Here is a 238,590-nt window from a genome sequence, read left to right as displayed (position 1 = left end):
TTGCGTACATTGCAATATTCGCTGTGAAAGCATGCATTCATAGACCTTGTCCAACCCGGAAGAAGCAATTGGATGATAAGAAAAGGGAGCTTGGTTTTAGGTTTTTCAGGTGACTTCAAAATGATCTTAAGAAGAGCATCTTTCCAAGGCGAGGGAAAATTCCTTCAAGCAGGCATTTGTGGAAAACAAGAAGAAGATGCTCAGGAAACGGTTTGAAGAAGCGCTTATTAACTTCTCCTTCAATGAGGTCCATATCAGGACACCTGTTATTACTAATTTTGTTAACCGCTGAATCAGGATCTTCCATTGAAAATAGTTCCTCTTGAATATCGCTTGAATATGCCAAAGACTCAGCAATATGTCTCCCGGAGAACACCTACAAGGAATTATAGATATCCTCGACCAACAGTAACACCAGACATAACAACCACCCTGCGTACTTAGTAGCAGTACCCATCACGGGGTAAAATCCCCCCAATCGGAGAGAAATAAAATAGCAACGACAATAATAATAATAATTACAACAGTTGCACCGTTAGCTGATGCTACACTTAAATGGGCTTATGCAGCTAGTAATGCTATATACGATGCGTGACAATAAAGTTTCCGGATCTGTGCAATGAAAAAATACACAGTGAAGGAGTTCAAAAATGGTTTTATTTTTATTCCATGTAATCACCATCATTGAATGCACTTAAACTCAAATTGCGGGTACTATATAATTCTTAAGAAGATTGAGTTTGTTAAAGAGTTAAGTGGATGCTGAAAATGGCATGTGGCACTACTAGAAAAATTTTGTGTGCAACTGTATTGCAATGCTGCGCTTCCAGCAGAATGAAGCATTAGTCAGTGGCAATAAAGCTGGACGCAGATGCAAGAACTGGTTCCACAAATTATGTTTTACAGAACTTCTAAATGAAAACAGGACTTTTACGATGCTATTTGCACTGATTATGATAATGAACAAGAGGATATATTTGTTTATTAGTAATTTACAAAATTAAATATTATTATACTCGTACCACGTTACAGGAATTGTTTCACACTGGAACAGATAATGCTGAAGAAGTGCCAACTCAACTTCGTTCAAGCAAAAATTAAAAATCAAACAACCAAATAAAATAAATTAAAATTAAAAGTACTAAAAGGCCTAAACTCATCAGACTAGCACGCAGACAAGGTCTCCAGAAAGCACAACTGTTGCCGGAAACTTCCTACTGCATCAACCCCAACGGCGAATATAGACACTCACCATTCAAATTTCATTTGTTTTATTGGTTGGTTGATTTTTAATTTTTATTTATTTATTTTAATTTTTTTTTTTTTCGAAAGAGGTTGTAGTTGCACGCTTTAGCATTACTCGTTGCAGTTTGGAACAGTTCCTTTAACGTAGTATAACATTGTTTAATTTTCTGAATCATTTGATCATTTATAATGATAGATCATTTAATCTATTATTATCATTTAGAATTTGATATTTGATAATGAAATTGATGATAATGCCATCAAATTCAGTTGTTAGATTTTTTCGAATGAAATAATTTGGTCCTCAGTAAATTACAAACAGATAATGTGCTGCCGTAGCCGAGTGGTCAAACGAAAGGGTACATAAGTACACGTACTTCGAATTCTGGAATTCAACTCAGTGACTAGTAAATACGGTGCTTTTTTTTGTATTCTCTCTATCTTGTGACGCTCTCTGAATCGTGTGGACGTCACGGAGCACAAGCAGAAAATTTATTTAAGCAGGGCACATCCAGACAGAACATGTAGGGCAAGAGTTCAGAACTGTTTACACGTTCTTGTTAAGACCAGCAGAAAACTTTTCTGAAGGGAACCAAGTTTATTTTGAATAGTTGAAAATTTAGATCTGCAAAACTAAGCTGCAACGGTGCATGTTGCTATAGTTAATACAACTGAATTATAAATATATAATTCTGTAATAACCTGAAGAGTTTATAATTTAAACCTCATTCTTGTCTGGTTATCGTGATACTATGGAAGAGAAGAACTTCAGTTTTTGTGATAACGTTATTACGTACTGAGGTCAGCCTGCTGTCGACCATCAATTCTAAGTATTTATGATGTCCGCGTAAGGGATAGAGAAGTTGCAATTTAAATTTAAGATTGACAACCCCGATTAACATACCAACGGTGTGGTACTACCAAATAGCGGAAAAAGACCTGTGGTAATTATACAGTTAGATATGAAGTTTCTGAGCAGTTCCAGCATGCCAGGATCTGTCAGAAATATACTCATAAAAAATATACTCTGTCAGAAACAGTTCACGTGGATCTGTCAGAAATATACTCATAAAAAATATACTCTGTCAGAAACAGTTCACGTGGATCTGTCAGAAATATACTCATAAAAAATATACTCTGTCAGAAACAGTTCACGTGGATCTGTCAGAAATATACAGAATTTTTTTCCCAGCAGGGATAAAGAGGTGATTATCCCATTGGGAAGGCAATGGGTTACATCTTAATGAGCTACAACTTGGGTATTGTATGCGGATCTGGCGCCTCGTTTTAGAAAGGCTGTAAACGTTTTAGAAAGGCTTGAAACGAAATTAGTGAGGGGAAGAAAGAGGTGCTCTTATCAATTGTACTGATTTTCCATATGGTTCAAATTGCAGCATACAGAAGGCACCTTACAGGAGATCTGACTGAAGTGTGTAAGGTTTTGAACGGATTGACTAAAGTTAAATGTTGATGGCATCCCTCCTCTTGATAATTATACTAATAACTACACATTTGAGAAGACCGGTACTTGTTACATAAAGCAACTTCCTTTATCATGCTAGGGAAGAAACCTATGAAAGCTCAATAAAAATTTCAATAAATACTAAAACGTATTAGAATAAAAAAAAAAAAAAAAAAGACTAATAACCTCAGATTTCGAGTTCTTAGTAAATAAAATGCAATGTGGAGATACACTGAATTGGTTTTGCCTTAGCAATGTGGAGATACACTGAATTGGTTTTGCCTTAGCAATGTGGAGATACACTGAATTGGTTTTGCCTTAGCAACACCTACCTAATACCTCGTGAGGTTACCTTTTGCCCGTAATGCAGCTCGTACACGTCTTGGCAAGGACTCCATCAGGTGTTGCATATTATGCTGTGGTAGGATTACTCATGTAATGCACAATGTGTCCAGTAATTCCCTGCACATTACTGGATAGTCGTAACAATGAAGGTTCTTTTCCAGTAAGTTCTTTCCTCAAATCACTGATCTCAATTAGGTTGAGCATCAGTGATTTGGGAGGCCATTTCGTTGGGAGGAAGGGTTGCTAACTAGTATCAGAAGAACTCATGATACCAGTTATACCAGGTATCAACCTACTGGACTTTGTTACATGGCCTGCTGTCATGTTGATAGACGTCGCAGTTTTCTGGTCAAAATGAAAGGTGTAATTGGTGGGCGACGATAAAAAGGTAGGTGTTCCAATCGAGCTGTTGATTAACGGTGATCAAACATCCACGCAAAAACATTCTCAAAACCATAATACAACCACCTCCAGCCTGCTAAAAGTCAACAGTGCATGCTAGAGCTACAGCTTCGTGTTCCTTTTTTTCAAATATGGATCTGCCCATCAGCATGATAGAGTGGGAAACGGGATTCGTTAAACTGGGTGAGAGATTTCTGCATTTCTTGTGTCTCGCAGTAAGTATTGGTACCCGTGAAGGCTGTTGACTGCTACCCTCAGAGCAAATGGAGGAATCAATTATGACCTAACTGTAGAATTATCCATCAATTGACTAATAACGTACCTTAACAGATTAGGAGAAACTGATACGCTGGAAATTGCATATTTGCATATTTGCCAGAGTAGAAGATAACAATCTGCGAAGACTGTGTTGGCCTGAGCTAATATTAAAGTCTCCACACACAAGTAATATTGCTTTGTGGGGGGGGGGGCATTGATTAATGATCCAGTTGGAGACCTTTTGCAAAGTGTTCTTTACTGTGGGAGGGGTTATTTTATTTATTTATTTTTTTTGTTATTTGGTTTTTAGGAGCATTAGCAACTAAGGCCATATTGCTCCGGGGATATGCAGTGGTCATTCCCTGACCTTTCTGCTTCCTCCATATTTGGTGGTTACGGGCTCGAACCCCGGTCTAATCAAGAAGCGTGTGCACTCACTGCTGCTCCTGCCCACCTGGCTAGGAAAGGCGCCACTGTGGGAGGGGGGGGGGGTGTAGACTGTGCACACGTCAAGTCTGTGGCCTTGAATGCTGAGTGAGACTCTTGCAGCTTCAAACAGTTCTGTTTTTAGAGTGGCTGAGCTAATCAGTGAAAATTTTTGTGTGTTGAAGAGAATGCCTACACCACCACAAGTCGTCAGTTCCCTGGAGGCAAAAATGCTCGAGAAGCAAGCGGGTTCGGAGAATGCGAGGTCTTCTTCATTGGGGGACAGCCATGTCTCTGTGATACAAATGATGTCATACAACCTTGACAAGAGAAGAATTTCCATTGTATGAAGTTTATTTCTCAGGCTTCTAGCGTTTTGATAGAAAATTGTGCACATTAAAAAAGTTTCAATATATGCCCTTGTTGGAGCTCTGATGGCCTTAATCAATCGTCTATGATTCGTTCTGGAGGTGGTTCTCACCTCAATCTTCATATGTCTTCCCTCAGGCGTTAGTGACGGGTGATCATGTAGGTGGAAAGCTTCTGTGAGAGTGTTTGAACCTTTAAGAAGGTCCTGTTCAGTATAACCGGACTGTTCCTCCCCAAACGTAGACTTAATGGCGGGTCTGAATCAGGTTTTCCTTTCATTATTTGTGCTTTCAATCCGTTGGGGATACCACCTCCTGGTAGAGGTACGCTTTGTAGTGCAGAAGTGTTTCACTAGTGCTCCTGCAGGACAAGATGATGCAAGGCCGAGTAGTTTGTAGTTAGATTCTGCTGTAGTGATTTTGAATGATGCATAGTATTGTTGTTTGGTCGTGAGCCTGGTAACTTATGCGTCTTATACCTAAGTCTATTCAAATAAGACCACATCTGTTCAACAATAGTCCGTGGAAAAAAACCTGGAGACAAAAATCGATTTTTCAGGTGAAGAGATTTTTAGCGGAATCGCATGTATTTTCGTTGAGTTAGCAGTCCCGACTGTGGGTTTCATGTTGTAGTTTGGCTTTTCTGGCGCAGTTACTTGATTTTTTGTGCATTTCTGCTTCCCTTTGTTGATAGACGTCGCAGTTTTCTGGTCAGACACCCAAACCAGTTTTCTGGTCAGACATCCACCAGGACACCCAAAATTTCTTAGGAAATTTTGGGTGTCCTGGTTTGGTTGTTTCTTCGATGTGGCGACGAGAAGGATAATTTCGGGATCATTTGCTGTGGGGCAAAAATTTCGGGGTGCGATTTGGTAGATAGAGGCTCAGGTACCTCAGATGGTAGACTTTGCACGCTGAGAATTGGTTGCTCCTCTTCCTCCGGTGCGTGCGGCCTGATTCGTAAGCTGGGGGGACATTCTTCCAAGGTGTCCGGACAGTTGAATGATTAGCTTTAAGGACATCTGCAAATGTAGCACATCGGCTTACTTCTGACTCTTGTACGGAATAGTTTTGTACCCGAGACGGGAGAGAATGGGTGGTGCTGTCCTTTTGTGATTGATGCGAGGAGGAATAAGAGGAGGTTTGGAGTTCAGACACTGGTTCTCCAGGAGGGAGAAATCGTTCATTGCGTTGAAAACTCTTATTCACTCCTAATGTTTGTTCTTTGAATGGCTCGGTACTGATACTGAGTGGGAGGATGATATTCATCAGTTGTCTTTTCCTGTGATCGAGAATGATTTTTTGCTTGGGAGGAACACTGTTCGTTCTTGCCTTCTGAAGAGGGCTGTTGGAGACCAGTGGATTGGGCCTGATAAGGGATGTCGGTCGAGGCTTCAGCGGAATCGCTTCTTCTGGTATTTGTAGGGGAAGGAACGTGGCTAGATTTCGTTTTACACTCAGGACAAATTAACACGATATTGGTCTTTTCATAATTTTTATAAATCTTAATAAGGTCCTGCGCGTTGAGAAGGTTGGAAAGCTTAGAATCCTCGGACTTATTCAATTCGATTTAATTGCAGATGTCTAGAAGAATAAGCTTGATGTCGTTGTTACATTGGTGCAGAAATGTGATGTTATCATGCAGTTCTGCGAGGTCCGCTTTCATCATATTGAAGCCAAATTCCATTTTCGAAATGACGTCGGATGAGGTCATCTGGAGGTTCCTTAGCTCGTTTTCAATGAAGTTAACTCTTGATATCACAATTTCGGAACTGCTGACAAATGCATCCATGACCGTGGAATTACTTTCCGTTGTCATTTTATGCTGATGTTCGAGTTTTGTGACTACATTCTCTGTCAGACGCATGTGAGCATCTATTAACTGATCTAGTCCAGATACCAATTCCGTAACCGTAACTTGAATTGGGTTCACAAGGATTCTCAGCTCATCACAGCCAATGGGATCGGTCTGTTCCGCATGTTTTCTGTAAAATGTGGGATGCGATGTGTCAACTTTATCGCTGTCATTATTGATCGTTTTGCAGACATTATATTTCCATGCAAGTTTAATTTTATTTGCAAGATTTTTGACATCGGAATATGGGATACAAGGTCCGCAGAGACATACCTGCTTACAGGAAGAATATAAAAGTAGAAAATATGCTTACTTGAGACCTCCGGTATAGACAAAATTTTCGCCCATGCTGAATAAACTGAAATGTAATGTCAAAGCGGGCTTAACAAGGTCGGTGAAAGATTAAAATACCTTCCACGATTTTATGTTAAACTGAGTAAACTGTAAGAAGGTCACTTCGAAAGTGTGCCCTGGGGCGACTAGCATTAAGCAAGGAGCAGGAGACACTCAACGGGGAGTTGCGCTGACCTTGTCCACAACTGAAGCTGGCGAGAGTGACTTTACTGTATTTGTCAGAGGTGGAAACAACGATAATAATTATAAAAATTACCTTGAATCTGACGACCTGATGCAGCGTGTCCAGATCTAGAGATCCTCTGTGAGGTTAGACCCTGATAGACGAAAAATCACCATTGAATAGCTTTACAAAACCATTTAAAACTGATAAATTTCAGGAGCACCTTCGAGCACATGTTCACCACGGTACGCGCACGCGCACTATCATTATGCAGAGTACCCATAGTTAGTTCTTGTTTGGTAAATACTCTTTTGTTTTAAGTAGACCGGGCACTTACATATGGAGTGGTTATGATCCATGATCTGAGCCTTGCAGTTTGCACAGGCAGGCTTGGCTGATTTGTTGGGGCATGTATTGTACTCATGTCCTTTCTCTTGCGCAATGCCCACAGGTTAATGTTTCCTGGGTGCACGTGTGTGTGGTATGTCCATACCGGCAGCATTTAAAACATTTGGGGACTGCCACAGGCTCTTTAAACCGGTGGCTTCCCCATTCTACAGGGTGTATCAAAAATATTGGTACAAACGTTTAGGGGAGGTAGGTAACATCTAAAGGAATGTGAATTGCATAGGAACCCATAACCGGAAACGTCACTGTAAGTCTGGTTTACTTATTCAAGCAGTAGTCGCCGAACGAAGAGCATGCTTCGATATACGAACTGTGAGCTGGCAGACATGCACCTAATGTATGGATTAGCAGAGGACAATGCACGAGCCGCTCAACGAATTTATGGAGAACTCTTCCCAGACAAACATGTACGGGACCACCGTTTGTTTGCGCGCGTGCATCAAAATTTGTGCGATTATGGGTCATTTAGAGGAAACAGGAGTAGTGCGGGCAGACCATGTTCGATACGAACTCCTGTCATGGAAGAAAGTGTGTTGAATGCCGTCCAGAATAATCCTACTACCAGCACACGTGCCATTGCCTCTGCCTTAGGAGTGTCTCGTTGCAGTGTACAGCGTGCCTTGCACGACGATTCCTTACACCCCTTTCATCTCCAAAGGGTTCAGTTACTGCTCCCCCAAGATCATCCTGCAAGTGTGTGGCTTTTGCGCAGTGGTTTCTACAAGAAAGTGTTCAAGACTTGAATTTTCCAGCCTATATTTTATCCACGGATGAGGCTTATTTCACTCGGGAAGGCTTATTCAATCAGCACAATCCTCATGTGTGGGCTCACGACAACCCACACGGTGTGCGCCCCCATGTGGCACAACATCACTTCGCAATAAATGTGTGAGCAGGTATGGTCGGTGACTGCTTAGTTGGCCCATACCTGTTACCATCCCGCATGAACTCCACTAAATATCGGATCTTTCTTGAACAAGTTCTACCAGATTTACTTGACGATGTTCCAGCAAATGTGAGATGCAACATTTGGTTTCAACATGACGGGGCGCCTGCCCATTATTGAAGATGTGTTCGTGACGTTCTGGGCGTCGATGGATTGGCCGTGGTGGATCCGTTGCCTGGCCCCCACGCTCACCTGATTTTTCGAGCCTTGATTTCACGAAATCCATTTCCTGAGACGGAAATGGATTTCGTGGCGAGACTCGTCTGCTCTGCTGCTACTGTCAAAGAAACTCCAGGTGTGTTCGACCGTGTCCGCCAATCCATGCTGCATCGGTGTCACGCATGCATCACATCTCATGGTGGAACCTGCGAGCATCTATTGTAATATCATGAAATGCACCATCTCGTACTCCATTGTTAATATTATGTCAAATAAATGTTTGCCACTAATTACTGTCTTTTGTCATTTGTGCTTCTTGTGCCTCTGCTACTACTTTCCCGTGACGTTTCCGGTTATGGGTTCCTATGCGATTCACATTCCTTCAGATGTTACCTACCTCCCCTAAACGTTTGTACCAATATTTTTGAGACACCCTGTATATAAACTCTGTTTTGCGTGGAGATCTTTTGCCAAGCAGGGGGAGAAAGCTCTACTACTCAGTTGGTAGCTCCCCCATTTCTTGATTTTGTCGTGTATTTTGGCATGATCATGCTCTCTTTTTCCGCGTTTGGGAAGTCAGTCTGGGGATTTCTATGGTATATTTCTTCTTTTAATATCTCCGGAGTAATATCTTTGTCAACGTCAAAAATGATAATCGCTGTTGCTGCTCTTGGGTTTCTCCCCAACTAGCACAAGTGCCTGTAACCGTGGATTCTCTAGGATTTTAGCAGCTTCTTACTGCATTTCAGTCTCTATAATGACCCTGACTGTCCTGGTTTTTCAAATGGATTTAATCTTGGTGGTCCTTAAATGTTTCCTTCAACTTCGTGACTACAGTTGTTTTAACTCGCTCGCTGGTTTTCGGAGCGTCTTCGGATGCAGGTTTCGCAATCACTATGTTGGGTTGTTGGATTAGTGGTCTTTTCTTTGGTGCAGTTTGTTTTGCAGAGGCTGGCAGCTTGTCAATCAGCTTCCTCAGCGTGTCGGCATAAGATGGGCACGCTGCGGCATTTGTTCTACTCTATCTAGGAGGATGGCCTCCGATTTTGCATTTACCTTTTCCTGCTCAACGTGGCAGTTGCGCAATGTTTCCATTTTGGTCCAAATATTAACTCTTTCGCCATTCAGACCTGTGGTAATTCTATTATTTGATTTTGCCATCAGGGTTTCTAGTTGAACTCTAAGAGCCAAGATTTGCTCCGGTAGGGTCCCCTCTGGAAGAGCTGGATTAATACAGGGCTAGCCTCTTTCTGTTTATTTCCCTCGCCCTGGATATCATTGGTTGTCGGAGCAGTCATCTGAGTACTTTTAGGCTAACTAGTGCTCCTAGTTTGTCTGTCCGATCTGGGAAAAGTTGGCTTCTGGTTTCTTTTCTTAGAGGCGGATGGCCTCGTGTCATCAGTGTCTTCTGTTACCTCATTCTGGTTTGGTTTCTTCTTGGGTGTGAAAGGGGCAGGCATGGGCTGCCGGTCTTGGTTAACAGCAATGACCTCAAATTCTACATCATTCATACTGGATACGGATAATCAGGTCTGTCCGGATTATCGAGATGTTAGATATTCCCCTAGATAAAGCAAGTCAAAAGCTGAGGAATGACATCCGTCACAAGTCCGTAGCACTATTAGGCATCAATTTGAAAAGTTTGGGGTGTTTTGGGCTGTTGGTCACGTGTGCTCCTGAGGAGCCCAATTGAATAAGTTCAGCTAGTGCAGCGAGACAAAACTCATACAGTGTAGTAGTGCGTCAGGAGTGACAAGACGACAGTTCGGATGTGGGTGTGGCTAACTGCGAAATTGCTAGAGGGTTACATGACTTTACTCAAAGCAGGAACAATGCCAAGGTCACAAATCAGTCTTATGACAAAGAAAGCACTTCAGGTCAAATGCAAATCAACATTATTGTTTGGAACTACACTAAACAAAGGCTCAGAGAGGAACGTTACACACTATCAAAACTTAAATGTAAATAAATAGTACTTATCTTTATGAAGATTTCATAAAAATCCATCCTGGCTGTAGCTAATCATCTAAGGAACATAGTGGCACATTCATTTTACAAACATGCCATTTAAAAAACACTTAAAAATTACTATAAAGCCGGAGCTAAATTACAGACGTCTAATCAGTCATCAGAGTGCCCGAAACATGGATGACGGGACCCAGCAGAACATCGCATTACAAAGCGATTTTCTGCAGGGAAAGCAGAACATCGTAAACGCATTACACCGCCGCCACTGGCTGGTTTTCGTCCCACGGTGCATCCAGGCGCAATCATTTCCCCATATAAACGACGCACACGTACCCGGCCGTCCTCATGGTTCAATAGGAAACGTAATTCATCGGACCAGACGACCTTCTTCCAATCACTAAAGGTCCAGTTTCGATATTCGCGTGCCCATTGTAGGCGCTGTCGCCGGTGAACCGTGATTAGCATGGGCACTCAGAGCGGCCTCCAGCAACGCATCCCCATTTTCAGTAGGATTCGATGTACTCTGCGTTGTAACACATTACTCCCGTCACTAGCATTCCAATTACCGGAAAACTGCGCCGCAGTCGCCCATCTGTTCACAGGTACCATCCAGGAGAGTTTCGCTAACCTCGAGCATTTGTGAGCTGTGGTCCTTCAACACCTCGCCGGCGGTTCGTGGGTTGTCCCTCCTCAGAGTACTTTCGGTAAGTACTAACCACGGCTGACCGTGGGCATCCCACCACCCGTGCCGTTTCGTATATTCTCTGACCCAGTCGTCTGGCCATTATTTGGCCAGACGGCTGGGTCATCTTTGGCCTTTGTCAACTCGCTTAAGTCCGCTGCCTTTCCTATCTGAAGAACAAGAGTACCACTGATTAACGGAGCTCATTATCAGGTGATTTTAACACCGTGTCCCGACCAACGCACCCGCCATAGTTCACCTGCAGTTGTTTCGATTTGCATAACGACTCACTGGTAATAATGTTTTGGCTCATCGGTGTAATCGCATAACATCATCAGCAGGCCTGTCATGGGTTCGCCGGTATAACTGTCGAGCGCTGCGAACTGATTTCCGAAGAGTAGTAAGGTCCTGGGACCACCTGGAGAAGACTTTAGGGTGGATGGTCTTCTTCTTCTTCTGATTTTTAGGAAGTCTTAAGAGACTGTGAATAAACTCGGATAGATTATCTGTTGAAGTTAAGCTGAAGCTGTCCGGAGGGTTTAGCGAATAGTCATTAGTGACGGACGCATCAAAACAGTCCCAGTCAACAGTTTTTGTGCGGAACCGGACGAAGTCTGGTGTTCTATGCGAGTTGCAGTTGGTAGGTGCGTCTACAGAGATATGGAACACAATGGCTCTGTGGTCACTGAGTGTATAATCTAGGATTGTAACGCAGTCGCTGATGCGTAGTCTGCGCGTGTAGCACAGTGGTATCGTCACCGTCCTCCCCACACCGGGTGGAAAAGGCCTGGGTTCGAATCCCGTCGATGACGCGAGGAACTTTAATGGGCTTTTTTCACTCCGTGGCTGAGTTAGTCGGTCTCAGGCGTAGATAGCAAGGTTTTTCTCCCCAGTAACTGGGGGTTTTTCGTCCAGCAAAACAGGCAAATCGACCATAGAACATATGCAATTTACAGACACAAATACGGGTTAATGTATTTAATTATGGGAAACCCTAAAATAATAATAATAATAATAATAGTCGCTGATGCGTAAATTTAAGTGACTGGTGGTGAGTGTAACGTCAATATTCGACTCACCGGTTGAGCTGCAATTGGTGGAGAGTTGGCCTGGTCAGTTATGGTCTGCAAGATTATGACTTCAAATGAAGTCCTCAAGAAGAAGACCTCAGGCATCAGAAACAACGCTAAACCAGAAATGGGACTTTGCTTTGACGTCCGAGGTAATGAGGACATTCTTAGAGCCGAGGCACTTAAGTGCAAACTCCAAGATGTTTAATGAGTCAATGATGTCAGCAGAAGGGAGACAGTAGATTGACAGAAGATAGAACGAAAGAGAGGAGAAGGAGATTTGCACACAAGTCGCCAGTTTGTTGCAGACTCCAGGTGGTCCCAGGACCATGGACAATAACAATATCTAAAATTCTGTTTAAAATAATGATGTATGTTTTAGGGTCTTGAGGCACAGGTTGCACCACTCGAACACAAATGTCCATAAACTTGGAGATATGCCCAAATTGATCCTTTTTTGCTTTGCTCTGCAGTCAGCCGAATCTCATCCGCAACCTATGTCCATTGATTTGAAGAACTTTAAGTTTAAGGTTTTGTGGAGTGCAGGAGGAGGAATGAGAAAGACAGCCATCAGAAGACGTTTCATTTCGATTCACCTGAAATGCAGAGTTGTTTGGGTTACTCTCCATTAGCAGTTCTGAGCCGTATCATTTCCAGAGCACGTTGGTATTCAGGGCAGGTTGTATCTCTCACTGAGTGCTGACATGCCCTCTTGTGCCTCTTACAGTTAATGCAGACAGGCTGCTCTCTGGGCACTCTGCAGTGACGTGCCCACTATGGGCACAGTGACCACAGGTTTGAGAGCTGAGGCAAAGAAAACATTTCATTACCATTGTAAATGCTCGAAATTTGTGGGAGCCACAGCCATGGAACACCCGATCGCGAGATAGCACTTCTTTATAGGTTTTTGGTACAAAACTGACAACCATGTGATTAGTCGTGGATGAGTTGGACTTGTTGAACTGGAACACAGTGCGTCCCTTTACTTCTTCCTACGAGAATCCTAAATCAATGAGGTTCATAAAATAAAGGTCATCTAAAAAGTCCTCATTTGCGTAGTCTTTCGGAACGCCATAGAATATATTTGCAGGATCTGAGCTTTTTGGAACCGATGCGACAACGCCAGCATCAGAAAGGGACGCAGAAGAGGAGATAGTATTGAGATCTTGCTTGGACCCAGTTTCTAAGATGACTCCGCGATTTCTTATCACTCTGAGAAATTTAACTCCTTCACCTCATGGCTAGTTTTCAGTTCCCTGGTGTCATTAGCTCTCAGGAGAAGGACATTCTGTGATGGTTGGGTTGTGCCGCCAAGTTGATGACTGTTTGTGGTCGTAGCCGTGAAAGGTTTGTTGGTATCAGAAGAAGGTGGAGAGATGCCCTTCCTCAGAGCATCTGCAAACGATTGAGTGGGATCTGGGATATATGAAGATGCAAGTGGGTTTGTAGTGAAAGTGTCTAAGACTTTTTCGAGGATAATCGCTCTGGATCGTAGCTCATCGTTCACACCGCTTAGCTTCTCGTTGTCAGTTAACGGTTTCGTGGCAATTATCTCCAGTTTTGACCACAAGTCATGAATGTAGTTCCTTGCTATTTCTGTGAATCGATTTGCATCGCAATTAATAAAAGATATTAGTTCTTTATGTAGCTTAGAGATGATCTGTTGACGGGGCTAAGCATCCCCAAGCTCTTATTTTCTACATTCCCAGAATCGGAAGAAGTCCCCAGCCTGGAGGAAGAACTGAGGCTACAAGCAAATGCGCCGTCCGAAACAGATGCAACAACAGGAGTAGCTGGAGAAGCAGGGGGTAGTTGGAAGCAACAGGGTTGTTACCAGAGAAGTCGGCAACAGGACTTTCAGAAAGGCTTTCTTTCCGCTGACCCTAAAGACTTTAGCTTAATTTGTTCATCTGCAGAAGCAGCAATCTCATACCGGGACAAAAGGAGCTTAAGCTTCTTCTTGCTCTTATTCCTTTTCTTCTTATGTGAAGGATGGGGAGTCTTACGTGGTGTCTTAGGCGGAAGAGGGGGGGAATAATCTGATTCTTCCTCTCCAGATGCAGAGGAGCTGTCATAAGACTTCATTATTAGCACAATCAATAAAATCAACTGAATCAATAATTCTATAAGTCTAGTCCTGGGCTGAATCCTGTTTAAACAATTGCACAGTTTTTCTTTTTTTTTCTCTCTAACATCGAGAGAAGGAGTATTTGGGGAAGAGAAGAGGCAGGGAGAAACAGTCTTGAAGCAACTAGTCAGGTCAGCAGCATGAAGGGCAGGCCAGTTTCATTAGACACACTGGTGCTAAAAATAGACCAGAATTGTAAAATTAATACGTTTGAAGTGGTCAACTGCCGGCAAACTCACAACGTAGTGGAACTGCTTGACTTTGTATTACAGCCCGGAGGCAGTGGGGAGTTAGTGAGCAATGAAGGCCAGCACATGCGAAATTAAATTCGGGCCTTGAAACAAGCAAAGACGGCAGATATGAACGCAGTACAGGTAAGAAACAGAGCATGAAAAAATCATAATTACCTAAAGATTTAGGGACACAATCTTGCACTAGACGTTCACAGTATAATCAGCCAGGTCACTATACAAAAAAGGTGGTGTAACTCGCAAAATAAACACATGGAAAAACTGTAAACTTGAGGAGCACAAGATAAGACAACCTTCACTTCTACGCGCACGCGCATTCACCGAAAGATTAAGAGTAAAGTGTATTGATGTCTAACGGCACCAGGGTTTTCCCACATCTCCGCGTTGCTTTCATTGTAGGTGTACCAGTTCACTGGGAAGCCCAGAGATTTAAAAGTGTATGGATTTTGTATAAGTGTAATGTTGTGTATCGTTGGTCATCTGACCATTTTACCGCTGGACCTCTACTGTGGCCCAACGTTGCCCACACATCGTTCCCCGTAGAGGCAGACCAGGTACACAGTAGTATGAAGCTTTACTCTGGCAGGCCCTGCCACCTAGTTTCCTAAGGTTTCAGCGGTCAGGGGCCTATGAAAAAAAAAAAAAAAAAAGATAATGCAACACGCGGCAATTTTGGGGGTAAGACGCTAAAGAAATTATTAGAGGCCAAATTGTGGTAATATGGGGCATACGCTTTAATGTTTAGTCAGAGTGGGGAGGAGACTGAAGGCTGGGGGGAAAAGTCAGAAATATGGGGTCAATAGGAAAGACGACCCCAGAGAAGGTCAGTAGGGCATGCCCATGCCCAACCAGGAGGAAAAGAGGGGTGGGCGAGGGGGAGAGGAAACAGCAGAGCCGTCCCTTCTCTCTCCTGCCCAGGAAGAGGAGTAAAAGCCCTGTGCAAGTGAGTACAGGTGTAGGATCGCCTTATGGCGTCGGCAGCAAAGCTGTGCGTAGTCACAATAGTTGAAGTGTCCAAGCCGTGAAAGTTCGTCATTCCTGGGACAGTCATGTCCCATCCAGTTGTTAGCCTATCCATTTTTGTGCAGGCGATGCACGAGCGGGTATCCTCACACGCGTCATTCATATTTCCGCGTCTCTATCAGGTAGGTCGTTGCTGACAGTCCGCGAGGTCCCTCCTTATTGATGATTCTTATATGCAGCAGTTGTGTTTTGCGCTAGAGGGGAAAAGCAGCTCTTGCACGAGTTTCTCCATGTTATTGTGGTTCCCTGTGAACAGCAATTCGTGTTCTGCGCTGGGTAAACAACTCCTGCGCGAATTTGGTTATCGCCTTGTACTCTTCGCATGAATCTAGTAGGTGCGACTCGAGATGTCTTGGGAAGTACGTGGTTGCTGTCATAAGTCTGCAGCTAGGTCTTCATAGTTGGTATATTCATACATTATATGTGTCCAGGTTTCTGGCTCCCCACAGGAGCAACCTGGGTCCTCTAGGATTCTGAAAGATGCTAATTTCGCGTTGAACGCTCTGTGGTCTGTCAGCAAATAGGTTGTGAAGTGGCCTGGATAAAACCAGAGTGGGGGCTTGGGGTACACCCTGTCTATGGTGAGCAGAAATTTCATTGTAATTTCACCTTTGGTTGCGCCAGTCCATCGGTCCTGCCATACCTGCTGTAAATGATTTTGTAGTCTGATTTTTTTCTTCTTTCTGATTCGCAGCTGTGTTTACTGTAAAGCCAAGGAAGGTGCAGGGTTGTCCTTTTGGAATGCTGTGAGTGATGCCGCAGCGAATAGCCTCTAAGTCCAAGGGTGGGCCCCTGCTAATCATCACCCGTGCCTGCTGTACCACCAGCAGCACGGGTGATGGAGAGGCGTAGGTTGTTACTGGTTGGAAGGTTGTTTTATAATACAATGTCAGGGTGCGTTTGTTGATCCCCCAGTCACGTCTTGTGATTCTGGCCACTAGTGCAGAGTACTTCTTAATCTTTGTCTGATGTATGTCAGGTGGTGTAAGATCGAGAGTATAATCCAGTGAGAGTTAGATGAAATGCTCGACAAAATTAACAGAACAATGTGTTTTTTATGAATATTATATTGTAAATATTGTCGCCGAAGGCAATTATTTGAATCGCCAAAGGCGAATATCAGATTCAAGAGTTAATCAATTAACATCAAGTGGCCCAATGTGATTAAATCCCTTCTGTCTACTGGTAATATAAGCAGAGAAGTCTTTGTTGCTTTTCTTTGCAGTCTTTGCCAGACACATCTCACAATTTACCTTTTCTTGCCTAACTTCCTCTGTTACTTGATTACAAAACCAATTTATATCTACCACAGTCTTATGTATCACCTGATAATTTAAATGCATCCCACACATATATCTTCTCTGCCACAAGTCTCAGCAGTTCATCTGAGATCCATTTAGATCTAAGCCTTGAACAGGATTTCTTATTTAGATTAGTGGCTTCTATGGTTACTTCCCTGAATGTTTCCCGCTTAAAATTTGCTGTTGGTAACATCATAAGTTGGTCCCGTTGCATAGAATTTCAAAACTGTCTGAGATCTCTGTAGTCACCCTTACGAAATCAAAAGCCCTTTATCCTGACACTAGTTATGCCTTGAAATAATTTCCACATTAGTACACTGTGATCACTGCTATCTAGTGGGTATTTACCTGCAGATTCTTAATGCATGAAGAATCACGGCTGATAACCAGATCAAGAGTATTGCTTCCTCTTGTTGCCTCACTAATCTGCTGCTGTAGGAAACACTGATTCAAGAAATCCAAAAAATCTCGCTAGTGAGCGAGTGACCAATCCAATCACAAATTCCAGTCAACATCTGGAAAGTTCAAATATCCCTGTATGAGATATTCTGATTTACGGGCCCACTCTATTTCCCTGTATAGCTGTTCGGTATACTCATCATAGTCATTAGGTCTATAACACATTGCTGCTCTCAATTTTGCTTTTCCAGTGCTTATATGACACCAAACTGCAAAGGACATTCCAGTTTTTCATCCAGCAAAACAGCAACCCAAAAATACCCAACAGACCCAAAAAATGCAGGCACAATTTATTCACTGACGGCTCATAATCTTTAGCATTACTTTTATTTTGGGGCAATTTTTATTTGCCTTAAAAGTTTGTCCAGTTCTTTCTTGAATTTATTGAACCAATCAATTTTCACAACGACAGATTAAAGTTTGTTCCAGCTATTAACCATTCGCTGGCTAAAGACAAATTGCGCACATTTATTCTTTAAAAATGATTTTCATCAATTTGAATTTATGCTCCCTAAGTGTATAATCTGAGCAAGAGGAAGAATCCCATCATCATAGAGTTTGCTCAAGTCATTCATAGCCGTTACATCTCAATCAAGGAGGTGATTATTCCATTGTATAAGGCGATGGTCAGGCCACACCTAGAGTACTGTATACAGGTCTGGAGGCCTCATTTCAAGAAGGATGTAGAGCTGCTGGAACGAGTACAGAGAAGGGCAACAAGATTAGTGAATGGAACAAAGGGGTGCTCTTATACAGTGTCTGGAGACTAGGCACCAGCGAGGTGATCTGATAGAGGTGTATAAAGCCTTGAATGGTTTAAGCATGCTCAATGCTGATGGGATTCTTCCTATAGCTCAGAAAAATCACTTGAGAGGGCATAAATTCAAATTGAGGAAAGACAGATGTAGGATAGACGTGCGGAAATTTGCCTTTAGCCAGCGGGTGGTTGGTTGGTGGAACAGACTTCCATCCCTTGTGGTGGAGGTTGATAGCCTAAATAAGTTTAAGGCTCAGCTGGACAGGTATTTTGAACGAACAGAGGGGTGAAGTGGAAGTGGGTTTTTTTTTTTTTTTTGGCTGATGCTGCATAAGCTTGATTTCTTGAATCAAATGCCTCTACTAATGCTAATGCTAATGCTAATCATATTACCAAGCAGGTGCCTAGTTTTCAGCCCCTCACCAATGTTGTTGCCATTTTCTGTACTCGTTCCAGTAGCTCTACATCCTTTTCACATTAGCATTTGTATAGGTATATGATGTAAGGAAAAAACCAATTCTCATTTCACCCATCCATTCCTCCAAAAGTTTGTCCAGTCCTTTCTTGAATTTATTTGAGCTATCAAATTACACAATGACAGATTAAAGGCAAATTTAGCTACAATAGATGTGGCTAAATTTGCCTTGATTACATACTAGCTTATATCTACCCTAGTCTTCTGTGGCGCCTGTTTATTTATATGCACCCATGCATTTAACCTCGAACAGTATTTCTTAGTTGAAATACTTAGAAATACTGTTTAAATTTCCCTACTTAAAAAAAAAAAGGGAAACGAGAAGAATAATGAAATTATAGAGAATATAGTGACCAAAGATTTGATAAAAATTTCGCCTAAAATTTTTATTCTCGAATAGTTAGGTTTGATGGGTTAGGTTTGGTCAAAGTGCAAATGAAGACATTCAATCCAAATAAAATCAAATCAAATGAGATCGCATAATTATCACAGCAGAGCTAAGAGGGCCATACACGTTCTTTCATTTTAGCTTGACGGGATTAGTTCCCAGTCAATTTCACATACCTTTTGGAATGACACTACTTTGTGTACTGTTCTGTGGACACTATGCTACCACGAAAATTTATATTAGGAAAACATTTTTCGAATTACTTTACCAACAGAGGGCGTTACGTGGAACGTTTCCGTTTGTATAGCATGGATGATATACGCTTCAGGTGTTGTGGTTTGACCAACGTTAATTTATCCTAATTGCTCTTGTGTTCTGTGATTGATGTTAATATTAGAAAAAATAATCGTTTAACCTGAACTGTAAAGATAAAATAAAAATGGCTTCAATGACTGAAGAGAGACGCCGGGAGATGGAGGAGGAGATGAATAGGTACGTTGGTATATGTTTTGCATCAATGAAACTATATATCGTGAAAGGACGTATAGTTATAGACTATACAATCCTCAAGTTATCCTGGAACTGCGATTGCTAAATTTAAGAATTAACAGTTTTATGAGACTGCTGCGTTTAAATAAAACTAATGTAGGAAGTTAATGTGTTGCTTTTAACTAAAGCACGAAGCATAAAGTGAAAATAGTATACAAATGCTTATTGTAATGAATGTTCTGTGTTTGTTGTTGACCTTTACTAGTCAATGGTGTGCTCATTGATTTACATGTATTTATTTACGGAAGTGTTGTGAGCTGGGATTAAAGCGAAAGTTTATAAACTTTTGTAACAAATATGTTTGTCACACGAGTGTGACAAATATCATAAACAAATATGTTTATGAAATTTGTGACACGAGAATTGGCCATCACCCTATCTTTGATGAGACTATGCAAAAGTTATGGAATGGAATAATCTTCAGAATGCTGCATCCACTGGTTGAAGGATGAGATTATGTCTATGCTGTGATAGAGTGTATTTGGATATGATGGAAAGGTTTTTTTGCAGATGCTGTGAAGTCAAGTTTAATTATTCAGGGAAACAGTGAACTGGGAGAATACATGCAGGGCCTGCCGTTAGAGGGCACAGTGCAACTATCCCCCCATTTGGGACAAATTATTATTATTATTAGTTTATTAATCCTGTAGGGTTCACCCCTGTGTATAGTCAGAAGAGGTTATATTGCAGGTTATATGAGCCGCACCTGCTGAAATACATAAGTCTTATTTACAAAATCTTATCTACAATGACAGCTTATATTCTTAGTATCTTGAACTTTACTAATGAGTTACATTTAATTTAAGTGGAAACAAGTTTTGGGTTGAGTTCTAGCAGGATCAACCTGCTCACTTACAGTGGCGGACAAAAAAACTGCATCTCTTGTGAATTTTGCAAATAATGTGTTTTGTGCTGCATTGTGGGTTGCAGAAATATTCAAAATGCATTTGTTAGATGCAAAATATATCTCTGTGAATGAAATCCAATAAAACGACTCCATCTGATGTACCTAATTGCCATAAATATCTTCTCAAAGGGTAAAATGGAAAAAACGTAATTAATGGAAATATGAGAAACCATGCAAATGGCAATCATGACAACCAAACATACATGTTATTGCATTTATGTTGTACAAACTGAAATGACAAGTTAATGTAATAGTATTATGTACTGTAAATTAACAAAATAAGTCCTCAATATTTTGTTGTTCCTCCTCGAGCTGCAATTACAGCCTTGCAACAATCTGGCATACAGTTAATCAACTTCTGGATATACGGTTGCCCAATTTCGTGGTACCACACCCTTACAATGCTCTCCTACAGCCAAATCTTACTTGTTGGCTTCTTCTGAGCAATTTTAGATGCATTACATACCAGCAATTTTCAATAGGGTTCAAATCTGGACTGTTCCAGGCCAGTCCAACACTGTAATGCCAGCATTTCTGAGGTATGACTGCACCTTAAGGGAGAAAAATGAGGGAAAACATTTGTGTAACTATGTTTTAAGCCTTGTGAGACAAGAAGACAAACTCATCATTAAATCTAACTAGTATAAAACTTACCAATTTTGCTGTGTGGCAGGGTGCTGAGTCCTGTTGAAAAATGCAGTTTTGGACATCTCTGTGATGATGCCTAATAACAGGTTTCAGGCACTCTGCCAAAATAGCAGTGTAGGTTTCTGCATTCACCATTCTGTTAATAAATTTAATCTCTGCCCTACTCCTTTGCTTGTTATGCATCCCCAGACCATCTGACTGGCGGGCAACTTTATAGTCAGTGTTATGCAGTCAGGATTGTATGCCTCTGATTTTTGTCGTCTGACATATCGCTTCCCACCTGAGCCATGCAGGTTGAATTTCAATTCGTCAGAAAAGATGACGATGTCCCATTGATCTTTTGTCCATGAGACATGCGTTTTAGCCCAAGCAAGTCATTTCTTCCTCATTTGTTGGGTCAACAAAACTTTTTCTTGGGCTGATAGGCATGCAGACCACATTCCGAAAGCTGTCTTTGGATAATTCGTGCACTTGTTTCAACACCAGAGGCCATCTCAAAGTCCAGTTTAAGATCAGGAGCACTGGCATGGTGATTACGCAGGCATAACTGTTTCAAATCTTGGGAAGGCGTAGTCACTCTCTTACGGCCTGATCCAGGTCTTCTCTTTACATCACCAGTTTCAGACTTAAATTTCAGCACCTGGGATACTGTTGACTGGTGGCAGCCTATTTTATCAGCCATAGCATGCGTAGAAAGCCCTTCCTGGGGACCTGGATTTGTCACATTATAGCCTTAGTTGCTGATGCGCAAATAAAACCCAAACCAAACCCTTCCTGGGACAAAGCAACAGCTACACTTTTTTTTTTGCTGTCAATTGAGCATATGGAGCCATACTTACACCTCCGCAAAACAGGATACTAATGAGCATGTATACCCTTACAACTCCGTATTTATAGAAACGGCTGATGCAATACCTCACAATTACTGTCTGATGCAGTAGAAGCGTTATCTTGCGCAGTACCTTTACTTCGTGACAAACAAAATGACTGTAATCTAACAATAGCAATACATTTCACTACAAATGTTACTTTATTTTAAGGTGATGCAGTTTTTTTTGTCTACCACTCATACAAGACTCAATATTATACAATAGTCTCTGTTGATATGAACACTGCTAGACTTAAGTGAGACCTGCTTTCTCTAATTCCTAGAGTTTAGTTTTGCCAAAAGCTCGAAGTATCCTACAGACACCCAAAACCTGTTGTATTGCATGCATAGAAGCACTAAACAGTGAACATCAATTTGGGGGTATCCATTCACAGTTTGACGACAAGACAAGAAGAGTCCCCAAAAACTTGTCTTTGGTATGCAGCCTCTTCCCAAAGCCTTTCAGCATCAATCCTCAGTGTATTAAATATGTTGAGTGTATTAAATATGCTGGGAAACATTCTGCTGAAGACAGTCAAGCCTGTTGAGTGAGGAGTGGATATGTTGGCTTGGACCAGTAGGGAATCTCTCATTGGGCTGTGGGCATGAAATTATGTTGTCGATCTTTGATGCCTCTAGCTACCGGGTGAGGAGTTGAGCAAGTGTCAGCCAAATTCCATCTTCCTGGAAATACATCCATTTTTAAAGATACCTGAATCAGAAGTGCTCTTAGGGTAGTGGCCCCCCCTTGTGTAATAGAAAAATAGCTGCCCCTCACAATAAATGTTATTAATAAAATATTATTTACAGTTTATTTACAGTTATTACTCAATCACAATGTGCATCATTGTGGATATTGTGTAAAGTTTGCATTTGATAACTGTCAAAATAATTAAGTTTAGATTAATTCAAATTCAAATGTTAACAAAACTTAGATATCTGATTAGTAGATTTAATTTTATAAATTTTTATGTAGCAGTTGAAATGGGGGATAAACAATTTAATGTAATCATATTGAATTATTGTGTGCCTACATAATAATAATTAAATCAAAAATAAATTAGGTTTCAAAAGGATGAGTACACAATAAATTATGATATATAATAGAATCTGGATAAGAAATTCCCTCATAAGAAGTTTTCCCCTGTACTAGGTTTGGTTTCTTAATTCCCAGTTTCACCAGTTTCTTGTGGTGATCGTGACTTGTTTTATCAGGGTTCGACATGTTTTCCTTTGAATATTCGTGTTAATCAACATGCGGCCTCAGTTCATGCTTCTTGTTCAGCAGCATCAGAATTAACCTTTCATGCTGTTAATGAAAAACATTTTTTATTTAACGAGGCCAAAATACTTAGTGTCCAACGTAATTATACTCGACTGTTAATTGCAGAAACTGTAGAAATTAAATTTCACGAAAATTCTGTTAATGTTCGTCGGCCGTATCTCATTTCCGATTCGTGGGCTTTTATGAGCATGCACAAAGACAAATAATCCCTATTTAAGTTTCATACTCACCCCTATTCGGTAATTTTCATTCCTGTGATCACAATATACGGTCGAAAAGCGTTGTCAGCTTCAGGAAGCAAAATCGTTATGCAATTTTTTTCGTTAAATTCTTTTAATTAATTTTCTTATTTTTAATTGCATTAAATTCATTTTTAATTGTGTTAAATTTATTTCTAATGATTTTTAAACAATTTTTACTCTAATGTAAGTTTTTCAATTTTTCGGTTTTAATTTCTGGAGAGTATCATATGGAAGTGTTCTACGTTCTGTATTGAGGTAAACTTCTCTTAATATTTTACATCTCTCAGTGGTAATGTATTATTTTCCCATGCAAGAAGTTTCCCAGGTAAAAAGTTTTGCATAAAAAGTTCATGATTAAAAAATACACAGTGTATTATTATAATGACGTTTTCCCACTTAGTAAGTTTTTTGAATATAGAAATTGAAATTATTTATTTTTATTATTTTTTATTTTAAAAAAAATATTAAACAATATAAACATTTGTTAATCAAACAAGTTAGTCCCAAGCATCATAGATTTGGTTTCTTAAGGCCCAGTTTCACCTCTGTTTGTTGCAATGTATTATTTTCCTGCACAAGTTTCCCTGGATAAAAAGTTTTCCTGCATAAAAAGTTTGTGATAAAGAATACACAGTGTATTATTATAATTCCTTTTTTTTAAAATACAGAAATTATTTATTTTTATTATTAAAAAATATTAAACGATATAAGTATTTGGTAATCAAACAAGTTAGTACAATGCATCATTTTAGGGTAAAGATTTAGTTTAGGGTGCACCGTTCAAAATGGCGGACAGGAGAAGAGGGGGAAAGCAGTGATTAACATGTTGTGACTCCACCTACTCACTGCATTCCCCCTTCTTCTCGACTGCATGTGGCGGATGTCACGTGACATCAGAGCTGAAAATGAAGAAAAAAAAGGCGATTTTTTTTTTTTTTTTTTTTTAAATCAATCAAGAAACAAAAATGCACATTATTCGGGGATGGCAAACTGTAATGTGACATCCCAATACGTTGGAGCTAAAATGAAGAAAAAGAAACAGCAAAACAGGAAATTTTTTTTTTTAAAACAAGAAATATCAATTTTACAAACTGCGATTCTTCTCGCCCGTACATTACTAGACAATTGTACGTGCATTAACAATTAAATTGCTGTCTGTTAATGTACCAATTGACTACAAAAATTTTTGGTGGGGGCTGCTGCCCCCTAAACCCTTGCTTTTGGGATCGAATATAATGAATTCCACATGCATTAACAATGAAATGGCTGTTTGTTAATTCACAGAATGTCTGCAAAAATGCTTATTTTTATAAATTTTTTGGTAGGGGCTGCCGCCTCCTAAAACCCCGCTTTTGGGATCAAATATAACAAATTCTACCTGCATTAACAATGAAATTGCTCTTTGTTAATGCACAAAAATGCTTATTTTTTTAAAAGTCAGTAATAACTGAAGCAATAACAGGGAAAACAATGAAATTGTCAAAAAACTACTAGAAAACAAAGAAAACTCACCTCATCAGTCGTAGCTTAGCATGATAATAACCGAACACTTTAATACACAAAATGAAGGAGATTACGCAATCCTAATTAGCCAATCAGTGAACTTAAGAGTAGAAACATCACTTTCGTACAAAATAAATAAATAAAAATAACACCTTTTGCAATTTGGCCCTGGAAAGATTGTGCAGGACTCAAAGGGTAGAATTTTTTTCAGCCTGGTCTGTACTTGTTAACAGGAGAGACTGCTTCTATAGGGATGGGATACACTTAAATAGAAAGGGTGCAAGAATGTTTGCTGATGCTATCGAGGCAGTGTTAGGAGGGTCGGAAAACTGCTAGATTGGGGGGATAGAAGGACTAATAGATTAACAGTAGCAACTGGCAGAGGAGAAAGTGATTCTAGCACTGCTTCTATTGGAATGAGCAGCAGCCTGGAAAATAAGATGCAGGATATTTCAGAGACTGCTGGGAATCATTGGGGTACAAGTAAACACATGGGTTGTGTGTTAGGGTGTCTAAGAGGAAGAGCAGGTACATGTATACTTGCGTGTACACCAATGCTAGGAGTCTAGTAAATAAATTTGATGAATTTGAGGTATTGCTCAAAACAGCAAAGGCAGATGTTGGGATTTCAGAGACGTGGTGTCACACAGATATAAGGAATGCAGAACTGGAATTTGGGGAGTACAATGTCTACAGAAAGGATAGACAGGAGAGGAAGGGAGGAGGGGTTATGCTATTAGTTAAGAAACACATAAAATCCAAGGAAGTGAAGCCAGTCGACATCGCTGGACAGTGCAGTGTCGAGTCAGTTTGGTGTCACATAAGCATTGGGAGATCAAAATTGAGAGTAGGAGTGTGCTATAGGCCTAATGACTCTGATGAGTATAATAAGAGACTGTACAGAGAAATAGAGTGGGCCAGTAAATCAGAGAGTCTTATTATGGGGGATTTAATTTTCCAGATATTGACTGGAATTTGGGGGCTGGTCACTCACACACTAGCAAGGCTTTTGTGCATTTATTGGATGATTGTTTTCTACATCAGCATGTTCGGGAGGCAACTAGAGGGAGTAATACTCTTGATTTGATTATTATCAGTAGCGATTCTTCATGCATTTAGAATCTGCAGATAAATGAACCACTAGGTGGCAGTGATCACAGTGTTCTGAAGTGGGATTTACTCAAAGAGGTAACTACCATTAGGGGTAAAGGGAAGGGGTATTGCTTTTGTAAAGGCGACTACGGTGGACTGAAACAGTATTTAAATTCTATGCAGTGGGATCAACTGATGATGTTACCAACAGCAAATTCAAAATGGGAAGCATTCAAAGAACTTATCTTGGAAGCTACTAGGCTTTATATACCAACTAAGAAATATTGTTCAAGGTTTAGGCCTAAATGGATGTCAGATGAACTAATGAGGCATATGGCAGAGAAGAAAAATGCATGGGATACATACAAATTAACACGTGACACAGAAGCCTATGATAGATACAAGTTGATCTGTAACCAAGTTACAAAGGAGGTTAGGCAGGCGAAGGCAGATTACGAGAAATCCTTGGCAAAGGATGCGAAGAAAAACAGCAAAGAGTTCTTTACTTATGTAAACTCTAGAAGGAAGGGGATGAATAAGATTGGTCCACTTGATATCGATGCATAAACTGTTGATGATCCTGCTCAGGTAGCTAACAAACTAAATGAATATTTTGCATCGTCATTCACACATGAGGCGAGGGGAATGTAGCTTACTGCCAGAGATGTATTCAACTCTGGCAGTAAGCTAGAGAATCTTGTAATAACTGAGAGTAAAGTGGAGGAGAAATTGTTGAAGATAAACACAAGAAAGGCACCTGGGGTGGATGGAATCTATCCAGTTATATTAAAGGAGGCAGCAATGGAAGTAAGCAAACCCTTAGCCATAATTATGAGAGCTTCCTTGGACTCAGGGGAGGTACCCATGGACTGGAGATGTGCAAATGTGACCCCAATTCACAAAGGAGGATCAAAGGCTGACACAAGTAATTATAGACCTGTGAGTTTAACTTCTGTTCCCGGAAAATTAATGGAGGCACTGGTTAAAGAAGCACTGCAGGATCATCTAGACAAGACTTCAGTTATAGCTCAGACACAGCATGGTTTTGTTAAGGGGAAGTCTTGCCTGACCAATTTGATTGGATACTATGATGCAGTCACAAAAGAACTGGATGCAGGGAATAACTTTGATATTATATACTTGGATCTTAGAAAGGCTTTTGATACTGTTGCACATGGAAGACTGCTGCACAAATTGGAGCAGTGTGGCATTGGAGGCAAATTGCTGCTATGGATAAAGGGGTGGATGAGGGGGAGAAGACAGAGAGTGGGAATTTCCAGTTGAATTAGCATTAGTAGAGGCATTTGATGCAAGAAAGCAAGCTTATGCAGCATCAGCCAAAAAAACCCACTTCCACTTCACCCCTCTGTTCGTTCAAAATATCTGTCCAGCTGAGCCTGAAACTTATTTAGGCTATCAACCTCCACCACAAGGGATGGAAGTCTGTTCCACCAACCAACCACCCGCTGGCTAAAGGCAAATTTCCGCACGTCTATCCTACATCTGTCTTTCCTCAATTTGAATTTTGCCCTCTCAGGTGATTTTTCTGAGCTAGAGGAAGAATCCCATCAGCATTGAGCATGCTTAAACCATTCAAGGCTTTATACACCTCTATCAGATCACCTCGCTGGTGCCTAGTCTCCAGACACTGTAATTTGCAAAACTTAAGCCTTTCTTCGTAAGAGCACCCCTTTGTTCCATTCACTAATCTTGTTGCCCTTCTGTGTACTCGTTCCAGCAGCTCTACATCCTTCTTGAAATGAGGTCTCCAGACCTGTATACAGTACTCTAGGTGTGGCCTGACCATCGCCTTATACAATGGAATAATCACCTCCTTATCCCTGCTGGAAAAATTCCTGTATATCATTGACAATACTCCATGAGCTACTCTTGCAGCCCGTCTGCACTGCTCAGAGAACTTCATATCTGCCTGCACAACCACCCCCAAGTCCCTTTCATTCTCTACCACAATGGAATCAATGGACACTATTAGTGGAGTCCCTCAGGGTTCAGTATTGGGTCCTTTATTGTTTTCTGTATTTATAAATGATATTGATGATGGTATATCAAGCTTAATGTCCAAGTTTGCAGACGATACGAAGGTTGGCCGGGTTGTCAAGGACACTACTGACACTATGCTGCTGCAACAGGATCTGGAAAGGTTGAGCAGATGGGCCGAGAGGTGGCAAATGAAGTTTAACATTGACAAATGTAAAGTACTACATATGGGAAATAGCAACCCCAGAGCAACGTATCAACTGTGTGGTACTACACTGACAGTGGTAGAGAATGAAAGGGACCTGGGGGTGGTTGTGCAGGCAGATATGAAGTTCTCTGTGCAGTGCAGACGGGCTGCAAGAGTAGCTCATGGTGTATTGTCAATGATATATAGGAATTTTTCTAGCAGGGATAAGGAGGTGATTATTCCGTTGTATAAGGCAATGGTCAGGCCACACCTAGAGTACTGTATACAGGCCTGGAGACCTCATTTCAAGAAGGATGTAGAGCTGCTGGAACGAGTACAGAGAAGGGCAACAAGATTAGTGAATGGAACAAAGGGTTGCTCTTACGAAGAAAGGCTTAAGTTTTGCGAATTACAGTGTCTGGAGACTAGGCAGCAGCGAGGTGATCTGATAAAGGTGTACAAAGCCTTGAATGGTTTGAGCATGCGCAATGCTGATGGGATTCTTCCTCTTGCTCAGAATAATCACCTGAGACGGCATAAATTCAAATTGAGGAAAGACAGATGTAGGATAGATGTGCGGAAATTTGCCTTTAGCCAGCGGGTGGTTAGCATTAGCATTAGTAGAGGCATTTGATTCAAGAAAGCAAGCTTATGCAGCATCAGCCAAAAAAAAAAAAAAAACCCACTTCCACTTCACCCCTCTGTTCGTTCAAAATACCTGTCCAGCTGAGCCTTCAACTTATTTAGGCTATCAACCTCCACCACAAGGGATGGAAGTCTGTTCCACCAACCAACCACCCGCTGGCTAAAGGCAAATTTCCGCTCGTCTATCCTACATCTGTCTTTCCTCAATTTGAATTTATGCACTCTCAGGTGATTTTTCTGAGCTAGAGGAAGAATCCCATCAGCATTGAGCATGCTTAAACCATTCAAGGCTTTATACACCTCTATCAGATCACCTCGCTGGTGCCTAGTCTCCAGACACTGTAATTTGCAAAACTTAAGCCTTTCTTCGTAAGAGCACCCCTTTGTTCCATTCACTAATCTTGTTTCCCTTCTCTGTACTCATTCCAGCAGCTCTACATCCTTCTTGAAATGAGGCCTCCAGACCTGTATACAGTACCCTAGGTGTGGCCTGACCATTGCCTTATACAATGGAATAATCACCTCCTTATCCCTGCTGGAAAAATTCCTGTATATCATTGACAATACTCCATGAGCTACTCTTGCAGCCTGTCTGCACTGCACAGAGAACTTCATATCTGCCTGCACAACCACCCCCAAGTCCCTTTCATTCTCTACCACTGTCAGTGTAGTACCACAGAGTTGATACGTTGCTCTGGGGTTGCTGTTTTCCATGTGTAGTACTTTACATTTGTCAATGTTAAACTTCATTTGCCACCTCTCAGCCCATCTGCTCAACCTTTCCAGATCCTGTTGCAGCAGCATAGTGTCAGTAGTGTCCTTGACAACCCTGCCAACCTTTGTATCATCTGCAAACCTGGACATTAAGCTTGATATACCATCATCAATATCATTTATAAATACAGAAAACAATAATGGACCCAACACTGAGCCCTGAGGGACTCCTCTAATAACATTAGTCCACGATGAGCAGTGTCCATTGATTACCACTCTCTGTCTTCTCCCCCTCAACCACCCCTTTATCCATAGCAGCAATTTGCCTCCAATGTCACACTGCTCCAATTTGGGGTTGGTAGGTGGAACAGACTTCCATCCCTTGTCGTGGAAGTTGATAGCCTAAATAAGTTTAAGGCTTGGCTGGACAGGTATTTCGAACGAACAGAGGGGTGAAGTGGAAGTGGTTATTTTTTATTTATTTATTTTAATTTAATTTTTTTGGCTGATGCTGCATAAGCTTGCTTTCTTGCATCAAATGCCTCTACTAATGCTAATGCTAATTTTTATTTCTAATATACAAATTCCTTTAATTAATATTGAATGAATTCAGTTAATAAATTCATAATAGCCTAAATTCATTCAATTGAATGAATTAATTAATGCAGCTGCAATCTTTTTGGTCGGTCCAACTTTCCTGCTAATATTTGGCATTCAGCCAGCCCGGTGCTTGCGGATCCTTTTTGGCCAGTAAGTCTCCTAGCAGTTGGCTGGCATCGGTACACTGATTTTTCTGGTAATATTCAGGATTCAGTAGTGACGGTTTTTGGCGAATCTGATTGCACTCTCCACTGTCACATAACAGATTCACCTGCTGGCTAAAGGATTAGTTCGGCAAGGAGAACAGGGGAAAAAATTGAAGTAGGCGTGGTCTCCACCCGTCAATCGCTGCCATGTCGGCGAGTCTAGATAGGGTGCACCCTAAACTAAATCTTAGCCCATTTTAGTTCGTAGTAAACCACTGAAGTAGGTGAAATGGCATTGTTTTTGACATATGTGCATCTCATATTGTGAATGCCTTCCGAACGAGTTGCACTACCTCAAATAAGCAATGCTTTGCCAATAGAGAAGACAAATTTTGCTTATTCTCAGTGGATACCACAACCTAGGGGTTTTGGGGGTGATGCTATCTGCTAAGAATCCATTGGCGAAGTGTTGCCTATTCGAGAAGCCAATGTCAATGCATTGCTTATTCGAGGTAGTTTGATATCAGGGAAACTCGTTGTGAAGGCATTCACAATATGAGATATAACAAAAATGATTCCATTTAACCTACTTCGGTGGTTTACTATGAATTAAACTGATGTTTGGCACTAACTTGTTCAATTAGTGAATTTTCCATAGTCTGAGGCTTTCAGCACTAAAACATTTTTAGTAGAAACATTTTGATATAATGGAAGTGGCGTATTTCAATTGTTTTCATTGATATCCATAATTGGATACATAGATAGCGTTAAATTCTGATGGCTCTGAACAGTTCTGAATTAGTTAGTAGATTATTGCTCTGTCTTACTGTAATTGTGACCTTTTAAGGTATATTGAAACTCCAAAGGAGCTCATTCTTCCAACTTGGTAATGAGTTTAATGAACAGAATGTTAAGCAATTATAAATCCCCAGTTTAAAAATGTTTCCCATAGGCAGAGTAAAATTTTTATAAATTCTGAAATAGTACTTAAAAATCATCTTTAACTTATGTATATGTTTCTTTTCAATTTTATTTGTGTAGTTAACATTTCATACCCTTAGATCATTTTCCCTTCTAAGAAGTTTTCCTGCTTAAGAAGTTCTAAACCTTCAGTCCCTTGAAAAACTTCTTATCCGGGATCTACTGTATATGAAAGAATAAATAATATAAATAATATTTTTGAATAAATAATTTGTTTGTTTCAATTACAAGATTTAGTATTACACAGAGATGTACCCAAAATAGTCAAATACAATGTAAAACACAAAAGTAAAATTAAATATTGAAATATAACAAAATATCTTATAAATATAGAGCATAGAAATGTCTAATAATGCAGAATCAGTCCATTCTGCATTATTAGGTTCACATAAAATGTACTTTTTTATTTTTTATTAATTTTTGTGTATCCAGTTGACTGAACAACTCATGCTCAATTGAAATGATTACCAAATTGATAAATGATTACTTAGATGTTTGTTACTTATTGATCTTAAATCATTTTTTATTAGTTCTAATTTATAAAATGTTCTTTCCTTGGTGGCAAAGCTAACTGGTAAAGTCAAACATTATACAAAGAGCAATACACATGTTTGAAAATGTTGATGTCAAATTGTTTTCACAATATATTTTAAAACATCTTGGTCACTATGTTTATGGTGTCACTATGTCACTTGGTCACTATGTTCGGTGTTTATGAATGATATTGATGATGGGATATCAAGTTTAATGTCCAAGTTTGCAGATGATACAAAGGTTGGCAGGGTCGTTAAGGACACTACTGACGCTATGCTGCTGCAACAGGATCTGGAAAGGTTGAACAGATGGGCTGAGAGGTGGCAAATGAAGTTTAACATTGACAAATGTAAAGTACTACATATGGGAAACAGTAACCCCAGAGCAACGTATCAACTCTGCGGTACTGCACTGACAGTGGTGGAGAATGAAAAGGACCTGGGGGTAATTGTGCAGGGAGATATGAAGTTCTCTGAGCAGTGCAGACGAGCTGCAAGAGTAGCTCATGGTGTCTTGTCAATGATATACAGGAATTTTTCTAGCAGGGATAAGGAGGTGATTATTCCCTTGTATAAGGCAATGGTTAGGCCACATCTTGAGTACTGTATACAGGTCTGGAGGCCTCATTTCAAGAAGGATGTAGAGCTGCTGGAACGGGTACAGAGAAGGGCAACAAGATTAGTAAATGGAACAAAGGGTTGCTCTTACGAAGAAAGGCTTAAGTTTTGCAAATTACAGAGTCTGGAGACTAGGCACCGGCGAGGTGATCTGATAGAGGTGTATAAGGCCTTGAATGGTTTGAGCATGCTCAATGCAAATGGGATTCTTCATCTTTCTCAGAATAATCACCTCAGAGGGCATAAATTCAAATTGAGGAAGGACGGATGTCGGATAGATGTGCGGAAATTTGCCTTTGGCCAGCGGGGTGGTTGGTTGGTGGAACCGACTTCCATCACTTGTTGTTGAAGTTGATAGCCTAAACAAATTTAAAGCTCAACTGGACAGGTATTTCGAACGAACGGAGGGGTGAAATGGGAGTGGGTTTTTTTTTTTTTTTTTTTTTTTTTTGGCTGATGCTGAATAAGCTTGCTTTCTTGCATCGTATGCCTCTACTAATGCTAATGCTAATGCTAATGCTATCCCATTTTTCATAAGTCACAGAATTTTAATTTCATAGATTAATTCTGAATTGTCAGTAATTCTTCAAACTAATCATCAGTTAAAATTTAATATGTAAATCTTTGTCATTGTGTATTAATTCTTCCTGTGGTATGTTTATTAAGTGGCTGATTGAATTAAACATTTTAGAAGTATCAGTTTTCTTTTAGCACATGAAACCTTTCTTTAAGATAATGTCATATTCAAAATTACAAAATGAGAAATTCCATTTAAAATTAGTATGAGGATCAGTCGTGGATTTATCTTCATGTTGTACTGAAATGTTTTTTCCTTTATCTGATTTTACATTCTGTATTAAAAAGCTGGTCACCATTCACAACTTCAGATTATTTTGCTTTAGAAATAAATTGTTGTAATGCAGCATCACTTCTTATTTTGTAAAAATATCTTTTCAAATTTTCAAGTGATTCTAAAGCAGTATTAATACTAAGTTTAGAATCTTGAAGCATTTTGCTGACAATTTTAATTCTTAACAAGATGTTGTACTGAATTAATGCCGAACTAAGAAATTTGAGTGCTTTTATTTTACCTACGGTTGGCTTTTGCCTGGACACATGTGGCAGCATCTTTGGATTTATTTTCACTTATTTCAAGCAATGCATCATAAATTTCACCAATCTGATACTTTAGAGCAGTGGTTTTCAACCGGGATGCTACGGCACTGTAGGTTGTGCCAACAATGTTCCAGGGTGTCACGTGATTTGGGTTTAAGTGACTTTAACTTATTATTATTATTTTTTTTATTTATATATTTATTTCATTATCACAATAATTTATAATGAAATAATGATTATAATTATAATAATGAAATAATTTATTTCATTATTATGATTATTATAATAACTATCATAACATATTTTTTTAATATTAGATATACAATATTATATATATTAGCATTAGCATACGATGCAAGAAAGCAAGCTTATGCAGCATCAGCAAAAAAAAACCCTTTATTCGTTCCAAATGCCTGTCCAGCTCAGCCTTAAATTTATTTTAGGTTATCAACTTCCACAACAAAAGATGGAAGTCTTCCACCAATCAACCACCCGCTGGCTAAAGGCAAACTTCCGCACATCCATTCCACAACTGTCTTTCCTCAATTTGAATCTATATCCTCTCAGGTTCTTAATCTGAGCAAGAGGAAGAATCCCATCAGCATTCAACTTGCTCAACCCATTCAAGGCCTTATACACCTCAATCAGATCACCTCGGAGATACCTACTCTCCAGGTGCTGCAGTTTGCAGAATTTAAGCCTTTCTTGGTAAAGGCACCCCTTCGTTCCCCTCACAAATCTTGTTGCCCTCCTTTATACTCATTCTAGCAATTCTACATCCTTCCTAAAATGAGGCCTCCACACCTGTACACTATACTCTAGGTGTGGCCTGACCATTGCTTTGTACAACGGGATAATCATCTCCCTGTCCCTCCTAGCAAAATTCCTATATATCATTGACAAGACTCCATGACCTGCCCTGGCAGCCCCTCTCCACTGCTCAAGAAACTTCATATTTGATTGCACAGGTCTTTTTTACTTTCCACTTCCCTGAGTATAGTAATACACAGTTGGTATGTTTCTCTTGGGTTATTGCTACTCATATACAGTACTTTGCATTTGTCAATGTTAAACTTCAGTTGCCACTTCTCAGACCATTTGCCCAAATTATTTAGTTGCAGTAGCATATTGTCTTTACTGTCGTTAAGAACCCTGCCAACTTTTGTGTCATCTGCAAACTTTGACATTAATCCTGATATACCTTCATCAATATTATTGATGAATACACAAAACAACAATGGGCTCAGCACCGAACCGTGGGAACTCCACTAATAACATTTTTCACGAAGAGCAGTGTCCATTGATTACCACTCTCTGTCATCTCCCACTCAACCATCCCTTTATCCATTGTAGCAACTTTCTCTTAATGCCATATCTCTCCAATTTGTACAGCAGTCTTCTATGTGTAACAGTATCAAAAGCTTTCCTGAAATCCAAGTATATGATATCAAAATTATTTTTGACATTCAGTCCCTTTGTAACCACATCATAGTATCCAATCAAATTGGTCAGCCAAGACCTCCCTTTAACAAACCCATGCTGTCTTAAATATTACTGCAGTCTTGTCTAGATGATCCTGCAATGCTTCTTTAACCAGTGATTCCATTATTTCCCCAGAACACAAGTTAAACTAATAGGTCTATATTTCTTGTGTCACTTTTTGAACCCCCTTTGTGAATTGGTGATACATTTGCACATCTCCAGTCCATGTCAATCTCCCCTGAGTCCAAGGAAGCTCTCATAATTATGGCTAAGGGTTTGCTTACTTCCTTTGCTGTCTCCTTTAATGTAACTGGATAGACCCTGTCCACCCCAAGAAGGCACCTGGGGTGGATGAGAAAGGTTGCGGAACACTGTTATAACCTATTGAGATGTTCAAGATTTGTACAGCGTGAGTAGCAGTACAAGTTGGTATGGCTTCCTCAATTTTTCATGAATTCAGACAGCTAGAGTTTCTTCTATGGATGAAGGATGAATGAACTACTCTGTTGGTGAAGGGATGATTACATGATTGAAAACAGTGGTACTGCTCTTTGTAAATAATGCGATGAGTGAGGTCCCAAGGTTTAGTTCTTGGCCCCTTACTGTTTCTGTTTTTGCTTAATGAAATTGATGAAGAAAAGTGATGCTGAGAGTGAAAGAGAAAACCCAGTTTTTTAGATGTGGAGGAGACAATATTTGTGATATGCTTATGCAAGAAAGAGAGAGATCAGAAGTCAGGGTAATTCCTAATAGAGATATACGAACTTGTCTAGAAATCTGAGTATCATCAAAGATAAGCATAGGAGCAGAAAAATCCTTTTTGCAAGATATAAGACAGTACTGAGTTTTAGCCAGATTGAAATCAGCCGAGTTATCTTTTCTCCACTGGAGAATTAGTTTCCCACCTTTTTGGTAGTGAATGTTCGAATTGGTAGCGGATATTCAAGAAGTTGAAGCTGTTTGTGCAGGACAAAATTTCTTAAGCTGGAAGGGGAAATGCAATGTGCTATCATAAAAAAAAAAAAAAAAACAGTTGGCAAACCTTATTTAGAAGAATTTTATGCCCAACATGATCAAAACATTTTGAAATTTAAAGAGCAACTACTGAAGTTTCATCAAACTTTTCCATTGAATTTGTCTGTAGATAGGTAACATAAGCCATTTTGTCACCAATGGATCAACACTGAAGGAATACATGGCAATCATTGATCAAATGGAAGGTTTCTGGATAGTTTATGAGTTGGTGGTTGATGGATTTCTCCATTACATTAGAAAGAGTAGAAGTTGGTGCAAATAGGATGATAATTGGATGGGAGCAATTTGTGACCCTTTTTATGAACTGGCTGGATATGAACAAAATTCGAAGCAGAAGGGAAAATACCAGTGGAATAAGAAAGTGTAAAAAGGCAACACAGAATAAAAGTAAGCTTGGGAGCACAGATTTTCAGAATAAGAGGAGAAATACCATCAGGACCTGGTGCTTTCTTGGCATCAAGACTGTTCAAATTACTTCAGTTAATCTTTAGTATACAACATTAGCTCTGACTGATCATTCCAAAGCATAATGTGAATCAGTAATCGATTCACGATAACCCATCCTACTCGTTGCTTTGATAGGTTGCTAATTACTGGTAGTTTGCATTAGATTGAGCCAGTGAACCTAATCTCTGTACTTCCTCCCTATGCAGCTGGATTATTAAACTTTCCCACCTTTGCTGCTGAATTAAAATCAAGAAAGTATTTTTCCGATTTTAATCCGGTGGCAAATGGGAGAAGGTGTACCGTAAACTAAAGATTAACCTGGGAGGATTCAAATGAAAAACAAATTAGTTTCCCTTAAAGTGAATTCTTCACCTTTGCTGCTTTATTAAAATCGGAACTCTATTTTCCAATTTTAATCCAGCTGCAGGATTAAAATTGGAAAATTTTAATCCTGCAGTACCATGTACTTTTCAAGTTTTCTTGAAAAGTACATGGTACTTTCTGCTTTTCAAGTACCATGTACTGAAAAGTAGAAAGTACAATCACTGTGAGTATAGTAACTGGTAAGAGGGGCTAGGCTTGCCAATCAGTGAGTCACATCATGTTTCAGAAGGATCAGCTGCAGCTAGTACTGTGTACTAGCTGCAGCTGATCCTTTCAGCCAGTGTGTTTACCTGTGGATCGACACTCAAAACATCCATAGTGGTGATCATTGATCAGATGGAAGGGTTCTAGATAATCAGATAGATAGGTTAGATAGTCTAGATCAGTGGTTCTCAAAATTTTTTGTTTCAGGATGCCTTTACACACTTTAAAATTATTGAGGACCCCAAAGTATTATCACGAAAATAGTATTGACCTTGCTGACCGCTTGAAACAGTCTCGGGGGGGGGGGACCCTCAGGAGTTCACGGACTACACTTTGAGAACCACTAGTCTAGATAATAAAAAGACAGGAGGCATTGAATGGAATGTACTGGGTATGGTAGGAGGTCGTTTACCAATATCATACACAAGTATGATATCAAGTATAATACATGAGTAGATCATGCACAAGTTAGAAGAAAAGCAGGATGTTAGCAGGTCAGCTTTGTCTTTAGCTGGGTGGCAATAAAAACATCTGTTTTTGAAGGAGGTTGGAGTAGAGATTAGCAAAAGTTGCAGCCAATATCTTGGGAAAGAGACCAGAGTGTTTGACTACCAGTTGGACAAGAAGCAAGTTGCTGTTAGCTTGTTCAAAATTTAGTTTGGACTGATTAATAACTGCTTTACATTTGTTGCAAGCTTTGATGTAGGCAGAAAATGAACCTGGAGATTTGAATGCAAGCCAATTGCGATTTGCAATATTCTTATCTTTAATATCCTTAGCACATTTATTGAAATACCAAGGTTTAGATGAAGAACAAAATTTTAAGTTGGAGTGTGGAATAAAGGATTTCATCCCTACAAGAATAATTTCACTGACACAATCTGAGCAAGCATTGACATCAGAAGATTTAAACAGTAATCCAGCCAGCCAGAGAAAAGAAGAAGTAAAAAAAAAAAAAAAGAACAGATAATTGGGATTCTGTCAGATAAAAGTATGTGGGACTTGGCATTTTGCATTCTTATTATGCTAAACAACATGAGGTTGAGAATGGCCATGAGAGAAATGCTCCATTGGAAAAGAGACCAAGTTGTGATCTCAGGTGCCTAGAGTACTCATCTCGATTCTGTACTTGGAAAAGTTGTTTCTGAGAAAAAGAACTCACAAAAAACCCTTTGTGTAGTTAAGACTGTCTGGTGTTCTGGTAGGTAAATGAACAATCTATGCGAGGTCATTAGTAATTGCTTAAGCCTCAGCATATTGACCAGCTGGGTCTGTTTGACTAGAAAACTGAAGCCAACTAGAGTTGTGAACATTTAAATCACCAAGGAAAATTACCTCACTCTTAGGAAAGTTGAACTGTAGAAAGTTAAGTTTCAACGAGAGGAAGTCAAAGAGTTCTAATTGATTGGTGGAATTAGGAGAATGATAGGGGCAACAGATGAATTTTACAGAATGCGGTAGAGAGATTTTAAGCCGGAGAAGATTGAAACGAGGAGATTCCAAAGTCATTAACAGGGAATATCAGAGTGGACATATGCACAAGTACTACCTTTGAAGCGAAAGGAATTGTACAGCAAATAACTAGAGCAACTAAGATGAGAAGTGGTTGGATCAACGATTTAATTGGGATTCTGTCAGAAAAAAGTATGTGGGACTTGGCAGACTGTAGGTGGAAATGGACGTTATTGCGATTGGAACTGAGACCATGAATATTTATTGATATGAACAAGGAATTGTTTGGGAGCCTTAGATCTTTTTGCTCTAAATTTTCTCTTTTAGTTTGACTATTCAAGATGTATAGTCAAACTATCAATAGTAAGAAAAGGTGGGAGGACATCTATGAAGTAATGAAATTTTTATTTATGGTAAACACACAGCATGAATGTACCCGGCTCCTTGACATAACGTGGCCTCGACAATGTCCCCTGCATACACTCTACTCAGACTGCCTCCAGTCACTATCTGGCAGAGTAGAGGCAGTGAGCCTATACACTATCTGATCTGGAAGCCTCCTAGAGCGTTACCAATTGGGTCAGTCTGGTGGACTACCCGGCGACCGGTCTGCAAACACCGTTTTAGAACTGTACCCTCAATGTAAGGACTTGATGTAAGGAAGATCGGATCTCACCATGATGCCCATCATAACCCCAAAAGACATCAAGCATGGTGCATGATTGAAGAAATAGGATATGCAGGAAATTGCCAGTGGTGATAAAGAGATGATTATTCCATTATGTGGAGCACACCTTGAATATTGTATACAAGTTTATGAATCCCAATGGCTAAAGAAAGCCAACACGGGAACACTTACCGGGCAAACTCATTTCCCTCTACTGCAGTTTCTCCCGGCATTCTTGGTAAACAGATGATGCATATTGTCGGTAGTGGCAGTAGAAGTCGATAACGATGTATTGATTAGTTTTTTCTCATTATTAAAATCAGAGTATTGGAGTTCACGAGTGGGCTGAAATTTACTTATGGATACATCCTCCAGACTGCCTCAGCCTTAGGGTGTTTATTCCCCTCTTCCTGCTGTGTTAAAATAGGAAAACGACTTCTACTGCCAATAACATGCACCATCTATGGAAGTTGTTTTCCTATTTTAAAACATCTGGAATGAGGGATAAACACCCTAAGACTGAGGCAGTCTGGAGGGTGTACCGTAAGTAAATTTCAGCCGCAAAGGCATTATACTCATGAAATCCAATACTCTGCTTTTAATAATGAGAAAAAACTAATCAGTACATCGTTATCGACTTCTACTGCCACTACCAATAATATGCACCATCTATTTACTGAGAATGCAAGGAGAAACTTGGGTAGCAGAAACCAGTTTCCCAAACTTTCCCATGGTTCTTGTGTTGGCTTTCTTTACTTTTGCCCTCCCAATTTACAAAAGATGTTGACCTGTTGGAAATGGTACAGAGAAGAGCAACAAGATCAGTTCAGAGTGCAAAGGTCCTAGCAAGGATGACTTGTTTTGTAAGTAAGTGTTGGGAAACCAGATCTTTACAGGGTGTCTTGATTGAAGTCTATGGCCTTGAAAGGTTTGAGTAAACTAAGTGCTGAATAATTATGCTCCTATGACACACACATGCAAGCATAACTTTAAATTGAGAAGGATAATTGTAGTCTGCATGTCTGAAAATTTTCTGTTAGTCAAAGAGTGGCTGTTGGATTAAACTTCTACCTACTCTTTGTGGAGGTTGGAAGATCTTTATCAGTATTTAAGGAGGGACTGGATAAAAGACTTGAACGAAATGAGTATATCAAAGGAATAGAAGGGGTACATTGATTTATTTATTTTACATTTTATTTATTTATTTATTTATTTATTTTTGTTGAGAGAGAGAGAGAGAATCTTTTATTGCACCACCTTCAATTGTGACAGTTAAATGATTGAATCATGTTGCTTTGGGTTGCCAGGCAGGCACTTTACCCACCCGGCTAGCCGGGTGGGTAAAGTGCCTGCCTGGCAACCCAAAGGTCATGGGTTCGAATCCCACCTCGGGCTTGGATCAAAGTACTGCAAAAACCTTGGGAGGTGCATTATGGCCACAGAAGCCGATGCGCCAACAACTACCCAAAAAAAAAAAAGGAAAAAAAAGAATCATGTTGCAATGTCCCTTCATGGCCAAAAGGCCAGGGGTTTACACTTATTAAGAGTTATAGAGATGATAACAAGCAGATATATTACAGAAATAAATAAATTGCCATTAAGTGATATAGGACATAAAACAAATTAAATGAAATAACATCAAGTGATATAGGACATAAAACAAATTAAATGAAATAACATCAAGCGATATAGGACATAAAACAAATTAAATGAAATAACATCAAGTGATATAAGACATTAATAAGATGATACAGTGACTTCCATAATGGCATTAGATTACATAAAAATATTAAGATGACATAAAAATTACATTAAATAAATATTAATAAATAAATACTAGTGTAACGTAACATTTAGATTAAATTAACAAAATGACACTTGAAAGTCGCGATTTTTGTCTTTGCAGCTCGTGAGAGAGAACAGCATGAACAGAGGCAACTGATGCACACACCGCTGGCTCCTTTCCTGGTATGTTCAGTAATTAATCGAAGCATTAAAGTGGCAAGTGCAGGGCATGTTGGCTTGGATGCGATGAAGAGAAGGCTTTTCATTTTGCAGACTGTGTGGTCATTGACTATTCCTTACTGGAGGGAACCTGGGATGAATTTGCATGTCACTAGATTGCTTCAAGGAGGCCCTCTGTCTATGCTGAGTGATTGGAGGTCATGGGATGTGTGGGATCCAGAATCCTCTTTCTGTAGTGTCGGTTAACTGCAAATTTCTCTAAATCAGCATCGATGTCCTGGTTTCTTCCGAGCATCTGGTAGGGTAGGAAGCAATCTGATAAGTGAAGGCGTGAGTGAAGAGGGCAAATTGTTGGGGTGGCTCAGAGCTGGGCAGGTGGAATCCTCCAGCCACAGAGATCCCAGAATGAAGGAGATGTGATGAGACCGGTCAGCATCTTTATTGTGATGACCAGTCTCCTTTGTTCAGTGAGAGAGGGCAGCCTGGGAATTCCCAGGGCCAGGGCCATTTCAGTCATATGGGCTTGGAGTGGTATCCTGTGTTTGTAGGTTACGCACTTGAGGAGCCAGTACTCTGCTGCCCAGATGGGTTTTATGTTTGTGGGTGCTGCCAATTCCCAGATTTCTGCTGCATAAAGTAGTGGGGGTATATGATGGTCCTGACATATTTTGTTATAGATGTTTGCTTAGTATAGCTTTTTTCAGAATTATGGAGTATGATTGTATGGTTCTGAAGGAGTGATGAGAGGAAATGCAATACATCCCCACCTATGGAGTAGTGGTCTTCAAGCAGTCGTAGGAGGGCAGGTACTTGAACGGCATCAAATGCTGCTTCGATGTCAAGGTAGGTTATGAGGAGTTCTTCTTTCCTCTCAAAAGCTGAAAGGATGCTGTGGGTAGTGGCAAGGAGATTGGTAATGGTGGACTAACAAACCATTGGTAATGGTTTGGTATTGATGAACGAATTTGTGGCGGAGCACCTGGAGGTATGTGAGCTGTTAGAGTTGGCAGGAGGGTCCTTTCCAGTGGCGTATAGCTACCATGTAGGCAGGTAAGGAAATTGCTTCCACGCCTGGATCCTTTAGGGGCCCGGCATCTTTGGCTGTCTCCTGTTTTTGCAATTTTTATTAATTAAGTAGGGGCCCAAACATGCTCTTTGCCTCCAGGCCCGAAAAAGGGTATCTACGCTAGTGGTCCTTTCTAGTAGTTTCAGGAGACACGAGGAATTGGAGATGGGTCTGAAGTCCTTCTCTAATGATGGTGTTCTTATTTTCTGGTGCGGCCTTACCAAATAGACATTCCGTTAATGGGGAAAGGTGTGTTTGGTTAGTACTGCATTGAAGATGCTAACAAGGGGCTGGATGATATATGTTGTTGATGTTGTTGTGGTTTTTAGGAGCATTAGCAACTAAGGCCATATTGCTCCGGGAATATGCAGTGGTCATTCCCTGACCTTTCCGCATCCTCCGTATTTGGTGGGCACGGGTTCGAACCCTGGTCTAATCAAGAAGCGTGCTGCTCCTGCCCGCCTTGCTACGGAGGCGCCGGGATGATATATGGGTCCAGGCATCTTAGCATGAACTGGGGAATTCCATCTGCACCCATAGCTGTAGAGGTTGGGGTTGAATTCAAGGCTGCTAAGATTTGGTGTTTAGATATAGTGACGGATGTCAGCGAGTCCTGTCTACTACGATTGAATATGTGGTTGAAATTATTGTTGGATGCCATGATGTCTTCAAATCGGGTAATGAAGTCAATCCATCTCTGGGGGCCAAGTTGCTCTGGGAAACTAGTAGTTTCTTCTGTGTATGGTGTCTTTCCCACTGTTAGCAACTGTTCAAAATAGCCCTTGATGGACTGGAATTTTTGGTGGTTGCAAATGGCTTGTGCTCTTGAAAAGGCTATTCTGTCATTAATTTTGCCAGATTGCTTCCATTGCTTATGGAGTTGCTGTTTTAATTGAAAGCTGGAGTTTAGATGTGGGTCCACCCTGCTCTAGAGTGGGGAGTGATTGTGACTGTCTTTGAGGCCACATATTGAGCTACCATGATAATCCATTTAGTTAACAGGTCAGCTGCTAGTAGGATATCACGTGACTCAAGAACATACCATGGGATGAGATATGCTGCTGTAATGCATTTGGAAACCGAGATATTTGGAACTGTAAATTGTTCTCCGTATCTCGTGTTGTTTTGTGTTAAAAATTGGGATTGGTGGTTCCAGTTGTATTAGAATTGGGTCATGGTCTGAGTTAAAATAACCATCTTGAGGAGTATCAAGTGTACATGATATTGATGTGAGGATCAGGTCAAGTTGGTTTGTTCCCCTTGTGGGCCCCTCATTGGCTATAGTTAGGCTAGCAATGCTTATCTGTGATAGGAGCAATCTTTTCATATGATCCAGACATGGAAGGAAGTTGAAGTCTCCACAGACAATTTTCATTGGTGAGGTGTGGGGGTGGTGAAGGATCCAAGTGGTCACCTCTTGCATTGTTTCCTTTGTAGGATTGGGTGGAATGTAGAGGACAATGACTTCTGTGGAAATGGACCTCAATTTAAGCAGTGCATAAAGCACTTTGTAATCATATGAGTTGCTGGAGATGCTGTTCTCAAGGGAGAGGATGGCTTGATTGTAGGACAGTGATGTTCCCCTCCCCTTCTTTTATTCCTGGATGTGAGAATGGCACCATAACCACTGGGGGTCATAGCTGCAATGTAATCTTCAACGGGTTCCAGCCAGGTCTCAGTGAGGCACAGCATATCAAATTCTTAGATAGCAAAATTTGTCAATGGTTTCAAGTTTATTCCTTAAACTGTGGACATTCTGGTAAAGTAGTTTGACCACAGGGGTCAAGGGAACTCTCTTAATTGGCCTCGCTCTAGTCATTTGGTTATTTTGAGGCCGCGCTGTTGCCCTTGATGTGATTCTGGTTTTGATAGGCATCTCAGTTGGGTGGATTAGATTTTGGGGTTGTCGTTCATGAGGATTTACATGGAGGTGACTCGAATGGCTGGGAAGCAGGTGAGCACAAACTGGGGCGTCCACTTTTGCGGTGAAATGATTGCTACTGCAGCTATAGGTTAGTCAGCTGCATTTCCTCTGGGGCCTGTGCATTTCCTAGTTTGTCATTATGGCATGTTGCTCTCCTACAAAAGGGGACGTATGATGGCTCCATATGGTCATATGGACGGACGTTTGATGTAGTGATACAGTTCGGAGTTGCATTCGAGCTTGAAGGAGGCATAGTTCTGGTGCTTAGCTGGGAGCTGTTCAACTGCAAAATCAAGCTGCCACTCATCTCTCAGAGCTGTAGCAATGACATCGGTTGTAGTCCGCAGGGACAGTCTTGAGACATATAAGCTACCTTTAGACTTTTCCATAGTGCTTATTGCTTGGAGTCGAGAGGTGCTAGATGTTCCTATAGATTAGGAGCGGCTTGCTCTTAGTCTGGAAGAGGAGATGTGGTATGGCTGTTTCTTTGCCATAGAATTCATTCGAGTTGTTGAGTGCTTCACCATGATCTGGGCCCCAAGTTATAGGCTGTAACTGTAAGGACGTTCTGTCGATTAGAGTAGTGGGAATGTTGTCACAATTCGTAGACTAGAGGACTGTGGGTCGGGCAGGTGGTATCCTCGGTTTGGGATCAAAGACTATCGGGGGGTGCTCTTGCTCACTTGAGGGGGATGGGAGGGCATTATCAGACTGCACAGTTCCTTCAATTTCATTTCAATAATTTGCATTATAGATACTTGAAAGATGTGTATTAGTTAAGCTATTACTTAACGTAACTATTAGTTAAGAAATACATAAAATCCAAGGAAATGAAGCCAGTCGACATTGCTGGACAGTGCAGTGTCGAGTCAGTTTGGTGTGACATAAGCATTGGGAGATCAAAATCGAGAGTAGGAGTGTGCTATAATGGCCTAATGACTCTGATGAGTATAATAAGAAACTGTACGGGGAAATAGACTGGGCCAGTAAATCAGAGAGTCTTATAATGGGGGATTTCCCAGATATTGACTGGAAATTGGGGGCTGGTCACTCACACACTAGCAAGGCTTTTGTGGATTTATTGGATGATTGTTTTCTACATCAGCATGTTCGAAAGGCAACTAGAGGGAGTAATACTCTTGATTTGATTATCAGTAGTGATTCTTCATGCATTAAGAATCTGCAGGTAAATGAACCACTAGGTGGCAGTGATCACAGTGTGCTGAAGTGGTATTTACTCAAAGAGGTAACTACCATTAGGGGTAAAGGGAAGGGGTATTGCTTTCGTAAAGGCGACTACGGTGGACTGAGACAGTATTTAAATTCTATGCAGTGGGATCAACTGATGATGTTACCAACAGCAAATTCAAAATGGGAAGCATTCAAAGAACTTATCTTGGAAGCTACTAGGCTTTACATACCAACTAAGAAATATTGTTCAAGGTTTAGGCCTAAGTGGATGTCAGATGAACTAATGAGACATATGGCAGAGAAGAAAAATGCATGGGATACATACAAATTAACACGTGACACAGAAGCCTATGATAGATACAAGTTGATCTGTAACCAAGTTACAAAGGAGGTTAGGCAGGTGAAGGCAGATTACGAGATATCTTTGGCAAGGGATGCAAAGAAAAACAGCAAAGAGTTCTTTACTTATGTAAACTCTAGAAGGAAGGGGATGAATCAGATTGGTCCACTTGATATCGATGGGTCAGCTGTTGATGATCCTGCTCAAGCTCAAGGCTCAAAAGGCTCAAGCTAATGGAAAAGGCTCAAGCTAATGGAAGTGCTGTGGCTCAGAGCAGAACTGAGGGGGGCAGTTGTCCTCTGACTCACAGCCTTATAAAATGCACTGTTTGCCTGATGTTTGCAGAGCAATCGGGTACGGGACATGATACTGCCAAGGGGGATGTCTTTGTGTGTGCGCGATGCAAGGAGTGTATCGATATCAGACAACAACTCGGCGTTCTTGTGGGCCTATATGAGAGCTTGAAGGACAGGGTGGATGCCCTCGAAGAAACTAAATTGAGGGGCCCATCAAGTTCTCAGCTGGCCACATCAACGCCAGAGCTTGCACTTTGGCATCGCGTGACACAGAGACAACCCCTAAGGCAGAATGCGCTGGTCCCGAAGGACCTAGTAGTTGTTGGTGACTCTATTGTCAGGGAAACGGGGAACATGCTTTGTAAAAAAGATAGGTGGAACAGGACCAGGGTATGTCTGCCAGGGGCAAAGGTTGATGACTTTGTAGAGCGAATATCATCTTTTAAGGGCACAAAAGGTGATATAGTTGTACACGTTGGCACTAATAATATTAAGAGTAGGAGACCGGCAGAATTACTTAACAAGTACAGGTCACTGTTGAACAAAACCCGAGAATTAGGGTTGAATTTGAAAGTGTCTGCAATTCTGCCCAGACACGATAGGAGGGAGTATATGATGAGAGCCTTGTCGAGCAATTCGGCCCTAGAAAGATTGTGCAAGGCTCAAGGGGTAGAATTTTTTTCAGCCTGGACTGTACTTGTTAACAGGAGAGATTGCTTCGACAGGGATGGGATACACTTAAATAGAAAGGGTGCAAGAATATTTGCTGATGCTATCGAGGCAGTGTTAGGTGGGTCGGAAAACTGCTAGCTTGGGGGGAGACAAAGACCAATAGATTGACAGTAGCCACTGGCAGAGGTGAAAGAGATTCTTGCACTGCTTCTATTAGAATGAGCAGAAGCCTGAAAAACAAGATGCATGGTATTTCAGAGACTGCTGGGAGCCATTGCGGTACAAGTAAACACATGGGTTGTGTTAGGGTAGCTAAGAATAGAAACAGGTGCAGGTATACTTGCGTGTACACCAATGCTAGGAGTTTAGTAAATAAATTTGATGAATTTGAGGTATTGTTCAAAACATCGAAGGCAGATATTGTTGGGATATCAGAGACGTGGTGTCACACAGATATAAGGGATGCCGAACTGCAATTTGGGGAGTACAACGTCTACAGAAAGGATAGACAGGATAGGAAGGGAGGAGGGGTTATGCTATTAGTTAAGAAACACATAAAAACCAAGGAAGTGAAGCCAGTCGACATCGCTGGACAGTGCAGTGTGGAGTCAGTTTGGTGTGACATAAACATTGGGAGATCAAAATTGAGAGTAGGAGTGTGCTATAGGCCAAATGACTCTGATGAGTATAATAAGGAACTGTACAGGGAAATAGAGTGGGCCAGTAAATCAGAGTGTCTTATAATGGGAGATTTTAATTTCCCAGATATTGACTGGAATTTGGGGACTGGTTACTCACACACTAGCAGGACTTTTGTGGATTTATTGGATGATTGTTTTCTACATCAGCATGTTCGGGAGGCAACTAGAGGGAGTAATACTCTTGATTTGATTATCAGCAGTGATTCTTCATGCATTAAGAATCTGCAGATAAATGAACCACTAGGTGGCAGTGATCACAGTGTGCTGAAGTGGGATTTACTCAAAGAGGTAACTACCATTAGGGGTAAAGGGAAGGGTTATTGCTTCCGTAAAGGCGACTACGATGGACTGAGACAGTATTTAAATTCTATACAGTGGGACCAACTGATGATGTTACCAACAGCAAATTCAAAATGGGAAGCATTCAAAGAACTTATCTTGGAAGCTACTAGGCTTTACATACCAACTAAGAAATATTGTTCAAGGTTTAGGCCAAAATGGATGTCAGATGAACTAATGAGGCATATGGCAGAGAAGAAAAATGCATTAGATACATACAAATTAACACATGACACAGAAGCCTATGATAGATACAAGTTGATATGCAACCAAGTTACAAAGGAGGTTAGGCAGGCGAAGGCAGATTACGAGAAATCTTTGGCAAGGGATGCAAAGAAAAACAGCAAAGAGTTCTTTACTTATGTAAACTCTAGAAGGAAGGAGATGAATCAGATTGGTCCACTTGATATTGATGGGTCAAGTGTTGATGATCCTGCTCAGGTAGCTAACAAACTAAATGAATATTTTGCATCGACATTCACACATGAGGAGTTATTCAGCGAGGGGAATGCCAGAGGTGTATTCAACTCTAGCATTAAGCTACAGAATCTTGAAATAACTGGGAGTAAAGTGAAGGAGAAACTGTTGAAGATAAACACAAGAAAGGCACCCGGGGTGGATGGGATCTATCCAGTTATATTAAAGGAGGCAGCAAAGGAAGTAAGCAAACCCTTAGCCATAATTATGAGAGCTTCCTTGGACTCAGGGGAGGTACCCATAGACTGGAAATGTGCAAATGTGACCCCAATTCACAAAGGAGGATCAAAGGCTGACACAAGTAATTATAGACCTGTGAGCTTAACTTCTGTTCCAGGAAAATTAATGGAGGCACTGGTTAAAGAAGCACTGCAGGATCATTTAGACAAGACTTCAGTTATAGCTCAGACACAGCATGGTTTTGTTAAGGGGAGGTCTTGCCTGACCAACTTGATTGGATACTATGATGCAGTCACAAAAGAACTGGATGCAGGGAATAACTTTGATATTATATACTTGGATCTTAGAAAGGCTTTTGATACTGTTGCACATGGAAGACTGCTACACAAATTGGAACAGTGTGACATTGGAGGCAAATTGCTGCTATGGATAAAGGGGTGGTTGAGGGGGAGAAGACAGAGAGTGGTAATCAATGGACACTGCTCATCATGGACTGATGTTATTAGTGGAGTCCCTCAGGGCTCAGTGTTGGGTCCATTATTGTTTTCTGTATTTATAAATGATATTGATGATGGTATATCGGGCTTAATGTCCAAGTTTGCAGACGATACAAAGGTTGGCAGGGTTGTCAAGGACACTACTGACACTATGCTGCTGCAACAGGATCTGGAAAGGTTGAGCAGATGGGCTGAGAGGTGGCAAATGAAGTTTAACATTGACAAATGTAAAGTACTACACATGGGAAACAGCAACCCCAGAGCAACGTATCAACTCTGTGGTACTACACTGACAGTGGTAGAGAATGAAAGGGATTTGGGGGTGGTTGTGCAGGCAGATATGAAGTTCTCTGAGCAGTGCAGACGGGCTGCAAGAGTAGCTCATGGAGTATTGTCAATGATATACAGGAATTTTTCCAGCAGGGATAAGGAGGTGATTATTCCATTGTATAAGGCGATGGTCAGGCCACACCTAGAGTACTGTATACAGGTCTGGAGGCCTCATTTCAAGAAGGATGTAGAGCTGCTGGAACGAGTACAGAGAAGGGCAACAAGATTAGTGAATGGAAAAAAGGGGTGCTCTTACGAAGAAAGGCTTAAGTTTTGCAAATTACAGTGTCTGGAGACTAGGCACCAGCGAGGTGATCTGATAGAGGTGTATAAAGCCTTGAATGGTTTAAGCATGCTCAATGCTGATGGCATTCTTCCTCTAGCTCAGAAAAATCACCTGAGAGGGCATAAATTCAAATTGAGGAAAGACAGATGTAGGATAGACGTGCGGAAATTTGCCTTTAGCCAGCGGGTGGTTGGTTGGTGGAACAGACTTCCATCCCTTGTGGTGGAGGTTGATAGCCTAAATAAGTGTAAGGCTCAGCTGGACAGGTATTTTGAACGAACAGAGGGGTGAAGTGGAAGTGGGTTTTTTTTTTTTTTTTTGGCTGATGCTGCATAAGCTTGCTTTCTTGCATCAAATGCCTCTACTAATGCTAATGCTCAGGTAGCTAACAAACTGAATGAATATTTTGCCTCGACATTCACACATGAGGAGTTATTCAGCGAGGGGAATGCCAGAGGTGTATTCAACTCTGGCAGTAAGCTAGAGAATCTTTTAATAACTGAGAGTAAAGTGGAGGAGAAATTGTTGAAGATAAATACAAGAAAGGCACCTGGGGTGGATGGGATCTATCCAGTTATATTAAAGGAGGCAGCAAAGGAAGTAAGCAAACCCTTAGCCATAATTATGAGTGCTTCCTTGGACTCAGGGGAAGTACCCATGGACTGGAGATGTGCAAATGTGACCCCAATTCACGAAGGAGGATCAAAGGGCAACACAAGTAATTATAGACCTGTTAGTTTAACTTCTGTTCCTGGAAAATTAATGGAGGCACTGGTTAAAGAAGCACTGCAGGATCATCTAGACAAGACTTCAGTTATAGCTCAGACACAGCATGGTTTTGTTAAGGGGAAGTCTTGCCTGACCAATTTGATTGGATACTATGATGCAGTCACAAAAGAACTGGCTGCAGGGAATAACTTTTATATTATATACTTGGATCTTAGAAAGGCTTTTGATACTGTTGCACATGGAAGACTGTTGCACAAATTGGAGCAGTGTGGCATTGGAGGCAAATTGCTGTTATGGATAAAGGGGTGGTTGAGGGGGAGAAGACAGAGTGGTAATCAATGGACACTGCTCATCGTGGACTAATGTTATTAGTGGAGTCCCTCAGGGTTCAGTGGCGCCTCCGTAGCCAGGTGGGAAAGAGCAGCAGTGCATAGCACACGCTTCTTGATTAGACCGGGGTTCGAGCCCGTCACCACCAAATATGAAGGATGCGGAAAGGTCCGGGAATGACCACCGCATATCCCGGAGCAATATGGCCTTAGTTGCTAATGCTCCTAAAAACCAAACAACAAACAAACAAACAGGGTTCAGTATTGGGTCCCTTATTGTTTTCTGTATTTATAAATGATATTGATGATGGTATATAAAGCTTAATGTCCAAGTTTGCAGACGATATGAAGGTTGGCAGGGTTGTCAAGGACACTACTGACACTATGCTACTGCAACAGGATCTGGAAAGGTTGAGCAGATGGGCTGAGCGGTGGCAAATGAAGTTTAACATTGACAAATGTAAAGTACTACATATGGGAAACAGCAACCCCAGAGCAACGTATCAACTGTGGTACTACACTGACAGTGGTAGAGAATGAAAGGGACCTGGGGGTGGTTGTGCAGGCAGATATGAAGTTTTCTGACCAGTGCAGACGGGCTGCAAGAGTAGCTCATGGTGTATTGTCGATGATATATAGCTATTTTTCTAGCAGGGATAAGGAGGTGATTATTCTCTTGTATAAGGCAATGGTCAGACCACACCTAGAGTACTGTATACAGGTCTGGAGGCCTCATTTCAAGAAGGATGTAGAGATGCTGGAACAAGTACAGAGAAGGGCAACAAGATTAGTGAATGGAACAAAGGGGTGCTCTTATGAAGAAAGGCTTAAGTTTTGCAAATTACAGTGTCTGGAGACTAGGCACCGGCGAGGTGATCTGATAGAGGTGTATAAAGCCTTGAATGGTTTGAGCATGCTCATTGCTGATGGGATTCTTCCTCTTGCTCAGAATAATCACCTGAGAGGGCATAAATTCAAATTGAGAAAGGACAGATGTAGGATAGATGTGAGAAAATTTGCCTTTAGCCAGCGGGTGGTTGGTTGGTGGAATAGACTTCCATCCCTTGTCGTGGAAGTTGATAGCCTAAATAAGTTTAAGGCTCAGCTGGACAGGTATTTCGAACGAACAGAGGGGTGAAGTGGAAGTGGTAATTTTTTATTTATTTATTTTTTTTTTTGACTGATGCTGCATAAGCTTGCTTTCTTGCATCAAATGCCTCTACTAATGCTAATGCTAATGTCGAGTATCGCCTGTAGTTGGGCTGGTCTCTGGGCATCCTGGATTTCCGGTAGCTGAGGGTGTCTGTCGCTTCTGGTAGGGTATGTGTCTTGGGCCATATCGGTTTGGATCTCTACACATCCTCGACTGGGAATATGTTCTGTAGATGTTTGTGCTGATGCATTCTTCATATCTCGTGATCTTGTCGTCGATGCTGTTTTGCCATTAGAGCTATCCATTTGAAATGGCTGATGCGAGTCATCCTCTGTGCCGGTTTTATCTTGCGTATCTAGTGAATATGGAGGTTTGCTCGGCATAGCTGGGGCACCAGAGATGCACCTATTAGCACCTGTACTGCATTCCCACAATGACTGCAGGCATATGCGGCCTGGCAGGCACTGGTCAGCTTTGCGACTTTTACTTTGCTACATTTTTCACAATGGCCCATGTGCAGGGGCCATTGCATAGCACTGTGTGTACAACTTTCCGGCGGCGCCTCCATAGCCAGGTGGGAAGGAGCAGCAGTGCGTAGCACACGCTTCTTGATTAGACCGGGGTTTGAGCCCGTCACTACCAAATACAGAGGATGCGGAAAGGTCAGGGAATGACCACCGCATATCCCGGAGCAATATGGCCTTAGTTGCTAATGCTCCTAAAATCCAAATGCCAAGCCAAGCCAACAACTTTCCGGAAGCACCTCTGGCAGGTTTGTCTTGCCTGAGTGGGTGGCATCTTCGTATTTTCTTAGAATTATTTTCACGGTGAAACAAATCAGTTGTAGATATTCAGGTACAGAGGTATCAATTGAATAAAAGCTTATCTTAGTCAGAGACACTCAGAATGGGTTTAAACAAGGATTGTGACCTAGTTTCAGTTGACACCCAGGTGAAGATAGCTTAACTTTGGAAATACCAAAAGTGTTGAATACCTGCTCGTCCTGACCGTGCTAGAGGATTAGTGGGTGCGACTGGCCTTGGTTGCTGGCTGTTGTCTACTTTGTATTTGAATATTAAATTTAAAATGTAAATATATAATTACCTGATTTTATGGAGTGAAGAAAAGGCCTTCTTCCTATATAGCTTGTGATGGAGAATACAACGATATCACACATTCGATATTACTACTATTTCTTCTGCAAGAATTACTAATAAATCATGGAGCATCATATCATGCGACCACTGCATTTGGTTAGTCTTATGTTTCACATAAGCTTGCTTTCTTGCATCATTTAACCTTTGTATTCTCTAAATTTAAATATAGTCTATTTTTGCATTCAAATATTTTTATTTCATAATTGACACTATAATATTTCTATGTAGATTTGAGCAAGAAATTGCTGCACCAGCTGCTCCTGTGCCTGCTTCAACCCCTGTTTCCACTGCCACTCATTCTCTTACTTCCGCTCCTACTCATGTTCTCACATCCACTCCTACTCATGTTCTCACATCCACTCCTACTCATGTTCTCCCATCCACTCCTACTCACTCTCTGACTTCTACCCATGCTCTTACTCCAACCCTGTCTTCTACCTCTGTTTCAATACCTCCTCCACCACCACCCCCACCTCCACCACCTCCTATTATAGATATGAAAACAGCAATTCCTGATAGACTTGAAGCTCCTCCTCTTCCTGAAATTGAACATCCACAAATGACAGTCTTAACTGTTATTCCAACTGTGACAGTTTCCAGTGAGTTTTACTTTTGTTTTTTATTATAATTTTTAAATATAACTTTTACTTTCTATTTGACATACAGAGAGAATTAACTTTTAATTCCTGTTGCAATTGTATATTTTGAAAATTTTCATGAAATGCCATTTTTGTGTATAATAATTTTACAGTTATGAGTATGTCGGTTATTTAGTTTGTCGATTACCCATACATAATTTTAAAATATTTTTTCTTCTAATTTTTGTTGCTTTATGAATATTTTGAAGGTTTATAAAAGAAGACATCTGCATATTGAAGTAAGCTTTCATCTCTCTCTCTCATTTGCATGTGTGCGTATGCATGTTCCAGTTTTGTATTTAGTTATATATATTCTTCCAGTTATATATTTCAGACAGCCTATTTAGTTTAACACTGAATCAGTTGTATCCATAAAAGGAACACAAATGCTTTTAGGTGTCCGGTAGACTCCACACAAGCACTTGTGTTCCTAAAAATTGATTTTTTATTATAAAAAAATCAGTTTTTAGCTGTCGTTGAATTTAAAGTAGTCTTTAGATTCAACAAAATAATAATTATTGAAATTATTACAATAGAACCGCAAAACCTGGTATTATCAAAAATCAGATGCTTTTTGGATATTTCTCCAAGGGTAGTCGAATGTACAAGGGCAGAGGGGAAATAGGCTAGCTGGACTTCAAAAATATATATATAATTAGAGATTCCATAAATCAAGTATTATCAGTACCGCAGTACCAGATTTATGCATTATGTTCCATTAATAATTTCCAAACATCAGTTTTTTTTTATGTTTTACATACTTCCTAAATTGCATGTCACTTGCATGATTGAATGATTATATAAAATCATTGAATGTCTCACAAAATATTTCATTTTGTGAGACATTCAATACTATTTCACATAGACTTAATAGTACAGTAGCATATATTTAGTTTTCAAGGTTTGCTACAGTTGAAGCTGTTTATAGCGACCCTCTTTTTAATCCCAACAAGTTATAGCATTCTATGTGGTTGATCCTGGCCATATCACATTAACCCAATGCTATTTTATATTCAGTATAACGATCTTGAAAATAAAAGGATTTCTCTATAACGACCCTAAAATTTCACCTCTCAATCGGAATTTTTACTTTTTTATTACAATATTTGCATTTAAAAATGACAGAACGCTTCAAATATATTGAAGTAATTGCAGCCTGACGTTGTGAGATTATTTGTTAAGATTTCCCATGCTCTTTTCTCACAGTGCGGTAATGAAATAAACATTGGCTAGAAGTTGATTTCATTAGTTAGAATGTATGTTTATTGGTATGACTCCAAGAAAGCAGATAGCTTTGCCAATCACAGATAAAATTAGGATTTTGCAAGCTTGTAGATAATGGTGTAGATAACACATTTTAAGGCTGACATTGCCAAACAGTTTGGCATTCCTAAGAATACTTTGTTCACTATTTTGAAAGATTGGAAAAAGATTAAAAGTTTAGAGAAATCTGCTGCACTGGGTAGGATTTCAGCACGAAAAGAAAAGCATCCGGATCTTGAAAAGGTACTTTTGGAATGGCTAATGATGATGTGTGCAGAAAACGTTCCCGTAGATGGTAATCTTTTAAAAGCTGAGGCTGAATCATTTGTGCATTGAATGGATATATATATTTTTTTATTTATTTATTTATTGTACTAGGTGATCACAGCCAGCTTTCCTGGCATCCCTGCCACTAATCACAATACTGTACAGATATTTACAAATTTACAGCACTAATTCCCACTCCATTACAAGATATTGAAGTTCTGCACTTCATGTTCCTGCACAAGTATAAGACATCGAAGAGATGCAGCTCATATAAAATGAATTTGGAGTCCCTGCTATGGAAAGTATCAAGTGAAAAATTCCCATCAGTGCATACAATTTCAATGTAATGTTGTAAGAAAAGTCTTTATAACAAATGAAATGTTACCCAGAAAGCTGAATTCCACATTATGGAAGTATTCTCCAAAGTAAATTGCAGTCGGGCCAGAAAAGTGTTCTCATCAGTAAATTGTAGTCAGAAGATGAACACAGATCTATTGAAAAATGCATCATCTTCACAAGCGTTGAAATATGTTTAGTTAGAAGTTTACGTTTCCAATCGACTCATCCAGTACACCGACTTAAAAGGCCAATCAGTGATGAAATTTACAACCTGAATCACCTATCCTCGTTGAGTACTCAGACTTGAAATAACGCTCAGGGAAGCACCTGTTCTTGAATACTCTGCCTTGAAATACCACTCAGGGAATCACCTGTGTTCTCAAATAATCTACTGTGAAAGAGCACTCTGATGAAATGTGGCCTAACTAGGGTTGTTTGTCTGGCCTATTTGTACTAGTACTCTTGAATCATTAGTGATTGTTTAGCAGCTGCCGAAGCTCATACCTGCAGTATTAGGAACCATATCATACAGCTGTCGTCCGTGGCACGAGGAACTGCCTTGCTGTAATCTAATGATCAACAAATGAAGCAGCTCACCTTAGGACATCATGTTGTAGAAACTGGTGACACCTTGGAATTACAATTTCAGTATGATTTAGCTGGAGGATCAACTCATGCAGTAAGGATCATCAAGAAAATGTTATAGGTTTTTCACAGCCTATTTTTTCCATTGAACTTGTATTCTTGAAATTTTCTTTTCATTTGTACTCCAATTTTCTTTTTGCTTTTTCCTTTTTCTTGATCCCTTCCTCACTTCTATCTCCCGCTATTTTGTGGCCGTTGCTTTGCTGCTCTAGTCTGGGGCATGATTTCTGTTTAAATTCACTTTATTTGATTAACAGTGAAAATTAATTGATTAATTTACAACACTACACTAAGCTAACAGATTCCTAAATGCAGTGATATGTATTATGCTATCAAGTTTTACCTTATGTCTTACACTATCAAGTTCGAGATATACGCTATGCTACACCATACAATCTAATACACTATAACAATGGCGGCAAGTTTCAAACAGATAAAGGTTCTACCTATACTAAGTAGTAATCTACAAAATCTCTAGCTAAATTCAAAATAATCTGAGGAGCATGACTTGAACTATAAAGCTACTTATAGAATATAATTTAATATGACAATTAAGTCAATACAACGGCAAAAATTTATTAAAAGCTTATCTGTTTGCTGGAGCTAAAAATTCTATGCCTACACATGCTTAACCTCTTGACAGACACTGCCAATGTACTGCGCTATCACGATTCAATCACTCATCACCAGATCATGCTCACTGTCAACTTCTGGAGCGATGAATGTTGCAGGTCTTCCACATCATGGGTCATCTTCTATGCACTTCCTCCCCTGTTTAAATTCTGCTGCCCACTTCTTAATCATGGAATAGGAAGGGGCATCCTTACCCAGTGCTGTAACATTATCCTCATGAATTGCCTTTAGTGTTAGTCCCTTTTTCCCAAATGTTGGATCACTGCACAGTGACTGATTTTGTCTATCTTTCATTATTCACATAACTCTGTTGACTTCAGGACCTGTAATTAAAAAACATAATTGAACAGCATGAAACTTGGTGGGTTAGTTTTATTTTAATATTTGAAGTTTTAATATTAAGAAATTTTTTAGCACAGAAATTTTTAGCACTCCACCACTACCCTTTCACACTCAGTCTACAAACTTTTCGAATGACCCCATATTTCTCTGCTGCTCTTCCTCTACCATTACATTTTCCAAATACCTGTACTCTCTATCTGTTCTGTTTTCATTTCTACTATTTCAGTATTCACCTTTTTCTTCCTGTTCTTATAACTTTTGTCTTCTGAATATTTATTCTCACTGCAAACCTATCACAACTTTCTTGTAGTCTCTGAAACATTTTCTGCAATGATTCCTCAGAATGTGCTACTGCTATCATATCTGTAAATCTAACATTCGCAATAGCCTTTACCCATAAAATTCTCCCTCATCCATATTTCCTTTATGAAATGCCTCTTTATCCATTTCTTCTACATATGTATTAAATAAAGTTGGGGAGAGACAACACACTTGCCTCACACCTCTTTCTATCACACCACTTTCAGTGTCACCTTGTCCTACTCTGACTACTGCTTTTTTGTCACCAGAATAATCAGCTGATCATTCTTCTGTAATTCTGATCCACTCCTATCCTTTTGGCAGTAGAGAAGACTAATGTTACTTATTTTCTGTGGATACCACAACCCATGAAGAATAGGTAATGTTAGTCTTCTCTATTGGTGATGTGTTGCTGATTTGAGGTAGTACAATATCAGGGCAACCTGTTGTGAAGGCATTCACAATATGAGATGTAACAAACACGATGCCATTCCACCTATTTTGGTGATTTACTACTAACCAAAATGATGCTTTGCACTAACTTGTTCATCTAATAAATTTCTCATAGTCTGAGGCTTACAGCCCTGAAGTCCTTTTTAGCATACAGGCAACTCCCATATAACACAGTTTCGCTCTAATGCGATTGATAAATTGTGGCAATCCTCGTGCAACATGGTAATTATATAACACGGTTTCGCTCTAACATGGTTAGAGAATTTCGGTAAACCTCGCATAACATTTCCATTCCATTTATTTGTACAAACAATTATTACATTTATATTCAAAACTTACAAAATATATATATACAATTTTATATACATTAACATTCTCTTTATACATATATAAAATACTATATTATATATGACCTCCTGGTGCATTGCATATGTGTATCCCAGAATCAAGGGTGGCTCCTAGGCAAAAGCCCATCTCTACCTAGTTCATCTGTACAGACATAGAACCTCTACCAAGTTGGCCTAAAAACATGTGCTGTATTATACTACCGCCAATACAAGGCAGCTGCTACATGGTGCCCTTCTCTAGGCCCAAGTTTACATTATCTGTTTGTGCAGAATGCACAAGTCCTGTACCCACCAGAGGTAGTGCAATACCGCTGGGTGCCTATCTCGCTTCCAGATTACCCCGACCTTGGAGCAAGCGATTAATTAAATAAAATGAAATAAGAAATGAATGAAAAGTGAATCGCTAGTGGAGAAAATTCCACAAATTATCCTCAGTACCACCAAGAAACAGTAATTATTATATAAACAGATATATACAACACTTGTTTTAAATGTGCTCAGAGTCTCAGAATTCCTGAGAATCCAGAAAACAATATATAATTAGTTACATATAATGGACTAAGTTTAACTACAGAAATACTCTTCAAAGAAAGACCACCTCCACATTCAATTAACAGCACTATCTTGTCTTTCCGCTAGAACTTCCAAACTTGCTGTCATCTTGTCAATAGTAATTGACCTAAATCACCATTCATTAACATAAATCAACACAATAACACTTGACAAAAATCAACACAATAACAATTGACAAAGATCAACACAATAACAATTCACATAAATCTTCTGTTTCCACATTACCCTTTTGTCTTTTTGTGAAGTCAATTCCCAGGAGAAGCTGAAGTTCTTGGCTGCACTCTGAATGTAAAGAGTTCTCGAGAAGGTTTGCAGAGCTGTAAAGTTATCATGAGCTTCAACTAGGATATTTACATTGGTCTCCAATAGGTTTGGAACCACAGACATTAAATCCACTCTAGGTTGAGAGTACAATGGACAGTTCAAAAGTACATGACTCCACTATTTACAAGGCTTGGAATAACATCCCAGTCAGTTAGAATTTCATCTATTTTAACTGCGGTAAGAGTGGCATCTATATTGGATATGCCATTCATGGTGGAGAATGTGAACAGCTTGTGAGGCAAGTTTTGCACACTCAAGTTGTAAGACAAAATTGAATCCTCAAGGGCTAATCCTCTATAGTCAGTAAAACTGCTGTGCCAGAAGTTGGATTTGGCATTTAGATCTGCTGTTATTATAAGATTTATAGAAGCAAAATTAGTACATATATTGTCCAAACAATAGAAAGTCAATTGTATGTCCTTAGTTGGTGGACAGTAAACAGATGCAGTATAAAAAAAAAACTTATGAAAGGTGTGGAAATCATTAAACAGGCCATAGTGTCCGTACACAGACCTGTAATGTTGGTAAACACCAGATCATTATTTAAAACAACTATTGCACTTTTTGGAGGTTTATCAAGTGAATGAATAATTCTTGCCGAGGTTGGAAAACCCATAACTTTATGGGCTCCACCTATCTGCAAAGAATGGAAGGGTTCTTGTATGCAAATAATGTCAACGTTATTTTCAAATGCTGCTATTCTAATCTCGTCCATTGCCACTCTTGAGCACTGACCATTTATCTGAAGAACTTTTACACCCTTATACACGCTGTCTTGATTAGACCGAGGTTCGAGCCCGTCACCACCAAATACGGAGGATGTGGAAAGGTCGGGAATGACCACCGCATATCCCCGAGCAATATGGCCTTAGTTGCTAATGCTCCAAATAACAAACAAACATCCCTTTACACCCTTATATATAACATCACCCAAAATTGGATTCTTATCAGCCAACTCTGTCACTGAATTTGAACCATTATCACTCATGTTTTGTTCTACTGTCCGTAAGGTGTACCGCTTTCAAGTATTCTGGACACTTAGTACCCCTTACAGAATGATTATAATCTCTACCACGTCTCTTACAGTTGATACATTTTGGAGAATCTTCTTTATGGAGACACTCTCTATAGACATGACCACCCTCTGCACAGTGTCCACAAGAAACTGCCTTATAGGAACAAAATTAGACCGAGTGGCCATACCCCAAACAATGGAATCATTTGCTTACAATCGTAAACCTACGGAACCAGTGTGATGTAAATCCAAGATAGATTCTATCACTCTCCAGAATATACCTCATTATACGAGGACTAAATTCAGTCACCCAATTAGCCACTTTTGTACCTGATCCAGAACTAAATCTGAAAGACACCTTGTCTTTAACTTAATCCTGCAAGAATCCGAAATCTTTTAAGTTTTTAACGAATAGATCTTCGAGTATATCCTCCTTAACATAATCATGAGGGACACCATATATTAACACTGTTGAATCTGATAACCGAGGTTTCTCCATTGTAAGACCTAATTCTTTCAAGGCAGGAGCAGAAGAGATCCTATTAGCATCTGCTGAATGTGTGGTCTTCACAAGAATCCCCTTATTCCTAAGGAGATGAATACCTTTTACTTTCATCTTCTTGTGGTCACGCTTAATGACTCGAATCACTTTCTGCTTTATGTCCTGACTCGAACTCAAGGAAGAGTCCTCAGTGGGCCTGAAATAACCAGATTCTGAGGATTAGACCCAACTCTAGGAACCAATAAGGATCTATCCCGACTAGCACTGCCAGTCTCCTCTTTGGACCTTGGTTTATTCTTCATGTCCACAGGATCAATCAACTTGAGATCCTGCTGCACTATCTCTGCTTAAGACTTCTTATGAAGCTCAATCTGGCAATCTAAAATTTGATTTTATCTGACAAGCACTCTCCTCCAGATCCTTGGCTCATATCTTGAGGCGCTCATTATCCACGATTAAAGCTGTTGTCACCGCCTCCAAGTCAGCCCAGAGACCAAAAATTCTATTGAATGCTAGTTTTGTTATTTTACTTGACTCTTCAGACATTATTTCGCCTAAAGCCCTTCTTATCTTAGACAATGCCACATACACCTCAGAGGCATTTAATGATCCTCCCAGGTAAACCATCTATAAAAGAAATCCTATGGTCCTCCCTACTACAAACAGTAATTATATTATCCCCTACACCACTTGAGGAATTGCCGACCGGTCTAGCCGGGTGGGTAAAGTGCATGCCTGGCAACCCAAAGGTTGCGGGTTTGAATCCCGCCTCGGGCTTGGATCGGAGTAGTGCAAAAACCTTTGGAGGTGCATTATGGCCACAGAAGCCGATGCACTAACAATAACAACAAAAAAAAAAAAAAAAAACTTGAGCAATCAGAAACTCCATAACCCTCACCGTTCTTGGCTGTACTTGCTTGAACTACTTTAACAAGAGACGGGCAGTCATATCTTTTTCATCATTCAAGTCATAATTTTTTCCATATTTTTTTATCAAGTTTCAGTTTGTCTTTTTCCCATATTATAATAGTTTTAGGGGTCTTTGATTTCCTTTTACCTTTATTCCTTACTGGCATCCGAGAAGATTCTTTCTTGAGAGACACCTGCCTTGTTGCAAAATCCACAGTGAAAGAATATGCTTCAAATTCCTGGGACCACGTAATATCTCTGTCTTCTTCTGACATTATGTTATTTAGAAAAGTAATCTAGACAACAAAAACCAATTAATTCCCACAGTCTATTAATATATGTCTATATAGACACTTTTTCCCACCCGGGATTGAATTGCATAAGAGTTGAAGATTTCCCCAAGGCAGGTTTTCAGATCTCAGCCCCTAATGGACAGGGGATGCCACAAAATTATACACCAAATAAGTAATTTCAAGAAGTTTCTTTTCTACAAATATAAGATCCTCAACCCCAAAATTAAGAGAATTATAGCCACTTTAAGTTTCTTTAAAAGTAGCCAACACTAGCCCCATGTCAGCCTATGGGACTTTACCAGAATGTAAATGTGAATTCAAAGTAATAAAACACTAATATGTCTACAGTATATGATCGCATAAAAATATTTAATGGCTTCTCCCTAAAGGTGGCTGACTCAAGCCAGTAAATATCCAAGGCAACAAGGTGTCAAGTCTCCATTTTATGTAATGTTATTTCAGTGGGACAATGTAAAAAGTCTATGGGAATTTTCACAAGGGAAAATCCTCTATGGTAAGCCTATGAGGCTATGGTCTATATATGTGTCGCTATCAGAGACAAAATTTTCAAACACCAATATCTTGTGTCTCTTCAGCACCTGCAATAAAATTTTATCCTATGACTCAACAATGTTATCTCTATCCATGTCATATATTTAATAAACGTAACTACTCTTTAAACTACACTTATACATCAAAAAAAAGGGGAGCACAATTCCATAAGCACTTAACACAACCATCACTACACCACATAACAGGGTTTTTTGAGCTTTTGTGCAGGGAAAACCCTGCTGTTATGTTGGATGTAATTTTTCTACATTTCCACTCTTTTTGAATCCCCAATGTTGATTCTCTAGTCAAAAAAAATAAATATTGAGAAAGCCCTATATTTATTTTGTTGGGAAATCCCCGTGTTGCGCACTATGCTATTGAATTTGTGCTTGTTGAAGTTGTGGAAAAATCTAGATTTCAAAGTTGTATTACTATTGGATAGAACACCAGGCCATCCAAAAGATTTAAGTCATCCAAACATTGAAGTTAAGTTCCTACCACCACAGTTGTACTAGGTTAATACAACTTCTTTCATTTAGCCATTAGATCAAGGCAATTATATTCATCTTTAAAACTCATTACATCAGAAAATTGTTACGACAGATTTTAGAAAAAATGGATTCTGAATCTATTGAAGTAATGAGGCATGAAAACATTTCTCAATTGTGGACTGTATCAGAATCATAGCTTTATCGCTCAAAGAAATAAAACCATCAACATTAAATGCATGTGTAAAAACGTATGGCCAGAGTCAGCTCATTTGGGAAATATAGTCAAACTGGCAGACAATGGAATCAGTGCAAAAATAGAATTTGCCACATCAGTAGGAGGGAAAGTTTTTTATGATATGACTACTGAAGCCCTCATGGGTAGCACAGTTGATAGACTCGCCCTCCTCCCTACTCCTTGTGGAAAAGACCTGAGTTCGAATCCCGTCGATGACAGGAGGAATTTTTATGGGTCTTTTTCACAACATGGCTGAGTTAGTCGGTCTCAAGCAAGGGTACCATGGTTTTTTCTCACAGAAACTGATTTTTTTGTCCAGCAAAACAGAAAATCAACCTCAGGACACAATTTATAGACAATATACACAGAGTAACATGGCCTTAGCTCCAAAAAAAATTTAAAAAAGATATAATTGCTGAAGATGTTCAAGAATTACAAGGCTGGTGAAGCGGATTTGGTGGAAATGGCATCAGAGGTAAAACTAAATCAATTCAGAGAATGATAGCACAGATGAAAATTCTAAACTTCCAAATTTTAGGAAATGGCATCAGAGGTAAAACTAAATTTTTGGTGGAAATGGCATCAGAAGTAAAACTAAATCAATTCAGAGAATGATAGCACAGATGAAAATTCTAAACTTCCAAATTTTACACTAAAAAGCATACAGGAAGGCATAAAGTTAGCTGAGCAATTAGAATATTATTTTTTGAATGAAGATTCTTGAATGAAAGGAGCCCAAAGTTCAAAAGGGAGCTTCAAAAATGCTTAATTCCATACAATGAAATTCACAAAGATTTATCAAACAAAAGCAAACAAAACCAGATTACTAATTTTTTAAAGAGAGTAGAAAATACACGAAATCTAGAATGGTGTATTTTTGTTAGTTTTGTTAACATTTTTGAAGAAATGTTAACAAAATAGTGTATTTTTGTTAGCTTTTGGAATGTATCCCCCCTTTTTGTACTTTTTCTTAGTCCTGTATAACACGGTTTCACACAAAATTACATTTTATAGGAACCTAACCACCATGTTATATGAGGGTTACCTGTACTTAATTCTTTTAAACTTGCTTCCTTTATTAACCTCATAAACTACACTGGAATTCCATCAATACCGACTATCTTCTTTTTTTTTAATGTCACAATTACCTCTTGCTCCATTATGACTGTTTCCAAGCTGTCTTGGTCCATTATTTCTATATTATCAAAATCATTCTATTTCTGCTGCTGATTTTATCCTTATAACTCCCTTAAATATTCCACCTATTTCCTCCCTTATCTCCTCTGATTTTCTTAGTATCTTCCTAATCCTTTCCTCTCTAACACCTTGATTGTCTTCCCGTTTTTCTCCATGCTTCTCTTGTTTACTCTCCTATATTAAATCATAATCCTATTTTCCTAACATTTCTACTAATGTCAGCATTCTAATTTCCTACAAAACCCATCTCACAATTCGTCCCTTGCTTTATGTGGTACACTCTTTATATCTCGTTCTGCAATCTACATATGTAGATTGCAGGAAGTTTCTTTCTTATCTTCATTTCTTTTGTCATACTCCCTGTCCCATGATTTCCTAGTTCTTAATCCCTGCCTAATATCCTATTTCCTCTTTGGTGGTTTTTGTTTTATTTTTTATTTTGTTATTTTTTTTTGTATTGTGTCTTAAACCTATCCTTTTACCATTTAGACTTTTATTATCCACCGATTATCCCTTTCCAATAAGAGTCCTTCCCCTTAACTTTTCCTTCATAATATCCTTCCTTGTTGTTCTTATTCTTTCCATATTCTGTTTTCTGTCATTCTTTGCCCCTATAATCCTTTTCAACTTTAATTCCAGATCCATTATCACTCTATTAAGATCAGAATATTTGTCTAGTCCTGGGTATATTTGAAGTTCCTCTCACATTAATTTATAACAACCTTTTATAATACCATGAAAGTTAAAAAATAAATAGGATGTATTAACCAAATTAAATTAATGTGTTTCTACCATGTATGAATTAGCTGCTAACTTAGTTATGTGGATGAGCAATAATTATATAACTAAGCAATAATTATATAAAGAAAATTTATAAAAAATTATGTGAAATTTGTGCATGGTAAAAAATTGTTAACCTTTCTTTGCTAGTATGGAAATTGACAGATGCCACTTTTTAAATTTATAAATGAAATTGAATCCTCTCATCTACCTTTGCCCACCAATATTCTCCAACTGGTTATATGGTATTTTCTGTTTTCATTTTGATATACTATGAATTATGAGACATTAATATTTTGTTTGGTGTTTAACAAATGCCAGGAAAGTAAAAGTCTTATCTTTTTTCTAAGCAATTCCTGTTATAGCATCTGTGAAACCCCAGCAACAGATGTCAGATCATGTTGAAGAGCTTTTATTTCATTAGCTAAATGCAAACAGCTGGCAGAACTAAAGTTCACATTGCATCTGCCAGGCACCAAACAAATGTCCGTGTTTCAGTTTAGGGATCATTGACTTTGAAAATTCTAAAAAATACAATAAAAACTTTATTTTTTACTATTATTTATTTGTTTCTTCTTGTTCATTTTTACTTAACATTTTTTAATTGAGTTTAGCAAACCATAATTAACAGATCATCAATCAGTTCAGTAAAAAAGCTGTAACAAAATAAATATTTTATAATTAAAGCAAAGGATTGTCTCACAGATGCCATGCAAGCATATTTGTTAAACTGAAGGTGCAAGCAGTGGACCTTCCATCGCTTGCACCTTAAACTAATGATTAATCATTTGTCGATCAGATCACATATATGAGGGGTAGGCAATATGTAATTACTCTCAGAAATATTTGAGTTAGGGATTTAATATTATGTAATATATACTACTAAGTCTCATCAGTTAATGTGTATTTATTTGTTTTTCTAGATCCATCGATTACTGAACTAGAGCCATGAATACAGCAAGAGGTAATATGCTGGGAAAGGTTGAGGTATGATCTGTTATAAAATTTCTTCATTTGCAAAGCAAAGAAGCAAAATAAATCCATGAGGAGATGAAAGCTATATATGAAAAGGATTGCTTATCGTATGAGACTGTGAAAAATTGATAAGGCAGTTCGGGTATGGGTGAAGCAGTGTGCATGATGACCCAAGAGAAGGAAGACCCATCTCAGCCACAGACCCTGCCATTGTGGCTAAAGTGGTAGAGCTAGTCCTTGAAGACAAACATGTGGCTATAAATTTTATAGCAAATGAAATGAACAGTAGCCATGGATCTCATTTCACCATAATGCATGAGCTCCTGCAAGTCTCGGGTGGCAACTCTATGGGTTCCAAGATTATTGACATTTCTTCAAAAGTCCACAGGAAAGAGAGAATGTTTAATGATTTTTTTTACCAAATTGTGACAGTGGATGAATGCTGGGTGCATAAAAATTACACATGACAGGTGAGTAAACAATGGAAACATTCATTTTCACCAACCCCCAAAAAAGGCAAGGTTCAATTGTCTGCCAACAAGATCACGTTGTCAGTCTTCTGGGACTATGAAGGTATCATCCTTACAGATTACCTCAAAAAAAGCAGCAATATCACTGGGGAGTGCTACAGAAACCTGAGAAAGTTCAGAGAGTGGCTATCAAAGTTAAAGAGATGCAGGAAGCCATCCATCCCCTAGCCAGCAATACTTTTACTCACAAGGCAGTTCTCATAGGGGACTTTGCAGTCTGGCGCAGCTTTCTACCTTATTCTCCCCTCTCATCTTTAGACTTACTTCTTCCTTTCCTCTAAAATGAAGAAACCATTAGAGGGCCACAGATTTCATACTGGTGAGAGGTAATTAATGAATTGGAAACCTAGTTTTCTGCCAAAGTGAGATGTTTTATTCAAGAAGCCTCAAAGAGCTTATCCACAAATGGGGAAAATGTAGCTCTAGAAGGTAGCTAGATAGAGAAGGATGAAATTGTCACCAAAGTTACAAATTCCTAACTCAGATATTTCTAGTCGAAGGTAAATACCAATTTACCACCCTCTATTTAGTACTTCAAAATAGGCCTATCATCAAAATATAAAAGTATTGAAAGGTGAGTGATGATGTAATTTTTATATTACTGTATTTATCCAAATACTGCCTGCCCTCAAATAAGATGAATTCCCATTTTTCAAAAAAATAAATTAACAATTTATACAATATGGCATCAGAAATGATACCCATAACTTTATTGTATCATTGATTCTCGTGGTTACCAGTTCTAGTAAGTACTTCCTTTCACCTATTTCTTATTAATAGTATTATCCTGTGGCAATTCAGGGTATACAGATATTGGTATTTATTGCTAATTTCGATATTACCATTGCTTCTGTACTTTATGATAATTCTTGGAACAGCCACTTCACAGAGTTGTTAGGTGAGGAATGGTTGCAAAAAAGCCCTTAGTTCACTGCTACTCTACAACTTGGAGGGATTAACAGTAGCTGCAGGCAGAGGTGAAATTGATTCTTGCACTGCTTCTATTGTAATGAGCAGCAGCCTAGAGAGCAAGTTTCTGGGGATTTCAAGAGCTGCTGGGAATCATCGTGGAACAAGTAAATACATGGGCTGTGTTAGAGTAACTAAGAGTAAGAACAGGTGCATGTATACTTGCATTTACATCACTGATAGAAGTATAATAAATAAATTTGGTGAATTTGAAGTGCTGACCAATACATCAAAGGCAGATATTGTCGGATTATCAGAGACATGGTGTCACACAGAAATATGCAGTGCAGAATGGGAATTTGTGGTGTACAATGTGTACAGAAAGGATAGACAGGGAAGGAAGGAAGGAAGGATGGGTTATGCTGTTAGTTAAGAAACACATAAAATCTAAGGAAGTGCATCCAGTTGACATGGGTAGACAGTACAATGTTCAGTCAGTTTGGTGTGACATAATCACTGGGAAAGAGAAAATGAGAGTAGGTGTGTGTTATAGGCCTAATGACTCTGATGAGTAAAACGAACAGTTGTGCAGAAAAATAGTGTGGGTCAGTAAATCAGAATGTCTTGTAATGGAGGATTTTAACTTTCCAGATATTAGCATTAGCATTAGTAGAGGCACATGATACAAGAATTTTTCTTTTTGGCTGATGCTCCATAAGCATCAGCCAAAAAAAAAGACACGCTCCCATTTCACCCCTCCGTTTGTACCAAGTACCTGTTCAGCTCAGCCTTAAATTTGTTTCGACTATCAACTTCCACAACAAAGGATGGAAGTCTGTTCCACCAACCAACCAACCACCCACTGGCTAAAGGAAAACTTCCGCACATCTATCCTGCATCTGTCTTTCCTCAGTTTCAATTTATGCCCTCTCAAATGATTATTCTGAGCAAGAGGAATAATTCCATCAGCATTGAGCATCCGCAAACCACTCAAGGCCTTATACACCTCAATCAGATCACCTCGCAGGTGCCTAGTCTCCAGACTAGGCACTGTAATTTGCAAAATTTAAGCCTTTCTTCATAAGAGCAACCCTTTGTTCCATTCACTAATCTTTTTGCGCTTCTCTGTACTCGTTCCAACAGCTCTACATCCTTCTTAAAATGAGGCCTCCAGACCTGTATACAGTACTCAAGGTGTGGCCAGACCATTGCCTTATATAAGGGGATAATCACCTCCTTATCCCTGCTAGAAAAATTCCAATATATCATTGACAATACACCATGAGCTACTCTTGCAGCCCGTCTGCACTGCTCAGAGAACTTCATATCTGCCTGCACAACCACCCCCAGGTCCTTTTCGTTCTCTACCACTGTCAGTGTAGTACCACAGAGTTGATACGTCACTCTGGGGTTGCTGCTTCCCATATGTAGTACTTTACATTTGTCAATGTTAAACTTCATTTGCCACCTCTCAGCCCATCTGCTCAACTTTTCTAGATCATGTTGCAGCAGCGTACTGTCATTGGTGTCCTTAACAACCCTGCCAACCTTCGTATTGTCTGCAAACTTGGACATTAAGCTTGATATATCATCATCAATATCATTTATAAATACAACAATGAAGAAAACAACAATGGACCCAATACTGAACCCTGAGGGACTCCACTAATAACATTAGTCCACGATGAGCAGTGTCCATTGATTACCACGCTCTGTCTTCTCCCACTCAACCATAGTAGCAATATGCCTCCAGTGCCACACTGCTCCAATTTGTGCAGCAGTCTTCCATGTGCAGCAGTATCAAATGCCTTTCTAAGATCCAAATATATGAAATCAAAGTTATTCTTTGATGCAGGGAATATATGATATTCCCTGTATTCAGTTCCTTTGTGACCACATCATAGTATCGAATCAGATTAGTCAGGCAAGACTTTCCTTAACAAAACCATGCTGTGTCCGAGCTATAACTGAAGTCTTGTCTAGATGATCCTGCAGTGCTTCTTTAACCAGTGCCTCCATTAATTTTCCTGGAACAAGTTAAACTAACAGGTCTATAATTACTTGTGTTGCCCTTTGATCTTATCTCCCTCCTATCGTGTCTGGGCAGAATTGCAGATACTTTCAAATTCAACCCTCCTAATTCACGGCTTTTTTTCAACAGTGACCTGTACTTGTTGAGTAATTCTGCTGGTCTCCTACTCTTAATATCATTAGTGCCAACATGTACAACAATATCACCCTTTGTGCCCTTAAAAGATGATATCTGCTCTACAACATCATCAACCTTTGCCCCTGGCAGACATACCCTGGTCCTGTTCCACCTATCCTTTTTACATAGCATGTTCCCCTTTTCCCTGACAATAGAGTCACCAACAACTACTAGTTCCTGTTGGACCAGTGCATTCTGCCTTGGGAGTTGCCACTGTGTTGCGTGATGATCAAGTGCAAGCTCTGGCGTTGATGTGGGCATCTGAGAGCTTGATGGACCCCTCAATTTAGATCCTTTGAGAGCATTTACCCTGTCCTAAAAGCTCTCATATAGGCCCATAACAATGCTGAGTTGTTGCTTCATTTCCTCACACTCCTTACATCGCGCGCACACAAAGACATCCCCCTTGGCAATATCATGTCCCATACTTGATTGCTCCATAAACGTCAAGCAAGCAGTGCATTTTAAAAGGCTGTGTTTCAGAGGGCAACTGCCCCCATCAGTTCTCCCCTGAGCCACAGCACTCCATTTAGCTTGAGCCTTTTGCTTTGCTGCTCTGGTCTTAGTCATGATTCCGATTCAATTTCAGTACAAAATTATAACCCTAAATTTGTATCCCAACGCAGTTGTAACACTATATATCTATATATATTTTTTAAATGTCAAGTATTTTCTTTGAGTTTCTTTATATAAGTTCCGTATCAAGTTATGTATTAATTAATTACTGGAATAAGTTGCCTTCATGGGTGGTGGAGGCCGACAGTTTGGGGAAATTCAAAGGTCATCTGGATAGTACTTTCGGGTAAGGGAAGCGCATAGGATGATAGGATTAATTTCCTTTTTATTTATTTTTTATTTCATTTTATTATTTTTATTTATTTATTTATTTAATTTTTGGTTTTATCATTGTTTTGTTCGGATTTTTTTTTTTTTTTTTTGGCTGGTGCAGCATAAGCCATAGGCTTTCTTGCACCATACGGCCGTTACTAATACTAATACTAATTAATTATGTTACATTCGTAAAATCTAAGTCGTTATATGTAATTAATTAAAAGTACAATTTAATTGACAATGAAGTTCAACAAGATTATTAAATTTACTGATTAATTGATAATATTATATACTATACTATACTATACTAAGCTAATGCTGTCTAGTTCGAAACTTGCCACATCGAACGGTAAATCTACAGACACTTAAATATTAATTAACTTCCAAAATCTTGCCTAGGTCTATAAGCCACTTACAGAAAATAATTTAATATAACAATTGGTCAATAAAGCGGCTAACTATAGCTAAAAACTTCCGGTTCGCCGGCTCTGCAAAATTTATAAAACACGTGGATTGGATACCCTTACCGATACTAAGTAATAACCTACAAAATCTCTATCTACGTTAAAATTTAAATTAAGTATCATAACTAGGAATATAGAGCTACTCTAGAAAATAAGTTAATATGCCAATTCAAGCCAATTTAAGTTAATAAAACAGAAAAAACTTCTCTATGTTCCTCAGCTGTAAAAACTTCACCTGCACAAGGCTAATCTTGTCCCCAATATTGACTGGAACTTGTGGTTGGCCACTCGCACGCTAGCAAGACTTTTGTGGATTTATTGGAGGATTGTTTTCTGCAGAAACATGTTCGAGGGGCAACCAGAGGGAGTAATACTCTTGATCTGATTATCACCAGTGATTTTTCATGTATTAAGAATTTGCAGTTAAAAGAACCACTAGGTGACAGTGATCACTGTGTACTGATGTGGGATTTACTTAAAGATGCAACTAGCATCAAGGGTAAAGAAAGGACTTTTGTTTTTGTAAAGGGGACTATAGTGGTCTCAGGTAGTTTTTAAATTCTATACAGTGAAATCAACTGATGAGGTTAAAAACAGCAATTTCTAAATCGGAAGCCTTCAAGAAATTAATCTTGGAAGCTACTTGGCTTTTCGTACCAACTAAGAAATACTGTTCAAGACCTAAATGGATGTCAGATGAACTAATGAGGCTCGTGGCAGAGAAAAAAAATGCATGGGATGCATATAAATTATCAGGTGACACAGAAGCCTTTGGCAGATGGAAGCTAGTCTGTAATCAAGTCACAAAGGAGGTTAGGCTAGTGAATGCTGATTACAAGAAATTCTTGGCAAAGGATGCAAAGAAAAATAACAAAGACTTCTTTACTTTACTTTACACATAAACTCTAGAAGGAGGGTGGTGAGTCAAATTGGTCCACTTGATATTGGTGGTTCGACTGTTAATGATGCTGCTCAGATAGCTGACAAACTGAATGAGTATTTTTGCATCTACCTTAACACATGAGGAATTCTGTAAGGAACAGGAGGACAGAAGTTTACTAAACTGTAAAAGGGAGCTAAACAATTTTGTAATAGAGAGTAAAGTGGAGGAAAAATTGTTGAGGTTAAACATAAAAAAGTCACCTGGGGTGGATGGAATCTATCCAGTTATATTGAAGGAGGCAACGAGAGAAGTAAGCAAACCCTGAGCCATAATTATGAGAGCATCCTTATATTCAGGGTAGGTTCCCATGGACTGGAAATGTGCAAATGTATCCACAATTCACAAAGGAGATTCAAAGAGTGACACAAATAATTATAGACCTGTTAGTGTAACTTCCATTCCGTGGAAAATAATGGAGTCACTGGTTAAAAAAAAGTGATGCAGGATCACCTAGACAAGACTGCAATAATAGTTCAGACATAGCATGGGTTTGTTAAGGGGAAGTCATGTGTGAACAATTTTATTAGATACTACGATGTGGTCACAAAGGAACTGGATGCAAAAAATAATTTGATCTCATATACTTGGATTTCAGGAGAGCTTTTGATATAATTGCACATGGAAGACTGCTGAACAAATTGGAGCAGTATGGCTTTAAGGCTAGGTGCTGCAAAGAATAAAGGGATGGTTGAGTGGGAGATGGCAGAGAGTGGTAATAAATGGACACTGCTCTACATGGATTAATGTTATTAGTGGAGTCCCGCAGAGTTCAGTGCTGGGCCCATTGTTGTTTTGTGTATTTATCAATGATATCGATGAAGGTATATCAGGCTTAATGTCCAAGTTTCCATATGATACAAGGTTGGCAGGGTTGTTAATGACACTAAAAACAGTATGCTACTGCAGCAGGATCTCGAAAGTTAAGCAGATGGGCTGAGAATTGGCAGCTGAAGTTTTAACACTGACAAGTGCAAAGTACTGCTTATGGGTAGCAGTAATCCAAGAGAAACGTGTGAACTGTGTGGTACTACGCTCAGGGAGTTGGAGAATGAAAATGACATGGGGATAATTGTGCAGTCAGATATGAAGTTCTCTGAGCAGTGTAGATGGGCTGTCAGAGCAGGTCATGGAGTTTTGTTAATTGTATTTAGGAATTTTGCTAGCAGAGATAAGGTGGTGATTATTCCTTTGTATAAGGCAATGGTCAGGCCACACCTTGAGTACTGCGTACAGGTCTAGAGGCCTCATTTTAGCAAGGATGTAGAGTTTCTAGAACGAGTACAGAGAAGGGCAACAATATTTGTGAAAGGAACAAAGGGATTCTCTTACCAAGAGAGGCTTGAATTCTGCAAGCCACTGCATCTGTAGACTGATCACCTGCAAGATGATCTGATTGAGGTGTACAAGGCCTAGAATCGTTTGAGTAGGCTCAATGCTGATGGGATACTTCCGCTTGCTCAGATTAAGACGTTGAGGGGGCATAGATTCAAATTCAGAAAAAGAAAAAAAATGTAGAATAGATGTACCTAAGTTTGCCTTTAGCCAGCAGGTAGTTGATTGCTGGAACAGACTTCCATCTGTTGTTGTGGAAGTTGATAACTTAAATAAATTTATGGCTGAACTAGACAAACACTTGGAGTGACCTGATGGGTGAAATGGGAAGGGGTTTTTTTGGTTGTATATGCTGTATAAGCTTGCTTTCTTGCATCATATGCCTCAGCTAATGCTAATATTACTTCTTTCATCTTCTTCTTCTTCCAGTCTCGGATAGAACATTCGCTTTTTTTTTTTGTGCTTGGCTTTTGTAGGTAATGCATTCTTTTGATTCTGGATTTTTTTTATCTGCTCTCATGACCATGATTTTCAATCACATAAAAAGTAGGCAGTTGCTTCATCTAATTCATTTTCAGGCACAAATACTTAATCTTCATTTTAAGTGTGATCCAATGTGCATAATAAGATGTGTGTAGTAGGGTATATATGCCACTTGTGATCACTTTGCGGCAAGCTTAATTGATAATAATAACTGATGAAACAAGAATGCAGCTATTGAGCATTGTTCAGAGTGGAAATTTGTACATAAAAAGATGGAAATGGATAGAATTTAATTTGACTGTCTGCTATTTCTTAAGTCAGCAATAAAAATGAATCTGTTGTAATATTTCTGGAAATCTATACAAAACATTAAAATCAAATAAAGAAAGTATTAAAATCAAGAATTAGAATAGTGTTAAACTGTCAGATTGGTAGGAGAACAGATGCAGTACTTTATTTCAAGGAATAATGATAGTGAAACATACAGTTCATATAGCTGTCACAGCTATATGAACTGTATGAAGCAACAGCAGTAACTTGGATACACAATATGTCAGAGTTCAAGAAAAAATTGGGATGTTCCGTAATCACTTCCACTGCTCATGTCTAAGTTGCAATAAGGCAAAAAAGTGATAACATAAACCGAAGCAATAAACATTGTTTTTTCTCTGTGTGCGCTTCTGATCAGCACTCCATAAAAGTGATAACATTACACAAATAATAACATCCGTGATTACAATATGTGGTGAGCACTGTGTTTGTGTGTGAGTATGTATATATATAGGGAGTTTTTAGGACTATACTCATTTAAGACGATTAGAAATAAAAACTTTATTCACTGATTTCCACTTAACCTAACTGGCTATAAGTTTCATAAAGATAAGACAGGCTAGTAAGAGTATGAAACAAAGGCAAGTATTTGTTGAAAGCCAATGACAGCTAACATTGGACTGACAACTGGCCACTTTCTGTTTTAGCTGTCATGAAGTCAGTACTCATGCCAAGAATTGTGAAGACAAAAGAAAGTTCATTGAGTAGCAAAAGAACATGATGCACTTTGCTGAGAATCAAATGCTTGCCCTAAACTGTAAGAGGAAAATAGAAAAGTAAAATTTACCGAGTGGCTTTTACAATATTCTTGAAACGTACAAAAATGTTATACTTTAATATCAGGTAAAAATTAAAAAAAAAAGCCAAAACTCTATATGAAAATAAAGGATGCCTAGTGTACTGATAGCAGTAAAAGGCTCGCTGTCAATCCCATTCAAGGATTAGTAATTAGAATGGGATCAATAACAATAAGATAAGCTTTGTCAAGAATTAGAACTTTTGCTGGTACATTTTAATATTAAACAAAAATAACAATTAAAAAAGTCAACTTCTCTATCGAAGTAAGAGTCCAGGATCCCAGATTTACCGACGGAATGGAACTGGCTCCTGCTGTGTTCTTTGTGCTTCTCATGTTGCAATGGGCCGTTTTCATGTTGCAATGGGCTCATGTTGCAATGGGCCGTTTTGCAACAATGGGCCATGTTGCAAAACAATGCCGTTTTCCCCTCATTTCTGACTTTCTCTAACCCAACATTAAATTATGTGTAGGAAATTTAGGAAAATTTTAATATATTAATAAAATTGTTATTTATAATTTTCATTTATAAGAAGACAGTGCAGTTGCTTTGTAGCTTAATATTTTATGAAATTAACAGGTGCCATTGATTGCAGTTTGCTGTGTTTTTGCTGGAGCTGACCACTTGAAAATGCTGCTGAGTGATGTGCCATATGTTGTATCCAAATACAGTTATCATGAAATCTTTCTGTACTTTTAAAACAGTGTTAAACCCAAGTTGTTTGACATGATTCACAAGTACATTGAGGCTTTTCTTCAGAAATGTATGAATATAGATGCTATAGGGAATATGTTGAATTAGTGTTTTAGTTTATTGACATATGGTGACACCCCCCCTACACACGAAAGTAAAAATCCTCATATTCATACTGGTCTTGGTCCAGAGTTTGTGGAAAAGGGTGAGAGAATTAATGCCAGGAAAAAGGATGGCAAGGAAGGGATTACTTTGCCTGTATTGAGGCCCCTCCCCTTGTTAGGATTTGGACCCTTTTCAGTCCTGATCCCTGGATGTATTGCCATCCCCCCCCTCAAGAATTTGCCCTGGATACAAACCAGGGATTTTTAAAACAAGTTTTTGGACAAAAAAGTGCATGTGGTATTTTGATAAATTTGATATATTATGATATTAAAATTAACAGTTCTAAACATTATATTCTCTTTTTGCAGCAAGATGTTTACCGCCACCCCCTCCTCCTCCACCGCCACCACCTCCACCTCCATTACAACCTGTTCATGGCCCAATACAGTTTATTCCTCATCAGTTACAGCGTCCACATATACCATTACATCGCACTCCAGTACGGCTACCGTTTGGACCTATGAGGGGCCCTCCTCTTCCACCAGGTGTTCGTCCATTTCCACCTCCACCACCACATCATCCCAGCATGCATCAGCCAATGGCAATGGGTCCGATTGGTATTTTGCCAGCACCAGGTTATGGACCCCCACCTGTCGTACCAGTAACACCCATGACACCAATGGGTCCCATGGTGCATGGTTTCATGCCTCCATTAGGCCCTCCAATGCTTCCTACATCCATGGGACCTGCTTCTCTTCCTCCACAGACATCAATGAAACCCCCACTCATTATGCCAGCACAAACTGTTTATGCAGCACCACCAGTTAAATCTGACAAGGACTATGAATCTGTAGTCTCAAATGGTGAGACTCTGGTAACTAGAGTTTCAACTACAGTTCTTGCACCTGTGGTTGTTCAGAAAATTGAAAAAATGAACAGTGCCAAAATTTCTGCAGAAGACACTTTTGGAGTTCAGACAGTACAAAACACTAGTGAAGAGGTAACTACAAAGAAAAAAGAAAAGAAGAAAAAAATAATCCGTTTAGCTGGTGGGCAAATATGGGAAGATAATTCTTTACAAGATTGGGATCCAGGTATTTATACATATTTTTATTTAGGACTAAATTGTTTGTTTGTATTATCTGCTTACAATTTTATGTACACAAAGTCTTTTATTTAATAGAAAATGTTAATATATCTAGTGAGTGGGAAAAACCATGAGTTTATGGCCCTTGGTACAAACCAATGTTTTCCCTGGAGTAAGTGGGTATTACTGGTAAGGTAATTAGGTGGATCAAAGCCTGCCTGAAGGACAGGAAACCAAAGATTATCACAAATGTACAGAAATTTGGGTCTCCTGTTCTGTTCTTCTTAGTGACATTGGAGGAGTACCAGAAAATCTTTAATAGTTTGCTGATAATTTGAAGCTTGGTGAATGATCAGAACTAGGCTATGTTGTTTCAGAATAATTGGTTGCATATCTGGTCTGAATAAAGGTACTCTTACATTGAAAGATATCAGCTCTGCAAATTGCAGTACTTGGAAAGTGCATCACCTGCAAGGAGACCTGATTGACGTGTTTAAGGATTTAAATTGATTGAGAAAACTAAATACTGATGGCATCCTCACTCTTTCATGGACAACATATAAAAGAAAACATAAATTGAAAAATACTAGCTTTCAGCTAGAGAATTGGATTGTTGGAACAGCCTTCCATCCAGTGTTGTTGAAGTGGTCAGTTTGAATTAATTTAAGGAAGAATTAGAAAAATTATTTTTTCTAATTCTTCACAGAATCCAAGTGTAGATTGAATATTATGGGGATGTAAAAGCTAATGGTAGTTCACGATGAGAAATACTTAGAATTATGATGCTACCAGATATGAAGCTTGCCATTCATTGTAAACAGGCTGTTAAAAACTCACTGCATGCTCTATCAATGAGTTATGAGACACTTGCAAGTAAGGAAGATGTAATTTTTACTTTATAAAAAGGGCGCCTCCGTAGCTAGGTGGGCAGTAGCAGCAGAGCATAGCACACACTTCTTGATTAGACCGGGGTTCGAGCCCGTGACCACCAAATACAGAGGATGCGGAAAGGTCAGGGAATGACCACTGCATATCCACGGAGCAATATGGCCTTAGTTGCTAATGCTCCTAAAATCCAAATAACAAACTTTATATAAATTGATGGTGAGAACTTATAATTTTGTATTCAGGTTTGGAGGCTGCATTTAAAAAAAGTGTAGAACTTTTAGAGAGAGAGAGAGAGAGAGAATTCAGAGAGAGAGAGAGAAAGAGAATTCAGAGAGAGAGAGAAAGAGAATTCAGAGAGAGAGAGAGAGAGAAAGAGAATTCAGAGAGAGAGAGAGAGAGGGGGAAAGAGAATTCAGAGAGAGAGAGAGAATTCAGAGAGAGAGAGAGAAAGAGAATTCAGAGAGAGAGAGAGAAAGAGAATTCAGAGAGAGAGAGAGAATTCAGAGAGAGAGAGAAAGAGAATTCAGAGAGAGAGAGAGAATTCAGAGAGAGAGAGAAAGAGAATTCAGAGAGAGAGAGAGAGAGAGAGAGAGAGAGAATTCAGAGAGAGAGAGAGAGAGAGAGAGAGAGAGAGAGAGAGAGAGAGAGAGAGAATTCAGAGAGAGAGAGAGAGAGAGAGAGAGAGAGAGAATTCAGAGAGAGAGAATTCAGAGAGAGAGAGAGAGAGCGCGCGTTCAGAGAAGGGCATACAGATTGGCGAAGCACATTAACCCTTGAATGGGAATGCCTCAGATAAAGAATGTCACCTGATAATTTATATGCATCCCACACATTTTTCTTCTCTGCCGTGAGCCTTATTAGTTCATCTGATATCCATATAGGTCTAAATCTTGAATAGTATTTCTTAATTTGTATGAAAAGCTTAGTAGCTTCCAAGATTAATTCCTCGAAGGTTTCCCATTTAGAATTCAGTTTTAAACATCATCAGTTGATCCCACTGTATAGAATTTAAAAACTGTCTGAGACCGCTGTAGTCACCTTTATGAAAACAAAAACCCTTTCCTTTACCCTTGATGCTAGTTACATCTTTAAGTAAATCCCACATCACTACAGTGTGATCACTGTCACTTAGTGGTTCCTGGTTGGTTGGTTGGTGTCGTGTCCATTTGAAGTCAAATTGAACCATGCGCTGATATCACTGCTTTAGCTAAGTCCACGATCTTTTCGTTGTAAAGTTCTCCCTGAAAAGGGGATTCGTCCATGCTTTGCAAAGTCGCCTGAATTGCAGGACAGCTGAAGATGTGTTCCGGAGTAAGCTGTTCTCTCGGGCAGTTTCTGCAAAGTTTATAAGTTCTGGTACCATCCGCACTAATTTTCATACCTGCCATGTGTCGAGTTCTCAGTCTGGCAATGGTCTTAGTGATGTTCCTATTTGCATTAATCTCGCAGATTTGGTGATCAGTTTCTATATGTTTCTGTCTGAGTCTTGTGTCTGGCGATGGCATTAGCATCATCTAGAGTTATGGTTTTTGAGGTGTTGTGATTTAAGTTTCTTGCCTCTTTTGCCAGTTTATCGGCCGCCTCATTTCCTTCTATACCCACATGCGCAGGCATCCACTGTAGTGTGCAGCTCTTTCCCAATTGATGAACTGTCTCCAAGTGTCGGTGAATGTCCTGTGCGTCCATGTTTTATTGCCAGCAGGGCCGCTCTTGAGTCGCAGAAGATTACAAGCCCTCTGGCTCTGTCTATGTCTCTTAGTGAAATATAACTATTTAGGGCCTCAAGGATTGCCCTTAGCTCACATGTAAAATTAGAGGCGATGCTGCCTGCACCTATGCTTTGTTGCATTTTTGTAGTATTTGTCAGGGTGGTGTGTATGCCTGCTCCGCCCTTGAGGATAGTCTCGTCAGAGGATCCATCGGTATACATCTGTACTATGTCACGCCTCGAATAAGTCTCAATTGTTTTGATTCCTATAGCTTTGACAATGGTCTCGATTTCTTTTTTTGTACAGTGTTCCACGAGATCCAAATTTATTGTGGTATTTTGGGGGATGCAAGATGGTAAGGTAGGCTCTTGAAGTATGTCATATTTTGTGAGTTCAAGATCAAGACTTTCTCTGATTTCCTTATCGTATTTCATGGTGGATGACCTTTTGAGTCTTGACCTGCAGTTCCAATTTATAAAGGTCCTACGGGAGATATGATCAATGTCTCTGCTGTTAGCCTTATTAGTGAATTTAATTGTGTGATATCTTCTTCTTTGATTGAGTGTCTGAAGGCCGCATTCCCGCTCTGCTTTGGTGTTGTTTGTAGACGAAACAGCCCCGATGATTATTTTGGCTGCTCTTGCTTGGATCCTGTCCAGTTTTCCAAGTGCAGACTCAGAAGCATGTGCCCATATTGGTGCTGCATATTCCAAATTAGCCCTGATAAGTGAGGTATAAGTTGTACCTTTACCATGAGTGGTTCCTTTATCTGCAAATTGTTAATGCATGAATAATCACTGCTGATACTCAGATCAAGAGTATTATTCCCTTTGGTTGCCCCTCGAATATGTTTCTGCAGAAAACAATCCTCCAAAAAAAAAGTCTTGCTAACATGCCAGTGGTCAAACCACAAATTCCAGTCAATATCTGGAAAGTTAAAATCCTCCATTACAAGACATTCTGATTTACTGACCCACTATTTTTCTGCACAACTGTTCGTCTTACTCATCAGAGTCATTATGCCTATAACACACTCCTACTCTCATTTTCTCTTTCCCAGTGCTTATGTCACACCAAACTGACTTGACATTGCACTGTCCACCCATATCAACTGGATGCACTTTCTTAGATTTTATGTGTTTCTTAACTAACAGCATAACCTCTCCTCCCTTCCTACCCTGTCTATCCTTTCAAATTGTAGTCCCCGAATTCAAATTCTGCATTGCATCTGTGTGACACCATGTCTCTGATATCCTAACAGTATCTGCCTTCAATACACTCAAAAAATCCTCAATATACTGTAATCACCGTAACTGGGTCTTTTATCTGCAGATTCTTAATGCATGAAAGATCGGTGCTGATAATCAGATCCAAATTTTTTCTCATTGCCTCTCTAAAATGATTGTGTAGAAAACAGTCATCCAGTGAAACTGCAGAACTCTTGCTACTGGTGAGTGACCAAAATGAGACAGTCTGTTTTACTAGCCCACACTACATGTCTATAGAGTTGTTCATTATACTCATCACAGTCATTAGGCCTATAATCAAACTCCTACCCACATTTTTGTTTTCTCAGTGGTTATGTCACACCTAACTGGCTTCATCATTGCACCAGCCATCTATTTCTGCTTTATTCACTGCCTTGGTTTTTATTTGCTTCTTAACTAAGAGCATAACCCCTCTTCCCTTCAATCCTCTCTGCTCCTTCTGTATGCATTGTGCTCCCCACATTCAAATTCTACTTCCCTTTCATCTGAGTGATACATCTCTGATATCTTTACATTTCTGCATTTGATTACTTATCAGTACTTCAAATTCATCAGGTTTATTTATTCTGCACCTAGCATTAGTGTACATTCAATTATATATTCATCTGTTTTCATCCTTAATTATCCTAAAACAGCCGAGGTTTGCTTGTTCCATGAGGATCCCCTAGCAGGGCCCAAATTTCCAAACACTTTGCTTTTCGGTCTTGTACATTCCAAGAGAAGCAGTGCAAGAATTGCCTATGCCTCCAATGTTCGCCCCAGAAAATTTTGCCAGCTGGGTGGCATTATGAAGTAGACTGGTGGGAAAGTGTAATACTTTGCAATATTATAAAATTTTCTGTTATTTATAAATGTGACTTAAGCGATCCAGAGCAAAAATTAATTGCATAATTTAACATTATATGCTCCTGTCACATTAACCTCAATTGCATAGTTTGTTCAAATTAATATTGATCAAAATGAGTGAGCAGTATCATACAGTACCACAAGGATTGCTTAAATTTTAGCCAGGCGGTGAGTCCTGGGGAGAACACTGGCCTCTATATCTTTGGCTGCTGTTAATCTTTTAGTGTATTTCCTTTCCCCCACAAGATAACTAACTCTGTCTCAATAGCATCAGCATACATTCTTGTATGCACCATATTCTAGGTGTGGTCTCACAGTTGCCCTGGTGGAATTAATGTATTCAATCTCTGATTTTATAGAGTTGAAAGGATACACTTGAATAGAAAGGGGTGCAGGAATATTTACTGAATTGTTTGGAAAACTAATATAGGAGTGTGCACAGACAAATAGTTTAATGACTGCAATAATTTAATGGTAGTATTAATAGTGGCAAATGATGCAGCATCAGCAAGAAAATAAAAATAAATAAAATCGAAGCTTTCTGCTTGAAGGCAAATTTCTGCACACATACCCTGCATCCATCCTTCCTTAGTTTGAATTTATGTCTCCTCATGTGAACAAGAGGAAGGATTCCACGAGCATTAAGTTTACTTAATCTGTTCAGAGCCTTAAACACCTCAATCAGATCTCCTCGCAGGTGCCTAGTCTCCAGGCACTGCAGTTTGCAAAATTGAAGTCGTTCCTTGTAAGAGTGAGTACAGTCAGTCCTCGTATAGCACGATAGTTGTGTTCCTAGAAACCCTTGTGCAGTGCAAAATCATGCAATATAAATAATAGGCCCTATGGGAAAAATAGGGTTAGGTGCCAACCATGCAAGATTGAACACACATTTGTAACCAAAACATTACCAAACACAATAAATAATCGTAATAAAATACTTATGTATTTTATTACGATTATTTATTAATAAAATACATAAGTATTTTATTACGACTATTACATAATAAAATATTGCTAATGCTTTTGCTTCTATCATAAGCAAACTTGTTCCTTGTTTGATCTTCTATCCAAACAGATGTTTCATCTCTTCCAATTCTTTGTGTCTTGATCTAATGAATTTTGTTACACTTTGAGTTGTTCCTGCTATGAAAGTTGTTTTTATTTTCTCTGTATTCATTCTAATTCTCGGCATTGCCTCATTTAGGCCTGTAGCACATGCAGTATCACATGGTCTTTCATTTCAGTCAAAGTGTTTCACAATTTCATGTTTTTTCTTTATCGATAGAGGCGGACTGGCCATAAGCCTTACCGGGGAAACCCCAGTGGGCCAGAGGCCAGAAGACGATGGAAGCCGATGTGATTTTTGGCAATAAACGCTAGTATGAAGCCGCTACAAATTTTCCCAGGTAAGAATTTTTGGTCCAGTCCGCCTCTGTCTATCGATATTGTTTTTCTTTTTCTCTCTGAATCTGTAGTGTCTTCACTAGGATGCTTCCTTTTCACACCTGTTAAATATTTTACTCATTTTTAGGGAATAAAGCACAATGAGGAGGCACACTTGATACACATAAACAAAGCTGTGTGCGTGTAGCAACTGAATAAACATCACCTTAAAAGCAGAGACACACTATTAACACCTCACTAGCTCACTAACTGAATCTGTAGTGTCTTCACTAGGATGCTTCCTTTTCACACCTGTTAAATATTTTACTCATTTTTAGGGAATAAAGCACAATGAGGAGGCACACTTGATACACATAAACAAAGCTGTGTGCGTGTAGCAACTGAATAAACATCACCTTAAAAGCAGAGACACACTATTAACACCTCACTAGCTCAAATTTTACTAAAGCACATTTCTGGAGGTTACTACCATAAAACAATTTCCAGTTGCGTTTCTGCTAGTGAAATCTCTTATAAACTGGTAGTAAACTTGATCTAATTGCATTTGCGATAATACCGATAGCTGGAATTGTGTGGGTTTTTACGTTATTATGGTGAAATGTGTTTCCCCTTCACTGATATAAAAAACATAAATACATTTTCAGAATCTTCTCTTCATTCCTATCATGTTGTGTTCAGTTGGGGTGATTCCATGTTCGACTGCCATTTCTTGTAAACACACAGGTGAATAGTGCACAAGCAAATTCGGTTCATTTTATATACAATATCATTCCCCTGTTTATAAATCGTGTATGATCGAATTTGTGTAATGTAAACACGTGTTATATGAGGACTGACTGTATTCATTGCTCTTCTCTACACCTGTTCCAACAGATCCACATCCTTCCTAAAATGAGCCCTCCAGACCTGTATGCAAAACTCAAGATGTGCTTGACCATTACCTTACACAATTGGGATAATCACCTCCTTATCCCAGCTGGCAAAATTTCTGTATATCATTGACAAACCCCATGAGCTGTCCTAGCAGCCTCTCTGCGCTGATCAGAGAACTTCATATCTGACTGTACTATTACCTCCAGATCTGTTTTTATTCTCCACTATCCTGAGTGTGGTGCCATACAGTTGGAATATTAATAGTGGATTAATGCTCCATATAGTGTATGGGGAGCATTAATCAATCCCCATATATACAATGCCATTTCAAAAACTTATGTGCCTTTAAGTGGGTTAAGGAAGTGTTTATTAGATTAGCTAAAAGTGAAATATTTTAAATATAAGTTGTTTTTGGTAGAAGCCTGTTATTTAAAACATGCTATGTCACAGAATGGACTTAGAACCACGGAGAAAAATGTAAAGGTGATTCATTCCAAATTGCTCCCAAATCATGACACCTATACCATTATTAACAAGAAATTATATGAAGTTTATTTGGGGAAAGGAGCAGAATGTTGTTTTTGAGAATCTGAAGTGGAACATTATGTCAGCACTGATCCTGATTCAGATATCCTAGACTTGATAAAAGAATTTTTTTTTTTTTTTTTTATTGCTCCAAAACAGCCTAGCCTAAGCCTTACTGAGGAGAAACACTATATATTATAATACATATACATTAAATATCAATAAAAAAATAGAGTACATAATACAACATACATTAAAAAATGAAGAAATTTGCATTTAAATTGAAAGTGCAAAGATTATAAAAATAAATGATTTTCTAATTTACTTTATCTAAATATTTCATATTAACACTTAATTAACTATGATTAATTTTTTAAAATTTTTTAATTTATTATTTTTTTATATTTTTATATTTATGTGGTCAGATCATAGACTCCTTACTTTCATTCAAACCATTAAAGATAAGAATCAGTGCATTTTAAAATGGGCTTTCGAAATTAAAGGCTGATATTCAAATTCTAAAGAACTATATTGCAGATTACTTGTTCATAAGGGTTTTCATAACATGATGATTTGAGCAAGTAGTAATATATTAGGAATCATAAAATTGATTCCTAATTGATAAAATCAGCAATGAGTATTAGTAATGAGAAATGATGAAAGAAAGCAAGCTTATATGGCATCAAAAAAAAAACACAAAAAACACCACCACTTCTTACCTCACTCATCTGATGTCTCTAATAATTCATCTGGTTCTGCCTAAAATTTATTCAAACTTCCCGCTTCCACTAGATGGAAATTTATTCCTTTGTGACTACCTCTTAGCACATAATCAGATTGATCATACAATATCTTCTTTTAACAGACCCTGCCCTCCTATCATTATAATACTGCATTACTTTTTTAATCACTGGTGCCACATATCACAGAAGTTAGCTTAGATATCTGGATTACTGATTTTGCCCTTGGATCTTCTCTTCTATGAATAGGAGCGACATTAACTCATCTCCGGTCTGTTGGGATGTCCCCTAAATCCAATAATGTTCTTTTAATTATGGTTGTAGGTTTGTTTACCTCCTGTGTTGTTTCTTTTAATAAAATTGGGTAAATTCTGTCAACCCCACCTGTCTTGTTTACTCTCAGTTTCAGCAATTTCTCCTCAATCCTTCCTAAAAACTTTATGAAATGTGTATGTAGAGGCAAAATATTTATTCGTTTTGTCAGCTACCTGTGTGGGATCATCAATAGATATGCTATATCATATGATCAATATGTTCATCCCTTTCTTTCTAGTATTAACATGAGCAGAGAATTCTTTGCAACTTTTCTTTGTGTCCTTTGCAAGAGACCTCGTAATGTTCCTCATTAACTTGATTGTAGTCTTCTGCATTGAACAATATATCCAAGTTGAAATAAAAATCTTAACATCTTCTAAGATCACTTCCTTGAACAGTTCCCATTTGTATTTGTTAAAATCAGTTGGTCCCACTGAAAGCATTTTAAAAACTGCCTGACACCATTACAATAATACTTGTGAAAATAGAATCTTTTTTTTTTTTTATTGAAATCTCAAACCACATCAGAGTTATTAGAAAGAAACTATAGTATGTGTACTGTGCATGAGTTAAATGTTCAGAAGACAAGATATTTGTTGACAAGACTTGAATTTCTGTAGAATGTAGTTGTAAGGAAGTGCAGGTAACTCTCATATAACACGGTAGATAGGTTCCTATAAAATCTCGTGTAGTGTGAAATGGTGTTATACAGCACTAAGAACCAGTACAAAAAGGGGGATTACTTTCCAAAAGCTAACAAAAATACGTAATTTTCTTATAACTATCGGGAACTTAATTTTTATTAAAAATAGGAATAACTGAACAAATGTCTTACAAACTGTGATATACATATGTCAGATAATGTACATTCATTTAATTTTCTTCCTCTTCATTGCTGCTAAGCACAATCAAACAAGAACTTTTTAAAAAGTTCTTATATGCTGGTGAAGTATCTGTTGCAGAATATCTTCACCAGCATATAGGTTTCGTGTATCTTTTGCTCTCTTTAAAAATCAGTAATCTGGGATTGTTTGCTTTTGTAATATAGATCTATTATTGATCTTTTTTTTTTTTTTTTTTTATGTTTTTATATTATCTTTTTTTTATAGATCTTTGTAAATTGCATGGTATGGAGCTAAGCATTTTTGAAGCTCTCTGTTCCTTTCAGTCGAACAACCTGCATTCAAAAAATAAGATTCTAATTTCTCATCTATGTTTATGCCTTCCCATATGCTTTTTTGTGTAAAATTTGGAACTTCAAAATTTTCATCTGTGTAAACCAAATCAATTCAGAGAATGAATTGATTTGGTTTACCTTCGATGCCATTCCCACCAAATCTTCTACCAGTAATTCTTGAACGTCTTCAGTAGCCATACCACCAAAACCTTCCCTTCTTACCTACTTAGCAAGTGCTACTATCGCACTGATTCTGTTTTCTGCAGGTTTGACTATATTTCCTAAATGCACTGACTCTGGCCATACATTTTTCCAACACGCAACGTGTTGACAGTTTTACTTCTTTTAGCGATATAGCTATGATTCCTATATAGTCCACAATTGAGAAATGTTTCCATGCCTCCATCACTTCAATAGATTTGGAATCAATTTTTTCCAAAATCTATTGTAACGATTTTCTGAGGTAATGAATTTTACAGGTAGATATAATGCCTTGATCTAATGGCTAAATTAAAGAAGTTGTATTAGGTGGTAGGAACATTACTTAAACATTTTGGATGACTTAAACCTTTTGGATGGCTGTACGTGTTATCCAATAGTAATAAAACTTTTTTTAAATCTAGATTTTTCCACTTTAAATAGTTTTCCACAGCTTGCACAAAACAATTTAGAAACCATTCTTTAAATAAATTGGCAGTTACCCAAATTATGTCTAAGTTCCTTAGGCATAATTTAGGGCTGGAATTTAATTCACAACAAAAGAAATTATCCCAATACGATTTAATAATACATACTCAAAGTCAACTTTTTATGTCTCAAACAAGCAAGTTCAATAGCACAAAACCTAACACGAGGATTTCCCAATATTTATTTATTTATTATTTATTTATTTTTTTGCATAACAACTAGCAAGTCAACAGCGGCGATTCACAAAAAATAATGGAAATGTCGAAAAATTACATTCAACGTAATAGCAGAGTTTTCTCCACACAAAAGCTCAGAAATGTGTTATACAAGGTTTGCCGCAATTCTCTAACCGTGTTATATAGGTACCATGTCGTGCAAGGATTTCCACAATTTATCAGTCATGTTAGAGCGAAACCGTGTTATATGGACTTTGCCTGTACATATGAAGGAATGTACTTCTCAAGAACAGAAGTATGGGCGATAAATGAGGAAGAGTAAAAGTTTTTTTCTGTCATTTTGAAAACAGTAAACGGATAAACACCGATTTGGGTTTGCATTAGCAACACTTACTATTGTATAAAATACAGCCTGTACATGTTTTAGCATGGATTCAGCAAGGTGTTGCAGGGTGTTCTGTGGTAGTACCACCCATGTATTGCACAGTGTGTTCAGTAATGTGCACATACTGTCAGGTGGATGATTGTAGCATCAGCCATCCTTTTCCAGGCTCCCAAACATGCACTATTGGGGGTGAGATCGAGTGAGTTGGATAGCCATGGAAGGATTCATTTTCATGTTCCTGCACTCAATTAGCAACCTGTCAGGCCTTGTGGTATGGCTTGCTGTCTTGTTAAACAATACTGGCATTGTCTGGATACTGTCATTGTGAAAGGGTATACTTGGTTGACAATAATAGAAAGTTGGGCATTCCCATCAAGCCGTTGATTACCAGTGATCAGATGGCATACCACATAAACAGTCCCCATAACACTGCTTTCTTGCCAAATGTGTATATGCATGTCAGCATGATAGAGTTGGAGATGGGATCTGTCTCGCCATGCAACAGATCCCCACATGTCAGTGATCATCCTTTGGTTCCCCTCACTAATCTTGTTCTTCTCTGCGCCTGCCCCAGAAGATTTGCATCCTTCCACAAATGAGGCTTACAGCATGCATCTCTTTTTACTCTTAACACACAGCCTAACAAAGCCTAACTGTAAACCTAACACAGCCCATGTTCTGTGAGGCCCCCAGCAGGCCCCGAAATCCTTAAAACATTGCTTTCCAGGCTGCATTTCGTATAAACGTTTATTACTGTTAGTACTTGTAGGTAGTAGGAACTTACTTTGTAGAGATGGTATTCATTTGAACAAAGGTGGTGCAAGGATTTTTGCCACTATCATTGAGGATACTCTAAGGGTTCAGGGGAACTGCTAGTTAAGAGGGAGAAGGGTAGTTTAAATCCACACATTTATCTGATGATATGGGTCAAAGTAATGTTAGCACTCACCACATGAATTCTTGTTTGTTGCCACTACAGTTGATGTCGATAGGATGTTCTGAGGATAGCAATGTTTCAAATGAGAAGGAAGATATAGCTTGGGATACAAATCTAAATAACTTCAAGGGTTGTGTTAGGGTTGTAAACTATAGAAGATTACTCAATCTCAACTTTGTCTACAGTAATGTCAGGAGCGTTGTCAAGAAAATGACCGAATTTGAACTCCTGGTTAGAACATGCTGATATAATAGGACTAAAAAATGAATAGCAAATGCTTAGAAAACAGTACTCACCTTGTATAAATCTGCAATAAAATATTTTTTGGTAGATGGTGGTTAAATTTAGGTTGGAAGAAGCATTAAAAAGAACTAAGGCGGGGAATGGGGTGAAAATATTTTAAACAGATTTTAAAATGAGCGCAAGGAAGTAGAAATGCAGATCTCCAATCCTTGGTTGTCATAAAGAGGTTAAAAACGTAAATGAAAAAAGAGGGCTTCATATTGAAGAATTCTGTAGCTCGATCTAAGTTTAATAATAGTGATGGCAGAGTCAACAAGGGGGGGTGTGGTTGTGGGTTTGAGCATGGGTTGTTAACTCAGTGCAGGATTGACTTGTCTTGAAACTATTGAAGTGGTAGTATGCGTGGGTATTGGAAGTTGTGGAGGAACCGAATTTGGTGGTAGTGCTGCGGATGTAACAGATGTCGCAGTTCAGTTGACATTTTATGAGAAGACTGGTGGTGCCAATAGTCGTTACAAAGGACTTTCGCGAGTAAACCGTCATCAGCTGGCAAATGGAAGAAAAGTGAGCGCGTGTTGTATTTAAAGTTATCTAAACTCCCATGATGCTCTTTTTGACACGTGGGAACTTTAGCCGCGAGAGGTTCCAAGCTGGTGAAAGGTTGAAGGGAAGTTTAGCGTTAATAATGTTGAGATCAGAATGGTGTCGGTACCATTCGATGGTGAGGGCTTCATATTGAAGAATTCTGTAGCTCGATCTAAGTTTAATAATAGTGATGGCAGAGTCAACAAGGGGGGGTGTGGTTGTGGGTTTGAGCATGGGTTGTTAACTCAGTGCAGGATTGACTTGTCTTGAAACTATTGAAGTGGTAGTATGCGTGGGTATTGGAAGTTGTGGAGGAACCGAATTTGGTGGTAGTGCTGCGGATGTAACAGATGTCGCAGTTCAGTTGACATTTTATGAGAAGACTGGTGGTGCCAATAGTCGTTACAAAGGACTTTCGCGAGTAAACCGTCATCAGCTGGCAAATGGAAGAAAAGTGAGCGCGTGTTGTATTTAAAGTTATCTAAACTCCCATGATGCTCTTTTTGACACGTGGGAACTTTAGCCGCGAGAGGTTCCAAGCTGGTGAAAGGTTGAAGGGAAGTTTAGCGTTAATAATGTTGAGATCAGAATGGTGTCGGTACCATTCGATGGTGAGGGCTTCATATTGAAGAATTCTGTAGCTCGATCTAAGTTTAATAATAGTGATGGCAGAGTCAACAAGGGGGGGTGTGGTTGTGGGTTTGAGCATGGGTTGTTAACTCAGTGCAGGATTGACTTGTCTTGAAACTATTGAAGTGGTAGTATGCGTGGGTATTGGAAGTTGTGGAGGAACCGAATTTGGTGGTAGTGCTGCGGATGTAACAGATGTCGCAGTTCAGTTGACATTTTATGAGATATATTAAGTTATTGAGATCATTGATGGGATATTTGTGTGTATCTTTGTAAGAATTAAATAGGGAACCTAGTTTATTGTAAGTGGAGAAGGTGAGGGAGATGTCGGTATCTTTGAATGTACGTCGGAATTGTGCTGCGAGTTCACTATGGTAAGGGAGAACTATGCGAGTATTTGTCTTGTGACTGTGTCTGGTGGGATTATTAATACTGTTTTTAACGGTGGATATTGTGTGTTGGATGAGTTGAGGGGGATAGCTCCTGGCTATGAATTTATCAGTAAGGTATTGAAGTTCATTGTGTAGATCGTTTTGTGAAGAGGTGAATTTGATAGCGTTGTAGATTTGGTTGTGTAGGACGGCTTTTTTGGTACTAAGGGAATGATGTGAAGTGAAATGTAGATATTTACCGGATGTAGATATTTAAAGGGAGATATCCCTTTCATCCTACAAGCATTACGCGTACTTCTAACAGCTGATGACACTTTAATGGAACGTACCTCTCTTTCAGTTGACCACATCCTTGAACTTACCACTCTTTTACTAGACGCTAGATATTTTAGATTCAACAATAAAATTTATCGACAAACATTTGGTTTACCAATGGGTTTAGGCATTTCTGCCCCCCTTTCTGAAATTTATCTCGCTACTATTGAAAACCAAATTTTACAACCTTTCCCCTCTGAAATTAAATTATACATCTGCTACACCGATGATATCCTAATAATAGGCAACAGAACAACCATAGACAATCTTTTTTTAAAATTCAATACAATACATGACAGGCTAAACCTTACCCTCGAAATTGCAACGGACAACCAGATTAATTTTCTTAATCTTACTATTTATACAATGGACACAAATTTAAATACCAAGATTTTCAAAAAAAATACGCACACTGGTAAATATCTACATTTCACTTCACATCATCCCCTTACTTTTGTGAGTAAACCGTCAACTGATGACGGTTTACTCACGAAAGTCGTTCGTAACGACTATTGGCCGCCAGTCTTCTCTCTTTTTTCATTTACGTTTTTTAACCTCTTTATGACAACCAAGGATTGGAGATCTGCATTTCTACTTCCTTGCTCATTTTAAAATCTGTTTAAAATATTTTCACCCCATTCCCCGCCTTAGTTCTTTTTAATGCTTCTTCCAACCTAAATTTAACCACCATCTACCAAAAAATATTTTATTGCAGATTTATACAAAAATTTTATTTTGTTTCTCAGAGCAAAACTGGAGTTACAATTAATAAGCTTTCGGCTGGGAGGCAGCCTTCTTCAGATTGAATACGTGAATGGCAGTTGGAATAGAGATGTGCACTGCCAGGATGGTGCGTGAGGCGCGTGGTTAATTGTTTGTTGATGTTTGTGGCTGTGACATATGGTGGTGACGTGGCCAGCGTTTGTCTATGGATAGAATTACTGCCTCTGTGATGGGGTTAACTTGGCAACCACTGTTCCTGTTCAAAGAGGCATCCGAGCATTTTATATTTAACGATTCCAATCAGGTGCGCTTTAGGTGATGGTGGGACCTGTCCACAACCACGACATCGCGGTGTGGGTCGATGTTGTGGCGGATTGTCCAGACATGCTCGGCGATAGCTGAGTGTTCTACATCTGCCAAACGGATCGCCCTTTTATGTTCTGAGAGACGTTTCTCGAGTCGACGTCCAGTCTCTCCAAAGTAGCAGCTGGTGCAGTCACGGCAAGAGATGCGATAGACCAAACCGCTCTGTAGAAGAGTGGGGAAGGGTGTTTTTACGTTGGAGATAAGAGAACGCAGTTTCTTCTCTGGGAGTTGGATGCATTTTATCCCATATGATTGGAGAATGCATTTTAAATGCATTTTATCCCATATTAGAGACACACCACTAAGACCAATTGTATCCTGCTGTGGATCACCGACTTACGAGCTGTCCAAGTTTGTCTCGAGACTTCTTTCTCCTCTAGTTGGCAAGACCACCTACACCGTCTCCAACAGTGTTGTTCATAGAAAGGATCCACTCTATATCCATCTCACAAGATCAGGTCATGGCTCGTTCGATGTAATATCACTATTTACCTCCATCCCAGTGGAACTTGCCATCTCTTGTGCGAAACAACTCTTGGACAACGATGAAACCCTTAGCGACAGAACTAGGCTGACGCCTGATGACATTTCCCCCGCCCTCAGACTGTGCTTAACAGGGGGTGCAATCATGTTTAATGACTCAATCTACCAGCAGATACATGGCACAGCCATGGGTTCCCCTGTCAGCTCTGTCACAGTAAACATCGTGATGGAGGAGTTAGAGGGACGTGCGTTTACACACGCGCGAGATCACATCGCCTTTTGGTGTCGCTATGTAGACAATGTGTTCGTTGTCATCCCTAGAGACTCAGGTCAACGACTCCTAACCCACCTCAACTCACTATCGCCCTTCATAAAGTTTACGATTGAGCTGGAGTCGAACAACTCTATACCATACCTAGATACACTTGTCCGGCGCGAAGACACATGCTTGAAGACGACAGTTTATCACAAACCTATGTGTGCTGGCCAATTTACCAACTTCCGGTCAGCACACACGCGGGGCCACCTCCTCTCCACTGCCCGAACCTTGCTAACTCGCGCCTGGATACACTCCAGCTCCGCAGATGAAAGACGCAAAGAGATCACCAGAGTCAAAGTAGACCTTACGAGGTGTGGCTATCCCATCGACGTCCTTGACAGGTGTGATCTACAGGCACGCGACATCGTGAAGACCAACAGCAACGCCAACAGGGTCGAGTCATCCACGAGGGCATTTATCCCATACTACCCAACCTGTCACAACAGATCGGTAGAATCCTAAAATCATATGGGATAAAATGAATCCAACTCCCAGGCAAGAAACTGCGTTCTCTTATCTCCAACGTAAAAACACCCGGCCCCACTCTTCTACAGAGCGGTTTGGTCTATTGCATCTCTTGCCGTGACTGCACCAGCTGCTACTTTGGAGAGACTGGACGTCGACTCGAGAAACGTCTCTCAGAACATAAAAGGGCGATCCGTTTGGCAGATGTAGAACACTCAGCTATCGCCGAGCATGTCTGGACAACCCGCCACAACATCGACCCACACCGCGATGTCGTGGTTGTGGACAGGTCCCACCATTACCTAAAGCGCACCTGGTTGGAATCGTTAAATATAAAATGCTCGGATGCCTCTTTGAACAGGAACAGTGGTTGCCAAGTTAACCCCATCACAGAGGCAGTAATTCTATCCATAGACAAACGCTGGCCACGTCACCACCATATGTCACAGCCACAAACATCAACAAACAATTAACCACGTGCCTCACGCACCATCCTGGCAGTGCACATCTCTATTCCAACTGCCATTCATGTATTCAATCTGAAGAAGGCTGCCTCCCAGCCGAAAGCTTATTAATTGTAACTCCAGTTTTGCTCTGAGAAACAAAATAAAATTTTTCATAATGAATCCAGAGCACGTAGGCCTTTTTTACTAGATTTATACAAGGTGAGTACCGTTTTCCAAGCATCTGCTATTCATTTTTTAGTCAGATTTATCATGGTATTATAAAGTTACTATAATTTCACTATTGATATAATAGGACTAACAGAAATGTGGTGCCACCTGGAAATTGGTCATGACAAGTTCCACTACAGTATGTATAATGTATTTAGGGAAGATAAAAGGGATGAAGGGGTCATGCTTTTAATCAAAAGCAGCTTTTTTAGCATTAGTAGAGGCATATGATGCAAGAAAGCAAGCTTATACATTTGGAGTGAATGGATGGGTTTTCACCCATCCATTCACTCCAAATGTTTATCTAGTTCTGCCTTGAATTTATTTAAGCTATGAACTTCTACAAAGATAGATGGAAGTTTGTTCCTTTTATTTTATTATTATTTATTTTATTTATTTATTATTATTATTATTATTTATTATTATTTTTTTTTTGGCTGGTGCAGCACAAGCCATAGGCTTCCTTGCACCATGTGGCCATTGCTAATACTAATACTAAATGTTTTTGGATTGCACCCTTAATCACTGCTTCTAAGATTTCTCCTACCACTGAAGTCACACTAATCAGTCTGCAGTTACTTCACTCTTAGAACCACTTTTATGTATTGGAAATACATTGGCACCTCTCCAATCTGAAGGAAATCTCCCTTGAGTCCACAGATGCCCTTATAATTTTAACTCGGTGGTTTTTAATACACTTCTTCATGCTCTCCCTCAAAACTACAAGGTATATACCACCTACTCCGAGCCGACCGGGCTAGCCGAGTGGGTAAAGTACCTGCCCGGCAACCCCAAACGTCGCGGGTTCGATTCCCGCCTCGGGCTTGGATCAAAGTACTGCAAAAACCTTGGGAGGTGCAATATGGCCACAGAAGCCGATGCGCCAACAACTACCAAATCAAAATCAAACCACCTACTCCGAGGGCCTTATTCGCCTTTATGCTCAAAAGTTTTTTCTAATAAACAAACATCTGTAATTACGATAACACTAATTTCATATGGCTAATCCTCACTCACACAGCCTCTTCTCAGAATAAAGGGTATTTTGTCAGTAAAGACAGATGCAAAGTAGCTGTTTACTTCATCTGCAACTTCAGCTGGGTTGTCTAAGACTTTCCCACACCCAATGCACAAGGGTGAAATCTGATTTGCTCTTTTTCTTCCTTGTATTCACATACATAAAATATTCCTTGTCCTCATTTTTTGCTCTCTTAGTGCTTTTTCATATGCAGCCTTGGCTTTGTTGACGTATTTGTGGTACTGTTACAGATTAACTTGTACCTGTTGTAGGCTTCAGTATTAGTATTAGCATTAACAATGGTCACATAGTGCAAGGAAGCCTATGGCTTATGCAGCACAAGCCAAAAAAATAAATAAATAATAAATAAAAAAAATAATAAGAAGAAGAAAATAAAAAAAATAATAATAATTAATAAGAGAAAAGGAAATAGACAACCTATGCGGTTCCCTCCTCTCATAAGTAATTGCGTATGCGATATTGGATAATTGCAAAGGGGTGCTCTTATGAAGAAAGGCTTAAAGTTCTGCAAATTTCAGCACCTGGAGAGTAGGCACCTGTGAAGTGATCTGATTGAGATGTATAAGGCCTTCAGTGAGTCGAGGCGCCTCCGTAGCCAGGTGGGCAGGAGCAGCAGTGCATAGCACATACTTCTTGATTAGACCGTGGTTCGAGCCTGTGACCACCAAATACGGAGGATGCGGAAAGGTCACGGAATGACCACCACATATCCCCGGAGCAATATGGCTTTAGTTGTTAATGCTCCTAAAAACCAAATAACAACAACAATGGGTTGAGCAAGTTGAATGCTGATGGGATTCTTCCTCTTGCTCAGATTAAGAACCTGATGAGGCACAGATTCAAATCAAGGAAAGACAGTTGTAGAATAGATGTGCGGAAATTTGCCTTAACCAGCGGATAGTTGATTGGTGGAACAGACTTCCATCTTTTGTTGTGAAAGTTGATAGCCTAAATAAATTTTAAGGCTGAGCTGAATAGGCATTTGGAACAAATAGAAAGGGTGAAATGGGAGGTTTTTTTTGGCTGATGCTGCATAAGCTTGCTTTCTTGCATCGTATGCCTCTGCTAATGCTAAGTCTATCTCTGTCACTCTGAAGAAGCTCTGCTTGGCAGTGATCATTAACTACTCTACCAACGTTTACATCATCTGCAAATTAAGCATAATGTCCTCTATCCCTTCATCGATGCCATTTATAAAAATCAATAACAGCAGTTATTGATTTTCTGCCTAATACCAATCCTTGTGGAACACCACTTCTTGCATCAACCCAATCTGAGGAATAATCATTTATCACAACCCTCTGCCTCCTGCCCTGAAGCCATCCAGCTATCTGCCTGAGGATTTTCCTTGTGATTCCAACCTGTTCCAGCTTATGAAGTAACTGCTCATGTGGGACTGAGTCAAATGCTTTGCTGAAATCCAAATAAACAATGTCGAAATTATTCCCTAAGTCCAGCCCTTGAGTTACCCTGTCAAAATAGCTAATCAGATTAGTTAAACATGATTTTCCCTCTACAAAACCATGTATCCTTCAGAATTCCATTTCTATTTAAATGATCCCGAATTCCATCCTTGATCATTGTCTCCATAATTTTCCCTACTACTGAAGTTAGACTGACTGGCTGGTTAATTTCCCACTTCACTCTTAGAACTGCCCTTATGTATTGGAGATACGTTGGCACTTTTCCAATCCAACGGAATCACTCCTGAGTCCAATGATGCTTTCATAATTAGTGTCAGTGGTTCCATGCACTCACATGCCACCTCCCTTAAGATTATAGGATATATGCCATTAAGTCCAGGAGCCTTATTGATAGATAGATATGGCATTCTGAAGGACACACAACATGGCTTTGTTAAGGGTAAATCATGCATAACTAAATTAGTTGGCTATTTTGACACAGTTGCCAATGAGCTGGATTTAGGGAATAATTTCAACCTAGTTTATTTTGATTTTAATAATGCATTTGAGTCGGTCCCAAATGAGAGATTGCTGTATAAGCTTGAACAGGTTGGGATTACTAGTAAGATTCTAAGATGGATTGCTGGGTGGCTGCAGGTCAGAAGGCATAGTTGTGATTAATGAATATTCTTCAGATTGGTGTAACATCTTGAATGGCTTCAGCAAGCTGAATTCTGATGGGATCCTTCCACTTGTTCAGATTACGAACCTAAGGGGGCATAAATTCAAATTAAGAAAGGACAGATGTAGAATAGATGTGCGGAAATTTGCCTTTAGCCAGCGGGTGGTTAATTGCTGGAACAAACTTCCATCTGTCGTTGTGGAAGTTGATAGGTTGAATAAATTTAAGGAGGAACTGGACAGGCATTTGGAGGGAATGGTGTGATTTTTTTTTTTTTTTTTGGCTGATGCTGCATAAGCTCATACATTTGCTTTCTTGCATCACATGCCACTACTACTACTAAATCAGGAGTGGGGTCTCTCAAGTATCGGTTCTTGGACCACTGTTGTTTTTCATTTTCATAAATGGCATTGACGAATGGATAGAAGATGTGATGTCAAAATTTGCAGATGACTTAAAGATTGGCAGAGTGTTTAATGATCACTGCCAAGCAGCACTTCTTCAGGATGACTTGAATAGACTTCAGATATGATAAGAGAAGTGGCAGCTGTGTTTTAATGCTGTTAAATGCAAGGTCTTACACTTGGGGAATAGCAACCCACAAACAAACTATACACTTGGTGGGGTTTAATTAAAAACAGTGGAAGAGGAAAGAGATCTGGGAATTACGATATGGGCAGATATGAAATTTTTTTAACAGCGTAAACAGGCAGCCAGGAAAGCCCATGGTGTCTTATCAGTGATTTATCAAATGCTATCCTGCAGAGATATGGAGGTTATAATCTCACTGTACAGTATAAGACAGTTGTGAGACCAGGTTTGGAATACTGTGTTCAAGCATGGAGGCCTCATCTAAAAAAAAGACATTGATCTTCTTGAACTGGTCCACAGATGGGCAGCTCAAATGGTGAGATCGGTAGAAGAAAAACTCCGATTATGTGGGCTACTGAGGTTGGCAACCAGGCACCTTGGAGATGATATGATTGAAGTTTATAAGGCTCTGAGAGGGATTATTAAAATGAATTAAGGTGGAATTCTCACTGTTCTAAACAATTCCTGAACTAGGGGTTATAAATTTGAATTACAGGGCTACAGGTTTAGATTAGATTGTCGGAAGTTTTCTTTTAGCCAGTTAGTTTTTGATAGATGGAACAAGTTGCGCTACAGGTAGTTGAGGCTGACAATTTAAATAAATTTAAAGGTCTACTAAGTTCTTACTTCTTACCTGCGTGAGGAGGGAAGCATATAATTTGTTTTTTATGTACTTAGTTGCATTTTTTTTTTCCAGTGCAGCAGAAGCCTGCATATTCCGTTAGCATTAGCATTTGTAAAGGTATGATGCAAGAAAGCAAACTTATACAGCATCAGCCAAAAAAAAAAAAAAAAACCTCTTCTCTTTTCACCCATCCACTCGCTCCAAATTGTTTGTCTAGTTCTGCCTTGAATCTATTTAAGCTATCAACTTCTACAATGACAGATGGAAGTTTGTTCAAAATATTAACTGTCTGCTGGCTGAAGGCAAACCTCCACACATCTATCCTACAACTGTGTGTCCTCAATTTGAATTTATGCCCTCTCAGATGATTATTTTGCACAAGAGGAAGAATCCCATCAGCATTGAGCATGCTCAAACCATTCAAGGCTAAAAGATTAGCAGAGTGTTTAAAGTTTATACACCTCAATTGGATCACCTCGCAGGTGCCTAGTCTCCAGACACTGTAATTTGCAAAACTTAAGCCTTTCTTTGTAAGAGCAACCTTTTGTTACATTCACTAATCTTGTTGCCCTTCTCTGTACTCGTTTTAGCAGCTCTAAATCCTTCTTAAAATGAAGCCTTCAGACCTGTATACAGTACTTAGGTGTGGTCTGACCGTTGCAAGGGGATAATCACCTCCTTATCCCTGCTAGAAAAATTCCTGTATATCATTAACAAGACACTATGAGCTACTCTTGCAAACCATCTGCACTGCTCAGAAAACTTCATATTTGACTGCACAATTATCCCCAGGTCCTTTTAATTCTCTACCACTGTCAGTTTAGTACCAGACAGTGGATACATTACTCTGGGGTTACTGCTTCTCGTATGCAATACTTTACATTTGTCAATGTTAAACTTCAGTTGTCACCTCTCAGCCCATCTGCTCAACTTTTCTAGATCCTGTTGCAGCAGCGTGTCATTAACAACCCTGTTAACCTTCATATCATCTGCAAACTTAGATATTAAGCCTGATATACCAGGGGTGGCCAACAAGTCGATCGCGGCTTTAATTTGGGTCGATCACAACGAATTTTAAATATATATTTGATCCCAGGGGCTCACATCTATTGAGTATGGGCTTGGCAAACCCAGTGTCCTGAGCTGAATATCATCATTCTTCTCTTTTTTTTTCTTGCTTTCTTGGTGATTCCCTTCTACTTCTGACTCTCTCTCTCTCTCTCAGGGTAACACAGGAAATTTTTTTTTTTTTTTTGGCTGGTGCATAAGCCTCAGGCTTCCTTGCACCTTAAGGCTAATAATAATAATATAAAAAAGATCCCCAGAGGCTCACATCTGGTGAGTATGTGCTTAGCACACCCAGTGTCTTGAGCTGGATATCATCATTTTTCTCTTTCTTGGCGATTTCCTTCTATTTCTCTCTCTCTCTCTCTCTCTCTCAGGGTAATTCAGAAATTTTTTTTTTTTTTGACTGGTGCAGCAGAAGCCTGAGGCTTCCTTGTATCATATGGCTAATAGTAATAATGATAATAATAATAATATTAATAAATAGATTAGTCAAAATCTAAATGTTGTTATTATTATTATTAAGCGCTCCACTGCATACACTTCACTTATTAAAATCCGTCGAATCACGTGACTACTCTTGTTGCCGCACAGCCGCCAGGTTTGTCTAGTGAAAATTCATGCTGTTACGTTGTGAAGAGCATAGTGTATGTGTCGAATTGTTATTTAGCTTACTGGACAGTAGGCTAAATTAATAACTGGACAGTACTTATATGTTAATTTGATTTAAAATGAATACTATGAAAAAGAATAAAACATATAATTTTCATCAAGAGTGGGAACTAGAATACTTTTTTGTAATGATAAAAGAAACATGTTGTTTGATTGCAACCCTTCCGTGGCTATAATCAAAAAAGGAATTTTAGAAAGGCACTTCAACACACTCCATGGTAAATACCAATCAGATTTTCCACAAAATTTCTTCATGACACCTAATTTACAATCTAAAGTAGTAACTGTAGCATCATTTAAAGCGAGTTATTTTCTTGCAAAAAATGCAAACTATTTTATGATGGTCAATTCATCAAAGATGCATTTTTAGAAATAACAGATTCTCTTTTTGAAAATTTAAGAACAAAAATGAAAGTTAATTAAAATGAAAATGAAAAGTGCTCTTCAAGATCAGCAATTATCTCAAAATACTGTGATGCGATGCATCGAAATAATGAGTAAAAATGTGAGCTCATATTGCTAATGGTGTGTCCTTTTCTTTACAACTGGATGAATCTACAGATGTCAGTGATACAGCTCAATTGCTCGTTTTCATTCGTATGGTTTTGATGATTCTGCCACTAGAGAAGAACTGCTGGGTATAGTTTCGTTAAAAGAAATAACTAGAGGTCTTGATATGTTTAACGCATTCAAAAATTTTATTGAAAAAATTAAATTACCACTCTTTAAGCTCGTATCAATAACAACAGATGGAGCTAAAGCAATGACGGGGCATCTTAACGGATTCATCGCATTGTGCCAAAAGGATGGTGAATTCCCAGATATTTTGAGTTACTGCTGTATCATCCACCAACAAGTGTTAGCCAGCAAAAGATTAACTTCTAAGTGTTATGGACATCGCTTTCAAAATCGTGAATTCCATCAGAGGACAGTCTCTTCAAAGGAGACTTTCAAAATGCAACTCGATGAAAATGAAACAGGTCTGATGTTACACACAGATGTGAGGTGGCTGAGTCGGAGTAAGTCTCTACAGAGATTTCGAAATTTGCTGAATGAAATTAAAAAAATTATTGATCAAACTTTTTTGGGGAGATGCTTATCAGCAGCTACAAGATATGGAGCGGTTGTGTAATCTGGCTTTTTTTGGCAGATTTTAGCAGTAAATTAAGTGATCTGAATTTGGAATTACGAGGAAAAAATAAAAATGTGGGTGACATGATTAGTAGTATTTCTGCATATAAATATCAATTTTTGGCAATGGCTAAGGATCTCAAAGAAAAAAAATCCAATCATTTTGCAAGTATGCAAGATCACTTGCAAAAATATCCTGTTTTTGAATTTAATAGTGAGAAATATGTTTCTGAAATTGAGAAAGCTGTGGTTAATTTTAAAACCAGATTCAGTGATTTCAAAAGAATTGAAAACATTGTTCAATACATTTCTTATCCATTTAATGTTGACTTAGATACGAAACAAATTGCAGAAAAAATCGCTGAGATTTTTCACATGGAGAAAATATTACTTGAAAATGAAATTATTACATTGTGAAACGATATCTTCCTAAAAGCCATCAGAAAAAGATTTTTGGAAATATGTTTGCCGAGAAAAGTACCCAAATGTAAAAAAATGCAGTGAACTTTTAAATTCCTGTTTTGGTTCCACATATCTGTATGAATAGTATTTACATTTGAAACAAACAAAGGCAAAGAATCGCTGTTATCTTACGGATTTACATGCAGAAGGTTCCTTATTGTTGGCCTTATCAAGTATAACCCTGATTTTGAAAGCTTGGTAGATGACACGAAGACACAAACTTCACATAATTTAAAAATTTAAATACATATGAATTTAAAATAAGAATTCTGAATTGTATTTAATTTTAAAATTTATAAACAACATTTTTCAATATGTGTTGATTAACTTTTTTAACCATGTGCAATGAAATTCTTGAGATGGTAGTTCGCGGCACATTTTGAAGAAAAAATGTAGATCGCATCACAAATTAAGTTGGCTACCCCTGTGATATACCATCATCAGTATCATTAATAAATACAGAAAATGACAATGGACCCAATACTGAACCCTGGGGGACTCCACTAATAACATTAGTCCATGAAGAGCAGTATCCATCGATTACCACTCTCTGTATTCTCCCACTCAACCATCCCTTTATCCATAGCAGCAATTTGCCTCTAGTGCCACAATGCTCCAATCTATGCAGCAGTCTTCCGTGTGCAACAGTATCAAAACCGTTATAAGATCCAAATATATGATATCAAAATTATTCTTTGCATCGAGTTCCTTTGTGACCACATCATAGTATCCAATCAGATTGGTCAGACAAGGCTTCCCCTTAACAAACCCATGCTGTATCCGAGCTATAACTGAAGTCTTGTCTAGTTGATCCTGCACTGCTTCTTTAACCAGTGCCCCCATTAATTTCCCTGGAACAGAAGTTAAACTAACAGGTCTGTAATTACTTGTGTCCCACTTTGATCCTCCTTTGTGAATTGGGATCACCTTTGTACAACTCAAGTCCATGGGTATCTCCCCTGAATCCAAGGAAGCTCTCATAATTATGGCTAAGGGTTTGCTTACTGCCTTTGCTGTCTCCTTTAATACAGGGTGAGTCACGAAAAAGTAGCCCGTCAATGAAACTACAATGCGATGCATGCACAAATGGGTTCACATTATAGCCTTAGCAGCTTATGTGCCATTAAATGCTCATAACAAGTGGGTAAATGTATAGTACATTACCTGCCATTAAAGAATATGTTGGAAATGACCTCCTTGGACCGCAAGACAGTGCTAAGCCTGTGTCAGCATGTTTTGGCAAACTCTCTGCAACACTGTACCATCGATGCCCGTGATAGCAATACAAATGTTCTCCTGTAATTCCTGAAGAGTGTATGGGTTCGTCTCATAAACTTTCCCCTTAAGCCCCAAAGGTAAAAATCACATATGGACAGGTTTGGGGAATGTGGGGGCCATGAAACTTTGCTGACGGTTCTTCCGTCTGGAAAGGCTTCATGAATTCAGGCTAGCACTCTGTGGGACGTATAGCAAGTGGCCCTATCTTGTTGAAATGTGTACCACTCCTGCTCTTCAGGGGTTAATTGTGCATAAAAGCTTTCAGATATTGCAAGGTATATCTGAAATATACAATATATTATCTGTGTTAACAATTGTCTCAAAGAAGATGTGCCCTACGATCCACTCTGCTGATATGGCACACCATACTCCAATTTTTTCGTCATGAAGTGGTTCTTCGTGGAGTTGGTGCGGATTTTCAGTTGCCCAGTGCCTTGTGTTTTGAGAATTGATGTGTCTAGATAAATGAAACCAGGCTTCATCTGACATAAAATATTGAGTTGGATCTAGTGTCCCATCAACGATACTGTTGAGGAGCCAACTGCAATAATTTACACGTTTCACTTTATCTGTCTCTTAATTCTTACATGCTTGTTACACGAAACGGCTTCAAATTTAGAGAGTGCAGTACACGTGCACATGTTGTCTGACTTACACTGACTTTCTGGCCTAATTTCCGGATACTCTTCCTGGGGCTTAATTTCATCCTCTCACGAATATCGCACACTACAGTTGGCATATGAATAGATGGGGCTATGTTCTTTTTTGCATTGAAGACACTTCCTGTTTTGCACCACTTCTTCATCAGTTGCTGTATAGAACATTTTTCTGGTATCCCAGCAGTGGGGAATTCTTCTGCAAACATTCTTCTTGTTAACTTAAATAAACCCATACGCACATATGCCTCAGCAATTGGAACTCTTTCTGGAACTGAATAGCTCATGATGCAGAAAACTCTTACACACACACACTCACACAATCGTACACTAGACACAAACTTGATTATGTCCAGAAAAACAGTCTTCCAACGAGATTGACCCTGGGGGGATGCATGCTACTAATCTATGAGGGAAAGATTTGTTTATTTGTTTGTGCAGGTGGCTAGTCGCGTGTTGATTGGCTGCTGGTTCTTTCAAGCGTGGAGCAGCGGGCTACCTTTTTGTGACTCGCCCTGTATAACTGGATAGATCCCATACATCCCAGTTGCCTTTCTTATGTTTATCTTTAACAGTTTCTCTTCCACTTTGCTCTCAGTTATTACAAAATCAGCTAGCTCACTGCCAGAGTTTAATTCACCTCTGGTGTTCCCCTCCCTGAATAACTCTTCATGTATGAATGTAGATGCAAAATACTCATTTAGTTTGTTAGCTACCTGAGCAGGATCATCAACAGTTGAACCATTGATATCAAGTGGACCAATCTGATTCATCCCCTTCCTTCTAGAGTTTACAAACTAAAGTAAAGAACTGTTTGCTGTTTTTCTTTGCATCCTTTGCCAAGGATTTCTGTTAATCTGCCTTTGCCTGCCTAACCTCATTTGTGACTTGGTTACAAACCAGCTTATAACTATATAATAGGCTTCCGTGTCACCTGTTAATTTATATGTATCCTAACCATTTTTCTTCTCTGCCACATCTCTCATTAGTTAATCTGACATCCATTTAGGCTTGAACAATATTTCTTAGTTGGTATGAAAATCCTAGTAGCTTCCAGAGGTGTAAATGATTCTCTCTCTCTCTCTCTCTCTCTCTCTCTCTCTCTCTCTCTCTCTCTCTCTCTCTCTCTCATAGGTACCTTTAAAACAGATTTTTCAGAAATTATCTCTGCATTTTGACAAATAAGACAACAAATAAGTCTTCAATGTAAATATTTTGGTTGAAAAATTTATTATTTTCTGTTTGTTATGTAAAATTTTGTTAAATTTTTATTTATGTAATACAACCCTGTTGGACACCAAAGATGGTGAATAAGAGATTTTTCATTTATTCAAAAATGTTTGTTTCATCCATTCAGAGCATTTAATAGATGTTGATTAAGATGAGTATAGTGTTACTGATATTGCCTTGAACTATCCCATTCAATGTTATTTTATCTAGGAAATTGTGACCTTATAATTTGAATTAAAGTTATTAAATTTTTAGTTATTCAAATGAAGTAAATTTTTATTTCACTTACTGAAATAACTTTTCATTTATATAATTTAAACTTATCATTTGTAATATTTTCTAATCATTATTTTAGATGATTTCAGAATCTTCTGTGGTGATCTGGGTAATGATGTGACAGATGAAGTGTTAACCAGATCTTTCAGCAAGTATCCCTCATTTGTTAAGGCAAAGGTCATCAGGGACAAACGCACTAATAAAACCAAAGGTTTTGGTTTTGTTAGTTTCAAGGATCCCCAGGATTTTATTAAAGCAATGAGAGAAATGAATGGTAAGTTTTTATTTTTTTTTAAATTTTAGTATATACATAATAATAAATAAATAAATTTTCTGTTTATACTCCGGGACGACCAAACAGTCAAAGGAGTTCACAAGATGGATAGAATACAAGAAACAGCACTGTCTTAGCCATCTTGACTTGAATTTAATAATATACAGCATAATTTCCCTTAATGGACACTTCTTTTCAACTCTCAGGCTTGGGTAATGGCCAGAAGTATTAGAAAATTATATGTTAAATGACCTCTCCAAAATGGACATTCTCCAGTATAGTCTACTTTAACAGGTGTCCTGCATGCATTTTCTGCATCCCGGACCAGACACTTAGATTCTTTCAAGTGCAATATTTGGGATTAAAACTCTCACTGGATGTGATGCATGTGTAATTTTGTAATTCAGCAAGAATTTGTTATGAAGGAAAATGAAGGTCAAGGTCATTATAGTAACAATGGCACTAATTATGTTTGTAATAATTACAGATTATGCATGGAATAGATCTGATGATTTATCATTAATATGCTCATCACTGCTTTAACTGAATGTTTGCAAATTTTATTCGAACTGTCTGATGCAGTTCCACTAGATTACATTGCTTAGCAAGGCAATACAGTTGTCATTCTGAGAGACCCCATTGCCAGAAAGAAATGAAAGAGAGAGATAATGGGGAAATAGTACTGTAGCAAGTATGTATACAACAGTGTTCTCTCCAGGACCTATCGAATGGGCGTACTGCCTGGTGAATTTAACTGACCGTCCGGCTAAAATTTAAGCGATTCTAATGGTACCGTATGGTACTGAGCTCGATCAATATTAATTCGAACATGCTATGCAATCAAGGTCAATCACATAGTATGTTCGCCGGGAGCAGATTCCAAGTCCAGCTGAAATTGTGATTGGATGCCGAAAGGTTGGTAGAACTCAGCTTTCCAGTACATAACCTACCTACACAGTTATAATACCTCCCACTATTCGACCATCGCGTTGACGTCATGCGGCCATCGCGTAGTTCGATCTGATTAATAAATTTGTTATTAAAACATTCTACTTTCTAAATAAAAAGTACTTTATTTGTTAAATTTAGTGTGTATTTATATATGTGTTGGAATTTTCATTTTACAATTAAAAAAAATAACACTAGCTAATATTAAATTTTTTCAATGTTTGTTGCACAAAAATTAAAATCAATATAACATTAAATTAAATCAATTAAAATTAAATAAATATAACATTAAATTGTGCAATTGATTTTTAACAGAAAATTTTATAATGCCACCCGGCTGGCAAACTTTTCTGGGGAGAACATTGGACAGGATTCTGCTTGTGTTGCATTAAAACATAAAATAAATAAATAAAATAAAATAATTTAACACACTACCAGTAGACTACATAGGTAATTTTTACTAGTAACCCATGCAGAATTTTCATGTACATGAATGAACTTTGATAAAAATGCTGTGTAATACTTGACATTGCTTTTATGTTGCTTCAGTGATGACACAGTGCAGTTTTTTGACTGAGTTGCAACGGCATATTTTCCTTGCCGACACGCAGCACTTATACCGAGTAGTGAGAATTGGCCCAGTAGTCCACTTTGGAGAGGTTTTGCTTGAGCATCACAAGTTTTACCTGAAATTTCATTGTTGTCTTAGGACTGTAGAAATATTTTGTTGATCATGAACATGATAACCTCAGGGGCTCGCATCTGGTGAGTATGGGCTTGGCACACCCAGGGTCCTGAGCTGGATATCATCATTCTTCTCTTCTTTTCTTGGTGATTCCCTTCTGCTTCTCCCTCCCTCCCTCCCTCCCTCTCTCTCTCTCTCTCAGGGTAATTCAGAAATTTTTTTTTTTTTTTTTTTTTGGCTGGTGCAGCATATGCCTCAGGCATCCTTGCACCATATGGCTAATAATAATAATGAAACATGAATGCTGAAAAAGGTTGAATTGCTTAATATGTTAACAACCCAAATATTAAAAAATAAAAAATTGATATTTGGACCCACCAACTTTTCTTTTTCTTTTTTTTAGTGCCTGACTTGTGTACTTAATAACCCATATTATGAAAATGATAAAATTGAATTTTTCTTGTTTATTTATTTATTTTTTTCTTGTGGGGCATATTATACACATTGAGTGATCACTGAATTATGACCACCTACCTAATACTTTGTAGGTCCTCCTTTTGCCCTCAGTACAACAGCTAACCAACATGGCATTGATTCAACAAAATGTCAGAAGCGTTCAGGAGGTATGGCCAACCAAGCTGTGTGTAATGCGGTCAGCAATGCAGGTATGGAGGCGATTGGTGTATCCAGAAGCCCGATATGCCTTTCCATAGTGTCCCACAAGTGCTCTATGAGATTGATATTAGAGGTGTTTGGAGGCCAATCGATATGCTGGAAGTCAGGACTGTGTTCCTCAAACCATTCCTGCACAACAAGTGCCCGATGGCTCGGCGCACTGTCATCTTGGAAGACACTATCGCCATTTGGGAAAAAGTGTAACATAGCAGGGTGTACACAGTCAGCAAGCAGTTGAAGATAGCGGAGACCACTGATACGTTGTTTCACATGCACCAGAGGTCCAAGTTCCTGCTAGTGAAACATGCCCCACACCATACAACCATCTACACCTGCCATGCATGATGGATCAAGAGTCTCATGTTGTTGACGGCAAATCCATACACAACCATCAACGGTGTGGAGTATATAACATGACTCATCTGACCAGCACACCTTCTTCCAGTCTTCTAACGTCCAACTTGCATGCTCTTTGCACCAGGCAAGTTTTTTACACCGATAAACCTTGGTTAGGAGAGGATGCCGTTGGGATCATCTGCTGGTATAGCCCATATGTGCGAGCGTGAGACACATGGTCATGCCAGATATTGTTCCGGGTTGGCCCATATTGTGTTGGGTAGTCAGCTATTCAACAGTGCTGTGCCAGTTCACCTGTATGAGTCGTCGGACCCTGCACTCATGTCTAACATCAACCTTTAGCTGACCTTTTCTTTCAGTTTTGCCTTCAGGTTGTTGTTTGACCATTTTGATGCCAGTCCTGTTACACTTTAACTATGGTGGTGGTGGCTCTCGAACACCCCACTATTTCTGCCGTTTGGGAAATCGAGTCACCAGCTTGTCGAGCACCCACAATCTGTCCTTTATCAAAGTCTGATGAAACCGTCCTTTATCAAAGTCCGATGAAACCGTCCTTTTACACAACACGCTCGGAATTTTACCACCTACTGAACAACTGACACATTATCTATGCTACGTAGGTTGACTAACTCCGCACTGCCGTACCTCACGTGGTCAATGAGTCACATTCAGTTTTCATAGGGATGGTCATAATTCAGTGATCACTCAGTGTATGTCACAAGGCTCACTTGTAAAAGAGATCACCTCTGGCTTAAGACATACTGCTAGTCTTGTACCACGGATTTACACATTTATGTTATTTGTTTCTCCAAATGATAATGAGTTAGGGGAAGTTTCATAGTATAATATAAATAGCAATTGTTTACTTATCAAGAAAAATAATGTAATTAGCATTAGTAGAGGCATACGATGCAAGAAAGCAAGCTTATGCAGCATCAGCCAAAAAAAAAAAAAAAACACCTCCCATTTCACCCTTCCATTTGTTCCAAATGCGTGTTGAGCTCAGCCTTAAATTTATTTAAGCTATCAACTTCCACAACAAAAGATAGAAGTCTGTTCCACCAATCAATCACCTGCTGGCTAAAGGCAAATTTCTGCACATCTGTTCTACAACTGTCTATCCTCAATTTGAATCTTTGCACGCTCAGGTTCTTAATCTCAGCAAGAGGAAGAATCCCATCAGCATTCAGCTTGCTCAACCCATTCAAGGCCTTATACACATCAGTCAGATCACTTTGCAGGTGCCTACTCTCCAGGTGCTACAATATGCAGAACTTAAGCCTTTCTTGGTAAGAGCACCCCTTTATTCCCTTCACCAATCTTGCCCTTCTTTGTACTCATTCTAGCAACTTTGCATCCTTCCTAAAATGAGGCCTTCAGACCTGTACACAGTACTCTAGGTGTAGCCTGACCATTTCCTTGTACAACGAGATAATCACCTCCCTGTTCCTGCTAGCAAAATTCCTATATATCATTGACAAGACTCCATGACCTACCTTGGCCGCCTGTCTGCACTGCTCAGAAAACTTCATATTTGACTGCACAATTACCCCAGATCTTTTTCACTTTCCATTCTCAGCCCATTTGCCCAACTTATCTAGATCCATTTGGAGTAGTATACTGTCTTTACTGTCGTTAACAACCCTGTCAACCTTTGTATCATCTGCAATCTTGGATATTAATCTTGATATACCTTCATCAGTATCATTGATGAATACACAAAACAACAATGGGCCCATCACCGAACTGTGGGGAACGCAACTAATAACATTTGTCCATGAAGAGCAGTGTCCATCGATTACCACTCTCTGTCGTTTCCCACTCAACCATCCATTTATCCATTGTAGCAACTTACCCTTAATGCCATACCTCTCCAATTTTGTACAGCAGTCTTCCCTGTGCAACCGTATCAAAAGCTTTCCTGAAATCCAAGTTTATGATATCCAAATTATTTTTGACATTCAGTTCCTTTGTGATCACATCATAGCATTAGCATTAGTAGAGGCATATGACGCAAGAAAGCAGGCTTATGCAGCATCAGCCAAAAAAAAAAAAAACTCCCATTTCACCCCTCTGTTCGTTCGAAATACCTGTCCAGCCTAGCCTTAAATTTATTTAGGCTATCAACTTCCACAACAAGGGATGGAAGTCTGTTCCACCAACCAACTACCCACTGGCTAAAGGCAAAACATAAAGGCATAGTATCCAATCAAATTGGTCAGACAAGACCTTCCTTTAACAAACCCATGCTGTATCTTAACTATTACTGCAGTCTTGTCTAGATGATCCTACAATGCTTCTTTAACCAGTGATTCCATTATTTTCCTTGGAACACAAGTTAAACTAACAGGTCTATAGTTACTTGTGTCACCTTTTAAACCCGCTTTGTGAATTGGTGATAGATTTGCACACCTCCAGTCCATGAGAAGTTCCCCTGATTCCAAGAAAGCTCTCATAATTATGGCTAAGGGTTTGCTTACTTCCTTTGCTGCATCCTTTAATATAACTGGATAGATCCCATCCACCCCAGGTGCCTTCCTTATTAACTTCAACAATTTGTGCTCCACTTTGCTCTCAGTTATTACAAAATCCCTTAGCTCCCTGTTAGAGTTTGATAAACGTCTGGCATTCCCATCATTGAATAACTCCTCATATGTGAATGTAGATGCCAAATACTCATTCAGTTTATTAGCTACCTGAGCAAGATCATCAATAGTCAAACCCATCTATGTTAAGGTCCAATCTGATTCATCCCTTTCCTTCTAGAATTTACATAAGTGAAGAACTCTTTGCTGTTTTTCTTTGCATCCTTTGCCAAACATTTCTCATAATCTGCCTAACCTCCTTTGTGACTTGATTACAGACAAGCTTATATATGCCCTAGGCTTCTGTATCACCTGATAATTGATATGTATCCCATACATTTTCCTTCTCTGCCACGAACCTCATTAATTCATCTGACATCCATTTAGGCCTGAATCTTGAACAGTATTTCTGAGTTGGAATGAAAAGGCTAGTAGCCTCCAAAATTAAGTTCCTGAAGGCTTACCATTTAGAATTCAATGTTGGTAACATTATCAGTTGATCCCACTGCACAGAATTTAAAAACTGTCTGAGACCTCTATGGTCACCTTTACGAAAGCAAAAGCCCTTCCCTTTAGCCTTGATGGTAGTTACATCTTTAAGTAATTCCCACATCAGTTCATTGTGATCACTGTCACTAGTGGTTCTTTTATCTGCAAAATCTTATCACTGCTGACAATCAGAGCAAGAGTATTACTCCCTCTGGTTGCCTCTCGAACATGTTGCTGTAGAAAACAGTCATCCAGTAAATCCACAAGAGTCTTGCTGTATGAATGACCAAACCACAAGTTGCAGTCAATATCTGGAAAGTTAAAATCCCCCATTATAAGACATTCTGATTTACTGGCCCACTCTATTTCTCTGCACAATTGCTCATTATACTCATGAGATTCATTAGGCCTATAACACACACCTACTCTCATTTTTCCTTTCCCACTGCTTATTTCACACCAAATAGACTTGACACTGCATTGTCCACCATCATCAGTGGAATGCACTTCCTTAGATTTTGTGTTTCTTGACTAACAGCATAATCCCTTCTCCCTTCCTGTCCCGTCTATCCTTACTGTACACATTGTAGTCCCCAAATTCCAATTCTGCACTGCTTATATCTGTGTGAAAACACATCTCTGATATCTCAACAATATTTGCATTTGATGTCTTGACTAGTGCTTCAAGCTCATTAAATTTAGTAACTATACTCCTAGCACTGGTGTACATGCAAGTATACATGCACCTGTTCCTACTCTTGGTTACTCTAACACACATCCCATGTATTTACTTGTTTCACTATGACTCCCAACAGTCCTGGAAATCTCCATTACCTTGCTTCCCAGGCTGCTACTCATTCTAATCGAAGCAGTGCAAGAATCACTTTTGCCTCTGCCCGCAGCCACTGTTAATCTTTTAGTCTGTGTATCCCCCCCCCAAGCTAGCAGTTTTCCAACCCACCTAACACTGCCTTGATAGCATCGGCAAATATTCTTTCACCCTTTCTATTTAAGCGTACCCCCATACCTGTAGAAGCAGTCTCTCCTGTGTTTATAGAGGAAGATTCTCTAAGAGGGCCAGCTGTTCATTTTGTAAAACTTCGGGCTTAAATTTCACATCAAATGTGAGGAAATGTATCTATGCAGCTGGTCACTAAGGACACCACAGAAAAAGAATTTGGAAGTTAACTTTCCACTGTTCAGTGTGGATTCTCTTGTGTCCATAAAAAGGGAGTTTCTAGTTTTGTTAGCGCTACTGTAAGTAAAATGTGCCTTGTCAGTGAACAGGATGTAGTAATTCAAACGGGTGTGTGCAGCTAACTAGCAGCTGAATTCTGGATATGGCATGGGTATGATCCTTTAATTTTCTCCAAATTATCATGTGAAAAACATTGAGATGGACAGAAAGTCATCTTTGAATAGTAATTTGGGGCTGTGTTGTGTCCTTTCTATAATGTTTTCTTCCGTAAACCACATTGTATTGAACAATAAGCCGTCAATAGTACATTTGAGAATGGGACACGCTCTCTCAAAACTTGATGTAATCTTGCAGATGTACTTACTTCTTGTCATCTTTGTACTACAAAGGCGATAAGATTCAACAACCCTCAATCTCATGAATATTGTGGATGAAGTCACTGTTCCTTTACAGAGGAGAGGGCAAGCCACAAACTTACTTGCAGCTACTACCTATAAATGTATTAGCTTCTTATCCAAATTGTTTTTGCTTATGTGAAGTATTAGTATTAAAATGGCATAGTGATGCAAGGAAGAGAACTTATTTGACATGTCTGTTATAAAAAAATGAAACTCATTATTCCAATTAACAAAAAGTGCCTAACCAATTGCTCCTTGAATTTTGTCTAACTCTCTGCTTCAGCCACCCTTGCTGGCAACTTTTTCCAGTGTTACATAATACATTGCCTGAAGGCAAACTTCATAAGATTCATTAAAATGTTGCTCAGTAAGATTTTATGTCTGTGTCCTTTGGTTCTATTTCAGTCACCATTGAGATATTCCTTCATCATTCATTTCACTAATCTACTCCCTTGAGGCCTTATACACGTCAAGCTGCTAAGCTCTGCAGATGTCCTCTAAGCCACTTTCCCATCTTCTTTTCCCACTTATAATTAATACATAGTTGTCTTCATCAATCGAGTTGTCCTTCTACCCTTTCTAGGAGTTCTATATCTTCTCTACATTCAGCCGCCAAACCTGGACATGGTATTCCAAGTGTGGTGTTAGACAGAGAGAAAATGACCTCTTTCTCTCTACTTGTAAAATTCTGGCATAGTGATGCAAGGAAGAGAACTTATTTGACATGTCTGTTATAAAAAAATATATAGAGAACACCATGTGTACTTCTTGGTTTCTGCTTACACTGCATGTTGAACTTTGTGTCTTTTGGTATGGAGTATCCAAGTGTATTCTCATACTGAACTCCTTTAATTCCTCTCCTCCAATCTGTTCTATCATAGGCTTCTGTGTCACATGTTAATTTATATGTATCCCATGCATTTTTCTTCTCTGCCATATGTCTCATTAGTTCATCTGACATCCATTTAGGCCTGAACCTTGAACAATATTTCTTAATTGGTATGTAAAGCCTAGTAGCTTCCAAGATAAGTTCTTTGAATGCTTCCCATTTTGAGTTTGCTGTTGGTAACATCATCAGTTGGCCCCCACTGTATAGAATTTAAATACTGTCTCAGACCATCGTAGTCGCCTTTACGAAAGCAATAACCTTTCCCTTTACCCTTGATGGTAGTTACCTCCTTAAGTAAATCCCACTTCAGCACACTGTGATCACTGCCACCTAGTGGTTCCTGTATCTGCAGATTCTTAATGCATGAAGAATCACTACTGATAATCAAATCAAGATTATTGCTCCCTCTAGTTGCCTCCCGAACATGCTGATTTAGAAAACAATCATCCAATAAATCCACAAAAGCCTTGCTAGTGTGTGAGTGACCAAACCACAAATCCCAGTCAATATCTGGGAAATTAAAATCCCCCATTATAAGACTCTCTGATTTACTGGCCCACTCTATTTTCCTGTACAGTTTCTTATTATACTCATCAGAGTCATTAGGCCTATAGCACACTCCTACTCTCAATTTTGATCTCCCAATGACTCAACCAAACTGACTCAACACTGCACTGTCCAGCGATGTCGACTGGCTTCACTTCCTTGGATTTTATGTATTTCTTAACTAATAGTATAACCCCTCCCCCTTCCTATCCTGTCTATCCTTTCTGTAGACGTTGTACTCCCCAAATTCCAGTTCTGCATCCCTTATATCTGTGTGACTCCACGTCTCTGATATCCCAACAATATCTGCCTTTGATGTTTTGAGCAATACCTCAAATTCATCAAATTTATTTACTAAACTCCTATCATTGGTGTACACGCAAGTATACCTGCACCTGTTTCTATTCCATTTACCATCACCCTCAGTGAGCGATCAGAGAGAAAACTGGATAACCAATTACTAAAAACAGTTGGCAAACCATAAGATGGAAGCTTGTTTAGAAGACCTTTATGCCAAACACGATCGAAAGCCTTTGAGATGTCATGAGCAACTACTTGTGTTTCACCGAACCTTTCCATTGAATTAGTCCATAAATGGGTAACATAAGCCAGAATATCACCAGTGGATCGACACTGACGGAATCCATACTGGTGTTCATTGATCAGACGGAAGGTTTCTAGGTGGTTTAAGAGTTGGCAGTTAATTGATTTCTCCATTACTTTAGAAACAGTAGAAGTAATTGCAATGGGACGATAATTGGATGGGAGGGATTTGTCACCCTTTTTAGGAACTGGCTGGATATGAGCAAATTTCCAAGCAGAAGGAAAAACACCTTTGGAATAAGAAAGTGAAAAAGGGCGACAAAGAATAGGAGTAAGTTCAGGAGCACAGGTTTTGAGAACAAGTGGAGAAATATCATCGGGACATGGAGCTTTCTTAACATCAAGATTCGTCAAAATCCTTCTGACATCCTTTTGACGGAAGACCACAGGAGGCATTGAATGGAGCGTGTTGGGAATGGTGGGAGGTGTTTTACCAAGATCATTAATACATGAGTTGGAAGAAAAATGGGATGCTAGCAGGTCAGCTTTATCCTTGGCTGAAGTGACAACAGAACCATCTGGTTTGGACAGATGGTGGGAGCAGAGATGAGCAAAAGTTGTGGCCAATAGCTTTGGCAAGAGACCAGAATGCTCGGCTACAATTAGGGCAAGAAGCAAGTTTTCTACTCTTAGTCTGTTCAAACTCTAGTTTGGACTGATTAATAACTGCTTTACAATTGTTGCGAGCAGAATTGTTGTGAAGAATTAGAAACAAGCCAATTACGATATGCAACATTCTTCTCTTTGAACAGCCTTAGCACATTTATTGGGAAACCAAGATTAGATAAGGGACGAGATTTTAAAGTGGAGTGTGGGATAAAGGATTCCATTCCTGCAAGAATAATTTCACTGACACGATCTGAGCAAACGTTGACATCAGAAGTTTTGAAACTACTCCAACCAAGAAAAAGAAGAAAAGAAGTCTCGCAGGTCATCCCATTTTGCATTACAAGAATGCAAAATGGGTTGGGAATAGCCATGAGATAAAGATTCCATTGGAGAAGAGACAATCACCAATTTGTGATCTGAAGTGCCTAAAGGATCTCTTACTTCGACTGTGTACTTAGAAGGGTTGTTTATGAGAAAAAGATCAAGCATATTGGCTGTATGATTATTGTCCGGTATTTTTGTAGGTAAATGAACAATCTGTGCAAGGTCATCAGTAATTGCAAAAGCCTCAGCATCTCGAACAGCTGGGTCTGTTTGACTAGAAAACGGAAGCCAGCTGGAATTGTGAGCATTAAAATCACCAAGGAAAATTACCTCACTGTTAGGAAAGTTGGACTGGAGAAAGTCAAGTTGCAAAGAGAGGAAGTCAAAGAGCTCCAAGTGATTAGTGGAGTTGGGAAAATGGTAGAGACAACAGATGAATTTTACACAATGAGGTAGAGAGATTTTAAGCCATAGAAGATCAAAGAGAGGAGATTCCAAGTTGCCAAGTCTCTGACAGGGAATATCAGAACGGACATATGCACAAGTACCACCTTTGAGGCAAAAGGAATCGTACAGCGAATAATTTGGGCAACTGAGATGAGCAGTATTCGAATCAACTGATAACTGAGATTCTGTCAGAAAAAGTACATGGGGTTTGGCAGACTGCAAGTGGAAATGGACATCGTTGAGATTAGAATTGAGACCACATATATTTGTGAAATGAATTAGGAAGTGCTTGGGAGGTTTAGATCTTTTCACAGATAAGCTTGCTCTATTAGTTTGACAATTCCTGGTGTATTCAATAGCAAGAAAAAGTGGTGGGACATGCTGTATGAAGTAATGAAATTTTTGGATATGGCGTACATGTGGTAAGAATATACCCAGATCCTTGACATAACGTGGCCTTGACAATGCTCCCTGCATACACACTACTCAGACTCCCTCCAGTCACTAACTGGCAGAGTAGAGATAGCAAGATTATACACTAGATGATCTGGAAGCCTCCTAGAGAGTTACCAATAGGTTCGGTCCAGTGTACTAACTAGCGGCCGGCCTGCGAACACCGTTTTAGAGCTGTACCCTCGAAATGTAAGGAATATTGGATCTCGCCATGATGTTTATCATAACCTCAAAAGGCATCAATCATACTGCATGATGGAAGAGATAGGGAAGGGTTGACCGGAACTTAGCTCTAGAGACTAAACATGGGTTCCACCACTTCAAGCCTCCAATAAGCAAAGTGGTGGTAATGCATCGGTTGATGAGAGTCATCTACCACCTAGTACTGCCTGGTAACATAGGTGGGCGGCATTCCTCCATGTGGTGTGGGCACCACACCTCGACCCCTGCTTATGTTGGTTCACACCTGGGTGGTCACCCAGGATTACTAACAGTCCCACCATCGTGAAGGTGCAAGCAGAGGATTTGGCTGTCACAGACCGTCCGGACATCCGAAATTGGGTCCGCTTGACTTGAGTGTCACCCGAATATCAGTTCCATCAGCGTTTTAGACTCCCAGATTGCAAGTATAGCTTGTCTGGCATATCTCAGAGAATGTCTGTGACAACATCAAGGACCAAATATGCCAAATATACTGCTTTGTATGGAGCAGCAGAGGCAGGTAGATTTGGCATATTTGTGAAGGTGAGCGCCCTGCATACTCAAAGGGTGTGCAAGTGGTGGTAACAAAGAAAAGCAGGTATAGTGACACGAGGCAGAGCTCAGTTTTCATTATCAGGAGGTAAGAAAACTGGTAATGCCACTTTTTTTTTTTTCTCTTTACGTCCTAGCCACTGAAATCTCAAGAAACTAGGTGGCAGGACCTGCCAGAGCAACTTGTTGTGATTCTGGACACATCCAGCTAACCTCCACGTGGCGAGGTATGGGCAACATCAGGCCCCACTAGGGGCCTGGTGGCCAATAAGCCGGACAAACAATGGGCAGCACATCACACTGCACAGATATGGCCTACACACTTTCAGGTCTCTGGCTTGACAGTGTACTGTTCTCGATACAGCGAACACATGCGGAGATGGGAGAAATCCCATGTGCTGTCTGACATGAACATACCTTATACCTTATATAAGTAACAAGGCGCCTCCGTAGCCAGGCGGGAAGGAGCAACAGTGCATAGCACACGCTTCTTGATTAGACCCGGGGTTCGAGCCCGTCACCACCAAATATGGAGGATATGGAAAGGTCAGGGAATGACCACCGCATATTACCTGAGCAATATGGCCTTAGTTGCTAATGCTCCTAATAACCAAACAACAACAACAACATATAAGTAACAATAAAACCACATGCTCAGAAGGCTGCAGGGAAGCAATCTGTTGGAATTCAAACAGATATAACAATCCTACCAAAAGGACATTTTTCTCCCATTGCACGCTACTTATTGAGCACTAAAAAGCCAGTTCAAACACCCAGTGAACTGCCACTCCCATATCAATACCATCTACTGCTCCACCTCTGTCTAAACAAAATAACACAAAGGAATCAAAAAAACCTGATTTCCTGCCTGTGACAAATGAAAAAAGGTAGATGGAGGTGAAGGAAACAAATGATGACGTGGTCTTGGAACTTTTTTAGATGATGATATGGATTCTTTTCCAAAAAAGATAAATCCAAGGCTGAGAAAGTAAAGCCCTCAGCCCTTTGGAAGCCCACAGACAGGCCAACTAAATCTAAGTAATGTCCACTTTAAATTTTTGCAGTGGAACTGCTTTAGTTTCCATTAAAACAGTGAAGGCATCAAGGCCCTCCTACGAGCCAATGTGCTTCTGCTTACAGGAATCATATTTGAAGGCATATGAGGACCCTCATGTATAGCTGTTCTACCATTCAGAAAGGCAGAACTGGGGATGGACCTACCCATGGAGGAGTCACCATTCTTGTGAGTATTCACACTGCCTTTCAAACTACACTACTGACTACCAATTCAGCGGCTGTGGCCATACATCTTTCAGTATTTTTTCTCACTATTTGCTCAATCTATTTGCCACCTAGGAATGACATTCCCCAGGAAGACCTTGATGATCTCATTCAGCAATTTCCAGCCCCTTTTCTATTTCTAGGGGATTTCAATGGGCATAGAACACTGTGGGATAGTGCTAATATCAATGGAAGAGGTAGGATTATGGAGCAATTGCTCAAAAACACCGACTTTGCCCTTCTAAATGTGGATTGTAATACCTTTTTCTGCATGGCTACCCATATGTTTACTGCCATTAATCTTTCCATCTTCTCCGCTTCCCTCCTGCCAATGTGTACATGGGATGTTGAAGAAAACCCTTACAGTAGTGATCACTTCCCCGTGATATCCACACTTTAAAGTGGGGAGACCATACCACCCGACTATGATATCACGATGGAAGATCGATCATGCTGACTGGAATGCCTTCTGTACTTGTTCCAGCAGCTCTACATCCTTCTTGAAATGAGGCCTCCAGACCTGTATACAGTACTCTAGGTGAGGCCTGACCATTGCCTTATACAAGGGAATAATCACCTCCTTATCCCTGCTAGAAAAATTCCTATATATCATTGACAATACACCATGAGCTACTCTTGCAGCCCGTCTGCACTGCTCAGAGAACTTCATATCTGCCTGCACAACCACCCCCAGGTCCCTTTCATTCTCTACCACTGTCAGTGTAGTACCACAGAGTTGATACGTTGCTCTGGGGTTGTTGTTTCCCATGTGTAGTACTTTACATTTGTCAATGTTAAACTTCATTTGCCACCTCTCAGCCCATCTGCTCAACCTTTCCAGATCCTGTTGCAGCAGCATGGTGTCAGTAGTGTCCTTGACAACCCTGCCTACCTTTGTATCATCTGCAAACTTCGACATTAAGCTTGATATACCATCATCAATATCATTTATAAATACAGAAAACAATAATGGACCCAACACTGAGCCCTGAGAACTCCACTAATAACATTAGTCCACAACGAGAAGTGTCCATTGATTACCACTCTCTGTCTTCTCCCCGTCAGCCACCCCTTTATCCGCAGCAGCAATTTGCCTCCAATGTCACACTGCTCCAATTTGTGCAGCAGTCTTCCATGTGCAACAGTATCAAAAGCCTTCTAAGATCCAAGTATATAATATCAAAGTTATTCCCTGCATCCAGTTCCTTTGTGACTGCATCATAGTATCCAATCAAATTGGTCAGGCAAGACTTCCCCTTAACAAAACCATGCTGTGTTCAAGCTATAACTGAAGTCTTGTCTAAATGATCCTGCAGTGCTTCTTTAACTAGTGCCTCCATTAATTTTCCTGGAACAGAAGTTAAACTCACAGGTCTATAATTACTTGTATCAGCCTTTGATCCTCCTTTGTGAATTGGGGGTCACATTTGCACATCTCCAGTCTGTGGGTACCTCCCCTGAGTCCAAGGAAGCTCTCTTAATTATGGCCAAGGGTTTGCTTACTCCCTCTGCTGCCTCCTTTAATATAACTGGATAGATCCCATCCACCCCGGGTGCCTTTCTTGTGTTTATCTTCAACAATTTCTCCTCCACTTTACTCTCAGTTATTACAAGATTCTCTAGCTTACTGCTAGAGTTGAATACACCTCTGGCTTTCCCCTCGCTAAATAACTCCTCATGTGTGAATGTCGATGCAAAATATTCATTTAGTTTGTTAGCTACCTGAGCAGGATCATCGACAGTTGACCCATCGATATCAAGTGGACCAATCTGATTCATCTCCTTCCTTCTAGAGTTTACATAAATAAAGAACTCTTTGCTGTTTTTCTTTGCATCCCTTGCCAAAGATTTCTCGTAATCTGCCTTCGCCTGCCTAACCTCCTTTGTAACTTGGTTACAGATCAACTTGTATCTATCATAGGCTTCTGTGTCATGTGTTAATTTGTATGTATCCCATGCATGTTTCTTCTCTGCCATATGCCTCATTAGTTCATCTGACATCCATTTAGGCCTAAACCTTGAACAATATTTCTTAGTTGGTATGTAAAGCCTAGTAGCTTCCAAGATAAGTTCTTTGAATGCTTCCCATTTTGCATTTGCTGTTGGTAACATCATCAGTTGGTCCCGCTGTATAGAATTTAAATACTGTCTCAGTCCATCGTAGTCACCTTTACGAAAGCAATAACCCTTCCCTTTACCCCTAATGGTAGTTACCTCTTTGAGTAAATCCCACTTCAGCACATTGTGATCACTGCCACCTAGTGGTTCATTTATCTGCAGATTCTTAATGGATGAAGAATCACTGCTGATAATCAAATCAAGAGTATTCCTCCCTCTAGTTGCCTCCCGAACATGCTGATATAGAAAACAATCATCCAATAAATCCACAAAAGCCTTGCTAGTGTGTGAGTGACCAAACCACAAATTCCAGTCAATATCTGGGAAATTAAAATCCCCCATTATAAGACTCTCTGATTCACTGGCCTACTCTATTTTCCTGTACAGTTTCTTATTATACTCATCAGAGTCATTAGGCCTATAGCACACTCCTACTCTCAATTTTGATCTCCCAATGCTTATGTCACACCAAACTGACTCGACACTGCACTGTCCAGAGATGTCCACTGGCTTCAATTCCTTGGATTTTATGTATTTCTTAACTAATAGCATAACCCCTCCTCCCTTCCTATCCAGTCTGTCCTTTCTGTAGACGTTGTACTCCCCATATTCCAGTTCTGCATTCCTTATATCTGTGTGACACCACGTCTCTGATATCCCAACAATATCTGCCTTTGATGTTTTGAGCAATACCTCAAATTCATCAAATTTATTTACTAAACTCCTAGCATTGGTGTACACGCAAGTATACATGCACCTATTTCTATTCTTAGCTACCCTAACACAACCCATGTGTTTACTTGTACCACAGTGACTCCCAGCAGTCTCTGAAATATCCTGCATCTTATTTTTCAGGCTTTTGCTCATTCTAATAGAAGCAGTGCAAGAATCTCTTTCACCTCTGCCAGTGGCTACTGTTAATCTATTCCTCTTTGTCTGCCCCCAAGCTAGCAGTTTTCCGACCCAACTAACACTGCCTCGATAGCATCAGCAAATATTCTTGCACCCTTTCTATTTAAGTGTATCCCATCTCTGTAGAAGCAATCTCTCCTGTTAACAAGTACAGTCCAGGCTGAAAAAAATTCTACCCCTTGAGCCTTGCACAATCTTTCCAGGGCCGAATTGATCGACAAGGCTCTCATCATATACTCCCTCCTATCATGTCTGGGCAGAATTGCAGACACTTTCAAATTCAACCCTATTTCACGGCTTTTTTTCAACAGTGACCTGTACTTGTTAAGCAATTCTGCCAGTCTCCTACTCTTGATATCATTAGTGCCAATGTGTTCAACTATATCACCCTTTGTGCCCTTAAAAATAACTGGGGGACATATAATCAGCCTTTTACAGAATCTGAATTGAAAGTGGCACTATCTCTATTCCATGCGAGTGCTGTTGGGCCAGATGATATCCATTATTTGATGATCAAATATCTTTCATTTGAAAATATGGATTGGTGGTTCTGTCTATTCAACAGAATCTAACTTGAAGACCAGTTTCTGGACACCTGGCATAAGGTAATCGTGCTTGCTTTTTCCAAGCCAGGAAAGGAACCGAAACTTCCAAACAATTACTACCCAATTGCTCTGATAGGATGCTTGTGTGAGGTCCAGAAAAGGATGGTCATTGCGCACCTTATGTGGTATTTAGAAGCAAATGACCTTTCCGAAATAAAATGTGGCTTTCGAAGGAACAGATCACTGCTCAACCATTTAATAAGATTATAGACATCTATCCGAGATGCTTTCCTCAAACGCTAATACCTGGTGTTGATTTTCTTTGATATGGAAAAAGCGTATGACATGGCTTGGAGATTTGTAATTTTAAGAGATATCTATAATCCTGGTGTTAGGGGTAATCTAGCCCTTTTTATTAAAAATTCCTTATTGAACCACTTATTCCAAGTCCATGCAGGATCTGCTCTCTCTCTCTCTCTCTCTCGACCTTTTTGCCAAGAGGAGGGAGTCCTCCAAGGGTCAGTTGTGAGTGTTACACTTTTTGCTATCAAAGTGAATTTATTACTGAACAACTTTCCTCCAACTGTAAACAGTGTCCTCTTCATTGATGACTTTAGCATCTTTTTACAGTCATGCAACATTGAGGGCTATTGAAAGACACTTGCAGAATGCCAATGATCACGTCAAGTCGTGGGCAATGGCTAATGGTTTCAAGTTTTCATCTCAGAAAAATGTTTGCATCCACTTTTATCACAAACCAAACCTTCACCCTGAACCAGAATTAAAACTCGGACAAACAATCAGTCCAATACACCTGATACGAAATTCTTGGGGCTTGTATTTGATACAAGTTGACATTCCTTCCATATATCCATCAACTGAGGACCAGGTGCACAAGGGGATTGAACCTCCTTCATGACATCTTATCTAATAATTAACTAATAATCATCTAATCTAATAAATAACGATCTTTACTCCACCTCTATTGTGCACTTGTCCAATCTAAACTGGACTATGGGTTCCAAGTGTATGCATCTGCTAGAGACAGCGTACTATGATGGCTAGACCCAGTTCACCACCAAGCCATCCGTATTGCTACTGGAGCATTTCAAACATCACCTGTCCAGAGTTTATACATCGAACCAACTGAACCACCTGTCTTGCTTCGACGAATGGAATTGTCTCTAAAATATATCTTTAAAATGAAATCCTGCCAGACCATTCCAAGTGGACATCCGTTTTCAAGCCACAATGGGAAAATCTATATAACACTAATCAGACTGCCAACTGTCCCTTTGATATTCGTGTCCAAGAGCTGCCCAGACAGCTGAATATTACAGTAGACAATGTTGCCGATTCTACAAGGCAACCCATTCCACCCTGGCATGCCCATGTTCCACCATGCAACTTCTCCATTCATAATGAGGAAGAAGCCCGAACTTCACTATCTGTCTACTATGCTTTCCATTGATCTGCTTACTCTGATTTCCTGCCTGTCTTCATTGATGGTTTAAAATCAGACTCATCCATGGGATATGCTGTATTCTTCCCAGACAGTACGTTCTCTGAGAAGATGTCCCATGAGTGCAGTATACACACCACAGAGTTATATGCTATAGAGCTAGCCTTGCACCATATTAAAACTAATAATTAGCAGAGGTGTATTGTATACACAGATTCCTTAAGTACATTACAGGCTCTATCAGTGATGATATATAACCCTCATCCAGTCCTGTCTAGGATTCAGCAGAAGCTGTACTCTCTCTATGAATGAGGTTCGACATTTAGTTCTGCTGGATCTCAAGCCACATTGGGATTAGAGGTAATGATATGGCAGATGCTGCTGCCAGATCATTACAAGTGGACATCCATTTTCGAGCCACGATGGGAAAATCTATATAACACTCATCAGACTGCCAACCGTTCCTTTGATATTCGTGTCCAAGAGCTGCCCAGACAGCTGAATATTACAGTAGACAATGTTGCCGATTCACCAAGGCAACCTCAGAACAGTCATAGCCTGTTAGTCTCATATACAGACTACAGGCATATGATACACTCCAAATTATTTTCCCAGTGGCAACAATCTTGGCATGGGCAGACACGAACAAACTCTATCAAATAAAGCCTGTAATCAAACTGTGGCTGTCTAGTCTATGCTAGAACTGCAGAGAGGAAGTTGTAGTTAGCCTCCGCATAAGACTTAGTCATCTTACACATGCTTTTCTGCAGAGGGTAGATGACTGTCCCATGTGTGAGAATTGTGGCACCTTTTTAACCATTCGTCATATTTTAAATGAGTGTCCAAGTTATAGACACGAGCATGTTTTATATTTTACTGCTTTTAGTCATCTGGCTGAGCCTTATGTAGATTTTATCTGACAATCAGCATGTATCTACAGTTTTTACCTATTTAAAATTGCTAAACCTCTTTAATCACATTTAAATTTTACCATTTTACTGTTATTTCTTTATTGTTATATATATTTTTTATAACAATAAAGAAATAGTAAAGTATTTAACTATAAAAGTATAAGTATTGTTATATATCTGGACATAGTGAAGTAATTCGTTAGGTCACTGAAAGCTCAACTGTTTTGTTTTATATGGCCTGGTTTTGGGTTGCCTTAGTTGCCTTAATTGATAATTACTATTGCCTTAATTGTAATGTGCCATTAAAAACCAAACCAAATCTCTCTCCCTCTGCTCTTTTGCATTGATATGTGAGAAAAACTTTTTTCCTGTTCTTAGCTCTCTTCTTCAGTAGTTTTTCATACTCAGCTTTTATAAATATTATCTCAACAGTGGTTTTACTATATATTTGCATATAGTTATCATGATAGCATTAGAGAAAGTCAGAAACCATTGTGGATGAGATGAAGTAACTATCTTGAAACATCTGCCTCATGAAAAAATCTGCATATACAGGGTGAGCCATAAATACCTATCACAACTTCACTATAACCATATTTATTTTAATTTAGACATCATATTCGATGGGATTTTATAAGTCACTTTTCAGAATTACACATATGCACATGCATTCTCTACACACTCTTTCAAGCACATTATATTTTCTATTTTCCAAGGAAACTTGTGAAAAGCAGTAACGATTTACTGGATGTCATTTTTTAATTCATGCAAGTTCCTTACATACACTTGTTCTTTCCCATCCTCGCGGAGGGAAAAAAACTACATGTACTTCAAAACAGGGCTGGCTAGCCATTCTATTATTTCTCACCTTCGAATCATCTCTGTGCAAAGTGTGTGGCCAACAAGTTCTTGCACATTATTATTATTAGTAGTAGTACTGGCAAATGATGCAAAGAAGCAAGTATCAGAAAAAAAAAACTCTAATATGTCTAATTCTTTCTTAAATTTATTCAAACCACCCACATCCACAGTACTAGATAATAGTTTGTTACAACAATCAGTTACCTTCTCTCACTAACAGCAAATTTTCATGCAGCTGTCCTGCAGCTGAACTTATTCAAGGGGGTTACATCAGTGGCTCATGCATTCCAGAAAACTTCTCCTGTCACAGTCTTCGGCTTACAGTGAGGTTTGTATGATTGCCATTTTTAAAGACTTGCAAAACAGTTTGCAAGTCTTTAAAATTCAACAAACTGTCTCATAACTTAATCAACTCTCTATCTCTCTCAGTGATCTTCTGTTAACTTATCATAAACATCTGCTGTACACACAATAACTACTTTATTGCGTTATCTGTGATGTTGTTCTGCCCTAATGCCCCACATACTGGATAAAAACAGCCATCAGGAAGTGTCTGATGGCAACAATTTAACTCTTTATCATCATCATTCTTTCAAGGATGATGATGATAAATTACCAAGGCCAGATGGCGTGTTCGGTCTCAGTCCATCTTTTTTCTTCAGATGTCCTGGATCTCTTCTTCCAGCTGGCCGATATTTCATTATCTTCTTTGGTAATCTTGCTGGATGCATCCTATCCAAATGATTAATCCATTTTCATCTGTATTTGTAGTTTACAGTTAGTTCCCGACTTTACGAGTTCATTCGTTCCAATCGCACGCTCATAAAGCGAAAAATCGTAAAGCAGGAATTTATTTCCCACATACAATGTTAAAAATAGGGGTTACATTCTCAACAATGAAATTAGTTAGCTATTTAGTTTATGTTTAAATAATGGTTTAAATAATGATTGATTTATCCAAATAAATGAAAACGAACGTAGCCTGTAAAATCAAGAAAATTATAATAATAAAGAAATTATTTATAACTTGCAAATGTTAAAGAATGTTTATTCTTCATCATCGACTAAATGCACACTAGTTGATCACTCATTATTGGTTCAGCACTTTGATTTGTTGCACAAGGAGCCGTCTTCTTCAGAAATGCATCAAGAGGCGTTTGTTTCCATGATAACCTTCTTTTCTTTAAATTTCAATAGCATGCATAAGCATTTTTTAACATAATGCACAAATTTCAACTAACATGTTTTGCACGGAGTAACAAGTTTACGAAGCTTAAAAAAGGGATGAAGAGAAGATTCTGAAATTTTATTTATGTTTTTTATATGATTGAAGATTTCAGTAAGGGGAAAACATATTTCACCATAATTCGGTATTTTTGCAAATGCAGTAACATGAACTTACTACCCATTTATAATTAGATGCACTAACAGAAAAGCCCAGTAAAACGGAAAGTGCAAATTGCTTTATGGTCGTGACCTTCAGAAATGTGCTTTAGAAAAATATCACAAAGCTGTTCAAAATTGGTTCTTATAACAGAACATATAATAACGATGAAAGTGTAGTGCATTTTAATGATTTGAATTGGTAACTAATACAATTTACACTATAAAAATGACCTTTTAGAGAGTTATCTAGCGAAAATTTCAACTTCCGAAGTCGTAGAACAAATTACCAAAAAACAATGTGTTATTGGGGTTCACATTACGATATTTTCACAATACGATAGTGTCTCTGGAACAGATTAATATTGTAAAGTGGAGTACACTGTATTGTATAGCTACATGTATGGTTTGAAATGTGGTATTTATGAATGTTTAACATTCATTTTTTGCAATTAATGTTCATATTTTCGATTTTGTTGATACTTGAAAAAAAAAAAAATAGATTCAACTTGAGGAAAGACAGTTGTAGAATAGATGTGTGGAAATTTGCCTTTAGCCAGCAGTTGGTTGACTGGTGGAACAGACTTGCAGCTTTTGTTGCGGAAGTTGATAGCCTAAATAAATTTGAGGCTGAGCTGGACAGGCATTTTGAACAAATGGAGGGGTGAAATAGGAGGGGTTTTTTGGCTGATGCTGCATTAACTTGCTTTCTTGCATCATATGCCTCAACTAATGCTAGAAACCATATTGAAAGCTTTCCTGAAATCAATAAATGTGAAATGTGTTTCAATATTATATTCTCTGTTTTTCTCTATTAAAATTTTTAATGTGAAAGCTTGCTCAATACAGGATCAATATATTTCTGCAATTTTGCTGACAATAATCATGCATATAATTTATACCAACATTAATTTATATCCAACATTTAGAAGGTTTATTCCTCTGTAATTCTCACAGCAAGATTTGCCTCCTTTTTTAAATATAGGGATGACAAGGGCAGTTTTCCAGCTTGATAGACTTAGCATTAGAATTAGTAGAGGCATTTGATGCAAGAAAGCAAGCTTATGCAGCATCAGCCAAAAAAAAAAAAACCACTTCCACTTCACCCCTCTGTTCGTTCAAAATACCTGTCCAGCTGAGCCAAAAACTTATTTAGGCTATCAACTTCCACTACAAGGGATGGAAGTCTGTTCCACCAACCAACCACCCGCTGGCTAAAGGCAAATTTCCGCACGTCTATCCTACATCTGTCTTTCCTCAATTTGAATTTATGCCCTCTCAGGTGATTATTCTGAGCTAGAGGAAGAATCCCATCAGCATTGAGCATGCTCAAACCATTCAAGGCTTTATACACCTCTATCAGATCACCTCGCTGGTGCCTAGTCTCCAGACACTGTAATTTGCAAAACTTAAGCCTTTCTTCCTAAGAGTACCCCTTTGTTCCATTCACTAATCTTGTTGCCCTTCTCTGTACTCGTTCCAGCAGCTCTACATCCTTCTTGAAATGAGGCCTCCAGACCTGTATACAGTACTCTAGGTGTGGCCTGACCATTGCCTTATACAAGGGAATAATCACCTCCTTATACCTGCTGGAAAAATTCCTGTATATCATTGACAATACTCCATGAGCTACTCTTGCAGCCCACCTGCACTGCTCAGAGAACTTCATATCTGCCTGCACAACCACCCCCAAGTCCCTTTCATTCTCTACCACTGTCAGTGTAGTACCACAGAGTTGATACGTTGCTCTGGGGTTGCTGTTTCCCATGTGTAGTACTTTACATTTGTCAATGTTAAACTTCATTTGCCACCTCTCAGCCCATCTGCTCAACCTTTCCAGATCCTGTTGCAGCAGCATAGTGTCAGTAGTGTCCTTGACAACCCTGCCAACCTTTGTATCGTCTGCAAACTTGGACATTAAGCTTGATATACCATCATCAATATCATTTATAAATACAGAAAACAATAATGGACCCAACACTGAGCCCTGAGGGACTCCACTAATAACATTAGTCCACGATGAGCAGTGTCCATTGATTACCACCCTCTGTCTTCTCCCCCTCAACCACCCCTTTATCCATAGCAGCAACTTGCCTCCAATGTCACACTGCTCCAATTTGTGTAGCAGTCTTCCATGTACAACAGTATCAAAAGCCTTTCTAAGATCCAAGTATATAATATCAAAGCTATTCGCTGCATCCAGTTCTTTTGTGACTGCATCATAGTACCCAATCAAATTGGTCAGGAAAGACTTCCCCTTAACAAAACCATGCTGTGTCCGAGCTATAACTGAAGTCTTGTCTAAATGATCCTGCAGTGCTTTTTTAACCAGTGCCTCCATTAATTTTCCTGGAACAGAAGTTAAGCTCACAGGTCTATAATTACTTGTGTCAGCCTTTGATCCTCCTTTGTGAATTGGGGTCACATTTGCACATTTCCAGTCTATGGGTACCTCCCCTGAGTCCAAGGAAGCTCTCATAATTATGGCTAAGGGTTTGCTTACTTCCTTTGCTGCCTCCTTTAATATAACTGGATAGATCCCATCCACCACGGGTGCCTTTCTTGTGTTTATCTTCAACAGTTTCTCCTCCACTTTACTCCCAGTTATTTCAAGATTCTCTAGCTTACTGCTAGAGTTGAATACACCTCTTGCATTCCCCTCGCTGAATAACTCCTCATATGTGAATGTCGATGCAAAATATTCATTTAGTTTGTTAGCTACCTGAGCAGGATCATCAACAGTTGACCCATCAATATCAAGTGGACCAATCTGATTCATCCCCTTCCTTCTAGAGTTTACATAAGTAAAGAACTCTTTGCTGTTTTTCTTTGCATCCCTTGCCAAGGATTTCTCGTAATCTGCCTTCGCCTGCCTAACCTCCTTTGTAACTTGGTTGCATATCAACTTGTATCTATCATAGGCTTCTGTGTCATGTGTTAATTTGTAAGTATCCCATGCATTTTTCTTCTCTGCCATATGCCTCATTAGTTCATCTGACATCCATTTTGGCCTAAACCTTGAACAATATTTCTTAGTTGGTATGTAAAGCCTAGTAGCTTCCAAGATAAGTTCTTTGAATGCTTCCCATTTTGAATTTGCTGTTCGTAACATCATCAGTTGGCCTCCACTGTATAGAATTTAAATACTGTCTCAGTCCATCGTAGTCGCCTTTACGGAAGCAATAACCCTTCCCTTTACCCCTAATGGTAGTTTACCTCTTTGAGTAAATCCCACTTCAGCACACTGTGATCACTGCCACCTAGTGGTTCATTTATCTGCAGATTCTTAATGCATGAAGAATCACTGCTGATAATCAAATCAAGAGTATTCCTCCCTCTAGTTGCCTCCCAAACATGCTGATGTAGAAAACAATCATCCAATAAATCCACAAAAGCCCTGCTAGTGTGTGAGTGACCAGCCCCCAAATTCCAGTCAATATCTGGGAAATTAAAATATGCCATTATAAGACTCTCTGATTTACTGGCCCACTCTATTTCCCTGTACAGTTTCTTATTATACTCATCAGAGTCATTAGGCCTATAGCACACTCCTACTGTCAATTTTGATCTCCCAATGACTCAACCAAACTGACTCAACACTGCACTGTCCAGCGATGTCGACTGGCTTCACTTCCTTGGATTTTATGTATTTCTTAACTAATAGCATAACCCCTCCCCCTTCCTATCCTGTCTATCCTTTCTGTAGATGTTGTACTCCCCAAATTCCAGTTCTGCATCCCTTATATCTGTGTGACTCCACGTCTCTGATATCCCAACAATATCTGCCTTTGATGTTTTGAGCAATACCTCAAATTCATCAAATTTATTTACTAAACTCCTAGCATTGGTGTACACGCAAGTATACCTGCACCTGTTTCTTTTCTTAGTTACCCTAACACAACCCATGTGTTTACTTGTACCGCAATGGCTCCCAGCAGTCTCTGAAATATCCTGCATCTTGTTTTTCAGGCTTGTGCTCATTCTAATAGAAGCAGTGCAAGAATCTCTTTCACCTCTGCCAGTGTCTACTGTCAATCCATTGGTCTTTGTCTCCCCCCAAGCTAGCAGTTTTCCGACCCACCTAACACTGCCTCGATAGCATCAGTAAATATTCTTGCACCCTTTCTATTTAAGTGTATCCCATCCCTGTAGAAGCAATCTCTCCTGTTAACAAGTACAGTCCAGGCTGAAAAAAATTCTACCCCTTGAGCCTTGCACAATCTTTCCAGGGCCAAATTGATCGACAAGGCTCTCATCATATACTCCCTCCTATCGTGTCTGGGCAGAATTGCAGACACTTTCAATTTCAACCCTAATTCTCGGCTTTTGTTCAACACTGACCTGTACTTGTTAAGTAATTCTGCCGGTCTCCTATTCTTAATATCATTAGTGCCAACGTGTACAACTATATCGCCTTTTGTGCCCTTCAAAGATGATATTCGCTCTACAACATCATCAACCTTTGCCCCTGGCAGACATACCCTGGTCCTGTTCCACCTATCCTTTTTACAAAGCATGTTCCCCGTTTCCCTGACAATAGAGTCACCAACAACTACTAGTTCCTTCGGGACCAGCGCATTCTGTCTTGGGGGTTGCCTCTGTGTCACGTGATGCCCAAGTGCAAGCTCTGGCGTTGATGTGGGCAGCTGAGTGCTTGATGGGCCCCTCAATTTAGTTTCTTTGAGGGCATCCACCCCGTCCTTCAAGCTCTCATATAGGCCCACAAGAACGCTGAGTTGTTGCCTGATATCGATACACTCCTTGCATCGCGCACACACAAAGACATCCCCCATGGCAGTATCACGTCCCGTACCCAATTGCTCTGCAAACATCAAGCAAACAGTGCATTTTATAAGGCTGTGAGTCAGAGGACAACTGCCCCCCTCAGTTCTGCTCTGAGCCACAGCACTTCCATTACCTTGAGCCTTTTGCTTTGCTGCTCTGGTCTGAGTCATGATTCTATTAATTTATTAATTAATTATGTTATGTTATTAATTATGTTAAATATAATTAATGAATTATATTACGTTTGTAAACTAAGTCGTTATATGTATTTATTTAAAAGTACAATTTAACTGCTAACAAAGTTCAACTAACGCTATCTAGTATGGTATATAACTATCGTATCACAAACGTGGGAAAGTTACGAACAGTAAATCTACGGACACTTAAGTATTAATTAACTTTCAAATCTCGCTGTCTCAATTCAGAATAAACTAACAATCCTTACTAGGTCTATAAGCTACTTACAGAAATAATTCGATGTAAAAAATATTCAATCAAGCGGCTAAATATGGCTAAAGAACTTCTCGTTCAGCGGAGTTGCAAACACGTGGATACCCTTACTGATACTTTTATGCAATTACAAGGCTGAGTAAGAATAAATACACCAGATTAATCAGAAAATCACAAAATAATGTTATACTACTAAATTTAAATCAAAAGTTTTAGAAAAACAATAATTTCAAATCAATAAATAAGAAAAATCCACTTAGCGGCTTTGAACACGACTGTCTCCTCTTCTTCTTGTTCCCAAACTAAATTATAGAATCTTAATAGACATCTATGGAAATTACTACCAGCATATTTTATTAGCATTATGCTGGTAGTAATTTCCATTTTTGATCTAGAATGGTCCCACACTTCTCTATTTTTCTTTCTACATGCCTTTCTAGCTATTGCTCTTTTTCAATTTCTGCTCCCATTGTTTTGCTGTTTAACCTTTTTTATAGTCTTCTTTCTTTTCCTGTATAATGAATTTAATATCATTATGCCAGTTCCCGATTCCATTTTTTCTTTTCCATTTGCCTTTAGTTCCCAAACATTCACTTGCTATTGTAATGAGAATATTTTTTAAATTCTCCCATATCACATATCATCCCTTTCTTTAATGTTTTCTGACATTTGTTCTATTCTCTGTTTATAAAGGGTTTGAATACTTTATTGTGTGTGGTAAATATCCACGGAAACAATTTTAATTCGAAAATATAAAGAATTCAAAATTAGTGATTTTATATCATCCAGTCATTGAGTATGCTAGCTCCAGTTTGATCGTAGCATCTCACAGTACAGATGTTTATGTTTTGGGTTTTTTTGTTTCTTGTTTCTTCAAGTTTTGCTTTTCTACAGAATTCAATGTGCTAGCATTAAAAAACAAGTTACAAAAAGATGTCTGAAAAGCCTTTGGTGAGGGTTAATTTTAAAAAATTAATTAAAATATACATTTTCAATATAAAAATATGGATTTTTCACAGTTGTGTTCATAATAGCTTGAAAATAAAGATGGCTTTAATACAAGCATGATAACAGTGGAAAAAGTCCACTAGAGTGCCAGATAAAGTGGGTTTTTTTTGCCACTACTGAACTGTCACTGTACCCAAAGCTTCATACCACGAAGTTATTTTAGCTCCTTTGATGGACAGTGTCTCAACCATGGCAGTTCAGTCTGAAGCAAAAGAAATTCATATTAAGATCCTGTTGAATGTGCTAAAAAAAAAAAAAAAAAAATTAAAAATAAAATGTTTTCCCTTAAAAAACAAAATTTTAGCAACTTTTTGATAGATACTGTTCAAACTATATGTTTAAATTTTAGTTTTCAAATTAAAAAGATGGTAAACAAAATACATGATCATGAGTTTATTTTAAGTAATCAAGATGCTTACATTGAAAATTACCATATCAAGTTAACATAATAATGAAATATCTCATGAGAAAATATCATTCAATATAATCATTTACAAATAAATTTGTAAAGTTTTACTTTCATTAGCGTTTATTTTAAATATCACTATTAGTATACTGTTGTGTGTTTTATGCATGTAAGTTGGTTACACATTAAAGTTGTTTATTTAAAAAAAAATATTTATTTAAAAAACTTGTGATTCTATTGTAATCAATATATAAAACACATATCACAACAAAGAAGAAAGACAAAATTACATAAACATAAAAAGAATTATTTTTGAAGCTTGTTTATTGAGTAAAAAGTGCAAAGTTCATATATTAATAAGGAAAACAGTAATAAACATTTTGTTTAAATTATTAAATTTGTGGTGTATAAATAACTGAAAGAATGAAGGCCAGCTGCCCCTTTACTTATCATCAACAGTAGTTATAAAACCACAAATAGTTTAGTAGACTGCTCACACCTATTCTTATCCTATCAACAGTGTTGATTTGTTAAGCAAGAGGATCCCACATTAGTGACTAATGTACCATTTTCGGCCAGTTTTAAACGTGTTTTCTTAAAAGTGTAATAGTTACTTTGAAAAAACTGAAGGATGAGCTGAAAACTTGAACATTATGAATTACAATTCTGTTTGCTTTGACACTTCTGCTGAACTAGAGTATAAACATGGAAGACATGTTTACACTTCCAAGTTGTAGTAATTTTCCTCTAGATTAGTTTCCATTGTTTAAAGCTTAAAGTTAAAACTAATTGATTCTGGTTGACTGTCTCTGCTGATTGTGTATTACTTACTTATCCACTACTTATGTGAATTGTTTGAAAGGATAACCAGCATTGGCAACAGTAGAAAATAAACAGACTTTGCTTTAATTATAAAAATAACAGATTTGCACTTTATGTTGTGCACCAACTTGATACAGATTGGAACAATTTTTATGTTAAAAACCACAGATAGTTTTGCAGTTTTGTAGTAATCAAGTGAACAGGTTGCTAAAGTATTTTTTAATCAAATTTTTATCTAATTTTTCTCCCATTAAACATTATCAGTTTACTATAAGAAAAACTGTAGGGAGGTTTTCAACTTCTCCAGAAGTTGGAAACCTCCCTACAGCATTCTAATGATAAATATAAACATTCATTATTAATAGTGTTCATCTTAGTTTAAATAAGGAAATTAATAGTTTATTATTTTTTTAATAAATCCCTGGTAGAGGACATTTAAAGCATTCATTACTGAAAACCATAATTGAAGTCACAACTTATCAGACGATATACTCTTATGACATTTTTCTCCCTTTGTTTTTTGAGAGAAATATGCCATTAGTGCAAAAATCAACATGTAACTGGTTAAAAAATAAATATGAATATGACATAACTTTAAACTTTACCAAAAGAATTTTTTAAAAATTAATTTAACTATTAAATTTTTTATTTCAGATATAATTAACTCTGAGATATTTCTTTTTAGTAATCCCCTGAAGTAGTTTTTACAATCACTGATATACTTCTGGCAGAATTTCTTGAACCTTATGAGAAATCATATCTGCCAACATTTTTTTAGTATTTGCACGAGACGATGTTAAATAAATATATGGAGGATATTGAAGACTTACTGGTTGCCAATTTTTGTCATCCTTTTTTTTATTCTCTCTAATAACTGAATGATAGAAATTAATTGCTTTAAATGGCAAGTGGAATAGGGGGAATACAACTACATCATTTTCCTCATTGTTTAATTTAGGTCGCTGAGAAGCAAAACTTAGAGGTGCTTCATTTATTGCAGGTGGAAGTCGGTCCACCTGAGGTTGTAGTGGTTCTGTCATATGAGAGACAGAGTGAGATAGAGGTAATTTTCTGTCAGGCCCTCTTGATAGTACTGAAACATCAATTGCCATCAGGGATGGAATTATGGGTTGTTTTCCAATGCTTCCAGTATTCATTCCATTTCCAGTTAAAGAAGAAATATCAACTGGCATCATCTTTCTCACACTTGGTGTTTTAACATCCCTTTCAAATTTGTTTGTGACTAATCTCCAAGCAAAGTCCTTGTTGTTCAGAATTCTATTCCTTAAGACTTTTATACCATCTACTCTGTAAAATTTTTCACTGTCAGAGGAATATGGTTTCTCTTCTAAACCAGTAGTGTCAGATAAACTTTTTTTGTCAAGCTGGAAAGGAAACAGCATTGTTTGTTGGTTTTGTACAGTATCTGTGTTCCAGATAAAACTGAAAGTTTGGAGAATCAGTAGTAATTTTGCTGTCATCTGCCATTGATGGATAGCAGGCATTCTACAAATGAAAAAAAATAAAAGTTTAGGCATAGATTTAACAGATTTAGCAATAGTACAGTGGTTCTCAACTCCCAACTCCATAACTCTCAAAAGATAATTTTAGGATTTTGATAAAATCTAACTTAAAAGTACAAAACAGTCTGAAAAAAAAAAAAAAAGTTTTTTTTTCACCAGTCTCAAAACTGGTCAAAAACTAAGCTTTTTTTTGACCAGTTAGGATGCCATACAGATTTTAATTCACTCAGAAAAAAAAAACTTGCCAGAAGTAGAACTTTGAGAAACACTGTTTTGACATTTTAGAAAATATGTAGTACAATTTATTTTTATCTATATAAAACATTGAAAAGCAAGAAGACAAATAATGAAAAGAACACTTTTCTACATTAAAAAAATGGGTTTATTTTGGGGAAAAAAATGCACTGAAACTTGTTAAAGCTAAATCAAATGTTTCAGCATGATTCTGCCTACATTAACCACTTCATGGATTATCCTGAGATATCTCGTTTTTAGTTTTAAATGTTATTTGGAACTACATGAAATATCTCGGGATACAATAATATCTCCAAATTTAGGACTGAAACTTATTTTCTCTGGTATTTATCTGGCTAATTTTGCATTAGGCAGGTAAATCCCGAGTTTTCTCAGGATTTTCTTACACCTTTCAGCAAACGACTAGCTTTCGTTTTACTTATATTGTACAGCAATGTCAGAACAGCACGCATTCCTGTGCCACCAGTAAGCAAAATACTGAACCCACGAAAATAATTCACAAAAACAATATTGAAAAATATTTCGGCACCCTCGTGAACTGCCGCCCGTAAGCGACGCTTACCTCGCCTGTCCACTTGTGGCGGCCGTGTGTCAGAATATAGTTAGTTTGCATTCGCGATTACTGCTTGTGTGTTCCACTTGATTTTTTAAATTTATTTATATAATGAGTAATGAAGACTTTCTGTGCCTTTCACTTAAGCACTAATTTATTAAAAATCTGTATAATTTGCACACTTTTGGCATACTCGAGATAACTCAGGATAGCCCAAATGGGTTAATTACTCCCATGTATTTTCTATGAAAAAATTAATAAATAACACAAAAAACTATACAGTGAGTATTCGCACGATGCATACTTTTAATCTATAAAATAAAAAAGTCGATCTGTTACAGCACATTTTCCAGAAAAAAATGTTCCAGGAAGGGGTTAATCATTTAACAATAGAAAGTGAGTGATGTCTATATTATTCCTACAGTCCTACTCGTGCATTCTTAGTTTTGCCACTAAACTTCAAAGAAACAAAGGATCTACAGTAATAGGAAAATTTTTACATACATCCTTTTTTAGGGCAGACAAACTGAAGTGTCTAGAACAAAAGATGGAGCGAAGCTGCTTCACATCAGGTTCTAGGGAGGTGATACCGATGGGTAAATCCATTGTCCATGGTTGCAGAATAGTATGACTGGCTACTAGATTTGGCTGATCTGAGGCCTGTGATGTCCTTGGTGCAGTGAGGTGTAGTTTTTGTTTTGTTTTGTTTTTGCTACTGGAGCTGTCAGTGGAAGAGAACCTTGTGGTAATATGGCATTGGAAGTCTGGGGTGTCTGATGCTGTTAGAAAAACCAGGCTGGAGAGGAGGGCTGTGGTAGCTTTTTTGGATATTGGCTGTGGTATCCTATTGGATGGAAGAAGATAGCTACTATCCTTGGATGGGACATACCTTTTAGAAACCGAGCATATGAGTTTCTGAATTTCTGCTTATATACTTTAGCCCATATTCTGGGTTCTAAGAAGATAAAGCAATGTTTCTCACAAATGCTGAAAAAAGCCATGTAGCTGTCATCTTAATTTGATGTGATAACTTGCACTTGAGCAGAGCTTAAGATAAAACTGACCAATGTAGAATTTGCCACATTGGCAGTTTGCTTAGTGCATTGTATTTTTGCTAGCTATTCAGGAGGGGGAGACAGATGAAATGTATGATCTATTTTCTTTTCTTTCTTCCAGTGCAATATACATTAACATTGTCTGTAGGCAGTCCTGTCCACATCAATGCTAGGATGGTGAGGAAATATGGATGGAATGTTGCTACCCTGCCCCTCTTGTGAGTATAGTGGTGGTGGGGGGGATCACCTGAAGTCTTCAATTGTTTTCTTTATCATCTTATCATATAGCCCAAAGAAGTTCTAATGTTTGCTAGCTAAAACTTAATAACTAAATATATAAAGAATAAACTACTTGTGTGACTCCCTCCTCACATAGGTACCTGTTCACCTGACCTTTGAAATTTATTCCAGTAAATAAGGTGTAATAAGCTCTGTGGCCCACATAGTTAATTTTTTTTTTTATCTCAGAAGCTCTTGTCTTTTTTATTATATTATGACCTCCCTGCCTCTACAAGCAATGTGATAAATCATCCATAGGTCATCATAGGCCCTCCTGGTCTGCCCCTCCTCTCTGTATACACAGCACGAAGAACATAGTATCCACCCCAATCATAACCTTCAAATTCCTTTCTTTCTGTACTGTTTTTCATTCACCCACACCAAGTATATAAGTTATTCTGGGTTTACCATTCCCAAAGTTTAAGACCTTGCATTTTGCAGCATTGAAAGATAACTGTCACTTAACCTGTTGCTACTTATTAAGTTTACAAAATATTACAGTAATTTAGTAGTTACCATAAATTTATATACTGGTGAACTTAAGAATTTAAATTTAGAACATTCTGAAAAGAATATAACTTCGCAGAATTAGCTTTACCAGAGGTAAGCATATAAATTTATAAAATTTCAGGAATTTAAAACATATTAAGGAAATTCAGCCAAAAAAATTAATCTATCAAACTCTTAACCCAAACTTCTAATTCTTCTTAACATAGTTTACCAGATGACTGAGCTGGTCAAACTGTGAGCTTTTTGTGATTGTCGTCTGCCAAAAATAGCTGTTGTGAGCTTGGTATTCTCTAGTTCTGACTAGTGTGTGTGGGCTGCAGTTGTGGAAGGCCCTTGAGATCAGCCTTTGATGGTGTCTCTGCTTTCATAATGCTAGGATAGTTTGATATGAATTGATTTGATTAAAATACTTTCCTAAGTTTCATTAATGAAATCTTGGATTCTGATTCTGTTAAAACTGAAACCAAAAGCAGCATTCATTGCTGCTTTTGGTTTCAGCATTCATTTTGTAGTTGACTTGAAGGAATTTCATTTGAAAGCATAGTAAAGAAAAGCTAGTCTTATTAAAAAAAAAAAAAAAAAAAAAAAAAATATATATATATATACACATACATATATATATATATATATATATATACATATACATATACATATACACACACACACACCATTAAGTAGTGACCTGAATTTACCTACAACTGAAATACAAGCCATGAATTTTGCATTGTAGTTTACTTATCTTAACAAGTGGCTAAACCTATAAATTCTGCTTCCCACCTAGATTTACAAACAGAATCTCCCCTCCACTTTAACCATGATAAATAAATCATCCACCCACACCTCCCAAGGTGACTGCATGGTAGTTTGCCACAAATCTCAACCATTCGAAGAAGCATCGAGAACTACATTAAACTTCTGTTTAAGAGGTCCGTTCAATTTATGAAGTTTTCAAATTGATTTCTCATAAAATAACAAGATACAGAAATGAAACATATCATCTTTCAACATGATCTCCTAAAAGGAACACATTTTTTTCATGCCTTTTCTTCCAAGTTGTAATGGCTTATGTGAAGGTTTGTGTAGAGGTGTGCTTTAGTCTACCGATGAATGGCCAAACTTTTCCTAGCCAGGAAAAGTTCTGCCACACAGGGTAGTTAACGACAGTCATCAGGGTGAACTACTGCAACAAAATTAGGAAACAATGCTAAGTCTAGGTGCAAAATCAGGTGGATATGAAGGATGTGACATCATGTGGATTTTGTTTTCTTTAAAAAAAATCTTGCACTGTAGTGGCATGATGGAGCAGAGTATTGTCCTGATGGAATCAAACGTAATTCAGTGTATGGAAATGTTTCTTCTGAAGTGCTGGGAGAAACTTCTTCAAAATCTCTTCTTACAAGTTTCCTTACTGTAGTGTTCTTGGGAACACAACATGCAAGGATTATTCCATCACAATTTCAGACTTATTTTCTGAAAATAACAGCAACTGTTATTTTCTCCACATAGGGTAGTTAACGACAGTCATCAGGGTGAGCTACTGCAACAAAATTAGGAAAAATCAGGTTGATGGGCTGAGAAGTGGCAACTGAAGTTTAACATTGACAGATGCAAAGTACTGCATATTGGGTAGCAGTAACCCCAGAAAAATGTACCAACTGTGTAGTACACTCAGGGTAGTGTAGAATGAAAAAGACCTGTGGGTAATTGTGCAGTCAGACATGAAATTCTCTGAGCAGTACAGACATGATGCCAGGACAGCTCATGGGGCTTTGTCAGTGATATACAGAAACTTTTCTAGCAGGGATAAGGAGGTGATTATCCCTTTGTATAAGGCCATGGTTAGGCTGCACCTTGAGTACTGTATACAGGCCTCACTTTAGAAAGGATGTAGATGTGCTAGAACAGATGCAGAGAAAGGCAACCAGATTTGTGAAGGGAACAAAAGGGTGCTCTTACCTAGAAAGGCTTCAGTCAATTGCAGCATCTCGAGAGCACGCAACTGTGGGGAGATCTGATTGAGGTGTTTAAAGCCTTGAATGGATTGAGTATTCTTCCACTTGCTGAGACTATACACATATGAGGGGCTCATGTGGCCATACCATTGGCACATATTCAATTGCTCTTGAAGACACGGACATTGGGTATTGTAACAAATGCCAAGCTGCCTCAGAATTCAATACAGCTACACTTAATGCTCGTGTTAGATCAGTTATATCCATATCAAGATATTCTTCTTGTAACGCTATAATTTTCCTTTGCAGGTTGCTTATTCCTCTGTTAGTTTTATTCACACATTCAACTACATATGCGGCACATGACTATTCTTCTATGATAAATTTTAAATCCGAATTAGACTTGAGCACTCCTAAAATCCAAGGATTGTAATTATTCATAAATTTCTCTTCTATCTTGCGTTTAAAAAATACACGTGGTCATTTGATACCAGCCCTCAAAATATTTAGATATTCTTCTTCTGATTGGCATTGATATGATTTAAGAAATTCTTCGAAATTAACATGATTATCCAATTCTAACGAGTCATGAATTTTACGATCTTTTTTTGTGATAAGCTAATCTTCGATTGTCACCTGTGGCCATCAGTATCAATATACGAGTTTGTGACATTGGCCAAAAAGGTACTTCAAATTAACATTCGCGTCAGTTTGCATTATTATTTTTATAACATGTAAAAGTATGTTTATGTTGCTGTAAATTTCAATAATCTGAAGTTTTCTCTATAGAACATAATGCATCTATCATTTGGATTGCTTCTTCCATCACACCTTTTTCTTCTAATGGTGCAGTGGGTGCATTGTTCATCCATAGTAATATATATGTGCATGTGGACTTCCTCAATGTTGAAGTTCAATGTATTTAAAGAAATTCACAACATATTTCCCAAAAGGATTATAGGTTTTTGATTTTAAAATTTTGGGTATACTTTCTACAATTTTATTAAAGTATATGGCACACATTACAGGATCTTCATTTATTAATGTAGCTCTTTCCATGTAAGGTATATCCATACCTCATTAGTTGTAATTTCTCATTTATATCTGAATTTGTATAACATACATAGTAATACAGACCACATTGGTTCACATGCACTTTACATCAAGAACATTGTAGGTTTTCCTAATTGATGAACCATGGCAAACACATCTCATTTATGTTGACTCAAATAATATGCTGAATTGGGAATTCATTTTAGAACTGCCAAGTTAGACTCTAATGACTTGTTTATAAATTCTTTCGATTCCAATATAGAATGAGTAAGGTTAGTTGTTATTCCTACTGATTTAAACGCAATTTGCAAATTTTCTGCAGTATGCATTCACATAATTTTCATTGCCATATATAGCAAATGTTGGAAAGTTAATCCAGGACAATCAGATCCACGAATTTCACTCGATACCATCACAAAGGGAGTAATTTTCAATCCATTTTTAAATTTTCGTGCATGTCCCAAATATATAGCTGGAAAAGAAAGTTCTTCTGCATGTACATCGAATATGAACCTTGTTGGAGATGATTTCTGAGCCGGTGCTATACATAATTATTTATCTTCAGACCATAATAATGTTGTTGAATTAACAACAGTTTATCATAATTGTTGACAGGTTCCACAATTTCATCTGAATGTTCCTGTTCACTATCATCGGTTGTCCCCAAGAAATCACTCACTTTTATGCCGTAGAATTTATAAAAAGGTGGATTTATCAAATACCGTAACCATATTTTGTTCTGCACACATCCTTGTAGATATGATGATTTATGTATCAGTCTTTCTCGTATATGTACGTTAACGGCATAATTCAAAATGGGAAGCATTCAAAGAACTTATCTTGGAAGCTACTAGGCTTTACATACCAACTAAGAAATATTGTTCAAGGTTTAGGCCAAAATGGATGTCAGATGAACTAATGAGGCATATGGCAGAGAAGAAAAATGCATGGGATACTTACAAATTAACACATGACACAGAAGCCTATGATAGATACAAGTTGATATGCAACCAAGTTACAAAGGAGGTTAGGCAGGCAAAGGCAGATTACGAGAAATCTTTGGCAAGGGATGCAAAGAAAAACAGCAAAGAGTTCTTTACTTATGTTAACTCTAGAAGGAAGGGGATGAATCAGATTGGTCCACTTGATATTGATGGGTCAACTGTTGATGATCCTGCTCAGGTAGCTAACAAACTAAATGAATATTTTGCATCGACATTCACACATGAGGAGTTATTCAGCAAGGGGAATGCCAGAGGTGTATTCAACTCTAGCAGTAAGCTACAGAATCTTGAAATAACTGGGAGTAAAGTTGAGGAGAAACTGTTGAAGATAAACACAAGAAAGGCACCCGGGGTGGATGGGATCTATCCAGTTATATTAAAGGAGGCAGCAAAGGAAGTAAGCAAACCCTTAGCCATAATTATGAGAGCTTCCTTGGACTCAGGGGAGGTACCCATAGACTGGAAATGTGCAAATGTGACCCCAATTCACAAAGGAGGATCAAAGGCTGACACAAGTAATTATAGACCTGTGAGCTTAACTTCTGTTCCAGGAAAATTAATGGAGGCACTGGTTAAAGAAGCACTGCAGGATCATTTAGACAAGACTTCAGTTATAGCTCAGACACAGCATGGTTTTGTTAAAGGGAAGTCTTGCCTGACCAACTTGATTGGATATTATGATGCAGTCACAAAAGAACTGGATGCAAGGAATAACTTTGATATTATATACTTGGATCTTAGAAAGGCTTTTGATACTGATGCACATGGAAGACTGCTACACAAATTGGAGCAGTGTGACATTGGAGGCAAATTGCTGCTATGGATAAAGGGGTGGTTGAGGGGGAGAAGACAGAGAGTGGTAATCAATGGACACTGCTCATCGTAGACTAATGTTATTAGTGGAGTCCCTCAGGGTTTAGTGTTGGGTCCATTATTGTTTTCTGTATTTATAAATGATATTGATGATGGTATGAATCAGAGCTGTAATACTCAATATGATCTACGTTGATAATAATATTAGTAAATAAATAAGAGGAGTATACCTCAATATAGTACGTGGAAAACTTCCGTATGATACCCTCCAGAAATTAAAACGAAAAAAATCGACAACTTACCGGTACATTAAAGTAAAATATAAATAATTAAATAATTAAAGTAAAATATAAATAATTAAATAAACAATTTAACACAATTCAAAATCAATTCAAAACAATTAAAATTCAAATTAACGCAATTAAAAGAATCTAACGAAAATATTCAAAACGATTTTCCTTCCTGAAGCTGACAAATGCTTTTCGACCGACTGTCGTGATCACAGGAATGAAAATTACCGAATCAGGCTAAACCTGCAACTTAAATAGTGATTATATGTCTTCGTGCATGCGCGTAAAGGTCCACGCATCGGAGATCAAATATGGCCGCCGAACATTAACAGAATTCTCGTGTAATTTAATTTCAACGGTTTCTGCAATTAATAGTCGCGTATAATTACGTTGAACGTTAAGTATTTTGGCCTCATTAAATAAAAAAGTATGTTTTTCGTTAATGGCATGAAAGGCTAATTCTGACGCTGCTGAACGAGAAGCACGACTGAGGCTTCGTGTTGATTTACACGAATATTAAGAGAAAACCGCGTCGAACCCTGGTAAGACGAGTCGCAATCACCGCAAGAAATGTTGTATACTAGATCATTAATTTGTGTTGCGAACGCGGAAAGAACCGAGCGATTGTTCAGTATAGTGTGTAACTTCCATATAGGCCTAGCTATAATTTTAAATTCAGTATCTTTAAAGAATCTGTTAAGCTGTTTGTGCCACTGTTCAACATATGGGACAGAAATAAAGTATTTTTTGATATTACTATTGTTGATTGGTGTAGTATTTTTTTTTTTTTTTTTTTTATCCTATCCTTAGCTTGTACCCTAATTCGATTTATTGTGTTAATGGGATAACCCCTGTCTAAATGCCTATAAATATTCAACGACGGATTCTGCTTTGGACTCAGAAATACAAATATTAACTAGCAGATTCTTGAACAGGGGTTATAGGCGGATGTAGAGGAAGAAGGATGTAGACCTGCTGGAACGAGTACAGAGAAGGGCAACAAGATTAGTGAATGGAACAAAGGGGTGCTCTTACGAAGAAAGGCTTAAGTTTTGCAAATTACAGTGTCTGGAGACTAGGCACCAGCGAGGTGATCTGATAGAGGTGTATAAAGCCTTGAATGGTTTAAGCATGCTCAATGCTGATGGGATTCTTCCTCTAGCTCAGAAAAATCACCTGAGAGGGCATAAATTCAAATTGAGGAAAGACAGATGTAGGATAGACGTGAGGAAATTTGCCTTTAGCCAGCGGGTGGTTGGTTGGTGGAACAGACTTCCATCCCTTGTGGTGGAGGTTGATAGCCTAAATAAGTTTAAGGCTCAGCTGGACAGGTATTTGGAACGAACAGAGGGGTGAAGTGGAAGTGGGTTTTTTTTTTTTTTTTGGCTGATGCTGCATAAGCTTGCTTTCTTGCATCAAATGCCTCTACTAATGCTAATGCTAATTGTCATCTAATTCCCTAGGTAATTGATGAACCATCATATTTATATTAACTGGTACATTTATTACTTGTCCAGTGATTCCCATATTGTCCATGTTCATAATGTAAACGACGAAATTGCATAAAGGGTAATAGTGATGATATCAAATGCTCAGTTAGAGCATCAAGTGGCGGCAAATGAGTAGGATATGTTGGATGTTGGATATATAAATCCATTTGACGTGGCCATAGTTGGTATCTGTCCCTATTTTAATGAAGTATGACATGTATTACACATCACGAAAGTACTCACTTCTTGTAAATGAAATTCATTTTGAAGTAATTCAAATGAAGTTGTTGGAAATGGTTTCAAATTTAATTGAAACCATAAATGACCACAAACATTACAACTAAATCCAAATAGGTTTTTGTACAGTAGTTTTTCAAACTCACTGTCAGCTCGTGTAGACACTGCGTAATCAGGAATCTCATTATTAGCCATTTCTAATTTTGCCATTTTTCATACACAATATTCCTTCATTCGTTCTGCTGGAGTTTTAGATTCCTGATAAGTATCAGGCATAGTAGAACTCTGTGGTTGAATTTCATTATTATTTGGAATAGTCTGAATTTCTAATTTCCATTTCTTCATTCACGATATTCCTTCATTATTTCAGCTCGAGTTTTTTTGGATGCAATTTGAGAAGTTCCAGGCACAGTGAAATGGATTCACATTTCTGTCCAACTTCTTTCTTTCTTTCATGATATTCCTTCAAACGCTGGGCTGTAGATTTTGGCACAGTCACTCACTTATTAATCATTATTTAAATTCTATACAGTGGGACCAACTGATGATGTTACCAACAGCAAACTCAAAATGGGACGCATTCAAGGAACTAATCTTGGAGGCTACCAGGCTTTACATACCAACTAAGAAATATTGTTCAAGGTTTAGGCCTAAATGGTTGTCAGATGAATTAATGAGACATGTGGCAGAGAAGAAAAATGCATGGGATACATACAAATTAATGGGTGACATGGAAGCCTATGATAGATATAAGTTGGTCTGTAACCAAGTCACAAAGGAGATTAGGCAGGCAAAGGCAGACTACGAAAAATCCTTGGCAAAGGATGCAAAGAAAAACAGAAAAGAGTTCTTTACATATTTGAACTCAAGAAGGAAAGAGATGAATCAGATTGGTCCACTGGATATTGATGGTTCAACAGTTGAGGATCCTGCTCAGGTGGCTAACAATCTAAACGAGTATTTTACATCTACATTCACGCATGAGGAGTTATTCAGGAAGGAGAATGATGTAGGTAAAGTAAACATTGGCAGTGAGCTGGATGATTTTGTAATAACTGAGAGGAAAGTGGAGGAGAGATTGTTGAGGATAAACATAAAAAAGGTACCTGGGGTGGATGGGATCTATCCAGTTATATTAAAGGAGGCAGCAAAGGAAGTATGCAAACCCCTAGCCATAATTATGAGAGCTTCTTTGGACTCAGGGGAGGTACCCATAGACTGGAGATGTGCAAATGTAACCCCAATTCACAAAGGAGGATCAAAGGCTGACACAAGTAATTATAGACCTGTTAGTTTAACTTCTGTTCCAGGTAAATTAATGGAGGCACTGGTTAAAGAAGCACTGCAGGATCATCTAGACAAGAATTCAGTTATAGCTCAGATGCAGCATGGTTTTGTTAAGGGCAGGTCTTGCCTGACCAATTTGATTGGATACTATGATGTAGTCACAAAAGAACTGGATGCAGGGAATAACTTTGATATTATATATTTGGATCTTAGAAAGGCTTTTGATACTGTTGCACATGGAAGACTGCTGCACAAATTGGAGCAGTGTGGCATTGGAGGCAAATTGCTGCTGTGGATAAGGGGTTGGTTGAGTGGCAGAAGACAGAGAGTGGTAATCAATGGACACTGCTCAACGTGGACTAATGTTATTAGTGGAGTTCCTCAAGGTTCAGTGTTGGGTCCGTTGTTGTTTTCGGTGTTTATGAATGATATTGATGATGGGATATCAAGTTTAATGTCCAAGTTTGCAGATGATACAAAGGTTGGCAGGGTCGTTAAGGACACTACTGACACTATGCTGCTGCAACAGGATCTGGAAAGGTTGAACAGATGGGCTGAGAGGTGTCAAATGAAGTTTAACATTGACAAATGTAAAGTACTACATATGGGAAACAGTAACCCCAGAGCAACGTATCAACTCTGCGGTACTACACTGACAGTGGTGGAGAATGAAAAGGACCTGGGGGTAATTGTGCAGGCAGATATGAAGTTCTCTGAGCAGTGCAGACGAGCTGCAAGAGTAGCTCATGGTGTTTTGTCAATGATATACAGGAATTTTTCTAGCAGGGATAAGGAGGTGATTATTCCCTTGTATAAGGCAATGGTTAGGCCACATCTTGAGTACTGTATACAGGTCTGGAGGCCTCATTTCAAGAAGAATGTAGAACTGCTGGAACGGGTACAGAGAAGGGTAACAAGATTAGTGAATGGAACAAAGGGTTGCTCTTACGAAGAAAGGCTTAAGTTTTGCAAATTACAGAGTCTGGAGACAAGGCACCGGCGAGGTGATCTGATAGAGGTGTATAAGGCTTTGAATGGTTTGAGCATGCTCAATGCCAATGGGATTCTTCATCTTGCTCAGAATAATCACCTCAGAGGGCATAAATTCAAATTGAGGAAGGACGGATGTCGGATAGATGTGCGGAAATTTGCCTTTGGCCAGCGGGTGATTGGTTGGTGGAACCGACTTCCATCACTTGTTGAAGTTGATAGCCTAAACAAATTTAAAGCTCAACTGGACAGGTATTTCGAACGAACAGAGGGGTGAAATGGGAGTGGGTTTTTTTTTTTTTTTGGCTGATGTTGAATAAGCTTGCTTTCTTGCATCATATGCCTCTACTAATGCTAATGCTAATTATGCTGATATACTGGTATAACATAGTGCGTCACTGTTCGATTGTACTTGTTGTGTCACTGCACTTGTTGCGTACAATTGAGTTTTCTTGGGTGCATGTGTTGTACTTGTTGCATCACTGCACACATTTTTAAGATATTTTTAACATCAAGTACAATGCATCCGCATTGGGTTTTGTGACGATTTTATATAATGATTTCTAGGTAATGTAACACTTTTTTTCAAATGATGCTGGTAAAGACGTTTTTAACATCAAATCCTTCCAATTTCGCCCATCCGGTCACTCCAAACATTTGTGTAGTTCAGCCTTAAATTTGTTTTAAGCTCTCGACTTCCACAACAACAGATGGAAATCTGTTCCAGCAATCAACTACCTGCTCAATTTGAATCTATGCTCCCTCAGGTTCTTAGTCTGAGCAAGCAGAAGTGTCCCATCAGCATTGAACCTGCTCAAACCGTTCAAGGCCTTATACACCTCAGTCAGATCACCTTGCAGGTGACTAGTCTCCAGATGCTACAACTTGCAGAACTTAAGCCTTTCTTCATAAGTGCACCCCTTTGTTCCTCTCACTAATATTGTTGCCCTTCTCTCTACTCTTTCTAGCAACTCTACATCCTTCCTAAAATGAGGCCTCCAGACCTATACGCAGTACTCAAGGTGGTAGCCTGATCATTGCCTTATACAAAGGGATAATCACCTCCTTGTCTCTGCTAGCAAAATTCCTATATATCATTGACAAAACTCCATGACCTGCTCTGGCAGCCCATCTGCACTGCTCAGGGAACTTCATATCTGACTGCACAATTACCACCAGGTCTTTTTCATTCTCCACCTCCCTGAGTGTATTAACACACAGTTGGTACGGTTCTCTTGGGTTACTGCTACCCATTTGCAGTACTTTGCATTTGTCACTTCTCAGCCCATCTACCTAACTTTCCTAGATCCTGTTGCAGTAGCATACTGTCTTCAGTGTCATTAACAACCCTGCCAACCTTTGTATCATATGCAAACTTGGACATTAAGCCTGATATACTTTCATTGATATCATTGATAAATACACTTATCATTGATAATCCCTTGATTATGTACTTTAGAGGACATAAATTCAAATTGAGGAAACAGTTTCAGAATAGATGTGCAGAAATTTTCCTTTAGCCAGCTAAAGGAAGAACTAGACAAACTTTTGGAGCAAATGAATGGATGAAATGGGAAGTGTTTTTGTTTTTTTGTTTTTTTTTGGCTGATGCTGTTTAAGCTTGCTTTCTTGCATCATGTGCCACTACTAATGGTAATGCTGACATTTAGATACTGGATACACATTTTTCTTGCTAGTTGAAGACTGCCTTAGAAATACTACATTGTTGTAATAATACTATATTGTTGCACTGCAATCGATGTGCTGTTGTATTGTGCTGCCATTTTTACAGCAGTCACAAATAATATATTTTGGTGTTTTTTTTTTTTTTTTTTAGATTCAATTTGGAGACAACTTGAATGCACCTCTTGTTTTTAAACAAAATTTTTAGTTGATACTCACTGTGGTGTGAAGTGTTGACACATGTGTATAGCTAATATTTAGATAATTCGGGTATTGCATATATTGTCCTGGCCATGAGTGCCAAATGGACTAAGGATTCAATTTAAAAATATTACTGCAGTTGCTGTTATCTGAATATATTAATCTAAAATCTACATATTTTTCTACAATAATTTAATAATTACTGTATTTTTCATAATTTATAAATGTGAGCAAGTGCCATTTTATGGCAGATTCCAGTATGTTCTTTATTGATAGAAGAAAGTGAGAGGAAAACTCACCATCAAGGGAAAACACTTAAAATCAACAAGATGATTGTTATCACTTGCAATCCAGATAGGATTGCAGGTGATAACCTCCTGGGGTGAAACCTCAGGAGCTCACCATCTTGTCGATATGGGCTTGGCACACCCAGGTTCCTGAGCCGGATATCATCATTCTTCTCTTTCTTGGTGATTTCCTTCTACTTCTGACTCTTGTTCCTCTTGTAAAAGAGGAACAAGATTTGTAATGATTTGTTTAGATGTTTTACTTGTAAAACTTCCAAACAAATCAATGTCCATGGTTTCTTTAAAATTTCTTGGCCTGATCATTGATAGTAAGTGTACATTCACTAAACACTTATAACATCTTTCAGAGAAAGTCAAAAAATATGCTTTTCTCACTTCTGCATTTCTCCTAAGTCCTGGGGACTTAACTCTCACTCCCTTTGGCTGTATTATAAATTTAGCTGTGTTTTTGTTGGTTAGTTCCTGTTGCGCAACCACCTTTTTCTGGTACATTAAGAAGGTTTCAGTCCACTCTAAACTTTATTGCCTTCAGTGTCAAATGCTTGCATGACTGGTTTACTCCTGTCTTGCAGCTCCTTAATGACTGTGTGACGCTTGAGCTGTTCCTTTTGTACTGAGGCTTGTGCCTTTACATCAGTCATGCTATCCCTGCGATCTCCTTGTGTATTTCTATCGATGTCCTTCCTTCACAGGATTACCATGACTTTTGCTATCTCTTGGCATGAAAACATCACAAATATCGTTTTCCCTGCATCTAAAAAACTGGTTTTTTTCTTTTGCTCTCTGCCTTAGAGACTATTCAAAAGTGGGAAATCAGGTTACTTAAAGATCCAGCTCTTGCAGAGTCTTGCACTCTCTGTCTCTTAAACATTCTAACTCTACTGCATGCCTTTTCCAAAAGATGCTTCAATAGGCACTGTTCTTCGTTGATATATCCAATTCATTCTCTGTCATCCAGACCAGTCCGAACATGTTCTGAAACAGCCATTTATTGTCCATCTTAAAATTTAAATTAATTTAATAATTTACTGTGTTTTTTTTTTTTTTTACTGGCTCTACCTGCCTGTAGCCTTGGCTACCTCAGAGTTTGCCCTGCCAGCACCTCATACAACCTACTGCTCAGCCTACCTCCTCGGGGCACTGGACAGTAAACTAGAGGTTTCTCTGTGAAAACACAAGCCCCTAAGCTAAGAGGTCAGATGAACAATACATCCAACATAACTCACACTAACGCTACATGAACACTCACTAAACTACATAAATCTTGCCTTTGCAGAGTTTTGTATTCATCACATTGCTTGATGCAGACTTGGGTTTGTTTGGATTTGGATTGTTTGGATTTTTTTTGGCGCACTAGTCAGACTTGGGAGCAACCCCCGGAGCCACATTACAATTGACACTGTACACTAGGTCCATCTTAAAATACAGACTGAAAAGAGGCATAGCTACATCAGGGCATTATTCTGGACTTAGATAATCACATAAAACGAGAAAGCAAGAGAATAGTCACTGAACATCACAGATGGCAAACAGCCGGGAAACAGTCCACCAAGGTAGAGACAAAGCATTTCTTGCCAAATGTGGCACTGGTCTCCCCTCCCCCCAGATCACCTCTGTGATTTGGGGGAGACTGTCCTATCATCAGCCCTGGGGAATACCTCCAGCACTGTTGATAACCTGCTTCACAGGGCACAGCTCATTCAAAACCAAACTCCATGCCCTAGGACTGAAGGACTAATTAAGTTGCACCTGTAGCACACCTGAAGATTGAGAGCACTTATTGTATGTGTGCCCAATCTGTGACAATCCCAGAAGCCTGATGATATCTAGGATTGGCCCCTCCCCAGAAATCAGGTGCACCTGTTCATGAGGAAAGTTACTATAAAGCCCTTATACAATATGCCCAGTCTTCCAAACAGGAAGACAAATCCTATCAAACTGAAGAGATGCACCTACTGCTTACTGACATAGCATTAATTCACTCAACAATAAATTCTGAACAAACCTGATCCATCCTAAATGTGACTTAAAATGACTACCTAAATTGACACCTGGGACCCTGTCTGTATGCTCTCCCTGCCCTATGTTAGTGCAAATGATCAAGTGGTATGGACAAGTGTGTGTGTTGAGAAATTGGTGTATACAGGGTGATTCACTACCAGTGCGACAAACTTGCAGGAGGTGTAGGGGGCACAAAGACGAATTGGAATCACATAGCATTGCAGGGTCCGAAATGCCTTCGTCATGTGGCAGAGGACGTTGAACAGGAGCCAGCGATCCCGTTGGAAGTCAGCATTTGCGAACCGTTTCTGTTGAAGAAACCAAGTAGCAAAAGTCCTCCGGAGTGGATAATCCGCAGGTTCTAATGATTGGACGCGTTGCGGATGGTATGAACTCATTTGGTTTGTTGACAGTGTCCTCCATATAGTGGATTGGGAAATACCCAATCGTTGGCCTATCGCTCGAGTACTCGTACTCTGATTGCCTTCTGCAAGACATAAGACATTCTCCTCATTGTCTGGCGTCCTCGTCGTTCACTCTCGATTCATGGTACCTCTCATGAAACAACCAGTCTCACGTAACCTTCTGTGCACACGTGCGAAAAACGTATGATGAGGAGCACGTCTGTGCGTGAAACGTTCCTGGTACAAGCGCAGAGCGGCGCACCCGTTACAGTCTGCAGCTCCATACGCGAGGTGCATGTCGGCCAGTTCAATGTTTGAATACTCGTCCATCCTACTGCCTCGGGAACCGGTTCGCAAATGCTGACTTCCAGCGGGATTGCTGTTCATGCGACCACCCGTTCAATATCCTCTACCGCATGACAAAGGCATTTCGGACCCTGCAATGCTATGTGATTCCGATTCGTCTTTGTGCCCCCCTACACCTCCTGCAAGTTTGTCGCACTGGTAGTGAATCACCCTGTATATGTGCATGTTTGCAAAATTCCCATGTGAGTTGGTGCTGTCTTTATCTCTGAATGTGTGGAAGTAAACCTTAGTCTAAATGACTAAGTGCTCCATGAGTGTGCAAATGAATGTGTGTTCATCGACCTAGGGTGTATTACCATGTATATGTATGGCTGCTTGTGTTACGGCAAAATCTGATGTGTGTAAACCTAACCTACAAAAACAAAAAAAAAGTGTATATATGTTTATATGAATCAGAGTGCTGTGCCAGGTGGATGTGTATGAGTGAATGAGAATGTGCATACATATGTAGTGTTGTAATATAAGTGCATTCTGAATAATGTATGTAATTTCCAGATATTGATTGTAACATGTGGGTTGGTTACTTGCACACTAGCAAGACTTTTGTGGATTTATTGAATGATTGTTTTCTACAACAGCATGTTCAAGAGACAAGGAGAGAGAGTAATACCCTTGATCTGATTATCAACAGTAATTATTCATGTATTAAGAATTTGCAGATAAAGGAACTACTAGGTGGCAGTAATCACAACGTACCGATGTGGGAGGGAAGGTTTTTAGCTTTCGTAAAGGTGACTGCAGTGGTCTCAGACAGTTTTAAATTCTGTATAGTGGAATCAACTAATGATGTTACCAACAGCAAATTCTAAATGGGAAGCATTCAAGGAAATAATCTTGGAAGCTACTAATGAGACTCATGGCAGAGAACAAAATTGCATGGGATGCATATAAATTATCAGGCAACACAAAACCTTATGGTAGATACAAGCTAGTCTGTAATTAAGTCGCAAAGGAGGTTAGGCAAGCAAAGGCAGATTACGAGAAATCTTTGGCAAGGATGCTAAGAAAAACAGAAATGATTTCTTTACTTATATAAACTCTAAAAGGAAGGGAATGAATCTGATTGGTCCACTTGATATCGATGGTTCAACTGTTGATGATCCTGCTCAGATAGCAAACAAACTGAATGAGTATTTTGCATCTACATTCACACATGAGGAGTTAAGGTTTGAAAATGGCAGAAGGTTATCAAATTGTAGCAGGGTACTTAATGAATTTGTAATAACTGAGAGCAAAGTGGAGGAGAAATTGTTGAAGTTAAACATAAGAAAGGCACCTGGGGTGGATGGGATCTATCCAGTTATATTAAAGGAGGTGGCAAAGCAACTAAGCAAACCCTTAGCCATAATTATGAGAGCATCCTTGGACTCGGGGGAGGTCCTCACTGACTGGAGATGTGCAAATGTATCCCCAATTCACAAAGGGGGATTGAAGGGTCACATGAGTAATTACAGACCAGTTAGTTTAACTTCTGTTCCTAGTAAAATAATGGAGTCACTGGTTAAAGATGCATTGCAGGATCTTCTAGCTGCAGCAATAATTCAGACACAGCATGGGTTTGTTAAGGGAAAGTCTTGCCTGACAAATTTGATAGGATATTATGATGTAGTTACAAAGGAACTGGATGCAAAAAATAATTTTGATATCATATTTGGATTTCAGGAAAGCTTTTGACACTGTTGCGCATGGAAAACTATTGAGTCAGAATGGTATTAAGTGTAAGTTGCTACAATGGATAAAAGGATGGTTGAGTGGGAGAAGACAGAGGGTGGTAATCAATGGGTGCTGCTCTTCGTGGACTAATGTTATTAGTGGAGTCCCGCAGCGTTCCGTGTTGGGTCCACTGTTGTTTTGTATATTTATCAATGATATTGATGAGGATATATCAGGTTTAGTGTCGAAGTTTGCAGATGATACAAAGGTTCGCAGGGTTGTTAATGACAGTAATGGCAGTGTGCTACTGCAACAGGATCTAGAAATTTTGGGCAGATGGGCTAAGAAATGGCAACTAAAGTTTAACCTTGACAAATGCAAAGTACTGCTTATGGGTAGAAGTAACCCCAGAGAAACATACCAACTGTGTGGTAATGCACTTAAGGTGGTAGAAAATGAAAAAGACCTGTGAGTAATTGTGCAGTCAGATATGAAGTTTTCTGAGCAATGCAGACAGGCACCAGGGCGGGCAGGTCATGGGTTTTTGTCAATGATATATAGGAATTTTACTAGCAGGGAAAAGGAGGTAATTGTCCCTCTGTATAAGGCAATGGTCAGGCCATGCCTTGAGTACTGCGTACAGGTCTGGAGGCCTCATTTTAGGAATGATATAGATTTGCTTGAGTGTGTACAGAGAAGGGCAACAAAGATTAGTGGGGGGAATGAAGGGATCCTCTTACCAAAGAGGCTTAAGTTCTGCAGATTGCAGTGGCTGGAGACTAGGCACCTTCATGGTGATCTGATTGAAGTGTATAAGGCCTCGAATAGGTTGAGCACTCTGAATTCTGATGGGATCCTTCCACTTTTTAAGATTATGAACCTAAGGGGGCATAAATTCAAATTAAGAAAAGACAAGACGTAGAATATATATGCAGAAATTTGCCTTTCGCCATTGTGTGGTTAATTGCTGGAACAAACTTCCATCTGTCGTTGTGGAATTTGATAGGTTAAATAAATTTAAGGAGGAACTGGACAGGATTTGGAGGGAATGGTGTGATTTTTTTTTTTTTTTGGTTGATGCTGCATAAGCTCATACACTTGCTTTCCTGCATCACATGCCACTACTACTCTTTGTTTGAGCGTGTAGGACGGCTTTAAGGCCTGAAATTACAGTTTTAATGCCTGTTTAATTCTGAAACTTTTCTTTGCGTAATTTTTCTCCGTTACATGCGGGACAAATGATCACACACTAAAAGAGTTCGCCACCAGAATGGCTTGATCATGCTTTCGCTGTTTTTATGAGAGCTTTCATTGTTCACAGTCAGGGGAGGATGGACTGGGTGACTTGACGGTGATCGCCGCCAGAACCAATAACACTGCAGAAAAACGGGTCCAAAATTGTTGGCCGCAGCCGTGTGCTATAGAGAAGTTTACTCTGCCTATGGTTAAAACCCGGACTGGTTCGAATTATATAAAGGATAAGAGAGTTTCCAGATCTTTTATCAAGTGAGCTTGAGTAAGGCGGAAAAGAGGTGCATTGTTCTCAAAATGCTTACATAAATACTTATAATCGGAGAAATATTAGTTTGTTATTTGGTTTTTTTAGGAGCATTAGCAACTAAGGCCATATTGCTCCGGGGATATGCAGTGGTCATTCCCTGACCTTTCCGCATCCTCCGTATTTGATGGTCACGGGCTCGAACACCGGTCTAATCAAGAAGCGTGTGCTACGCACTGCTGCTCCTGGCTACAGAGGCGCCTTGGAGAAATATTAGTGCATGCGCGGTTATTAATTCACAGCAATTTGCAAAGAATATTTATATTACTGAAAAATGAAAGAAATCCAAACACTGGCAAACAGCATCAACATTCAGCTACTTTTAAATAGTCATTAACAGATCATTAAATATTAGATCATTAAAAAAAATGAAAAATATATTGTCTACTATTCCATTTTCATATGGCCGAGAGATAATGGTAGTGCATAGACATGCTATCTGTCTTACACATACTTAATTGTATTGAAAATTAGAGTTACTCAGTAATTAACCTGCTGCTAACGATTTTTCAAGTTGGTTAACAAAGCGAATGTTTTTGGAATTTCTACTGCCATAATTAGCCATTGATGTGGGCACCGTGCTCAAGCGAGGTTATTAATAGTTTTATCATTATATAACAGTGTTGAAGTTATCAGCTAACATGTACTGTTAAAAAGCTCGTTTACCATTAAACATTTTAATGTCGAATATTTTTAGATTCTACCTTAATGAACTGTGTACCCTTCAATGCACTCCTTTCAATATCAAGGGTGCTGATCGATTTTCCTTCTTCACCGAATCGCTATGGTTGAATTTTAGTCATTTTGTATCTTTTGTTGCAGGACGCATTGTTCATATTTTTAATTTTGTTTATCCCATTAAGGATGGAATTTAACTACTTCAGTTTATGTATCATTATTGTGGAATAACTTTAATCTTCTCGTTTTCATGTGAAGTAAATGACGTCTTCTGAATATCGTTTGCAGATATCTTATTTGCCAGGTGGCTTTTCGTCACGTGCGAGTCTGTATTAAAAATCCATATACTGTAGATAACGTTAACCGAAGTGTGATTTTCATAATTATTTCTACACATAATCAGCCTCCTTTTTCCCAGGAATGTTGGGCATCATAGCTAGAAACATGGCATTATCATTAACTTTCCTTTAAGTAGGTGCAACAGTGACACTGAATTTGATATTAAAGACTTAGTATTAACCATGTTAATTAATATTGACTTAATATTAATGTAAACCTAATATTGACCACAGAAACATGCTCACCTTTCTATGTTGCTTAGTTCCTGCATAACATTGATCAACAGCTAAAATGTTTGGTAATAAAATTAGTCAATTTCGATTAATATCAATGTTATAAATATGACAGTTAAAATGGATTATTAGCTCTGGTTTTGATAATATGGTTTCGTATTATCAAAATTTCGCTTTCAGTGCGTTTTTGCTTGATATTTGGTAAAATTTGCCCTTTAGTTACAGTTTGTGTGTCAACACTGAGCCATCGGTGCTGAGTCACTATTTCCTGTCTAGATTCGTCAATCAGTCTGAGGCGCCCCCGTAGCCAGGTGGGCAGGAGCAGCAGTGCGTAGCAAACGCTTCTTGATTAGACCGGGGTTCGAGCCCGTGAGCACCCAATACGGGGAATGCGGAAGGTCAGGGAATGACTACCGCATATCCCTAGCCTGGATAAAGGGTGAGGGTTGGCGTCAGGAAGGCATCCGGCCGTAAAAATTTCGTGCCAAAGCAGTTAAAAAAAAAAAAACTCTGACCTCATACATATAATGGGGAGAAAAAAAAATCGTCCGTCAGTCTGAGCCAGGCATCTGTCCATTTTGACTGTTTTTATTGATTGATTTTTTTTTCTTTTCTCATATTAATGCAGTGTACAAAATATCTTGAAATAAATCATTTTTAATCAAAATACAATGAAATAATACGGAACTTTCATTTTAAGTACAAGTAAATACAAACTTTAATTACATTTGCAGTTTTCAATATGACTTAAAACAAAAATCACATAGAACTCATTCATGTCGTAGCAGATTTATATTATGTTTTTTTCCAAAATACGAATCCAACTTGGTCTGCCTCTCTTGCCTACGTTTTGTTCGTAAAATTTGCTCATAACTGTCCATTGTATGTCGCAACCTCGTTGCGTCTAACTGCATCTATCCTTGAAAAATCACTGTTCTGCTGCTCGAACAAATTCATGTATTGATCATGCAGTGATAGCTTTTTCTAGAATTTGAATTGACAATGATTTTTCTGGTGTCGATTCAGATTCTTTTTCTATGAATGCCGCATTAAATTCCAAGTCTTGCAGCTCTTCATTTGTCAAAAGTTGATTTTGTGGGCGTTTTTCATTCAGATCATCCGTTGTTACACCGTATGTTAGTGATCTCTTCGACAATTCCGGAACTTGTATCTGAGGGTGAGCGTTCTTCATTTTCTAGGAATAATTTTTTCCATACCACTTTTTTTATTTTTAAAATTTTTTTTTTTATTTTTGCTGGTGCAGCAAAAGCCTCAGGCTTCCTTGCACCATATGGTAATTATAATAATAATAATATGTTGAAACTTCTTTCCACGACTCATCCTTGTTACGAATTGCCTGTAGAATGCTAAATTTTTTCCACCACTCTCTCATACTGTTCTTGTCTTGACCATTAGTATCCGCAATTAACTGTTGAAATGTTCGCCTTATATAGTACGCCATGAACGTGGCTATTACTCCTTGATCCATAGGCTGCAAAACTGATGTTGATTGGGAGGTAGGAATTCAATTTAAGTTGGAAAAACACTAAGTGATTCTAAATTAAGAGGATTACCAGGAGCGTTATCAGTATAACAGTAAAGCTCGAGGTTCAATTGCTTAACATCGAACTTAAGCAATAACTTTAACCGATGAACAAAAGATAATTTTTGAACCAGTCTTCTTCCGTCACTCAACCTTTGCGGTTGCACTTCCAAATAAACCGCGGAAAAGCGAATCTGCGTAAATCGGGGTTACCTGTATAAGACATAGCAGGTGTTTTCAAAGATTCAGCAGAATATTTTCTAATGCTGATTTCTGAACTCCGCCATGCAAAGCAAACACAGAAAAAAATACTTTCATCAAAGAAACAAAAAAAAAAATAAAAATAAATAAATAAAAAAAAAAAAAAAAAAATATATATATATAGAAACATTTCTGACCGGTGTAATTTTCGCAGCGATATTCAAGTGAAATAGATGTTACATCGTACAAGGAGAAAGAATCACCATGCGCTTTTTCATGGGTAAGCTAATAGGAGTTACATACAGCCAGCCATCGAAGACATTTTACTTACGCTTCAAAATGTTGCATTTATTGTTTCACTCTAGAATCTTATCACAAAGGTATTTTTCGATTATGATATAACCACCATAACTAAATTAATCTGGATATATATATATATCATACATATATATCTTATATGTATATATCATACATATATGATATATATACACCTCTTCGAAGTATATATATATCGTATATACGGCAGCACGGCATATATCATATATTACAGACGGCAGCCTTTCCGCCGTCTGCAATTCTCTTATTGATCTCTGCTTGGGATGATACATCACTTTGTAAGATTGATCCCAAATATTTGAATTTATCGACTTGTTTGATTTTTAGACTTCATCGTTTATATCCCTCAAACAATTGACGAGATGCATAGTCTGCATCTTCTAAGCCTTGTACTACCAAAACCTGATCGTAATAAATGCCTTACCACTTTATTAGGGTTATGGAAGTTAGGACTTCAGGTAATATGTAAATCTGAGAGGTCGCTTGGTGTGTGATGTGTGCAGCAAATTGCTGTAAAGCCATGTGATCCCTTCTACAAGAGGAGTGTTTCCATTTACAGTGGGTTTCCTTAGCCTGCAAGTTATTTTTTTGTAGATTTTTTTCCGCCATAAAGCGCGATTCAAGGTGTCTTTGGTCTGTTAAACCTCGGGCTGTCATGCGCTCCCGTACTCCATCCATCCATGTTCTCCAGGAGGTATCCATTCTAGGATAGCTTTGGATATCTGGTTTCTTGCATCCGTTTCACATGTCCATACCATATTAAACGCTTTTCTTTGATAGTGTCAATAATATTCTTTTTCACTTCCATTTTCTCTCTTATGTCTTCATTCCATTTTCTTGTCTCTATTAGAAATTCTTGCTGAGTGTCTCCAAAAATCTATTTCTGTGGAGAGCAGTTTGTTTTCCTCTCGCCTATTCAACGTCCAGGTTTCCGCTCCATACAATAGAAGATTTTGTACAATCGTTTGAAATACGTTTCTTTGTTTTATTTAGAATATTTCTGCTCCATAGAACACAATTTAACATGTCAGTAGCCTTTCTGCCGTCCTCTTATTGATCTCTGCTTGGGATGATACATCACTTTGTAAGATTGATCCCAAATATTTGAATTTATCGACTTGTTTGATTTTAAAACCATTAATATTTAGAATGCATCCTGATCCTGAAGACAACATTTCAGCCTTGCTAAAATTGATTTTTATACTCCATCGTTTATATTCCTCAAACAATTGACGAGATGCATAGTCTGCATCTTCTAAGTCTGGTACTATCAAAACCTGATCGTCTGCAAAAAATAAATTCTGAATATTGATCGGCAATCCCATTTTACTGTATTTTACTGTATTCGATATAAATTTTGAAAAGTGTTGGCGACATGTAACAGCCTGTGATCCCACATGGCTAAATCAATTCACAGACAATGGGAAAGGACGTGGCTCAGGGACTTTCGAAGGGGCATGAGTGTGGATTTGCATTAGCAAAGAGGATGGTTGCACTTGTGCAGTGTTTAAATACTAGTGTCAATCGAGCCTTCAAAAAAATAAAATAATCGAATAAAGTTTCTGTTTATACTTGCGGACGGCAGTATAACATTAGAATAGGTCATAATATAGACAATACAAGAACATCGCCGTATTTAGCAGTCAAACTGGCGTTATCTCAGATGCATGTATTAACTTACCCTCACCTAGAGAATATCAGGGAATATAGACGAATGCTGCCGAAAATGCAAGGTGACGTAGGGAGATTGTCGCCGTCTCCTGCGATTCATAAATTTGCGACTTCTCGGGAATTGACCCTGAATTTCCAGGTTAAGCATGTCAACATTTGTGCTCCGGTTATTTTATGCTGTTATGTACTTTTATAGAATATATATATATAACGTTATGAAACTATTTAATAGTTGTAGACTTTCCATTTACCATAATTTTAAACCAGAGGCTGCAACCTTATTTTCTGTATGAGCTACTTAAATGTAAACATGCTCACAAGATCGACCAGTTGCAAAACAAGTACACTTGTACTGTATATCTATATTTTAAATTAAGTACGCTAGTTGTAGAAATATATTTTTTTTTTATGAAAAACGCATTAGAAAAACACATGGTTATTCAGTTTTCTCTCTGATCGTCCACTGAGGGTAATGGTATCTGGCTCTTTGTCTTCTAACTCCTCCACTAATGCTGGTGTCCCTCCAAGGTTCAGTTCTTTCCCCCACTCTTTTCCTCTTGTATATTAATGACCTTCTTCCATTGACTGTAAATCTTATCCATAGTTTTGCCGATGATAGCACATTGCATTCCACTTTCCATTTAGAGAAACCTTGCCCTGCACAATCAGCTTCAACTTCTCGAATATCCGTTACCAATTCCTTAAATGCCGATCTCCAGGTAATTCTCCAGTGGAGCAAAGACAGCTTAGTTGATTTCAGTCCTTCTAAAACTCAGTGTTTTCTTATATTGCGGAGATGGGAGAAATCCCAGGTGCCGTCTGGCACGAATATACCTTATTTGTTGTCTTATATCTTGCAAAAAAGGATTCTTCTGCTCCTATGCTTATCTTTGGTGATACTCCGATTTCTAGACAAAATTATATATTTCTTTTGGGGATTACCCTGACTTCTAATCTCTCTTGGCACAACCACATTACAAATATTGCTTCCTCTGAATCTAAAAACCTTGGTTTTCTCTTTCGCTCTCGGCGTTACTTTTCTTCCAAACAGCTGTTCACTCTGTACAAATCGCAAATCCACCCTACCATGGAATATTGTTCCCACATCTGGGGCATCAAACTTCAAACTCACAGAACCAACTTTTCATCTTCCTTGTTTATTCATTCAACTGCCGTTTTCTGGAACAACCTTCCTTCATACGTATTTCCTGAAAATTACAGTCTACAGAAGTTCAAATTAATGTCAACAAATATCTTCTTTCGTTTTCTCTACCTCCAAACCAAGCACGGTACTAAGTACTATAGGTTCTAATACCTCTCGTGTTCGGGGTTTTTATAAAAAAAAAAAAAAAAAATAGTAGGTACATAAAAATGAAATTAGCTTATTGAATCAGGCAAGTAATTAATGAAATTTCTGCCATAAAGCTGTCTTTTCTCTCAGACAGTCATGCAGTTATTACTTTCAGGCTGTCGTACAAGCAGAAACATATTTAGAGGAAACCGCTTAAAGGTCAATATCAGCAATATTGGCACTTCTGAATTCTTCACAACATAAAATTCGACTTGCGGTCGAATTTTATTACTAGTTTACTGTAAGTGGTTGTGCGCACTTCTCACAACCACTTATACTAAAACATATACTCCTTAATGTAGCTTGTTCAACAATGCCCGACGAACATCTTTCAGTTTCATTTCAGACTTACAACAACCTGTGTCTCTGAATAGCATCAAGTAAAGAAGCAAATTTCTCTGAATTCTTTCTCTATTTAAAAAAAAAAATTCAAATGTATGACCGTTTCTAATTGCTCCCCGTGCAGTTATCACAAGTTACTCAATTAATTTGGGAGGCACAATATGTCCTAAGTAGCCCCTGCGGCAGAAAATACCACAACAACCAACGCCTCCTAATTCGAGACCTCATTGGTTCAATCTTCCCATGAAGAATACGTCAGCCCTGGCGCTGAATTTTGCAGTGGTCGGAACGTATGGATACAATAATAATAAGTTGATATGTCGTTCACATAATAATAGAAAATCATAATATTAGTGATATATCGCAACCGCTATATCGATATCATCCGCCATTTCAATCCACTACAGGATGTTGTTGTTTGGTTTTTAGGAGCATTAGCAGGCCATATTGCTCCTGGAATATGTAGTGGTCATTCCCTGACCTTTCCGCATCCTCCGTATTTGGTGGTGACGCGCTCGAACCCCGGTCTAATCAAGAGAGTGTGCTACGCACTGCTGCTCCTTCCCACCTGGCTACCGAGACTCCTACTACAGGATGAAGGCCTCTCCAGCAACTTTCCAGTTCCTTCTGTTTTGTGCAATGGCCATCCATTTACTACCCACGAACTCGTGAATTTCATCTGTCCATCTCCGTTGTTGTCTTCCAGGTTTTCTTCTAGCTCCTCTTGGGTACCATTCTGTTATTTTCTTAGGCCATATGTCATCATGTCTTCGAGATATGTAAAGACATGATGACAGATGGCAGAATAATTTTCTTTGGATACAGAGATTTTATCATTGGCCATGAAACGTGTAGTTTTTCACCTTGAATTGATTCAACGCTTTCAGGTTAGCAGATATATCGGCAAGGTATGCTGCTGTTGTTGTTGATATTGGGCTTAGCATTTCCTCCATTTTCCTCTTGTCACGCCTAACGAAATTTCTGTTCGAACAGAAAAATCTGAGTTCCTGATAATGTCATTCAGGCTTGAAGCCCGACATGTTATCTTGTGAATACAGCCAATCACAAAGTGCTCTCCCAGCAATACACTAATTAGCAAATATAGCTCCCCCACATTTGACGTTAGACATGTATACTCGTGAAGTGATAATAGTGTGTTTCTGCCCTTAACAACACAAGGGCTACTGAGGCCAAATTGTGTCTGTTCATAGTTTATCTACAGGCAACATGTAGTTATAGATGTTAAATCATATGCTCCTGTACAACCCAATATGTTTTAGATACAATAAAAGTTCTTCAATATTTGCTTCATATCCTAAGAAATTAGATAAATCAGGTGATATATTCAACATGGAGAGTGACTGAAAAAAAAGTGTTTGACCGGATGGTTGAATGTAAGGGACAATCAACCAGAAAATGACGGACCGTAAGTGCAAGCTATTTTTCAGGTAATCAATTTCATTTCAGAGCATGAATCTTCTCAGCACTTTACATCAACTCAGCCAGCGTGCTTCAGTATAAAAAAATAAGCAGTCGTAGTCGCTGTCCATTTCGTCCCAAATTTGTCTGAAAAGCCTCGTATTTGAGCCACCCGATTTCACACAGTTGACGATTTATATCAGTGTTTTAAAAATATTTTTTAAATATGATCGAGATGAGATCCTTATGTTCGCCTTGTAGGAGCGTTTGGTCCGGACTCATTTAATTGATGATAAATGCAGGCTCTCGCAAAATTAATGAACGAAAAAAAAAAAATAACTGTATTGCTAGGAAAGCCCATAACGTTTGGTCTTATATGAAATACTCGATTTAATTAACCATTAACAACAATAATAACTTAAAAAAAAACAAAAAGTTGTTTTGCCACAGATCATTAGCTCAAAGGCGGTAACACTGTAAGCCAATGTGTTTTGTGGCGTGATCTTACAAATTCACTGATTCATGTTGAACCATAATTATCGTCAAATGTTTAGGACGGACCTACCGAGAGTTTCCAATTTTTTTATGTGTGGATGGAAAAGTTCAGGAAAACTGGAGGGTTTACTCCATAATAAAAGAGACACCGTTTGTAATGCATTCCATCGAAGTCCAAAAAATCCAATTTGACGCGCGTCACGAGAACTTCGAATTCCGAAAACAGCCCACGATGTCTTTCATGAAAGCTTCGTTTATTTGCCTACTTGTAAGTTGAAGTCGTGCAGAAGTGTACCAACAGACAGCCCACCACATGAATTGTCTCCCACCACAATGCTGCTGATTAACTGATGAAACAACTTTTCTTATTTCAGGACATGCAAATCGGCACAATATTCCCATATGGGGATCTGAAAATCCAGATGCATTGCGTGAAAAAATTCGCAATAGTCTGGTGGCCCATCTCTCTCTCTCTCTCTCTCTCTGAAAGTAGAACTTATGGAACAGTATCTCTACCTTGACGTAGCCAAATACTGTGGCAGGAGCGTGAGTGCAGTAGCACGCGCTCTTTGAGTGGACCGGGGTTCCAAGCCCTTGACTGTTAAATACGATTAACATTTGAATTGATGATTTATTGTAAAGCCTTATTACTGACTTGGTGGTCGTGCCGGAGTATAAACAAGAACTTTTTCTTTCTTTTTTTTTTGTGTAAGTCTATTCTAAAATATGACTTCTTGTTGGTCAAGATAAAAGGTAATTTTTTCTTTACCTTTCAGAGAATTTTGTGTTAACACAACTGGAGGAATATCACCCGAATTCGTATATATATATATTTTTTTCTCTTTCTTTAACAGGGTGGAGCTTCGCCCCATTGGTATTCTGCTATAGGTCGTTACTTATAGCTTATGATGCCGTTTTCTCAAAACGCTTCACATTGCGCACACGTTCAAGTTTCTTGATGTACTGTACGTGAAAACGTTTTGTGCTATTAGCTACAATTGTGAAAACAGTTAAATGTACATATGCACCTGTTCAAAAGTTATGGACTTTTCTAATAATAAAGTTTTTTTTTTTTTTTTTTTCCCTGACACCCCGTATAAACCCTTTAGCAAGAATTAGTGACTCCCCCCCCCCTAGCACTGTGTTGTTCCTAGAATAAAGTGTCGATGTGACGACTGTACTGCTATCCATGGAGGAACATTTCTTCTTAGGGTATGTTTTCACGGTTTTCAGTGTCTGCGGCCACTTACGAACTCATTTTCATAACTAAAATTTCAGTTCAGTGTTTATCCGCCATGTGCATTATTAATAATGTACAAAATAAGTCTTAAGACATTTAAAGCGACTGCCTAACGGTTTGTCACTCTAATAAAAAGAGAAAAGAGTTTGATTACCTCTGTGTTTGTTCCTTATCTTTTCAGCACCAGTATATTTTATGTGAAAGAGCTGCATAGTGTACTTGACAAGAGAACATTCTCCTCTAGTTACATGTGATAAGGCAGTCATAGTAGTTACAGAAAGTTTCCATGATGCCCCCATTCATTCTGGTTCTCTGTGCCAAATGGGCACTTCACTAAAGTCTCTGTGTGCAACCCTCGTCTGAGACGAGGCCACGTTGTGAAACAGTCCACAATTCCTCGCGTTATTGACGGGATTCGAAATCTGGTCTTTTCTATCCCGTGTGGGAGGACCGTGATGTAACTACCGTGCTACATGCGAGGAATTCAATCGGCGCTGTAGTTAGTCCATTTTAAATGGAGAAAGTAGCGTTGGTTCTGTCGCAAGTTATTCCTGGTTTTCCAGCCTATACAACATGCAAATCGGACCGCGAACACACTTCTACTCATAGTGCAATATGGCCTTAAATGCTAATACGTTATAATAAATAATAATACCAATAGCGTACAAGTTAGTGCAATTGCATCGTTTCTGTGCGTAGCCAACTACTAAAATAGTTGGCTACGCACAGAAACGATGTACGCATGTAGCACTTTAGTAGTTATAAATTGGCATCATTAAGTAGGCTCCTCCGTAGCGAGGTGGGCAGGAGTGGCAGTGCGTAGCACACGCTTCTTGATTAGACTGGGGTTCGAGCCCGTCACCACCAAATACGGATGCGGAAAGGTCAGGGAATGACCACCGCATATCCCCGGAGCAATATGGCCTTAGTTACTAATGCTTCTAAAAACCAAATAACAAACAAACAATAACAAGCATCATTAAGTATATCCCATATTGTGAATACCTTCACAACGAGTTACCACGATATTGCACTACCTCGAATAAGTAACGCTTCACCATAGGAGTTACTTATTCTCAGCGGATACCATCACCCATACGGCACCGTTTCGGAGCTTATTGGCTCATCAGTGGATGGGCAGATACCCTGGTGTTAAATGATGACAGCCCAGTTACGAAGTATAACTCCACAAAATGAGAAGCTCCAAAATGGTGCCGTATGGGTGATCGTATCCGCTGATAATAAGTAACAATAGTCTTCTCTTATGCTGAAGTGTTACTTATTCGAGGTAGTGGTAACTCCTTGTGTCACAATATGAGATATACTTAACGATGCCAATTTATAACTACTAAAGTAGTTGGCTACGTACAGAAATGATGCAATTGCTCTAACTTGTACGCTAGTTAACTCCCTACGTAATCTGAGGCTTTAGTCATAAACTATTCTGTAATGACAATGTGACCAAAATATTGGGATATGAAGTTACATTTATTATAATAAGAACTAAGACTATTTTAATATAGTATAGGCCCATATTTTGCCTTCAATGGAGCATTTAGCAAAGTGGGGAACTTTCCTAGTTATGCCCCTTATATAATGCTTGTGTGTATTTGAATTCACTGAGCTGGGCATTTGTGTCATTTCTTGAAATTGAACGAGATACATTCTGCAGTTAAATTTATACTCAATACGCAACTTGTAACGCCATCCACATCTTTAGCATACCTAGTATTTTTAATATTATGTGATTATCCCAATACTTTTTATAACTAATACATATACGTATTAATTATTATGAAAAAAAAAATCCCTGCATTCACATTGAACTAGTTTTCATTTTTCACCAAGAGAAATGGGATGTATAAATGAAACTTGATTCAGTTGTCCTTCCTTTCTGTATGGAATTTTTTTTTTTTTTAAACCGAAGTTTTTCGGTTTAAATAAATAGATAAATTTATATAATTATTTATTGCTTCTTGTCATTTTGAGAAGTTTCACATTTCTTTAGTATATTAAAAACTACCTGCATTAATTTTTAATTTTAGACCCGACGTAGGCTATAATGAACGTGGGGGTACAGTAGTACAGCATTTGACATGACCATGACTCGAGCGTACGCGACTGCTATATACTATAATGTTCTTGTATTCGTTATTTTGTAAACTCCTCTGACGTTATGTGGGCTTAAACAATTTTTTTTTTAGGTACCTTGCGTAATGTTCTAATTTCCAAATGCATTTCAAAAAATGCAAGTTTTTTTTTTTTTTTTCTTAAGATTATTTTACGATTTGCAGAATGTGTAAAATCTTCATCTTTTTTTAGGGCCTTCTCTACTGAAAATTTAAATACTAACCATTAAGTAATCATTTTTGGAAATCGAAATTATCGGTTCTGTGCCTATGTTTATTCTGCTTGTGGTCAGTTCGAGATTCTTCATTCAAAACTCGCAGCTATCCTTAACATTTTTCGCCCGATCTTTCAACATTTCACTTCTGAAATTCGCATCTCAGAGAATGAAGTTTCGTGTTTAATTATTTTGTTGTTAGTCAATTGAAATTTAACTTCGGTATTCTTAAATCTATCCTTATCATTCGGCCATAGTCGTACTGGTTTCTCTTTTTAAAGAATGTGGTTTCTTTTTTTAAAGAATGAAATATACGAACTTCCACTTACCTGAAAAATTAGATTGCTTTCAAATTCACTGTTACTTGTACAATTCAACAGGTGCCAATGATGGTAGGAGAAGCGTGTGTGTTTTGATAAGCTGCCTTTTATACGCTGAGGGAGGGAGGTAGTTCGAACTGTAGAGACTGACAGCCAATACGGACAGAGTATGTAGGAGGTGAGGTGGTTTGGCGAAGCATGCTCATAAAAATATATTTTATCTTTGCTGAATTTCACATGAAATGTGTTTCGTAATTGGACTAATTTTCGGTACTTCGTGCAAATTGCAATTATATTTTCATAAAATGTGCAGTATTTTCTTTCAAATTGCATTAATTAATCGCGTATACCGCTTAGATCGCATTTATAGTGTTTAATTAGCAAATAATATCTTGCATTTCGTTTTACCTGAAAAGGAGTGTATTTTATAAAACATGTTATATTGTTGGCATCCTTATTTTCGATTTCTCTAAGATTGGAATTACATGCCATGGACATGTAATTCCAATTTGTATTATAGAGAGTGAGTCTAGAAAACCTTAAAGTTTGAAAATATAAAAATTCTATTTTTAGATAAACTACGTTAATTAGCAGGGCACGAAAAATACAGTCGCCGTGATGACTGAGAACTCGAACTCGGCAACTAGGATTTTACAGGGTTACGCTCGCTAGACCTAGCGATTATAAGATTGAAATGCCGGTTCTTTGTTTTACGATCGTGGTTGTCTGTATCGTGCAAGGATTGACACAACCATTGACAAAAGTACAGTACGATGGACTCTTGGTACATAATATACTGAACTTCCTTCCACACTATGCTTACATCCGTAGGAAAACATACGTGGCGCTCTGGACAACCAAGCAGGAGCTCACCGGTATTAGAAACCCCAATTTAATGATTCAGTATATCAATAGATGTGGTATCCCTATTCCTCTATACGCGTCATTGGTAAGTCGCGTTTCTTTTATGTTATTCATGTTAACCAAGTAGTGAATAACATAAAAGAAACGCGACTTCCTAAATTGAATACATATGACAGTTCAGCTTTACGAGAACTTCGGGGAAATAAGGACATTATTATACAGAGGCCAGATAAAGGAGATACAGTGGTAATACTAGATAAACATGATTGTATTAATAAGTTAGACTCGGTTGTGTCAGATACCTCCACGTATCGTGAAGTAGACCCGGCACTGTTTACCAATTTGGTCAATCAGTACAATAAAACGTTAACCATGTATAGAAAAAAAAAACGACTTTAACGTTCAGTTAAAGGAATTGAAGTCCAGAACATACAATATTCCTGCACTTTTCGGTCAGGTAAAATTACACAAGACTGGATTTCCTATTCGACCTATTGTTTCCTACAGGAACTCGGCATTTTCATCCTTAGCCACACATGTATATAACATTATAAAACCCTTTAGACAGGTAATACAATTTGGGATTAAGAACTACGATACATTATTTAATAATCTTAAAAACCAGACTCGGCGACAATGGCAATTTATTCTCACTAGATGTTACCTCGTTATATACGAATGTAAACGTTGAATACACATTAGATATTATTTGGGATATGTTAAATAAAAACTCGACACCGATTAATTATACGAAGCTACCTATTAAGGAAATTTTTCACTTAATTAAACTGTTAGTTGAGGCCAACTACATCACCTTTCGAGACAAGGTGTACAAACAAATTTTTGGATTACCAGTGGGTTTGAGCCTGAGTGGCTTAATGTCAGAGATCTATCTCTCAACGATTGAGCATATACATTTTGACACCTTTTCGACCCCGTATCACATACTATGGGAGGTATTTAGACGATGTTCTAGTTATTACCGATAGTAGTACTATCCAAGACATTTTACATTCGTTTAATAATATTCATTCTAGACTCAAATTTACATTGGAAAGGGAGGATACGGATACAACGTCATTAAACTTTCTAAATTTCACGCTTACCCGGGACTCGAATAATATACAATTTAGCATCTGTCGAAAACCTACAAACACCGGTATGCTTCTACATTGTAATAGCTATCACCCGTTCACCTACAAAAGATCGATTATCTTTAATCAATTTCTAAATGCCTATAAATGTTCAACGACGGAATCTGTTTTGGACTCAGAAATAGAAATATTAACTAGCAGATTGTTAAACAGGGGTTATTCCATTACCACAATAAACCGAATTAGGGTACAGGCTAAGGATAGGATACAAAATACTACACCAATCAGATGGTAATATCAAAAAATACTTTATTTCTGCCCATATGTTGAACAGTGACACAAACAGCTTAACAGATTCTTTAAAGATACCGAATTTAAAATTGTAGCTAGGCCAATACGGAAGTTACACACTATACTGAACAATCGCTCGGTTCTTTCCGCGTTCGCAACACAAATTAATGAACTGGTATACAACATTTCTTGCGGTGATTGCGACTCGTCTTACCAAGGTTCGACGCGATTTTCTCTTAATATTCGTGTAAATCAACATGAAGCCTCAGTTCGTGCTTCTCGTTCAGCAACGTCAGAATTAGCCTTTCATGCCATTAACGAAAAACATACCTTTTTATTTAACGAGGCCAAAATACTTAACGTTCAACGTAATTATATGCGACTATTAATTTCAGAAACCATTGAAATTAAATTACACGAGAATTCTGTTAATGTTCGGCGGCCATATTTGATCTCCGATGCGTGGACCTTTACGCGCATGCGCCAAGACAAATATTACTATTTAAGTTTCAGGTTTAACCCGATTCGGTAATTTTCATTCCTGTGATCACGACATACGGTCGAAAAGCGTTGGCAGCTTCAGGAAGGAAAATCGTTTTGAATATTTTCGTTAGATTCTTTTAATTGCGTTAATTTGATTTTTAATTATTTTAAATTGATTTGAATTGTGTTAAATTGATTATTTAATTATTTATATTTTACTCTAATGTACCGGTAAGTTGTCGATTTTTTCGTTTTTTCCGTTTTAATTTCTGGAGGGTATCATACGGAAGTGTTCTACGTACTATATCGAGTTAAACTCCTCTTATTATTTTACTAATATTATTATCATCCAACATGGAAGTTTTTCAATAGTGTTTTCCCAACAGCAGAGATGACGACGAAGGGCATCATCAGCATTCGCTAAATTCCGTTACGGGACTTGGGTGTTACGATATGGTCAGACATGAAATTCTCTGAGCATTGTAAATAGGTTGCAAGGAAGGCCCATGGTGTCCTATCGATGATCTATCGAACTTTTGCAAGTAGAGATAGGGACGTGATAATCCCATTATATAAGGCTTATGTTAGACCACACTTGGAATACTGTGTTCAAGTATGGAGACCGCACCTAAAGAAAGACATCGAGCTTCTTGAAAGGGTGCAAAGAAGGGTAACTCGCCTGGTGAGATCGGCAAAAGGGCGTCCTTATGAAGAAAGACTTCGAATATGTGGGTTGCAGAGTTTGGAAACTAGACACCTTAGAGGAGATTTGATTGAGGTGTTTAAGGCACTGAGAGGCATCAGTAAAATGAATGAGGACAAAATTTTCAAGATTATAAATGATGCTAGAACTAGGGGACATAAATTCAAGTTACGGGGGGGAAATGTTTAGATTAGACTGCAGGAAGTTTTATTTTAGCCAGCGAGTTATAAATTACTGGAATAAATTGCCTTCATGGGTGGTAGAGGCCGACAGTTTGGGGAAATTCAAAGGTCATCTGGATAGTACTTTCGAGTAAGGGAAGCGCATAGGATGATAGGTTTAATTTCCTTTTTTTTTATAAATTATTATTATTTATTTAGTTATTTATTTATTTATTTATTTTTTATTTATTTATTTTTTTGGCTGGTGCAGCATAAGCCATAGGCTTTCTTGCACCATGCGGCCGTTACTAATACTAATAACTAAAAATCAACGTAGAACATATTGAGTATTACAGCTGTGATTCATACTATCTAGATAGCATAATATGCTAAACTTGCCGAATAAACGGCTAGCAGTTATATTTTGCCAGGCAGCCGTTCGTGAAAAAAAAAATTATTCTGTAAGTCATATTCGGCAAGTTTAGCATATTATGCTATTTATAACTTTAACTTGACTAAAATCTTAACTTAACTTAAAAATTAAAATTTAAATAATTCAAATTTGACCTTTCAGCTATTTTATATGCTATATTTGGTATATGCCAGTCTGGCATATAACACGCTGAAACAGATGGCTCATGTTGTTACTGATAGCATATATTGAGAGGCGCTAGCCCCAAGTTGACGTTCCTTTCAATGTAAGCTTTATGCAGTAACAACATCATGATACTCTTGATTTGTTATTATGTTAATTTTAGATTAAGTATGACTTCGCTAATTATGGTGGCTATTTGGTTCCCTTATTAGGCTATATAGTTAAAAATAAAAATACAGAAATATAGAAACATGGCACTTACATTTGCAGGCGTATCTAATGTTTAATCTAACCTGATGGCATTAATTCGTCCTAGCATATTTACTTTTTTGCTTTCAGTCATTTTTTCTTGTCAGTAGTTTTTACATATAATTCAGGTATTGCAATTTATTTTTACTTAAAAAAAAAAAATATATATATATATATATATATATATATAAGGTTAATAAGTCAGGTATGACAGATGCACCTAAAAGCGCAAAGCAGCATTAAAGGATGCAAGCGTATATATAAGTTTGTATTAATATATTAAATAAAGTATGCATAAATGGATGTGAAAATTACACAGTGCTAGAAACTAAAAAGGGTGAGGATAGTAGAAAAGGAAGTGTAGGAAAAGGAAAGGAAAGGAAGTGGATATGCTAAAGGTGAAAGAATGTTAATATCCTAAACGTTATGATGAGTTAAGAAAATTATGGGCTGAATTACATAGCCAATATAAGGTGAGTGAACTATAAAGTAAAATTAGTACAGTAAAATGCAAATAAAATAAAAACAAAAAGCGGTATAGCTGTCATCAGATGTGGGGGAAAACGTATTTGGATAATGGTCGAATGTAGGTAAGGCAAATGTGCAGAATCGGATGTCATCTGAAGCAAATATTGATACATGATAAGGTAATTTCATCAGAGACTACACCTGACCATGCATCAGTACTGCGTTTCTATACTTATCCATACTAGTATAAGAAAGGTGAAAGGACAAAAAGCAAGAAAAATGTAATTAGCACTTTCTAATACAGTATGGACAAGGTAGACCCAACGCAGTGTCATTTATTAAGGTAAAAATAAGGATCAAGTTAGAATAAGATATGGTTAATATAAATATGTAGAGTTTTGTGTAGGATATAAAAGTTGTAATTTTGTGGAGATTGGAATTCAATAATATGATAATTCAATAATTTAGAACAAGCTCGTGGTATAGAGTGAGGTATTAAATTGAGGATAGGGAAGAGAAAAAGGAGTATTTAAATAAATAAATAAAGACGAAAAATAGCAATAGAAGTAGGGTCAGGTGTAGTCCCCTGATGAAATTACCTTATCATGTATCAATATTTGTTTCAGCTGACATCAGATTCTGCACATTTGCCTTATCTATATTCGACCATTATCCAAATGTTCCCCCCCCCCACATCTGATGACAGCTCTACCACTTTTTATTTTTATTTTTGGTTTATTTGTATTTTACTGTACTAATTTTACTTTACAGTTCACCCACCATCTATCGGCTATGTAATTCAGCCCATAATTTTCTTAATTCATCATAACTTTTAGGATATTAACATTCTTTCACCTTTAACACCATATCTACTACACTTCTACTTTCTTCACCGTTCTAGTTTCTAGCACTCTGTGTAATTTTCACATCCATTTATGCATACTTTATTCAATATATTAATACAAACTTTTATATATATATATGCTTCACTTCAGTCGAGGATAAACATGGATACTTTTCTACTGTTTCCGCTAATTTAATATTAGCGGTAATAGTAATATCGGCTAACCTTAAATTAATTAACAGTATCTTTCATTTTCCTCCCTCACTTTTAACAACTGAATGTCATGCCGACTGGCAAGCCATATGGTGAGCGATCGATTGCCTGCAGGTAGCGTCATTGTCTCCTCGAAATTTTACTGATGAGAGGAATTCCGTAATAACAAGACAAACTAATAAGGTGACCCCACAATCTACATATCCTTCAAAAACAGTCTAAATCGCGTCGCTCTAGTGCAAGAACTGTCTGATAGCTAAAAAGTCAAATGAATTACAATTATGCAGGATCAGAAGGAGAATAAAGTAACACACTAGAAGGCAAACTTAAAAAAGAAAAGAAACGACATGTTTGAGGATTAATGTAAATAACGCGTTCACCGTTTTCAGTGAACTGGGGTCAATTATTCTTGGAGCATTTCATCTGCTGTACAAACAAAGCCAGTGCTACTTCAAAAATTGCACACTGAAGGAAAAGCCAGTAGGGAATTACAAACTTTACAAATATATCTAAGAAGATAAAGAAGGCAAGAATATTAGTTTGGAGATTTTTTCTGGAAAATGGTCCCTAAAGCAAGCATTCCTTTGGAAATGCAATTTCAGAGCAAAAATGTTATTAACGGAATTTAGCGAATGGTGATGATGCCCTTCGTCGTCATCTCTGCTGTTGGGAAAACACTATTGAAAAACTTCCATGTTGGATGACATGATGTCTTCTCAGCAATGTAGTAAGAATGCTAAGAAATACCAAGTCAGCCCATGGGATAATGACAACACCTTTTTTTTTTTTTTTTTGGCTCTATAGGTCATAAAGCACTGGTCAAGCCACATCGTTAATACTATATACTGTACAGGTTTCGAGGACTCATTTCATGACTGTTATCGAATTGCCTCCAAGGTATGAAGGAGGGCGACAGAACTGTGACTCAAACAGGTTAAATGGGAAAAAGAAACGGGAAAAACCTCCGAACTGTAAGCTACAAAATTTGAAAAACTAAGCATCTGAGTGGGGATCTGTCTGAGATGTAAGAACTGAACAAGGTTGAACAAACCTGATTGCGGGTGGGGGGGGGGGGAATACTACTGCTGTTGCCAATGAAAAAGGTATTGACAACAGCAGTAGTATTCGCTTATCACTTATCTCTGTTGATCTCACCGCAAATCGTGTGTCCGTTGTTCCCATAAACTTTTTTTGAGTAGACATTGATTGAAGTGCCTGTATACCAAAGTGAATAACTATTTCGGTGTTAATTTCTTTTACACTAGAAGGAAAATCTTAAATCTAATCGCACTTCCATATCATGGAGCTAAAACTCCCAATAAAAAAAAAATAAAAATAAAAAATATATATATATACACACACACAGTGGATTCCGGTTATTTGGGCCACCGATTACAGCCGGTTATTTGGGGCAAATCTTAATAAACAGAACCAATCGAGAAATAGCCAGGGTTTACTTCGCTTCATTGGGACAACTTGCCGTTTAATCGGGACAAGAGACAGGAGCACTGGAGATTACCTTATGATTGTCAGCGTTCTGTCGGATTTCTGGAGGTCACAACCATAAAACAATTAGCAGTCACCTGTTTATTGGGCGTTTCTGTTAGGGCAATCTATCATAAACGGATAGTAAACTCGATCTTATGGAATTTGCGATAATACCGACAGCTGAAATTCTGTGGATTATTATGGTGAAATGTGTTTACACTTCCATGAAATCTTCAACCATATAAAAAAAAATTATTTTCAGAATCTTCTCTTCATTCCTATTTTTAAAGCTTCGTAACACGATACGCGCCGGTGAGAACGGAGAAACAACTCCGTTCTCACTGGCGCGTATCGTGTTACTTGCAATTTGTGTGTGTGCCTTGTTCTTTGTTATTGATTGTTTATCTTTTTACTGTTTTAAATTTTAACCCCCCCCCGCCCACAAATGTCAGTGAACAGAAATGTTAACTAGTTAGTATGTACATATTACAGTACGTATTAATTTTCCGATTATCACGTATCATTTAATTGGTAAGGTAATAAAGAGTAAATTTGTGCTTAATATAGCTTCACTTTTATAGCCTGTGGGTAATATTCCTCCTATTTTCGCTAATTAGAATCGCTGTTTAAAAGAATTAAAATTCAATTCACAAACGTGATCACAATGACCGCCGCTTACTACATAGTTGAACAGTACTTTACTATGGTGAGTCCATCGTAACGTGATTTGATTGTACAGTGAACCAATTGTAAAGCGGGGGTCCATTACGTGAAACTTCGGATAATTGTGGTACCCGCTTAATCGGGCCAAAATGCACTAGTCCCGATGTGTCCCAAATAACCGGACTCGACTGTATATAATATGGTTCCTACTTATAAATCCATTACCACGAATTTCAAAACTTTACTTGAAAGAGTCGGAAATGATGAAAAAAAAAAAAAAAATCGTAATAAAAGAGAAGTGACAGTTTATTAGTAAAATTGTTGAACTAAACATTTCATATAGCAGTGTTTCTCAAAGGGTGTGCCGCGGCACATTAGTGTGCCGGAAAATTTTCTAAGTGTGCCGCGAAATCTTAAAAAAAAAAAAATAGCGTCGTTTTTATTTTAACATCATTGTCCGAATATATAGCGGTACCTTGGATTGCGAGTAACTTGGTCTACGAGTGTTTTGCAAGACGAGCAAAAATTTTTAATAAATTTTAACTTTATAAACGAGCTAGGTCTTGCAATACGAGTACATACAGTCAGTCCTCGTATAACACGTGTTTACACTACACGAATTCGATCATACTCGATTTATAAATAGGGGAACGATATCTTATATAACACGAACTGAATTCGCTTATGCACTATTGGCCTTTGTGTTTACAAGAAATGGCAGTCGGACCGGAATCACCCCAACATGATAGGAATGAAGAGAAGATTCTGAAAATGTATTTATGTGTTTTATATCAGTGAAGGGGAAACACATTTCACCATAATAACGTAAAAACCAACACAATTCCAGTTATCGGTATAATCGCAAATGCAATTAGATGGAGTTTACTACCAGTTTATAACAGATTCCACTAGCAGAAACGCAACTGGAAATTGTTTTTATTGTTTTATGGTAGTAACCCCTAGAAATGTGCTTTAGTAAAATGTGAGGTGCTAATAGTGTATCTCTGCCTTTATGGTGTTGTTTATTCAGTTGCTACATGCGCGCAGCTTTGTTTATTTGTATCAAGCGTGTCTCCTCATTTTGTAATAGTGCGAGCGATGAATCTGTTTAACGACAGTGCAATGTCATATTTCCGTGAAATCCTCAAGAGGAGGCAAAGTGTCATTGGAGAGGTTCCTTGTTAAAGTCGCACAAAAAAAAGAGTCAACAGATAGCAGTGATTCCGTTGTGACAGTGAAAGTGGTCCTACCATAAATCCGATTGCTTTACGTATATTCAATTTAAATATTAAAAATATGAAAAAGGTATGTATGTATTTTGTTTTAATCATTTTTAGAGTATATGAATATTTTCGAGTTTTGGAACAAATCAACTGGGTTTCCATGATTTCTTAAGGGAAAATTCGCTTTGATATACGAGTGCTTTGGATTACGAGCACGTTTCCGGAACGAATTATGCTCGCAAACCAAGGTACCACTGTACGTACAATACCATTAATAAGTATTACCATTAATGGTACGTACAATACCATTAATAAGAATAAAGTACACGAAGGATCTTTTTATGACGAATTGAAATTGACATATCCGAATACAGGGGCGCCTGCAGTTCAGGCGCCAACACTATTTGAATAAAGATCAATTATCTGTCGCCCGCAGACCACGTGAATCGGACCGACGCGATACTGTATAAGTGCGCAGCGCCCCTGAATTACCTCATAAAGTCAAAATACGGGATCCCATCTCTAGTTCTCTGGGAGTTGTACGTGTAGGCATGCGGCGTATTACGTGTTTATATATATCGTGTTAATATTGTCATATTAAACTGTGTTTGTGTTGTAAAGTGAATAATTTAGGGTTATTCTACAAAACCTTTTTTTGTTTATTAGAAAAAACTGAAAATGGATATACGAAAATTTTTAAATAAAAACAAAACTATTGATGTCGGCGACAGTAGTTCTGCAGCAGATACAAATATATCCATTGAAAATAGTGATAATATGAACAATACCAGCGCCGATGAATCTCAGCCAAAAAGATCGAAAATTAGTACAAGAAAATATAATGAAGATTACTTAAATTTTGGTTTTACGTGGACATAGTGTGCATAGTGTGCATAGTGTTAGGGTCAGGCGCCACCTGTGATTTCTCACATCTGCGCCATATGTACACTGTGAAGAATACAGAACTACTGTAAATGCCAGAAAAGTGTTGTCTGTTGTATATGACATATTGCGTTAGGTTCTGTTGGGTGTCCTGGCATTTGGCCGCAGGGCCCCTGGTGGGACCTCACGTTGCCCGCACACACCGCTAGGAGGTAGCCAGGCTGCCCATTATTCTCTGGCTAGTCTCCGCCAGGGTCGCCTGAGCGTCCTGGACGAAGACCAAGTTAAAAAAAAAAAAAAAAAAAAAAAAAAAAAGAGAGAAAGAGAAGAGAAGAGAAGGCCTGGGGAACAAGAGGAAGGGGGGTCTGAATGTGAGGAACAAGCTAAAGTGGACAGATAGAGAAGGCAGTCCACCCGAGTAAGGAGAAATAGGGGATGGGTAGAGGGATCAAAAGTCACAGGGGCAGGCGCCACTGTGCGAGTGCCAAAGGCCAAGCACTCTCTGGGAGTCAGCTTTTCAAGTAGTGCCAACCATGATGATGCCAGCATAGTATTTTAATCTTCAGTCTTACTCTTTTATCAGTTGGGAAAATGCTATCCGACCCCAGTTTGTGTTTGTACATGAGGGTCGTTGTTCTGAGCAGCTCTAAGTTCAGCAAACTTTGCCCGTCTGATGGTAAAGACAGCTTGTGCGTAACTCGTTAAGGCTTTGTATGTTGTTTCATTCTGAAGCAGGTATGTTTCATGGTTACGAGGGTTCTCCTGGATTTCAGTAAAAAATTTGAGCCTACAATCATCGTAAGCAGGGCACTCATACATGAGATGCCCCCATGACTCCTCTTCGCCACAGTGGCAGAATGGATTGCTTTCAATTCCCATTGCTGTCAATTTTTGTTGAAAGGGCCCATGTCCTGTGATCAGGAATGTAACTTGCAGACCAGGTGAAAACCAGGAAGGAGACTTCGGGAAAGTCATGTCAATGGATGGGAGGAATCTTCTGGTAATTTCTCCTTTGGGCGTGGTTTCCCATGAATGCTGCCAAATTCCTTGAAGGTGTGTGAAGATACGTTTTCTTTCTTGTTTCAGTTTTACGTGGACAGGGGACATAAATTTCCCCTTACCTTTATGTGTTGTATGTGGACATAAAAAAGCAAACAGTGCAATGGTTCCTAGCAAGCTAAAACGCCATATGGAAAAAGTTCATCGAAATTTGATGTCTAAAGACAAAAGGTATTTTGAACGATTAATGACAAATACTGCCAAACAAATACAAAAATTGGAAAACACAATAAAAGTGTCTGACAAAGCACAAATTGCCTCCTATGAAGTAGCGCAACTTATTGCACAAAAAGGGAAACCTCATTCGATTGGATCGGTTGATCGGTCCTGCTTGTCGTATAATGGTGAAATGTATGTTCGGCAAAGATGCAGAAGCTGAAATAAATAAAATTCCTCTTTCCAACGATACTATAAGTCGAAGAATAATCGATATGTCGGAAAATATAGTAGAAAATGTTCAACAAAAACTTGATGGTCAAATTTTTGCTCTGCAAATAGATGAGTCAACAGATATCAGCGGGCCGACCGGGCTAGCCGAGTGGGTAAAGTACCTGCCCGGCAACCCAAAGGTCGCGGGTTCGATTCCCGCCTCGGGCTTGGATCAAAGTACTGCAAAAACCTTGGGAGGTGCAATATGGCCACAGAAGCCGATGCGCCAACAACTACCAAATCAAAAAAAAAAAAAAAAAAAAAAAAGATATCAGCGGGAAAGCACAATTAATGGGATTTGTTCGATTCATTAACGGAGATTTAATTATGAACCAATTTTTATTTTGTCAAGAATTGCCAGGAAGAACGACAGGAAGAGAAATATTTAATTGTGTAGATAACTTTTTCGAAAAGACAAAGTTATCATGGAATTTTTGTACAGGCATTTGTACAGATGGTGCTGCATCGATGATCGGACCTGAAAAAGGTTTTTTGGCGTTTGCAAAACAAAAAAATTCAAATCTTATTTCTACACATTGCATTGTTCATCGAGAAGCTTTAGTAGGCAAAACTCTCCCGACAGAATTAAGCATTGTACTAGATGACGTAATAAAAATTGTTAACTATATTAAAAGCAGACCTTTAAAATCACGAATTTTCAAAGAATTATGCGACAGCATGGAATCTAACTACAATTGTTTATTACTACATAATGATATTCGTTGGCTTTCTAGAGGAAAAGTTTTAGCCCGTGTATTTGAATTGCGAGCAGAACTCTGTGCATTTTTTAAAAATGAAATAAGTACCGCAGGAAAACAAAAGAATCGTATGAAAATACAAAAATTTTATGATTGTTTTAAGAATGAATTGTGGTGTGCAAAACTGGCTTACATAGAACATATATTTGCACATCTTAATATTTTAAATACTAGTTTACAAGGGCGAAACGAAAATATCTTAACGTCAACAGATAAGTTAATTGCTTTTGATAAAAAATTATGCTTGTGGATGAATAAACTTGATGAAAATAATTTAGCTATGTTTCCTAAGATTCCTGAACAGATGAGAAATTTTCTTGCACCAGTGGTGAAAAACCATTTGGAATTGCTTCAAAAGGCAATAAAAACATATTTTCCATCTATTAAATCGGAAAAATATGACTGGATTCGAAATCCTTTTATTAATGATACATCAAACTGGAATCTTTGTCTTGAAGAAGAGGAAGAACTGATTTCCCTTTCATCCGATCGAACATTAAAAATCAAACATTCGGAATTTCATTTGGATACTTTTTGGATTTCAGTCAGAGATAAATATCCAAAGTTATCTAAAAGAGCAATAAATATTTTACTCCAATTTTCTACGTCGTATTTATGTGAGTTAGGATTTTCAACTCTCACTAACATGAAAAATAAAAAACGATCAAGATTGGAAAATGTCGAAGATGACCTGCGAGTTGCTCTGTCTGAAATAAGACCTGATATAGCAGAAATAACAAAACATCGCCAATCACATATTTCACATTGACTATAATTTTTTAAATAAAAATTCATTTGATTTCTATCAAATATTTGAATAATTTAAAGCTTTGTTGAAGGCGTACATATTTTCTTTTTGTAATTATTTATTTAATTATTTTTATATTTTATTTTGGTTGTAAGATTGTTTGCATAACACAGATATAATATAAGTATAAATAAAAAAATTGTTATACAGTATTATTTTTCGTTCTATTTATTTAATTTAGAAATTTCTTCTTCTATGACTACGTAGGTGTGCCGCGAAATTTTTCTTCTTTGGAAAATGTGCCGCGAGAGTAAAAAGATTGAGAAACACTGTCATATAGTATCGTAAATTTTATACATAATAAATTCCATAAACAGTGTTTTTCTTCTTGTATCAGAAAAATAAAAAAAGTAGCAAATTATAAGTTTAAAAAAGATGACAATACAGTACAAGGCTTTAGATATCTTAAAATACCGTGAAGATGGACTAATAATAAAATAGCAAATGCTTAAAAAAGCGGTACTCACCTTCAATAAATCTGCATGGTTTAATTAAACTTCATTAAACTCCGATTGGAATCCTTAATTAAAAGAGTTCAAGAACAGAAATCACATTAGTTTTTTAAACTTAATAATAAAATAGCAAATGCTTAAAAAATGCTTCTGTATGAATTAATTAAAAGGGTTGGTTAATATTTAGGATGAATAGTTGAGTTAAAAAGACTAAGGGAGGGATGAAAAAAATTAGGTGTTATTTCGGAAATAAGAATAAGCGCAAGGAAGCAGGTGTACACACATCCAATCCTTGGTTGTCATTAAAGTAGGGAAAAATAGTTGAAATTAAATAAATAATGTAGAATAATTAATTTCAACTATTTTTCCCTACTTTAATGACAACCAAGGATTGGATGTGTACACACCTGCTTCCTTGCGCTTATTCTTATTTCCGAAATAACACCTAATTTTTTTCATCCCTCACTTAGTCTTTTTAACTCAACTATTCATCCTAAATATTAACCAACTCTTTTAAAAGAGCCAATCACATAAAAACATCAAGATATAGTCAATTTCACTTCGTTTTTAATGATCTCATAAATGAAAACCCTGTTTTTTCACTCAACATTTTATACTCACTTACTTATCCAAAACGTTGCAAGCTACTTTTGCCTATATCTTGTTTCCAAAGTACTGTCGTTGGCCAGTTCGATGAGTTCTTCTTCCAGTGGTGTTAGATGAAACCCAAATTGATGAACAAAAGGATTTTGTATCCATAGGCTACATTTACAAATATTGTTAGTTTCCAAGAAGCAATCTTGAAAAAATAGTGACAAATACACCGACGAGCCAAAACATTATGACCGCCTACCTAATATGATGTTGGTCCTCCACGTGCAGCCAAAACAGCTTGTACCCAGTGAGGCATGGATTCTACAAGATTTTTAAATATGTCTTGTGTTATCTTGTACCAACACGTTGCCAGCAGATCCTTCAACTCCTCTAACATCTGTGGTTTAGACGCAGCAGATCAGAGTTGCTGTTCAAACCACAGATGCTTGATGGAATTGATGTCTGTGGAATTTGGAGGCCAGGGCAATACCCAGAAGTCTTCATTATGTTCTGCGAACCAGTCTCGAACAATCCAGGCAGTGTGGCATGGCGGATTATCCTGCTGAAAGACAGCACTGCCAAAGGGGAAGACTGTTGCCATGAAAGGGTGTACCTAGTCAGCAATGATGTTTAGGTAGGTGGTAAACATCAGAGTGCCCGGCACATGGATGACTGGACCCAGGGTATCCCAACAGAACATCGCCGAAAGCATGACACCGCCACCACCACCACCGGCTTGTTTTCGTCCCACAATGCATCCAGGTGCTAGCACTTCCCCAAGTAAATGACGCACACATACCCGGCCATCCATATGGTGCAGGAGGAAACATGATTCATCGAACCAGACGACCTTCTTCCAATCACCAAGGTCCAGTTTCGATGCTCGTATGCCCATTGTAGGTGCTGTCACCGGTGAACCGTGGTTAGCGTGGGCACTCAGAGCAACTTGCGGCTAGGCAGCCCCATTTTCAGCAGGGTTCGATGTACTGTGTGTTGTGATACATTACTCCTGTCACCAACATTCCAATTACCGGTGAGTTGCACCACAGCCGCCCTTCTGTTGCCACATACCATCTGGGAGAGCCTTAGCTCACTTTGAGCATCAATGAGCCATGGTCATCCAACCCCTTCCCGGCGGTTCATGGGTTTTCCCTCCTCCAACCACTTTCGGTAGGTACTAACCACAGCTGACCGTGGGCACCCCACCAGCTGTGCCCTTTCGGATATGCCCTGACCCAGTCTGTCCATTACAATTTGCCCTTTGTCAAACTCGCTTAAGTCCACTGCCTTTCCCATCTGAAGAACAAGAGTAACACTGATTAACGGAACTCAGTATCGGGTGTTTTTTTATACCGTGTCCAGACCTGAGCATGAGGTGCCTCCGTAGCCAGGTGGGAAGGAGCAGCAGTGCATACCACAGGCTTCTTGATTAGACCGGGGTTCGAGCCCATCACCACCAAATACAGAGGATGTGGAAAGGTCAGGGAATGACCACCGCATATCCCGGAGCAATATGGCCTTAGTTGCTAAATCTCCTAAAAACCAAATAACTAACTAACTAACCTGAGCATGTGCCATAGTTCACCTGCAGTTGCTTCGATTTGCATAACGACTCATTGGTCATAATGTTTTGGCTCACTGGTGTATATTGTAACCTTCCTTGCAGGGTGGTTAAGTTCATCAAGCATACCGAATATCACTTAAATAGGCAAGTTTTGCCAACTAACTACCATTATCATAAACTACTCCTATGTTTTAAAATAATTAGTTGGTTTATTTTTGGACCCAGTATGTTTTGTTTCTGAGTGACAGAGACCACTTTGTTTGCTTATTGGAGGCTTGAAGTGGTGAAACCCATGTTTAGTCTCTAGAGCAAAGTTTCTGGCATCCCTGCCCCCTCCCCATACTTCTCCTTCAACCCATGCACGGTACCAAGTACTATAGGTTTTTATACCTTTCGTGTTTGGGGTTTTCATAAAAAAAAATAAATAAAGAGTAGCTTTGTCGGTTTCATTTGATAATATATGCACTGCATATATTATCAATATAATTATATAAATAACTAATATTTGTAAAATAATAAGAGGCATTTACCTTAATAAATAACTAATATATATATAATTATAAATATATAAAATTAATATAAAACAGCTACAGTGCTCAATAGATTCTACATTGCATTGATATTTTAAAATAAAAAAAGAGATTACCTCAATCAGGTTCGTAGAATAACTTCAAGAGAATGCTCTCCAAATATAAACAGCTAAAATAATTTTAATGAATTCTTGCATTCACAGCAGTTTTCTGTGCAGTGTAGACAGGTTACAAGTGTAGTTCATGCGGTTTTGTTAGTGATATTCTGGAATTTGCTAGGAAGGATAAGGAGGTGATTATCCCCTTGTCAGGCCACACCTTGAGTACTGCATACAGGGCTGGAGGCCTCATTTTATGAAGGATGTAGAGCTGCTGGAAAGAGTACAGAGGAGGGCAATGAGATTGGTGAGTGGAACAAACAGTTTATCTTACAAAGAAAGGCTTAACTTCTGAATATTGCAGTGTCTGGAGCCTAGGCACCTGCGAGGTGATATGATTGAGGTGTATAAGGCCTTGAATGGTTTGAGCAAGCTCAGTGCTGATGGGATTATGCCTCTTGCTCAGATTACACACCTGAGTGGGCATAAATTCAAATTGAGGAAAGGCAGTTGTTGATTCTGCATTGTGGTGTGCGTGTGTGTATGCATTTGTTTACGAACATGTAATCTGGTTTCTGTGTCATGTGCTTTGGTAAGGGCTTGTAATACCGTCATCATTGCTTTAATTTCATAATATGTAGATGTTATCAGTTTTAGATGCTGTTTAGCATTTTAAAGATTAATTTGAATAGATGTGCAGAAATTTGCCTTTAGGCAGTGGGTGGTTGATTGCTGGAACAAGCTTCCACCTGTCATTGTGGAAGTTGACTGCTTAAATAAATTTAAGGCAGTTTAGACAAACTGTTTGAGTCAATCATCAAACAGTTTTGGTGGTTGACTCTTCCCATTTCACCCAAACCTTTCCATTTGGGTGAAATGAGAAGGTTTTTTTTTTTTTTAATTTGGCTGATGCTGTATACAGCATCAGCCAAATAAAAAAAAAACCCTTCCCATTTTATAAGCTTGCTTTCTTGTATCATATGCTAATGCCACAAAATAATTCACCACAAAGAACACACTGGGGTTTACATCTCCATCAAGTTCAATGCAATTTGATGGTTTTGCAATGAACTTGATTTTAGATGGTTGAACATTGAATTATATTGAATCACATTTTCGTGTTTTGAACTTACTAATGAATCGTAGAAGGCTCATCAATGTTTTTTTTTTTTTTTAACTTGCAATACCACTAGACATGTTCTTAATATCTAGTGCTTTAGCAATAATCTACCATATATGGATATCTTAATGTGATACATAATTTATGATTTATATTTAAAAAAGAGCAAAATAAAAAACAATGAATTTTATGCAAGAACTGAGAAAGATATAACTTCAGTTAAAAAACACTGTTGCCCCCATGGTATTTACTTGTATGTAGAGCTTTCTATTCCAGGATCTAATACGATCTTATGATTAACTTGATCGACGTTATATAGGTAAATATCGCAAAGTAACTATGTTTTTGAATTGTAGTTATATCTTGGTGACATTACTAAGAAGGTAAAGAAAGAAAAGAGAAAGTTAAAAGTAATGACGAAAAAATTTCATTCCTGGCATCGCCCATTTATTTTTCCAACTAGCGCATGGCAGTAAAACATAATACACAGCACTGCAGCTTCGATATATGTTATATATGGATAGCCTATGTGATCTATATGAATTTTAAAAAAAGAAGAAAAAAATCCGAATTTATATTGGTCCAATTTTAATTTGGGGTGGTACGACAAATCTTTCTAAAAGACTCAAATATAAAATTTGTCAAATTATATGTGGATGGACAGATAAAATGATAATTTCTGGGTTATTGTTCTGATTTTAATGAAATATGATATGGCTCTACAAATCTATCTTTCTAAATGGCCCAAATATGAAGTTTCATGAAAATCCATTCACTAGTAATCCAGTTATTACATGAGGATGCAAAAAAAAAAAAAATAAATAAAATAAATAATAATAATTGTTGGATTTCAATTGGTCAGATTTTAATGAAATTTGGAATTTTTCGACAAATATAAAATTTCATCAAAATCTCTCCAATGAGAGTCAGGTTTTTACATGCAGGTGGACGAACATGGTGAAGACAGCAGGTGCACTATGCATAGATGTTATCATGCCTAAAAATTAATATTAATTGCTGGATTTATATTGGTTTGATTTTAATTAAATTTAGAAATGCTAGACAAATTTTTATAAAAGAGCCAAATATAAAATTTCATTAAAATCAGACCAATAGAAATGGATTTCTGTTGGTCTGATGAGGACATGTTATTTTTCTTTTTATTCTATTTATTTATTTTATGCAACCATGTAATAAATCGGTTCTCAGTGGATGGATTATTATTTCTTTGTCCATTCATCCGTCCTCTCTGCTCATAATAACTCGACTCCTAGATGGATTTTCGTGAAATTCTATATTTCAGATCTTTGAGAAAGATTTGTCAAGCTTACTCAAGTTTCAATAAAAGGGGATCATTTCTATTGATTTCAATTATTTTTATTTATTATTATTTTTTCAAACATTCATACACAGGCGTATTTGGGGGGAAAGGGGGAAATGCCCCCTTAACAATGTGTATAAGTGCTTCTAAGTATTTCTATAAAAAAGCACTCAACCTGGTCATCATCCCCCCCCCCCCCGATGATATCTTCATACGATGCAGGCTCTTCATATACCATACATTGTAGCTGAAGCACTGGATATTAATGTTTGTTGTCGTTAACTGGTTGGAGGGATGAATGGGCAATGTGATGGATGTGTAGAAACAACATTTTCTCATTTCATGAATAAATATCATTGCTTTTTTTTATAAATAATGAATTATTACTATATTTTGATTTTCCTGAAATGTAATGCCTGTACATTAACTAACTTTCTACTTGTGGGTGGACAAAGAAATAAGAATTGTCAGATTTTTATTTGTCCAATTGTAATGAAATTTGGGGCGGCTTGACAAATCTTTTTAAAAGGACCAAATATAAAATTTCACAAAAATCCTGTTGCAGCAGTGTGTTGTAACTACTGTCATTAACAACCCTGCCAACCTTCATATCGTCTGCAAACTTAGACATTTAAGCCTGATATACCTTCATCAATGTCATTAATAAATAAAGAAAACAACAGTGGACCCAACACTGAACCCTGGGGGACTCCACTAATAACATTATGTCCACAAAGAGCAGTGTCCATTGATTACCACTCTCTGCCTTCTCCCAATCAACCATCCTGTTATCCATAGCAGCAATTTGGCCTTAATGCCATACTGCTCCAATTTGTACAGTAGTCTTCCATGTGCAATAGTCAAAAACGTTCCAAAAATCAAGTGTATGATATCAAAATAATTTTTTGCCTCCAGTTCCTTTGTGACCACATCATAGTATCTAGTCAAATTGGTCAGACAAGACTTCCCCTTAACAAACCCATGCTGTGTCTGAACATAACTGCAGTCTTGTCTAGATGATCCTGCAGGGCTTCTTTAACTGGTGTCTCCATTAATTTCCCCGGAACAGAAGAACTAACAGGTCTGTAATTACCCTTTGATCCTCCTTTGTGAATTGGGGTCACACGATATTTGCAAAATCTTGTAGAAAATTGGGGCTTTTAATTACAAATAAATCATCAATGTATCTAAACATGCATAGTTCATCCATGACCACCAAATATGGAGGATGCGGAAAGGTCAGGGAATGACCACCACATATCCCTGGAGCAATATGGCCTTAGTTGCTAATGCACCTAAAAACTAAATAAATAAAATAACATGCATAGTTCAGTTGGTAGCAACTTTCCCTCTAATTTTTTTTTACAGTTGCCACTGCTCTGAGCAGAAATTTTTACATGACCTGATGTCTGCATTGCACTTTAAAAGTTTTCTGAACTGTACATAATAAGAACATTTACAATGAAAATTGAAAAACTTCATATTTTGTATTTTATTTATTAATTGAATGGTACAATAAAAATCAGCAGAACAAAGAAAATTATTTCACGTTTCGAGAACTTTTTCTTGTCTGTCCTTATTAGAAATCCACTGACTATAAACACTATCTAGATTAATTTCGCACCTAATAATCATCAGACCACCCAAATGTTCAGTTTCCAGTCTATTTCTAGATTTACATTTGATGGAATTCACGACACTTAATCCACGTTCACATTCAGCACTAGAAGCTTGAAATCTTCCACAGATCTCAACAAGAATTGACAGTTCTTCAAATTCTTTGTTTCTGAGTATGTAGTTCATCATATCAGTGAACAACTCAATTGAACCACTCTTAACCTTCTCAGAAACAATGAATTTCAAATCACAGTACTGATACGATATTATTGCGGCAATGCTTTCATTTATTGTAATGGTAGCTGAGTATTTTTTATTAGTTGTATAACATTCTCTTCTCCAAATTCAAAATTGGTTGCGTTTGCCATAGCAGTTGGGTCAAAAGCTTGCCATTCTCTTAACTCATCATCAGGAAATCTATTGTCCAAGTGATTACACACACACGTTTAATGAATAGAATAATAAGCGTAACATCAACGTCAGAACTTATAGATGAAAGCAAATCTTTTACTTTGTCACTCCAAGCCGACCGGGCTAGCCAGGTGGGTAAAGTGCCTGCCTGGCGACCCAAAGGTCACGGGTTCGAATACCGCCTTGGGCTTGGATCAAAGTACCGCAAAAACCTTGGGAAGTGCATTATGGCCACAGAAGCTGATGTGCCAACAACTACCAAAAAAAAAAAATTTTCACTCCAATAAATAGTATGGCCAAGATACTGTGACCTTATCTTGTTAATTTTTGCTTTTGCATACTGCAGTGCTTCAAAACTTAAAATACAAAATTAACATTTTCTGTACAGAAATATCTGTACTTTCATCAGCAATTAATGTATTTAAAGCAGATTTCCACAATTCTCCCATTATTTGTTTCCAGTACAAAGCTGATACACTTAACAAATTTAAACACATAGTTCTTGCTGTGCCAACTCTCTGGTATATTTACATATTTGGACACACATGCATGAATTTCTTGCATGGAATGCATTGAAGCATTAATTTTAATTGCTAAGATAATGTTATCAATCAGCACCTTGACCATATTAGAGTCAGACTTCTTTTACACAGTTTGTTCCAGTCTTGCTTCATGCTCTTTTGGAGTTTCAGTTAACGTTCTCAAAATTCCACCTTTCTTCTGGTTGCTTAATTTGGTAACTGCATGTACAGGAATTTTCTGGTTGAGGAGATGCCATTTTAATTAATCTAACTTCTATTCTTCCCATATTTTTCCACTACCAAACTTGCCCCCAACTTTCGCCTCACACAAATGGTGCATACAACATCACCAGTATCCCGATATTTAAAAATATCGGCAATTGTTATTTTTTTGTTTTTGATGTGAAGATGGTAATTCAGTTTCTACAAGCTGCAAAAGCCATTCCTTCTTAATTCTTGCACAAGCTTTGTTCTTCAAAACATTTAACTCTCCTTCAGCCTTTCTTTTTGACATCATAGGGATACTAAAAATAATAATTATTATTTGGCAATATCAAACAAATTAATTAAGTGAAGAAACTTTTAATTTTACAGAAACTAATTTTTATCTTTTTCTAACAATTTTTAATAAAAATTACAATTTTCGGTGCAGGGTTCACCTTTCACAGCTTCTACGTTATTATCATCCAGTTTTGTATGCATTCCTTGCGACTGTTGATGGTGCTTACAGCAGGGTTTTTAAAAGAAAATTTCAGCTGCACGGCCACACACCAGTGCAGCTTAAAGGAAACATTGGTTGGTAGTGAAGTTTCTGACCAGTATAGATAGAGGTTAGCTATGATATATAATCAGTGGTAATTTAGGAATTATACCTTACCAGGAGCTTAGAAAGACCCTCTCGTACGGCTACAAATTCAGATTATACACAAAAAACAACCTTACTACTGTCAAGAAGCACCTATATAGGGACCTACTTAGCTTCTTCTTCATAAAGCTAGCTTACAAATGTAACATTCCATAGAAACTTTCCAAATATGGATAAATACAGTTTACAAAATTAATCAACAACTATAAGACTGTAATATCATATAGATCTCCTCCTACAACTAATATTAACTGCAACTTCACCAAAATTAAACAACAATTATTAGGATTGCATAAACAGTGTATCATCACTCCTGTTAACAAAGCATCCAACAGTTATGCCTTCAAATGCAAATCCTTTTACTGCCATACCTTAAATACAGAACTCAATTCCAGTGTAACTTACAAGCCTACTACCAATAACAGCAGCATTATTACAAAAAAGTTAATAGCTTTCAACAAAAAAATTAAAGTTTAACATTAGTAATTACAGATTTTCCTACATGTACTTCAAAACCAAGTTCCATAACAATCCTATTGGTTTCAGATTTATTACTTCATGTAAAAACAGCTATGCACATAAACCTGGTAAACCTTGGAACAGTTACTCAACCCCATTATGAATATCCTACCTGGCAGTAGAATTATTATCAATAATTGACTTGTATTAGAAGCCCTAAAAAATAGTAATACTAACAACACATACAAACATTTGATATCAATAGCCTTTTCACCAGTATTGATCTAGCCAATTTGAAGTTAGTTTTAAACAAACTGTACAATAAATATAAGCATATAATAAACTGCAAACCAGGATATCGGAATAATTTAATCAACCTGTGTATCTCCAATAATTTCATCTTTAATGGCAAAACAGGCTACCTGCAAACCAAGGGAACTCCCATGGACAATCCTGCTAGCTGTGTCATAGCTAACCTATACTACAGGGTGATTCACTACCAGTGCGACAAACTTGCAGGAGGTGTAGGGGGCACAAAGACGAATCGGTATCACATAGCATTGCAGGGTCCGAAGTGCCTTCGTCATGCGGTAGAGGACGTTGAACGGGAGGTCGCGTGAACAGCGATCCCGCTGGAAGTCAGCATTTGCGAACCAGTTCCCGAGGCAGTAGGATGGATGAGTATTCAAACGTTGAACTGGCCGACATGCACCTCACGTATGGAGCTGCGGACCGTAACGGGCGTGCTGCTCTGCGCTTGTACCAGGAACGTTTCCCGCGCTCCTCATCATACGATTTTCGCACGTGTGCACAGAAGGTTACGTGCGACTGGTTGTTTCACGAGAGGTACCATGAATCAAGAGCGAACGACGAGGATGCCAGACAATGAGGAGAATGTCCTACGTCTTGCAGAAGGCAGTACGAGTACTCGAATGATAGGCCAACGATTGGGTATTTCCCAATCCACTGTATGGAAGTCAACAAACCAAATAAGTTCATACCATCTGCAACGCATCCAGTCATTGGAGCCTGCGGATTATCCACTCCGGAGGACATTTTTTTACTTGGTTTCTTCAACAGAAACAGTTCGCAAATGCTGACTTCCAGCGGGATCGCTGTTCACGCGACCTCCCATTCAACGTCCTCTACCTCATGACGAAGGCATTTCAGACCCTGCAATGCTATGTGATTCCGATTCGTCTTTGAGCCCCCTACACCTCCTGCAAGTTTGTCACACTGGTAGCGAATCACCCTGTATAGTAGTCAGAAACTTCACTATCAACTGAACTATGCGGGTTTAGATACATTGATGATTTATTTGTAATTAACTGCCCCAATTTTCTACAAGTTTTTGCAAATATCCTCCAGAGCTCACACTGGAAAGAACCAAGTGCAGTAACCTTACTGCCAATTACTTAGATACCCTAACAGAACTCAATTCCATTGATATTAATAGCTCACATACTACAATCAGTAGTTATAACAAACGTGATGCCTTCAACTTTGTGGCGCATTATAGCCTTAGTTGCTAATGCCAATAAAACCCAACCAACCAGCCTTCAACTTTAATGTAGATAACTTCACCCACTGGCACTCTAACATTTCAAAAAAGGTACATTCTAATATCATTCTTTCACAATGTATCAGGATAGCTACCGTATGCAACAGCAACAGCTTGATTATTGATAACATCAGAAACCTTTACAATAAGCTTTTGGACAGTAAGTTTCCTCCAGCCTACCTTTATTACAATTTCAACAAAGCACTCCATAACATCAAACATAAAAAGATGTTTAACCACCTAACAGATATCCATAATATTTTCACTAGCTGATATCTGACTGCTCACAGGCTTGTACATATTGTACAGATAATTCCCCCAGCCTCTGGTGTCTTACAGTCTAGAACACTTGTATCTACCGAGGGGGTATTGATATACATTGAAACTTCCCTTTAATGGACAGCCATGGGGAACGAGAATTTGTCCATTAGAAAGAAGTGTCCACTAACAAGAAGTCTGAGGGAGAAAAAAAAAGAAAGAAAGAAAAATCGTTAAACGTTTAATGTAAAATTAAATTAAAATATATACAGATTTTGAACAATATTTTTGTAAATAATATACAGTTACATACACAAGAGATAAGGAAAAATCGTCAAACGTTTAATGTAAAATTAAATTATATACAGATTTTGCACAATATTTTTGTAAATAATATACAGTACATACAATTGTGCTATGCATATTATGACTTTATCTTAAGAAAAATACATACAGTAATCACTTATGTTCTTCTGCACCTTCTTCCGGCTGATAATTTTGTTTTCAACATTTGTTTGGAGTGAAGAAACCATCGAAAGTCCTTCAGTATCTTCTTCAGCAGCGAAAAATATTTTTAAACGATTGATTTGTGGAGCGCTTCTTCCATTTTCATTGGTGGTTCGTCATTAATATGTTCTTCAACAGAATGACTTCCTTCCATTTCTTCATCCTCATGAGGAACTTCTTGAACAATATTGATGATAATGTCGTTGATATCTAGTGCACCATCTTCTGTAGTGAGGTTCGAGTCTATATCTTTGTAGCCAGGGTCACTTGTAGCTGAAGTATCCTACATTATCAATAGATGTTGAAGTTCTTGTTGCTCCACATTGCTGTTTACAACTTCACTTTTTGCGTATGAGAAGCCAGACTTTACAAAACAGTTCACGACAGTTTGTTTTCTAATTGCGTTTACTGAAGAGGAACTCCATTGAATCACATCTAGGATGCTGATTTTCTTTTCAAGGTCACTCGCACATGTTACATCGTTTGTGTTTTCAATGAGATGTCTTAAAACACGTTTTCTGTAGTGAAGTTTAAAATTTTTTATTATCCCTTGATCCAAAGGCTGACACTTTGCAGTTGTGTTTGGTGGCAGAAAAACAATTTGAATGTCGGACAATTCAATGTGCGGGTGAGATGCAGCATTATCCATGAAAAGAATAACTTTTCTGTTTTGACGAATCATGTTTTGGTTAAAGTGACTTATCCATTTGCTCATGATATCTCATATCATCCATGCTTTTTTATTAGACTTCCAGTCAACATTCAAAAGATTCAACTTTATGCCCTCGAAACAACGAGAATTTTGTGGTTTACCTATAACAAGAGGTTGTTCAAAGTCTCCCGACATATTTGTACAAAATAGTACAGTCAAGCGTTCCTTAGAAATTTTTTCGCCCTGGCACTTTTCGTTTTTTAGACTCATTGTTTTTTCAGGAAGAGCTTTAAAAAATAACCGTTTCGTCACAGTTGTAAATATCCTTAGCTTCAAAATCACGATATAAATCTTCCAATTTGACGGTCCACTCTGTTACAACCCCAGTATCAACAGATCCATCTTCACCCCTTACGGTTTTCCAAGAAATTTTATGCCAAGTTTTGAACTTGTCTAGCCATCCCACAGAAGCTTTGAACTCATTTAATCCCATAGATTTCGCAACTTCCGAAAAGAAAGCCTTTTCCCTAATAATAGGCCCATTAAGGGGAATTTTTTTAGCACGTTTGCGACAAAACCACTCATGCGTAACATTGTCAAATTGAAGTCCAACAGTTTTCGGGAATGATTTTTTAACCTGATCATTTCCGTGTTGCCAAAATTGTTTGAGCAGTTAATTTTTTTTCTTTAGGATGTTGCTTACCTGCATCTTCCCAATTTTGAATTTTGCAGAGAGATTGCGAACACTATTTTTTTGCCGATCATACGCATTACTGAGTTCAACTTCTTTTAAAGGTAAATGTTTACGAGAGGACATTGTGCACTTCACACGACACTGAACAAAACTGAAAACTGAAACTCAAAAGACGAAAGGCTGACCAAATCCCCCCCCCCTCCACACACCGAATTCATCAGAAGTTTTACATGTGCCTTAAAATTCTTCAAAAAGAACCGCGACGTAAACCTTGATAAAATTTAGAGAATCGGAAATAGAAAATAAACACACGATTGAGGCAATATGTGGAAGAAAAGCTCCTAAAAAAAGGGCAGTGAGCTCGCCCGCTGTCCGTTATGGGGAGATCAAATTAAGTGCTAATCTAAATGAGACAGTGCAGATTGCCTGTCTGCCTTACAAGAATGTCCGCTAGATAGAAGTTGAAAACACATTAAAACCAATAGAGAGTTGGGGAATTTGAAAATGTCTGTTGTAGAGAGATGTCCGTTAGAGAGAGGTGTCCATTAGGAGAAGTTTCACTGTATATACATTTCATTTTAATTCTGTTTTATTTCATTTTATTCTTTTTTCTATCTTTATTTTAACATAACTGACTTAAACATATGAAGTATACTCCCAGAAATAGTTCAGGGTCCTATTACAAGAATGGGAAATGCAACCCCAGGCTGCTCGAACCCACTTAATTTTCCCTCTTCTTATGAACTCTTTTCACTGTCATACTGCACTATATTTTTATTTCTCGTGAGCCATTAGTTTACTGAATGCAATATCGGGATGCAATTTTCTACTATAACATGCTTTGTAAGCTTATCATTTCTCTATTCTCCTGGAACATACTACTTCATTTGTTTAATTCCGGTCTCCCAATATACCTTCTTACTTTTAATTTTAATTTTGTCTGACTTACTGTCTCCTTTTTCCTACACTTGGGGACGCTGTGACATATTATAAATACTTTGAACTGTCTAGCATTAATCCTTTGGCTTCCTCCCTCAGCAGTGCAGAGTGTCTCTCTCCACTGTCAGTATACCAGCATGACTCCTGTTTTGGTATTCCAAAACACAGGAGTCCTGCCCGTATAGAAAAAAAGAAAATTTTCTTTTCTTTTTTTTTTCTTTTTTTAAAAAAATCTTTTCTCCTTTTCCCTTTCTCTTTTGGATCAGCCATGCAAAATAATACCCTTGCCTATCGCCACTTTTTGACTTTACTTCCGCCACCGCTTTATATAAAATTCAGTATGGCTTCTTTGTTTCAATAACATGCTATATATATTTCATGTCAGAAACAGATGCCTTACTTCTTGCTGTCTTTCGTGTGGTTTCAATGGTTAACCGTTGATGGAGACGTTGAAATCATAGGATATACAGCATTAAATACTTGTTTTTATTTTATTATTTTTATTTTTCATGTACCATCTGGGTTTTTCGTAGTTTTGATTCCCGGTTCTGCTAGCTCGTTCCCATTCTCTTCTTTGCTTTTTACTTACCTATAGGCGCCTCCATAGCCAGGTGGGCAGGAGCAGCAGTGCGTAGCACATGCTTCTTGATTAGACCGGGGTTCAAGCCCGTGACCACCAACTACGGAGGATGCGGAAAGGTCACACCGCTTATCTCCGGAGCAATATGGCCTTAGTTGCTAATGCGCCTAAAAACCCAATAACAAACAAAACTTACCTATATATATATATATATATATATATATATATATATATATATATATATATATGTATGTATACACATATATATATATATGTATATATCAATGATAGTATATATATATATATATATATATATATATATATACTATCATTGAATTTTATTAAATATTAACATTAATTAAATTATAATAAAGTGAATAAATAAATAAATAAGCATTCATTAGAGGCAGCGACATGCAATTCCTCCATATGAAGCTGAAATACATCCAATATTTTAAATTAAATAAAATTAAATAAAACATAAAATAACCCAAATAAACAAACGAACGAAAAAAAGAATAGACATAATAGTAGCCCGATAACCCTTGTATAATTTCGAGTTTTAAATCCGATTAATAAAAACTATACAAATTTTAGGATAATGCCAATTATATAATAATTTAGCGGTACACCCCCCCCCCCCCCGAGAGGTACCAGTTCCGAAAGACGTGAAATATCACCAAAAGAGGGTTAAAGGAATTACCAAACGATAACAAAATCAAAATAAATTAAAATAAATATAGACTGACCATTATGCCCCATATCGACAGAGGACCACGAGGCCAATAATGGTCATGGAATCGCTGCATTTCAATCGCTATACAAATCGTCGCCGTGGTGAAAAGATCGAAGTACCAATTCACCCTCCCTCCTCCGATTGATCCACCAGTGCAGAGGATTTGCACGGCGGTGGTCCTTATGCAGGATTATTATATATAAGGCTTTACGTTTGTCATACAGTTTGGTGTGTATAGTATTATTAACTATGCATATGTCTAAGTCTAGGAAGGTAGCTGATTTAGAACTGTTTGTGTTAGTACATTCTAATATTAATTCAGGCGGGTAGTGTTTAATAGCTTCTGTGAGGAAGTTAGGCATGTTAATAACAATCAAATCATCTATATATCTGTATAGAATAATGTCCTGTTTAAAGTTATTTTCAAAATGGTGAAGGTATAAGTTAGCGACTAGGCAAGAGCTACAGGCTCCCATAGCAATGCCTATGTGTTGTCTATATATGTTGCTGCCATTAAATATGTAGTTGTTGAAAATGAAAAGGTTAATGAGGTCGTGCCAGTAGTATTTCTGACATATATATATATATATATATATACACACATACATACATACATATGCATACTTTTTTTTTTTTTAATTGGTTCTGTATTATTATTATTGTGTATTATTAGTTCTGTATATATTTGCAAAAACATTTTAGTATTAGTCTTTATGGAAAGCCAGATTCTAACCATTGTAAGCATGTCAATAATTCTATAGTTACCTTAGATTAAATATCAACTGGAAAGAAACAAACAATTCTATAAAATATCTTATTAGTTTACGACTGAAAATGAATTGCTGCAAATGTAGATAATAAAAACCATTGGACAAAAATTTCAGAAAACCAGGACATATATGTATTCCCCAAAAAAAACTTTTAGAACACTGGGACAAATACTGGAACACCAGGGTAGTCTGATCATGCTGCCCTAGTTAGTTAGCTGATAAGATGAACAGGACAAATTGAACTGAATGAAATGAATATTTATACAGAACACTACATTTAAAGTACAGCTGGTCAAGCTAACAATTATTTTTAATTGAATGAATCTGTGATAACTGAAAAAGCATTGAAGGAGAATCTTTTTTTTTTTTTTGGTCAAGCTAACAATTATTTTTAATTGAATGAATCTGTGATAACTGAAAAAGCATTGAAGGAGAATCTTTTTTTTTTTTTTTTTTTTTTTTTATGTGAACCCCAAACACGAGAGGTGTTAGAACCTATAGTACTTAGTACCGTGCTTGGGTTGGAGATTGAGAAGACGAAAGAAGATATTTGTTGACATTGGACTTGAACTTCTGTAGATTGTAATTTTCAGGAAATACGTATGAAGGAAGGTTGTTCCAGAAAACAGCAGTTGAATGAATAAATGAAGAAGATGAAAAGTTGGTTCTGTGGGTTTGAAGTTGGACAGTAAATGGATGTTGGCTGGTGGCAGCACGTGTTCGGACTGTTTTGAGAGAGAGAGAGCGGCAATTATAGAAGCTAATTCAGAAGAACAGTGCCCATGGAAGTATCTGTAGAAGAGGCATGCAGCAGAAACAGTGCGTCTATGAGACAGCGAGTGGAGAGACTCTGTTAGAGATGAATCATTAATTAACCTAACTGCCCTCTTCTGAATGGAATCAAGAAGCCTGAGAGAGGTTTTGGGGGCACCACCCCAGATGTGGGAACAATATTCCATGGCAGGGCGGATTTGCGATTTATACAGAGTGAGCAGCTGTTTGGAAGAAAAGTAACGGCGAGAGCGAAAGAGAAAACCAAGTTTTTTAGATGCAGAGGAAGCAATATTTGTAATGTGCTTGTGCCAAGAGAGATTAGAAGTCAGGGTAATCCCCAAAAGAGATATATCCTTTTGCCTAGAAATTGGAGTGTCACTAAAGATAAGCATAGGAGCAGAAGAATCCTTTTTGCGAGATATAAGACAAGACTGAGTTTTAGAAGGGTTAAAATCAACTAAGTTGTCTTTGCCCCACTGGAGAATTACCTGAAGATCGGCATTTAAGGAATTGGTAGCAGATTTTCGAGAAGTTGAAGCTGATTGAGCAGGACAAGGTTTCTCAAAATGGAAAGTTGAATGCAATGTGCTATCATCGACAAAACTATGGATAGGATTTCCAGTCAATGGAAGAAGGTCATTGATATACAAGAGGAAAAGAGTGGGGGAAAGAACTGAACCTTGGGGGGACACCAGCATTAGTGGAGAAGTTAGAAGACAGAGCCATCAACCATCACCCTCAGTGAGTGATCAGAGAGAAAACTGGATAACCAATTACTAAAAACAGTTGGCAAACCATAAGATGGAAGTTTGTTTGGAAGACCTTTATGCCAAACACGATCAAAAGCCTTTGAGATGTCGAGAGCAACTACTTGTGTTTCACCGAACCTTTCCATTGAATTAGTCCATAAATGGGTAACATAAGCCAGAATATCACCAGTGGATCGACACTGACGGAATCCATACTGGTGATCGTTGATCAGACGGAAGGTTTCTAGGTAGTTTAAGAGTTGGCGGTTAATTGATTTCTCCATTACTTTAGAAAGAGTAGAAGTAATTGCAATGGGACGATAATTGGATGGGAGGGATTTGTCACCCTTTTTAAGAACTGGCTGGATATGAGCAAATTTCCAAGCAGAAGGAAAAACACCTTTAGAATAAGAAAGTGAAAAAAGGCGGCAAAGAATAGGAGTAAGTTCAGGAGCACAGGTTTTGAGAACAAGTGGAGAAATACCATCAAGACCTGGAGCTTTCTTAGCATCGAGATTCATCAAAATCCTTCTGATATCCTTTTGATGGAAGACCACAGGAGGCATTGAATGGAGTGTGTTGGGAATGGTGGGAGGTGTTTTACCAAGATCATTAATACATGAGCTGGAAGAAAAATGGGATGCTAGCAGGTCAGCTTTATCCTTGGCTGAAGTGACAACAGAACCATCTGGTTTGGACAGAGGTGGGAGCAGAGATGGGCAAACGTTGCGCCAATAGCTTTGGCAAGAGACCAGAATGCCCGGCTACCATTAGGGCAAGAAGCAAGTTTTCTACTCTTAGCCTGTTCAAACTCTAGTTTGGACTGATTAATAACTGCTTTACAATTGTTGCGAGCTTTGGTTTAGGCAGAAACTGAAGAATTAGAAATAAGCTAATTACGATATGCAACATTCTTCTCTTGGACAGCCTTAGCACATTTATTGGAAAACCAAGGTTTAGATAAAGGACGAGATTTTAAAGTGGAGTGTGGGATAAAGGATTCCATTCTTGCAAGAATAATTTCACTGACACGATCTGAGCAAACGTTGACATCAGAACTTTTGAAACAGTAATCCGACCAAGGAAAAGAAGAAAAGAAGTCTCGCAGGTCATTCCATTTTGCATTCTTGTAATGCCAAACAACACGAGGTTGGGAATAGCCTTGAGATAAAGGTTCCATTGGAGAAGAGACAATCACCAAGTTGTGATCTGAAGTGCCTAAAGGAGCTCTCACTTCGACTGTGTACTTAGAAGGGTTGTTTGTGAGAAAAAAGATCAAGCGTATTGGCTGTATGATTAGGATTGTCCGGTATTCTTGTAGGTAAATGAACCATCTGTGCTAGGTCATTAGTAATTGCAAAAGCCTCAGCATCTCGATCTGCTGGGTTGGTGTGACTAGAAAACGGAAGCCAGCTGGGGTTGTGAACATTAAAATCACCAAGGTAAATTACCTCACTGTTAGGAGAGTAGGACTGGAGAAAGTCAAGTTGCAACGAGAGGAAGTCAAAGAGCTCCAAGTGATTAGTCGAGTTGGGAGAACGGTAGAGACAACAGATGAATTTGACACAATGAGGTAGAGAGATTTTAAGCCAGAGAAGATCAAAGAGAGGAGATTCCAAATTGCCAAGTCTCTGACAGGGAATATCAGAACGGACATATGCACAAGTACCACCTTTGAGGCGAAAGGAATCATACAGCGAATAATTTGGGCATCTGAGATGAGCAGTAGTAGAATCAACCGATAACTGAGATTCTGTCAGAAAAAGTACATGAGGTTTGGCAGACTGCAAGTGGAAATGGACATCGTTGAAATTAGAATTGAGACCACGTATATTTGTGAAATTAATTAGGAAGTCCTTGGGAGGTTTAGATCTTTTCGCAGATAAGCTTGCTCTATTAGTTTGACAATTCATGGTGTATTCAATAGTAAGAAAAAGTGGGTGGGACATGTGATAAGAATATACCCAGATCCTTGACATTACGTGGCCTCGACAATGCTCCCCGCATACACACTACTCGGGCTCCCTCCAGTCACTATCTGGCAGAGTAGAGGTAGCAAGATTATACACTAGCTGATCCGGAAGCCTCCTAGAGAGTTACCAATAGGTTCGGTCCGGTGTACTAACTAGCGGCCGGCCTGCGAAAACCGTTTTAGAGCTTGTACCCTCGAAATGTAAGGAATATTGGCTCTCGCCACAACGTTCATCATAACCTCAAAAGTCATCAATCATACTGCATGATGGAAGAGATAGGGAAGGGTTGACCGGAACTTAGCTCTAGAGACTAAACATGGGTTCCACCACTTCAAGCCTCCAATAAGCAAAGTGGTGGTATTTCACCGGTTGATGAGAGTCATCTTCCACCTAGTACTGCGTGGTAACATAGAGGGGCGGCGTTCCTCCATGTGGTGTGGGCGCCACACCTCGACCCCTGCTTACGTTGGTTCACACCTGGGTGGTCACCCACCATGTACTTGTGCATGGGGGTTATACCCAGGATTACTAACAGTCCCACCATCGTGAAGGTGCAAGCAGAGGATTTGGCTGTCACAGACCGTCCAGACGTCGCCGAAATTGGGTCCACTTGACTTGAGTGTCACCCCGAATATCAGTTCCATCAGCGTTTTAGACTCCCAGGTAGCAAGTACAGCTTGTCTGGCATATCTGAGAGAATGTCTGTGACAACCTCAAGGACGACTTTGAATCATTTGAATTTGAATTTGAACATTTGAATTTTTGAATTTGAATCATTGAACTTTTAGCTATAATAATGAAAGTTTCCTTAGACTTGAAAAGTTTCCAGAAGATTTGGAGATGTGCAAATATCTCTAGTCTTCTGAAACTGAGCGTGTAAAGTCTAAGGAAATTCTGTGGAAGTAAAAATTATCGAATCCATTATTAAAAGTAATGTACTAAAACTTTTTAGTTTGCAAGCCTGTATTATTTTCAGCATGTCTTATTTTCAGTAACGATACTGATGAAGTTTTGCAAGTATTACACTTTGGTTGTCAAAATTTGGAAGTGATATTTAAGGTATATAGGGTTGTTAATGGAAATTAACAATTAGGTATGTTGTTAAAACAAGATTAAAATGAATTACATAATTATTCCCTAAAAAGTGGCACTTAAACTTTAATACTCATAAATGCAACATTCTGTATTTGGGCAGCAGCAAATTTAAGCTGGGGGAACCATCAAAGTAGTAATATAATCAAAAAGAAAGTTCTCTCGGCCGTAATTAAAATCAAGATTACTACTAAGCAAAGAAACAGTTTGCTGGCAAAGTTGAAAGAGACCAGTCATCCTCAAAAATTTTGTTTAATAACAGATACCCAAAGTTGGATCTGAAGTATTGACATTCGTTTATTATTATTTGGTATATTGAATGTACCTGTTAGTAGGAAAAATTAGTTTTAATATTTCTAGTTTTGAGGCTCATTAAATAATTTTAAGACAGATGAAGTAAAGTGTCTAATTTTATTTAAGTTTTAGTATTAGTTAATTATGATTGCTTGAAACTGTTTTTATATTGTGTATCAAAAAACCAGCTCATAAGTTTGTTTTTATTATTTATTTCAAATATTACCTCTATGAATATGCTTTCTTTTATTTATTTTATCTATACACAGTATAATTTTTTTTTTTTTTTTTTTTCACTTTTTCAGGTCGCTATGTAGGAAGTAGGCCAATTAAACTGCGAAAAAGTACCTGGAAGGACAGGAACCTTGAAATAGTTAAAAAAAAGCAAAAAGAAAAGGAAAAATTGGGATTACTATGATAGCAGTGCATATTAGGTTGGTCATTAACTTGTAACATAACTGTTTTCTGCAATATAGTAAAAGCCCAGTTATTCATGCTTCCACAAATCGGAAGGTGCATGCATCTGACAGAATTTCAGATAATTTATTCAGATAATTCAGATTAATATATGACCCATCATAAAATGCCACAGAAAATACTGAAAATGAGAAAAAGAATTGCACTTGGATTTGAGAAACTAGCTTGAATTAAATACTTGTTGCACTTTATTACATTTATTACTCAGTTTTTTGTTAAATAGCACAATACTGAGGAAACTGATAAAGTTTCAGTTTATGGTCCTTACCATTACAAGAGAAAAAAAATCGTCCCCCCCCCCGCCCCCACTAATACTAAAAATGTCAAACTTACAAACAGATTAATTTCTAAAATTTCATTTCTAAGTGTTTAAAACCAGAAATGCATTTTCCCATAGAAATAACACTATAAATCAGAGATGAGCACGGCGGCCATATTTTTAAAATTGTTAAGCAAGACAACTTGAAACAAAATGTGTCGTTGTTGTTGTTTTTTGGTTTTTAGGAGCATTAGCATCTAAGGCCATATTGTTCCGGGATATGCGGTGGTCATTCCCTGACCTTTCCGCAGCCTCCGTATTTGGTGGTCACGGGCCCGAACCCCGGTCTAATCAAGAAGCGTGTGCTACGCACTGCTGCTCCTTCCCACCTGGCTACGGAAGCACAAAATGTGCAGTATAACATTTTTCCCTTAAAAAATAAAAGGAAAATATAAAATTACAATAAAAATACATTTTTTTTTTCAATCAGTCAATCATAGTATTTATTTGTTATATGATTGTTGATAATATGTATCTGTCCTATATAAACTATAATATTTATAACAGTTATTTTGAACACATGCAATATGAGCCACTTTCATAAGTGCAATATGGCCTGTGTAGTGCCACTGCACTTAAAACCCCATCAACAACAATAACAGTTATTTTAAAAATTGCGAGGAAGACTACTTTTACTTTATATATTTTTCTTTAGATTTCACTAGTTTTAAAATTTCTTCTCCTTCCGGAAATTTTAAAAAGTTTTTAAATTCGGAACAATACATGTTAGTTTTCTTTCACCATAAGTTCGGCTTCTAAATTTTCTATTAAAACAAAGTTTATCTCTTTCCGCCAAGCAATTTTCATTAAGCTGAAAACTCTTTTTGATGAAGCATATAAATGTGGTTATTCACTGTACTTCACGATATCTTAAATGATTATTACTGTTTAAAGTAATAATTATTACAGTAAATGGTTATTACTGTTTAATGTAATAATTATTGTAAATGATTATTACAGTGTTTAAAGTAAAATTTTGTGGCTCTTGTGGAGTATTTGAGTGAAAATACCTGTGATAAGAAGCACCAGCATTCTTGAAATTGCATTGGTTACATTATACTTCATGGAAGGCATCCCTCCAAAAAAAAAAAAAAAAAACACATACACACACTGTATATGTATTTACAAGGTATGATCAAAAAGTTCAAGGACTTTTGATCTCACCTGGAGAAGAAGCTATGACTTTGTATCAATAAGTTGTGGCATTGTAGTAAATTACAAATAACATGTTCAGTGACTCTTCTAGACATTCATTAATGCATGAATCACCCTAAATTAATGTCTAAATTAATGCACCTTGAATAGGTGTTATATGTGTTTCATCACATTTTAAAATGAATAATTTTTACTGAAGAATGAATTTGCATCAAATTTTGTTTCAGATTGGGGAAATGTGCAACCAGAAATCCTTGAAATAATAAAAAAAAACAGCACTTGGAGAAGATGCTAGGTATCATTCAAACACTTTTCAGCAGTTTGCAAACTGATCCTCACACCGGCCACTTTTCAACTTCAAAACACAAGTGATTCAATCACTTGTGTTTGTGGTCTGATCAGGAGTGATTGGTCAGTGTTTAACTATCCATGAAGTTGCTATTAAAATTGGTATTTTTTGTGAGAAATATCCTTAAATTTTAACACAAGAGTTAAGAAAGAGGTGCAATTCAGCCAAGTTTGCATCCTCACAAGTGTATGGCTGTGATCTGGAAACAAAGGAGTAAACCTCTCAATGGAAGACACTGACTGCTCTAAGTCCAAAAAAAAAGCAAAACAACCTTAATCAAATGTGAAGATCGTTCTTATTATATTTTATTACTCATAGGGCATTGTTCATTATGAATTTGGCCCGAAATATTAAACAGTGAACTAGGAATATTACAGCAGTATGGCAATTGCATGATGCTGTTCAGAGAAAAGCTGAAGCTTTGAAGTTCTCTAAGCAGTGCTGACAGGCTACTAGTACAGCTTATTCGGGTTTTGTCAGTGATATACAGGAATTTCTCTAGCAGAGTTAAGGAGGTGATTGTACCATTGTATAAAGTTATCAGTGGCTCTGTTGTCAGGGAAATGGGGAATATATTGTACATAAAGGATATGTGGAACAGGATCAGGGTATGTCTGCCAGAGGTAATAAGTGGAACAGGATCAGAACATGATGATGTAGAGCAGATATCATCTTTTAAGGGGCACAAAAGGTGATACTGTTGTACACATTGGCACTAATCACATTAAGAGTAGGAGAATGGCGAAATTACTTAATAAGTTCAGGTCAATGTTGAATAAACTGCGAGTTAGGGTTGAATTTGAAAGCGTCTGCAATTCTGCCAAGAAATGAATAGGAAGAAGTATATTATGCGAGCCTTGTCAATCAATTCGGCCCTGGAGAGATTGTGCAAGGCTCATGGGGTAGAATTTTACTCAACCTGGTCTGTGCTTGTTAACAGAAACTGCATTGCATCTACAGGGATGGGATACACTGACTGCTCTAAGTCCAAAAAAAAAGCAAAACAACCTTAATCAAATGTGAAGATCGTTCTTATTATATTTTATTACTCATAGGGCATTGTTCATTATGAATTTGGCCCGAATATTTGGGTGCAAGAATATTTGCTGATGCTATTGATATGGGTCAGAAAACTGTTAGCTTGGTGGGGATATACGGACCGATAGATCAACAGCAGCCACTGGCAGAGGTGAAAGCCATTCTTCCATTGCTTCTATTGGAATGAGCAGCAGTCTAGAAAACAAAGTGCTGGAGATTTCAGAGACAGCAGGAAGTCATCGCTGAGCAAGTAAATACGTGGGCTGTGTTAGAGTAGCTAAGAATAAGAACAGGTGCATGTATACTTGCATGTACATCAATGCTAGGAGTCTAGTAAATAAATTTGATGAATTTGAGATGCTGGTCAAAACATCAAAGGCAGATATTGTTGGAATATTCAGAGACATGGTGTCACACAAATATAAGGTAAGCAGAATTGGAATTTGTGAAGTACAATGTGTACAGGAAGGACAGACAGGATAGGAAGGGAGGAGGGGTTATGCAGTTAGTTAAGAAACACATAAAATCTAAAGAATATGCAACCAGTTGACACGGGTGGACAGTGAAATGTTAAGTCAGGTGTAACAAAGCACTGGGAAAGCAAAATTGAGAGTGGGAGTGTGTTATAGGCCTAAAGACTCTATTGAGTATAATGAACAACTGTACAGAGAAATAGAGTGGGCCAGTAAATCAGATTGTCTTATAATGAGGGATTTTAACTTTCCAGATATAGACTGGAACTTGTGGGTTGGTGACTCACAAACTAGCAAGGCCCCGGGTGCCAAGCGTATTTCGAGGCCAAGCGATATTCTGGTGATATATAGAGCGCTCTTCTAAAGTGATTGAAGTTATTTCCTTTTAAGTTCCTACGTTTCTAGCAAAAGCCTTTCTTTTATAACTAGTTCTATACTTGAAAACCACAAGTTAGAACACAGAAAGGAAACACACCTTTCTTTTTCCTATATTTCTTGTTTTATTAACCAACTGACACTTCAACCGCTTGGCCTCCGAGCGGCACTGCTCCTGCCTCCCCGTGGCGGGGCCGGTAATCTGGGGGAAAAGTTATCCCCCAGGGCTAAAAGGAGCAACGATGGATAAAAATGAATATCCACCTCTAGAGCCTTCAAACTCAAGGCTAGACAAACCTAATGATGAAGACGTGAACCAAGCAAAAAGGCTCCGAAGAGAAGTTCAGTGCAATGAAATGCCAAACTTTCTGGTGATACACTCTCTCTCCAACCAACCTGTAGGCAAATTATCACCATTCGTCATCCAAAGATTTCTGGAATCGATTGCTGGAACACCAAAAATGGTTAAACGACTGCAATCTGGAGACCTATTAATTGAAACAGCCAACTCCAAACATTCCGAGTGGCTGCTCAAAACAACGACATTCGGTGGCCTGCCAGTATCTATTACTCCGCACAACACCTTAAATTCCTCGAAAGGCGTTATAACCGAATGGGACCTACTTACAATATCAGAAGAGGAATTAGTTAAAGAACTGAGTAATCAAAAAGTAACCAACGCCAAACGCATAATGACCAAAAAAGATGGAAATCTCGTCCCAACTAGGTCAATCATTTTAACCTTCAGTACCCCAGATTTGCCATCCTCAGTAAAAGCTGGCTATTTAAACTGCCGAATTCGGGCTTATATTCCTAACCCGATTCGTTGTTTTAAATGCCAAAAATATGGACATTCCCAACAAGCATGCAGAGGAGAAGCTATTTGTCCTATTTGTGGTTCCAAGGAACATACACAAGCAGACTGTTCAGCATCAAGTCCCATTTGCCCTAACTGCAAAGAAAGTCACCCAGCATTTTCAAAATCCTGTGAAATGTGGAAAACAGGGAAGAAAATTCAAAAATATAAAATTGAACACAAAGTCACATACCCTGAGGCACGCAGACAGGTTATGTTGACCATGCCCAGTCGTTCATATGCGTCTCACACTCGAAGCTTTATTTCAACAGCAGTACAAACAGATGTATCAATACCCCCCAGCACATCTATGGCTAATTGGGTTAAAAATACACTATCTAATTCAGGAAAAGACACACATCAAACTAAAACCAGTGAATCGACCAACACTCCAATCAGCATCCCAACTGATACTCGGACAGTCTCGCATGATAAAGAAAAATTAAAAACTACCAAAGACAACAAGAAACCTGAATCATCCACCAATAGTATGGAAGTAGATGTACACTCAGATCTTGAGGAACCCATACTAGAACTTCATGCAAATGACACTATGGATACTGGGCGCCCCAGCTTCCCAAAAAAAGACCGGAAAAAGTGCTCAAACAAAAAACAGTCTGATGAATCATCCTCAACTAAACCTAAATGAACCACAATATCTTACAATGGAATTGCAGAGGTTTTCGTTGCAACACTGACGATATTCAATACTTAATTAACCGATATTCTCCAGCTGCCTTCTGTCTACAGGAAACTTACCTGACCTCACAAATTTCTCCTTCGATAAAGAACTATTGCCTTTATCGAAGAGATCGAAATACCGCTAATGCTGCCCATGGTGGGGTAGCAATCCTAGTAAACTCGAAGATCCCAACTCGACATATCCCAATCCAAACTGAAATAGAAGCTGTTGCTGTTCGCATAACTCTCCATAGTGCAATAACACTTATCTCAATCTACCTACCACCAAACCGTTCTTACTCTTTAAGAGATCTTGAAGACCTGTTTATACAGATACCTCCACCTCTCTGTATATTAGGGGACTTTAACGGGCACCACCCATTATGGGGTTCTCCCAAATTGGATAGACGTGGCCGACTAATTGAAAGCTTTTTAGAGGCACTAAATTTCAGTATACTCAATACTGGTGCACCGACACACGTACAGCTCCCAGCAGGACACACATCAGCAATAGACCTCACAATTTGTTCACCAGTACTAGTCCCAACCATAGAGTGGAATGTAATAAATGATCCCATGGGCAGTGACCACTTTCCAATAGTATGCAACTTTCTGATAGCAAAGACTCCTTCAATTCAACCGTGCAGAAAGTGGAAATTTGTCCGAGCAGACTGGGCAAAATTTCAATCGTCAATCGACCTTGATGAGGAAAAAATCCGCCTCCAACATATTGATGATGCCACAGATTACATCACGTCGCATCTTCTAAATGTGGCTAAAAATACAATACCACTATCAAATCCCCCGGGCCGAAAACATCATAATTACTGGTGGAATGACAAATGCACCACAGCAAAGAGAGCAAAAAATAAAGCTTGGAATTTGTTTCGGCAATGTCCGAGCACAGTCAATCTCATTAATTATAAGAAATTAAGGGCAAAAGCACGCTTCATACAAAAACAGGCAAAGAAAGAATCCTGGACCCGTTTTGCATCCACTTTTCACAGAAATACCGATCCCAAAATAATATGGAAAAAAATTAGACAGCTGTCTGGTAAGTTTCCTACCATACCTTCTCCAATCCTCTCCTGGAATGGAAAAGATCTCTCTAATCCTGTAGATATAGCTAATGCTTTAGCCAATACTTTTGCAGAAATCTCAGCAACGTCAGCCTATACTACCTCTTTCCAAAGAATTAAAATCACTAAAGAAAAGCATGCTATTCATTTTCAAACTACCCGTCCTCTCCCATATAACAAACCTCTGCAATATTCTGAACTTTTACATGTCATTAGAACAGCTCGCAATGGTGCTGCTGGACCAGATGGAATTTATTATGTCATGCTACAACATCTTGATGACAAAGCTCTGCGCTGCCTCCTGGTCTTTTACAATCGCATATTTTTAGAAAATGTTTATCCAGCATCTTGGCATCACTCTACAATTTTGGCATTCCTGAAGCCTGGAAAAGATCCATCAAACCCAAATAGCTATAGACCCATATCTCTCTCAAGCTGCCTCAGTAAAATCCTTGAGAAAATTATCCACAGAAGACTCGTCTGGATCATTGAGTCGGAACATCTAATGAGCCATTGTCAATATGGCTTTCGCCAAAACAGATCATGCTTAGATCTTATGGTCAAGGCCGAATTTGCCATCCGTAATGCTTTTGTCAAACATGAACATCTAGTAATGGTTTCAATAGACATAGAGAAGGCTTTTGATACCACCTGGCGGTATGGTATACTTAGTGATCTTTACCTTCTCGGACTACGAGGCAATCTTCCTATATTCATTCAGAACTTTCTACATACAAGAACATTTCAAGTTCGATATCAACATGCCCTTTCCCCAACTTTCATCCAGGAAGAAGGTGTTCCACAGGGATCAGTACTGAGTGCCACACTTTTTGCCCTGAGAATAGATTGTATTACTAAGCAGCTTCCAAATACAGTTGAGACTTACCTTTATGCAGATGACCTTTCCATCTCTTGTCATTCTCAAAACATGAGGTCTATTGAAAGACAGCTTCAGATATCACTTAATAAAATTCAACAATGGGCGAGCCTCAACGGCTATCGGCTCTCACAACAGAAAACAGTTGCCATCCATTTCTGTAGACAACGCAAACTTCATCCAGATCCTGAACTTCAAATTTCTAACATCTTTGTCCCGGTCACCAGCAACATCCGATTTCTAGGATTAACCCTTGACAATAAGTTAAATTTCCTAGATCATATTAAAAATGTACGGACTTCATGTCTAAAAAAGTTAAACATACTCAGAGCTTTATCTGCCCAAACATGGGGTGCAGATCGTACCACACTTCTTCGGTTATACAGGGCATTAATCAGATCTCGTCTCGATTACGGTGCTCCAATCTATGATTCTGCCAGAAAGAGTGCATTACGCTGGCTTGATCCCATTCAGCACAGTGCTTTGAGAATTGCAACTGGTGCATTCAGAACGTCGCCAGCACATAGTCTCTACATTGATGCTCATGAGCCCCCACTAACTTTACGCAGGAAAACACTGTTACTCAAATATGCTGTCAAGATACAAAGCTGTGCTTCTCATCCCATTCGGTCATACCTTTTTAACCCACCGTTAGAAACCCTATACAGAAACAAACCTAGCATAGTAAAACCAGCTGGTCTTCGCCTTCTTGAACTTGTGCAAGTTTGGAATATTTCCATCCATTCCGTAAAGCAGGTAGCAACTTATACTCAACCTCCATGGACTCCTCCTCCTCTTCCAATCTGTGACACTTACCTCTGTCAATGGAGAAAGAATTCCTTGCAAGCAGCAAATATCAACCAAATTCACGCAGTTCACATTGAAAGATATTCTGATTTCTCTCCAATTTATACAGATGGCTCTAAATCTAATTCAAATGTTGGAGCAGCTGCAGTGTTTCCAAATACAATTGTATCAGCTTCCCTTCCGTCAGAATTTAGTATATTTTCTGCTGAATTATACGCAATAAAACTAGCTTTAGAAAATCTTCATTTTAACTCTTCCTTAAAATCTGTCATTTACACTGATTCCCTCAGCTCAATCATGTCGTTATGTAATTCCTCAGATAAAGTTCACCCTGTTCTAGATGAAATCAGAAGCTTATTACTGCAAATTAAAGAACCCAATCAACAGGTCACTTTTTGCTGGATTCCAGCACATTCCGGTATTTTAGGAAATGAACTGGCCGATAAAGCTGCAAAAAATCCAACTACCTTAGATGTAACCAACATCCCTGTTCCAGCATCAGATTATGCACTAACCATTCATGCTGCTTGCCTATCACAATGGACAGCCCTGTGGCACTCCCAGACTAATAATAAACTCTTTCAGTTTAAACAAGACCCGAAAATTTGGCGCTCCAGTGTCCGTACATCGAGACGAGAAGAAGTAGTCCTCTCAAGGGCAAGAATAGGACATACACATCTGACCCACCTTCATTTACTGAGAGGAGATGATCCACCACAATGTACACATTGTTCTAACAATTTGACTGTAAAACATATTCTTATTGGCTGCCCCTATTATAAACAAGCGAGAACCTCATCCTTGATCTCACTGGTTAATCTACATAAACCAATTACTCTTGAAAACCTGATTGGTGATAAGGCAAATATTTCTGAATTTTTTGATTTTCTCAGGCAAACTGGGCTTTTCAATTATTTCTGATTTTCTTTTGATTTAGAGAAAACTCATGTCTTAATATAATAAGTGAATAGGCACATTATAGCCTTAGCAGCTGATGTGCCATTAAACCTCCAGAGCAACAACAACAACAACAAACTAGCAAGACTTTTGTGGATTTATTGGATGATTGTTTTCTACAGCAGCGTGTTCAAGTGGCAACCAGAGGGAGTAATACTCCTGATCTGATTATTAGCAGTGATTATTCATGCAATAAGAATTTGCAGATAAAGGAACCACTAGGTGGCAGTGATCACAGTGTGCTGATGTGGGATTTACTCAAAGATGTAACTACCATCAGGGATAAAGGGAAGGGTTTTTGCCTTCGTAAAGGTTACTAGTGGTCTGAGACAGTTTTTAAATTCTATGCAGTGGGACCAACTGATGATGTTACTAATAGTAAATTCTAAATGGGAAGCCTTCAATAAATTAATCTTGGAAGCTACTAGGCTTTTCATACCAACTAAGAAATATTGTTCAGGGCCTAAATGGATGTCAGATAAACTAATGAGACTCGTGGCAGAGAAGAAAAATACATGAGGTGCATATAAATTATCAGATAACACAGAAGCCTATGATAGATACAAGCTGGTCTGAAGTCAAGTCACAGAGGAGGTTAGGCAAGTGAAGGCAGATTACGAGAAATCTTTGGCAAAGGATACAAAGAAAAAACAGCAAAGAGTTCTTTATTTATGTAAACTGTAGAAGGAAGGGGATGAACCGGATTGGTCCACTTGATATCGATGGTATGACTGTTGAGGATCTTGCTCAGGTAGCTGACAAACTGAATGAGTATTTTTCAAAGTGGAGGAGAAATTGTTGAAGATAAACATAGGAAAGGCATCTGGGGTGGATGGAATCTATCAAGTTATATTAAAGGAGGCGACAAAGGGAGTAAGCAAACCCTTAGCCATAATTATGAGAGCTTCCTTGAACTCAGGGGAGGTACCCATGGACTGGAGATGTGCAAATGTGGCCCCAATCCACAAAGGAGGATCAAAGGGAGACACAGGTAATTACAGACCTGTTAGTTTAACTTCTTTTCCAGGGAAATTAATGGAGGCACTGGTTAAAGAAGTATTGCAGGATCATCTAGACAAGACTTCAGTTATAGCTCGGACACTGCATGGGTTTATTAAGGGGAGGTCTTGTCTGACCAATTTGACTAGATACTATGATGTGGACACTAAGGAACTGGATACAAAAAATAATTTTGATAACATATACTTGGATTTTAGGATAGCGTTTGATACTGTTGCACATGGAAAACTACTGTACAAATTGGAGAAGTATGGCATTAAGGTGAAATTGTTGCTATGGATAAAAGGATGGTTGAGTGGAAGAAGACGGAGAGTGGTAATCAATAGATACTGCTTTTCGTGGACTAATGTTATTAGTAGAGTCCCCCAGGTTTCACTGTTGAGCCCCTTGTTGTTTTCTGTGTGTATCAATGATATTGATGAAGGCATATCAGTTTTAATGTCTAAGTTTGCAGATAGTATGAAGGTTGACAGGGTTGTTAATGACAGTACACTACTGCAACAGTATCTAGAAAAGTTGAGCAAATGGGCTGATAGGTAGCAACTGAAGTTTAACATTGACAAATGCAAAGTACTGCCTATGGGGACCAATAACCCACGAGTAATGTACCAACTATGTAGTACTACACTCAAGGTAGAGGAGAATGAAAAGGACCTGGGGGTAATTGTGCAGTCAGATATAAAGTTTTCTGAATAGTGTAGACCAGCTGCAAGAGTAGCTCATGGTGTCTTGTCAATGATATACAGGAATTTTGCTAGCAGCAATAAGGAGGTGATTGTCCCCTTGTATAAGGTAATGATCAGGCCACATCTTGAATAATCTGTAAAGGTCTGGAGGCCTCATTTTAGGAAGGATGTAGTGCTGCTGGAATGAGTACAGAGAGAAGAGCAGCGAGATTGGTGAATAGAACAAAGGGTTGCTGTTACCAAGAAAGGCTTAAGTTCTGCAAATTGCAACATCTGGAGACTGGGCACCTGTGAGGTGATATAATTGAGAATGTATAAGAACTTGAATGGTTTGAGCATGCTCAGTGGTGATGAGATTCTTCCTCTTACTCAGGACATAAATTCAAATTGAGGAAAGACAATTGTAGAGTATATGTGTGGAAATTTGCCTTTAGCCAGCAGATAGTTGATATTTGGAACAAACTTCCATCTGTCGTAGTGGAGGTCAACAACTTAAATAAGTTCAGGGTAGAACTAGACAATCATCTGGATTGAATGGATAGGTGAAATGGGAAAGTATTTTATTTTTTATTATTATTTTTTTATTTGGCTGATGCTGTATAAGTTTGCTTTCTTGCATCATATGCATATACTAATGATACTGCCAAGATTCGTTGGAGAAACAAATATAATCTGTCAACTGAAAATGGTATTCAAATCCTTGTTGAATGCTTTCTCTGGTCAACATCTGGATCAGCTTAACTTGATCCAATCCCAAACAGGGTAGCTCAGCAAAAAAATAATTTATTTTCAATTCATGATTCTGTTGCTCAATTGCTTCTTGACAGTAAGAGATTTAGGGATAAAAACGCCATTTTACAACAAGACCTTATCAAAGGGAAGAAAAGCTGTCAGGTCCCTAAGACATTGTCTGTAAATCGCTTAGCCTGTAAAGTCAACCATCCTTCATCCAGCCCACTTCTAATTCTTCTTCATCAATTGCACCGAAATGAGGCACCTCCGTAGCCAGGTGGGAAGGAGCAGCAGTGCGTAGCATACGCTTCTTGATTAGACCGGGGTTCGAGCCCGTCACCACCAAATACGGAGCATGCGGAAAGGTCAGGGAATGACCACCGCACCGGAGCAATATGGCCTTAGTTGCTAATGCTCCTAAAAACCAATAAGAACAAGCACCTAAATGAGACTTATGGATGAGAAGAACCTTTCCTTCAAAATAATGATCAAATTGCTAATGGGTTAACGATTTCAAATGAATAATCAAGTGATTACCATCCACATCTTCCAAACAGTACCCTCAACTTCGAAAAAAAACTGCTGAAAACCTTGAACTTGTGAGACCATCCATCAATGCTGAAAATCTTACCTCCCCCTCTCCAATATTCCACAACAGAATCCCAGTGATTTTAGCACTTTTATGTACAAATTGCCTCAGCCACAAATTACAGTCCTACCATCAGGAGCCATATGTAACACATCCACAGAACACCTCTATTGATGCTAAAACCTAACCAAGCAAGACAATGTTTCAGAGAGCCAAGTTAAAAGACTAGAACAATTGTCTCAGATTACTGCCATACCTAACAAACAATAGATATCAATTTCAAAACAGCCCATCAAACAAGGCCAATAACATAAAGTTGTTCTTTCAAAAAGACCATGGCATTTACGTTGACGTCACATCAATAAAAACAAAACATCCCACATATGCATCCTTCATAATCATTTGTCATAACAGAAATATGAATACCATCCTTAATAAGAAGTGCTGGCCCCCCTTAGAACTCTGGTAAAACTTTTTAAAGAAAGACCCTCATGACACACTACAGAATGAGTCTCCCAACTACCACCAGCATAGCCATTAACCTTTTTTGAATGCCACAGCAACAAGAAGAGGGAATCCAATCCAATTCTCTACCACAAAATGTGCATAGCCCGGCAAATAAATTGCATTCACTAGAAATCCTGCTCTTACTGTGTGAATTTGATCTCATTGGTTTAATTGAATCTTGGCTAACTGGAGTAAAGCAAGTTGATCTTCTTCTGCATATAGCTAAATACACTGCTCAGCAAAATTAACAGAGCACGTAGAAAACATGGTGTAGCTCTTGCAGCTTGCAATGAAGTGGGACAAAATTTGGTATGGTGGTGTACCATAGACTATAAAATATTTAAGGGCAGAGGCCTCGTGCTATGAGGTAGAATGACTAACATATAGGTTAGTGCAAAAGCATCATTTTAAGGTCGCCACCTACCAAAGTAGCTAAATTAATTAATTAAATTGGCATCGTTTTCATTATATCTCATATTGTGAATGCCTTCATATATTTTATAGTCTGCCCTTAGATATTTTATAATCTGTATCAGTGCACACCATCAGGCATCTCTCATATTGTGAAGTTATACTTCATAACTGGGTTGTCACTATTGCAACACCAGGGTATCTGCCAACCACCGAAGAGAAGCCAACGAGCTTTGAAACAGTGCCATCTGGGTAGTGGTATCTGCTGAGAATAAATAACAGTAGTCTTCTTCACTGGTGAAGTGTTACTTATTCAAGGTAGTACAACACCATGGCAACTCATTGTGAAGGCATTCACAATATGAGATATAACCAAAACGATGACAATTTAATTATTTAATTTAACTACTTTGGTAGATGGCTACGTTAAATTGATACTTTTGCACTAACTTATATGTTGGTGTACCATAGAATAACAATGAAATGAGGAGACAGCAAGAAACTTCGGACAGGTATAAGGGACATTTATAGAGGTTGTATAAGAATTATCAAAAAGGTCACATTACAGAAGTCAGTACAAGATGCTTGAAAATATGGTACACATAACAATATATGGTGTACAATCCCCTCCAACGGCTAAACAGGCTTGACAGTGATACACCATGCTCGGTATAAGGTTGTCCATACATGTTCGATCGGAGTTAAGTCGGGCGATCACGCTGGACATTACACTCATTGGATTTCTTCAGTTTCAAGATATTCCTGCAACACTTGAGACCCATGTGCAGTGCATTGTTGTGCATGATAATAAAATCTTGGCCAACTGCATCACTAAACAATCACTCATGGAGTTTGAGGATCTGTTCTCGGAACTTCTGCACAGTTATGGTACCCATATCAAAAAAATGAAGGGGTGCAGCTGTTGATCATTATTCTGCCCCACAGAAGAACCCCTATCTCCACCATAAGTGTCCTTTTCTCTGACGTTGGAGGAATGGTACTGCATTCCTCTTTGTCTCCAAATGAAATAACATATAGAATCTGTTTGTAGGCTAAAATGGGACTCTGTTCTCTGATGAGTCCCATTTCTCTGGGCTCTAAGTCTGTAGTGGTTTGGGTTTAATGGAATACAAAACACTGGTTTTGTATTCCATTATTTTGTATTCAATCCATCTTAGAATTATTCTAGTAATCTCAATATGTTCCAACTCATACAATAACCTGACGCCTCCGTAGCAAGGTGGGCAGGAGCAGCAGTGCATAGCACATGCTTCTTGATTAGACCGTGGTTCGAGCCCGTGACCACCAAATACGGAGGATGCGGAAAGGTCAGGGAATGACCACCGCATATCCCCGGAGCAATATGGCCTTAGTTGCTAATGCGCCTAAAAACCAAATAACAACAACATACAATAACCTCTCGTGAGGGGCTGAGGCAAATGCCTTGCTAGAATCAAAATACACTATGTCAAAATTGCTTTCCACATCCAGCTCATGTGTAACTGTGTCAAAATAGCTTACTAAGTTAGTGAAACCTGATTTTCCCTTAACATGTTTGTCTTATTCCAGATGCCATATTTTTCTAAATGACTCTGGATTGTCCTCTTAATAATTGTTTTTAATATTTTCCCTTAAACTGAAGTCAGCCCAACCGGCCTCTAGTTACCAACTTTGCTCCCAGAACTGCCTTTACATATTGGTGATATGTTGGCTCTTCTCCAATTCAAATGAATCTCTCCCAAGTCCAAAGATGGCCTCATAATTAACTAATTAACTTTAATGGTATAATCACTCCCTGGCAGCCTCACTCAAAATTACTGGGTAAAAAGGTAAAGGTAAACTGCAGCTATTATCATTCTGCTGCTGGATGGAAACCTCCTCACTTGATTCAAGTTGAGAGAAATGGACCATAATCTGCCAAGCTGGTCCAATGCAGGTTGGCAGATCGTCCGTATTTAGCACAGGGACTTGAACCCCAGTCTACTCAAAGAGTGTGTCCTAGTGTACTCCCACTCCTGACTACTCAGCTATGGAGGCCTCACTGGCTATATGCCATCAACTTCAGGAGCCTTTCAGGTCAAATGTTTTCTAATAAACAGTCATTTGTGATTTACAAATCACTAATTTCATATTCATATGACTCAGCTTCACTTGTACAGCCTATTCTCATCATGAAGGGTCTTTCTTCAGTAAAGACAGATGCAGAGTACTGTTAAATTCATTTGCAATATCAGCCAGGTTGTCTAAGGCTTTCCCACACCCAGTGCATAAGGGTCAGATATGATTCCCTTTTTTTTTCCCTTGTGTTCGCATACATGAAGAATACCTTGTCCCCATTCGTTGCTCTCTTTGCTAGTGTTTTCTCATATATACAGCCTTGGCCACTTTAACTTTATCTTTAGTACTATTACAAATCAACTTGTAGTACTATTACAAATCTATTACTCTGCATAGTACTATTACAAATCAGTACTATGCAGAGCCAGCCAGTTCTTCTGTACTGGCTGGATCTACATTTATCCATATTGGGAACCTCCTCCTGCAGGAGGAGGATCCCAATATAGATGAATGCAAAGCCTTAATGGATATTCTTAATGGTATGTATGCATTCATGGCTTTTGTGACTTTTGCTTCAAACATATACCATAATTTGTGTATTCACCATCACTCTGCAATCTATCCAATTAATAGATGCCATATAACTCCTTAAACTGTCAAAGTCACCTGTTCTGAAATTAAAACCTGTCTTTAACTTTAACTACTGCAACATCTTTCTTCATCTTCCAACTGACAACTGTGTGATCATTACCTGCCAATGGTTCTTTTATTTTAAACCCTGTGATGTCATCTAATTTTTGAGTAATGATGAGGTCATGAATATTCTCACCCCTAGTATTATCTCTGACATGCTGGTACAAATAATAATTATCTAGTTTATTTAGAAAAAATTTTCCCCAATCTGAGTTTTCCTCCTATTCTGTTCAGTCTAGGGCAGATTGAAATTACCCATAATAAGACATTTGTGCTTGCTTGCCAATGCCATTTGCATGTAAAGACTCTTGTTATATTCTTCACAATATTCTGGTCTGTAGATTACTCCCACTCTAATTATACCTTTGCTTCCACCTAACTTGCACCACATATTTTATGCTGGCAGAGATAATTTAGACCCAGAAAAAGCTCTCTATAGAGTCCCTTGCACTATGTGGCTATTACTATTACTGTTATATTGGGTGCAAAGAAAAGAATCGTTAGTTAATTCGGGTTTGTGCACTAGACCAACCTTAGAATATGTGCTGCAGGCATTTCCATCTCAGTCACTATATCCTTGGACTTTGTTTTGTAAGTAGATCTTGTAGCAACCATTATTAATGTAAAATCTGAACTTTAAAAAGATTACAAAATTTAAATTTACAGTATATTACAGAACAAATATTATAAAATATATTATAAACCAGGAACTAGTTCAGTGATCTCACCAAAATGACATTTATTCATAAGCAGAAGTCTTACAGAAAATGGCTGAATTCCAGATCTCGCATTGACCTACCTTGAGATCCACAAAAGAGAGCACAAAATTTCTGAAATCCAAAAAAGGTAGCATGCCATCACCATTTTCTTTCAAGGGTCAAACAATCTTCAGAATACTGACATGGAATAGAAACCAATCTGATATGGACAGTAAAGTCTTCAAAGACTGGATAAAGATTGAGAAAGATGAAGAATGTATTTCCCCTACCCTACCTAATGGCACAATTGGACCCCCAGTCATGATGAACAACGTTGCGATCTCAAAGCACCAACTAATAAATATGATAAAAAGTGTATACAACAAATCATCAGTGGGATCAGATGGATTTTTATATCAGATCTGCCCTCGATAATGTGTCCATTCTCACCGTACTTTGTTTTCTTCAACATTACTAGGCGCCTCCGTAGCCAGGTGGGAAGGAGCAGTGGTGCGTTAGCACACGCTTCTTGATTAGACCGGGGTTCGAGCCCGTCACCACCAAATATGGAGGATGCGGAAAGGTCAGGGAATGCTCCTAAAAACCAAATAACAACAACAGCATTACTTTAAAATCTCTTGTCGTAAATCTTAACCTCTTTGCTGGAATCAAGAAAGTTAATCATCTCATGCAGTCCAGACTCAGTGACCATTGATGTCAAGAGGGGCATATCTCAGGGTGGAGTGATGTCAGCTACCCACCTTTGCTGCACTTTTAGAACCAATTCTCCCCTCACATACCCATTTCAGTTCCTATGCAGATTACCTAAAGCTATTTGTCACTTCTGACAGTCCACATAGTGCATCAGAAATCAGCCAAAATCTCTCTCTGGAAATAGATCTTCTTGTTAAATATCTTGCAGTGGCTGGACTGCAATTGAACTGTGATAAAAGAGCACAGTGATTTTTGTGAAGAGGCACTATAAAAACATCAATGGCAAGTTAGTAAAAAAGTCTCATCCCAAACAGTCCTTGGCCCTGCCTGAGATGAAAACCTCACATTTTATGAGCATTTCCTTCAAACTAGAAACCAATCATATGCGAAATTTTGGACAATTCAGCAGGAACTAACAATGTGTTCCTAATATGCCAATATATAACAAGATGTTGCACAGCGTCTTTACGCTTCAGAGATCTGATCCTCTGCACTGGCATGCCAAAAAGAAAAGAGTTTTGGCATCGAATATTGGATTTTAAGATGGCCAGACCACACACAAGGAATGTCGTTCACTATATCCGAGATGACATTACATGCCAACCTCAATGTGACACCTTGGAAGTTCCTCGTTCTAGACTAGAAAACAATATCGTCACTTGATCAAAATTACTGAAAAAGAGTTGATGTTCCCAACATATTTGAAATTGTTACAGGTCCCAGATCCTGTCACAGGAGCAGACAGAATTCTCAGTTTCCCTTAAGAACAAAAGTCTACAGCTTTGCCTGCCTGAACTGTATGTTTACAGAAAATACCTTAAAATATTTTAATGACCTTGAAATTGACCCGTTCAAAGCAACCGAAAATAATACATACAAAAAAATTAATCCGGAAGATCCTTTATCACAGCCTTCCATGAGCCACGCCTAAACCCTTTTGTTGATGTCTGGTATTCTTACCAGAAAGGACCAATTGTGTATTTTCACTTGATTCGAGGAAACAGTGAATTCTCCTATCTAAAGTCTAGTTTATCCAATTCCTTATATTTTATAAGTACCTTCTAGCTTGCATGCTGTTCAGGGGCTGATTGTAGAAAAGCAATAAACTGAATAAATAATAATAATAACTAGAGTCATCATTGGAGGGGAGATAATAGATAGACAGGTAATATGGGAAGTGTGTGGTTTTTTTTGGTTTTTTTTAAGCCTGCTGTCTTGCATCACTGGCCACTGTTAATACTAATGCTATTCTTACTTCAGAAAATAGCACTTTTAATATCAATAAAATGTTTAAGTATGAAGAGAGCTGATGAAAAAATAATTTTAATTATAAAATCACATTAGACAGTGTTGGTTTACTAGAAAAAGCTAGGAAACCACTGTCTGACTTTTGTACTTAAATTAATTGATTGCTCTTCATTAATTTAAATAGCAATGAATACAATTACTGATTATATGCTTGTTTAACATTTTAAAATTTATCCACAGCTGATAATGTAGATAAAATTTTAAAATAAACTACTAAAAAATACGTGGAATATGATTTTTTTTTTTTTTTATTTCATATGAACGAACAAATGAATTCCATGAATATTTTTTATTAATTGAAATGAAAAACTTTCAGTAAATAGATGAAACATCCCAGCTTCTAAAGCTTATAATGCATCACTATATAAATATTTTTCATTCATTTATCATGGTTAAAAATACTGAGTACGTTGAAATTCTGTGATATCTTCATAGTCATGCCACAGTTTATTTTTAAAAAAAATTGTAACATGAATGGCCATGTTATGCTAATTTACAGTAGAAGGTCATATAATTTTGTAAAATAGTAGACTGACTGGTGAATGAAGGTTGTTGGCATCTGTGCAACAGACTTCCATCAGGCATGATACTGATACTGTCAATGAATTGTCATTTTCATCTGCTTTTCCATTATGAATTTTTTTAATTAAAGGTATTGCTTAGATATTCTATAGAAATTTGATGTAGGAAACCAATTCAAATTTTCTTCAGCATAATAAAAATAAGAAAAATCATGGAAATGTGGAGAATTTATATGATTTCGTGAAATGGAATTTTCATTTCATGAAAAAAAAATAAAAACCCTTTCCATTTCACACACCTGGTCACTCCAAATGTTTGTCTAGTTCAGCCTTAAATTTATTTAAGCTATCAACTTCCACAACAACAGATGGAAGTCTGTTCCAGCAATCAACTACCCGCTGGCTAAAGGCAAATTTCTGCACATCTATTCTACAGCTGTCTTTCTTCAGTTTGAATCTATGCTCAGGTTCTTAGTCTCAACAGGTGGTTGTATCCCATCAGCATTAAGCCTGCTCAAACCATTCAACACCTCAGTCAGATCACCTTGCAGGTGCCTAGTTTCCAGATGCTGCAGCAGACAGAATTGAAGCCTCTCCTGGTAAGAGAACAGCTTTTGTTATTCTCACCAATCATGTTGCCCTTCTCTGTACTCATTATAGCAACTCTACATCCTTTCTAACATGAGCCACCCAGACCTGTACACAGTACTCAAGGTGTGGCCTGACCATTTGCCTTATATAAAGGTATATCACCTCCTTGTCTCTGCTAGCAAAATTCCTATATATCATTGACAAAACTCCATGACCTGCTCTAGCAGCCCGTCTGCACTACTCAGAGAACTTAATATCCAACTGCACAATTACCACCAGGTCTTTTTCATTCTCTACCTTCCTGAGTGTAGTACCACACAGTTGGTACGTTTCTCTTGAGTCACTGCTGCCCATATGTACTTTGCACTTGTCAATATTAAACTTCAGTTGCCACTTCTCATCCCATCTACCTAACTTTTCTAGATCCTGTTGCAGTAGCATACTGTATTTATTATCATTAACAACCCTGCCAACCTTTGTATCATCTGCAAACTTGGACATTAAGCCTGATATACCATCATCAATATCATTAATAAATTCACAAAACAACAATGGGCCTAGCACCGAACCCTGGGGGACTCCATTAGTCCACGTAGAACAGTGCAACAGTATCAAAAGCTTTCCTGAAATCCCAGTATCTGATATCAAAATTATTTTTTGCATCCAGTTCCTTTGTGACCACATTGTAATATCCAATCAAATTGGTCAGACAAGACTTCACCTTTACCCATGCTGTGTCTGAACTATTACTGCAGTCTTGTCTAGGTGATCCTGCATCACTTCTTTAATCAGTGACTCCATTATTTTCCCCGAAACAGAAGTTAAACTAACAGGTCTATAATTATTTGTGTCACCCTTTCAACCCCCTTTCTGAATTTGGAATACATTTGCACATCTCCAGTCTATGGGGACCTCCCCTGAATCTAAGGATGCTCTCATAATTATGGCTAATAATTATGGTTTGCTTACTTCAGTCACTGCCTCCTTCAATATAACTGGATAGATTCCATCTGCCCCAAGTGGCTTTTTTATCTTCAACAATTTTTCCTCCACTTTGTTCTCCTTTATTACAAAATCATTTAGCTCCCTGTTAAAGTTTAGTAAACTTCTGTCCTCCCCTTCCTTATAGAATTCCTCCTGTGTGGATGTAGATGCAAAATACACATTCAGTTTGTCAGCTATCTGAGCAGGATCATCAACAGTCGAACCACCAACATCAAGTGGACCAATCTGATTCATCCCCTTCCTTCTATAGTTTATATAAGTAAAGAAGTCTTTGTTGTTTTTCTTTGCATCCTTTGGCAAGTATTTCTCATAATCAGCCTTTGCTTGCCTAACCTCATTTGTGACTTGATTTACAGACTAGCTTATATCTGCCATAGGCTTCTGTGTCACCTGCTAATTTATATGCATCCCATGCATTTTTATTCTCTGCCACAAGCCTCATTAGTTCATCTGATATCCATTTAGGCCTAAATCATGAACAGTATTTCTTAGTTGGTATGAAAAGCCTAGTAGCTTTCAAGATTAATTCCCTGAAGGCCTCCCATTTAGAATTCACTGTTTTTAACATCATCAGTTGATTCCACTGTATAGAATTCAAAAACTGCCTGAGACCAGTGCAGTCATCTTTATGATGACTGCACTGATCTCAAAAACAAAAACCCTTCCCTTTACCCTTGATGGTAGTTACATCTTTAAGTAAATCCCACATCAGTATATGTGATCACTGTCACCTAGCGGTTCCTTTATCTGCAAATTCCTAATGCATGCATCATCACTGCTGATAATTAGATCAAGAGTATTACCCCCTATGGTTGCCCCTCGAACATGTTGCTGTAGAAAACAATCCTCCTATAAATCCACAAAAGTCCTGCTAGTGTGCGAGTGACCAACCCACTAGTTCCAGTCAATATCTGGAAAGTTAAAATCTCCCATTACAAGACATTCTGATTTACTGGCCCACTCTGATTTCTCTGCACAATTTTTCGTTTTACTCATTCAGGGTCATTAGGCCTATAACACACTCTTACTCTCATTTTCCCTTTCCCAGTGTTTATTTCACACCAAACTGACTCAACATTATACTGTCCACCCATGTCAACTGGATGAACTTCGTTAGATTTTATGTGTTTCTTAACTAACAGCATAACCACTCCTACCTTCCTACTCTGTCTGTCCTTTCTGTACACATTACACTCCTCAAATTACAATTCTGCACTGCTTATATCTGTGTGACACCATGTCTCTGATATCTGAGATTGTTGGAATAAACTTCCATGTGGTGTTGTGGAAGTGGGTAGTTTAAATAATTTTATTGATGAACTAAACAAATTCTTTGAAGGAATGGACAGGTGGATTTTTTTTTTTCTTGATAATACTATATAAGCTTGTTTTATCATTTATCACTACTAATATTAAATTGATGTGTAAATTGCTGTCTTGACATATACCAACCCCTAGTCATGTGCATTAGTACTAACTTAGAATTGTTAGTGGTAGTGCGTGTGAGAAGTGCACTCTGATTTATTTACAACCAGCAACAGAGCCAAAACAATACTTTCATTTCTCCTGTCAGCAGACTTATCAATAGTCGTAATTTCGGATCCCCAAGTTTATTTTTTTGTCTGGGAAGTGTTTATATGAAAAAAAGACATTGCACTTCTTGAAAGGGTCTAAAGACAAGCAACTTGATTGGTGAGATTGGCAGAAGGATGACCATATGAGGAAAGACTGACTAAGCTTGGCAACTAGGCATCTCCGAGGTGACCTGATTGAGGTTTATAAGGCTCTGAGAGGGATTAGTAAAATGAATAAAGGTGGAATTCTCACTGTTCTAAAGAATTCCAGAACTAGGGTCATAAATTTAAATTACAGGGCCTGAGGTTTAGATTAGATTGTAGGAAGTTTTCTTTTAGCCAGTGGGCCATTGATAGCTGGACCGAGTTGCCCTCACATGTAGTTGAGGCTGACAGTTTGTATAAATTCAAAGATGAACTGGATACTTACCTGTGTGAGAAGGGAAGCGTATAATTTGTTTTTGTATCTACTTGGTTTTTTTTTTATTATTATTATTTTATTTTTTTTTTTTCCAGTGCAGCAGAAGCTTGTGGCTTCTTTGCACTATATGGCAGATACGATTACTATGGAGGTAACTACTCCCCCCTCCTTGCTTCCCCATAGTTGGTACCTATAATCATGCTTGTTTTGGTGTTAAAATATGCTTAACCATATGTTGTGGATTTTTCACTCTACCTCTTGGTCAGATCATCAAAGGAATGGAGTTTGTTCCTTAAACACATGAAAATGAGAGTGATTTTCTGCATCCCTAAACAGAAATGATGTATTTGTCATGTGAAAACGAATTAAGTAAGTGACACTGACTTATACCATGTGAAAGATTCACATGATATATCAGTGTGAAATTTATTGAATACACCTCACTAGAAACACTTAAAAAATTTTTGACATTTCAAGATGTCATTGTTCCTCATCATCAGGCCTGTTGGAATGGTTAGTAAAATATGAACTACTGGAACTCCTGTATTTGTGATATATAGTTTCAAGCTTGTTTGTCCTTTGTAGCATCAGAATCTATAAATTAAAACACCATTAAAGCAAGACCAAATAACAGAATTGCAGTTAGTGGACATTACAGTATGCTAACAGCTATTCTACCATTAAAAATATCCATCCTTTTATGAGAACAGACAGATGAACAATTTAAATAGGTTGAAGTATGCTGCTATTAAAATGCTACGGTGCACATAAACATCAACCCCATAGTTTGTTCTTCAGACCTTTTTTTTTTCCAACCATCAATTTTAGCACACTTGTGGTCATGAAAGATTCTGTGTGGAAGCCACTGAAGAATAAAATACACACTTTTGAGAATAAGATTTTTGCTGTTTTGTTCAACTTGTGAACAGTGACATTATTACTAATGTATAATGAAATATTGTCTTAAAAGTAAAACTTTGTTATTAACAACCCAATCACAAGAACATCCTCCATTCCTCAAAGAGAAGAGGTGGAAAAGTCAGCAAACTTCTCAAATGAAAATGCCACAATAAAATTTTGCAAAACACCTGTTACTCTTTTTTGGATAGAAATCTCTATTCCATCTTGGATGAAGAAAACAGGCACCCATAGAAGAAAAATGAGAAGTCATGTGTATGATAAATTGTCTTGACTGGTCCACTCTGTACATACATTAAACTAGTAGATACCTGAAAAACAGAATATTTCATTCCTTAGCCTACTAGATATCATCAGTACTTTTGGTATACTCATTATAGTATTACTTCTGCCGTTGCCAATAATAGACACTGAAAGAATATAGCATGTCAGAGAATATACAGAATCAGTGCATATTAAATGCATTGGACAGATATATTTTTATGAATTCCTGATTTGAAAATTTCATTAAGAATTATGATAAATTCTTGGGAACTGTTTAAATCAAGTAACTCTTCACCACAGCACAGCATCAGAGATATTACCTATCAGCAGGTGAATCATGGTAGAATTCTCTTCAAAGTCTGAAGTCACATTGTGCTTCATTTTAAGAATCTTTTGCTATTGAAGAGTAGATACCCACTAAAAACTAAGAGATCTGCACATTAACAAGGATTACTTCTTTATCTCTCTAGAAATGTATTTAAAAGTAATATGCACTTAAAAGTTTATCTTACGTATTTACTGGATTGCATAGGCTGGCACTTAGAAATTTTCAGCTCGCTCCAATTACACATTACTGTTTTCATACTTTATAACCTCTTACTTGATTTTTTTTTATTATTATAATTTTGTGTAAAAAATTTTATTTTATGTATATATATATATAGACAAATGTTTATTTTCAGTGTATTGGGTAGGGGTGCTGACCTGTCAATTGTAATTACTATGGAAAAAATTGAGAATGCCAGCAAGGTAAAAGCAGATAACCTGAAATTAAAGTAGATTAACATAAAAATAATAATGATAATAATGATAGTACCTAAAGTAGTGGGTCCTAGGGCTTTAACTGCTTCTTCAGAGGGTCGGCAGCCAAAACCGTAGTAGCCACCGCAATAAGCAGAGTCTCTGTTTCTGTTATGGTGTATACGTGCGAAACGTATACACCATAGCCCGACAGAGACCAAAAGGAAGGAATAAAATTCAAACATAAATAAAAATAAATATATAAGTATAAAATTCAGTTAAAAAGCTAAAATAATGCTAATTAAATCTAGTTAAAGGGAAAATGAATGAAGGTTTGAATTCAAAAAGACAAAATACAGTTTGAAATTTAAACAAAGTAACTTTAGATAAAGGAATAAAGTCAGGTTAATGCCAACTTCCTGTTTGTTTAGACTGGAATTGGTGAAGTTAGCTATGTGCGGTGGTTACAGAGCAACATCTCTAATCACCACATGTAGCTAACTTCACCAACTCCGGTCTAAGCAAACAGTAAGTTGGCATTAACCTGACTTTATTCCTTTATCTAAAGTTACTTTGTTTAAATTTCAAACTGTATTTTGTCTTTTTGAATTCAAACTTTCATTCATTTTATCTTTAACTAGATTTAATTAGCATTATTTTAGCTTTTTAATTCAATTTTATACTTATATTTATTTTTATTTATGTTTGAATTTTATTCCTTCCTATCAGGTCGACTATGATGTATACATGCGAAACATATACATCATAACAGAAACAGAGACCCTGCTTATTGCGGTGGCTCCTATGGTTTTGGCTGCCAACCCTCTGAAGAAGCCATAGGACCCACTACTTTAGGTACTATCATTATTATCATTATTATTTTTATGTTAATCTAATTTAATTTCAGGTTATCTGCTTTTACCTTGCTGGCATTTTCAAATTTTTCCATGGTAATTACTATTGACAGGTCATCACCCCTACCCAATACACTGAAAATAAACATTTATCTATATTTCATTATGGTTCCTGGGTATTTCTACTATAACTAGTAGTGCCCCGGTTTCATAACCCAGTTTAATAATTTAATACTTTTTCTTACTTGCTTAATCGTTCAGTAATGTGATTAAATCCTATTATTTCTATAAATATTATATATATATATATATATATGTTTGTTATTTTTTCTTTATAGTTGGGACCACATTGGAACTCATCAATCTCATACCATCCCATCTGACTATGTAATATTCACAACTGAAAGAATTTTTACCCAGTTATAAGCAATGAAGAATCCTGATTTCTGTAGTTGCTAGTGTTTTGAAAGGCTTGTATGTATACACATATATTGAGCAACTCAAATGTGGAGTGGTATTTAATGAAGCATTTCAAAAAATGTTTCTTGTATAAAGCAATCTGTAAAAATTATGATTAAAATTATATATGTTCTTTAAGAAATATATGTATATGCTTTCCAGAAGCCTTGGTCTTTACACAGGTATAAATTATTGTTTTAGCTTAAATGTCCATTTTCTGCATAACAAAAATATGTCAACTTGTTGTGAAAGATATATTTTACAAAAATCTTCACTGTACTTGTAAAGTAGGTCTCTCTCGTTGTCTCTTGTATTTTTTGTAGCCAGCAGGATTTAAACTGCTTAGTTTACTCTTTCATGAGTAAGCTAGACAGTATATAGGTGACCTTTCAAGGAATTTGGAAGGTTTTCAAAATATGTAAAACTATGTACATAAATTTACTCCGTTCTATCTTGAAGAAGTGTTTAATATTAATTTTAAAAAAAATAAACAAATAAAAGTCCATAGTTATTTATTTATTATTATTTTTTTGATGTTATAATATCTTCATTTATATATAGGTCTTACTTGATTCAGTTTCATCAATATCTGTCTGATTTTTAGAGAATTTCCTCAGGTTTCACTTGCGTAAGCACATTGTCTCAGATGAAAGGTTACATCCTTCTCGGATGATTTTCAAAACTATTGTAAATATATAAATGGCTGTCGTTACTTGCAAAGACAATTACTGTATGGCTGCACATCCCTCTAAAGTTTATAGGCAACAGACTTTACATATACAGACATAAATTGTTGATACTACATTGAACTAACTGTCAAAACTTAAAATTATATAAGAGTTGCAGAGCCCACACAGAAAAGTCTATATATATAAAATTAAAAAGAAAGTGCAAATGAAAAAGGAAGGCGGTTTTATGGACAAGGGCCATTGAGAGACAGAAAGTACCGAGCAACTGTAATGACTATAAGTAACATGATTAATGGAGTGAAGAAATATATAGAAAAAAGAGAACAGATATATAAGTAATAGAGAAAAATACAGAAAGGAGTAAAGAAATTACAGTATAAAAAAAAACAAAATATACATAAATATATAAATAAAAATAGATAAATATAATGCCATATAACACACAACCCAGGTGTCATTTTCAAGAGTCAACCGTCAGAATTGCACAAAAAGACAATATAGTATCCATTTCTAACTCAAAGATTAATTTTATTAATTTCTTTCTGTATTAACCATTTTTTAAATTTCTTTATTTCATGGCACATGCCATGAAATAAAGGCTATTTGCTTTATAAGCTTGCTTCCTTGCATCATATTCCACTACTACTAGTATTACTACTAATAATAATATTAATAATTTTATTATTAGGTAAAATACCCAGAATGGATTTAAGTAATGGCTATCTTTTCCCAGGAATCTGGGCATAACTGTTTCTGCAGAAGAATATACACCTGAGATTTACAGGTGTTTTGTGAAATTTAGAAAAATTATAATTATTTATGTGGTTGCTATTCATTACGAATTATTAATATATATCATAAACCATTCTTATACCACGTGGAGTTACTAATATATTTTATTGAAGCATTAGCCTAAATTAATATACATTGGGTAACATTTCAGGTATCTTGCCAATACCCATCATCAGACGGTGCTGTCTGCTGACCGAATCCTCTTTTCGGGTTCACAGACCTGAAGCCCATTCGCATTTTTACCTCTACTTTTCTTAATGGCTACCATAGAATAAAATAGGCCTACAACTGTCACCAAATAATTTCCTGTAAATTGTGTCTACCCCAAAATCTTGGGTTAGACAAGATTTATTGTGATTTTGGACATTTGCGCTTCAGCAATGAGGACACTTTTTTGAGTAATTTTCGACCACTTTTATCTTGCTGACCTGGACTATGTTTTGAACTTTGGCATTGCCCTAAATGCCCACGGTTGTGTATATGTTTCAGCCACATTGTCTTCCTTTACGTATAAAGTGTCGTGACGGAAACAAAGGTAATTTTGGAGGGAAATTGCACAGAAGGCTGCCGTTTTATTGATACATTTAGCTTTTTTTTTTTTTTTTTCCAACACTACTTGCTTGTGATTATAGGCCCTAATGACAGGCCAATGGGCCTTGCCTAACAAAAATGTAATAATTTAGCTTACTGGCAAAATAAGACCTTACCCAGAGAGGAGTGGGAGTGTTATCGGGTTTGGAGAAGCACGAGCACTCATTTTGGCTAGTAACTATTTAGGCTTTATCACTAGTATCCGAAGGTAGCATGCACACAAAGGATTTTCATCAAATTCACTGAGCCATTTATATACTGAGTAAAGCTCTGACTTGCTTTGCTATTCGGCATCTACATGTGGAATGGGTAGCAAATTATTCATATCCACTTCGCCTGTTTCCAGTATTTGAATTGCTGGTAGTGATTGCACAGATGTGAATCTGTCACTCTGTTTGAATCTGCATAAATTTGATAGCAGCATTGGGATTGATGTTAAAGATTGTGCTGGGGGTGTATCGGGTACACAGATCCCAGAAATTTGGGGATGAAATGAGACCAGTTAACAATTTACCTCAAGTTGTGAGCTTTCTGCTGTTCATTGTGGTTGGTAACTTAGGTAGATATATCTGTTTCATCATTTGGTTCATCCCAACCTGTGATGTTTATGTGCACTGCTATTCGGCTTAAGTTGTTTTTTTTTTTTTTTGAGTGTCGGGGATGTTGACGCCCACTTTTCTGGATATATTTCTTTGTTCTTTTTAAGTCATTTTCATTCAGAATATTTTGTTTGGTGCACTATCTAAGGCGTATTTTTGACAATTATTAGCGCCTCAATATGCTGATGGAATGTAAGTTTTGGGTTAAAAATAACCACAAGGACTGTGGCTGTTCACTGTGGGGTTCTGGGCTCCACGGAAAGAGAAAAATTTTGGTCAGTGGCTGCCAAAATAAGAGAATATCATCATCGAAGATTTACTGGGGTTTAAATCTAGCCTAAACTGTTCAAGGTAGAAAGCTAATTTAGAGATCCTGTTATTTGTAGCATGTAATTTTAGCTGGGTCAGCTCTAGGCAGGATGGGGATTAGCAGGTGACTATCCAGGTATCATCTTAAGGGGAGCATCGCGACCAGGTTTTTGAGTGTGTTTTTTTTTTTTTATTATTATTTATTATTTTTTTTTTTAGATAGACCTAGGAACACTTATATGCACTTAAATAATGTTTGATTAATTATCTTTGTTTGAATATCAGGAAAGCATGTGAATAATATGTTAATCACAAAAAGATTACAATAAGATATTAAAACCAAACATTTGGCAAATACAACAAGCACAGCAAACAAGGTTATGAAATATGTAAGAAAATTATAAAAGGAAAATAATAGGAGTATGTGTATACACTAAAATTGTGCATAAAATTGTTTACGAAAATTGCAAACTAGAAAAAAAAACAAACGATATTACACTCAAAGTAAATGAAATTCTGAAATACGTAACAAAATTAACAAAGGAGTGAATAATATAAGTACACATTAAAATTATATATTAAAATTTACAAAGCATATTAGAAAAATTACAAAATAAGAATTATACTTAATAACTTGACAAAATAATGTTTAACTTTCTACTCTTTTTCTGTGAAATTTTAAAAACGTCAATATCTACAGGTAGTGTTTTTATGAATACATAAAAGTACTAGTCCATTCATCCTGTCTTGTCTAGTAGTACTTCATAGTTACGTCTTCAAATATTTCAAAGTTGAAAACGTTCTTTCTTCGGTAGATGTTGTTACTGGAAGGGTCAAAATATGTAAGAGTTTATATACATTGAAGAAAATATTTCATTGCACAAGTTTAGTTACTATTGCGTGACTAAGTGCGTGCTGCTCTGCATCACAATCAAGCTTGAAAGTTGAATATTCTCTATGTTTGGTTGGCAGCTGAGTAATGGAAATAAGATTCTTGAGGTCATCTAATAATCTGATCCAGGTGTGAGATGCGAGTTTGGATGCATAGACTGAGATTGTCGAGGTTTCATCCTCTATGTCAGTGTTTCTCAAAGGGTGTGCCGCGTCACATTAGTGTGCCGCGAAATTTAGAAATTTCTTCTTCTATGACTACGTAGGTGTGCCGCGAGAATTTTTCTTCTTTGAAAAATGTGCCACGAGAGTAAAAAGATTGAGAAACACTGCTCTATGTCATCGAATGAAGCTCAAACGCAGTATGCGTTCCCGTTGTGTAGCGTCGACTTCGTCGTGCGAGCCTTGCCGGTTGCAGCAGAGAAAGTGACGGATATGCATGAGATGATGGAGAATGGCCAGCAGCATCTGCCCAGGATATATTTATGGCAGGCAGTGAAAGTTCAAGGGGAGAAGTGGTGGATTTAGTATCGATATCATAATTCTTTAGATAATTACCAGGATCAACATTTTTATTCTCTATGGAAGGAACATTTAGTTCGTCGATCATGGGATCGACAGTGTCATGCATCTTACCACATACAACTGTTTCTGACCTTGCAGCAGCAATCATAAATTCCTAACAGCAGTGGGATGTAATAGTGATAGTAGTAGTACTAGAAAACGATGAAAGAAAGCAAGCTTATATAGCATCAGTCAAAAAAAAAAAAAAACTTCACCCATCTGAACCCTCCAAGAACCCATCCATTTCCATAACAACAGATGGAAGCCTGTTGCAACAATCAATCACCCGCTGGCTAGAGGCAAAGTTCCACAAATCTACCCTGCTACCATCCTTCCTTAACTTTAATTTATCCCCCCTCGTGTTTATTCTCAGAAAGTAAAAGAATACCATAAACATTCAGCCTACTCAATACATTCAAGGCTTTAAACACCTCAGTCAGATCTCTCTGCAGGTGCCTGGTCTAGAGACGCTGCAATTTGCAGAAATGAAGCAATTCTAAGTAAGAGCACTCTTTTGTTCTTTTCACCAATCTGGTTGCCCTTCTTTACACCCGTTTCAGAAGGTCTACATCCTTCCTAAAGGCTTCCAGCCCTGAATACTCAAGATGCGGCCGAACCATCGCCTTATACAAAGGGATAATCACTTCCTTATCTCTGCTAGCAAAGTTTCTGTATGTCATCGACAAAATCTCATGAGCTGTCCTGGCAGTATGTCTGCACTGTTCAGGGATTTCATGTCTGACTGCACAATTACTCCCAGGTCTTTTTCGTTCTCCATTAGCCTGAGTGTATTACCACACAGTTACTCTGGGATTATCGCTACTCCGTTGCCTTGCATTTGTCAATGTCAAATTTCAATTGCCATTTCTCAGCCCATCGACCAATTTTCCTAGATATTGTTGTAGTAGCTCACCCTGATGATTGTCGTTAACCACCCTGCCAACTTTTGTGCCGTATGCAGCCTTGGACATTAAGCCTGATATACTCGTACCTTCATGAATATCATTGATAAATATTTAAAACAACAATGGGCCCAATACTGAACCCTGGGAAAATACACATTAGTCCACAAAGAGCAGTGCATATTGATAACTACTCTCTTGTCATCTTCACTTAATCATCCCTTTATCCATAACTTGCCCTTAATGCCACAATGTTCCAGTTTGCCTTTTATGTGCAAAAGTATAAAAAGCCTTCCTGAAATCCAACTATATGATGTCAAAGTTACTTTTTGCATCCAGTACCTTGGTTACTGCATCATGGTAATCTATCCATGCTGTGATTGCAGTATAATTGATTGCTTCTACAATGGTCCTGCATTACGTCTTTAGTGATTCCATTATTTCCCTGGAACCCACATTAAGCTAACAGGCCCGTAATTACGCATGCAGGCTTTTTGATCTGCCTTTATGAATTGGGGTTACATTTGCACATCTCCAGTCTATAGGGACCTTCCCTGAATTCGAAGGTGATCTCATAATTATGGCTAAGGGTTTGCTCACCTACTTTGCTGCATCCCGTAATATAATTGGATAGATTTCATCTTCACCAGATGCCATTCTTGTGTCCATCTTCAACAATTTCTCATCCACTTTCCTTTCAGTTATCTTAAAGCCATTTATCTCAAACTTTTGAGTTTGATAAACTTCTGGCCTCCCCTTCCCTGAAGAATTTTTAATATGTTAATGTAGATGATATATACTGAATTATGATCACCCCTATGAAAACTGAATGCGACCCGTTGACCACGTGAGGTATGAGAGTCAACCTACGTAGCATAGCTAAGGTGTCAGTAGTTCGGTAAGTAGTAAAATTCCGAGCGTGATGGGTAAAAGAAAGGATTTATCGGACTCTGATTAAGGACATTGTGGGTGCTCGACAAGCTCGTGCCTCGATTTCCCAAACGGCTGAAGTCGTGTGGTGATCGAGAGCCGCCCTTGTTAAAGTGTACTAGGACTGGCGTCAAAATAGTCAAACAACGACCCGATGGCAAAACTGCAAAGGTCAGCTAAAGGTTGATGTTAGAGGTGAGCGCCGGGTCTGACGACTCGTACAGGCGAACAGGCGAAGCACTGTTGAAGAGTTGATTACCCAATACAACGTGGGCCAACCCAGAACAATATTTGGCATGACCATGCGTTGCACGTTTGGGCTCTACCAGCAAAAGACCCCTACGGCATCCTCTGCTAACCAAGATACATCGGCGTGAAAGACTCGCCTGCTGCAAAGAGCATGCAAGTTGGACGTTAGAAGACTGGAAGAAGGTGTCCTGGTCGGATGAGTCACGTTATTTATGGTCGTGTACGGATTTGGTGTCGACAACATGAGGCTCTTGATCCATCATTCATGGAATCAAAAGTGCAGGCCAGTGGAGGAAGTTGTATGGTGTTGGGCATATTTCACTGGTAAGAACTTGGACCCCTGGTGCATGTGGAACAACGAATCAGTGGTCTCCGCTATCGTCAACTGCTTGTTGACTGTGTGCACCCCGCTATGTTACACTTTTTCCCGAATGGCGATGGTGCCTTCCAAGATGACAATGCGTCGACCCATCGGGCACTTGTTGTGCAGGAATGGTTTGAGTAACATTGTTCTGACTTCCAGCATATCGATTGGCCTCCGAACTACACCGATATCAATCCCATAGAGCACTTGTGGGGTGCTATGGAAAGTCATATCAGGCGTCTGGGTATACCAATGAACTCCATACTTGCATTGGTGACCCCATTACACACAGCTTGGTTGACCATACCTCCCGAACACTTCCGACATCTTGTTGAATCAATGCCACGTCGGATAGCTGCTGTACTGAGGGAAAAAAAGGAGGACCTTTGAAGTATTAGGTAAGTGGTCATAGTTCAGTGTATATAGAAAATTATTCAATTTGTGTGCAAGCTGAGCAGGGTCATCAACACTTAACCCACAGACATTAAGAGGCCCAATGTGATTCAACACTTTGCTTCAACTGTGTTAAATGAGCATAGAAGTCTTTGCTGTTTTGTTTTTCTTTGCATTGTTTGCCAGAATTCTTTGCTCATAATCTGCCTTAGTTTGCCTCACCTCCTTTGTGATTTGATTGCAGACTAATTTATATCTACCAGTAGTAGATACTAATTATCAGGTGGTAGACTACAACCTGATAATTTATATTCATCCCATGCACTTTTCTTCTCTGCACCCCTCTGAATAGTTCATTTGACATCCATTTAGGTCTAAGCCTTAGACAGTATTTCTTCTTTGTTATGAGAAGCCTTGATTACTTCCCTGAATACTTCCCAATTAGAATTTGCTGTTGGTAACATCATCAGTTGGTCCCACTGCACAGAATTTAAAAACTATTTGGGACCACTGTATTCACCCTTACGAAAGCAAAAGCCTTTCCCTTTATCCTTGACAGCAGTTATGTCTTTAATTAAATTCTACATTAGTACTCCGTGATCGCTGCCACCAAGTGGGTCTTTTACCTGCAGATCCTTAATGCAGGAAGAATCATTGCTGATAACCAGATCAAGAGTATTGTTTCTTCTTGTTGCCTCTCTTAAACGCTGCTGTAAAAAACAGTCATCCAAGAAATCTACAAAGTCTTGCTAGTGTTTGTGTGTGAGTGACCAATACACAAATTACAGTCAACATGTTTCTAGTTTGTTATGGCTGCCCGTTTTTATGTGTCCCATCGTGATATTTTTTTTTTAGTTTTCACGTGACTATGCGATTGATGTTAATAGTTAAATATATGGAAGTGAGTAGCCTTGATGGCTCTTATATCACTGTAAGTCGACGGGGAAATAATGTAAGTACTGTTTTGAAATATAAAGAAATGTTCATCCTCAAACCTCTAAGCCTAATCGCTTCCTCCCACGTGGTAGCGCTAAGCCTAGCGCTCTGCTGACAAACCTTTCTGGGCCAGACTCTGCTGCCTCGCAAACCGTCAACCGCTCCGGGTAACCAAAGATGTACATTCCTCTATGAAAATATCAAATTCAAATCTACAATAATAGAGCTGAAGAGGAACCGCTGGAATCACTACTTCCTAAGGCCATAATGCCACAGCAATGAACAAATAATCTTGTCTGACTCAACAACAATTGGCTCCACATACCATAATCCAGCTCTACATGCTCAGGAACTACATTGATTGCATCAGCAATGTTAAAATCTGCTGCATTATGTATTAGTAATTTCATGTGTTATTATTTTATTAATTTATTTGTTTTTCTGAGTTATACTTAATTCCAAAATTTTGCAGTTAAATTTTTGTTTGTCCTCATATAATGTTTGTTCCCTTAATTTTGTTTGTTCTCATATAATGTTTGTTCCCTTAATTTTGTTTGTTCCCTTATAACTGTTACATTAGTTGTCCGGGAGCAAGCTTGGAATTATCAAAGCTAATAAACGGAATTTATTATTATTATTATTATTATCTGGAAAATTAAAATCCCCCATTATGAGGCATTCTGATTTGCTGGCCCACTATACTCATCACAGTCATTAAGCCTATACACACTCCTACTCTCAATTTTTGTTTTCCCAGTGCTTATATCACACCAGACTGACTCATCAGTCGTCATCCATATCAACTGGATGCACTGCCTTAAATTTAATGTTTCTTAACTAAGAGCACAACCCTCCACCTTTCCTGTCTATCTGTCCTTCCTATATACATTCCACTACCCATATTCAAATTCAGCATCAGTTATATCTGAGTGACGCCATGTTTCCGCTGTTCCTATAATGGCTGCATTTGACAACGTAATCGGTACTTTAAATTCATCAAATTTATTTACGATGCTCCTAGTATTAGTGCATGCAGGTATACATGCTTACAGATATACCTCTTCTTACTTGTAGTTACCCTAACACAGCCCATATATTCACGGATCATCCATGAAACGATGTCTACGGTTTGTGCGAATATCTGTCTGTTGTATGATGTTGTAGAACATTGGTGGACAGTTCAAGTTCAGCCGGGAGAGCATACATAAAAGGAAAAGAATGGGAAACCAACCACGTCTCAGGCTACTGAATTCGTGTAAAAAATTGAATATCTGATCCTTATAACTTCAGATAATTGCTGAATCTGGGATAAGTGTTGATCAGTGGAGAGCATAATTCACAATAATTTGAATGTGAATAAAGTCAGCGCACGATAGATTCCTCTCTTTCTGACTTATCCTCAGAAAGAAAAAAAAAGCAGCCCTTCTCTGCTGAATTGATCGCCATGTGTGACAACGATACTGACCTGGTTTCCCCCTCACCCTGATTGGCGAATGTGGGTGAATCGTGAATACATCATTTTGATCCATAAACAAAGCAGGTTTCAAGACAGTGGAAACATCCATTATCACAAAATCCCAAAAAGGCCAGCGTGCAACCATCAGCAGCTAAAGTGTTGCTGTCAGTTTTTTGGGAATAGGTGGCATTATTCTCACAGAATAGCTGGAGAAAGGTACCACCATGAATGCACATTACTACAGCAACTTCTGAAACAATTATATTGGCATTTAGGGAAAAGCAATGTCGAACTCTCATCAAAACTGTG

At 38.2% G+C, this 238,590-nt stretch overlaps 1 protein-coding gene across 1 annotated transcript; it reads left to right on the top strand.

Moving 5' to 3' along the window:
* Positions 1 to 19,196: 19,196 nt before the first annotated feature.
* On the top strand, positions 19,197 to 228,760 carry LOC150085710 (RNA-binding protein 42). Its single transcript, XM_090373458.1, has 6 exons — positions 19,197 to 19,385; positions 53,057 to 53,427; positions 75,896 to 76,621; positions 104,929 to 105,123; positions 202,715 to 202,843; positions 228,496 to 228,760. The coding sequence occupies exons 1-5, from the start codon at positions 19,333 to 19,335 to the stop codon at positions 202,825 to 202,827; spliced, it is 1,458 nt and encodes a 485-aa protein (XP_090229584.1). The 5' UTR covers positions 19,197 to 19,332; the 3' UTR covers positions 202,828 to 202,843; positions 228,496 to 228,760.
* The last annotated feature ends 9,830 nt before the right edge of the window (positions 228,761 to 238,590 follow it).

This window comes from Mastigoproctus giganteus, chromosome 5, assembly GCF_048544385.1.
Source record: "Mastigoproctus giganteus isolate SK-2022 chromosome 5, ASM4854438v1, whole genome shotgun sequence".
Classification (NCBI taxonomy): Eukaryota; Metazoa; Arthropoda; class Arachnida; order Uropygi; family Thelyphonidae; genus Mastigoproctus; species Mastigoproctus giganteus.
The sequence above is the reverse complement of the archived record's forward strand: the minus strand, read 5'-3'. Positions and strand labels throughout refer to the sequence as shown.

What these genes read in the sequence shown, in the direction of transcription:
- LOC150085710 (XM_090373458.1), top strand. Translation starts at nt 19,333, where the DNA reads ATGGCTTCAATGACTGAAGAGAGACGCCGGGAGATGGAGGAGGAGATG. An exon ending in TCCAACTGTGACAGTTTCCA is followed by an intron (nt 53,428 to 75,895) that starts GTGAGTTTTACT and finishes CTCTTTTTGCAG; the next exon opens with CAAGATGTTTACCGCCACCC. An exon ending in AGCAATGAGAGAAATGAATG is followed by an intron (nt 105,124 to 202,714) that starts GTAAGTTTTTAT and finishes TCACTTTTTCAG; the next exon opens with GTCGCTATGTAGGAAGTAGG.